This window comes from Anarhichas minor, unplaced genomic scaffold, assembly GCF_050575085.1.
Source record: "Anarhichas minor isolate MPS153535 unplaced genomic scaffold, ASM5057508v1 ptg000136l, whole genome shotgun sequence".
Classification (NCBI taxonomy): Eukaryota; Metazoa; Chordata; class Actinopteri; order Perciformes; family Anarhichadidae; genus Anarhichas; species Anarhichas minor.
In genome coordinates this window covers 11,591,285-11,879,642 of record NW_027466582.1, presented here as the reverse complement: position 1 = coordinate 11,879,642, position 288,358 = coordinate 11,591,285, and the positions used below count along the sequence as shown (strand labels likewise).

Below are 288,358 nucleotides of genomic sequence, written 5' to 3'. Positions count from 1 at the left end.
ATGAGGGGGGATTTCTGTTTGACAATTAATCACACTTCCTTTCTACTTGTGCTATCATCACAGAAGCTGGAGCTGGTCCCAAGCAGCAGGGGTTGAACATATACTGAATGCACATACGTATACACAGACGCGGAGAGATTGGTGGAGATTTACAGCATCTGAGTTGGATGGTACCTTCTCCTTTTTAATATCTATTTTTTTTTCAACCTCGGCCCCCAAATCCAATCAGAGCGTGTCCGTATCCTGGCCAACCATTGGCTTGCCTCCTCCCCCTCCTCATCATACGAAGTCTGAAATCAAAAACACAACTCCAATGTCTCCTAAGGACAACCAATGTTATTTATTGTGAGGAAATGTTCACCGTTTGTGTCCACGTGTGGCGGGGGCGGATGGTGCGATTGGGAGGCAGCAGAGGAGGAGTGTGTGTACATATATATATATATATATATATATATATATATATATATATAGGTGTGTGTGTACGTACCCTTATGTGCATGCTTGAACGGGGTCCAACTCCAGTGCACTTGTTCTTCTGCTGGGTGCTGTGACGTCATCCTCCCACCTCTCCGCTGTGTTTTCACACCAGCATGAGTCACACTGCTCCAGCGCTCTTCTTGGGGAGGTGTGTGTGTGTGTGCAGTGCTAAATGGGGGGGGGGGGGGGGGGGGTATTTTGAACATGAATTCTGTCTATGCCTCTGCCTTTTCAAACATATCTTAAAATAATTATCTGTAAGTTCCTGCACTCTACAAAGGGAGGCTGGGATCACGAGGATCATAGTGCAGCGCAGCTTTTGACAGGCAGCTTGGATGTTAGTCCTCTGAGAAACCACCTGCATCTTTGCCACATGCAAAGATGGAGATGGAGAACAATATATATATATATATATATATATATATATATATATATATATATATATATATATATATATATATATATATATTCATCTCTAGCAGTGCATTTTCTTTAATATATAAGTCTCCTAATAAGTAATACATATCTGGCAATGGAGTTTGCGTGGAGCATGCATATAACTCACATTCCCATGAGACAGACCTCTCTGTCGCTGCAGCCGACGAAAGACTGAAGATGTGAAGAGCTGGAGAAAGACTTCTACAAAGTTGCTTTAGCTGCATAGGAAAGAAACCAGCAACATTTCATGAACAAAAAAATGACAACAATAACAAAACTGGGGATAAAGGTACAAGTCTGCCTCTCTATTTTGCTACCTCCTATTCAACAGATTCAATATGCTTCTGGCATACAGTTGAAGCTGCACCCATAAAATATACACATAGTAAATAATTGATGAATCACAGTTCCTTGGTCTTGTCTTTGCTATGTTTGTTTTAGCAACTGGCATTCAACTTGGCTGACAAGACTTGAAGGCGTGTTCAAATAAAGCAGATTGCGTAGGGCTTGTGATGGAGTGGTTTATTTGTCTGGCTCTAACTGCTTCAAACCGAGTAACGTCTGACTCATCAGTTCCCCGGCTTCACACTCAATAATGTTCACGGGTAAGACGAAAAAACATCAATCATCCGTACATCGTATCATTCTGGAGCCATCATCAGGTCAAATCTATAGCTCGTCCGATACTTCGGATTATGACGAAATACCTGCAAAAATATTAACGTTTCCATCAGCCTCAGCTGTACTTTGTGTGTGGTGCTAATTAGCAATTGTTAGCATAAAAACACACAAAAAAATACAAGAGATGCTGCAGATTCTTGTTTTGCTGTTTTTTGTGTTTTTCAAGTTCAATCTTTGCATTTGATGATATCTTTTAGGCATGCGTGGCACATAAAGTATCTCCTTTGCTCAAAACGTCCCACAGTCTTTCACAGGATGCAAAAGTAGTCCATCTCCGACCATTTGCTTTCTCTTTAAGTGGCGATTGGACTGAACATCAGTTGCTGCTCTCCTCCTGTCCATCCGACACTGTCTGCCAATCCCTCAGCCTATAGCGAATAAAGCCTGACAGTTTACTCTCACTATAACAACGTAAAACAAAACACTAATTGCACACACACTCCAATCAAGGCACCGTGGTCTCCACTTACGAAAAACAAGCAAATCAAATTCTGTCTATTTCAAGAGCACACTGTCTGCATAATGGCCCCTTAGAAAAGGGGACAAAAGAGCCAGTGTACGTGAAAACAACTTGTCCCCTTTCTTCATGTCAATCTCTATTATTGTAGGAGCGCCGCTTGAGTGGAACTTCGTGAATGGGGCCCATTCTTTTCATTCCGCTGCTTCCAGGGGCAACAGAGCCAGGAATTCCACCACTCTCCCTCTCTGAGTTACCGCGGTCATGTATCCTATAGGTGGTCGCCCCACGTCTGCCTTCACTACTTGGCATCTTAATATATCTCAGGCGTAATGTAATAGTCGTCTGCTGCTGAGTCACCATCGGATGCGATGGCGTAATGTTCGATGCTGTGATGTAAAGGGCATGGCGTAAAAGTAGGGGTCAAGGACTGAGCTTCAATAACAGCCTCCCTCGTTATTAAGATTCCTTCTTTCTCCACGGATCAGTCATCATCATACCGCCAAGAGAGAGCATCAAAGATGAAGGTGGAGGTGCAGGCCAAGATGTAGTGCAAAGACAGGCCCTGTAACTCATGCAATTAAAGGCCTCCACAAGTGGGAACTGCAGCATTATCTTCTGTTTTTTTTAGCAATTACTACAGACATAGCAAGTTTTAAGTATGTAATATGTCCATGTTGTAAAAGCATATTCAAGTAACAATTAGTGGAAAAGACACTGACATATATGCTGTTGCCCCACAATGCAATGCACAAAGGAAATGGAGGGATAATTAAAAAATATTCAAAACATGTTAAACAGCTCCAGGAAGATTCTGAAAACCTAACAAAGGTTAGCAAAGACACATGCTGTATAATTTGCGGTACAATACAGAAAAGTACTGCTGTTTTTACTACCTGCAAAAACAGTATTTTGGGAAAAAGTCATAGCAACTCATATGTTATAATATGAAATTGAAAATTAATTGAAATACAATTTCTAGTACATACTGTGTATGGTATTAGTATGGAACTGGGACACAATGTTTGGCTTGATAAGACCTGTGTCCCAATTCCAAACTACATCGGTACATGTTGTACATATGGTATAATGCATACATGTGACATTTGTATTGGACACTACAATGGAAATGGAGGCTATTTCATGGTTACTTTTTCAGGGGTTAATTTCCAGATTTGTATCTTTTATCATTTCCTGATAGTCAAAAAGTACATTTATTTGTTGTGCACAAACTGCCAAAGAAAGGAAAAATATCCCATGAGGATGGGTAGGGAAGCACCAAATTGGTATCCTGAGCCGATATCAGCACTTATACTAACATTATAAGCTCATAGAGTATCGGCCATGACATTACCGATACAAATTCAACATGATTCTTTTTGGTTAATTTTATTATAAAATTCAGTGTTTCCATTATCAGTTTCGTATTAGATCGGTACTCCACATCAGAAAATACCTTAGATTAAGGTGTCAGAATCAACAATAAATTGTATTGGGGCATCTCTATAGTACATATAATACTGTATGTATTAATATATACATTAGTTGGTTGAATAAAACAAGTTCATAGCTAAGTTTAACACTCAGGGAAAATGAGTAAGTTTTGAGAGTAAGACATATCGGCAGCTATTTGTTGCATCATTGGCAAACACAAGGAAGGACACACACACACACACACACACACACACACACACACACACACACACACACACACACACACACACAGACACAGACATTCCTCTGCATCAGAAATCAGTATTTTGAGAGGCTGCATAGTCTGCCTCTGCTTTGCACAGGGGCTGGTCTTATGAATGGTGGATCAATGTGCCATTCATCTTTTAATCTAATAATGAAATAGTAGTGTGTTAAGAGAGATCCTGTTATATTGTTCTCATAAATAAAAACATGATTAAAGACACAGGACACTTCTCAGGCAGTATAAACCTCATAATTCCACCACTAGATGAATAAAGTGTTTTGAAGTTGACATTATTTTCTGCCGCCCAAGTAAGTGATGCCTCAATATTTTTATTGGCTTAACAAACAGTAAAGTTTCTCTGCCATTTATCGTTGGTGATGTGTCTTCTAGCTTTAAGTCCATACTGAATTTAAACCCAATTAAACTACTCGAGCTAATCCTGGGGGAGCAGTTTTTCAGCAGAGAACAATTCAAACTGCCCACACATATATCCGCCCCATGACAGAATGGGGTGGGTAGTGTTAGGACCCACAGAGGTTTTAATGACGGTAATCTCTTTTCCTTTGTCTTTATTAGATTGTTATGCAATCCTGGATGACATTTTAGAATAATGGATGCATAGACGGAAAGTAGAAATAAAAGGAAAGCAGAGGTGAATGTGGAGAGACTGTGTGAATGAAGAAGAGAATATGAACTACCGTCACTGGGACCAAAATGAATAATTATAGAGAAGAAAAGACGGACAGACTTTGCAGACAGAGAATGCAGATAACAAGGTTGCAACTATTCGCAGGTGATTATGTGGGAGAGAAAGATGAATTCCTTTGACTCTGATCCTATTCACCCACTCCTTATGTTGGTACCTACTGATCTGCTTTAATTAGGGCACTAATTAAATTTTTATCTAATTAAAAATTAATGCTGAAATAATGAATGTATGTGAGGAAAGCAAGCAGGTGGAATTTGCAAAGCCGGGCTTACAGCATTGAAGTTATTATCAGTCTTTTCACATACGTGCGTCATTGTTGCTGTCTATCTCTAACCGCCATTCATTTCATTAAGACTTTTAAAAATGAATTAGTTTGTGACATTTCCAGCCCCAATGAGTGCATTCTGAATCACCCACTGTGCGGTACATGTACAGCATCAAATCAAGTTAGCAAGTATAGCGGGTAAAGAATTCAAACATCTAGCAGCTAAAGTCACATACACTTTGTGGAGTGGGTGCAAACCAAAACAGGTGAGTAAATATTGAACTTGTTGGTCATAAACTACTGTTTCCAAGGTCAAGAACGAGCATTTAAGCTCAATATTGGACTGCTCTAAACTCTGCAGCTACATGGGGGTGCAAAGCAATACAACTGTGTCTTATTATGACGTCATGAAACAGGGTTATCTTGTCAATGGACACCTTGCAGCTGGTCGCTTCTGATGGCTGTCCACTATTTTTTGCAAGAGCCTATAAGGGGATGCAGACCGCAATAGGTGATGCAATAGCAGCTAAACCGGGGGTTTCATCACGTGCTGTGTTCATCAACCACACAAACACCAGTTGCTCGAGGAGAAAAGCCCGTGCGACTCTGTTTCCAGAGCAACGCTCTCCCTCTCTCTCGCCCCCATCCTCTTCACCAGCTACATGCTCGTCTGCTTGCTTTTTTTTTTTTCTTCTTTCACTCTCGCGAGACTGCGCGCATGCACTCCTCAGAACGCTCCGATTCGTATCGCGAGAGTACAACCCCATAGGAGTTTGTAGAGAGAGGCGGTGACCTCATCGTCGTCGCGAGGCGGAGCGAACCGCTGCAACTTTTGGATGAACTTCTGATTTGAAACAAACCGAGAGGCGGACCGGCGGCAGAGTGCACGGACAACAACAGTCACAGAGGTTTTCTGCTACGAAGTCTTTATGTCGGTTCGTTTTTATATTCACCGGCCGTGACGGTGTGTGTATGCCGGTGACCGACCAGCGAGAGCGTTATTTTTCCTCTCCAAAGAGCCGACAAGGTGGACATTAATAAAGGTGAGTGCGCTGTCTCTCCTCCGTCGGTCTCCCGACTGACACACAGGCGATATGAACACCGTTAGTTTGGGGTGAACAGCCGAGTTGTGCATGGTTCATTCGCTGTCTGTGCATTTCACTTCCAATACACGTCCGTGGGATCCACACGAGGAATGCAGGTAACACCTTCGGAGGGAAAACTACACCAAAAAAAGTTTACGCACCGCCTTATTTTCCAGCTAATATCAGTATTTTAAAACTCGCTCTTTCATCAACCACGTCGCTAGCTAACACATTGGGATTTCGACCAACCATCGATGCCTCTCTGCAAAGACAACGCACAGTTTGAATTGTTAGACACCGTGACTCTTAAAGAAACGGGAAACTCTGCAAAAAAAAAAAATGACCATCGGATAAAGGTAATTGTTGTTTGGTCAAGTCCCCGCGTGACTGCTGTATAATTGGGATGGCTAGCTGTTTCCTGTCCATCGCAACCTCGCTGTCCATCTTTTTTTTTTTTTTTTCACTTGTGAACGACGACACTTGTGGTGGAGCGGCTCTTCTCTGTTGAGCTCTTCGTGCAAAGCCACGACTGTTGCAGTGCAATGTGTTGCCATGCATCGCTGTCTTTTGCATGGGTGGTTTTTGGACATTTGGACTGTTTTACCATATGTATGTGAAGAGGTGCGACCGTGTGTTGTTGTTGTTGTTGTTTTTTTTGCAGGGAAAGTTTATAAATTGTTTCTCTGCAAACCAGACTTCTAGGTTATTAAAATGTTATTAATTGTGCATTAATCTGTTACAGAAGAAAAACAGCGCACTTGCATAAGGAACTTGCAGGAAATCAAATGTTAAGGTGTAATTTCTACCCAGTGCTCTGCCAAAACCAGCCTCATTAATCAAAATGGCCGTCTATGTAGACTACTCAGATTTGAATAGTGATGTAGCAGTGCCACACTTAAGTGATGAAAAGTGCCATGAAGCCTATGGCTTTGAGCTGAAACGCAGTAATCCTTCAGGTTAAAGCACTCACTATTAGTTAAGACTACATGCAAGTTGGTGAGGCCATGTGTCTGAGCTCTCCTCTTGCCTAATGACACCCTGAGAGGGATTGTTATTATAAGTACCCCTCTCCACCCCCTCCTGCAGCTACTTCTGCCATCTCAACCTGTGGAGTCCGTCCCCAGACTACCAGCTTCAGCCTCCCAGGGGGCTTACACACACACACACGCACACACACACAGGAACACATCGCTTCCTCCTTTGACGAGTCCTAAATGGACACGTCAAAGAGATCTCATCTCTATTCATTGGGGCGGCCCGGGGTGGGTCAGATTCTCAACCTGAAACACAACGGCATATTCTCTCCAGAGACCGCATTTCAACTGCTTTTGTCTCCTTGTGTCTGAAACCCCCCCCCCCCCCCCCAAAAAAAACTCTTGTGTGTTATCACTGCGATAGAACATCTGCAATCGGCCCTTCCATCGGTGGTGCTTGTGAATACCAAGGCCAAGCAGATCTGGAGTAGGCTGTTGAAATGGAGTGTGTAGGTGGAGGCGCACATGTTTTTGTAAGACGCGTATCTGCCGATTTTTAAAGGGGAGGTGGGAGAAAAGAAAGGAAAGGGAGAAATTGTCTTTGTTGCTGATGGGCCGCTAAAAGCTTATCAAAGGGCTTTTTCTTTTCTGGATGTGGAGCAGCTTTCCGTTTGGTTTTCCTGGAGTTAGCTGAAAACTTGTCTTGGGAAGAGGCTTCAACCCTCTCCAGCGTAAACACAGCAAGGGTCTCTTATTGGGGAGTGTCAAAGGGAGATTTTCCAAGGGCCTTAAAAAAAAAAAAAAAAACTTCAGCGATGAATTTGTATCAGATGCACTGTGATCGTGGATGTGGTCACTCTTTCAAAAGCCCTCTGATGTGTCGCCTGGGCCTATCTGGAAACAGGCAAGGCTATTGGCAGCGTGCACCGAGAGAAATCTGGCAAAGTGAGGACATTTCAATCTCAAAGCTGGACGGCTTGCACGCTCGCTGTCTACGTGCAATGCATTGCGGGAGCTGGAAATAGAGTCCTACCTGTTTACGATCTCCCACGCTAGCCTCACCATGCCCCCCCCCCCCCTGCCTTCCCCTGCTCGGTGGCTACTTTCTATCACCTCCGCCTCGTCCTCCCCCTCTGTCTCACTTCTGTCGCTACTTCTTTACTCTCCACCTCCCACGATTTCCTCCTCCCTTCTGCCAGCCGACAGAGTGCCTTCTCCTCTCGCCTTGCTTCCTTCCTGTTGTTGTGGAAAGCACGTCAAGACTCTGACATTCTCATCATTTTTGTCAAGATCCCGTTCCCCTTCCCTCTCCCTGGTTTTCAGTTCTCCTTTTCCCTTCTCTCTGTGCTTCTCGTCTCCCTCCCCTTCTTCCCGGTCTCCCTGCATGCTGGAGATTGGAATGTGAGTTCCCTCTGTTTGAGGTCTTAGGGTGGGCTGTCTCTTGAGAAATACCAGATCAAGAAAATACTTATTAACAGTGAATAGATCACACTGCGCGGCACAATGATTTAATAAACTACCATGTCCTGGTAATTCAGGGTTTTCCCTAAATAGAAAATTCAACGGTGGCCTTTTTGATTTTTTTGAACATAATGACACCTTATTGAAAAGTGTTATGTAGTGATGTAATGCATCACTGCCAACTGCAATTGCAAAAGCAGAATCACTCCAGGACGGCCCGTGGATGCTACGCCAGCTATATAGTACTGACCATTATAAGCACGAGTCCCATTACAAACAGGACGTAGTCTATTTGTCCGGTCTGACGGTGGGCAGAATACATTAAGAGAAGGGGCTGATGATGGAAGGGAGAGTCACAGTCTGCTGTTATGGATCAACAAGTTCCCCTCTCAAGTGGCGACTCTCCTGTGAACAAATTGGTGGTTGCTTGCAGTGAAGGCTGATGCTGAAAACAGGAGGATAGAAATGCAGCAACAAAGAAAAAAACAAAGCAAAGTTGTCTTATGAAAGTTATTAAACTACAATCATACAAACATAATTAAAAGTAGACCGATAGTGGATTCTTAAATGCAGGAAAAAGCTGATAGCTGTGTTTATGACCTGCTTTGCTTCCTGCTACTTTTGGATACGCCGTTTTTTAATAAACCAGTTTTTGTCCCTCAGAATTTAATCACTAGTAATCATGAAGTATGGTTTGATGGATTATATTGTTGGAATATGATCTTTTTAATTGCAATGGGCGACGTGCTGTTCTGTGGCTTTTGACCGGCCTGGATTGCTTCCGTTTTGTTTTTGTTTAGGCCACCGTCGGTGCAAAGTTCCACCGATAATGATTGTTTGTAAAAAGTTCCCGTCTGTGCCAGCCTCTAAATTATAGTCTGCTTCACCACGCTTTTGGCTGTGCATTTATATTTCATACAGCCACCTGATGACATCTGAATAGAATGTGGGCTATCAGCAACATGAAAATATGTAGAATCCTATCGGGCTGAATAGTGGTGCAAAGGATCATAAAACTCGCGGATCGGATCAGCGCAAAAGATAAAAAGGGGAGCAAATTAACTTTTAGAAATCCCTGATCACGTTTTTTTGCTGCCGGTACTAGTTGCCGATCATTGATGATCTATATTGCCAGATACAGATTTGTTGTCTGATTATGCAGCTGGTCTACAAGGCTGGATTTATTCAAGTTTCCCACCAACACTACATTTTACCAGATTACAGTTGAACACATTTCTTGATCGTTTATTTTGCTGAATGTTGGCAGTTAACGATCGTCTGTAAAACATTTATTTCACACTGTGAAGGTTAACGTTAAACTGTGTTATTGATCCGCGGTTCACATGCGTGCCTGAGCCGTGGGGGGGGGGCGGGGGGGATCCGTATGGCTCAACAGTGGTCCGTTACACCTCTACAGTCCATTGATTCAACAGATAGATGGGCATGTCTGGTTACTTTGATAAGATTGCAAATTATATTTTTATCCCGGAAGACCCCAGTGCGGCGTCGTTAGAAAACATAGGTCCGTGTGCTCTGACGCATGTGAAGTGCAAGCCGGCATATTGTTTTCACTTTCAACTAGCAGCAATTGTGGCGTTTTCTCTGATATGTGATATTGTGTATCTCGTTTGATCCATAGTCTTTTGCAGAGGATAAATGTGGAACCCTGTTGAGGCTTTCATCGGCTGCATCGGGGCCTTTCATAGCAGCCGGAGAAGGAACAAGAGGCCACAAGAAGCACCGGTTAATTTTAGCTGTTCCACCGGAGGTGAGGGGACTTAAAAGCTAAATCTCCCTTGTATTGGATCCCTTTCTCTTTTTCAAATTTCTCCTCTTTGTCTGATGAAGAAACTTCTTAATTAGGGCTGTAAAATTGGATTGTAGCATGTGACAGCAGAATGGATTATATAAAAAAACAAAGCCCAGATTTCAGTTGTGACAGATGAGCAACGAATCTATAAAAGCATCATGAAACAATGACTAGGCAGGCTAATCCATGCAGAAGTAAACAGAAGGAACGTACTGTACAGATGGAGAGAGAGAGAGAGAGAGAGAGAGAGAACAGCCTGGATGTTATGAGGGCCACGCTTAAATACACTCAGCATTAGCTAGCAGTCCTAATTATTACAATAGCACAAGGCAGGGTGGCCCCTTATCACCAGCTAAAACCTCAATCGTTACAACGGAAAGACTACCAACTATATTTGGCTATTTTGGATCAACAGCAGCACCGGTCCAACTTTTCCGATAGCGATTCCGACACCTCAACTCGATGTATCGAGCCAATAAGAGTCCTGAAGATACTGGTGATACAAGTAAACCTAGATGGCTCCAAATTTCAATCCAAAACACGTATAATACATATTGGAATACTTTGCTATTGAATAAATGTAGGATTGTTATTCTTCTCGGCCTTTAAGCCGTACATGCTGCTCTTGTCAATCTCTAAAATGCTCTGACACGCAAAGTGTACGTTGTTGTGTTAACTTTATATTTAAGAAAAACGACAACAAGTCTGCAACAAGTCTGCTTCGGTATTTTCATACAGTGAGTGTGATTTAGTTGTGATCTGTTGTGAATCGTTTGCAGAACGGTCACAAGGTGGAACATGTGTTTGTGTGTGTGAAGTGGGTGTTTGTGTCGGGATGTTCTCTTCCCTCACACGCCGCGATGGCACCGCAAGAACGCGACTGTGCACGACAACTGTAAATGTTATCCCCAAACATGTATGAGGACATTGCCGAAAATCCGCACCAACTGCCTTGCCATCTGTTTACAAGCAGACAGAGCTCTCGAATGTCGGTCTTGCTGGATGCGTAGAAGGATGTTGCTGCTGTTGGCTGTCTGGGTTGGTATTACTGACAGAAGGGCTTTTCTCATCCTGTTGGGTTTTTTAATTGTTGCCGTTTCTCCTGTGCCATTTTTGGGGGTGTGTGTGTGTGTGTGTGTGTGTGTGTGTGTGTGTGTGTGTGTGTGTGTGTGTGTGTGTGTGTGTGTGTGTGTGTGTGTGTGTGTGTGTGTGTGTGTGTGTGTGTGTGTGTGTGTGTGTGTGTGTGTGTGTGTGTGTGTGTGTGTGTGTGTGTGTGTGTGTGTGTGTGTGTGTGGAGCTGCAACCTGAGATGTATGTAAGCTGGGCTACTTGAAATCATAAAATTGCAAAGCTCAATGTGGTGACGATGTGATTCCATTGTTGTAAGTCTGGAACCAGGTTGAATTTCTCACACGATTTGGCCTTTTTGGCTCACGTAGAATTCATATTTGGTAACTTGAGCTTAGTCTCCACCCGAGAATGAATTGTAATTGATATCACAAGACATGCTTAGCTTGATATGTTTCTACATATTTTGATGCTGCCGATAGCCCGCATTCTATTCAGATGTTATCAGGTAAACATCAGTGCAATTTCTGTGACTTAAATTCCCCCAAAAACTAAGACCGTCCGTCTCGACGGTCAACACTCTGTTCAGTGTTTGATGGATATTTATTGTGCTTTTTGAACGTAACCGTTTCGGGTGTCCACGACAATGGCTGCTAACTCTCCCAGTTCGTGTCTAGAAGGTAACCCACGGATTGCGAACCTCTCGCGAGATGGTTAAGATTGGGCTTTGGCCTTGACGGTTAGGTTCAGGATGGGTCTTCGGGCAGCAAACCTCGAGAGTTTTTGCACCTTTTCACAACTCATGGGTTACCATCTAGACACGGCCACTCTCCTGGACGGGCGAGCCGGGGACTGAGTTGTTTTCTTTTTTTATGCATACATACAGCTGGTGATGAATGATGGATTCAACCTGTTTGTGCATTGGTTGTCTTTGTGGCTTGTTAAGCACTTCAACCACAGGACCCCTGCATGCAAAGCACCACTCTTGTTGGTTAGGGTTAATCGTCGGTTAAAAAGGGTCAGATATTGGTCAGAAAAGCATCCTCAGTGAGTATAAATTCAAACGTCTGAAAGCATCACATTGCACACTGAATCCAGGTCCACCTAAACTGGTTGGTAAATTGGCGCCAGGAGCAAAATCTGAACCCAAACCATCACACTAAGTTTAACAGCAATGCCCTTTAGTGTGCAAAGCTTCAGCCCTTCGGACGGGATTGTTTTTCTCTCAGAGAGGTAATGTGATTTTATTCCTGTCTCCCCCCCCCCCCCCCCCCATCTCTGTGTGAAGTGGAGCCCTATGTGGCCTCTGTGTTTTGGCATGCTTGTTTTTATGATTAGAGGACCTTTTAACTGAAATAGTTTAAGTCGAGGCCAACTAGACATCTTGTGATTGGAAAGATATTTGTGAGTTATCTCATCAGCTCTTAGTTCTGTGGAGTGCAATGAAAGATTTTAGTAAAGATTTTGTAAACAGGAACAGATCTCTTTCCATAAGAGATAGACACCCAATAGATTTGATTTAACATTATAGGCACTAAGCTGTGTTCGTTGTGTAGCTATGTGTTAAAAGGCTACTTGTTTTCAACAAGCCTGCTGCTGATGCATTTACACACACTATCCTGGGAAAGTGGGGATTATTACTAATCACGTTTTTATCATTTTTGCACCGACTAACATGCTGTCCAGAAGAATCCAGTTACCCAAAGGAGCATGGCTCATTTCTTTTCATCACTCATATGCCCCCCGGAACATTTGACCCATCCTCACGGGACTGTGTTGTCATCCAAGCATCCTGTTGGCACGAGACATCCACTCAATTTGTTGCCTGAAAAATAAGAGCATGGTTAATTGTATTACATAACGCATGCAGTTCAGTTTGGGGGGGAAAAGAGCTCTTCAGTCTTCTGCATGTACTGTACACTCTGACTATGTTAACGGTTGATGAATGCTACAGACTCTATATGATCCTTGTTATTGTTTTGCTGTTGTATCCTATGATAATCTCTCCTTTTGTGGGTCCAAGCTGGCCAGTGAGTCTGCACGACCAATGAAAAGTGTGCTCCAGAAATAGGACCATCCTCTTGAATTGTTGATGTATTTAAACAGGCTATATTCATGCAGCATTAGTATAATCATGTCTTTTACTCAGTCAATTAGTCGCTAGATTCTGATAAATGTTTAGCTATTTAACAGACTTTGTAAAATGTTTCGATTTCCTCAACAGAGCTTTTCTCATATGTGGCTGTAGGGAAAGCCTCTTCTGACAACAGTCACACAAGTAGGCGCAGGATGAAAGGAAAACACATCCGGGTCATTGTTCATCGCCGCTGGATGGAGTCGCCTCTCTGATCCAAAGGAAACCGTTACTACTTGAAGCTCGGGAAAGCTGTCATCTGTTGACGGTAAGTTTTGAAGCCGCTGCCTATTTATGTGACGAAGAAGAAGAAGAAGATGTGAGGAATGTTGTGTGTCGTACCACACTTTGCATGTCCGCCACAGCGTGAATAAGTGGCTCGGAGAGATAAATGTGGCGTTGGTTAGAGTGGTTTCCCATCATTGGAATTGATTCATTAAGTGTGCTGTAATTGACAGCCTCTGCGATTACACTGTCAGTTTGAGGTCTCGGCCTCGGCTATAAGGCCCCGCCGAGCCACAGCAAACCAAACGGATCATCTTGTGGCCATGTTTCTGGTAATGCGGCTGCCCGGCAGGGAGGGACTATGTTCAGACACTGGAACACACATTTTAGGCATAGACGTGGTGTTGTGCTCAAGACATCACGAAAAGGAAATCTGTTATAAGTTATAAGTGATGCTTTTCAAAGAAAGAGTTTTAAGGCGGTTTGTTGGTACTGCTTTCCCTGATAAGCAATGCTCCTCATTAACTCTACCAGAGTCATTATGTACCACCTGTGTATAGTACTAAAATACAGAAACAGATTGCTGACAACAGCTGTAATTACCATAGTTGATCAATGTGCTGTTACAGATGAGTGATCTGTTATTATTCATCAAGAGTTTAACTGATGAAGCCAAGCTGCCTCATCCACACTGTGTCAATGTGGTTTGATCACGTTTGTTTGACATCAGGTGTAATATCCCAGTATAAATTGTGCTTTTAAACTTACTACAGCATGCTCCGAATATTTGCTGAGAGCACAGTGAAGGCTTCACAACCTTGAAACGGAGGAAGCAGCGGATGGTTTTATGGCTGTTTCTTGTTGCTCGCTCGCTAACAGCGACTCTCGTGCCGACTGTCTTCCAGCCTCTGTCTCTGTTTGTGTTGAAAACTCCAGTTCAGTAAACAGTGCATCTACTATTTACAAGTATTATTGTACAAAATGGCACGAATCTGGATTAAAGACGGCTGTAACAAAAGTTGCATTTGGTAAACGGCTGAAGAAGAATGAGGCACATTGAGCGAATTTTCATAGAATGTCATTTCATTAAGAAAATAAAGCCCCAGCACTCGCTCAGCGTGCCAGAGAGAAAAAGAGCTCTGGTGTATCGTCGTAATGAAAGTCATCTTGCTTGGGTTCTGGGCTCCAAGGAGGTCTTGGATTTTGCCAAGAGAGGTAAACACATAAATCCATCTTGATGTACTGAGAGCAGCAGCTTTTGGCTGAACCGCTCAACAGTTTTCCTGCTTTTGCAGATCCACGTACTGACACAAAGCCAGAGAGAATGCTGACAGCAGGGCATTCCTCACTGACACTTGTTCGGCTATGTTTGGGACTGGACTTTGTTTTGTTGTTTGTTTTTCATTTGATTTACTTGTCTGACAATACTGAAAAATAGCCTTCACATTTTAGGCTCCATGTTGTGTGTTTGTCCGACCAATAGTTCAAAAACTCAAAGGCATTTCATTTACAAACGGGTCAAACAAAAAGCAGATTATATAATTATTCCGCTGATTCCAGTGTCTATTCTACAAACATAAACTACTGGAAGATAGGACTCAAGTGGACCTGCAGATGATTATATACATTTTTTTTAAACCAGAAAAAGAGGTCACCGTGCCCAGTCGTTCAACATCTGGCTTGCAGGTGGTGGAAGCAGAAAGCACAACAGGAAAGTGGCCTGTCATGGTCCTCTCTGCTCACTGTGCTCATCCAAGAAGGGGAGTGTTTTGAGAGGGGACGGCCTCGAGAACCCGAGTCGAGTTTCCATCGTTTTGGTTTAAAAGATTTCAGGTTGGTGGCTTTGTGAAGTGTTTGGCCTTCCTCTAGGTTCATCCCAGCAGGCTTTTAGCTGGGTGTTCAACGGCATGCTGCACAATGTGAGAGAGTGCTGCGTGTACACAACAGGGACGACCTCATTGTTCTCCGCTTCATCCAAGCTCAACATGATGAAGAACAATGAACTCTGCATGCCACAGTGCCCATACACACTGCGTATGTGTGTGTGTGTTTACGTCCCCACCTCTGAGGTGTGTATCTACCTTCTAGTTTACAGAGGTTCTTAAAATATTTACTCAGGGTTTAACTGGTTAATGATTATTTGGACAGGCAGGATTGTGTGTTGGCTTACACACACTGTGGTATGTTGTTGCAGAGAAGCCAGCTCCAATGGGCTGTGTTGCTGGTGTCAGTTAGTGAGTGCAAACCTAACTTCGCTCACCCTCAGACCGAGACCCAATGGGTGATCTGGAGAAAATCACACATCGCCATCAATTTCACCAAATACCTCCATGCGGATACTGCAGGTATGTTGTAGGGTTGACTATTGGTGTTGATGATGATGTGGATATAAAGGTAAATGCAAAAAAAATAGAACTCGATGGATAGCTCGAGCACTCTGGTAAAATGACATCACTGTCGAGAGATTTAGCTGCTTTTATCTCCATATAGCAATATGTCATTTTGGGCTCTGATGGGAAACTTTTCACTGTTGGCAGTTCATTAATTAATTAATTCGACTAATTAATGATGAAACTAATTGTTAGTTGCAGCCCTTAAAAGTGTCAAAGTGTATTTTGACACTGTAACCTTCTGTCAGCTGAAAAAACTACAACAACCCCAGCCTGGACTCATGGATCATGTGATCGCCACCTTGTCTGTCAGAAAAACCTCACACACCTGTTTCCTTTGCATCTGCTGCTGCCTCGTTACCCAGCCACTCAAATCGAGCGGCCTGCTCGATGGCGTCGGAGTGCTTTTTAAAGGGTCACCGGCGGCACAGAGCTTTGATCCATTCCGCTGGCGTTCTGACAACTTCTAGCTCATGCCTCCGCCCGGTCTCTCCAGCTGAGAGGAGGAAAGGCTCGATCGCTGGTTTATGGGCGCGAGTCGTGTGAGCTGAAGCGAGCGGGGGTTTTCCATCAGGAAGTAACTGGCGCACGGGCGGTTCATTCTAACGACAGCAGGCCAGTTTAGGAGTAAAGCATCTTCAATGTGGGCCCACGGGGTTGTTTTTAATGAAGAGACTGCCTGAAGCCCTTTAACACCTCATAAAGCACTCAGGGGGGGTTGAAAGGAAAAGGGACTCACTTCACCCTGCCTCTCTTGTTATCTGCATTATACGGTCTCATCACTGACATACCGGTTTGAAAGAAATGGCCTTTTTCTTGTACTTTGCAGTCAGTGAGCAAGAGAACAGTCGGGGGGGTTGTTGCTTCATGGATTCATACGTGTCGGGTTTGTGGCTGTGTGTTGGATTACATCAATGACTGTGAGAGGCCAGGTGTAGACACCTAATGGGATATCAGACGACTTGAATATATAGCCCGATTGTACTCGGACGTTACAATCTGTACCCGGGGATGAAAGGAGCATCCAGAGGGTTGTAGCTCAAAAGCACCGCTGGGTTCTCATCGCTTCCTGACACCAGATTCAATAAGCTAATGTTGCCAGGCAACGGGTGCAATTCCACTTTTAGCAAGTATTGCTTAGTAACAAAAATGTGTGTCCAAGAAGTAAAGGCAGAATCGCTGGACGGATCAATGATGGATACAACCCTGGAATCTAGTCATTCAGTTGGGGTTTCACACAGCAGCTGCTTTAGTATACGACTACCTTTGTGTTCTATTCAGTGGATGGGGAAAACATGAAGACAATAAGATGCTAGTCAATGCATCTATGCATGGGCTTCATATATATATATATATATTCTTTTTCCAAAGCTGAATCCTCCACAAATATCCCCACAGGTTGTGTCGGAGCCGGAGCACTCTTGTATCACAACGCACCTCAGCCTGCAAAAACGGCCAATGGTGCGCCAGTGGGAGGCGGAGTGGGTGGAGAGGGGGGTGGGGGGGGGGGGGGGTTAGTGTGAACGAGGCCTGCGGGGGTGGTGCTGCTGCGTTACATAACATCAGATGGACCCAGCTGTGTTGTGTTGTTCAGCCCATGGGTGAAGTGGTGCCAGCCCAGCCGACTGATGCGTCCACCTGCGCTCGTCCAGCGTGGGTCCAGGTCAACGAACAGGTTGACCCCCCCCCCCCCCCCCCCCCCCCGAAGAGACTGATCACATGCAGTCGGTATGGATCAAAGGCAAATTCAGAGGCACCGACATCCCCTCTGTTGTGTTGACAGAAACCTTGGAGCGTAACGATAATGCACGGCTCTAACGATGGTAATTAGAAGCCTTTTTAATTTATTTTTCCCTTTTTTTCTTTTTGACATCTAAAGCTATCTTATCCCTTTACAGCCACTCTTCAGTGGAGCAATGCACCCTTTCATCGTGTGTCGTAGACAACAGCAGCTTACACTAGTTAGTGCAATCTTCTCCCCTTTGTGTTGGGAATGTGTTACACGGTGATTGTGGACAGGAACCTCTTGTGAAGACTCCGTTGCCGTTCATTTCCCCAGGAGGCTGGTGCGTTTCATTCGGCAGACTCTGCCTGTATCATATAAACCTTGAAAAACAGAATAATACGCTGCAGGTGTCTCTTCCAGGAAGGGGCTCGTCACCCTACACGCTCTATTTAAAAAGCCGGTATCGGAGTCACTATCATTAAAAGCTCATCATGCTGCTCTCTCAGACCTCTGTAATTAAAGGAAGAGGCGTCCGCGCTTTAGCTTGGACTCTGTGTCTCTGATACGACATTAGAGCGAGACTCACAGACACGCTTGTATTTACCGTCTAATAAATACAAGTGTGTTTAGTTAGTTTTGAACAAACACTGAAACTCAAGCTCCCTGACACACATTAGTCATTAAGGCGCTATAACCACTGAAAGAAAAGCAGCACGGTCAGCTGTGATCTATTTGTGTTGTATAGCCAAAGGAAATGTCCAAATCAATAGGGTCAACTCTTGAGGTTTGGGCGTGTTCAGTGAAACGCTTTGAGTTTAATACATCTATTTCTGCTGTGCCTGTTGATGAAACTGTAATAGGGGAGAGGTGAAGATCTTCAAAGTTGCCAGTTGATTATCACATTTCTGTTATGCCGATGGCAACACAACTCACTGGAATTTAAAGAAAAGCACCATTTCTTTGAAGGTGAAATGGGACCACACACACAGTCAGGCCTCGAGTGATTGATGGATGGATGAAACTGTGTTAGCGCCGCCTGAAAACACCCGACGGGACCTTCTGCTGGTTTTCCCCCCGATCAGGCCTCTCTGCACCTCAACCATTTTTGGCCCCATTTGGCCGGATCTGATTGGAGCATGCTGGAGCGTTTTGCCTCTGTGTATATCTGCAGCCAAAGCAGTTCCTGCAGCTCTGTTTCAGCCCTCAAATGAGTGGGATAAATTGAGGAGGTGGGCCACAGAGGGGAGACCGGGCGAGAGAGTGAGATGGCCACACAAATTAGAGAGAGATGCATGGATAGCAACGGGACCGGGTAGAGACGAGCAGGGGAAGGAAGATAGAAGGAAGACAAAAAAGAGGGTAAATGCAGTAGAGGTTTCAGAGTGATGCATGCGAGGGAGAAGAAGATCCATTCCCCGCACTTAATTGTTTTGTTTTGCCAGGAAAAGCCCCAGATGCCTGTAGTCAAGCAACGGCTTGACCCTTCCTTTGGCTGTGAGCTGTGGGGCTGAGGGCACCGCACAGAAAGCTTAGCAGTAAGCCTTTTCTTCCAAGGCCTTTTCTCTGCTTTGCCCCTTTGGGAGGTGCAGAGCCTCACATCTGTCAAAGTGTCACAGGGCTTTGCTGTCCGCAGCCCCTGTCCTCCTTCCATCCCCTAAAACCAGCGATTACCCAGGAACCCCTGCACACTGTTTCTCACGGCCATTAAACATGCACTTGTCAATCGGGCCTCCCTCGTCTTTTGACCGATGGCCTCGCAGCCGGTTTAGACCTAATCAATACAAGTGCAGATTTTCTACCTCATTGCTCTCCAACCGTAGGCCTCTAAGAGACGCGTACGCATAGTTAAATCCGGCACAGATTCTTTTACCTTTTTTTTAATTAGCTGCCAACAGTTTTGTTGGAATAAAATCAAACCAAAAACAAGTACACGGGGGTCTCTTAAGCTGGTTTGGGATCACTGGTGTTTAGTCTCATGGTGCATGCATGGTCCAGCAAACAACACAGTATCTAAAAAAACATCTGAATATTTGCCAAAATTGATGTGAGACATGGTTATGAAGACTCACTAAAAGAACCACCTTTAAGTGCACAAGGAAAGATTTAGTCTGTCGGCACAATAAAGAGAAGAGCGGGAACAGAGCGCTCGGCTAACTGTTAAGTACCCGGCTTGTGTCTTCAGATGTCGGGATTAAAAGCCTTGGCGTATGCACACTTGCCTCTCGCCCTCTTATTTACCTCCATGTCAGAGCTGTCATTTTCCTACGTGTTGTTTAGGAGCGGCTCTTCCTCACTAAGCGTATATATGTGGTCGGGAAGTTGGCACACGTCTCTGACCATCATGGCCTCCTGACTTTATGTCCTGTGAAATAACACACTTGAAGTTAATAACACTGCATTTGATTGAGAATCGTACAGTATGAATCAGATCATATTGTTAAGAAGCACATAACTAGATACAAGGGCTGTCCACCAGTTTCATCTGTTATTATATAGACACAATTAAACAAAGCATGTGGTTCTTCTTGATGAAATACAGCAGACAGATTGTTATGAAATATATATCATGGATAAGTAAGCAACATTAATGTAGGCACACACACACGCATGCATAGCTGCAAACTTGTCACCTTTTTGGTAGATGGATCTTGAAGTCTTCGTCAAATTTGTCTGGACCACACTTTCAAATTCAAACAGACACATCTGACTCATTGGAAAAAACCACCTGTATTAATATCACACAACAACAATAATCTATATGGTGATTTGCACAGTGCATTAAAGACATTTTTAGGCGACCACAATGTTACAATTAACTTTAATGAACTGAAAACATTCCATTTCAGTTTTCTCTCCATAGTGCCCGTGTACTTGTACTCCTCTACACTTTTAACAATGGTGTCATTCATGATCACGGGGGACAGAGAGGAGTGTCTGCTAAAATCAATGATCGGTTATTTTGTCTTCTTTATGTTTAAAATCAATGAGTGATCTGAACACCGGCTGTACACGTGATTGATCTCAGCTCTGTAGCTGATCTCATCGCCACTTAAAAGGCCTATTAGAGCTCCGTCATCTGCAGATTTAATCGTTGTATAACGGTTAACAATATGAAAAGCAGAGGCGGGGGGCACACAACCCTGTCTGTGCTGATGGCTGTCCTCCATGGACGTGGACACACTGTTGCCTCTCAGTGATGGAGTTATACATCCATCCTATGCGGGTATGATTTACATCCATGCTACTCAGCTCCACTGGCGATAGATCTTTCCCGGACAGTATTAAAGGCAGATGAGAAATGTGGAAATGTGCAAACAGTATGTGCACATGAGATGATGGGGTCTCCAGGAGTCTGTGAACTTGATTCAGAACAGTCACTGTTGCATCCTGCACACTTCTCGTTGCTATATATGAAAATGATAAAGCATCCATCCGACTGTGGGTTTCAGATTTAACGCAAGATAAAAGAATTTGCTCAAAACATCTCAGTTCAAGTCTTTACGAGTCTTTACGGTGACTCGGCTTGGCCGTGGCAACCTTACCACTGCTGCTGTTTATTGTGTGAACGCTAGTAGAGAGAAGAACCTCAAGGGAACGGCGTGTTGTTGTTGTGGGCTGGTGTTTTATGAGCTTTGTGGCTGGGGGATACGGTAGCTGTGATTCATAGCTTTCATTACGGAGGTTCTACCCCACCGCTGGTTCCCAATAGACGCCACACAGACCTACACATCCACTCGAGGTAACTGCCGAGGCTTGTACTTTGCCAGATTGTGGCGAGACAGAGGTGCAGAGCGGTTTAAACTGTCCAAGGAGCCGCTTTGACCACAAGGATTAAATATTAACGCTGCTCCAGGTCTGTAGCACGGAGCAGCGTTAACACACACACACACACACACACACTTTCTCGGCTACCTGAATCTTTGATATGTGTGCTCACTGTGAAGTGTAGAAGAGGGTAAAGTGGAGAGAGTGGAAAGCTTTTTCCAGTTGAACTTGTGAACTCAAGTCGGGACTATCTTTTTATATTTCCCTCTAGCACTCTTCTTGGCCCTTAACCCCTCTTTTGTTTTCCTCAGATTTAGCTTGTTTTTCTGGATAACTTTCTATTCTTCTTCTCATTACCTCACCTTCTTCTCTCCCTCCCCCCCTCTCTATCTCTCCCTCCCCGTCCTTTGCTTGTGGACTTTCAGTTCTGCTGTGATTTACAGTCGTAGCAGAGGATCTGCTACTTTGGTCATGCTTTTTTTCCTTGCCACATTTTGTCAATTTCCCTCTGTGCACAGATGATTCCCAGGCTTCTTCAGACACACACAAACTTTCTCCTTTTTTCTTTTCTTTGCCTTCCTTTTCTTCTTTTTTCCTCTGTTCCTAATCCTAGTTCGTCTTTTTTTTGGCTGGATGGCAGTGATACTTGGCTTAGAAAGCACTTAAACTCCTCAATACTCTTGATTGACATTAGCTCTCTCAATAGGCTCTCGGTGTGTTGACTTGTGGAAAATTGCACATAATTACACGATGCATAGACACAAGTAAGCAGTCGTAACCACACTCTTCTAATCACTATCACCCCGCTGATAGTAGATCTGACGCTTCTGTGGTCGTCGGGTGAACTCCTGGCAAATTCAAGAGCTTCACGAATAGTTTGGCCCGTCAGAGCTCGCTGGCCCTCAGTGCGAGCGAATACTTACGCCAGGTTCCTCTGAATAGCAGCAGCGAGCCTAATCCAGGCTCCACTCTGAAGAAGGTTTAACTGACAAATAGATTTGATACAGCGGCTCCGCCAGCCCGGATCCCTGTTTTTCTGAAGGGCTGACGAGTGTGGGAGAGGAAAACTGAAGCTTACGTCCCCACGACTGAGGAATGTGAAACGCAGGGCAGCTGAGACTCGATGGAGAGCTGTGGCCAGAACAATAAAGACAGGTTTAGGACGGGCATGTCGTGAGGATAGGTGGCAAAGGAACAAAGCTGCTTAAGCTGGCTCGCGGTGGCTTCAAAATGGAATCCACGGAGAAATTTGAGTTCCTGCTAGTTCTAGTGCTCCCAAACACCTGCATGGGGCTTCATAGAGGATGCTTCCTCAGTCTGCATCAGACGCACATACTTTCATTAGTCGCCACGATTAGACCAAGTCAGGAAAAAGGTTGTCGCTGTGAGGAAGATTATTCCCAGTCTCTCGTGTCAGCCATCTTTTGTTCCTCAGAGCCCCTTCGGAGGATTCTTTTGAAGAGACTGGTGCGGTGAAATGATGGCACACCCAAGGCCAGCCTAACGAGCATATAGTAGGACCCTAAAGGGCAAAGTATCAGCCAAACAAGATTTGTGCTAAAATCTCTTGTTTTGTTATTGTTTTTAAAATGGTTAAAGTTGAAGTGGGATCAAATCCCTTCAGATTATTCGGTGTTTCCAGTGTGGTTCTCAATAAGGACCATCAGTAGCTGACTGAGAAGAGAACTCGCTCCTGAAATCATCTCCTGCGTTCTCGTGCGTCCTGCCAAACATCTGGACGTTGTCTCTTTTACGACCTGCAACTCGAGCCGATGCTCCGTCTGAACTCAGTGTACCACTGACAGCATGATTTGTATTGTCAAGCTGTCTCCTTAAAAAAATGTGTTGCCAAAGTACACGTTCTTCTTAATCACTGTGTTTTATTTGGTCATATTTGGTATTGTTTTATGGCTAATGGATGGAACATGCTTCAAATCAGTTGGTCTCGTAAACTTTACATTCATGGAATGTTTTGCAGATTGAACTTGACTCTACTTGGCCGGACATAGTCTCTAAATCCAAGGTAAGATGTAGCCGAGAGGCCTGCATATGTTCGATAATGTCTTATCACAACTTCTCGAGGAGGCCTCGCGATTCCAAAGACTTCCAGATCGATCTAACTTTTATGATATTTCCGAATTTCAAAGTTGCAGTAAGATGGCCTATGCCTCGCTCCATGTGCTGGTGTAAACGCATGCGGAGAAGCTCGTGGCTTTGGCCCGAAGACATGAACTCTCCTGCCAGCCCACACAATGGCTTCACCAGCTCTGCCCGTCTCTTTTTTTCTTCCTTTCTCCTCCGCTCTCTAAAACCTGCTTCTCCTCCTCATTTCTGAGCCTTCGTCTGGCCGTCCTTCCCGGAAACTATTTTGTTGTCTCCCAGCTAGCCGTCACAGTATCGGTCATAGATCTCTGCAGTCCTGTACTTCCCTGGACAAGCTTAAATGAATTATGGCTCTTAAGTCCATTGCATTTTTTTACAATAAATATCTGCGTACAATTAGTCATGTTTTAATGCATCATTTAGATTAAGTTGAATTTGCTTCACCATGTTTTCTAGCCTGCTCAGCAGCCATCTCTTATCAGAAGCTCACACACAGTATTTTGGATTTTCTCCTGATCTCTGAAACAAAGCCGTCCAAAACCGGTGTTTTTGGTTTCACATCGTGTGAACCAACAGACTGAGGCCTCGCTTTGTAAATGTGTTGTAACAGGACTCACAATCATTAACTAGCAACACCAACAGAGCGTGACTAATGGACAAGTTCCCGTGAGCGCGTGGCCTTGGGAAGCCAATGGAAGTTAGGACTTGCAGCAGTAGTCTCCACCGAGGATACAAAAGCTTTTCCACTTATTTACTGTAGTGTATGTCTCATTCCAGTCTGTATGCTCGTTACAAATTGCGTATTTTCTTCTTATTTCCCAAGACAGACTCCAGATTTCTAAGCCAGGAAACTTAAAACGTAGTTCTGTAACGGGGTTAAAGCCGGCTGCACCAGCCCAAGATAACATCCACAGATCTGTCGAGCAGGGGAAGATGAATAGAGAGAGTGTGTGATACAGCGTGATGGGATGCCAGACAGGTTTAGCATAAAGTTGACTCATGCTTGGGTTATGCGTGTCCTTTCATCAACTCAGCAACGGTGCATCGTGGTAGAAAGTGTATGTGTATGTGTGTGTGTGGGTGTGTACCGAGCGACTGTGTCCATGTGTTGCAGTTTGCATAGAGGAGAAGGTCTCTCCCACATGGACATGGGTGGACCATTAGCAAGCCTCATTAGGCTGAATGCCAGCATGCAGAAACAGACTACGGAGCGGTCCAAAGGTCCAGGTTAGCAGTCTGTGCTAATAGCTCGGCACATAAAGGGATGCTGATGAAGCTGACTATTTACTCAGAGGAGTACATTTGTTTAAGTTTGGAGGAAAGGATTGGAATATAATATGTTGTTTATTATTATGATAAGAAGTTAGGAAATAGATGACTTTTACTGAATGTGTACACGTCAGTGTTTTTACTATTTACTACCGAGGCTATGGCGGCCCACCAAAGCTAACAGATCTAGCCTCTTAATTTTGCTCTCAAAGTGCACCAGATTGATGCATTTAATTAAAAACATGTACAAGATTTTGTTCTTTTTCATGACCCTGGATCCCTGTAAAGGCCGTTTATCTAATGATGGAGAAAACTGCTATCCTCCAGCGAGCTGATCACGAGATGAGACGTGTCAGTGTTGGTCTTATTAAGCTTTCAGCTGATGACAGTAAGTGGTTTATCGCATGTTCACTTCACTTACCACCTCTGCTAAACACGCTCCCTAATCACTACCAGGTGTTAAATACATGTGGTAATGACACAGCAGACTAGCTGTTAAAACCCTGTTTTCTGTGGGAGGAAACTCAACTGTGATCTAATCTCAGTTATGAGACAATGAAGACAATACGCTGCACGTTATCTTGGATATCAGATCTTCTTTCAGGTTACAAGAGACGTCGGTGTTTACTTTGCAATTCCTTTAAACACAACACATTATTCCAGTTTATGTGACAACTTCTGAGCCAGGTAATGTTTCTATGAATTTGATATATCGGTGATATCTGGTGGGAAGCGGAACGTTTAAAGTTGGTTGTCATGAGTTCAAATCACGAAATCAAATGAATTCACGGGACCACACAGATGGAACTTATATTAAGTCTGCAGAGTCGGCGGCGGCGGCGGCGGCTGCTTCCTCCTCAGCTCTCCAGGAAGTCCAGCCAACCTCCACAGAGAGGAATTGAAATATGTGTGTGTTGGTGTGTGTGTGTGTAAACTGTCAGATTACTTGTCGAGCTGTGAATACACTGCACTCTTGTTAACCTTTTTCACCTATTATGCATGTTTACTGATTCTTCCTTTGCACTCAACACAAGCTGGCTATGAGCATCATAAATACAGACCACCTCTGTATCTACTCGTATGGACGACTTTTATCAGGCTGTGAGAATGAAGGCTTGTGACTCGTTATAGTCACGATGATTTTTATGGTCTTGTTAGTGTGATGGTGCTTAAACTTGGATCACCTCTACCATTGTGAGGTACTCCATTAAATGAATGTTTCCCCAGAGGCTTCTAAAGCTGATTTCAACTAGCTGAAAGCAGGAGAGCCCCTTCAGCCATTCCTACACTTTGTGATGGACTTATTTGCAGGCTATCGTTAACACATGCACACTTTTTTTCCCGGGTCACAGTATCAGAATTTGCATTCGAAAAGGAAAACTCTTGTTGTGTTCTCTGTCTCCTTTAAAAAAAAAAAAAAAAATCAGGACTCTGTTGTGAGCAGGTCTTTGTCCTCGGTGTGATTTGAGCTTTTTGTATAACGGTATCGGATAAAAACTAATCCCTCAAGAAGGAGATATCAGGTTTGCTCTTGATGAAAGTGAGAATATGTTTTGCTGTGCAGAAAGATGAAATTACAGTCGATTCCAAAATTACTTTTCAAATTCCGTTTAATCCAGAACATACTCATTAGTTGGCTTGCTAAGTTTGCCTCTCCTTATTTCTCACAGCCCCATTGACCCAGATGCTGAAGGTCCTGGTTCTAAACTGTTGAGTTTATAAGCTTAAGATGATGAGATGATATGAATGAAAGATTGACGAGGAGAGTGTGACTCCTGTTGTTCACCCGACACGACCAGCTTGAGAGAAGATGCGTCACTCAGTTGGGAGTTGTGGGAAACTACGAAAACATTCGGTCCACTGACATGAACTGCCGCAGGAGTCGTTTGTCATTTTAAAGCGGGAGAGAGACGGTCGGTGAGGGCTACAAATCAGAAGCTGCCACCTGAATGTTTTGTTCACTGAAAAGAATGGATATATATATATCCGTTAGCGTTGATGCCCCGATGCGTAGCGGGCATGCATGAGGCTGTTTTTAAAATATTCTTAATTTAAAAAAACAGATCTGTCTCTCTTTCAGGGTCACCCCGGCAGCCGTCAGACCGTCTCATCTGGAGTCCACTGGCCTGGACGAGATACTGGGATCCTCGGTGAGCATCCGCCTTTCTCAGTCGGGTTTGAGCGTCTGTGGTCCGTTAGCTGGTTCTGTTAAGTTTGAGTTTACTTCATCAGGTACCATTTGTTTTGTCAAGATAATTGTTCTTCTGTTTCGCTCATTCTTTCCAAAAAAAACCACCACTGAACTTCATAAAGTGAATTACCCTTTATTTCAGAGCTGTTACAGAAGACCAATATTAGCTTTTCATCGTTGCCGTTGACAGATATTTGGTACCATTAGGTTTTTAACGGCAGGCTTCCCTTTATACTCTCTGAACAATTGACTCGCCATTGTTCTCTATTCTCATGCAGTTTTATTCTCTAAACATTCATTTCTTGGCTATTATTTGTTGTTTTTTTTCAATCAAATTCGACTGCATTCCTCCACTTTATGAAGGTTATTCAATTGTCGCTGCGATTGTGTTATAAAGGTAAAGCCACTCATTTGATTGTAATGTTTTATTCCTAATGTCCACAGTCAAGTTAATAGTTCTTTCCCTGCATTCACAAGTTTAAACCTCCTCTGTCTTCACCGACACTCCACAGATGGTGCGTCTGGCGACTCGTAGTTCAGTTAGGCGACAAAAATGCCAAAAGGATAATGTTCTGCTTCTCCTAGGCTAGTAATAAGGTAAGCTAGACATGGGAATAATCATAATATATACGATCTAAAACTTAAGGAATAATATAGATTTTAAAAATGAGGAGTAGTCTGCTTTGAGATGAAACATGGTGAGTAGGCGGCCCTTATCCATGAGACAGAAACGGCATCTTTTGTTCCAGTAAATGCTTCATGTTTCTTTCCCTCTCTCGCTTCTTTTTCTCTCTCTCTCACCTCCTCCAGCCAGCAATGCTGCTCTCCTCCCCTCCCACACACACACACACACACACACACACACACACACACACACACACACACACACACACACACACACACACACACACACATTAGTGCCAGTACTCCCCTTATTCACATGTTGGCGTGTGTATCTGCAATCTCTTGCTACTAATTTTATTGATTATTTATTTAAGCATGTTACACTATGTCAGTCGTAATCCGTTGTGATTTTATAGTTATATTATTATACTTGTGTTATACATAGCCTATACTATCTATAATATATTTTGGGATGCCTATAGCCTGGAATCAACATCAGCCAGACAGTGTGTGAGATATTCATTCAGGATGCTTGAACACATTATGCAGCAGAATAAAGACACCATCTGAATTTCAACGGTGGATAAAATATACTAGAGATATTGGACTTGAGGGTCCCCCACTCCCAAGAAAATGGAAACCGTTATAAATCCTCCAGATCTGGTGATATGGAGAGGGAAGATTACTGGTTGCATTTCTCACAGGAGGGTTGAATTTTACTTTGATAATCAAGAAAGACCTTTTCACCCCGAGAAAAACATTTTCTTTGCATACAGCTGTATCCGTTTCATCGGTTGTGTATGTTGATGGAAAGGATGTCCAACCTCTGCATTCAGTGTGTTACAATGGACCGCTGCGTCCACACAAAGCCCATTAGATGTCGTCTGAATGCTAACGGACTCTCTCTGAGCAGAGCCTCCCCTTCCTGTCACATGTGTGCCCTGGTTTTCCAGGTTTCCTTCTGCTTCTATTAACTGCTGCATGGCCATGACAAAGTGTAATTGGTTGCATTAAAGGCTTAGATGTGTTTGCACCCAGCGAGACTGGACTTTTTGAGGACTTGCATCATTACGGCTGGTTCCCCCAGCGCTGCCTCTGTCAGCTGCGTTTTGATGGGAGGGATGGATGGATGGATGGATGGATGGAAAGAAAAGAGCGAGAATAATTGACTCGATGGACTGACTACACACTTACATTCTGTATCTATCTCTCTCTCTTTCCCACTTTCAGTCGCAGCATCTCATCTCCTCCCACATGCTCTCACACTGAGTGAGGAATCAATCCTTCTCACTTCCATTAACTCTCCCTATCTGTCTCTGTCGCTCTCTCTGCCTCTTCATTCCGGCCGTCCTCTACCAATCGAATGCGCTCGCCGTGGGCACAAATGAGCGCGTGTCTCTCCAGTCTCACGGCAATCATACCACGTCGTCATTAGGGCTATTCTAGTGGCCGGCCTTATCCTGCTTCATCCCTTTCCCCTTATAATTAAGCAAAAAAAAAATCTCTGCCGACCAGTCAGCAGGAGCCCAAAAGAACTGCAATTTAGTCCTTACTGCCACAGGGTCTATTAGCAGTGTGTAGGTTTGGACAATGGCCTCTGTCTGAGTAACCATGGGTCGACTTCAGTAAATGGGTTTGTCTTGTAGAGTGCTTAAAGATGCAAGACATAATTATTTCAGTAAGCAATGAGTGCTGAGCACAGAAGAAGAAGAAGAAGGCATAGAGGAGACGTTGAAGCAGAAAACCTTTTGGTGGTTTTGTTTTGTGCTGTTTGCAGAGCTTGTGTTATTACGATATAACTGGTTTGTGTGGCAGCAAAAACCTGCCGAGCATGTAAACCCAGTCTTAATGTTTTTCACCTCTACTATTCCACTGCTGTATGTTTATATAGTTGCCTAAGTGCTTCAAAATAAAAGGCAGGTTTGTGACGTCAGAGAATAATTTGAGTCTGGGTGATTTATTCATTTAATAAATCTTTTTAAAAATCTTAAATTGTTAAAGTGTAATAAATGCTGTGACTTTTTTTATTCATGCAATATGAGCAGGTAGCTGTCTACAGTAACCAAACCAAACTGTTGGTGTGGAAATACAGCAGTAAGAAGGGACATTCCAAAACCTTGAACAAGTAGTCCGTATGGAGGCTCCGTACCTCAACCTGTTGCTTTAGTATAATCTGTGAATAGCGGCAGCTGCAGGTTGTCTTAATGAAGCAGAGCATGTGTTGTAGAATCAGCAGAGTAGTGTCAACACACCCTATCACTCTTTTTATTTTTTATTCAGCTATTGTAGAACTAGTTTGTATTTGGTTTCCATTTCTTTCCTTGAATTTCACTCCAGACTTCAGTCTTGAGTGTGACTGGCTCACCCCATTTCCTGTTTGACCGGTCACTTCCTCACGGGAAGCAGGAAGTGGCTGAGATGTGTTTCCTGTTGGAATGTGAAGCCGCTTCCTTGGCTAGAGCGAAGGCTGTGTCGGACAGCAGCAGGGTTTCCTTACTATATATTCACTGCACATTATATAACTTGTTATATTATATAACACATTAATAAAACTTTTAATTTATTTTTTATACTTTATTGCAATGTATAAACAGCCACTTTAATACGAGTTTAACTTTAGCTTCTGATAAAAATGCATCCATTTGCTGTCATACCTTGTAGCTCAAGACGAGCAGGCTTGTAGTAGTAGTGTTGTTGTTTTAAGATTATTCACTTATAATATATATTTAGATTTTGTTTCATAACTATTCTCATTATTATGTATCCAAGATCTTCCTCATTGCCAGTGTTTGGTTCATTTTGCAAAAAGAAAGAAAATGAGTGAAATTAGTTTAGTGAAATTTTAAGTAAAGCCGTAAAAATGAAACGCCAAAGTACGGTTTATATCTTGTGCCGTAATCATTTCAAGTGTAAATTGGAAAAGGAAATGTTTTGAGAAGAAGATGAGATTGAATCTGTTTAATGTGCTTGTAATCTGAGAGCTCAGGTTGGGATCTGTGACTTCATATTTCCCTTTCTTACATGTCATGTCTCATGCATGTTATTTCTCCACTGCTGTCCATGTTTCTGTCTCTCCTCCTCTGTCTTCTTGCACATAGAAGCCACACATACGCAAGTACTGAAGAGTGAGCTGCTTTCAGTTCTCAGTCCCACTCACTCCTCTCCTTACTGCAGTGCTGTTCCAGCCCACGCAGAGCAGCGCCATTTTGGAAATCTGCAGCTCTTTTCTGATGGCTGTAATCTGTGGCTGAAGAAGTCACCTGTGCTATGAGGCAACGGATAACGAGACATCCTCATTCACTCCAGGGATTTCTTAAATGAAGATGTACCCTGTGTTACCAGTTAAAAGTGAGCTTTGCATTACAGGATTAAAACAAAGCTAGTGAGATGTACTTGCTGCTGTGAATATCAGATGCACTTTCAGATACTTCTGCCTGTCACCGGGTTTTTATTTACTCCAGGACTATAGTTTAGTTTGCTCTCTCACTTACTCTCCGTTGTGTTTGCTTCTCTGTTTTCTTTCTTCTCATAGTGTCCCTTTCTTAAAACTCCCCACTCGTTAATTCATTTAATTTCTCTCATATCTCTTCTCCATTCTCACTCCCAACGCGCCCCCCCCCCCCCCCCCCTTTTTTTCAAAAAATAAATAAAAAATCTCTCTACAGTACATCAGCCCCGAGCCACCACGTTAATTGCACCACAGTTATTTTTGTCTATTATTCACCACTCTGCTATTTCGGTCACCATCACTGCTGTGCCTGCATTTGCTACGTTGCCAGCATTTTGCTAGGGTCGGCAATGGGTGTTGGAATGAGGAGGGGTGGGGGGCGTGGTGTACTTGAGCCCAATTCAACAACAAATGGCTGTTTAGCGTCATCTGATTGGCACAGATTAGAGGGCTCTTGTTGCTGGTGCGGAGGTGGCTGTCGCAGAGGACCGAGCGGCTTCGTTGCTGCTGCCTGAGCACAGCTGACGGAGCCGTTCGCCTGCTGTGTGTCACCGTTGTAATGACATTTTACTCTATTCGATGTGATCGAATGGATGAAGACAGATTCAATTGTTAGAGGGTTCATATAAAGCTTATATATGAAGTTTCAAATAACCCTTTCTTAAATGTGAAACAGTTTAGCATTGATGCACAAAACTTCCTAATCGTAATTCAGAGAATCCCCCAAAGCTATTTGTATGCCAGCTCAGCTGCCATCTTAACAGCAGACCACTTGCCTCTGACTGGCTGGCTTCTTTTATGCACCTGGTGTAAGAACATGATGTTACAGTGATTCTGTTCCTCAGCTATTGCACTGTACATGCTGCCAAAACACACCTCTTTATTAAACTGTAACGTTGTCAATATAATACCAGTAGAGTATCATGTTATTGCAACACACACACACACACCATGCAGATAGTGTCTGAGGAGGCTGAACAGTATCCTTCCAACGTGATGCCTACAGCTTGGTCAGTTTTAGTTTCTTATTTTTAGGCACAGAAGAGCTAGGCTGAATGAATTGGAACCTCTGCGATAGGACCCTTGGTGTGTGTGTGTGTGTGTGTGTGTGTGTGTGTGTGTGTGTGTGTGTGTGTGTGTGTGTGTGTGTGTGTGTGTGTGTGTGTTCTCTGCTGTTTACTTATTTATTGTCTTATGGAGACACCCAAGAGTGAACAGTGTGACAACATGCGTTTTGCAGTAATTGTCAGCAAGTGCCGAGGTGTTTCAGGGAAGGAAAACCAGAGCACCACATACAGATACAAACGGCTGTTTGACAAGTAATTTGGGGAAGTGCAACGTATAAACAACAGCGCAACCTCTGTTTCGCGCCATATCATTTTTTGTATGAAAAGAAAATCAAGCATGTCCTTCAGAAAATCAGCAGGCACCAAGATTCATAAGAGAGAGTAATGACATGTGTCATACTTGCAGTTAATACCACCAGGACCTTGCATCATTCCTCCAGTTTGGGCTAAATCCGACCAATGGTGTAAACCTCCTATTGCAGTCGAGGCAAATGTTTCTGGCAATTTTTTTGAACTTTCGTTGTGCCTCATCGCTCCATTTAGTAGCCGCCTGTCTGTCTCATTGGCGGATGGTGAGCCTGAACTAATTGTGGTTTTTATTAAACGGGGTTTCCTCAGCAGAATGACAAGGAACAGAGAAATGTGTTCATGGCACAATACCCGACAACAAGACAAACTGAACCTGCACCTCGTGCGCAATCCACATTCTCTAAAATCAGGGCTTCAGAGGCCAAAACTACTTAATGTCATTGCGATCAAAGAGGACCTTACAGCCTCCAGTGGGACATGTTTTCTTTTCTACATCGGACCAGAAATACTTTATTCTCAGATCAACCACGGCAGCACAACTATGGAGCTGTCTGTGTTGGCAGTGTTATTGGTAAGATCAATGGAGGACATGCCCATGTCAATATGTTAAATTAAAAGCGACATCTCAAAGATCCACAACTCAAAGCTCTTTGAATGGTAGTGATAGTTTGCGCTGTGAGGTAACATAGTCACCATTATCATTTTATAAATAACAAAATGAATCACTCTACCTATCTACCAACCAACCAACCAGCCAGCCCCCCCACCCTCCCAAAAACCCTCTCCGCTTGCCATAAATAATAAATCAACCCGTCACGAGGACAATTGGCTGAATGGACCTGATTCCTCAGAGCTCACGCGACCCAGATTCCTCTCGTGTGAGCGCTTTAAAGCAAACGTGATGGTGAAGAGCACAGTAGCTGTGTAGCTCACATGGGTTGTGTTTGGGCAACGATCAGCAGCACTTTAAAAATGTCGTCCAATAGTGATCGAAGTGCCATTGGCAAAATAACAGGAGCACATGTCCGTGTGATACAAACAACCAAACTCTCAACAATGTTATTTCCCCCCCCCCCCCCCCCCCAAAAAAAAAGGTATCCCTGTTATTCAAACTGCTGTATATATTTCTTTCATTTAATTTCACACGTGCACATCATCTTCATATTTGTCTTAACTTGATAAAGGAATGCAGATGTATAATGACTGGAGAAAAAAAATAACCCATTGCATCATGGGAGGTACAGAGGAGAGGAAACTTGAGTGACACCCGGTAAGAGGAGTGTGAGGGTGAAACGCGTATCGTTGTCCTGCTGTGTAAATGGTTTGTGGCTTTGATTAAACGACATTCTTGAGCAGAATAAGCAGTCATACACGAGACGTGGTAAACTACTTCTGAGATATATATATATATATATATATTCTCTCAATGTACTGGTATGATAACAGCTGATTTTCAGCTGTTTTGCCGTGGCAACGGTACAAATATGGACACACTTGCACGTAGGGCGTGTAGGAAGGCCATAGCTATTTGTGTCATTGTTGCACACTGGACCTGAAACACAGAGTGGCACTTAGCCTTAGTCACTCTCTCCATGTGATGCCCCCCTCCCCCTCCATGTCCTATCGTCACTCCTACCTCCTCTTCTCCCCATAGAGAGGGGCATCAGCATCGCTGTCATCCAGAGGGACAGCGTGTTAGCAAGTTCACTGACATGTGACACCTAAAAGCAGGTGAAAGGGGGTGGTCAAAATACTAAGAACACGTCTTGGTATAAAGCAATGCAATTCAACAGCACCACAAGCTACAGCCTCCAAAACAACAACGCAGTTGAATAAAAGCAAATAGCATTATAAGAAGTTAGGATGCATTGCAGCGCTGTTGTATAAGTCTGCGTTGGTTCTAACTCGGTGAACCTAATAAACTGGTACGTGAGTGTTATGAGCGGCAAAGAGATTTACCCGGCAAGTAATATATTTAGTGTTTACGGACACAGCATAACAGACTTCAATGTGATTAAAAAAAGAATTCCAATAAGAAGGAAATATAAGAATCTGCCAGCTATGCTTCATGTTTCATCATTTGCAGTGACTTCCCTAGTTTATACTGTACGTAGCCAATCGAGTGCAAATCTGGTCCTCCTATAACCTGATTTAACTGTCATCAGTTGATGGATATTGCTGCCTCTTCGCATCGCTTATGATTCTATATAGAATATACTTCATTTAGCCGAGATTAAAGAGTTTGAGGCCGATCCTAGAAACATTCAACTTTCTTCTTCTTTTCATCTTTTTAGGGTCTTTGTGTTTACAAGAGATCCAGACATCCACAGGCAAAGAAGAGCAGCCTTTTCTTTGTTGTTGTTTTCAAGGCAAGGTAAGAATATTTCATATATTTCCTAAAGCATGTGCTAGCTTCAGCGAAATGCAAGAAAGAGGATCTCGATGAGTCACAATGAAACTAATATAGGAGTCAATGGAGTCATGGAGCAATGAGTTGCTGATATGGAAATGGGATGTTCCATGTTTGTGACTCAGTGCTTCAAAAACTGCTACTAAAAGAAAACGCCGTCCACTTGACTGCAGCTCTGTGCAGCTGTAGTTTGAGGTATTTCAAAAACAAATCTGATATTTTGCTCCGTATTAAGGGACATTGTTCACGTATTGTTAAAGCGACATTTAAATATTTTCATATTTTTATTTAAAACCTTTAAGGTACCTGGAACCATAGCACAATTCATATAGTCTACTATTAAGTAACAGCTTCATATTTTAACTATTGTTAACAGCACACAGACTCTCTCTCTCGCTCTCTCTCGTCACTCGTTCACATCTCCATGCTCATCTCCTCTGTGAGAGCCGGGGATCGGGGGGGAGTGTACGCCGTACAACGCCTTCGCAATTTCACACTCGAGAGAAAAAGACAACAATCGGCAGACTTCAGAGCTGCCGAAAGCCCCTTTTACATTTCACTGAACCAGAGAGGAGACCCCCACCGCCAAGCTCTGCAGAGGAAAAGGGGAAAAAAAAATAAGCAAAGCACATTTATCTTTCCACACAATTACAATTTCACTTTGAAATGCTCTGAGCTGAAACCCCAACACATTGGACTGCCTTGTCAACTTTCAAAGAGAATAATGTTTGATTTATTTTCCCTTCTTATCTTCGCTATGTGTCTCGGCCGGTCATTTCCTCGTCCACACTCAGACGAGCTGAGATGCAAAGCTCTCAGATGGCTGTGTAGCATTTATCAACACCAGGCCACTGCGAGGTTTGAAATACCTGCAGCTAGTGAGTACAATTCCCAGAGAACATGTTAAACTATCATTACTGCTTTCCGCAAATATAGCTAATACTCAATAACGTTTGAATATGACAAAAGAGTCGAAGTTTAAACCAATTGAAAACTGAGACACTGATCCTGGGAAAGATGACTTGGGTGAGAAAATAATAATTGTGGTGCAACATTCCTCATCACCCGTGTCCTTTGTTTGAGTGTATTTGTGTGTGAGACCGAGAAACAGACGCACTGAGTGCCTGAGTCATAACCTGGAACTTGTCCATGTGTTTTTTTTGTCCTGCGGTATCTACACCTGCTCGTGAACAAATGCATGTCTAACTGTATATTTTGCCCATATGCCCAGCGGCATCTTGGAAGCAGGTGTTTGAGAGGACTTGCTGTCAAAGTTTGAGTCGGTGTCTCACTCTTTCTGTTTATTTTGTAGTTGCCATTTTCCACACACACACGGCTCCTATCGCACCCTCAGCCATCTACGAAAGGGGATCTCTTTTTGAATTTACACTTGAGAGGTTCCTACCATTATTTTTTTGTCCAAAAGCTTTTGGTTCCTCCCGTCTCCTTAGAGAGCTTGGGCTCGGCCTCAATCTCTTTTTGTTTTGTTGTCTGGTTTTACAAAAAGACACGACATGACTGGACTTGACTTGACTCACCAGTCAGTTAGGTAAGGAGGTCTGCCTGGAAACAGGTGTATGATTGTCAGAGATGAGGTCATGTAAAAAAGAAACTAGAGCACGACTGACACTAGCGTACAGATTTTACTTTCTCGTTTTTCTTTTGTCTCCTGCCTCCATACTTCTGTCATTTAATAACCGCTCTGTGATTGCAAGGTGGTGATCTTCGCTAAACACAGGCCTGGACAAACTTTATTCTTCAACCACAATACCGGCTGATTAATGAACACCGAACATGAATTCACTCTGCAATTGTCTAAAGATATTAACCGGTTCCAAATTACAGCATTTCTGAGAATGGAGAGAAGAAATGGAGGATATAGGGTTTCAGTATTTGCACCTGAGCTATGCACACACACACACACACACACACACACCCCTACACACACACACCTACACGCACACACACAAACACTCTCACTCAGTATCTTCTGCTCAACTTTTTTGTACCGTCTCTTTAAGAGTCTTTCTGTGACTGTCTCTTTTTATTTGCCTCTTTCAGCCGTAATTTCCAGGTGTTTATGACTAACTGTGCAAAGGAGCAGATTCATAGTCACAGTGTCCATACTGGCACGCCATGTGCTGCTTGACAACAACAATCTTACACCGGAGGAGCCAAAGACACTGCAAATAAGTGCAATATGATTTACATATCTTTGATATCACCATAGTATCAAGAATGGCACCCTCATGGCATTGTACTCATCAGTGAATTAATTCATAAATGTTGTCGTTTATTGCTCATTGACACAGCAGGTCAGTTGATCAGGCAAACGTGTCTAAAAGCAAACAAAGCATTCAACATAAAAATAATAAATTGATAATGAATGATATGAACTTGGCTCTGTCTGGAGCAGTTCTTTCTAGGCAATTCCTCCTGAAATAAACAGCTGCTAAATTAATTCAACACAATCAACAACAACAAAATATACTGCTCTTTCAGTGCTTCACAGAAGTACCAGTGCTAACACAAAATTAAGTTAAAGTATTTAGATTTCTTTTAAAGGACAAGTGCAAATCTGCTCAAGTCTGTCTTGAAACAATGCAATATAAGAGTTATTGGCCACTGTAATAATTCCTCCTGTTCATACTGGCATTAAAGTGATCCCTTTATAGTGCAACTATATATATCTATAGTATATAATGTATGGAAGTGTATATCTCGAATATCAAATGCCTGGTAGGATATTAAAACAACGCTTCCATAACTTGCTAATGCTGTGTTTATGGTCCACCATTGTCTGTAAGATGCAAGTTAGTTCCTCTGTTAACAATATTCAGTTGGCTGGGCCAGAAGACAGCACTTTGGTAGCACTTTGCTCCATATTTACCTCAGGAATCGACCTCATTTCGACACCTCTAAAGGTTACTGAGTATCTGTCGGTGTAATTGGTCCTCTGTGACCGCAGAAAGGCGCTCTAAGCCACATTCATTGGTTTCAATTCCCAGTCTCCTTACCTAACGTACAGTATCTCCCCAGCTCTCATTAAGGAGTGCTACCCAGTCCTGAGAGAGAGAGAGAGAGAGACTCTGGGTAGATATTTGGGTTACACTTTTTGAGTGCGATTTCAAAGGCGTCATTGACTTAGTGGAGGGCAATGCAGTGTTGCTACTTTGTGACTGATACCTTTGTTGAGTACTTTTTGTGGCTCTTAATAGAATAATTTGAACTTTATTTCTTGCCTTAGCTGTATCGTTTTGGGTGAATAAAATGGAATTTTGCACAAGATGCCACCTGTAATCAGCTGCAAAGTCGTCTGTCTGTAATATTATGCGCATTGTACTTTGGTGAGGCGTCTGATTGAGCCACTTGTGCATAACAGAAACTGAGAAAAGAGACTCTGGCTCTCCACTTTTTAAGTGTTAATAGTTAAAGTAGTTTATTACTGCAGGTTTTTTGTTGCTGCCTTCATGTACACTAAATAGTCGTAACAGGAATAGTCAAATTCTGTAGTGACAGGGACCAAATTACGTGGATGTCAGAGAACAAATTCTCTTTCACAATATATGATGAAAAAAAACCTCCACAACACACGACTTTCTCCTCTGTGTTTATGTCACTTGTAACACACTATACCCGATTATCACTGCCTAATCCTATGTAGGAGTTTATGGGAGGAAACGTGGATAATTAGTGAACACTTTGCAATACTCTATTATGTGTCATTTGGTATCGAGGGGATTTGAATCCAATTGAATGAGCTTTGAAAAGAGTGGTGAACCACTGGTCCACCTTGGTTTCTACTGACGTAACGTTTGACGAGCTTAAATAATTTTGCCGGCATCGAGGAAATCCCCTCTGAGGAGGTTCATCTATATTCATGCCCTCTCAGTTGCTCATTTTCGCGATCTCTTTTGAGAGTAAATTGACAGAGTTTGATTTTGATCCACGCCAAGATGACTGTATGTCTGTCCTAGTACACCAGTTGAGACAACTCGCATGGCCGCTTGCTATCTTAAAGATGAACTTACAGTACTTATACAGTATTTCTTAGAATATAGTCTTCAATGGAAAACTTAAAAGCCTCTTTTAGCACATCAAAAGCTTTCCCAGTCACACACACAAATGCTCACCCAACACCTTTGAGTTTCTGCCTATTGGACTTCAAACACTTGCGTGTTTAAAGCCAATCCAAAGCCCAGACTAGGCTGTCATGCTGCTCCAACAGGCCCGTGTGAACAACTCACAAACGGTGTTAGTGGAGGACGCACTGTAGTGTCACGAGTACCGTCCACAAAGCTGCACAATGCCACGACAAAGCGCCTCCGATCTCTATTAAAGGGCCAGTTCACCCATTTCACAAAATACATTTTCACAGACAACTTGCGGCATTGATCCGTGCAGATAGTTTTATGAGATATCTGTGAGTATGGGAGTGATTTGTCTGTTAGTGCTGCTTAAGGCATTAATAATTACTCAACAGCGATGTGTTAAGTTTTGTGAAACAGCGAGGACTGTGGGAAGGAAAGGAATCAATCGTTCTGTCTTCATTTTTCTCTTTCTCACACACACACACACACACACACATGTACTGTAGGACTCCTTATCTCCATGGTGATACAAAGTGTGAAGGAGAGCGCTAATGCACCATAATGGACGAATCAGTAGACAAACACAAGCAGGCTGAAGTCTTTGCTCACCTCTCGCATTAATGGCTGTGGAGGGGGCGATAGCTGTCACGTCGTTTTTTTTGTTGAGATGTTGATTTTGTACATATGGTTGTAATTTGAATGAATCTACCAAGCCCTTCAGGGGAATCTCCAAATTGTCTGGGCTGTTCAAGGTCTTCAACGTCATGGATCCTTGATGTTATGAAGAGAGAAAAATTCAAGCAAGAAAGACACGACTCCCATGCAGAAGGCAACTCAAATTAACTCCTGAAGCGTCTGTAATTTACACAGTTTTCCAGTATATCGTACAAAAAGTTCCGATAGGAATAAATTCGGTGGCCTCTTTTAAAAGAGTGCTTCGACAACAGCATCGCACTTTTCTGAATTTGTGAGACATGTAATAGACGTGTTAAATAAATGTCTCAATCAATGTAGCAAAGGCCCGTGATACCTCAACATTTACTCTCTGACATGGGTCAAATGCCAAAAATGCTTCTACAATTCCTTGCTGCTGCTCGATCTTCGACCCTCGCTGCCTGGTGAATTATAAACACCAAATACTCCCGAATGAACAAGCAAGAGAAAAAAAGGTGAACAAAAAGGACTTTCCACCCCTAAAACTACCGACAGCTCTTTGGACTACATTTTACAGTTGGCAGTAAACCCGAGGATCAACAAATCACTCGACAGCACGGCACAAAACAGCACTGCCCTCAGACAGGGAGGGACTGTCTGAGTGTGTTGTGAGGGACAACACACTCATCATGACATGTGAAATGGACAGAAAGGAGAAGCAGCCCGGGCAAGAGTGACACAAACCCCTCTTCTTCATAACACGCAGCGCTTTCTACACTTACTGCGGGGTCTTACTGACTTCAGCAGCTTTTCCCTCTTCGACTTCTCACAGAGCTTCATCTGAATTTATTATCACTTTGTCTCTTGACGTCTCTCGTGCTGCAGTACCACTCTCTGCCTGACCTGTGACTGAAGTGCCGTCGGGGGCCCTGTTTTATAAAAAGAATACGAAATATGTGAAATTATATTTTGGTATCATGACAACACTAATTATGAGCATGCGGGCCTTATTGTTTTAAATTTCCCAGACATACAGTAGTTTCCCATTGCTTACTTTGTAATGGTGGCTCTTGGAGTATCTGAAATGAAGGTAAGATTTGATGCTGTAGAACATGTGATGTTCCCTAACTGGATTTCTCTCTCTCCTTTCTCTCTCTGTACTGTTTTTCTAAGTTGCTGAGTTGGTCCCATTCAGACTGAATCTAGTCCTCTTGCAGCGCGGTTGCGATGCAGACTGCTTTTTAGAGGCCAGCTGTAAAAGTTCACCGTCAACACATTTCTTTTGATCAAGCTCTGGAAAGGTATAGCGTCTCCACTGTTTGATTAAAAAGAATACACACTTAAGGTCTTAAACTTGAATGGTGGGGGCCAATGTTTAATGCTCTTTGTAAGATAAAATAAATCACTCAGTATTTGATTTGTAAAAGTTTTAAGCTAGCCAACATCTCATAAGACGTAGGGTGTTTGTGAAATTATACACACTTACTGTAAATGCTACCATTCCTTTTATTGGAGACAATTGATTTTAATCTTTTGTTGACCTATTCATGTTTTCTTTTTCTTTGCTCTTTCCGCAGCACCAAATGTATCCGTGAGACTCTCTCGTTACTTCACTCAGTGGGCATTATGTTGACCCTAATCTAAATCCATCAGCAACTCATCCCTACCTTTCCCTCCCATCTCCCCTCCCCACACCCTTTCCCATCTCCACCATGACCAGTCTGAAGCGTTCTCAGACAGAGCGCTCGGTCGGGGGCTCAGTGCCGGCTTCTGATGAGTTCTATACCCGCCGCCTGCGACTGCCCAATGGAGGGGCACCGCCGCCACGCAGCGAGAGCGCCCACATCTCCTCTTCAACCACCACCGGCACCAACCCTGGCGTCCCCAAGATGGGGGTTCGGGCTCGTGTGGCTGATTGGCCCCCGAGGAAGGATGGAGGAGGAGGAGGAGGAGGAGGAGGAGGAGGGGGAGGGGGAGGAGGGGGTGTTTGGCATATTACTGTGGAAACTGACTCGCCCAGCTCCACCAACACCACCAGCTCTTCAGGATCAGGAAGTGGTGATAGAGAAAGACTTGTTGGAGGGGGACCAGGTGGAGGAGGAGGAGGAGGAAGTGGCAGTAGTGGTAGTGGTGGCAGTGGCAGTGGAGGAGGATCGGTGTCAGCCGTCACAGCCCACAGCAATCTGTCAGCCAAGCTGGGCCACCTGATAAGCCCACAGGACTCATCCATGCTGCGCAACATCCACAACACACTAAAGAACAAGATGCACAGCAAGGGGAAGGACAACCGCTTTCTGTCACCAGATGGCTATCTGGGCTCACCTCGCAAAGGCATGAGGCGCATCCGCCAGCGCAGTAACAGTGATATAACAATCAGCGAGCTGGATGTGGACGGCAATGAGGGCTGGTCCTTCTCCGGGTGGACGCCCATGCACCGCGAGTATGGCAGCACTTCATCCATAGATAAACATGGCGTTTCAGGAGAGAGCTTCTTTGACATGCTAAAAGGATACCAGTCCTTCGAGGCCCCAGATCAGCGAAGCCCAGCTCCAGAGAAGCTAACAGAGCTACTTACCGTGGCCCCAACAAAACAGGCTGCACTGGACCTGCCAGACGGAGCTTTAGGTCCAGCCAGAGGAAGTCCTGCCAGTCGGCTGAAGGAACGAGAGAAGCACTTGAAGAGGAGGTCAAAGTCTGAGACGGGCGGAGAATCGATATTCCGTAAGCTGCGGAGCGTGAAGGTGGAGGGCGACACATCGAGAGCCGGCTCGGATGCTGAAGACGGGGGGAAAGGGGATGACAGTGGCCCACCTCCCAAACCCTGGGTGTGTCAAAAAGGCTTTGCCCATTTTGACATCCAGTCTCTGCTCTTTGACCTCAATGAGGTGATCCATAGTCGGCAATCTGGGTCTAAACGCAAGAACACCACTACCGGCGCCTCGGCTGCTGCTGCCGCCTCTGCTTCGGCCACGTCCTCCCTCGCCTCCAATCAGAGTGGAGTGTACGGGTCGCCCTGTGGCTCACAAGAGGAGCTGAGCAAGGAGGGGATGGGAGGAGGACACGGTACCAACCCTGCCCTGGACCCTGGTGATGACAAGAGCAACGACCTGGTGCTCAGCTGCCCTTGTTTCAGGAATGAGATTGGTGGAGAGGGTGAGAGGAACATCTCTTCTGCTAAACAGGTATGTTTAGTGCAAGAATAAAATGATTAGATAAAAAAATATATATGGTTATTTGTCTTTGTTTAAAAAAAATAAGATTTCCAGGCTCTTTAGTTTTGATCTTAAGACTGCAGTCTGTAATATTGATTCCTGAACGTTCTGGCCATTTCAACACCAAGATGGAAGAAAACTTAAAAGTTGATTACTGCATTTTGAAGATGCAGTGAAGATTAAATGAATAATATGGTCGTCAGCTTACTCAGTTTACTTTTCCTTGTCCTTCATCTCACAGCCAGGCAGCATAGGAAGTGGTGGGAGCTCGAGCATTTCTTCAGGCAGTACAGAGGAAGGACCTTTGGATGCCACCCTCACTACTCATTTTACCAACGCTGGTGTGGCAGTGCTGGAGGTCGCCAAGGACGGGCCGAGCCAACATGCTGACCGGTCCAAGCGTTACATTGTGGAACATGTTGACCTCGGCACCTATTACTACCGAAAGTACTTCTACCTCAGAGGTGAGCAAAATAGGGTAGTTTCAATTTGGGCTTTTCTAGACTCATAGTTCTTGATTGTTGATGACTGTTTCTGTTTTTGTCTAGTGTGGAGGTTGTCTTTCTTAAATGCTGTTGACTGTATGTTATGATCATTTAAAAGACTATATCGCTATTATTCTCTGCTAACAGCCAAGCTTTAAATGTTTTGTAGACAATTGGCAAAATAATTATTATTCATGCATGTGCTGCATCCTGTATTTGGCAAGCAGTGGAGGAGGCAGTCATTTTTGAGTCAGGCTTTACCTCCTTCCCGCATTAGACCAGTAGAGTGACAAAGCCGCCCTTTAATTTCCCAAGTTCTCTTCCCTTCTGTGATTTCTTCCTCTCGTTCCCATTATTCCTTATCTCTCCATCCCTGCCTCAAATCTCATTCCTCCTCACCCCTAGAACACTGGAACTATCTGGGGGTAGATGAGAACCTGGGCCCAGTAGCAGTGAGTCTCAGGCGGGAGAAATTGGATGAACACAAGGAGCACGGCCAGCAGTATAACTACAGGGTCATCTTCAGAACGAGTGAGGTACATTGAAATGGACACATGAACATGGAGTCACCTGTGATGCTGATGTTCTTCTTCTTTCCTTCAATAGTGACTATTTTAACAGAGTCAAAGAGAGTGTAATTCAAACATTAATGTATTTACATTTAAAATAGTTTTGGCCTCAAAAGAATGATGAAGAATTACATTATCAAAACTTGTGTTTAGTTGATGTTCCCACAATGTTACATGCTAGGGGAGAATTATGTTGTAACCAACCCCCCCCCCCAAAATGCCCTTTGGTTATTAATTTGATATCCGGTCCAGAAAAGTGCAAGGGACCCATTATTAAAAGACAACGATTCATTTGGGCTGTAATTATTTTGGGTATGTATTTTGTTGAGCAGAAGGGTCTTTGGCCCTTTCAGTCGTCAGTCTGGTTGAACCATCGAACAGCATTTTGTTCTCCACGTACAAAACATACAAAATAGCACGTATTTGTAAAGAGGATCTGAGGACTATCTACAACTGAGTAGTCCTTTCAGACATCTGACCGTAACGAATGAGGCAATACACACACACAGATATTGTTTCTCACTATCTTGATTTGTTGATTGTTGTGTAACGTGACGGTCCATTCACCAGCATATACTGTGTTTGTAGCTGTTCTCTCTGCAGCCGTGAATGTTCATGTTCACAAGTGTGTCAGTATGTAGTACACTCTGTACCGAGTGATGTTGCTGAGATGCTGTTATGAGTTCAAATTGTGTAGGAGTAATGGATCATAGCCTTGCTTATTGAAAAACACAGTTGGTGGGAGACGTTATAAAAGCTTCAGATATGGTTCAAGACCTTAGATGCCGCTGCCTCCATTCCTTAACACCACCTCAAGTTATTATATGCGTTTGATTACATTTTTGTTTGTTCACGATGCTCCATATACAGTTCGCAGCGATCGGAAGTCTTGTGTGAATCCCTCGAGGCGTTTGCTGCCATCCCCTCCTATAGACACTCGAGCCAGAGATGCATGTCCTCATTCTCTGAGCTGAACGCCCACCTACCATCTTTGTCAGCCTTCATCTGTGAAGGACTGAGCTGTGCCATTTCACAGCTAAATGAGACTAAAATAGCACCAACGGTATTCTAGTAGACACCCAAAGCATTGGTCTTTATATCGAGGAGCACCATGAGCAATAGGCCTTCCAATCACTCGGTCATGATGCACAACCTACTGTGCTGCGTTTTCCTCCATTTTTTTCAGAAATGCTATTTTCAGAAAACGGTGCTGGGCAGGTATAGCTATATACAGTATGTGTGCTTTTTGTAGGAGTGGGTGGGATGCGCTGATGTTAAAGAGATATGTCCAGTGTCCACTATAAGGGCAGCTATTGCCGTCTCTTAAGGGCGAGTACTTCTCTTCAGTTTGTTTAAACTTGAGGGTGTTGGCACCAACCCTGGGCCTACTGAACACCATAAGTGAATCTTAAGAGCCTTGGGACCACTACAGATATCCAGCTCTTTTCATTTGTTCTCGATGGCTATGTAGGTCCTGGTCCTTTTAACAGTCCTCTTGATTTATTCATGGCTTTCGTCCTCGAGTTTGCCTCAAGAGTCATTTTATTGAAAACTACTGCAGCAAAACCAACATGCATGCTTTATGTAGTCTGGCACAAACAATTTCTATCCTGGATTTTGTAGGAAAATATGTAGATTTTGAGCCCGTGATGCATTGATGGCCGTGATTATCTTTTGAAAAGAGCCTTCTTATGCTGTAAATTGAATATAATTATGCAGGCCTTCGGGCCTCATAACAGGCTTTCTTGCCGTTTCCAGACATAGACTTACTAGGTTTCTACTGATGGCTTTCTGAGCAGAAAGGGAGGGACCCCGCCAAAAATGTTCAGAACCAAAATAAAAATGATCCAAGCAGCAAATCTACTAAGCCAGACTAAATCTGGTTCAGTTATACTGCAGTGAGATAGACTCTTAAGATAAAATCACACTGGGGAGAGTTTCAAAATGTTTCATTTCGTCGATAAGAGAAGTAAAGTATTTTATACTGATCAATGGAGAAAATAATAGTTTGCATTGTTTTATTTTGGACTGCAACAGACAGCAAATTGCTGTTGCTAATTAGCAATAATTAAAATATACTCTAGTTTAACGTGTATTTGTAGCTCACACCAAGGTTAGAGTGCAACAACTTTAAAAGCACTTTCACCAAAAACGGTGTAGGTTAAAGGAATGACCAGAAGTTGTAGCTGCTGATAGTTTTAGGCGTCGGTAGAGAACATAGATAAGGAGGCAGTACGTGCAATATAGCCTTGTAAGAAAAATGTCTTTAACGATGGAGCCACACAACTGCTGTAGAGAACGCCGCAGACCAAGACAATGCAGGTCACCAAACATATGATTTACTCAAGTATAAGGAAAAGTAATTCGGCAACAGTAATGATTAAAGAGTGTACAACAGTGTGTAGTCTGAAACAACTCAAGAAATCAATTCTTGTCCTGATCCTTGTATTTCCCAATTCTCCTTCTCCTCTCCCTCTGGTTGTGCTGTCTCCAGCTGAATACCCTGAGGGGCTCCATCCTGGAAGATGCAGTACCTTCCACATCCAAGCACGGTCTAGCTCGAGGCCTGCCCCTCAAAGAGGTGCTGGAGCACCTGGTGCCTGAGCTCAACGTCCACTGCCTGCGCCTGGCACTCAACACACCAAAGGTCACCGAGCAGCTAATGAAGCTGGATGAGCAGGGGGTAAGTGGACGCAGTTAGGAAACGGATTTGCACTCGGTAACTTTGATTCATTTATTGGAAGAATTCTCTATTTTTTCTCTATTTTCTTCTTCAAATTGTCATCATCATTCTGAAAAAAAATACTATCCATTCAGCGTAACTGATCATTTTTTTAACTAAAGACGCACGTTTCCTTGACATTGTCCTGTACTATGTACAGAACATTCTCTGAATCATTTAATGTGTAGGTGTTATTTTTCCCACAGGGGGGTGTCTCATTGTGAAGCAGAATTATTTATTATTAATTTATATATATATTTATATATATTTTTTCTTATACTGAATTTATCCATTCACTCCCACAGACCATTATGTGGGATTTAAGTGGAGAAACCTCACAAATCGGCCCCCCACACACTCTATTTATGCCCCAAAAGGAAGGACAATCTCCACAATGTGACCACACACACACACACACACACACACACACACACAAACGCACCTCGACCTTAAAAAGGAGAATAATACAAAACAAGCTCTTTGATACTCATGCGCCCTGATGCAATCATCAAAAGCTGAACCTCTGAAAATGTCAACATAATTTCTCTGGAAAATGGCACCGCGACCACTGCAGAACAACGCAAGGTGCTTATTCTTAAAATGCCAACATGAGTCCCCCCCGAAATGTCAACGTGGTTACTCAGACATGATTTCTACACAGTAATACGCCCCCCCCCCTCTCCACACCTTTTCATTGCAACAATCTATGTTCTCTCAATAGTTGAGTTTCCAGAGGAAAGTGGGGGTGATGTACTGCATGGCAGGCCAGAGCAGCGAGGAGGAGATGTACAACAATGACTCAGCTGGTCCTGCACTGGAGGAGTTCCTCCATCTGCTGGGGGAGAGGGTTCGACTCAAAGGCTTCACCAAGTACCGGGCCCAGCTGGACGCCAAGAGTATGTACATGTACCGAAATCTCAAGTTGTCCTACAAATACAGCGGTGAAGCCTTCAGACGGTGTCACAGTGACACTGAAACGCTCGCCTAACCCACAGCAGCAGGGTGAACATTGATCGACACACACTACGTAGAAGCTCTCATTGATTTAAAGGATAATTCTCGGTGACTGATATCAGAAAGCAGCAAATGTTATCAGCTTAGCGGTCCAAACTGTCTCATCAATTAAGAAAAAGAAGTACATAAAGACGTGTGTACATAAGAAGTACATAAAGAACACTCTCTTCTTGGAGAGCACTTGGCCTCTGAAGACTCATAATCGGTGTTACAGACTCACATCTGACAGTAGTTGAAACCACTGTGGGTAAACCAATCTTGTGCGCACATCAAACATGCACGGACATTACGGACACGTGACAGATGGCCTCCGGTGTCAGATTATTAGAGAAGTTGAAAGCCTCCGTGTTCTCTTCCTCTCTCCTTTGACCGCCCACCTCTGCATTTGCCACAGACAAGATTGATGTCTCCATCATGTCTGCTTTGATATTTAACTCCATGCTATTCTTATGTCAATTAAGTCATCCCCCATAATGCTCTGTGAGAACCGGAAGTCCCAGTCCGTATTTGCGAGACATGCAATACAACCTTCAGTAGCCTCTCGTTGATTAAACACAGCCATGCAAAGCACTCCCTATAGAAGGAGTGTAATTAATTGAAGTAATGTAGCTAGTTTAAGTATGGCCTTTTAAACACCTTGTGGCGGTTTAGTTCCCTGAACAGAGCCCATCAATACACTGTGTAGGTGGTTATTTACATGCAGGGACTCTCTTTGGGGCGAGAGACTTATAAGAGCTCAGGGAACACATTGCCATCTGAACAGCAGCAGAGGAAGATGGGTAACACAAAGGTAATGTTTGGTCATACGTGTTCATAGTGTGGGAGTTGCGATAGTTGCGATAGTTGTTTATGGTTACAAAATATAATTTTCCACGTGTAATTCTACCTCCACAGCTGACTCGACGGGCACCCACTCCATGTACACCAACTACAAGGACTATGAGATCATGTTCCACGTGTCCACCATGCTGCCGTACACACCCAACAATAAGCAACAGGTAGGTGAATGACGGGGCTCACAGTTCCAACACACTGACGTCTTTATGTCCACGAGGATGTTGCAGCTATTTATGTATATGAACATGGTCATCTAGGTCAGAATGTCACAGATGAGCCTACGATCATTTCACTCATTTTGCACATGGCTTAAGTAGCAATTGTCTAGATAATGAAAGAGATAAAGCACTGCAGACTTTCTATGACATATTTTTAAGTAATTCTGGTTTAAAGTTTTTCTGCATTTTCTAGATATCTCATGTTATTATTTAATATTACTCCATATCTAACTCTAGTTTCTCCTGCTGTCTTTGTGCTTTTCCAGTTACTGCGGAAGCGTCATATCGGGAACGATATCGTCACGATCGTGTTCCAGGAACCCGGGGCCCTCCCCTTCACCCCCAAAAACATCCGCTCACACTTCCAGCACGTCTTTGTGGTTGTGCGTGCTCACAACCCGTGTTCAGAAAACGGCTCCTACAGGTGGGATGTACTCACCTCTGTGTATATTTGAGTATTTAGAGTGTTGTATCAACGCAACAATGTTTTCTATCGCACAAACATCGCAGCTGCATGTTATCTTGCCAATGGGTTATCTTCTGATAAAGCCCAAAGATTGCTGTTTCCGATGTGCTCTCTGACGGGCGGTGTCTGAGCGTGGCGAGCTTGCGTGTGCGTGACTGAAAAACACAATGAAGGAATGCCTATTACCAGACCAATTATTCAGCCGACGACTTTTGAAATCACTTAACAGCTGAATTTAGTGGTTCATGCTGATTTTCTTGAGGTGGTAAAATGGAATTAGTAAGACAATTGGGATGTAGATTGTCAGTTTCATGGCATTTTAACACCAGCTCAGTAAAAAAAAAGTTAACTTTTTATCCAAAAACCGGTGTTGCACTAGTGGTTGTTTTATAATGTGTCATCTCATATTGATGCCAGCGCAGTAGATGCATGTAGAGAAAAGGCTATTTAAGATAATTTGGACTTTGTTTTAACAAAAGTATGCACATGACCTTTTTCTTTTCATGAATCCCTTTCCATCACTGCTGAAATAACAATGCTCTTATCTGTCGCTTCAAATGGTTGCCTTTGCAGTTCCACCACTCTATTTTATAGGAGGCTGTGAGTGTGCAGAGCCCTCTGTACTACTCTACTGTGGAGTCACTTTTAAGAAATAATGAACTTTCTGCCCGTTCAGCTATGAAGGACATTTCATTCTCCGTTTATTCCTGCCTCTCTCTTTTTAATCTAGCTTTCTGTCATTCTCTCATATCTTGCTCTCTTTGACTCCTCCCTCTCCCACATATAGCTATTTTAATTGCAGTCTGAGCACATTGTGTGAGGTCTTAATTGTCCCCCATGGGGCTACTTCATTACTGAGCAGAAACGCACACGTGAACGAAGAGCTCAGGAATGAAGTGGAATATAGAGCAAATACTGCTTACACGTGCCTTCTGTAATTCACAAGTGTTAATTAGGTTTTCTGAAGTCAATACTAATTTCGCACACTCGCACACTACCGCCAGGTTTTCAGATGTAAATTTCCGATTCATAGTGACCACAGGGAATTGACTGAGTCACGATGTATCAAGTACGGTTGACCTAAATGCTTTGAAGCTTTTTTTTAGGGAACGTTTTTATACACACACGGCAGGAAAATACAGCACACATCATTGTCGTACTTAATATATCTGTGGCCTCTAAAGCTGTTGCTCCCAAACCTCAGCTCTTTTTCTCACAAAGATGCATCATCGCAGTTGTGAGACTATCACTGGACAAGACAAACAAGCGTCACATAGAATGAGGCAATGGTGACACTGAACGTGACTCCCAGTGAACACGTCTTCAGTGGTGTGAGGAATTACTCACTTCCTTCCACATCTTGATTTTAGTTATTTTTAATTTCATGAGAGGTTTTTTTTTTGGGGGGGGGGGGGGGTACACATTCAACTCTCTGCGCAGTCCACTGCACATTACAAGTGTGTCAATGACCCTGTCACATCCCATAGAAATCTATTTCAGAGTCTCTGATTCTGAAGAGCGAATCCAATCCGGAAGTGCCATAAACCTTCTAAAGGACAGCGGTGTGCGACTCTTCTGGTGGCAAAAAGAGGTCAGATTGTATAGAAGTCTGGCCCTTCTTCTCACTTGATTTATTACCTCATTAACATTATAAACACAAGTCTATGGTCTCAATCGCTAGTTTCAAGTCTTCTTCAATACAGCGTGATGTTAATTTAGTAAGTTATGGTTCCATTTAGCTTAAAATAGACGATAAAGCAGGGTATGCTTTAGGTGTGTCTACCTTGTGATTGACAGGTCACTACAAAGTTGTCTGGCTCGGTAGTTGTCCGTCTTTGACGGTGTGTTTTCATTGAAGTTAATAAGTAAAATCTATTTTGTCTTTGGCGTTCGGATGCACTTGGCTCCACCCTCTCTCGTGTCACTTCTGGCTGCGTAAAAAAAAATTTGCGACCCATTCCCTGCCGTGTTAGAGTATACACTATATAGTTCCCTAACTCTAGAACTAAACCTCGCCAAAACCGCCACTATGCAAACCTAAATTCTGTAAACAGTAAATACATAGTTTCTGCTTTGAGGACTAGTTTTCACTTGTAGACCAGAAACATGTTCTATGTACCCAGTCCCCACATCCACACACACATGCACACAGTACACCTCTTAGCCACCCACTCCAATAGGTATTGACATGTTCTTTCTCTTTCGCTGCCTCAGTGGGCAGCAGGTCGTAGATACTGGAAGAGCGGAGCTGCCCACGCACTGGATATTTATAAGACCACAAATCACTGAAACCACAGGAATGTGCTCTTTCATTTCTACAGCCAAACCTCCTGCCACAAGGATCACTCAGCCCAGCAGTCCTGTTCTCCTTTTCCTCTCATTCAATCTCTTCTTTTGTCATTCAGTTATTTTTGTTCTCTGGCTTTCACACCTCTACCTTCCCCTCTCTCTCTCTCTCTCTCTCTCTCTCTCTCTCTCTCTCTCTCTGTCTCTGTCTCTGTCTCTCTGTCTCTGTCTCTGTCTCTCTCTCTCTGTCTCTCTCTCTCTCCCCATCGCTTGTCTCTGTCCTGCATGAGTCACAGGTCTTTGGTTGACTGACGCACAGGTGTTTGAGATCAGTCCGAGTGCTTTTAGAGCTCCAGTGTAATGCATTGGGTGATGTTTGTAGTGATGGAGAACAATAGGAATAAAAGGTCACGTTTTATTTTAACCATTTGTTCAGCCTGCTTATAACCACTTCAGCTGGTCCTCTCTGAAATACCCGGCATGATTCATTTTTCATCTACAGAAAAGCAGGTGGATATTGCCTCGAGAGTATATTGCTCACTTTGTACTTCGTAAGGGCTGTCAGTTTAAATGTGACTTCATATGCTAGTATGCCGAGAGATGAAAACTAGCTCTTACACGTTCACCAATCCCTGAGAAGAAGACATCGTGCTCTTTAGCTGCTCAATGCTCCACGATGTTCACCAGAGGGGTCGCTGACCTTCTCTGTTTGTCTCGCGCTGGGCGGGTATCGCGCAGTGTGTTTTTGAGCTTTTTCAATAAATAGCTGCCTGCTTCAGCTGGAAACAGCGTTGATGAGTGCAGAGCGTGGCTTATTATCATAATGTGTACAGCTTAAGTGTGTTAAATTGAATAGAGTTGAGGAGGAACTGCAAAATCACTACGAGCTACTCCTTTTCACACAGGCATATAGGACACGTGATCCATTGTTAATATGAAATATTGATCACAGCCACTTAAACTAGAGCGTAGAACACTTACGCTATAAAGTAGAACAATCAAGTACTTTCATGCTCTTCGCACATTAACTGGGGAGTTGCCTTAAAAAGGACAGGGGAAGAGCGTTCAGTACAAATGTAGGCAATGCAGGCAACTTCTTGACATGGTAGCATGTACTGAGGGTATTCCCATCATTCATGTATCAACATTGCACTATTAAAAAGTCACTTTTCCATACAATCTCAGCCATAAAATTATGTTTCCTCTCTTTCGTCTGTCCGTCACAAACGAGGAAAGGTGGAAATTGAGGTGTCGACAATTTGACGGTTGGTATAATTGAACACCACACGTCTCCGGTGAGGACAGGGTGTCTCTGAGGTATGTTTAGAAATATGTGGGTGACATTTTGACTTTAGTTGCTTATTAGACAAAGCGATTAATCCCGGTGGCAACATGTCAGCAGGGAGGCGCGTGGGACGAGGGCTCCGACTTCCGGTGCCACTCTCGTCAGTAATTATCACCTGAGAGAGGATCTGTGATTGAGCTCATGCGGTCAGGAAGAGGGTTGAGAACAGGAAAGGTCGCCTGTGTACAGACAATGTGCCTTTTTTTTGTCATATAAAAGGCCATTTCATGGCACAGATATGGTTGTAAGTCTGTTTGTCTCACATAACAGAAAAAAATACTTTTCTTCCAGTAAACAATTCCTTCCCCATCCTTTCAGAGTTTCCTCACACGGTCCTCCTTTCACAGCCACGTTTTCCTTTTCCCTCACTCTGGGTTTTCTGGGGCTTCGGGCAGGAGATCTGGAATAGTTCTCTCCCCTCGGAAAACAGGGCGCTATAGGGCGTGGAAATGAAGTACATGCAGTAGAAGAATTACATAGCTTCCACACAATAGCTAATTAAAAAAAACTTATGTACAGCATTTAGGCAGATAAAGATGGTAGTAAACAACTAATTTAAATAAAAACAATACAGAAACCATAAAGCAAGAAGAACAGAGAGACTGGAACTAAGTCTGTTTCCTTTTCCACTTTTAAATTCAGCCTCAGTGTTTTTTTTTTGTCCTGACTAATGATACAGCAGTCAAGGATTGTGCCTTTTTATGTTCCCATACTTGAGTGAGCAAACAGCATGAGGCTTTGTACCAAAACAAACTCTGTTGCAGAATCGGGCAGCATTTTCTTTTTGCTTTTAAATCTTAATGACATAAATACTTGCTTGGATGTGATGTGGTATCCCGAGTAGATGAACTGTTATAAAACACTGCATCTAAAGCCGCGTGATTTATGATGCCGGATCAAAATACCCACTGCAACCGCAACTAATTTGTTGGTCAATACTGGAACAACTGATTTGTGAAACAACAACTCATCTGATCTCTCCTTCCATTTTTCCTTCTTTCTCCTCTCGCCTCCTTTTCCCTTCCTCATCTGCTCCTCTCCCTGCAGTGTGGCTGTCACTCGTTCCAAAGACGTGCCCTCTTTCGGCCCTCCTATCCCAGAAGGCGTGACTTTTCCCAATTCCTCTGTGTTCCGGGACTTCCTGCTGGCCAAGGTCATCAACGCAGAAAACGCCGCGCACAAGTCTCAAAAGTTCCGCGCCATGGCCACCCGCACGCGCCAGGAGTACCTGCGCGACCTGGCCGAGCGCCACACCACCAGCACACCCATCGACCCCTCCGGAAAGTTCCCGTTCATCTCACTGGCCCACAAGAAAAAGGAGAAGAGCCGGCCGTATGTGGGGGCGGAGGTGCGCAGCCTCGGGGCGGTGACGTGGATGGTCCACGTTGAGGATCACGGGACCGGAGTGGAGCTGGAGGCCCTACTGGCCGTCTCCAATGACTTCCTCATCCTGTTGGACCAGGAAGCCAAGGCCGTGGTGTTTAACTGTGCCAGTAAGGACGTGATTGGCTGGACGCTGAGCAGCCCCGCCTCTTTGCGGATCTTCTACGAGCGGGGAGAAAGTGCGTCCCTGAGGAGCATCGGTAATAACACGGAGGATTTCAAAGAGGTGGTCAAACGTCTAGAGGTTAGAAAACACGCACACCAATGCATACATACATACATACATATGTGATGACACTGATGGTTGTGTACTCTGTGATAATGACCTCTTCTTGCTTGTAATATAATTAATAAGTAGTTGCTCTATTTTCACAATTATATTAAACGTTGACATTTGTTGGACTTCCTGCCCTCTGCTGTCACAGCTGAAGGCAAGGCAACTACATATCCCAAATCAAATCGGGTCAGTTGATAATTAACATAATGTAGCTTGTGTCCATGTCAACACGGTGATTTCTCGGTACCTGTAACCAGATAGGGGGGGGGGGGGCACTGCTCACGCTGCAAAATTAAACCAGACCCCACGTGGTTGTTGGGAGACTCTGAGTAAGACAAGAGAATGGAAGAGGTGACACACGTTGATTCATGTCAGCGGACCATTACTGAGAAACAGTGGTGCAACGGATCATAAAACTCACGGATCGGATCAGCACAAAAGAAAAAAGGGAACAAATATAACTTTTAGAGATCTTATCATGTTTATTTTTGCTGCCGATGCTAATTGCAGATCGTTGATGATCCATTTTGGCGTTTGATTATAGCAGCTGGTCTACAAGGCTACCTTCCCAAACACCATTGTAACCGCTCTGAAGTCGGTGTAAAATTCTAAATTCTAAATGTTATCATTTTACTTTGTGAATGTAATTTATAGTGTTTCTTTTCCTAAAGGCACACAATTCAAATGAATAGGAAGTAAAATATTGTATTTTCATTGATTAAAACTAATCTTGTCATTATTTTGAATGACGTATGACAAGCTGCTTAGAGGTATTTTAAACAGCTCGTAGTTCATCTCTAATATCTATTTATGTTGTTGTGAAAACATCTCATCAACATTAGCCACTTAACCAGCTCTCCTCCGGTCAATTTCAACTCGGATTGGTTGTTTACAACGTAACATTATCAGAGATCGGCTTAATAAAAAGCATAAATGCCGATGTCCTGATCACAATAAAACTTTACTTCACACTGTGATGGTTAACGTTAAACTGTGTTATTTAGCCGCGGTTCACATGCGTGCCGTGAGGGGGATGCGTACGGATCGACAACGACCTGTAACACCACCACTGAGAAACCAAATCAATGGACTAAATTGCTGCTGGCTGCCATTGATCGTGTACCTGGCCCACTCAGTCTCTTCTACTATGTTTACTAGCTGTCAATCTGCCAGCGTGATAACATTTTCTTTGTCTACATGCCAAAGCTGCTGTCTCATTACTGGTCTCGGCTTATTGAGGGAGTTTCAGAAACACCTCTGGACAACATGCTCCTAATGGCTCATACACCTACACACACACGGTGAAGTGGAGCTAGCTCTTCCTTAGCTGTTTCCATGGAAACTGGATAGAAAAAAAGGTGTTTTCTTATGCAATCATCAGCGCTTCAGAATACATTCAGCCAACATTCAGCCTCTCCCGACACTGTGTGTGTGTGTGTGTGTGATGGTTTTTATCATGCATTTACGTAACCTGGATTGAGTCCTCCATGTTTGATTTGCACACAACACACATCGTTATCAGGACCCAATAATACATCACTTTCATGTTTGCATTTTATGCATCCGTTAATCTTCTATCGTTTGGACTACCTCAGTGCCAGAGGAAGGGAAGTGGCCTCGGGGCCACTCGCTTTTTGGAACTATCTCCCTTCCTCCGCTCTTTAACGTTCCCCCCCTTTTCTTGCACTCTCGTCCTCTCCCACGCCCACACTCAGAGGGCATCATAACAATTCATATCAGGTGCCAGTACATGCAGCATTATTTATTCACGCATGCTTCGACTACTATAGAGCTGCCCTGTTCCGACAAAGACACGCAAGGTGCCCTGAAGCTGCCAGGAGCGACACTAGAGGGAGGAAGAGATTGTTGTGACTGACCTCAATGAACAAGTAGCCAGGAAGGAGGATTGGCTTTTGGTGATCGTGGCTGTTGAGAAATGTAAATATTATCAACTTTTCCTCCCCACTCCCTGAGAAAAAGACGCGTGGCTGTGTCACAGCGTTCCCCGCCCTGCCTGAACAGACGCATCCTTTAATGAAAAAAAACGGTGTCTCTTCTAAGCGACGCGTCTCTGTGTGAACACAGCCCAAAGTGTCACATCAAGAGACACACCGGCTTTCATCTGTCTCGTGTGTGTGTGTGTGTGTGTGTGTGTGTGTGTGTGTGTGTGTGTGTGTGTGTGTGTGTGTGTGTGTGTGTGTGTGTGTGTGTGTGTGTGTGTGTGTGTGTGTGTGTGTGTGTGTGTGTGTGTGTGTGTGTGTGTGTGTGTGTGTGTGTGTGTGTGTGTGTGTGAGTGTGTGTGTGAGTGTGAGTGAATGCAGTGAGAGGTGTGCTGCTGTTTCTGGAGCACTGATCTTTATTTATGGCCATGAATCTCTTAGGGATTTTCATAAAAAGCCTCCTCTTCAGCGCTAAATAGAAAGCATGTGTACATATGCACTGAGCGTGTTTACACACATACTGAGCTACACATTTACAGACCATAATAATTTGCAGAAGATAATCCTATAAATCATCCCAGTATTCTGTTAAAAGTGTTTCCAAACTGATTCTACACATAAAAACATTGTTGTTTTGGAAGATGAGAAAAGTTCACGGTGCTTTTTCACTATGTCCCCTCTTCTGTTCTCAACTCTTTCTCATAGAGTCTCCTCTGATAATTTATGTCACTTAATGTTCAGGTCTTTGTGCCTCTCTCTGCCCTCCCTTTGTCCAGTTCCTGACGAAGGGCTGCGAGACATCAGAGATGACGCTTCGTCGAAATGGCCTGGGGCAGCTGGGCTTCCACGTGAACTACGAAGGCATCGTGGCCGAGGTATCCGTCTGTCCTTTACTCAAATGTGCTCTAAAACAATCTAGTTTATTGAGGTAGAACATGTTTACCTTGAAGATCTTAATATGCTTTATTAGCCTCACTCTACTTACTTACTCTGTTAACGCGATGATTATAATTGATGTATTTCTTTTTCCTCATTGAACATAACTAGGTGAAGACTCTCTGCCTTGGATGTTACTGAATTGGATTATTAATCATCTCACTGCTGCAGTAGTAATGTAATCACACTGTGTCCCTAACAGGTGGAGCCATACGGTTACGCCTGGCAGGCAGGACTGCGACAGGGAAGCCGATTGGTAGAAATCTGCAAAGTCGCTGTGGCAACGCTGACCCACGAGCAGATGATCGACCTCCTGCGGACCTCGGTGACGGTGCGCGTCGTTATCATTCCGCCACACGATGACGCCACTCCACGCAGGTAGGTGGGGATGGGGAGAGGTGCCATCAATTGTTTCATTTTCAAGTTCTTATGTGCACCACTTGTTCATTGATATAGTATTTCAGTTATCTGGAGAAACAGTGAACAGAATTGCTGTCCTTTCATATCTGAAGTTCAGTGGTGCGTCACTTTACTTTAAAGGAGCGGTGCATAGGATTTAGTGGCACCTAGTGGTGAGTTTGCAGATTGCAACCACCTGAATACTCCTACTCCTCCGGTTCCAAGCTAGTGGGAGAACTACGGTGGCCTTTTTAAGAGACCAAAAAGCCTACTTGAGCACCCAGCATTTAAAAAGTCACAAATCCCTGCCAAGATATATAAGCTATATACAATACTGACACACACAACACTTGCCTCTCAAACAAAATGTCCTCCCTCCTCTTGTACAGAGGCTGTTCAGAGCTCTATCGGATGCCTGTGTCAGAATACAAGGGCAGCAGCAGCAGCGATAGCGGCTCCTTCGAATTCAAGTTTCCCTTCCGCAGTAACAACAACAAGTGGCAGAGGACGTCCAGCAGCCCTCAGCAGTCACTCACTGCCTCGCCGCAGCCCCACCAGCCCAACCGGGCCATCAGCCTGGGGAGCTCAGTGGGGAAGACCCTGTCAGCTGAGAGGCTGGAGAGGGGAGCAGTCATCCCACGCAGCGTCAGCAGCGATGGCCGGCCCCTGGATACCAAGAGGTTAGAGCCCCTCGGCTTTTTAGATATGGAATATTAGAATATAATATTTATATTTTAGAAGGAGGGCCTGTTCAGTATTCAATAGTCATTTAATTTTACTCATCCAGCATGTATGGGAAGTAGCAATCAATGGAATTACCTCCTGAAGGCACAACTAAGAACATTTTGCTCCTAACTTTAGTTCCAACATTTCCACGTGGCCGTCAATTCTTACAGTTCCTGTGTGTGTGTGTGTGTGTGTGTGTGCGTGTGCGTGTGTTGGTAAACCAGGATGTCTCCGGGCAGTGAGAGCTACAGCCTGGCCTCCTCGCTGGCGTTGGGTCGCTCCCCTCACAATCGCAGCTCTCCCAGCAACCTCTCTTGCTCCAGTGACGCCTCCGGAAGCTCTGCTCACTGGAGACAGAAGTCCATGCCTGAGCAGTAAGGAAGAGGAGGGAGGGGAGGGGGGGGGGGGGGGGGGGGTTGTGTTTGTCTGTGGTTGAGTTTGTTTCAGAGGGATTCTTTATTCAAGTTTCAATATATCGGATCAGAAAAGCATATCAGGAGCATCAAATTCCTTCAGTACCACACACATCTTTTTGCTGCCTTTAGGTACTTTCTTTTGAAACTAATGAGAGAAAATTGTCATGATTGTAGTCATGAGTTGATGTATTATTGGGTTACAAAGCGCATTACTCAGTTTTTATTTTTAGAAAGCATAATGTATCTCCAGCTCTTATTGCTCCTGTTTTACACTTACGCAGCTGATTCTCTCATTCCCACAGTTGTAACAGTGTGTTACGTTGGTGTAGGACAGTGAGATGATGTGTGCCTTTGTACATTGTAATGCTCTTGACAGAGCGTTTTTTTTTTTTTTTATATTTCCACCCACTGCAGCCTGTACTCAAATGCATTGTTATTTCTTGCACTGCATTTTTAATCAGTGGAAACACATTTAGCTCATAAAAACAGCAGAATATAAAACAACTCGTCGTGATTTTGTTCCTGTTTGCTCATTCACCAGGTTTGTCGGCAGCCGCCACTCTCCGATGTCTGCAGAGAGACGGGAGGGGGCTGGAGAGGGCGGTTCCAGTGGGAAGTCCACTCCCAATTGGTCGAGAATGGAGGAAGGGGGCGGGGCCGAACGAGGGTCAACAGGTGAATATATGTTATGGAGAAATAGTGGAGAATATACAGTAAAACTAATGGGTAACTAGTATTTTTTTCAACCCTATTTTCCCATGTTTTTAATTAGCTGCAGATGCTTGCAAATTCTGCAACGTTAATGTACGTCCACTTAAATTGCTTTTTTTTCCCTCCATTGACGAGCTCAGATTGTTATTAGTGATTCACAACATTATGGAAAGAGAAATAACTCATTTTCTCACGATAGGTGACATGTCAGCCTAATATTTAGCCATATATCTTTAGTCTGTCCTCCAATTTAACAAACTCTAACAAAATGAGTCACTTAGACACACACACGTGGGGGAATATGGTCCAGGTTGAGAAACACTCAGGTTCCCTTTGGTGCCGTGGCTTAATATTGCAGTTAGATTCTAACGTTTTCAGTCATTTAAATGTGTTCTTACTCGAACCGGTTTTCTAAACATTCGTCTGCGGTTGTTGTGTATGTGATATGTTTTGATATGTGAAGGCACTTGACTCTTGAATAGCATGGGGGGGGGGCAACGCGGAAAATAAATCATTCATATTATTCATATTACTAAATCCGTTGGAATGACAGGTATATCCAGAAGAGTGTTTGTGTGTGCCTCCTCTTCTGCTAGTGACAGTTTTTTGGAGCTGAGATAGCAACTCTGACAGCATCCACAATCTTTCTCTTCTTCCTCCCCCTCATCCGCCGCCTCTTCTGCAAGCTGTGAATTATATTGCCTTCACAGAGCAGGTCTTGATGTCTCTGCAAACAGACAAAAAGGTGGGAAGATAATGAGACAAACAGAAAAGGGAAAGTGATAATTATTGAAGGGGGGTGGGGGGGGATGATATAAACGGTGATCTCAATTAAAGTATATGGCTTTTTCTCCCTCTATTCTATAAGGTTTAATACAGAAGAAAGGGAAAGGGGCGACATTCCTCTCTTTCCTGTCAGCGCAGTTGGCCAACCTTCTCTTTGTGTTTCCTTCCCTCACTTCCTCCAGACTGTTCCTCATTCTCCACGGCCGATTATGTTCTCCTCTCATTCATCCTTTTTATATTGGCTTTCATTTAATTACGAGTATCCTCCCATGCACTGTTCTTTGGGAGTTTTTTTTCTTGTTTTCCAGCACTAAAAGCCAAAAAAAGCTACATGCTCCTCTACCGATCCTCTGAATCCCAGCTTTGGTTGATTGTGGACCAGCCTACTTTCAACCGTGTCCTCAACCTGTTCCTGACCGCCACAATCACAGAGAAAGGCCCGAGTCTCTCATTTTGTGGTTGTTTTATAGCACTTATGTCGTTATTGGTCAGGGTGGAACAATGCAGGCTGAGCCAGCTTCGACTGCCTCAGCCAACTGTCCTGCCCTGCACAGTCTGCTCGGCTGCCTCTGTGGTTTGATGTTCTGTTCTGTCCTTTCCTCTTCCTTCCATTTTTAACCCCTTGACCCGTTAAGTCTTCAGCGATGATGATGTGGCCGTGCTCGGTCCAGAAATAACTAAGTCATGCAGAGGGCAGAATACTCACTTTTGCTTTCCTGTCACACAAACTGACATTACTTTTGCCATTCGTTTAGCCACTACTGGGTTTTGTATCTAACAACAAAGCAAGGAATCTCTGTCTCTCAGTCTTTGGGTGTGTCGTCGCATATCTCGAGAACCGTTCATCTGATCTACTTCACACTTGGTGGGTGTACAGCTGGGGACCCAAGGACTCCCATTGTTCAATATGGTGCAATTTGGACACACGGCACATGTTCAATATTGATAACCTTTGAATAAACAAGCGATAGCGTGCTGTACAGCGGCGGAGGCGGGGCTTCAGGTCCCTGCAGACTGAGTCCAGCATGTGGGCCACAGCGAGCCTTTACAGGCCCTGGCTCATTGACTGCGGGTCGCTTTTGCTGCTGGATGCTGGATATACTAACGTTACAACCAAACTCTCTTCACTTTTATTCCTGGAGTCAACTATCGATGATCGATTCTTGACAACGCTGCAAGCGGCAAAACCCGAAGCCAAGCAGTCAGCCCGCTACAAACGGCAACGCTCCAAATCGCCACGCTCTGAATGGCCACTGCACCAGTTAGAGTAGTTATTGCCTCAGGTTGTCCTGTTGCATCTATTTAACACAGCATTTGCTCAATTTTGTTTTGATATACTGTGGCAGGTTTATGACTAATTCATGCGTTGGGCGGTGAGATGCAGAAAATGTGTTTCCTTCCTTTGCACAGCAATTTTTAAATACCTACTAACAGTGTTTTTTTTCTTAGTTGAACAACGCTTACAGGAGTGTACACATTAACCAAAGATGCTGGGAAATTTGTGTCTGTGGTTTGTCGCAAAATATCGGGGGGGGGGGGGGGGGCACTACATTACTAGATTCATCCTAGCAGATGTTATGATACCTCCCTCAGCTCTGCCTCTCACGGTGCTTTGGTCATTAGCTGCCTACTCTTGTATGTCTTCTTGCATAACATGTAGACAATTTCACAACAGTCCCATTTATACCCCGAGTTTTGCTTCAGGACGCACACACACACACACACACACACGCATTGTGAACAGCTTGCCCAGAACAAACAAAGCCAGCAGTGGCTGTCTGGGGGACACATTTCTGTTTGATGCGTGTTACTTTTGAAGACAAGGGATCTGTTTTTTTTGTCCACGGGCAGAGTCGGAGTGAAACCAGTGTCATCGTTATGAACCTCCAGGAAACATGAGTGCTGTAGTAGCAAAATACACACGAGTGAGCAGAGAGCAGAACGACTTCTCTGTTTAGTCATCAACAAGTCATCTGTTTGTACCGCAGGCTGTGTGCATGAATTCGTCACCAACCCCAGCTGTGTATATTGTCCTATTTATTGCAGAGGCCCCAGCATCCAAGTCTGGTCCAGGCTACTCTGGAGGTCCCCGCATCCAAAGACAGGAGCAGGTCATCCACCTGTCCCCGAAGAAGAGCAGCCAGGTCAGGCTTTACACCCGTCTTACACTATTTACACCATCAGGGTTCTGAACCCTGATCTGTAACCCCTCTTTGATTTCTTCTTCTGCGGCTCAGATGCATCTATGTTAGCATACAGTGTAAATTTCATTATGTAATCATAGTAAATAATACTTTAGTCTGAAGTTATATTAATGATCGCTGACATAGAAATCTCCCTCACCTGTCATTTCCACTTTCTCCTTGTTCCAGCAGTCGGACGGCCCTTATTCTGGGCACTCCAGCAGTAACACTCTATCCAGCACAGCCTCCAGCGGGGGCCACAGCGACAGCGATAAATGGTACGAAATGGGAGCGGGCGGAGGCTCCAGCGGTGACCAGGGTGAGCCGGAGCCCAATGGCCTGGGCGGAGGAGGCTACCTCCAGGGGGCGTCTGCCGACAGCGGCATAGACACCAGCTCGTACGGAGCCTCTCACCACACACACCCCCACTCTCATCATGGCAGCACCACCTCCCTGCTGGCCCCGAGCGGAGGCAGAGAGAACAGAGAGAGCAGAGAGAGCAGGGAGAGCAGAGAGAGCAGGGAGAGCAGGGAGCGGTCAGCGTCTCCATGGCACAGCCCCACAGAGGGAGGCCGCCGGATGCTGGAGAGGTCGCCGGCTGCAGCCGAGTCCCCGGGCCCTCCGGTGGAAAGGAGTGTGGAGGGGACGGGCAGAAGCCCGCCTACTCATCTCCTTGTTAGAGACAGCAGCACCTTCAGTCTGAGTGATGCTGGCTCACACTCCAGGTATGTGTCTATGTGTGTTTGTGTATGTGTGAGGAGAAGCTTTTCTCAGTTCTCTCAATTTTCTCTCAATAAAAGTTTTATCTAATTTCAGTCTTAGTTTCAATTTTGATCTCTTCCACTTTGTCATGTGACATCGCAGCAGTTGCTTGACCTCTGCAGAATGTTTTCCAACTCTCATTACTCGAGCTAATATTTCTCCGCCCAAGAGGAACACACACTAGACCACCTCGCTCTCATTAAGTGTTTCCTGGAAACCAAGCACGGGAGCAGTCTTAACTCCCTCTTATCTTTCCACATTAGGCCTCAGGAAATGTGCAACACATGTCCACCTTTACATAGCTCAATCGGTGTCTGGAGCCGAGAGAACTCCAGTGATTTGTTCTTCCTGTTTGAGCGAGTCTTAATTCACCCGCTCGGGTCCAGTTACAGTTCATGACCTGAAAATCATCAGTCCAGCATTTTAGACACATTTGTATTCTGTCAAAGTGGTGAAGGGGGAATAAAGAAGGGCTCTGAAATGAGTTTGACCGCAGGTGGTACTTTATATAATCTTCCATCTATAACTCAACTATGTATTTCCTTCCTGGAAATTCCGAGAGTATTAAAATGTTAAACTATTGAGATTTTTATTAATGCTTCACTTAAGAAAAAATGTATATTGTATAAGGCAATTTTTTTCAGATTGTCATCTCTAAAGATTATAGAGATCCGGTGAATCCATAAAACAAACCTGCCACTGCCTAAAGATGCAGGATTATGATTAAACCTGTCAACCTCTTTCATCAGGGTCTAAGCTTCTTTTGTTTTTTTATTATTTGTGATGCATTTGATAATAACTCCTCTCATTCCCCCCCCCCCTCTGTTGCTCTCCTTTATCCATCAGTGCCAGGCATTCAGGCCACAGCTCCCCAAGAGAGGAGTCCTCCTCCTCCTCTTCAACCACGTCCCCTTCATCCCAGTCCTCATCATCCCCTGGGCCCAAGAGCTTCTACCCCCGCCAAGGAGCTCAGTCCAAGTACCTGATTGGCTGGAGGAAACCCGGTTCCACCATCAATTCCGTCGACTTCGGAGACGCACGCAAGTAAGGATGGAGCAGAAAACAAATTAAGAAACAATTAAGTGTGTCTGTCATTGTAGTTCCCCAGTCCAGCAGTGGATTTAAACTGTATACATGATTGTGTAACTTTAGAAGGGAATGCCTGGTCTTTTATCACTGCTGTAGTTTGAGACAGTTTGGAACAAGTGAACCAGACCTGGGTTGAGGTCTGGACAAATGAAGAAGAGGACTTGTACAATGTAATGCAACTCATTCACAATCCCAATACCACCCTTTTTAAAGCTTATAATGTTGCATTTATGACTGTGTCAGAGGTGATCCCTTCATCCCTTTGTGTATATTGGGGCGACAAAATTTTACATTAAGAGATTTTCAATGACAGTTTTTATTTTAGGAATGTTTCATAAATCTGCATTTAATCCCTTTGCTTTACTATTTTATGTCTTCCTGTAGTAATAATATGCATACTACTCGATTACCCCCTTGTGGTTGAAGAGCATATTGCACTCGAGGCTTAACTGAATGCAATTAAAGGCACTACTGTGGACACTGACGACCACATATTTCTTTTCATATGTCGATGCTATTACTATATAAGGACGATGCATTAACAGTGCGGCGTGGACCATTTTCCTCCTGAATATGTTTGCTGAATCGTCTGGCTTGCGTCTGTGTGTGTTTATTAGGAAGTCTCCGGGAGAGGGTGGAGTGGAGGTTGCTCCAACCCCAGCAGCCAGGCCCTCTCTTCGGGACATGCACTCGCCCCAGCCTCATGCCAAATCTACGATGGAGGAAGATGTGAAGAGACACTCTGCCCCAGACAGCCCTCCACCACCACGCAGACATAAGGAAAAGGTACGTCTGCAGGTTTGTTTGTCACCCTTGTTACAGGAACAACCTGTAAACAGACACCCAGGAACATGTCTTAACATTACTGAACTGCTGCTAGCCAGGTTTTTACACCTCTTGTATATCACTGAGTCTTTCTACTGTAGTGAGTACAGTTGATTACTGCTCTATAGACGAGGCTAAATCAAGTCATAATAATTCTGCTCCTGACACAGTACCCACTAAATGTGCATCTTTCAAAGATATCTTTGTGATGGGACGGGAACATTTGGAAACCTCAATAAGTTTGTACCCACAAGTTTACACATGCAGCAGTGTTGACGCCGTTGGTCTCTATACAGGTGTTCACCCCACAGAATGAATGGGTGCAGATCCTGTTTCTCAGTGATATAATACAATTAACACATCCTCATCGCTTCCTCCCGTCCTGTGAAGCACGGCCAGAAATCACCACCAAGCCAGCCTCTCGGCCGCCGTCGCTCGCTCCATCGTACCCTATCGGATGAGAGCATCTATCGTGGCCAACGCCTTCCTACCTTGTGCAGCTCCGTAACGGAACCGACACTCAGCGCAGATGTTCTCTTCAGCTGCTCCACCCTCCCACGCTCACCCACCACCCGCGGTGTTCCGCTCAGACGGCCTTCCTATAAGCTGGGAGTCAAACTCCACGGTAAGAAGGTGTAGGTGTCTTGCCCATAGAGGTATTTATAACAGCTGGAATCTATTCACACTGAAAAGGTGCTTCTATTGATTTGTAAAAGACTGTATTTTGTAATCGTAGCTCTTTATGTTATGTGGTCATTTTATACATGGAGTGAAAGCAGTGCAGGAAAAGGAGCTTTATACATCCCCACTAAGTCATGTGGTTTGTTTATATTTATGATTACAACAGAACATAACTAAGAAACTGAAGCAGTGTGTGATAGATCTGATTCAGCTCCACATGTGTATCTGCTGCCCTCTTTTGATTGAAATTATACAATGGCTAAAACAAAAAAAAAAAAGGGTAATTTTACATTCCGTTCTTTCCACAACTTGTTTTCCGTTGACAGGCGACCTTTCGGCATCTGACACATCATTGGTGGATTTGGTGGAGCGTCACCGCGGACCTCTCCCTAAGGAGCTGATGCCCCTCCCGTCTCAAGACAGAGACAGCCCCCTAGAGTGGACACACCTGGTGGATGTGGCCAATACCTTTGAGGGTGAAAGAAACACACACTACGGTATTACCAGCTGCTAATAAGCGCACACATGTCTTCTCTTTAATGTGATTTATCTCCTTGCACAGGCACAAGATGCACTAAGATAAGCACTTGACCTAAATAAATGACAAGAGAACATCAAATTGGTCTAAAGCTAGTATCAAGTAATTATGATACTCGCTGTCATCATGGCAGCGCTACACCACTCGTGTATGCATTTTACATTATGAATAATAATAATAAGGCATTTTAAAATTCATTCTGCATCTGTTGCTGATTGTGTGTATTTGTAACTTAACATGACTTGTGTTCATCCTTTGTCCGTTTCTCTCTGCTTCCAGTCCAGAGGAGTTACGTGTTCGGAGATTCAAACCACAGAAGCAGCGGTGCCTCCAGTCCCCAACAGCCACACATAGAGCTGCAGCCCGCTCCGCTGTCCCGGCCCTCGTCGAGGTAACACCATACTCGCACGCTCTTTACCAGTTTGATTGTAATCTTTATTTACTTCACTCGCACACTGTTTCCTTCTTATCTATCTCAATGTATCCGTCTGATGTATGTGAAAGTCCTGCTATGTGCTGCTTTCTTATCCACAGTGAGGGTCACATAGGGCTGGAGAGGAAGGTCACCAAGCTGGAGGCCATGGTGAAGATGCTGCAGGAGGACCTGAAGAAGGTGGGAGGGAAAACACAAACACGTGCGCATACATATGTATATTATATACACATGTACAGTTTTAGTTGATTGTTTTGGGCTGCATCGAGAACTTTTGTCTGCATGTTTACAACCTCCACTCTGTGTTGTGCTAAAAGGTAATTTCCTGGCTTTCCTCTCTATTCGAGTGCCGGAAGGAATGAAAAATGAAAGGCCTGGTTGATTTGCATACAACTGAACAGCTCCAGATGGTGTAAATGAACACTTTGTCTTAAATATAAAACGCACAGTCAGCTGTTGAGCACTGCTGCTGTTGATTTGGTTCCGCTTCATCGCTCATTGTTGTTAACTGCTGACTCAGATTTCCCTCGAAAGCACTCAGCAATTATTTTGACTTCAAATCACCTGGAAGGAGAGGACTGGAAAACAAACAACTTTCAGGATTGCTTGCTTTAGAGTGTGTGTGTGTGATGCATTTCACACAACTATCTTCATTCATGCTAACTCTCCAGTGAGACTCTCCCAAGAGAGTTTCAGATTTTTTACCACACATTTAAACTGCAAAAGACATGTACAGCTACTCCTAAAAGTCTCCTTTATAGTCAAATAAAGAAACCGTATTACAGTCTCTCATTTCAAGGAACCACAAAAGACTGCGGCTGTGAAGAAAGTCAGCAACAAGGTTTAGCTAGATGGATATATTCAGTTGGTACGACATCGCCCAATGCGTCTTCCTCACCATTATACCACAACCAATAGCCTCTAATAATGATACCAGACAGGTTTGATTATTTACACCAAATTCTGCTTATAAAAGCAGCATCATTTTTCATTCTGTCACCTCATTCTTAGCCAACAGGACTGGAAGCTTTTAAAGGTTTGAGCTGCTAGTTAACAATCCAGACCTGTTGGCAGCGAGGCCTTTTCCTCTTCTGTGGTCTGTGCGATTAGTTTCTTACGCAATTCTTCGTAAATTCTCTGCCATCTGTGAAATACCGGAGAGCGTTATGCCGCCTGCACTTATTTCTTTTTAAGTAGCAGTCGATGAGTTTGACAGCAGGGAAACTAATAAGCTTCTCTCTCACCTCCTTCAACCACCCTCAAGCCAGCAGCAATCAGCTTGCAGCTGACTGACGGCATGAAGCAAACCTCCCCACAGTTTGTTTTCTTTAACTGGCTCGATATTTATGTTCATGCACCCAACTAGGGATTCACTTTCGTTGTGCTGTTGGCGGATTCAAAGTGTCAACTGATAAAAAATCTGCCCACAAAGCCCTTAAAAGTTCTCTCGAGTGTGACTCACAGTCTGCAGAGCTGAGAGGTTTATGTAAACACCAGATATTGTTTATTATATTTACACAGACAGTAAGGGGTTTCCATTGAATCTTGAGTGCGAGTACATTTTTTCTTCAAAGTTAACTGCTTTAATTGATTGATTGATTTTCCCAACCTCTCCCCGTCTACCACAGGAGCGCGATGAGAAGGGGAGACTTCAGGGTCAGATCAAGAGGCTGTGGGACGACAACCAGAGACTGCAGGAGGAGTCGCAGACCTCTGCCGCCAAGCTCAAGAAGTTCACCGAGTGGGTCTTCAACACCATCGACATGAACTGACTCCGACCCGCACATTTCAACTCGCGCACGCACGCACACACATGCATACATCAGCACGAACAGTCTGGACGGGAGAGGCAGAGGGGGGGAAGAAACTGTGCACAAGAGAAGTGGAGACTTGTTGGTCCCAAATCAGCCTGATGCCGCTAAGCCCTCCGACCATCTTCCATTGGGTTCAACCATCAGCGGGTTTTAATATTATCGACCAGCCGCAGTCCCCACAGACCCCTCTGTTTGCCTTTCTCAGGATGAGACTCCAGAAAAATGGGTGTTGTTTCTCACATTATGAAAGACTCGCCACATTGCTGAATTGATCTTTCGCTCGTCTCGCTGTGCCAAAATCGTTTTTGCAAAATTGCCAAACAAAGAGGAAGCTCTTCCCCTCCGGTCTCTTTCTGAAGAAGTCGGCTTCGCAAAATGTCACCAGACCCCCCACCCCACCCCACCCGCCATGCCTTCTCAGTGGATGCGCTTCTCTAAAGTCCATATCTGGCCTTTCCCCTCTTTGTTCCTTTTTCCTAACTTTGCCCAGCTTCTCTGAAAGGTGACTTGAGTCTTTAGTGCCAAACCCAACCCGCCACAGCAGAGGGTAGCAGACAGCCACGTGACTTCAGAGAAGACGTCTCTGAAATGCCACGCAAAGTCTGACAGGAATGCGACAGATCTGCCAGCCCAGCCGCTTGGAGCTCGCCGTAACACGAACAAAAGGTACAATGAATCTAAAGCCTCAACACCACCGGACACCGGAGACGTTTTCATTTCCTTTCACATGTGAATGGAGTGTAAAGAGTTTTAGTGTTTCCTGTCCTCGAAGCTTCTGACCCCTGAAGGGTCATTGTGGCTGTTCACAGCCACCGACATGGAAGCAGGTTGACACGTGTCTGAACGGGAGGGAAACATGGATTTGTACAGTGTTTTCTTTTTTTCTTCCTCTCCTCTGTGTCACTCATATCTGGATTACAGCATCCTGTTTGTCTCTACAGCACAAACCAACACCTGGCAGAGGAGTATATTTATAAGCCATCGGCATGTGCTGCCATTAAACATGACTGATATCCAGAGTGCTTTGGTCCATCCCCAACTGTATGTGTCTTAAAAAAGCAATAGGAAGAAGTCAGGACTCCTGTCTCTCTCGAAACAAAAACAGGGAGATTTTGCTCTCGGGAAGATATTTGATGTGGGAAAAGCTGTTTTAAAGGTGACGCCTCAAAGACACCATGTCTCTATCTTCCATTAAAGCAGTGAACGTCGCGCTTTGAGGAAAAAAAGGAAAGAGAGGACTCCACTCACCATCCCACTGTCTGGAATACAGAGAGCCAGCTAAAAAGCAATGACAGAGACATTTTTGGGAGGGAAAAGTAAGAAGGAACTTTTCTTTTTTCTTTTTTTTTTCAGGTTAATTTATTTCCTTGTATTATAATTCCAATAAATAAGTTGTTCTATTCGTACAGTACAACTGACATCAGTGTTTAGTTCCTCAAGGAAATGGTCACTTGCGATATTATTTAAATGTCTTTCTTTCTTAATTCTGGCTAAAGCCGAAATATATGCTTTTACTTCTGTATTCTGTTGTATTTCGTAGTGCCCAAGCCTGCTTACAGTGCCCTCTAGTGATGACCAGTGGAAATGTCATGATTATTAAATGTGCTGCCAGTCACTCTGTAAATTCCCCACGCGCCTCTTCAACAATCAGACATCAACCAGGGGGGGGGGGGGGCACGCAACCTCAGAACAGGAAGAAAAACCAGAAGCCAGCTTTGAGAGACAATCAAAGGTGGATGTTTGATAATGGGAGCAGACCGTAGGTGTATGTGGGTGTGTTTTACATTTTTAACATGTCTAGTTTTCCTCAGGTTCAGTACGTGTTGGGGAAAGTGAGGATCTTTAGAGAAAGTAAAAATGACTTCTATGATTAGATTAAAAACGGCCCCGATAAGAAGGAGCGGCAGTACCTTCCTTTGGCAGTGTGTGTTGTCGTCGTGTGAATGTTCATCGGTCTATTCAGCCGTGCCTACAGTCACTTATTTTGGTCATTTACTCCCAGGCAGAGCAGGGACGTGCCTTTGAAACAGCACCTGGGGAACGGATGAAAGGGAAAGGCTCTTCTTCTTCTTCATCCTGAGAAATAGACACACATGGTAACACACACACACACATACACACGTACCTTGCACACACACACACATTAGTTTTAAATAGCCTCACACTCACAGCTGTAGACTTGATAAAAGTTTGTACGGGGAGGCGTCAGCCTTTCTCTTGTTCGTATGAATATTTTGACTGAACACAGCCAGGCCGGCCGGCCTCCAGACGCAGGGACGAGAGTGTGTGACGTGTGCCGAAATGCGTCGGTGTGTGTGCCTTTGCATTCAGTTGCATGCAGTATATCTTTCAGGGCCCCTGTAATAAGAGTGTATTGGAAAAAAATGTTCACCCCCCCCCCCCCCCCCCAAAATCCCAAAGCTACTTACAACCCAAGCAGGAGCCCACACAGCTATGTCCTCAGCCAGGTGTCTGTGTCGGGGTTATTTTCAGGTCGCTAACTTGAGCATGCACGTTGAAACTGTTGTTGACGTGCTGTACTGGTGTAAGCCTTAATTCCTTCCCCCTGCGATGAAAACACGCTCCCAGTTTTTGAATCTCCTGAAGTTAAATTTGCATCTTGAATCGATGCAATTACAACCCTGCAGCATAAAGCACAAAGCGGCACCCGGTCTGAATGTAAAGAGAATATATAAACGGGCTAACGGTATGATGTTTACTATAACTGACATTCAACTCTGCAGCTTTGCAGGGAGATGAGTGAACTCTTCACAAAGACGATGTGAACGGTTCTGTTTTAAGAATCTCTTGGATTATAACACCACCAGGTGGACAGTCAAGTGCTTAAATGTTTTGCGTGATGATATGATTTGGTTGTTTTAACACGTTGGCCAGTTGTGAAAAGCAGTCTAGTAGTCATCCAATAATGTGAAATCCTCAAAATATACAGAAAATAAGAATTGTGTCGGCAGAAATGTTCCCAAAATCCAGGTTTTGACTGTAAATTGTTTTGAGCACTGGTTTCCTTGCCAGAACTACAGTATGTCGATGCTTAAATAATTACTAATATGTAATGTTTCGTATTTTATTGTACATGGAAAGTGCTCTAGTTTTTTGTATTCCAAATATGAAGTATGGCCAAATGACAAACTGTGCAGTGCAGATGTTTTGCTCGCATCTTTAAAAGTGTGCATCAAGTTGGATGTTGGATACAGCTGTCCACCTTATTCAAAGACACACACACACACACCAGTTACTTCAGTGTGAATGTTGCGTTATTTTACAGTTAGTTTTGTTTCTTTCTTCAGTTCAGATGTTCAAATGTTCCATTTTGTAATATCTTTTATTTTTAAGAACCTTTGCACAATGTTTTATATAAAATGCTTGTGTCGACAGGTTTTGGATAAGACGGGTGAATTGATCCATTCCTGTGCTATCTTGTCTTGATGTCACTCTGTAGTTTTCCTGCCAATGCAGTTCCTGCCAAACAGAGGAAGGTGCTCGACTTTATTCACTCCCCCCCCCCCCCCCCAAGCATCACTGAACAGACAAGAGCAGGCTGCATGTTGTTTGTTCTGTACACAGGATGCTGGTTTTCAGTCAAGCGCAACTTGCGAGGTTAGTGGTTGCAGCCGGGGAGGACGGTTTCACGAAGCTCAGAGTCCCGGCTTACATCGGGATCAGCTCTGACCGGAGATGAAGCACAGCTATTTCAAGAGGACCATACGTTTTACAGAGTTGAAAATACTGTTTACATCCCGGATCCATTGTCTTTGTAAAATGTAAAGGTATGAAAAAGACATTTGCAGTGATCACAGTATTAAAGTTTCTGAAATAAATAAATGCCATATCTATTTGTGCTGCTGTTTACTTGTTTGCTTCTGCACTATGTTGCTTATTCTTTTTAATTGTAATTGTAAAGAATAAGAAAACCTGTATAATACATTGACAAAAGAAAGCTATATACAGTGAAATACGTATATAATAGTGAGTATGTGTTCATAAATGTGCATTGATATAATATTTGTCTAAAAAAAAACTGATTTAACCAATAGTTCAGTTATTCCCATGTTATTGAGTAAAGTGAGATAGTGATTTGGGCTGGTTAAAAAAAAAGAAAAAGAAACAGGCTATAGGGTTCCCTATAAGACTAGGCGATATAGAATATGCATAATATCAGCATTAGAATCTCTTTAATATCCAACCAAACCTGGTATTTAAACTGAAATATCCCTGATCGATATTGAATCAAATCGAATTGAATTGATTTAGAAGATCAGTGGCGATACTCAGCCCTAACAGTGATAGATTTCATGATATATAAATCAAATGTATAGTGATGTGCTGTAGTGAAATACTCTATAATAAAATAGCTAATGCGTAAGATAAAAATGTGTATTAGTGTGTATATATTTATAATATGAAAATATATAAATACAGTTTAAATATGTAAATACTCCATCTTTAAAATATAATTTTAAAATAGTAATAAATATATGCAATAAATAAATGTTTTTGCTTCTCAAAGTAAAACCCCAATTGAGATCAATAAATGGCAATAAAAGCCAAACATGATGCAAACAAAAAAAATCATTCATGCACATTTTATTTTTATTTGCATGATATATAATTTTTTTCAAATTTTGTCAAAAGCTTCAATACATACATCAATTTATAAAATATATGATTTCATGTGACAGGCTTCACAGAGCAACCAATGTAATGTGTCATGTTTTCCATCGAATGCACTAATAACAGCTGAGTTTCGCTCTGAGTGGACATGGGTTTCCTTTCTCCTGCAGAGCTTCTGTCTGCTCGCATCTAGCGGTGAGTGAGAGAGTGAGGAGAGAGCAGAGGTCTGGGATTTGGACCGAGTCTGCCTCGGGCTGCTATTGTTCCCGCGTCACACTGATTCATCTGATTGCACTTTAACTGCTCTCACAGCGAGAGCAGGTACTCACCTCGCCTGTGTTTTCTTCTTCTTACACTCATTACACAGTAGATGGCTGCCACTGCTGAAAGAGATAATCATAACAAACGTCAGCATTGTTGATTTTTTTTCATGGAGATGACAGAAGAGCTTTCTGCATCTGAACTTTATGGAAGGAACAGTGTTGTTACACTATACTGGAACTAAACGTCAGCCTGAATTACTTCCATGCAACGATGCATCACAGTCTTACCGAAGATCTCCAGCTTGTGAGATTGAGTGTGATTTCAGGAGCTATGATCATTCACAAATAAAGTTGTTTTAGACTTCTATATATGCGTTTGTTTGTGATGCCATAAATGGGTAACTTTTATTAAGATCAAGTCGTAGGAAAGAATGTGTTGTATGTATTACCTTCCTGCGACCAGGACGCCTGGTAGCTGCAGGCACTGCAAAGAAAATAATAATAAAGCAAAATATTGTGTAATCTAGAGAAATTTGCTTGTTTACAAATACGTTAAAAAGAAAAATACTGAATTCCTTGAAACAAGCATGGGCTGTGAAATACTGACTGACTATAAAAATAGAAGACTAGACATATACTGTAAGAGGAATTATAGATTAAGGTTCTTGATAGACTAGATCTATGCAGAGAACACTTTATTTTTTGCCTTCGGTGTCAAGGACCTTCATCGGAGCAGATGAAGGTCCTTGAAACTGTCCAAGCTCAATGTCCATTTACTTTCTTTTTCCAGAACTTGTATTCTCATGACAGAACAGAGTCAGAGTCAATGTTGCCTCTATTCAAAGTCGCCATGGTTATTATCATCACATTGATAATCTAGTCTCGTCCAAAGATTGCCAGCAGGGCTTTAAAGCCTTGATAAAGAAAAGCTGCTTCACCTCTGTGAAGTGTCTGTAAATCCCTGCACATGTATCACAGGACTAAATTATTTCCCCAACAAAATGAAATGATGCTTTTCCGGAATTCAAGTCTTTTAGCGAATGTATCTGACTGTGAAAAAAAATAAATAACCGTCTGACTAATTTGTGCGCCAAACAATTGGTGCAGCTGAGAGAACTGTGATCAGACTTGTTGGTTTGTCACCTGTGCTGCTGTGGACTGACCCGGGCTGCAGCGGTGGCTCAGGGCCGTTTGAGGCCAGCGCAGCAGTGACTGCGGTCTCGGTGCAGACGAGGGCAGGTTCAATGCGGAGGAGGCTACAGATTAGTCATCTTTGCTACAGGTGGAAAATGTGTGGGCTGATTCACCGGGGGGTTCCTTTCAAGGATTTGCTCCAGAGAGAAATGCGCCATGCCATGAATTGACGTCTGATCAGCCATAATTAAGTATCTCCAGGATTCAGGCGTATACAGGTTGCAGAAGCAAATGTGATGTTTAAATTGCCTATGTGTTTACATGCTTTAACTGCTAAATGCTCCACTATGTTCACCAGCTAGTTGCTATCTGTGTCTGTCTGCTGTTTGGTGCTGGGCAGGTAGTGTACAAAAGTTTAGTGACTTTTGACCTGTAGTGATAAGAAAACACCCAAATAGACACAAATCAAAGCTGTTAATCCAAAATACAAAAGAATGAAGCATCTCTGTTTACCGGCAGCATGTGGTCATCTCTTTTTCTTCCTCTTGTGCCGTGTGTGGACCCTTGATGCTTTTATCCCACACTCTCCAGCAGCCCACACAACGCCTTCATGTCTCTGAGCGGCTCTCGGCTCTTATCAGACACTCAAGAAGAGAGTCAGAGAAAGTAAAAAAGGTGTTTTGTTCTTCAAAAGGCAGAGCTTTGTTGTCTGCTGTCATTCCAGATGCCAACAGTCCCTTCGCGCAGGTGATCCGTCGATTCACACAATATACCTGTCAGTCTGTGATGGCTGTGAGTGTAGCACACCGTCCCAGTGGCACAGATGCATCTTTGACATCTCAGCTATTTCTATAAAGCCTACTTCAAGAATATTTCTATTGATTTCAGCTGTTTATAAGATGTGAAGCATCGTGAGAAGCTCTAATTAACTCATTAACAAAGACCGCCTCATGTAGAAGTGATTCACAAATACAGAAATCATTCAAAATGTTTTCTGTAGGTGTGCAGTTGCATCGCACGGAGCCAGATAGGATGGTTTGTGTGTCTGATTGAGATGCCTCAATGCCTGTGAAAGCACATCCAACTGGAAGGATTTCCTAAAGCCAGACCCAGAGCACACTGAGGGATTAAATAGCCCATCTGGCCTCGGGGTCCCCCAGCAGGAGCTGGAGGAAGAAGCCGTGGAATAGCCAGAGCATCTGGGCTACTTTTCATGCCCTGTTACGGTACTACCACCACGACCCAGATATAAATATAAACTAGCAGCAGAAAATGGGTGGATTCATTCAAAATATTTCTTTTTTATGTAAATGTTCTCGGGCTCACCCGGTTAATTTTTTATTGATGTTACGGTTAGTACTTTCTTATACAGTTGAACTTTATACAGCTCTTGCCCTTTTACAGCCCTTGCTCTGAAACGGTGCTAACCATGGGCGGATTATGAGACGCCCTGGGCACAGACCACGCCCCTTTTGTATCTCTTCATGGTCTTTTTGTGTCTCTTTTTGGTTCTGTTTTGTCTCTTTGTGCAGTATTACGTCTCAGTTATTGCATGCAGTTTTCCATCTCTTTGGTAATCTGTTTCTTTTTGCTCGGTTTTAGTGTCTTTGAGGTCTTTTAGTGTCTCTTTTTGGTTTTATTCTAAATATATATATATATATATAATATAACCCAAGACAGAATAATCCATCCATGGTGCTAACGGACGTATCCACACAGGCAAACATGGGTAAATGTGTGTGTTATTGCATGTCATGAGACATGTAGCTATAAAGGAGCACCGAATGTGGGGCAACTCCCACCCAACCACTCATCCACACACACACACACACACACACACACACACACACACACACACACTTCCCAGTGGGATCTCCTCTTCCTGTTTACTGTCGCTCAATAATTCAGTCAGTCCAGAGTGGAGGCTAGTAGTAGACATGGTGTGTGTGTGTGTGTGTGTGTGTGTGTGTGTGTGTGTGTGTGTGTGTGTGTGAATGACAATCTGTCAGGCCAGAGTGGTCCATTAGTATCAACGTTTTTTTTTGACGACAGTTAGTTGGTAAGTGCATGTATTGATTTGTGAGCATGTTGTCGTCCATTCTTTTCTCATTTGCACACTAAACGTCAGATTAAAGTGAGAAAGCAAAGAAAGAAAGAAAGAACTGTCTTTTGAAGAATGCTGCCACTCTTCTCTCTCTCTGTCCCAGTAACGCTCTGTTGAATTAGGGCACCAAATATTTTTAGTCTCCAGCACCAGCAGTGAGAACATGCTGGGCGAATCACTGTAAACTAGTTGTGTGTTGACATGCTTTCATGTGAGATGTGGTTGCATCCACACACACACACACACACACACACACACACACACACACACACACACACACACACACACACGTAGTCAGAGTGTAACCCCTCCTGACTACAGCAAGCTGCCAGTTTCCTCCCACAGTCCACCATTGCATCAGATGCTTTGATGTGTCTCCGTGCTCGACCAAAAGTCCCCATCAGCTCAGAGTTTATCTGGCGGGCTCCCTGGTGTAGAGCTGTTAGACCTGCTTCTGTTCAAGATGAGAAATTACAAGATTACACTGAGTGAAAAAATAAAGATGGGGAGAGGTGAACATGGGAAAGGGTTTAAGAGGAAGAAACAATAGTTGAGTTTATTGGCTTTGTTGCATGAGCAGAAGAGTCCAGAGCATTTGCCCTTCATATAATAAAAGCTTGTGAGTGCCTTTGTCTCAACTATTTTAAGTTGCAGATATGGGAATTATAATATCTGCAACCAACAGGAAATACATTCAGTGACACCTACAGTGTTTGCCTCAGGGCTGCTAAACAAGTCAGGCATTGGGATTTTAAAAATATGTCATTATCCTCACCTGTGGTAGGAAGCACCGCTATACATATCCAAAGGCAAGGATCCATCGTGATGTGGTACAATAAGCCACCTGAGCAGAGAATGAAGTCATTCTCCCTCTGTGTGTAATTTGGTCAGCACCATGGACAGCAGCAGAAGCACTAAATCCCCCCCCCCCCCCTCCCCCCACCCCCTGTGTAGCTAAGCTGGTTGCCCCGCTGATATTTACGCCATTGCCTAGCACCCACCCTTTAGTTCCCCCTCAGGTTAACACTTTAGGGCCTGTCAGCACTGTTGCCATTGGTTGGAGGACATAGAAATGCTCAGAATTTCATGTTGAGCAGGGTCATTCCATGAGAACTTTAAAGTCACTAACTCATGGTTGCATGCCAGTTAGTTTAGGCAATTTGATGACATTTGTTTGGGAATTTGTACCACTAAAGTACACTGAAAAAAAAAATAAGTGACATTTACTTGAAAAAAGCTAGGTAACAATTTGCACTCAGAAATTCCAAGTAATTTTCACTCAGGAATTCTCAAGTTAAGTTTACTTACTAGTAAGAATTGTTTTTTATCCAGAATTTGCAAGTAACTTTTACTTGCAAATGTCTCCCTTAGACATAAAATGTACTTAGCCTTTTATAGTAATCTTTACTCAGGCTACCTTTGCATCTAATTACAAAACCCCAGTAAAACTCAATTAGGTGTTTCATGTATATTTAACTAGCTTTTCTTTACTTTTTTAATTGAGAAATATTAAGTAATATTTACACAATATATCTTTTATCTACTACTACTCTACACAACTATTCAAATATGAATGTTGCATTTTTTAAACTGGGCTAGTTATTTAATAAAATTGTCTTAACATAAGGCTTCTACAAAACATGAAACATCTTCTTTTAAACTACAGCAGCTTTACTTGTTAACTGGTGAAAGAGGTCACTGCTGACAGACACACAAATACCAACATATATAATCTGGTTGGCATTGCCAGACAAAACATTTCTAAATCAGTGCTGCCAATAAGAAATTTAAGAACACAAACGTTTAGTCATTTAACAAACTTTTAATTTGAAACGATGGGTATTGCTGGACAACACTTGGATACACATAGATATAGCCCATGAGCAGAAGGCAAGCCTTTGCCACACTTTGACAGTCATCAAGAACCTCTTTTCCCTCGATGACGACGAACACGATTGTCAGGAGTGAAGCCTTTCTGTGTTGCATTTCCATGGATGACAAGGATCTTCATGACATGTTGAGCATAGTCCTCTTCAATGACATCTTTGAAATTCAAATTTACTAATGTTAATTTTTACGTCTTCGAGTCTGATGTGTTCTCAAAAAAGGACAATAGTGGGGGAAACTAACAAAAATATTTAAAGTGTTCAAATGCGTCATTCTCAGTGTATATGAGCCCAACACAATTTTATATAATATCAATATATGATATCCAAACTTTACCAGGCTGGGTGATTCCAGCATGGGTCTTGGTTCCTGCAACTCTGCCCTTTGTCCCAAGTATCTCCAGAAAGTTGGTAGTGCAATTCTCCAATTTCGACAAAAAGGTTCGCTCCAGATGAACTGTGGTTATTCTTCTGAACTCCTCATTGATCTGAAACAAAAGACAATAAAAAACAACGATCAAGATGAGGTACCTAAAACAATTAATGCAGTAGTCCTCCCAGTATAATGTACTATTGAGCAGCAACAAACTACGACTTCAAATGTATATGTCAAGCTAATTAAACTATAACAGTACTAAGTTGATTTTACCTTGTGTCAACTGTTGATGTCAACTTGCTGAGAGTGAACGTCCTTTAATATTCTGTGAAATATATAAAGAAATTATGTTAAAACATGAACACACAACATTAAATCTGAATTTGGCTTAAATCTTCATATTGATAGCATGTTTTATCCCCACACAAAAAAACAGCACATAAACAAGCCACCATAACGTTAATACTGAGATACACAGCAGGTCTGGTCATGTTGATATGCGACACTAACTCAACACAGTACTGGCACCTTGTTTCATGCCCAAAGCCTTAATCATCAAGGACACCACATTGGATAGAGACAAGTTTAAAACTGATGACAGAAATATAAGTTACTGTAAAAATATGTCAGAATATGATAGTGACAAAATAATGTTAAGTGTATTAGACTCGCTCTAAAGTCACTAATTCCACCACATATGGGATATTTTTTAGCACATTTCCCTCATTCGACCTCGGCTGCACTTGAGGATGTCCGAGAGAAAGCGCGCTGTGTGCGTGACTCAGCACAGCAAAGCACCTGTGTGGCAGAAGTGGGCTTCACTTAACCGAAGTAATTCAGCCCCCCTCCCCCCCACGTCGACGGAGCGCAGCCGGTCGAGCACCGTGTCCCCAGGCCAACAACTTTTCAAGGGAGAACCCTGTAAAGTCGCGACCAAAACCACCAAAAACAGCCACAAAATGTAGCGCCGTGAGTCATGTCTGTAATGCTGCCCCAAGTTAGCTAGCATGATAGCCTAACTAGCTAGCACGCTAAACTGACCAGTTCACTACTCTTCAGTGTTCACAACTCAAACACAGACTTGACCGAAGGCTCAACAGCAACGTAGAGCATTAATTAAACATATAACCTACCCCAATGGCTCCCGTCCATGAAGTTCCTCTCCTCAGGTGAAACGCTGCCGTCCTTGTTCAGGTTCTGCTGTTCCGTCGTCTCGTTGACGAAAGGAGCGCGAAATCTCCTCTGACGTCACCCCCTGAGTACGCGCTATAGGTTGCCAGGTTTTACTCATATTACCCAAGTACATTTTACTTTGTTGTGTCAGGTAGTGCATTCAATACAGTAGTTTAGTAGATATTACTTGGTGTGAATGATTACAATTTACTTATAAAAATGAGGATACATAATTACAAACAAATACCAAGTAACACATTAAGTAAAAGGTGATATTTTAAAGTAAAAGCACTGAAATGATAATTTCTTGTAAAATTTACAAAAATAATCGAGGTAATAATTACAAGGCCAAAAACTCATTTTTTTCAGTGTACATCATCAACCAAAGTCTAAATCAAGTTATCTTACATGTTGAGAAAGTGCATCTATTTTACTAACTGTATTGTTTATATTGTGCTGACTTACTCTTGAAAAGGCTGGCTACGTTGACAGACTATTGGGGTAAGTACTTGCCTGGAGGCCCCTAATAACCTAATCTGGCCATAGAAAGACCCCATAATGTGACTTTGTGAACTTTGAATTTTGTTTTGTCCTCACAATGTTAGTAATGCAAGCACACACACACACACACACACACACACACACACACCCACACACACACGAAACAGGAACGTCTGCATATTAGTGGTAGAGACAAGCAGCTGCTTCTGATCCCACAGCTTTTTCTCTCCCCCCACCTCCCTCTCTCTCCCGGTCTCTCTCTCTCTCCTCTCTCTCTCTGTCTCCCCCCCCCCCCCCCCCTCTCTCTCCTCTCTTCAGTGTGCAGCGCTCTGGTGGGTCGGTGAAGCCGCTTTTTGGCTTCGGAGCTCCAAGCGAGAGAGAAGCGCTGAGGTAAGTAAGCAAGGATGGAAGGTGTGAAGATGAGAGAGGGAGGGAGGGGATGAAGAAATGAAGATAGAGAGAGTAGCCTTAAGAATAAAATAATAAAGAATAAAAGAAGACTGTTGCGCTCGGCGCTTTAGCACGCTCCTTGACGTTGCTGTACTGCTGTCAGTGCTGCAATGTTAATCTCAGAGTGAGCAGCTGCTTGGATGTTGTAACAGTACTGTACATGTCGGAGATGTGCACCAGAGAGATGATGCTAATTCCACCTGTGATTGCAATGCGCGTGCACTTGGCTGGTTAGTTAAGTAACACTCGAAGAGCACCGCATGCGTTTGAAATCAATTAGGTCGATATGCATTTGGGTGTTTGGTGAAAACGTGCATTCTACTGTCTGCAATCGGACCCATGGAAAGCGACGGCAGAGAAGAGAGAGAGAGAGAGAGAGAGAGAGAGAGAGAGAGAGAGAGAGGTTATGCAGCAGCGCTGCTGACGCTGTTTGGGGAGCGGATCGGTCCTGTGAGGATGGAGAGACCACAGACAGAGAGATCGATGTCGATGTTCTTACACCATCCATCAAACTCTCCAAACTTATATCATGTTAGAGATTTGAGCTTCATATCATATGATCATATCGGATAGTAACATGTGGCCTGGTTGTGTTTAATTGGGGGGGGGGGGGACTTAGACTTCATGGTCACCAGTATGGGGACACCCCTGCCTGCTTGGCTGATTTTTTTGGCTGAGTTTACTGTGAAAGACCTTCATCCTTTCCATGGGACTGGAATTCAGAATGTGATCACCCAACATCAATGATGGACCTCACTAATGCTCTTTGGCTCAAAGGGGACCAAATCCCTGCAGACAGCCTCCAAACTCTGCTGGAGGGAGTGGAACCAGGAGAGCGGAGGCTGATATAGCAACAAACCAATGCTCATGGCTTTGGAATGAGATGTTCAACAATCACAGTACATTACAACACCAAAACAGCACTTTGTTAGTACTGTACACACTTTTGGTGTTGTAGTGTGATAACTCCAGGAATGATTTATCAATCACACTTTGGATGTGGCCTTTTATTACTGTCACTTGTACCTCTTTGCAGTGTGCAGGGAGTCTGGTTTGTCCAGTGTATAGCGCAGCAGAGTGAATGGATCTGTGAGAAGCCTTGATTTCATTTTGTGAACATTAGAATAACAAAATGTCAATCAATGGAGCGCTCTTTGGTGTCACACATCACTGTTTTGGATTGTTTTTTGCTTGTTCCTTTTTTTTTTTTGCACCAGAACGTTGCCTCCTTGTGCATAAAAGATGGCTGCCTGCTGGATTGATGGTGTCATTTATTTTACTACCACCCCTCAGCGTAAAACATCCAGACATCCTCATCCAGTCTCCCCTGGAGCGTAGAGGATGGGTGGTTAGAAAAAAACTCCGGGTGTGTGGTGCGTTGTGGAGGGTCCACAGGGAAACAGCGAGAAGTCTCAATCTGCTTCTACTTCCTGTCATCACAGCATGTGGTGAGGAGAAAGAAGCTCGAAGAGTAATCAGGTTCGTTTAGAATAATAATCTGAGAGATTCATAAGAATAAACGCTTGTCTCTGTTTCAGTCGTCACTTGATTGCCTAAAATTGTGCGTAAAATTGGATTATTTCTGGTAAAATCAGTGCAGTATAGTGAAGGATCGCTGTGTTCTCTCTCGTTTACCTGCTGTGTCCATACCAACAGACTGGCTGGCTCTCAGAGGACAAATACCACACTTAAGGTTCCCTCTAGCTGCATGTGTCTTTGTTCTTAAAGGCAGAAGAGTAAAACAGTGAGTTGCACAATGATGAAGGCTTCAGCCAAATACGTTTGTGCTAGTTACTCATGCATTTCAAAAGAATAAAATGACACAGCAAATGTGAAAAAGACATTTTTTACTCTTACCAACCAGTCAACCAGTCGTTGATCGGGTGTGTTTGCAACAAGTGTTTAACGATAATTACAGACACTCAAGAAGAATACTCGACACGCTGATTGAAAGTGCAGAAACAGCACATAGTTTCAAGTCAAGAATCTTTTGATTTTTCCCTAAAGTCAATACTCAGTTGGCGTGAAGAGAGTCATAGAAAAATGTTGATCGTTTTTACACACCACAGACTGTTAAAACCTGTTTCCTTGTGTGTCCTATTCACCTTCCCAAGTCAGTAAACATCTGGGATCTTTATGTATCCTCACGTTCATCTATTTTTAGAAAGACGGATCAGATGTGTTTGTGTGTTTCTCTCAAGGGGACCACACCTTTCTTTAAAGCAGTTAGGGCGACTACAGCGTCTCAAACAGATTGAAGAGGCCCCTCTGAGTCGCTAAGTCACTGAGTGATTTAGGCTGATCAGACGGTCCTATTCAACCGGAACATTTCATTTATATGCAAAATCAAGAGTCGCCAGCGTGTGGTCTACATGTGGAGCAGGCTGGAGCAATGGGCCAGTGAACTTGAGCATTACTGGGAAACAAATCTGGCATTTCTTTTCATTCTGAGTTGGAATACCCGTTAAGCAAATGGTGCACCAATAACGAAGAAGCATGTTGAAAGCTATTGATTCAGAATCGCATTAAACACATGCTGCATGTTGTTGTGCTCACAGGTATACGGCCCTCTGAGGCTCAAACAAGCACTCTCTGTTTGTATGTTCTCTAACAGCTGGCTGATGAGAGTATTGATCTAAAGAGCCAGTTTACATGGAGCTAAATGCCTGTGCCAATAGCAAAGACTCTCTCTCTCTCTGTCTGTCTATCACGGACACACACACACACACACACACACACACACACACAATCTGCATTCACACGGAAACGACCAATGCTCTACTTAGAGTTCACAGCCAGCCAGCATTAAAAGTCCGTTTTGAAAACTGGAGCACATTATTTTTGCAGCCTTCAAAAAGGTCAATACTGATTATGTCATGTGCAACTGCTGTAAACTCTAATAGTAACAGTGTCATGTAGAATCATTTTAAAACAGTGTACGTTTTTGGAAATATGAGTGTTCACTTTGTCTCCTAGAATTAGCTGGCAAACTTGTAACTTCCTCTAAAGTCATACGTGCATTGTTGTCATTTCATTACTGTTTGTTTTCAGATTAAATGAACAACGTGTTCATTTGTGAGCTTCAGGCAGTCTGATGATCTTTGCACTGAGCCAGGCTAGCTGTTTGCTTTCTTTCCAAGAGTTACATGAGAGGATTATTACCACGCTCATGTCTGTAAAGTAGGTGTAGCATAAAGACGGGAAACAAGGACAAACAGCTAGCTTAGCTCTGTCCAAATGTAATTTGCCGCCAGCACCTCTAATGCTCACTAATTAACAGCAAAAAAAGAAAAACAAGTTCTGCTTTTACCGGACTAATTCTAGGCCAGGTGCTGCTGTACTGTTCCCCCCTGTCGCTAGTCTTTGTGCTAAGCTAACTGACTGCTGCCGGTGGCTTTATATTTTTTTCTACTGCGGTTCCCCACCGGGTTAATTGCCGAAAAAATACTTTGTCAAAGATTTTGTAAGGAATACAGTATACACAGAATTGACTGTTGTATTTGAGGGATATACTTCACTTCATGGTGACTTTCCAGATTGTTTGTGCTGTATTTTATCTCTTTATTATTAGGTGTCCTTCTTAGTTTTTGTGATATGTTATATTTCTGGAATTTCCTGCGTATTTGGACTTGAGAACTACAACCGTGAACTGCATTTCCCATGAGCACCTGCACGGCAATGCGCAGGTGCGGTCTAGTTGCTGTCATTAAATGCTCTGGGATTCCTTTTGTCAAACTTTTGCAGATGAAGGTCCAGAGAAGCCTGCAGAGCTTTGTCTCCTCTACATTTGACTGTTTTGACCTTCCTGCACTGCTGCTGTTCAGTGGGAGTGTGTTGATCTTTTTAAAAGTGTTTTACTTCAACCTGCCTGGAAACAAGAGAGCAGGCTGTGTACCACCCAGAGGGTAGGGAGGAAGGTTTTACAACTAATTTAATCATAAACGTCTGATTATAAATGTATCCAACTTCTTCAAATACTGTTTCCTGAGATACAGCAGATTGCCAGAAAATCTGAATCCTTGTTTCGTTACTCATTTGTTTGCACAAAGGAAGTTTCCGGCATTAAACTAAGACTTGTTTTTTCTTGTGTGGTTTGCAGTCAACCAAACGGTTTGGATTGGCATATTTTCAGTGCCAAACCTGATATATTTCTCTCACCAACTCCTGTGTTCTCTATTCTACTCTCCTCTCTTCTTCCTGCACACGGCTCCACATGTTTCCTGTCCTGAATTTCGTCTCCTCTCTGTGCTGCTGTTTTTCTTTTTCTCACATCGTCTCAGCTCATCGGTCCTCAGGTGTCAATATTTTGACAGCTTTCAGTCCGTCAGAAAAGAGCCAATAGGCCTGAGTTATTGGATGCCAGTTGTGTGTGTGTGTGTGTGTGTGTGTGTGTGTGTGTGTGTGTGTGTGTGTGTGCCCGCAGGATGGGGGTCATATGTTGTTGTACTGGTGTTTCTGTTAATGGTTATTCTGTAATGTTATAATGAAGTGATATAGACATTTTTGTGCTTCCTTAATCAGAAATGTAGAGCCACAGTTTTGTTTCTGGACTTTGTGAGCACCTCAACAAGCTATGATCCATGTATCTGAGATTTCCTTTTTTTCAACTCTATCATGTATTGAATTATATATCATTTAAGTATAAGTTTAGAAAACTTGCAAAAGTTGAGTTGAAATGCACAGTTATTCATGAGTCACTATCTATAATGGCAAATAAGCTTGAAATGTTCCTCTTACGTCTCATAGATTGTTAGGATGAAGAAAGAAGCCGCAGGGACAAAACGGTGCAAAAGTTCAACATGTCTTCTATTCTCCTGTAACTTCAATCTCATGTGACAGCGAAGCGGGAGGAGTATCAGGGTACAGATAACACAGAAAACTAGGACAATATATGATGCCCTCATATTATCCGTCCTGTGAGAGGGATGGCAGACCAGCGTTGAGTTGTAATTCATCTCTCTCTCTCTCTCTCTCTCTCTCTCTCTGTCACCATACAGCAGCTTCGAGACACTGAGAGAGCATCAAAGACATAAAGGAGGAAGAGAAAGACTGACGCTGATAAAGAAGAGAGGATAACTCGACGCAGAAGACTGAAAGGGAGACTTTAGTGATGGCTGAGGCACAGCAGCAGCAGCAGCCGGAGGAGGAGGAGGAGGAGGAGGAGGAGGAGGAGCAACAACAGAGCCCTGTGGAGGCGACCGAGACTGATGAAGGGTCTGAGGAACCGCAGAAGAGTGTCCACAAGAACCCGACCCGACCTCTACTGTCCATGAGGTCCATGAGCATTGTGGACCCGGACGACAACTCCCCCAACATGATCGTCTACAGAAAGGTAAGAGCAAAATACAAACGCGGTTTTTGTTTTAAAGTATTTTTTGTTCTTATTGATGAATCGGTATAGTTTGGGATTCCGTGGTGCTGCTGAGAGTTTGAGTCTGGAATATCTTTGGCCTCACCGACCTGTTCACAGTCACTCTCGCTTTATGTTTGAACCAAATGCTGTGAATAAAACTTTGGTAGCTATAATGATACATTTGAGTCCAAGGTTTTTCCTTTTTGACGAGGTCAACTTCTTATTGTTGGTGTTACAGGCTCAAGGGAGAGACTTTGAATCCCCACGAGCTCACTCCAGTTGCAAACAGCTGTTCTGTAGAATAGTTTGTTTTCCAACATTGTTTGAACCATGGCACCCTTGCATCGGGTTGTTCTGAAATTTCATAGTGGATTTCCATAAGAATGTGTATTTAACTAAATTAAAAAACAGGAAAAACTAACACGACAGAATATATGAACTAATATCAATATTAAATGGGATAATACAAATCTATTCTCACTCTGAGTTAAGTCAGTTGTTTCATGGTGCTGCAGATAAACATACAACTTAAACTAGAACAATGAATACAAACTGAGATTGATGATGTTTTTAAGTTCTTCAGATCAAACGTGAAATTAACTCGGAGTACATTTCACTGCCAGGTTCCTTCACAATGGCGACACTGCATTTTCCATTTGGAGCTGTCGGGTCAGATCTGCTGGATTGCCTTTAGAGCACAAAACAAGAAGCACGTCACACTGTTGCTCCTTTTCTCTTGTTGTTGTTCTGGAGCAAACTGAGTTGAAACTTTTAAAGGGTTTCTCGAAATAGTATGGAGTGGAAAAACAGATTTCAAAACAAAGCGAACATGTTCTCTTGGTCAGTAAAGGGCAACTTATTACATTTTTGGGAAAGCAGGGTTTATCCAGAGATAATGAACAATAGCAGCAGTGAAGAAAGATGAAAGTCTGAATCGGTAATCTACTAGTCTGACTAGTAGATTACATTTTTACCACATTACACAGGCAGAGATCTCAGTGTATCTGCAAACACATGGCTACTACATGCAGTGAAAGGCTACTTCAGAAGAATAACCGCAGCTGAGATGTGATGTAATATCACTCGCATGTTTTCCAGTACAGTCACCTCAGGAGACAGAGGTTCTGGGGTCACGATTTACGATGTTGAAAGCATCGTATCCGTTTCGCTTCATGTCTGGTTTCAGCGTCAATAAATCGCCGTTGTTAGACTCACTGTGAAAGAGACAAAACCATCCCCCAAAAAAATAAAAAGCTGTCGGCCATGTGGGGTTGTGGCTTTTTAATGTATGTGCATTACATTCACACAACTGAACAAAAGTCTGTTTTTGAAATTCAGAAAGAAAAAAGAGAGATGTTCAGAAAATAAACACGTGGAACATTTTACAAGTGTCAGATGGGTTTTTACTGTCGGCAGGTTTTAAAATGTCACAGCAAAAAGTTTCATGTGACTCATCTTTGACTGGAAAAGTTAAAAAATGTTGAGCACCGTTCACATTACAATCATTTAGCAGACGCTTTTATCTTAAGTGACTTACAATTCAGATTCTATCACATTCATACACAGTAGGCGCAGCCACGGGAACAATTTTTGGGGTTAAGTGTCTTGCTCAAGGACACATGTCTAGTGGAGCCGGAGCCGGGGATCGAACCGATTTGAAGAACGGCCCTGCTCTCCACTTAGCCACAGTCGCCCCACTTATACTTATAATAAAGCCTTTAAACACAGACCATTGTGATTCCATATTAACATTTAGTGTTACTTATTCCACGAATGCATTTCCCATGAAATAATTAAACATTCAGCCTCTCCACATAATGTAATACTCTTGGTCGTAAACCGACCTACTGATTCACAACATTTGTTATTACACGAAAGGTTGCTTTCTTATGAAATATGTATGTGCTGGACTGCATTTCCATTAGTCTTTCTGGACGAGTCATCAATGAGCCACAAGCACGAGGGGGTGGAGGAAAAATGCAAGTCGTGCCCCCGTTTACGAACCTTTGGGACGCAAAGTATCAAGCTCAACTTTAAGCTGATGCAGGATCAGTTTTAGTGGTTGGAGGGATACATTAAGGCGGAACATGTGAGCTTATAGTCGGTGCTTGAAGAGTAATTAGGATGAGAAGTGATGCCTCTGGCGATCAGACGGCCAATCATCTGCCAGAAAGATGATGTACAACATTACCCTTTCTTCTTCCTTCCATTTATTATTTTTAATGAATATGTCTGTTTTATCTCAGAATAACACAAAATATAATGGACTTAAGACTGTTTCCATTCCTCTCTGTATCATTCTATTTTTGTCTTATTCTATTATATAGTACTCTATTCTGTTTTACTATTTTTTTCATCTTATTCTGTTTCTATTCCTCAGTCTTATTCAGTTGTTTTTAATTTTTTTAAATTCTATTCTTTGTCTTATTCTATTCTGTCTAGTTCTATTCTATCTTGTTTATCTGAGATAAGGGAGAACTCAGAGTGAGTCATACATCTACACAGCCGAGATACATACAGTACAGGTTTGTGTTTATCACACTCTCACCACCAGTTTATATTTTTAATTGTCAGCATCCAACGCGCACACACACACACACACACACACACACACACACACACACACACACACACACACACGGACACACGGAAGGTGAGGAGACTTGATGCTGTTGACAATATTGGAGGTTGTTGACTCACCTTTTCACCAGCATGTGTTCAAACCTGTCAGCCAGCATCTGCTCAGAAATTGTGTGTGTGTGTATGTGTGTGTGTGTGTGTGTGTGTGTGTACAGTATGTGTGTGTGCTGCTGCTGTTAGTGTGTTTGTACAGCCCTATTGCATCTTTTTTTTCGTTATCATCTGGTCTCGCCAGTATGACAATAGTAGCTGTTGAACTGCAGGCCTGTTTACTTAGCAAGCTGTTTATTCAGATACCTGTTCCCATATTCCTCTGAGCTGCTGGAACGTGACCGCAAAGAGAGCTCAGAGGTTGGGAAACCACGGCGAGACTGTTGTTGCATGCTGCCCTAGCAGCAGGGGTTCAATGCTGCACAAACCTGAGTGCCTTAAAGAACATTCTCAGCAGAGTATTTAGCATTTTGCTAAGGAATTGGCATCAGGCTGAAGTGGCCACCAATACTTAAAACCTTCTCAAGCACATTATACCTAATGTACTCTTAAGAGGTTAACCTTTCGTTTCAATGACCCGATGGCCTTTGCTTTAGTACCGCTCACATTTATGACCCCGTAATCAGTAAAACTTGAAGAGTAGCCAAATCAATGATCTATTGTTTGTCCATCCCAGACTTTTATTTAGTAGGTGCATTGAACATCCTCAAAGGCTTCAGGAGAGCGTCGTTTTTCTGAACAATTTGCAGGTTGATTAGAATAATTGCACTCAGTTTGATACATAATACTGTAGAAAATATAGGGATTTATATGTATCTGTCAATACAATTAAATAAATTGTAATTGTAAGTGGTCACCTTCAATATAAGACAAATGTGATTATTAAGTAACTTATTATTTCAGTCTCAAACCTGATGCTGCGAACCCTCATGAATGAGTTAATGTCGTGCTTTCGCTCCACATTGTAGGACGCATCACATCTCTAAATGGAGAAAACATTGATCACAATCATTTATCCATTATGTCCACAACTAATGGCTTACATTTACTCTGTTTACAACGAGTATCCATGAAAAAATCCACCAAGTTCTCCATTTTATTCTTAAAACATTATTTTCTCTTGCAGCAGGGACAAATCTTTCAAAATGTAATCTAAACAAACCAGAGACTTTAGGACTAAAAAGAAAGATTTATTTTCAGACTATCAAAGGCAGACGAGATTTCTTGTCTTCTGCAGAGTTTGAGTTGTGAGTTTCTGTCTATAAACCAACTTCAATGCTTCAACAGGCCTAAAGCTTTTAGCAAACTCTAACGTCTGTGAAAAATACTCTTTTCTCACCGATCTTTGAAGAGAAACGGAGCACAAGTACTATTTTTCTTGTTGTTGGATACTCAATTCCCACCGGCTGTGCAGTGTGTGTGCGCTCATTTGTTTTTGTCGTTTTCATGTTGCAAAATGCCCCGACAAATGTCAAGAAACCTTCAAAGTAGTCCTACGGAACAAAATGGAAGCTCTATGTATTAATGCACATTTTCAGGTACATATTGTTTTTCATGTCCGCTGCCCGTCCTTTGAAGTCTACAGAGTGACTTTGAAGGGATCCCTTTCAGAGCAAAAGTAACTTCTGATGTGTTTTTAAAAAAAAAAACATACCTGCAAATAAGAATCCCAATTTAAAGGACTAACTACATGAGAAAACATAAATTGTACAAAGGATATTTCTTAAGTGCTCTGTGCAGCATTAGAAACAATTCAGTGTGATTTAATTTTACAATTTAGACTTTATTTAATACTTGCATTGTTTAGTGTTAACATGAAACGCAGGCTGCACAAGGTGATGACTTATTTTATGCCTTTGAGCTTCTCATCCCCTTTACGAACCATAAAATTCCAGTAATGTGTAGTCACTGCGATCCGGCGCATATTTATTAGGCAATTTCACGTGGCAAAGATATTCATTGGCAAGCAAGAACATGAATCATAGCTCGCTGAACTCCCTACACAGCTTTCTGCTGAACTCTGATGGCATCAGTATCCAAGCAGATACTGCGGTTGAAGATTGGTAATTTGATCACGTAGGAATATCTTTATTTTTAGTAGGAAATGGATGAATAGATTTTCATTCTTGTAGCTTGCTGGAGATTTTTCTTTCTAAAAAAAAATGTCTGGTGTACAGTTGATTTTTAGTAAAAATGATGTGGAGCTGCATTAAAAAAAAAATACATGAATGAATTTGCAAGAGAACATTCAATGACACTTGGAAGTTAAATCTGCTAAACTCTTATAATGTTGCAACTATAAAGCACAGTGTGTGCGCATTACCTTAAGAAAAGGTGGAAATGTTTTATTATTGGTCATACAGTTGACTCCTTGTATGACTCATCTGTTGCCTGGACCCGTGTGGTGTACTTATATCTACGCTGTGATAAGAGTGTGTGGATGAAGCAGTGAGTTGTCGTTTAGTGGCTGGCTGGTCAGCTACCCAGTTTGCCAATTTCACAATGCTTTCATGCTTCAGAAAATGAGTCGCACAGCGGGCTGGGTCTAAATGGTCCATCACTCCCTGCCAGTAGGAGACTACTGAGCTGCCGATCGCTCTCCTAACTGGTCTCACAGCGGCAGTGAGTGAGGCGGAGGTACCACGAGGTGCGCTAGCTAATTGTCTCATTTGTGTTCTGATAAAAAAGTGAATTCATCAAATTCAGCGGTAGCAAACGGGCCACAAGTTCACAAGTCACTAAAACAAAAAGCGCCCGAGGAGTAACTTGGGGTTCACTGTCTTGCTCGAGGGCACTTCGGCATGAGGACAGTAGAACGCGTGGACCAACAGTTCCCTGTTTACACGTTCACATTAATTTTGGAGCATGAGCATCAAGATTCATTTGGAGGTTTGTTTCTAGTGACCCGTCAAACATTCACTTTCTTTTTAGCCGTTTTATTTTGTCTCCACTAACTCCTGTCTGTCTCTTTAACTAATAAATGCTCCACTATGTTCACCAGATAGTCTCTGTAGTCTTTGTATGTCTTAAAAAGAGATTGCTGCTCCCTGCTACCAAAACAGACACAAAACCCAAATATACTTCCTCCTAAAATTCAACTTGAGAAAGATTGAGGTACTGTAGTTGAAACATAAAGTATTCTATATGAATTATTCAATAAATCAAAGCTTCTTCAATAATGCTGTTTACATTCATTTCTGCTTGTCCTCTGGTGTATTCATATGCTGAGACTTCAACGTCTGTTATGTTGACTGTTATAAACTCAAACCTGGCAGCAGTGTGCAAGCAACATTGTGAAAACTTGGACTTAAGCAAGGTTGTTCTTGAGCTCATAAAAACCTTAACATTTTGTTTACAGAGAGTTTGAATCCCTCTTAACAGAGACAATTAGAATCCACCACATTTTTGTATAATTAATCCCCAGAGATTGAATTCTTGGTAGTTCATTAAAAGTAATGCATGAGTCAAGGACAGAGGGTCTGGTCAGTGTTTACTGCAGAATTTGTTGATGGCAGTGAAAAAGTCTCAGCAGTCCTTCTTTGGAGGGAGTATTCCCCGGGCCTGCAGAAATAATGACATCCTGAGTCCCCACTGAGTTCCTGTATCACTCGGTTCTAATCCAAACTAATCCTCCGCAGTGTACCCTTACAGCTGCGCTCATTCAATGTGGTAATTCTGATTCTGAATGAGTAACTGGCACAATGGAAGAATCTTTGATGTTTTAACAAATCCAAGACACAGAATGTTGTTTAATCCTCGGTAAAGTCAGACCTAAACCGATGGGACTTGGTCCTTCGTTGCTTGCCAGTGATTAAAGAAATGGATTAGAGAATAAGACAGAGGCTAAGCATTAGAATACCAGTGGTTTTAGTGATAAATGCAAGCTGCTGAGCGCTGCTGTGTGTCAGTTTATGTCCAAATATCAAAGCACCAGAGCCCAAAAGGGAACATGAGCAACTTTACAACCAGATGCACTTGAATGAGTCTGATCTGAAGCGGTTTCAGAGTTCCTTGTAAGCTCTTTCACTTGTTTACCCCTATCTGACAGCAAAGAGCCACTTGGTCTCTTGAGGTCTATTGAGGCATCAATGTATGTGTCATGCTCTGGTTGTGTCAGACAGCAGGTGTCAGAGGAACCCACCTGGCCATGCTTCTCTGTCAACACTTCAGATTTTCACCTGTTCATATGAATCTAAAGTGACTGCAACCAATCTGTGTTTGGGAATTTGCAAGCGTGTAACACACACACACACACACACACACACACACACACACACACACACTGTAGCGTGTGTGTAGTGTGTTTGGCAGCAGACTGGTAAATTCTCTTGGCTGTTTGTAGATTGACACTGATAACATACACTACAAGTTGATAAATATTTCTGGGATGGATGAAGGTGGACAGTACCCGAGTACATTAACTTAAAGGGCCAGTGTGTAGGATTTAGGGGGATCTATGAGCAGAAATGGAGGATATTATTTTCATTAATCCTTAAACTAAGAATCATGTTTCTGTGAGCTCAGAATGAGCTCTTGGTCCTCTTAACGGAATCCGCCATGTTGCATCGGCAGTTTTCTACAGTAGCCCTGAACGGACAAACCAAACACTGGCTCTAGAGGTTTTTTTATGTTAAGGTCAACTAGTTTCAAGTCTTCCTCAACACAGCATGATGTTAATTTAAGTAAATTATGGTCCTATTTAGAGTGATATAACCGATAAAGCAGGGGTGTGCTTTAGGACCTGGTTACATTTTGATTGACAGGTCGATACCACAGCGCTGTCCGTTCAAGGAGTTGTCCGTGTTTTCGTCTGACAACTTTTTAACCCTTTCACAGTGTGTTTTCTGTTAGTTAGTTGTAACCCTTTTGCTCGCCTAAAAATGTCTTGTCCAGAGCCAAGATGGATTGGAACGACCTTAATGCTGAGCTAATCAAATTACTGAGTATCATCTAATATTGAATATTTCATCAGAAAAACTAGTATTGGAGAAATGTCCAAAATACCTTTTTTTTTTAAGTTCATCAAACTACATCAATAAGCAACTAAACATTGTTGCATTAGTATAAGCAATCTGCATAGGGAGTACTTTTGATTACAATACATTACATATATTTTGCTAATAATACTTCTACAATTTAGCTTGAACAGGATGTTGAATGCAGGACTTTTAATGGAGTATTTCTTTCACCAGTGGGTACTGCGTAGGAAAGATCTCGGTACTTCTTCAACTGCTCCCGAAAATACTACTATGTCATACACCTTTGGCCCAATGTTTTCACTATGTGACAGTAGCATTTTGCATAATATGATATGACAGATATTTTAACTCTAACCCTTTTTACTATTTCACAGAAAAATGTCATGTTAAGTTTTATATTGGTGCTATATTTACAGTTTGCAGTAATTAAGAGGGGGAGTGCATTTCTTTGTGTGTGATTGTGTTTTCTTGTATGTGAGATATATTCATGATGCAGATGGTGACTCTCAGCAAATAATGAGCATGTGCAAAAAAACTGAATAAGCGAGCAGTGTCGTTGTTTATCTGGGTTTTGTAGCACCATGTTTTTTTTTTTTGCTTTTTACACAGTGGTCTTGTCCCGAGAGCAAATTGTTTATCCCTAATTAATCTCACAGATATTCATGGTGTAATAGGGATTAACATTTGTTTTGTTAGGGAAACAATCACGCTGGCGTTTCCTGGGTTGTAATCAGACGTAGTGCAACCTCCTCCTGCTTGTCAAATTGTGGCAGAAATTACAAAAGGACTGCACATCAAAGGACTACAACTACACAAAGAGCATTTCAGCTTGAACACACACTCGCACACAACGCACACATCCTCCCCACATTCAGACACAATTACGAAACGGGGAGCGTGAGAAAGAGAAGCAGCAGAATTCTACAAAGTGGAGGTGAATATATTCAGAGAGGTGTTAATATTTTGATGGTAGTTCGAGCTCAGCAGTAAATAAATACACCTGCAGCCATTATTGTGCTAATGCACTGTAGAGCTGCTTCAGCCCAATGCGGTGACACCTGCTCTGTTCATTCGAAGCAGCCCACCAAGCAGACGGCGCCAAAATAATGAGGCAGCACAAAGCTATTCTCTCTTATCGTCCTCCAGCTGGGACGGGATGGTCCTGACTACAGAGGCGCCGAAATATTAAATATGTTTCAAATAAATTATGAAGGCTTTACATGCAGTCGCTGAACATCAATTGATCATCCCCACATTCATTTTGAGGCATTGATAGAAATATTCTAAACAAATAGTGATAAAAACCTGTTCCTGCCTATTTTTCAGCTTCTACTTTTTATTTAGAGGGAAATCTGCTGGATTTCTCTGCAACATAAAGTTTGTGTTGAGTAGTGTATAGTGCCCGTTGGGCCAGTTGTGTCGGCAGATTGCTTGGCCTCCAGTATTTCTACTGTATGCAAAACCCCCAGAACAGAGTCATAGAATCTTAAATATGCCCCCTGTTTTTTTTTACAAACAAGTTAACTTAATGCTAATGCAGAATACTCGCAAGTCAGTGGCCCACAGTTAGTAGGCTACATTGGCAGCCGCACAAGTTACCAGAATGCTACTTGCAGCACGAGGCTGTGTGCTGCTGCAGACGGACCCAACGTGAAGCTAACGCTGTATGGATCCAGGCCAGTGTTTTGTGTTGGGTGAAGTGGGTGAGATATATTGGGCCTTCACTCAAGTGTCTGAGGGAGCTCGGGGAACAGCAGGAGCTGAGGTATAGCAGAGGTTGCGGCGCCAAGAAGCAGGTTATGACTAATGAATGTGAACTTTTGTTAGGCACGCTCCCCACGTAGCCCAGGTCCATTAGAGACCTTGGAGGGACGCACAGAAAAGAAACACACACTTAACTGATGGATGATACGGAATATGTTGACATTGAGCATTTCTACAGATGCGTTATATATATTTTCCGATGGCAGTGAACAGTTTGTGGAGGAAACATAATATCGTCCTGCTTCGAAGTATTATTTGTGTAATCTCTACTGCATTCGTCTCTTATTGTACAATTGTGTCTCGGTGTTGGCAGAGAATAATACCTCAGTAAAGTGAGAAGTAGGCCAGACTTTGCCTCAGCTCCACTGGGAACAGAGCCAAGAGAATCTCAGCAGCTCGGTGCATGTGGAGTTATTGGGGTTAAAACGGCTCTCTAGCCTCATCTCAAATGTGACCGAGCTAGATAAAGACATCTGATACATGGGTGCAAGGACAATCTGTGAATTGGCTCTTGCCTGATTAGATTGGTACTAGTGAATGAAGGGGTTAAAGGGGATATACTGTATGTGTGAATGAACTTGTCACATCAAATGGTAATGGCATTATTCTGTTCTTACTGGTGCTCCCTGCTGAGGAAAAACAGAATATCCACTTAAATAGCAACGAGCATGGCAAATAATCCCTCCAATGGGAATCGGTTTAGAAATACAGAAACCCACCCCAGGGTGCATAAAAAGAGAGCAGAATCAAAGCAGCTGGAGGCTAAAGCTGAGGAGGCTTTAGCAGCAGTAGCAGCAAAATACTTGTTTGTATGCATGTGAGTGGGAAGGCCTACAAAGTGGCCAAAACACTGCAAAGTGGTGTGATTTGTGACTGGAGGTGCAGCCCATAGATGGTACATAAGAAATGTACATAGTCAATGTGACTGCTCCTATTGATTTGTGGGCTACAGTTTTGAAACCTCGAGTTCGGCTCTTTGGCCGTCGCCATCTTGTTTTTGGAACCAAAAGTGACACGAGTGGGTGGAGCTAAATAAAACTGAACGTGGGATAAAACTTTTTTTTTACCAAATGCGACCAAAACGTTTCAATTAACTTTTCAGATCAGGAGGTTGCCGCCTGCTGCAGTCACATTACAATGTAATATTCCTTTGGTGGCAGTTCAAGTGCATGTAGAGGAGGTGGCATCGGGTTGTGAAGTTTGACTGGCCTAACCTGACCTGACACAATCAAGCAGCCGAGGTCCCTGTGACCTCTCGGATGAAAATGAATTATGAAGGCGGTTTATAAGAGAAGCTGCATGGTTTGTGGTGAACCAGTCATAAAGTATTTAGAGTGTCTTGAGCCCTCACTTCCGTAGCAGAGCATCAAAGCCTAATACTCCAGTGTCGTTGTATGCAACAAAGTATGTTTGTACAAGCAAGTACTGCAACTTGTGAGTGACATCGCCTCTTTACTTCTTTTCTGATCACCTTTGTCCATCACACAAGTTGCGATTCTGCTTTGCAAAACGTCCACCATCTTTGAAAAGAGTTTTCTGTTGGCCTGTATGAGATATTTAAATAAATGATATGTATGATTAAACATGGAAGAGAAGAATGTGAATGATGCCTAAATTGGAAAACCAGAACTGGCTGTCAATAAAGTTGAAAATGAAGGCCAACATTAGCCTGAAGAGGCATGTTAGTTATTCTCTCTAAGCTCCTGTGTATTTGAGTTCATGTGAAACAGTGCAGATTAAGTTTTTATACATGCTGTGCTATTTGTTTTACTTCCTAACACACACACACACACACACACACACACAAGCTGCCACAATCCTCTCTCCACAAGCTCTGTTGGTTGATAAACACATTGGCAGAGACTGACGCCAACCCTCTCTCACTCAGCGACGGAAGGTTATAGTATGTTTGATGGCTTTCATTTGACTTTGTTCCCCTCGGTTGAATTGTGACGCTGACCTTCTAGCAGGAGCTCAAGTTGTGGTGAGATTGCTTGCGTTACCTGAGGTTTTATGAGTGACACAGAGGGAACAGCAGCTTTTATGCGTGCATATAAAAGAGAAGGAGATACAAAGGAAGATGTGGGGTGGGGGGGGGGGCATCACTCTCTGTATGGCAGGCTTAATTTTAAAACTATTTTTTTCAATCCTTGTCCTCCAGTCTACATTAAATTTTCCTGGATTCACACCTGACAATGTTCACATAAAAAAAAAACGCATTAAAATCAAATTCATTTTCTCGTTATTTATTTTCTCGACACTTTATTAGATAATCACACACGATAACAGTGTGTTATCTTAACGGTCCATTTGTGATAACAGTGTTCCAATCTGAGCTGTCGCATGCCTGCTTCCGTGGTTAAGAGTAATTCTATTATCCTCTCTGTTCAGTGATGCAACAGTGCGGAAAATTGATTCTTCATACATTATTTAGAAAAATCCATTATACAAGTAAAGCAACAACTTCCTAGAATTGAATGCAACAATTTATGTACATAAAAAATATTATTCACACTTCACACTATATTATGCAGATTATCTCACACAAGTAATATATTTACTCATGCGCCTTCAAACTAGTTGAATGCAGGTTCTTTGATGTCTAATATGCAAAGACATCAAACTTATTGGGAACAAAAACCTACACAACCTACACCTAAACTAACTTGTGAAAGAAATGGGGATTTATGCTAAACTCAAATGAGCAATGAAATGAAAACATTTGTTTGTGGTGCAAAATCATATTTTGAGGCTTGTCAAAGGTTACTTCGGAGCAGCTCACAGCAAAGTTTGTAGTGATTAATGCCATTCATTTATCCAAACTGGCCCAACTCCTTTCTAACAAAACTGAATTTCAATGTAGCCTCAAACGGAACTGGCTCTGCAGAAAAACACAGAAAAAAGATTGGTCCTTTGACAGTTTTCCAAATTTACTCAAGCGAATAAAAAAAGAAGAAGTCTAGGCTCATAAAGAGTGAGAGTAAGAACCTCCAAAATCCTCATGTACACACTATAAACTGTCTGAATAAGAACTCCGTGCAGAGAAAGCTTTACACAGTTGATTATCTTTGTCATAAAACTGTCAGTCAACATTTTAATGTACTTATTTGGAAGTGAGATTATTTTAACGGTCATGCAAACAGAGCTCTCCTCCTCTCCTCGTCTTTATCTCCTCCTGTCGTTGCGCCAGTATCTCTTCAAGCCTCCACACATCAGCTTAGTGCTTCTGGCTGCGTCGTGCCTGCCACAGTGAGTCAGCAGAGCAGGGACACAGTGGGGTTATACAGCAAGGGTGGATCTAATTTATTCATCTTATTTCGGAGGATGTCCTCACAATGACTTTGCAGCTTTTTAGCCCCATTTCAGTAAGAGATGAAACCGGTCGATGATTTTAGACGAAATATTTGGCTTCGGGGATATTGTTCAATAAATGTGAAAAAAAACAGACATAGTTCTGCAATGGCTTGCACTGGGTCTTAAATTGATAAATCGAATTGCAGTGTGTTTGGTGATGGGAGTCAGATGATGTAATCAGCTGTTTGGGCTGTAAGGTGGGTTCAATACAGCATCCCCACAAGCCACGTTTTTAATCTTCTCCATCTTGTTTTTTTTTTTTTCATTTTAATAAGTTGGTCACCCCAGTTTCCTCCCCCCCAATAGTCTGGAATCAAATTATTAAACAGCATGCTTTATTTGTTTTCAAATGCGTATGATGCTACGAGGATGTACCCCGCTGAATCTTGGAACTGCTGCAATGGGACAAAACTTGTTTGTCAGTGAGCTCATTTCCATTCACTTTGATTTGCATTTTTAATTTGCAAATGAAAAGAAATACAAACAAAAAACAAACAAGGGATGTATTGGCTGAGATGGAAAAGTTGGAGTATAAATAAAATAAAATGCAACAGACTTAATCACACAGACTGATCATAATCATAGATCTGTTTCCCAAAGCCAGAGGAAACTTCTTCGACGGGCCTCTCATTTTCCAGGGCTGTCCCCTTTTTTTAAGCATTCATTGATCTTTAAAAACGGGAAATAATGTATATATTGTCGATTTACATTTAATTTCATATCTTTTTTTTATTCTATTTGTAATTTAGCTAATAATTATGAGTATTACAGCTTAAATATAGGCTACTTTGGTGCAAAATATGTTTTGATTATGCCTTTATAACATTGTAAATCACATCTTGACAGCAGCACAATGTCACATCTTGTCAGCGAAATAATGAGTATAAAGGCAGCATTGTTAAGTAATGTGCACTGCTTTAGTCATAGGTGTAACACTGACGACACAACCAACTGTTTGAAGTGCTGCTGTTGGTTGAAAGCTGCATTTGAACTGTACTTTGTTCAGGCTGTCTGAATCCAGTCCAAACCTTCGTGCCATAACAGATCAATAGGTTTAAAGAGAAGACGAGACACTCTACAAAATATGGTTGGAAACCATCTGGATAGCTCTCCGTGCTTGCATTAATTAAATAGAAGATATCACGGATGACAGAGACCGAGAGAGGCGAGGTGCAACTTGACAGAAAAACAATAAGATCAATACACATAATATAGCTCACCCACCTGCGGATGGGGAGGTTGCTGCAGCAACCTCAGCACCCCTCCTTCCTGTGACATTTCTCATATAGAATCTCCTCAGGACCAGCTGTGCCTTTATATCCACGACGCATCAATCAACTGTGGTCAGTGAAAACTTTCCTCAATTACTTTTCACTCATTGCATAGGATGCAGCAACTGTTATCAGCGTAATTGTTATCTCTCTATTGTACTTGATTAGATATTTTGGGGAGTTGAAGGGTGCGTGATGGGGGGCCGGTGTGGAGCGATGAGGAGAGTGTCATGTTCCTCAAATCAATACATGAAATATTTATATAATACATTGTTTTCCACTGTTTGAGGTTTGACTGGAGCTCTTTTGTCATTTTGTTGTGCTGTCTTTTTCTGCTATGGTTTCATTAATTAGCATTTTCTTTTTTCCAATTGTCTGGAAATTCAGTCAAAATGCGTGCTGCAGTTGTTTGGGAACATAATGCAATGATTAGAATGGAGGACAAGAGAAAGAGAAGGGTGGGACAAAAGAAATTGATGGAAATGAATGAAATGAGAAGAGGAAAGTGTGAACCTATTTGTCACAGTCGGCTGAATGGCAATCACAAAGAAGCTGTGGTATCAGCAACGTCATGGTGCCAGAATAACAGAAGTGACGAGGGAGCGTTTGGAGAATAGCTCAGCGGCAACTGAGTCGGATGATGAATCGAAAGACCGGGATCCAGATAAATCTGTCAGGATAAGTAGACAACAGCTATTTTCCCCACATGGCATTCCCGTTAATGCCAAAAAAGAGAAGATGAAGGAGGTGTTTACACAATCCAGATGAGTATAGATTTTATAGATCCCTGCTTCTTTGCCTCCTCTATCAATAGAGCCCATTAAGACGAAGACATCAAGCCATCCATCAAAGAGGCTTCCTGCTCTATCAGACCATCGGGCTGATCTATTATGACGTGACGCTTGTTCAGTTATATGAACCCAGTCTCTCTTTATGTATCTCTCTCTCTCTCGCTCTCTCTCTCCATTTTAATTATTTTTCTCTTTACAGATCCATCCCTCTCTCTTTTTCCCTTACAAATCATATACACACACACACAGATGACGGAACAATTTCCTTAATTCACCTATTGTGTAATCTTTTGTTCTTTATCTTCTTCAGGCAAACCGCTGTTGCTTTGTAGTGAATCTGCAAAGTTGCTGCTTCAGTCCAAAAACATCCTCCTAATCTTTGCATTGTTACCATCGCTGGAGACATATTGCTGTATTCATCCTTTGAGGAAGTTCCTGCTTAAAGGCAAATTTTTGTAAAACAATCACAAGAAGCCTTTGTGAATGAGAGTACCTGCTCTTTCTCCCGAAACCGAAACATTTCAGTGTTGTTTTTTCCACATGCTGAGCCTTTCTTCCTCCTGCCCTTCAGTGGCTTGGTTGATTAAACATTTCACTTTTTATTATTCTCCTTGAAAACCCACAATCATGCACATGAAGGGATAATTCTCGCTGCAGCTGGGTAGAAATGACTGAATGAGGATTTATTTGCAAAGAAATAACACAGAGGCTTACTTGGATTTGAAGGATGCCAAAAATCCAGATCTTCTCTCTCCAAAGTTTTGAGCACCTCACTGTCTGAGATGCATTGATCCGGGAGATTGGCCTGTGCCAGTAGGTGTTAATATTTCATAAGGTTGAGGTGGTGCAGGGCTTTAGATGGTTAGACTGACAGACAGAGTGATCAATATCCATCAGGGATGAGCTGTAATCAAGAGTGTTTGGTGGAGAGAGCTGATAGATGCAATCAGTGGGACGTGATTAGTGGAGACACTTCAATATCTTTGGCTCTCTCGAGGCTGGGAGCAGAGAACAGTGCAGAATAAATGTGCTATGTGGCATATAGGTATACATCACCAAAGCATTCCAGGTATAGCAGGAAAGCACAAGGACACTTTTTTGTTCCCTCTTTATTTATAAACCTGGAAGCTTTATCTCTCTGCAGATATTCCACCCTGCAATTGACCAACACTAAGTCCCGCCCACGCGGAAACGTCCGGTTCTGAAAAGTGAAGCCAATGCGGAAGTGTCTTAAACTTGCATTCTTTCAAATGGCCAGCAGGAGGCAGCGACTTCGGTAGCAAAAAGAAGTCTGATTGTATGGAGGTCTATGAGAAAAGTATGCTTTAGGTTTGCTAGCGCTACCAGAGTCGTATACGACTTCTCTACGTCACTTGCCACTTGGTCCCAATATGGTAACTTCCGTTCACTGGTAGCAAAAAGCCAACATGGCGACGCCCCTAATTCAAGATGGCGACGGTGAAAATGCAGAATTGGAGGCTTCAAAGTGGCAGTCCACAAACCAATGACGAATACTACGTCCACTTCTTACATAGGGTCAGGGTCTTTACATTTTTACAAAACTTTAAGTTTCAGGTTTGCTATTAGAGGCGTTTGAGACACCTCCGTGGACCCTAGGTGGCAAATTGACTCATTCAGCTGAGAGAAGTTTGTGGATATTATTTCAGTTGCTCATTATTAGTCTGCCCTCTCAGGAAAGGTGTGTGTGTGTGTGTGTGTGTGTGTGTGTGTGTGTGTGTGTGTGTGTGTGTGTGTGTGTGTGTGTGTGTGTGTGTGTGTGTGTGTGTGTGTGTGTGTGTGTGTGTGTGTGTGTGTGTGTGTGTGTGTGTGTGTGTGTGTGAGGCTGACTAAGCCAAACACTTTAAGCCTCTGGGTTCATTGGGAGTATTAAAGTGTTCACTCAGCTAAAGTTTCACTTGTTAGTGTTCAGGATTGCACCACTAGTTGCCACTGTGCTGGCACCAGGGCACAAAAATAACAAGTCTTAATGTTAAATAATGAATAATTTATGGGTATATGAGATCCTTGGAGCTGGGCTTCTTCCATGAAACGTATAGTTGATAAACTGGAGAGGAGGGTCAGCAGGTTAGTAAAAGCTGCTGCTTGGAGCTATGGGACTCAACTTTTCTTGTTGCAGAAATAGATGTTTTTTTGGGAAGCTTTAACTTGCATTTCAGTACTCTAACTTTCTAGTTGTTTTTAGGATGGGCAGTTGCTGTAGGTTGGGGGTAATAAGCTGGCTACAGTTCATCTTTGAATTATATCATTTGCCTCGACCTGAAATTTTCAATTTAATTCGATGGACGTGTTCTCTTCAAAATTGGTCAAACCGCTTAGCTGAGCAGTGAGTTTTTCTTATTATACTGTACATTACAGTCATTTAGCAGATGCTTTTATCCAAAGCGACTTACAATTCAGATTCTATCACATTTCTACACCGTAGGCACAGCTACGGGAGCAATATTTGGGATTAAGTGTCTTGCTCAAGGACACATCGACAAGCAACTAGCGGAGCCAGAGCCGAGGATCGAACCACCGATCCTCTGATTGAAGGCCAGTGCTCTCCACTTAGCCACAGTCGCTCCCTCACTATATCTAGTCTTCGAGCACATGGTTGCATGCTGTTTTTTTGCAATATACTCAATTACATTTTTCGGAAAAAATAGTAGTCCCATGTGTCCAAAGACTAAATATACTGTGATAAGTAAATGGCCGTATTCAGAAACTACAAGGAGCACGATGAAGTATTTGGTATCTATGAACTCATAACTTGAAAATCAAAGATATGCACATGAATGCAATGTAAAAATAAATCCTATGGAAAACATTTGATAAACACAATGGTAGCATTTTTATTCATTTGTAAAAGTTCCTTTCTTTTACTACTGATAAAAGTGTGCTTTTTAAAACAAATCTAAACAAAGTTAGATTCTTGTATGTTCGTACCAGATTTTAAGACTTTTGACCAATCAAAACAAATGTTGTGGCATATCTCCCTAACATACTAAATATAGTCTTTAAGCACAAATGGGTTAATCAACACCAACACGGCAAGACGTTAAAACACCCAGCTTTTTCCCTCTCGGGGTTCACGATTCTCATTGCTTATTGTTGCACATGCTCTGTTACTGTAACACTCAAAACTCTCCCCCGTAAAACAACAGCAGATTGGATCAAAAATGACTGAAGCAAGGGGATTTGAATAAGCTACTTAAACTATTATCATTATTATTATATGTGTAACATTTAAGTCATTAAAGCATAATGAATTGTCATGTATTTTTTTTATTTTTGGCTTATTCTGAAAAAGCTCTGTAGTACGCTTTGCTCTTAATTAACATTTCACATCATCCAGCTCACTGTAAACAACAAACAAAACCTAGTTTATTCTTCGCTCCCACCACCTTATTGTCCATAGGAAGAGTTGCCCTCATTACATTCAATCTCATCATCTCTCCTCCCGTGATGAATTTATCATGCGTCTATTCCTTGAGCCATTAACTAAAGAGAAAACATTGCAGACATGGCTTTGTGCTGCTCTTCAAAACCCTGCAAGGCACGGCAGGGTTCGTGGTAAGCAGACTGCCGCAGCGATTCATCTGGGGAATTAGCGCGGAGAGAATCAATGGTGAATAAAGGGTGAATCCGTTCAGCTTTTCACCGCAATTGACACATGTTCTTGACAAATGAATTAATCGTATTAGATTGTTACACCTTCCAACATCCCTTGCGTGTGGGGAAAAGGTTGCATGCTTGTGAAGATGGCATGCATATATAGGTGTTTGGATGGGAGTGTAACTGTGTGCATGCTTTAAAATGCCTTTTCTTGTGGCAATGATATACTCGTTGATATATTTTCTTTTAAGCACGGCCTGAATGTCTTGCTATAGTGAGACTGTCATTTCCCTGTTGCCCACCAGAATTGCGCCCTCCCATCCTGCTCCGAGCCTCACGGGTCACCGCTAGAGAAAGGCGCATTAACATCCTAATAAGAAGGTCTGTTTCATTGTAACTGATACCATTTGAGAACCACAAGCTCATGTCCACCCACCTGCCTCATTTTTAAAACCACCTCCCTTGTCACAGTCATTCCTCTCCCTCGGAGAGAGAATTTTTTCAAGTCCAGAAGAAATGCTGGTTGTCGGAGAGGCGAGGAGACACGCCAGAGGGAGTCGAATACAAAGCGCAGGGCAGGTGAATAGATTGGAAGCAGGAGATGAGACATTTTACTCTGCAGAAGATGGAGTTGATTCAATAAATGTTGCCATTTAGGCTAGGTGATGGCAACCACCTTAAAGAGCAGAGAGGGAGCTGTTGTAAATCACTTGCAGTAAGTTGCCCTGGTGTTTTAGAGGGAATTTACCCTTTTTTATTGAACGGATTTGACATTAAGATAATTATGTACCTCTAACTTCAAACCCAGCCTGAAAACACCAAAAAAATATAGAAAATATTGCAGTTCTTTTTTGAAGAACTGCAAAAAAGAAATGTGGCTGATACAGTAGGTGTAAGTGACTCAGACTGTACTGTATGCAAATCAATTGTCCTTAGATATTCTCCCCAAACTAATAACTTAAAGATGCCACAAAATTAATGTTTTAATGATACACAAAATCAAAATCTGTCCTGCGTTATCTGGATCCAGGCATGGTCAGACCAAATCTGGTGAAAAATGGCAGAAATAGATATTCATAATCTTTGACAACATCCGATAATTAGCTTTAATTGCCTCAGGTGGAGATGCACTTATGTCACATCTCGTGGCTTGGAAAGAGCTCCAGAGAGCTGTTTAAATAATCGGAGCTCTTACTCCTACATACGTACATCATTATTATTATTTTTATACACAAATGACTCTGAGTCACGTAAACTCGCAGGCACAGTATGAAAAAAAAAAATGAAAGGAGGAAGGAGCGAGAATGCATGGGGCTCTTGAACTCTAATGAAGAGGATATTTGCAGCTTTTTTGGTATCAATTTGTTCAAAACTAATTTGGGTCTGAAATAACTTGTGAATTTCCCTTGAGACTTCAATGTTAATTTTTTTGGATGGAAAGCTCTTTGGAAGTTAGAAAAAAATGCAACCAACTGGTTGATGTTCACTGCAAGACCATGATGATGATGATGATGATGTTTAGCTGCTGGTTGCTTTGCTGGAGGGTGTTACACCTTCACTGCCACCTAACCTTGCTTAAGTGCCATTGACCTCAAGCAATTATCCTCAATCTGCTCCAGGGGCGATGCATCGTCGGCAGCCCTGAGCTCTGGCCTTTCTGAGGAAATTGCAGTTGTGTAGGAGACGGTACATGTTTCTGCCTTGGAGAGATATTTGAGAGAATGACCTCCATTACTTTACCTGGATTGCTTGGTCAAGCAATTTTGGTATATTTGTACATTTATTGGATTTGGTGAAAATCATTGCTAATTTAATATATTTGTAGGATTCAGTGGGGGTGAACAATACCACACATTTTTATTTTGGTACAGCATGAAGTAATAGAGAGGCTAATCTCATATTTTGATACATATACTTCTCTTAGCACATGCTGCTGCAGCGAGAGGCTACGTGTTTGTAAAGGTTTTTGTTCAAAGCAAATATACGAAGTCATTGAGTCTGATGGTTATTGGCACAGCAGGTTGGGTTTGTGAGAAACGATATATTCAGTTTATACATTCCGAGGTTTTGTCATTTATTTTATAGAGGCTTCACAGATGGCTTTCACGGCCCTCAGTCCTTTCAAAGCAAAGCAATTATGTCAGATTGTGGATGTGCTGGAAACGATGAGAAAAGTGTCCTGTGTGTCACTGGGCCATTAAGGGCAATCAATCAAGACCGAAGACCTCTGGCTGCGGTTGGCCCAGTGAGAAGCAGCAGAGATCAGTCAATGATGAAACAGGTGGCAGTTCAATGGGAGGCCTAATTAAAGCACAAATAGATAAGGTTTTCATTGCCCCATAATGACCATAATTCTTTTCTGGCAGGGTGTTGATGGGGTGAAGAAAATTCCCCACAGCAAGTCACCTACAGTGCTAGAGATCATATTTCATCTCTGGAAGCTGAAAAGCCTTGTCGGTCGGCCAAAGGAGCAACTGACTGGGCACAATTTAAATTGCAGTATTACTCATGGTGACATACTTTGCTTTCTTTAAAACACATAATTCTGATTGATTGTGTAAATATAGTTATAATTAACGATAAATCTTTCAGATCACTCGGAGGACAAAAAAGATCATCAGTGCCTGAATGTCTTTTTAACCATATACATGGTGTCTGTCCGTCGGTGTCTGTACAGACATAAACCCACTGTGCCTTTCAAATTATAATCAATCATACACATGGTAATGTGTGATCAGAGTGCACACTGTTTTTGTATTTTAATAGGGTCACTGCGTCAGATTAGGTACTTGCCAAGAGTCATGGCAGACTATGTGTTGGACCCCAACCAATGGTGGTTTGCAGTTTATCACAGCTTGAATGTGCGGGTGTGCAGAATACATAGTGTGCAGAGAGTGATGTTGCACCTACAGGTGTGATTCATTTTGCATAATGCTCCTGGCCCCATGATAGTCAAATTGTTACAGTTTCACTTGAATGTCCAGTGTGGAGGATTTTGGGGACTCTAGTAGCATAAATAGAATAATATATTCAGAACTATGTTTTCATTAGTGTATAATCAGCTGAAGCTAAGCATAGCGGTGTTTTTCATTAGCTCAGAATAAGCCCTTCATATCTACATAGATAGCAGGTCCTCTTCACGGACTCCGCTGTGTTGAACCGCCAGGTTTTTTAATTAGCCCAGACCTGACAGACCTCAGACTGGCTCCAGAGAAAGCCTTTGGCATTTATACGCTATTTCCTGTTATTTCTTTTTTACCTGAAAGCCAATGTAGTTCTCTCATTGTGATAACGCCAGTCGCCATCTGAATTTTGGGGCTCTTAAAGAAGAAGGTCCCAATAGGTACCAGGGTCCCGCATGGTTACGGTTTTGCACTCAGCGGCTCACATTACCACAGTCCTTGAAAGGGGGGAATGAGCAAGAGGGGTTTTCAGTTGGTTGCAATCGGCAACCACACAGCCAAATGCCACTAGATCTACTGGTCACACTGGTCCTTGTTGAAGAAACACAAAAACAATTTACAATTAACTGACCACTGTCATAAAAAAACATACAGTACCCCCAAATCAGTGAAAAGCTGAAACAGGCTTGGGAGGAAATGTATGCATGAACACACAGGTACACAGATTGATATTGAGAAACCCATTCTATACATCTTGCTTCTCACGTCCTCAATGTTTTTTCAATCACTTTTCAGGTGAAGAAAACTATATCTCCTATGTTGATAGCAAGTTTCAGCAACAAGGCAATTCAAAGTGCTTCACATAAAACATTAAAAGCACCAAGATAATGTGCAAAAGACACACTTTATGAACGATAAGACGCAAATTTAAATATGATAAAAATGAATGAAATAGAATATATAAGATGCATATCATAACTGAATAATAATAATATTAAAATCTGTCTACTCTGTTCTTTTGAACATCAGTGAGAGTATTTTCGATGATTGAGCAGCAAGTTTCACTGAGTCGAGATGCACAATTATTTTACAACGATAGAGCACCTTTTTAAAATATATCATTCATCTCCTCTGCGTAGTCATTATTGTTTAGCACCCAGACAATGAAGCCTTTGACAGGCCATTTCAGCACATCTGCAATCAGAGTCTGGAAAAAAATTGACTGCTGTAATTGTGCAAACACTTCCCTTTCAGTGTGTTTTATCTCAGTCTAGCTGCTGACTGCTGTGATGGAGATGGAGTGGCTCCAGCTTTCTTTTATTTTTCTTCACCGACAAACCATCAGTAATTGGCAGGTTGAGATTTTGACAAGGAAACAAAAAGGCAAAAATTCACCGACTACTATCACACATAGCCGGCCGCGAAGCTGCCAGGGTTTGAAAGTGGTTCTGATTAAACTCAATTTTACTTCAATCTGCATACACACAAATGCTGTGAATTTCTCAAAGCATAAATGAAAGACGGAGAAGATGCGAGAAGAGAAAAGGGAGGTCACTCTCATGTGAACCCTGTTCAAAGCAAAGTTTTAGATGCTTGAAATGTTGGCAAGTAATTGGTTTATATATTTGGAGATGGTTACATTGATGTACAGTCATCATAATAGTGTGTTCAAATTAGTCTGATACATTGGACTAAAATTATGTTGTCAAGAAGACCAAATGAAGTCTGTATCTGCACATGCTAATTGGCACACAATGAGTCAAATGAGTTGAATCAATAAATCAAAGTTCACATGTATAAAACTTATATTAATGCACTTTATAAAGGGCTCGACAGGGGCATAGAAATATGGAAATATCAATAATATAAATCTATCAAACACAAGACATTTAAAAAACATTCAAATTGCATTTATAGTACAATGAAAACAAAAACACAAAATTAGAGCCAGCAAATAATAAGTCAAAAATGAGAAAGTGCATTTTTTTTAAAAGTTACAGAATAAAAAGATATGTTGTATCTAATTTATAGGAATGCCACAGTAAACGGTAATGTTTTAAGTCCCAACTCAATGAGCTGACAGTTTCAGCAGACCTTTAGCTATTCAGGAAGCTTGTTCCACAGGTGGGGAGCATGGCAACTAAAAACACTGAATACTGAGTAAACCTGTCTCACATGACCTGAGGGGTCTGGATGCTTCGTAACGTACAAGCAAATACCAGATTTACAAAAGAGCTGATAGACATTTATACGGCTTTTGAAACCTTACAAAAAATGGCATGAATTTGAAAATGTTCCACACTGAACTTGACCTCTTCCCTCACTTCCCCAATCGATCAAATGCTTCCTGGCATGTTTAGGATCAAATTACAGAGCAAACCAGCATCCTGGCTGAGCGTGTGTAGAGGGTTGTAATGTGCAAACATAATTATATTTCTGCCATCGGGTTATCGTGGTATGTTATCTAGAACTCCGCTTTCCTTTGGATCTATTGATGCATCAGTCCTCTAATGGCCACCGTCATCCTAGTTTAATTGCTTCTTGTGTGCGTGTGTGTGCATGCTGCTGTAATGCTTACTGTATGAATACCAACCCCCACAAATACACACAGAATGTGTGTGTGTGTGTGTGTATGTGACTACTAATCCATAGAGACAGGGCCATTTTTCAAAGAGGCTACTTCATCTGAGGTTGACAGCGGTCTAATTAACCCAGATGGCCAAACAACATCTTCAGACTTAACGGCCTTGTGATCTATCGTGCTTCACACCACACTGGCTGTAACATTTGCTTACTAATCAGTGGTCTGGTAAAATCGTTTTGAGTACGCCACTCATTTTTATTACTAGAAAGGTATCTGCCGAACTGGCATGACACTTGGATGCACATGGCCTTCAGAGGATTTGTAAATTGTCTCAGATGGACCCACGGGATGAAGGTGGAGATAGCTGTCAGCATTGGTAGACGGCTTCGACGGCTTTAGGCGCCAAATTATCTTTTTCCTGGTGATTGCCTGAAACATGAGTCTTTATTTAAATATTATATTCATATAATATACAAAGACGGTCACATCACCATACAATATCAAGTCAGATTATCGTAAAAAAAAACAACCTCATCACAATGTAAATGCACAGCCAAACTGCCAGCAAGTACATCACACGCCCACCATCGACAAAAGGTCAAATCGCTACATTACAGGCTATTTAAACAAGTAGAAAAGTAATACTCCCACAATATTCCTGCTGGCAACTACCCATTGGCAGCAGGGATACATTTTGGGCTCTGTCCTGTCCAGCATGAATAATCTTGTCTTCTCTATGCATAATTGATAAATACACCTTTTGAAAGGCCTTGTATGCTCAGCCAATCTACCCCGTAGAAAACTGTGACGGGACAAACATAGCAGGGGTCACAGATCAGTTTCTTTGGCTGGATTCTCCGTCTTCTATCTAATATGACATGCTGGAAAGTAACAGGGGGCAAAGGATTGAGCTTGTTTTTGTGAGCCTAATTCAAGAAAACACAAAGCTCCCACTAAGGGGTATTAAATAGGCTTGAACACACCGCAAAAATCGACTCCTCACAATTCAGTACAGCAACAACCATGGCAGCAAATCTATGGGTTCTGTAACTCAAGTCAGTTTTTCAGCCTAACAGGCTGGGTCACATCCACTGATCTCTAGTCATTGTGTAAAATCGGCTGGGGGAATGAACCATTGAAAAGTTTTATCTAGAAAAAGATTTTCCCAAGCTCGTCATGTGAGACCTCTTAAAATGTTTACCCTCATCAATCATGATGAAATGCTCTTTTGTACTCCTGGGTGGTTGGCAGCAGACATGAACGTCTCTGACTCTTACATTTCATCCATAGAAGCTCTGCCTCAACACGTTACTTTCCATGCGAGGCATTTCAGTGGCTTCAAACGAGCTGTACCAGCAGTGCTCTCAACAGAGTGCGATTTCATGTTGATGTCACTGCCCTGTATGTGGTTTATCACCTCGTTAACAGGGCCAACGGTTCAGTTTTCTGACATTAGCTGAATCATGATGGCCTTTAACAGTTCTAAGAAGTGACTAGAGGTCTCCCACGGCTCTACTTTATCACTTGACACCTTTAAATATCATCACAGACTAATGGGCCCCCTGCTCAGTGGCGAAACGATGGCTGTGAGTATGTGTTGTGTGCATGCATGTATCTTATGAAAGGTTAAAGGACTTACCGGAGCTTAAAAAGTCGGATTTGTTTAATAATATCATGTTTTTTGGAATTACGATTGGTCATATTGTCAGGACACGCGTTGAAACAGAATTGAGATGACTGCAGCTGTATGAGAAACTGTATGCATGTGTGCGCTTATGCAGTATGGATGCTTTCTCCCCCGTGCACGCAAGTCTTTGCACCCAAGAGTAAATTATTGATAGTTTGGCAAGTGAGTGAAATTACTCTCATCCATCTGCTGAGATGAGTTCAATATTGCGTTCAATTCCGGATCCTTGGAACTGAGATGAAGAGGGGTTTTGCTGCTTGCTGCTGGTTGGCAACATTGCCAAGTCTCTCTTTTTGTCATTCTTCCTTTCTCCACACTTCACTTCCCAGTCCTTCTGTACATTTTCATTCATGCCTTTATTTTGACACTGTCATGCTGTCAGAAAATGCTTTACACAGCAACAAATGGACGATGTGTGTGTACGTTCGCGTCAGAGAGATTGAAAGTGTGTGTGTGTGTGTGTGTGTGTGTGCGTGTTATCTCTCTCCTGGCTGCCCTGAGGAATAACTGTCCTGAGTTCCTAGTGCTTGGTAATGGCATGCTGCTATCTCCCTCCACGCTGCGCTGAAAAGAAATTACTTTCCAACATTATGGCTTTCCTTGACTGCTCAAGCCGGATTCAGGAGAAATAAATGGAGCCTCATCTACGACACTTGACATTCCAGCCAATTTCTATTTTCATTAAGTGACTTTTTTTTATGGCATTTTGGCTTCTTTTGGGAGAGCAACAAAAAATGTAAACGGTAGTATACATGCTGATTTCACTAGACAACCCTCACTCTGTAAATATGTAAATCACAGACTTTAATTTTTCAGCCCTTCTGCCATATCCTCACTAAACTTCCCAGCTCTTTTTCGTAATGACTTTTCAAATTTGATGAGTGGAGTATAGCCGGTTTTCTAGTTCAGTTTGAGTATGGCATAATGACTACATTATCGCTTAACCACAGTTAATTTCAGCATAGCTTGCTTATGAGTGGCCAGGGGCTTGACTGGCCCTTAGGGAAGCTCAGCTAAAGTGATACTGCAGTCTGAACTGCTGCTTCATTGGACCATGAGAGGTTTCAAAAATTGCAGTGTTCTCTGGTGCTTTCAAGTCAAAATGAACCATCACGATGACCTCTTTCTCTCCCTGTTATACACTTCGTGTCTGGCTGTGTTGCGCATCCCCGAGCCCCACTCACTTGTTCATTTGCAGAGGGTTTTCTCCATCATCATTTGTCAAAGCATGCACTCGTATGCTCCCCTGCCTAAGGGCTCTCAAGAATGGCATAAAAGCAGTGGCAGCCCGGGACCCGACAATCTTCACAATGGCAAAACACAATGGAAACATTAATTTCTGAGGTATGACAGCAAAAAAGGATCTGGCTCTGAGATGGGGCCAGGATGAATAGGCCTGTCCTGGGCCCTGGGAGGATACAGAAGGCTGAAAGAGCGATATATGGCTCCCCCACTATCTTCCTGGCCAGCAGCTCCCGGGGGGGCCATCACAGCAAACGATGACACTCCTCGATACAAGGCTGAAATATCTCTCCACAGAGCTGGGGGAAACATGTGCTGTGGTTGTTGCACCTTGAATACTAACAAATTAATTGTCTTTTGGTAATTCGTTCCATGTTTTCTGTCATCCCTGGCAGATAAAGCTGTCTGCTCTCCGTTTTGGTTAAAAGGCTATATGGATCCTTTTTTGTCACGTTGCAAAAAATCATAGTGGCATTTAGTATTTCATGCCAGGTGAGTGTTTTATGTTGGAGGTAAGGGCCCTCTGGTCCTAGATAAAGGCAGTGTCGGACCATATTGGTTCAAATGAATGGAGCCAGTAGATCCTGAGCAGACGACAACGTTGATAAATGGCTCCCCCTACTCAGATCTATGTCCCTGAGAAATCCAAGTCCTTGCTCTGGAGTGTGTGAAACCTCAAGAGACACGAGTCCTGCGGGTTAAGATGCATAACTGCCATGTTTAGGTAGTGTAGATGGAAGATATTGATGGAACTGCCCCATCAGGCGACATTTATACCGATGGTTCTTAAAGGCAAAGGTTAAATAATTATTGATTTATAATTTGGACATTTTCTCTACATTGCTTTCAATGAGTTGGTAATTTGTCTTTTTAGCCATGCTAGCAGTGTCACTTCTGGGATTGCTCTATCGATCTGCCCACTACTTTGGTCCAGACTAAAATACCTCCACGTTGCCATAGAGTTTTGTAGAGATATCCATGCACCCCAGATGATGAACCCCACTGACTCTGATGATCTCTAAACTTTTCATTAAGCACTATCAGGAGCTCATTTCAACATTTTTGACCGACAAAAGCAGTCTCTGTGATATCCGATATACATATTTACATCCTCATTAACTAGAGTTAAGCCTGTATGAGTCAAAGTGAAGAAAATTTAACTTTTTTCTGATATAAATCTTGAAATTGTTTCTATTTTCTTAACTTGACTTCTACAGCCTTGTTTCGAGTCACTGACTCCTGCTTTGAGGAAAATTCCCGAAAGAGGTGAAACTGTATCTTGAAGAGAAACTATGCAACACAACTATTGTTAGAATTTGTAATCAAGACAAACAAAGTTGTACAACTGACTTGAGACTAAATGACCCTTTAGTATCACCACCCTATGCTAGTAGCTTAATATATGTGAAGAATTTAAGAATACACATGATAATGAATAACTTTTTGGGAAGGACATTTTTCACTGTGGGGTTTTAATTCAAAGCACTTGGGATTTAAGAAAAATAAATCCTTTGCGGACGTTATGGCTCTATTTCAGTTGGAGTATGAAAGAGAGCTCACTCTCCACTTTAATTGGACCTCTGAGGATGTTTAGTCGACGGCATGCTTTGTTGTTGAATCTGTTGGGGGAGCCACACTATCACTAACTCAGACCTGCAGTCTCTCTCGAATGATCACAGGCTTCATTGTCATTTTATCTCCCTTGACACTGTTGTGGAATATTTCTTATGACTAGTCGGGAGAAGAAAGTTGAGGTTTTCTATCAATATAAAGTAAAACAGAGTTTTGATGAACGATCAAGGTTTATAAAGTCAATTTATTTGCTTGCAAGCAAAGAGAACAGTCTCACAGACACATCGCCGTCATCTGGGAGAGTGCTCTACTTAACAGTCAGAATGCATGGACTTTTATGCTCAGACAGCTTCCTGTTATCTGCTTAGCTAACAAGAATACACAAAGAACACAACAAAAGGCAGGTCATCCTTCGAGCCTTAGTATATCATTTAAGACAGGCAGGAAGATGCTTTTATCTCCTGTTTACAAATCCCTTTTGTTCACAGTTTGCCTTACAATAATCAGTTTAAACTCACAACAGATGCTTCCTTTGAAGTCACTGTGACAACATAAAAATGACCATTTGCAGAGACAGAACAGACATTCTTTACCCTCACCCATCCCATCTGCATGCAAAGGTCTACGCCTTTACAACTTCAGATAACACGTCATCAAAGGAAGTCAAAAGTATTTCAAACAGAGGATCTCTGTTAATCAAGGCCTCTCTGTGTCTCTGTCTTACGAAGAGTAAACAAAAACAGTGCACAATGATAACAGATAACAAGACACCTGGATACTAAACTAATTAAAGTCATCTGCTGAAACTACAGTTTGGTGTCTGCTCTTTTAGGACTTACATTCCTTAAACCTTCACATGACACTATGACATATTTTCCCATTACAACACAAATCCACACACACACACACGCTCTTTTAACATTACTCTGATAGTCCATTATTAGCAGGTAGTGCATGTCACACAACAACTGCATTGCCATTGGTTATGAACAGCAAAAATCCATACAATTTCTTAATTCAACTTTTGACTTTCACTGATAAAAGACTAGTGTGAGTTGTTATATTTTTGTGGATATTTAAAACTGTGATTCATGGAGAAGACTGATTTAGACTGATTCAGCGACGAGATTAAATTAGAAACATAAATCAATTACAGACGCGTCCCTAAAGGCATTCAGGCTTTGTGAAATCACAGCTTTTAGCCTGAATTTCTTCTCTGGTCCCTAATCGCCTCACAGCACCGGTTCATTTGAACAACGCAGAGCTGAAAATTGACACTGAGAAGATTATAGCCTGTACACAGAAGACCACAGGTATGCAGAATATTTTTGAATACCCTCAGCTTTTTCTCAAGATCCATAGCAGGGATGTGATGTAAAAGATCAGCTCCTGCGATCACTGAGAATAGTGTCTAACAGATGGTGTAAAGACTTCAAATTCACACCAGCTGTTTTGCCCCAGCGTCTTCCGCCGCCTTGTGAGAGGTGGCCAAGGAGCCATGAAAATGTTCACTGTTTCTTCTACATATTCTTCAGTGCTTGGACAGGTGACTGAACAAGAAATACTGCAGGGATAATGCATGAGAGCGAAGAAGAGAAATAAAAGTAAAAGAGAGTACTTCTCCTTCAGAGCTATTAGAGTCTCAGCCGTTTATCAAAGACGAGGCCGGGCCTTTGGTCTGTTTCTCAGATCCCCGTCTCCCTTGTTGTGGTCAGAAACAGCCTATGAACTGCTCTCCAGGGTGGGAGGGTGAGGTGCCATGGCCATCGACACCCCACACATCCTCCTCTTTTATCCTGCAAATGAGCTCTGATCAGGTCCAATCTGAATGACATCCGAGAGAACAGAGCCCCACCACATGTCCCTGACTGCTCTGTCACCCACTGATTAATGGGAATAGGAAATGATCGGTGCATCGGATTGGTGCACTTGCAGCCAGGGTTTTAGTTGTGTGTGATTTAATTGAGTTTTTTAAAAACAAAAATCAAGGTTATAGGTGTGAGTGTGTTTTTTATAGAAAAAAAACCTGTCTGATTCTCTGTAATTGCACGCATAAGGTATTTACGACAGTCTAAGACTTATTGTAATCATATTGATCAATTCTGATTCTTTTGTCATGTTATATGACAGGAACGTCTCATATCACTTTATGTAGCAACAGCTGTTATGTGTTTAACAAGTCTACACACGAGGAGCTCTGAGGCTGTGGGCTTCTTATAAGCACAACCATGAGCTAAACGATGACAATGTTAACTTGTTAATCTTAAGCAGGTAATGTTAACCAGGTTCAACCTCATAGTTTAGCGTGTTTGCAGACGAACGTTTGCTAATTGGCGCTAAACGTAAAGTACAGCTGAGGCTGATGGGAATGTCATTACTTTTGCAGGTATTTGGTCATAAACCAAAGTACTGGACAAATTTAAATTCTGAACCTATGATGGAAAAATGAAAGGATCACCATCCATACAGCTTTCATTAAATGTCATAACAATCCATCTAATCGTAACATCGTCAACCAATGATAAATGATAAATAAAAAGTCAGGTGACCACCAAAGTCTTTGGATTCATCTTCTGGGACCATGGATACCTGAACCAAATTTCATGGCAATCCATCTAATAGTTGTTGACGACTGACTTTGCCATCCCTAGAGCCATGTGTTTAGTTATAAGGATTTTACAGAAGCTGAGAGCCATATACACCTTATATTTAGAGCTATTAAGAAGATTTTTACCTGCGTACAACTACAAGTGGAAAAACTGAAACACTACACATTTTACAACATTGCATCTTGAGGGAGACATTGAATGACAGACTTTGACAGACTTTGAAGCTCTAATGAGATCCTCAAAAGTCCTGACATCCTTCGATAAGTGCCATTTCATGTCGAATCCTTGAAGTGTTGGGTAAGATAAACATATTTTAATGAGTACCATTCCAGAGACGTCCACGTTACCCGTCCATGTACAGTGCAGCAGGAGAGCAGTAAATTGCAGGCTAATGGATTTCTCTGACAAATTAAGAATGAACTTGAAATGGGCACAGTCTCATGTATGAAAGGAAAGGCCAAGTGCTTTTCCCCCTTGCAGCCTTTATTTGAATTAAATATACATTTTAAAGACACTTTCGCTATTTCTTACACAGCACAAACTCCTTAAAGAAAATTTTTAAATGGCAATTGTCAATATTATTTACTGTATCCATAGTTTAGGAAACATTGGGTATGTCACACTGGCAGTGTTGCTTTGCCTGTTCTTGTTTTGCAATAATCAAAAACAAATTTTATTCCAAGAACGAGGTCAACTGATTAGGCACAAACTGAGCTCAGAGCTATTCTACCAAAACACAAAAATATGAATTTTCTCTGTGGTCTGGATAATTTTACTGTGCATCTGTGGGAGCAAAAATTATATGATGATAATAAAATGGTCATTTTTATCTTTTGTATATGAGGGCAACATAGGATATCAAAGTAATCACAATCGCTGCAGGCAAGCTGGACTCCTATGGGTGATCAGAAAGAATAGAAAAGAACCAGCCTCCTGTGATGATTGCTCACTCTCTGCCAGGTATGGATGTGTCTGGCTTTGAGACGCGAGGTCAGCTCTGTTGGTGTCCCTCGCTGGGAGCAATGAAAACGGATTGATTATTTCCCTGGAAATGTTTGGCGTCAGTTCACATTCTGCTGTCTGTGGCCGCTCGCTTCTCTGCCAGACGGAAAAACTCAAAATCTTCAAGTTGTTTTTTTTTGGAGAACTTTGACATCTCAACATTTTCTGCCCCAGGAATTCATCATTTCCTCTTTGTCTTAACAGCTAAAGTAACCAATGATTTTCTCTGCAGTCCCAACTGACCATTACAGCCTGTTCCTGTCCTGTTCGGTGGCTGATCCAAAGCACACAGTGATAGATGTGAAGAGAACAGACTGGATTATTACAGAGTAGAATTGGATCAGCAGCTATTGAGGTCCTTTATTAATTCCTGAGCTGGTGCAGGAAATGCATAATCAGCTGGGTGTTTTCTCCTGATGGTGTCTATGTTGGTCCACTTGAGGTCCCGGGAGATGGTGGATCCCTGAACCTTCTAGAATGGTGATGGGTGGCGTGGTAGGGGGGCTCCTCCTGAAGTCCACTGTCATCTCCCCAGTTTTATGGGCATTCAGCTCCATGTTCTTCTGACCACATCAGAGGGCCAGCTGAGGCGAGAGCACACATCCCTGCAGGGGCACCAGTACTGATGGTCTGGGTGCTGGATGTGATTCCCGAGCCTCACGTGCTGCCCCCAGTGTGTCAGGAACTGTGTGATCCACTGACTGGTGGAGATTGGTACAGTGAGTCGGGTGAGTTAGGAGCTGAGGAAGTCTTGGGAGTTTTTCTTCCACCACTGACCTACAACGCAGCATATCTTGTTTTTCTTATATTTACTCAGTGGAAGTTTAAAGTAAAACAGTAGCTTTCATCAGTCCTATCAGATCGCAACGTCCATCTTTACCTTTTAAGATGGAGCTTTTAATGAATAGTGACAGTTAATATTTAATGTGGCATGGAGCCGTTTCATCAAGAACAAATGTCTTTGCTTGAATGACAATCGATCTGTCAACAGCTGACACTTGATATGACAGAAATAATAGAGGCTTGTAGGAGAACCCACAGATGTAATACATTAAAACAGACAGAAGTGAGAGATTATGTGAAGCTGTTGAACTACACAGATTATAATTACATTGCATTTAATCCAATATGAAATTAATATTAACAGTGCGTTAGGGGGAATTCTTATGCAAGAGGAACAAATTGGGGGAAATGGGGTCGAACAACATAACCACAGCACATCAGTTGATTTGTTTATAGCTGTGTTGATTGGCGAATGGCGATGTCCTTCAAGAGACGAGGGAAATGAACAAAACATTAGCCAAAGCTTCTGTCTTGAAGCGGCCCTCCATGCACGCGCCGCCCTCCCAACAACAAGATGAGAATTATTTTCAGCATACAAGGAACCACCCAGAAAGGAGTTTTAAAGCTCTCCTGAGGAGTCACTAAATTCCCCTCTGCACTTGAAAGCAGCTGTTTGTCCTTCTGGCACTCCAGCAGGGGCACATTTCCCGTGGCGATGAGTGTCCTTTCCCTGCACTTATCAATATAATTTCATAACTGATATTTCCTGTTTCCAAGACATCAGATACCACTTCCATGTATGCGTATACAATTTGAAAAATATTACTTTACTATTACAAAATATGAAGTCTAAGTAACATACTGATGCCCTGCACACTCACCCAAGAGTTTTCAGTTATGCTGACTTGTGCAAGGTTGAATTTGGATACCACCCCTTTCAATAGAAAAGGTAAAGAGTAAAGAACTTTGTCACACTACATGCCTGTCCTCTTTGCTCTTTTCCAGCCTTCAGTACTCATTTTGTATTCTTTGATGAGGCAGAACAGATTGTAGCGGGCCTTTAAAAACAATGACCTTTAGTGCTTCAAATCCAGGTAATCTTTTGGGTCCGTCTCAAGTCGGGTAGATGGCCTGTCGCCCAGGGCACCTTGTCCTCATTGCAGTTGGTGTCACGTGGCGTCCCAAAGGTGTTAACCATACCATGGGAGGCGAAGGCTTTAATCCCCTGCTCCTCCTGCTACCAAAGTAATAGCAATCTCCCTAACACCCTGATTTGTTCTATTTTCTTTTATAGGCTTTGCTGAATGTTATTGTTGGACATAAAGATAAAACAAAACTGTACAGAATTGACGAACACAAATGTCAGCACTATAGTAAACTGCTTACCTATTTCTATGTATGCAGCCTTCACACTATGAAGATGTTGAGGTTACATGTTATGTTTATGTTTTGAAATCGGGGAGCAAACTTGGAAATACATATTATTATAATTGGCGGTGGGTCTTGGGTCTTCTTCACCACCTAACCACTTGGATGAACCCTCCACTACTTCCCAAATAATGAAATCAACAGCGTTAATGCAAGATATTAATAGCCATGTTAAACTTAAATGAGCTGACACTTTTGATGCTTTCGAATGATACTACCGTACTATTTAGTATGCAAGAGAAATATTTAGTATGTGCCAATACATAGTAAATACATGCAGCGTGCCAAAAATACCAGGAAGTCTTACTGCATCTGACCCAAATCCTCCGTTTAGTGACAGAAGTCATTACATTGTTATGACTAAAAACTACGGTTTTGAGTTTGGCATTTTGGCTGTTGCCATCTAGTTTATTTTGCAACCGAAAATACCCTGCTTCATCCTCTATTTTACTCTAAATAGGACTAAGATGAACTAAATGAACATCATGGTGTATTGTAGAAGACTTGAAACTAGTGATTGAGACGGTAAACTCAATCTCTGTGAGCATATTGGCATACTGTCATTAGTATTTAGCTCAAAGGACCGCCTCACAGAGCAGCTAGCTGATAAACAATGTTTGGAAACATATCTGACAACTTCTAAACAATAATAAACTTATTTTTCTACAAAACATATTCATATAGAGGTCATGATTCATTTTTCAGCAATACTATTTCATCCAGACGCTTGTGTTGAATATTAACAGTAGTTAAGTGTTTTTAAAATAGACTCGGCCACTGTGGTGTGATTTTAGATTATGTTGTCATTTGTTTCATGTTGTTGGAGAAACAATATGATTTGTTTCAGATGAACAAACCAGACTTTTTTTTTATTTTGTCCTCCAGAATCCTGAGCGGCCTTATAGATTGCTCGGGGATGGCATCGGCTGTCAGGCAGAGATGTACTGGCAGTCAACTGTGCCAGAGTCATCCTGTTGTCATTACACTTCCATTAACAGTCACATCAGCCTGCTGCCAGGTGCACTGGGCTGAAACCAGTAAAGACTCATCATCACTGTCACACAGCCATCCTGTCTGACCTTCAGACATAAACCCGTATAATGCAGGCAGGCGGCCGCACCATCTCCAGTCATTACGCCCACTCTGGGTGAATGGCAATTCATTTGGTGTGTGTGAGAGAGACACTGTGTGTTAATGTGTGACTGATGCCCACTAACATACATTTTGGCACGACATTTAATAAGTTCCATGAAACTAATTTGACTTTTGCCAGGTTGACATGCTAATCCTCTTCATGAATATCAAAAAATGCTAATATCCTGCATGATGTATTGGATCTAATACAGGATTACCCGAGTCCTCTTATTGCAGTAGTCGTATGGAAGTGCATGTTCATGAACTGTAAGTGCCCGGACCTTATGAAACAATTTCCATCATCAGGAAGATTCATTATCACATCCTTATTATGGCACACTTTGACAAAAGGTCGAGATATTATAACTTTAGCCTCTTTGTGTTACTGAGAACATGTGCAAAGGATATATTTATTTTTTTATAGCATAAAGCTCCCGAGGATATGTTAATTAGGGAACTATAATACAGTGTGAAAAAAGGGAGTCATACACGGCAACACCACCGGCAAAAAAAACATACCTGATGGAATCATAATATTTACACTCGGGACTATACGTTGCACCTTAGAGTATTATTATTATTGTGAGGACACAACACTTCTCACATGACTGTAATCTTTCTCCTCTATGGCTGTAAAGAGTCAGTCTGACCTTTAGCCAAATCAAGCCGCATATTAGTTTCAGCTGAACTTGTAATGTAATGAATTTGTGCATTAATTAAACAAGGACTGTGGATTTTGTCTCCCATCTACGTTGGAATCGCTTTAGGAAGAGATTTCTATACTGTATGGACAAACCAATAGCTTTGTCAGCGGGAACAGTTATTGATTCAACTTAATATTTAAAATATTGAACATAGTCTGTCAAGTTCAGTGAACTTAGGGTGTTGAACATTTTTAAAACTTATAATACAACTTTCAACTAACCAACTTATGTTCAGTTATAGGTGCTACATTGAAATTCAGAACATTAATATAGCAGGAAAAAACCTTTTTCTGAGGTAATCTGTAGATATTTAATAGTTTTTATGTAAACAGCTCATCCTGGATACTGAGTTTACTGAGACAGGAAGATGTAATAGTGGTGTTTTGTATTTACATGTGGGACAAATGATGGCACGACACAGAAATAAAACAAATGAAATTAATGAAATATTATATTTGTGAAAGCTTGGGGTCGATAACCGACTGCTTTGAGTCCATGCAAATCTCATCAATTAATTTTGAGCAGGACTGTTTGTTTTTGTCACCACTTCGTCTAGTTTTCATTATAACGCTGCACATCATCATTTGTATCTCTTTGCCTGCTTTATAATTGCACATGTTGTTGCCCCACAGCAAGTTGAGTAATATAAAGTCTTTCACAAAGATAATTTCTTAATAAATATTTATGCTCATTATTCTCTCAGAATTTAGTCCAGAGCTTCAGGGTTTAAAATGTTTCACCACCAAGATGACCCTAGTTCACTGATTTACAATTGAGACAGTGATCTTATGTAACACTAACAGGGGGAATCTGGACTTTTCTTATCTAAGATCCTGTCTCAAAGTTTATTGGAGGGTATTAGAACTATGTATTGCAATTTTTGACAAGAAAATCATACCCAAAGATTCCCTGTTTCAATTAGTCTAGTATAAACTATATACAACACATTCATTAGCTGGATTATTACTATAAGGGTCTCAAATTATAATACAGCAGTATATTACATGATCTTATATTACACTGGGACTATAATGGAAATAATAATAATAGCAGGGTCATAATGTTTCAATATACATTTGTGATTCCTTAAAATACCTAGTGAAAACATAGTGTTATGTTGTTCTGGGAGAAACCCAGACTTTTATTCTTAGACCATTGCAAATAAGCTTCCAATGCTATAATGCTTCATATCAATATGGGATACCAGAATACAGGATAGATGGATATAATTAAAATGCAAAAAAAGGAGAGTTATCCCCCAGAATGAGCCCCTGGCAGTCTAATCTTAGCCTGATTGTGATCTGCTCTTCAAAGATCCATGTGATATCTGTAGCGGTGCAGCAGCTGTGGGATTCAGGCACTGTAGGGGAGGAAAGTTGCCCTACTGACAGAAGAGCCTGGTCTCAGAAGAAACGGTTACCCAAGATGACACATACAGCATTCATACACCTACACACACACACACATTCCAGCACACACCAAAGCGTCTATACATACCTCATTCCACACACTACTCACTCCACTGTTGTCTCTAAACATACAGAGCCTGGGGTACAACTACAGAGACATATTGCTTCAGCTCGATCACCATCTGATACTGCAGCATTGTGCTATTGAACCAGGACCAAACAAGGGCTATAGTATAAAACCACGACTGGAACATGCACCACCGATTCTTAGATTAAACTATGGCTGAAACACTCTATTTAACTAGAGCTAAAATACCAGTGAATAGTCAACCAATTTAGAGGTAACACACTTGTGATTTCGACAACAGTGAATTTCAAACATCATAGTGTTTCAGGGTGGATCCGACAGCGACCACCACTGCTGTTGTGACAAGCTTGAACATCATTGTGGCCACCCACAAAATGAGCTGGGATTTCAGGATTCATTTATCTGGTTGATAACAAACATATTAAATCGGTTGTGTATTGGCACTTTTATTGCCACCTTCCCAAACATCTTTATGTTTGGGAACACCATATTATAAGAGCTTCTACTGAAATGAGCTGCTTTCCATTTCAAGGGATCATAATGAAGTTATTTTTAGTGACAAATTAAATGTTGGGAAAGTTTGTTGAGTTTGTGGTGATACAAAATTACAGCATGCTGGCCGACTGGGACGTGTAGATAATGAGCCTCCGCAGACTCATTGTGTCAGATTATATATGAGGAATATGTGCATGATATTGACCTAAAATGCAGATTGAGTTTCTTTGAATCTATTTTACACCCACAAGTTGAGCCAAAATCTGGCTTCCTGTCACTGGATCTGTAATTTAATTGTATGGCTACTTTTAACCATTTACAGTATTTAGATGAAATCTGATAAGCTTCATTCATGGACATAACACACATTTGTTATTGGAGATATTCATGGTATAGTGTTGCTAATGACACATCCTTGATTGTCATAGGTCAACTTTCATCATGCTCCAGGTTATTTTAGAGCAAAACGCCCATGGAGCTGGCAGGGAGACGTGCATATTGCCACCATCAATAGATCTAAGGTCAGTCATTTGCACTAGTCAGTTGTTTACCTGCAGCATTCTTGGCAGGGTGAAAGTGCAACCTTGCATGTTGCTTTATGTTCAATACATTTCATTACAACCCTGAAGCCCACTCACAACATATACTTACGTCAGAGGACTCTGTATGTATTTGAAGCGTATTATTATTTCATTGGATTTGGGATTATTGCAGAAAATAAACTCTGTGGCAAAACAAACTTGTAATAGTTTTGTTTCACAAATGAACACCACTTTTATGATACATATTTTTTTTTAAAGAATGATAGCAATCGTCAGAAGTTAAAAAAAACAAAAAACACTTACTTTGAATGAGGGAATGGCAAGTGCAGAAATATGCATTTTCAGGTTATCTGACTCATTCCTGCAACTCTCTGCTGCACTCAGCAGAGAGTTCCTCTTCCTGGGTGTGGGTTAACCCCGCCCCCTACAATTAAGCCACACCCACCCCCAATCGTTCATGAACATGCATGCACGGGAGGATATCTGCAAGTACAGTACGTGGTTGCAGCTAATATAACATTATTAATATGTGCATGACATTTTCAAGAAACTATCTGTTTGGGTGGCTATCAGCTAATTATTTCACCCTTCTTCTCACATCTCCTTTTTGCTTTTGTTGTCACTTGACTTTCTGTCTGAGCGTTCCTTATCAGTATGCAAGTGCCACTTAAAGCACAGATGACCATGTTGCAATCAGTGTGTTGTTTCAGCACTTGATTGTGAGGGATCTTGTGAAGGTCATATATAGATGTGCTATATCATTTCTGGAAGGAGTTAAATCAGCGAATGGTCTCGTATGACTCGTCTGATCACATACCTTGCCTCCCCAGGAATCTAAATGAATCAGTTCATGGAGTGCAATGCTGCTCTCCAAGGTATATATTAAATATGACCATCAGTCATCAATTTGAAACCTTACAGCCGATAAAAAAGAAAAGAAAAAAAGACTGACACTGTTACCATGCATGGTTGAGACTTATGATACATCATTTGAAGAGTGATTTAATGCATCAAAAGTAAATGTTCTACACCTTAAAAAATGATCTGAAGCATCAATGCATCGTAAGGACGTTAGGCCTGTCACAGTGTGGAAGGCTTGGAGCTGCATGGTTCCAACGAGGTAATTTTCTTTCTTTTCTCTCAAAGTACGTTACCCAGGTATCCCTGCGCAGACATCCTCTGGGCCATAGCTGGCATTTTCTCTCTCAGCAGGATGTATGTCTGCTTCAGTATATACACTGTGATGGCCTTTTCTGTCTCCTCTCCAAAGATCCAGAGATTTCTCTTTGTGTAAAGAAAAGCTAATTGCAGCTGTTTCATGGTCAGGAATTCACAAGGTGGGGGGGTATTATTTTAGAGTAAGTGTACTTTATTGGCCTCATCTGTATGCATTTGGGATGTGCATGCCAGGTTGTGGGTCCAGCTGAGAGTTATTGTGGCCTTTTCCCATGAGTCCACGTGGCTACTGAGAATGTATTAGCCCACTTTCATTCTGAAAAGGGTTTTGGATTTTGAATTTATTTAATTTACAACACGGTGGTATTTTAATCCAAGTAAAGCATTTGAATACTTCCTTCACCTTCAATGGCTTCAATGTTTTCTAAAGACGAAGCTTACCCTTGCCATAATATCAGTTTGAAAGAATATTGTGCTTATTTGTGCCTCCCTACACTTCAGTATGCATCAGATGCTTCTTTCTGTCTTGCATAAGGCTCTAGTAGGAATGATGCCCACTCAAACAATAAACAGATTACTGAGACAATGGCATCAGCATCACTGGTGAGGCCATCTTGCTGCCCAAGGGCATCGTTAAACCACAATCAACAGCATAGCCTGTGTCACTCTTAATAAGCCCACCTGTCTGCCAAACTGCTTGCCAGCCCACTAGCTGGTCCATGCTAAGCTCATGACGCTAATGCTGTAATCAGGCAGCTCACTGCCCCACGGGGAGTTGAATCGAGTGGCTCACAATAAGTCTGATGAAGTATGTTCCCACTGGATTGCACAAAAAGACAAGACAGAAACACAAACACACAGGCACACTCGCACATCCCATTAACAGGGGAATACAGATGCGTTCAGGTACCTTGTGTAACTTTAAAGTGATTCTTCAGATATTTTTGATTGTTTCTCAGTTTCTGCTCAGCGATTGTTGCTGTGGCGATTTTTTTTTTTTTACCCTGCTGTTGTAGTCTGTAATAATCCTGTAGTGATTACCCGTTTTGATTGGTTGGGCAGGAGTGAATTGTTCGTGACAGCGGAAGCCATTAAAGTCATTCTAGCAGCTGTCCCCACACATCATCAAGGTCTAGTTAGAATTGTATTATTATATTGATTCTGATGTGTAGAACCGAAGCTGCCCGCCGTGCCCTAGCTTATGGCAGACAGCCGGCAGCAGTTTCTTTCAACAAAAGAGAGGAACAGGGTGACAAAAGACTGATGGACAGAGATGTGAAAACAGAAGGCTTGTCAGTTTGAATGCTGGCTATGAACGTCTAGTTTTTGAGGTGAATGAGATGTGCCTTTCCTGTATTTGTGTCCCTGAGCATTGCTTAAACTCTTAGCTGAGGATACAGACTGGAAGCTGAGGGAAACAAACAGTCTATTAATAGTTTGTTTTTAAGAAGCATCTTAATTTCTCTTCTGTTCTCTCGCCCTCATCCTGCATTTCCTCATTGAGGTTCCTCTGCTGTACATATTCACACGTTCTTAGTGAAATGATCAAGCTTCTAAATATGAAGCAGTTAGAACAAGATACTTTTTTGTATTCTAGGACATATGATGCAATTATATTGCAGGGCACTCATAAGATCAAAAATCAGCAAAGCATAATATAAGCAATGTTTGATCATTTAAAGTCTGTCTAAGAGATCTCAAAATAGTTTTACAGTATAGGATGTGTAGTATGTTGTGTCTATCTGAAGCACTGTACATTAAGTAGAGTGTACTTTGACACAGTGTGGGTGTCTGCGAGAATTGTACTCCACCGACAGCTAGATGATGAATATACTCACGAAGCTAAAAGAGTCAAGAAAATGCACACAGCATGAGGACCCTGTCACCTGCAAAATCACGTTTGGGGGAAAAGTAATTTCTACTGAATTAGGGTCGCAGTTTTAAACAGTTTAAAACATGTGGTTAACGCTGTAAATTGAAATAAATCCAAACATTGATCACTACAAAACTGCTTCATTATTTTTCGTACAAAACATCGTGGTTTGGCTTAAGATGAGTTCTGAATTGAAACAAAACAAAAACACAACAAAGTGTTTATGTTAAGGCAACATGTGGGTGTGCTGTATGTGCAGTACAATACACTGTATGCTCTAGAAGTATAGGAAGTCAAGTGTTTTTTCTTTTCTCTACATCCATGACTGTGAATCATGTGCATCTTTAAAAACCCTCTCGTTCTTTTTATAGAAGTGCTGAATGCTGTGGTAGTTTTGAGTAAGCTGTCTCTAAAGCGACCAACTTATCACATCCCACTCACTGACACAAACAAGAAAGCATCTGTGCAGAGAGGGGGTGTCAACAGTGCAATCAAAACGACAGATCTGACTACTACAGTGCAAAGTGGGCGTTGTTTTGTTTAATATCTCTACAGTTGTGATAAAGGGCCAATGGCACGTGCTGATCTAGCAGAACGTCCATCTTCTGCTTATATCAAATGATTTCCTGTGACTCAGTTTTGAGATTCCCTCCCACTTCATGCTGTTGTAGCAATTATGACCATGTACAGTAACCTGATTACAGCCTTTTTTTACTTTGCATGTTTAAAGGCCCCATGAAATGGGATTGTTACTTCCTTTAATATGATTTATTTACTTATAAAACAAGATTATGGGGCGGGATATTAGAGTGACTGATCGATCAATGAGAAATGAGTGATGTAGATAAGGAGAACACACTAGTGCAGCATGAGCTCACCACTCCAAATTAATTGTTTTCCGGCAGCAATTTTCCAGGAGGTTCAAGTGCTTATTTCATAGCATGTAAAAACATTAGCATGGTTAAATTAATCAAAGGCCTTGGTACATCAGAAACTCTGAAAGCTTTGTTTCTGTTTGTGCTTAAATGAAGCACCCAGATTTTGTGCTGTGTCTAATTTCACAGGCAGCTCCTTTTTAACAGGTCAGCTTATAAATGTGTTTTTCACTCTTAATTAACTTGTTTTTTTAACTGTATCTGCTTTTCGCTTTTTGTCTTTGTCCCCCTTTTTGTCCTCTTTGCCGGCCATCCCCTGCAGATTGAAGACATTGTCACTCTCATCCAGGATGAAACGGAGGGCGTGCCCATCAGAACCGTGAAAAGTTTCATGACCAAAATCCCCAGCGTTGTTACAGGTAAGAAGAGAGAGTAAGAGATGTCACTGTGCAAACACTGTTCCAAGTGAGAAAGTCAAAAGGGGGGCCCTGAGGAGACCATCCACCCAATCCTCTTTGTGGATCCTGGTTTTAGGGTTAGGTTGTTAAGTGAATTACATCTTGAAATAAGGTGGATACATTATTCTAAAACAAGTCCTAAACCCTAACCTACAAACTGTTTGTTTGTTATTGCCGTCAAAAATATTTATTAGTTTTTGATCAAACAAGCGATGCTGCTGTTTTTCTGGTTAGGATAGTCTCCCAAAAGTTCTATTTGCTATTGGATTATGTATATTTACTTTTGTCAGGGAACCACTTCCTGTTAACTTGCAATATCTCTCCATCTCTCTTCTAACATGGATGGATCGATATACATACATGTGTGTGTTGTGGCTGCATTTCATTCTGGTTCTGTTTCGGCTGCTGCTCCGTTTCTTCAGCAGTGGCTCACTGGAGAATAGCTGAAGGGAAAGTAGGAGGACATTATATGATTAAATGTTTGAAAGTGCGAGTGTGGAAGCGTAGAGAGTAATGCTGTTGTCCTACTGTCAATGTGCCCTTAAGCAAGGCAATCAGCATCCAACTGCTTCAGTAGAGCTGGGACTCTAGGTGTCAATGTCTTGAACTGCATTATTAGGAAACATGCGCATGACATTTCAAATAGAAAAATAACAACATTATGAGCCACTTGTACCTGTCAGGTGGGGATTGAAGTCGGCCACCTTGCCTGCTGGCTGTTGTTGCTTCGATTGATAATCTAAATCACTTTAAAGTCTGGAGCGACAGTGGGAGGCTTTGACTCACCCCTAACAAATGATGGAAACAAAGAAAGGCCATTAACATTCTTCTTCTTCACTGTCTCAGTCCTTGCACTTATGGAAAATGCATTACCCCAGTTTGCCATAAGCAGAGCATATCAATAAACACAATTACTACAGCAGCGGATGGATGTGCAGAACAGCAGCTCAAATGTTTGTAGATGAGTGCCGAGGGCAAGGAAACTAATGAATGGTGAAGAATTAAACGCCGCCTTCCTCGGGACTCAGAGAAAGCAGAGGGGGAAAAGCACAGATGAGATGAAAGTCTATCTCCTCCGACAAAAAAAACTTTTTAGTATCTTAACCCAGTGTCAGTGGGGAGAGATCATTTTAAATTTGAGCAGTGTGAGACTTGTCTTGGTTGATGTATCTGTTTCAAGACCAACTGCTTGAGATGAAGCGGTCAGAATATTTATTTCCTCTTCATCGGGTTCTCTTATTTTGAAACTGTTTCTTTAATTTAGCTTGCAGTTATATTTATCAAATTTTAAATATTTATTATCCTCTATTACACATCATTTCAAATGCAGTTTTTGAGTTTATCATGGCCTTTCTTGCTTTTAATTTAATTTAATTTAATTAATCTTGTCTTATTCCATTAATTTTTTGGTTTTTGAAGGGGATAAGTAATGGAAAAGACTATTTATACATTTACATTTAGTCCCAAATGTGGTTCAAATGAGTCGGGATGAAAAAAATCCCTTTTCTTTTCTCATCCTTTTCTCACTCTACCCCATTTCCTTCTATTTCTTAAATCACGCCCCATCTCTACCAGATGTGTGTCCATACACTGTACAACCATCATTTGTCTTTCTCTGTCTGACCTGATTCAGGTACAGATATTGTACAGTGGCTGATGAAGAACCTGTCCATTGAGGATCCAGGTAAGTGTTGACAAATGATACAAGACTGCAGTGCTAGTGTCAGCACTACAGGCCTTTATTCACTAAAAGGCACTTCAATATTGTAAGAAGTATACATAGAAACCTACTGGGTGCAGCGCTTCCCAATTTTTAATGACAATTAATATGAAAGCATGAGTTCTATGTATATATGATGTATATTTATTGTAATGTTGAGCTCTTTCTTGAAATGGCTAGATAACAGGAGGCTGGAGTTTAGGCAGGAGTTTGTCACAGCGGTCCAGTTTATGGAAGGTCAGACACAGTGTGTGGGTAGGCACTGCAGGTCTTACAGGAACAATCCGTTAAATGTTATCTTTTCAGAAACATAAATACGGGTATGTTAGAAATGAATAGAATATCTTTGCAGTTTGCCTTCCAGTTTATCTTAAGAAACTCAAACATTATCAACAGATTACGTTATCCACAAGGTAAAACAGGCAAAAACAACAGAATGAGCAAGGAAATAGGGAAACGCAGGATTTAACAAAAAAATGGCTCGATGTTGTTATGAATTTGTTGTTTCGTTGAGCTGACCTGAGGCATGGTGGTGGGAGAGCAGTGTTTATTGTTGGTGCAATAGCCCACAGCCTGGACTGAGTCAATCACTGAGTCATCCTCAGTCAAACCACCTCAGTGCTGCATCCTATAGCTGAAATGCAATTTAAATTCAAAAGAATACAACAGGCTGTGGAAGATGGCAAACTGTTATCAAAAACTTTGAATGCAGACACTGTGTGACATTTAATGCCATAACACTTTAGAAAATGCTATTCTGAAGATTGTTGTATTTGGCAACTGCTTCACTTTCCCCCCTAAAACATCACTTTCACGAGTGTCTACTTTGATTGCATTGTCTTAATATTGCTACCACTGAGTTCATTCCATCCGAGTAGATAGATATATATATATATATATATATATATATATATATATTCCCTTACGAGTGACTTTCTGAGACTAGTACTGAGGAACCCACAGTGATCAGCACTCGTTCTCTTCCTGTCACAGCTGAGGCCATGCACGTCGGGAGTCTCATTGCAGCTCAGGGGTACTTCTTCCCTATCTCAGACCACGTCCTCTCCCTCAAAGACGACGGCGCTTTCTACCGCTTTCAGGTGAGCAGGAGAATCACGAGACGATGAAGACACGGAGGAAGGCTGCGGCAGGCAGATGTGGCTACTTCTACATGTTCTCTATATTTAAACACCGTGCAGTAAAGAGAGTTCTGTGAACATTTGCTTCTTGGTGTGTCTTGGGTTAAGAGGGTTACATCGTCTGTTGAGACTCCTGGAATTGGTAATGGACTCTGTTGAACTTCTCCTTTGTCCCCTGATACTGAGTGGAATATCAAATGTTGCCAACAAGGCTGACGTATTGATTTTGAAACATTGTTAAAATTACAATTACATGTATGAGGTCATTGCTGAGAGAACTGAGAAAGTATCTGATTCTGCATTTTGTGACCTCAGATTGAATTTTGAGAGACATCTGCTGGATTAGTTTACAGCTCAAACGGGTAAAGGATTTACTTTACAGTAAATGCACAATATTACGTAGCAGCATTCTAGATTCTCAATGTATAGATTCAACACTCAAAAGTAAGAAAGATGGGACAAGGTCCTCGTAGCGACAGGAAGAACTATCAACTAACTTTAATTCATGACCAAATACCTGAAGAATCAATGACATCCCCATCAGCCCTATATTTTGTGTCTCATGCTAAATGGCAAACGCTAGCATGCTCATGGACATTTCAGCCGGTGAAAAAGAGCTGATAAATGGTTCAAATACACAAAGCCAGGGCCTTCACTAGAATGACATTCTTGGAATTGTGCATTTCCTTCACGTATCGTGAGTAAAAAGCTCGATTTTCTAATAGTGGCTCTTTATTTTAATGGATTACTATTGTTTTCTTCAATAAATGCAAATTGCCTGTGCCTTTCGTAACGGACCTAAGCTCAAACTAATCCTGGATTAGTGTGAGAGATATTGAAAAGTCCAGCGAGGCTAATCTCATTGTGAGGGCGCATACGTTTCATAAAGACCTTAATCAACTGTTGAAGATGACTTGTTCAGCAATGAAATTACAACGCGCAGATCTTGATCTTGATGACAAAAGGCCCCGTCCGTTGTCCACAGCTTCTTCAGTACTATGCTGTGACCCGATTAAAAATGAATGGTGATCTGTTCAAATATTCATCAAGCGGGCGAGGGAAGCAGGTCTGTACTCGGGCTGACTGGGCGGCTACCAAAAGACATGGTGTAGTTGAGTACTGCACTAGAATTAGAGTCTCATTATGGGACAATAAGGAAAGAAAGACATTTTACTGCTCCTTGACTGTTCACAGATAAAACGGTGCCATTAAAGTCACTGATTAACTATATCAGACAGTTTTATCCAGAATTTCCTAATTAAAAACGGGAAACAATGTTTCTACCTTCCTCAGTGGGGAAACAGCAAGGCGGCACACGGTGAGATACGAATGATCTGTGTGTCTTCCTGCTTCCATATTCACTGAGTCTTGTTGGAGGGCTGAGTCTCCACCGGAGCTAGAGGAGCAGTTTAATTAAACGAGACGGCAGTGCACATTACCGTGCTTTGACCTTGGATCTCCTCCTTCAAAGGGAAGTGGAAGAGAAGAAGAGGAGGAGGAAGGCCGTTCCCCATAGTAGAAAAGCTACATAAAGATAATCACCATTCATTAGCATTTCATTTTCCAGGCAAATTAATTGCAAGGCGAAGAGAAACACAGAGGAGGAAAATCAAAAGAATTAACACCCATTAAAAAATCTCTTTTCATTTGAAACAACTAAAGATGGTTTTGAAATTGCGATTCAAAACCCTGCAAGCGATGTCAAATACCAATCCTATCGGCGCCTGCTCCATTGCCTGCTGGCTTCATTATTCAGCTTTCCAATTGTTTATTTTGCAGCTTTCATCGCTACTCACTTTATTGTGTTGCTGCAGTACTCCCACGCCTCTGCTGTACCCCAGGATGCCTCTTACCAAGAGAAACGTTTTAGGAGTCAGCTGTTCTGAATCTGTTCAATACTGATAATGAAAACATTTGTATTGCGATCATGTGCTCTGCTGTGTGTCAGAGACGTAACAACGGTATCATAACTAACCATTGGCTGATCCTCATCTTTTCACTCTCACTTTTTCACTTTGTTTTCCCATCAGGCGCCGTATTTTTGGCCGTCCAACTGTTGGGAGCCTGAGAACACAGACTATGGTAAGAGGGACACATTAACATTTCTTGGGATAAATCGTCCTTATGTATGTATTCCTCTATGTTTTGAAGGATTAATGCTTTTTTTTTTTTAAATCAAATTGATTATCCAAGAATGGTGTTGTAATATAAATACGTAGTACCACTGAATGGCACAAAAGACAACAATACGATATCTGAAGGAGTGTTGATCAGTATCAATGTCTCAACTGTAATATTTCACCGGTACTCTGTCTGTAAATTGAATTCACAGCGCTTTCAAGTGCTTGTGAGGCTAAAGTTGAGTGCATTATCCACACAACACTGTGACATTTACTCCTCTATATTCAGAACTAATAAAGGGATCAATTGGATCCCAAACAGCACTTTTGAAAGTGTTTCCTACAAATCTATCTTCACCAAGCAACATCTTATTAAATAAAGACTGAAAACTAATTATTGTGTAGCTGTAAGTGATTATTTATAGCTCGGCTCCCTCAATGTTAATCTTATCTGCAGAAACAACTATACTGTATAAATAATTCTCAGTTTCTACTTTACATGCACAGTTTTGATAGTGACTACAGCTATGATACGTGGAAAACTAATTATTAATTTACAGTGGGGCTGGACCAGTATGTTGGTTTGCATGACCTATACTGACTCTTTAAAGATGTATAACTATATAAACTATCTGCCAAACTTGCAATTCAATTTCATGTTTTCATTTAACTGCACAACTATATTTTTGTTACTTTTCATTCAAGGCTGAATACATAGTAAAGTCTCTTTTCAGTACGGTCTAGTGGTTCATCTGGCTCAATGGCTGCTAACAATACAATGATTTAATCACCAATGTAAAATAACTTCAAGAGAGGTAATTACAGAATGTAAATACATTAAATGGGTATTGTATCAAATATAGTGTCAACAATGGGATTTGACATAATTAAATTGTTAATTATTATACCTTTTGTATATATATATATAACATAAATACAAAGGACCTCCCACTGAGCTATGAACTGGAGCACAACGTGTACCCTTCGCTGTAGAGGGAACAAGTCAAGAGGATTAGTCAATCACCACTCCACTTCTTGCCCTTCATCCTGTCACAGAGGCCGCCGTGGTTGGAGTTTAGGGCTCAGCGCCTCTTCACACTCCACCTTATTTTCCTAAAGCAACAGATAAGTGGACAGGCGGCCTCTGAAACCAATTATACTCTCGAGGCGGGGACATAGGGGATGAGAGATGCATGGATGAAGGGGAATGTGTATAGCGGCCATACTGATAAATCCCAGTCTTCGATTGCATCTGTTCCTCTTGCAGCCATTTACCTGTGCAAGCGGACCATGCAGAACAAGACCAGGCTGGAGCTGGCAGATTATGAGGCGGTGAGTGCTGGATTTTCCCTCTATAGACGGATCAATACTTCTTAGGATTGATCTGTGTGTCAAGCTCGAGGCAGAAAATCACAATCCCCTAAAGGTCAGATTTATGCGTCTGTGATGATATCCGATCTATATTGTATCTCAGAAACTTCAAAACTATGGTTTTTCATTTTTACAAGTTTTTAATGTATTTTTTCCTGAGAGATTTGTGATCATAACATGTCTCTCTTCTCTCCAACAGGAGAACCTAGCCAGGCTGCAGAGAGCCTTTGCCAGGAAGTGGGAGTTTATCTACATGCAGGCTGAGGCCCAGGTCAAGTAAGTGCGCTCTGTTACCACAGCAACTCATGAAACTACCATGCATGCAGTGATGTCACTCACACCTAAGGTAAAAGACAAACACTACAGTATAAAACCTCAATGTGTGACATCCCACATCATGACCAGTGAGTGTTTCTGACAGACAGTAACTCTGCTGTAGTGTTTCTTATACATTAACTGTCCAGTGTTAGTGGGGCTCCGTAGGTCTACTGCTTTATGCTTCTGAACATGATAAATCCTTTTCATAATTTAGCAATGATGGACCGTAAGCTTTGGGAACATATAGGAATTGGGAAATGGAGACAGAAGAGGGTAAAAAAGAAAAAAAACAAAGATGGATACCCGACTGAACCAGAGAGGTGTAGAGAACAGTATGTTCAACATAGTCCCAAGATCTTTAGATAAAAAACAACAAGCATTATGGACCCTGCATGGATTTTTACATGTGTGTGTGCACCTGCAACCCATAATTTAGTACAGAGTGATTGTGCCAGTTGCTTGCAGCTTCTTTTTAAGAATTGCTTTCCGGTCGGTGTGACCAAACATTTTTGAAAAAGCCAGTGGTCACACAGAACTATGTTCCTTTACCAGCTTGGTTAAGGTAGAACATGTGACAAGTAACCAGCTGTGTATGTACAAACATATAGCTATGTAAAGAGTAAAGCACATGTAGAAAAGCAAAAATATAAAGTGTGAAATTAGAATACTCAATACAATTTTGAGGTACTTTTACTTCACAAAAGTACAGTACTTGAGTACACTTACTTAGTTATTTTCCACTACTAACTAAATTGTGGTAGAACATTAAATTGTTCATTCTCTGGGAAGGCCATTCATTTCCAAGTAAAGACACAGTAGGTCACTTGTTTATTTGTCCACAGTGTGTACTGTCAGTGCTGTAGTATGTACACATCAGTGGACACACACAAGAGATGGTGCACAGACAGGTGCAGGACCACGGCAAACCTTTTGAGCACATGAGCTTCAATATTGTTCAAAACCGATGGGCGTACAGACTCTATAATCTCCAGGCTTTCTCTCTCCCCTTCTTTTCCTTCCATCCTGATTCAACTGCCGCATGCTGTATTTCTCACACCGACTCATCTCATCTGCAGGATCGACAGGAAAAAGGATAAAACCGAGAGGAAGATCCTTGACAGTCAGGAGAGAGCCTTCTGGGACGTCCATAGACCTGTGGTAAGCCTCTGTATGTGCATGTGAGATTGTAGCCGTCTACTCCATCTTCCACCCACGTACTGTCTATTGTTTTCATCATCCACAGCTCTCTTTGGGCTAATTTAAAATCACCAGTACTGACTGTAATACAGATTTATTTAAATTTTTCTGCTTGTGTTTTCTCCAGCCCGGGTGTGTGAACACAACAGAGATGGACATCAGGAAATGTAGACGCATGAAGAACCCCCACAGAGTTAAGAAGGTATAAGCTCCAATGACAGGGTGGGAAGCTTTTGAAGGTGAAGGTCTTCCAAGGTTTAGACAAAGAAAGAAAAGCTCCTCTTTTAAAAAATGTTATTTTAAAACCTTACAATAAATGTACATAATGAAAAATACTGCAAATTCATAAAAATGCAGATTACTTTAATTACAGTGGACATAAATTGACAAATAACGTAATTATAGCGACACTGTTTCTTAATGAAATGTACATTCATGCAAGCAATTCTTTTTGAATTACGAATTTGTATCCTATTTAATTATACAAGTGCATTGTGGCTTTCTTAGCAGCTGTTTTCATACCTTATCTGCGCTGCGAGAAAACAATAAGTACACATTGAATCTCTCTAATATCTCTCTCCCGCTTCAAACCGCCCAGTCAGTGTACGGTTTGGCGGAGGAGGGAACACCGTCCCAGAGTCCCATACACACTCCTTTGCATCACTGCAGGAAAGGCACCAAGGAGGATGTAGAGAAAGAGGTAAAATTCTGCCAAAATCATTACCTCATTTAAAAATAAAATGTATATATACATTTGTACTGTGCTCCCAATGAAGTGTTGCCGACAACAATGACAGCCTCTATACTGCATATTACACTTTATGCTACATGGTCAAATATTGCAGGAAATGTAATGTTTTCTAGCACAACGGGAGATTGTTTTTCACCACAAAACAACTTATTTTGTATTACATAAATCAAGACTGACTCCTGTCATCTCCTCTTTCAGATCGTATTCCTCAACACCCAGCTAGACCGCCACCGTATGAAGATGTCGAAAGTTGCTGAAAGGTACAGTAAAGGGAAATCTATGCACATCATGAAGAGCATGTCTGATCTTTATCTTTTCAATCTACACTGAGAAGGAGACACCAGCGTTTCTCATAAAGATCTCGCCTGCCTGCTTTCACATCTGCTGTGCCGTCTCTGGCCATCTATAATCAGACGAACCCGTGCTCTCTTGAATTCCCTTCTATTATATCTGTACAAGAGCAGCGGCAGATGGAGGGTGATTTGTTCTGAACCTGTAGTGGTGTCTGTTTGGTATTGGAGTGTAAGCATGATAAGAGCTTGAATTCCACAGCGTTAGTGATGTTGTCCTTTCTGTTTGGGGCTGATAAGTTTAGGTTTACAGGTTTAGTAGGTTGTGGTTTCTCCCTGGATTTCCCTGCTTCCCCTCATTGGTTTGGCAATGGGGAATAGGGGTCCAAGTGCAAGGCACAGGTCAACCTGCATGTTAATCCCACTCCCATTTATGTGACAGCCCATTGAAAAGAGAAAAATGGGAGCTGCCCTACCTAACCTTACACTGTCCAGCAACCTTATTAGATCATTAAAGAGATGTTAGAAGACCCAGAGATGCTCTATGGGCGCTGCAAAAATATCGATTTTTAAACTAACTTCTGCCTGCTGTCCTAAAAACTTACTTTGTTTTAAAAAGTAAAAACAAAAAGCTGTCATTGTCGTAATAATATTGCAACCTGTTGCCATAAGAAATCCACTTGTTTAAGGTGTTTGTATCTGTAAACAACAAAGAATTCAGGACGTCGCTGCACCAGAACTGAAAAAAAATTGCAGGTGGAATTTTTTTTAATTACTTGAATCAAACAGATTTGCTTTAAAAACATCTTACCGTGCTGCCAGATTTCCATGTCAAAGTAAAGAAAATAACAGATTGATTGCACTGGGTAGGGTGGTTTGGTCAGAGCAAACTGGATAATATGGAAAAGATGCTGCTGGGTGTGAACAGGGTAGCACACATTGTAAGCTTTACAAATGTTAGAGCTATTATCTTATTATTATGATATTGTGTTGAATTGCGTTAAGTTGTACAGGCATTCTTGGTATTTTGTCCACCTTCCTTATAGATAAAACATACATGTATACATGTGTCTCTATTCTCTATCCTCCCTGTGTGGCATATCTACTCCTGTGTTTGCTTGCCTCACAGTCCCATCCTCTGCAGGTCAGTCAGTCGGGGCAGCCATTACTTTCCAGCAGAGCAGAAAACTGTGATTACTGCTGGCTGCTGCGCTGCTCTGCCTCCCTGACCCTTTAACCTCTTGACTCCTTGTACAGAGCTAAGAATAATTTGTCAGATGGGATTACTCTTTGGGTCAGTAAGCATATGGTACTACTGTAGGTTGGAGTGTTTTTCTGTCAGAGATCCAGCTGTAACAGTGAGATTGAACTGCTGTTGAAACAAAATAATATATGCCATTGTGTTGACTGAACCATTGCAGCGTTGTGCTTATGGATGTATGTAAAGACAAACGTGCATGAATCCTATTTTAATGTGATACCCTGCAGCTATTTTAGCACGTCTTTCAGAAAATAAAGAAGCTGATAGATGCTCACTGTGCAGTCAAAGGCTGGCTCTCACAGGATGATGTTTCACTTCCTGTTAAATAGATTTTATTGTTCTTTTGGAGCTTTCCTGTTCGGGATGCAAACTAAGTGCAGAGCTTTGAAGGTAGTGAGCAAAGATAGTCTTACGTGTTGTCTCTCAAAGCACTGCTCATGAACTCCCAAACAAAGTAAGAGCGCAGGTTTTGATGGAATGTGTTCGCTGTCCGTGGTCCTGAGTCTCCTCTTGCCTTGTGTTGTTGCTTACTGCACTCACACTGCATACATCTGAGATGCCTTTGTCTCTTCTTGAAAACTTGACCATGACCTGGCATAATCATTTTTTTTCCAAAGCTTGTAAGTACTCAAATGCGTTACAGATACTGCATTATGTCATGGAGGGATGCAACAGTGGCTTAAATGATGTCGTAAAGAAACCACATTTGTGATAAGATTCTTGAGTTGCGGTTTAAACTGTGAGCAGAGAAACATTTTCCGAGTCCTGTTCTTGTTGTTGCACTTTTTTCTCCTCTTTGTCTCTCGGTTCTTGTTTCTCGCAGACTATGATCAGAACAGATGTTCCTGCTTAACGATTTATTTTTTCATAATTTACTAAATTAACTTCAGATAGTATTCAAGTCACAATTAAATCAGGTTAACAGGGGAAATATTGATTGAATATTGAAACATTCAAAATGGGTGCAGTGTTAAACTTTGTCTCTTAACTTTTGACCAGCTATGCCCTCAACCTCTCGTGTGTGTGTGTGTGTGTGTGTGTGTGTGTGTGTGTGTGTGTGTGTGTGTGTGTGTGTGTGTGTGTGTGTGTGTGTGTGTGTGTGTGTGTGTGTGTGTGTGTGTGTGTGTGTGTGTGTGTGTGTGTGTGTGTGTGTGTGTGTGTGTGTGTGTGTGTGTGTGTGTGTGTGTGTGTGTGTGTCAGTCTGATAAGCTACACCGAGCAGTACATGGACTATGACCAGTTTGTGACGGTACAGGAGCCGTCCAACCCCTGGACCAGCGATGACCCCTCCCTCTGGGATCTGGAGGCCAGGTATAAGAACAGAAACCAAAGATGTTCCACTTTCACAGCCAAGTGCATATGTCGTCCTTCTTTGATAGAGTTTAACTTGTCAGTCACAAGAGCTAATCCGTGTTTGGAATGTACAGAGATGTATATTTTCTAGGTTAGGTGTCAGGTTTTGATGTGAGAAAATAAGACGATATCTCTCCCTCCGCTCCATTAATTTGACTGATTTGTGGAGCATGGAGATATGTCTGATGAAATTTGTTAGACTGTTTATGCTATTAAAAAAAAGTCCACGTTGAATATATTTTTGGATATGGACGTTTATTGAATTCTAAAAAACATTGTCAAAAATCATGTCAGTTTTTCTTTTAAGATTATTTCAGCCCTTTTTTAGAAATTGTATCTTGAACCACGGCACAATAAAACAGATCAATACAGTAGAATCAAGAGTGGTTTAACAGCAGCAGTGAGGACTGGAAGTGATTGGCTTTTTTCTGAATTAGTGAACGAAAGTCAGAGGTCGCTCAGTTTACTCGATCAATCCTAATCAAATATTCCACCTCAGTCTGTGTTTCAAACGCGTATTGGACAAAGTCAAATAATTGATCATCTTTTGAAATGTTATCTTGACAAAAGAAGGTGATGAACTGAAGAATTACAGAGGGCAGTCGCGGCTCTCAACGAGTTGCACTGTGCTCTGGCCTGCTCCGAATTATGCAGGAATTGATTAGAGCAGACGTATGATCATTGTGCCTAATGTAGTTTAATAATTCAGCTGAATTCATTAATTGTAGGATAGGAGAAAATATATTCCCTTAGAGATTAAAATAGATTTTCCGATGAATAATAGCATAATGCGCAGCTTTCCTGACACCAATCTCACATCAACATCAGCCCTCCCTACACTGAGCATTTCTCCACCATTTCCCTTTAATTAAATATCTTTTTTTCAACTTGACATCCCTGCAACAACGTAAGGTTGACGTTTACACTGCCTCTTACTCCCCATCCTCTCCCATCCCTCCCAGTAAGGAGCCCAGTCAACAGAGGGTGAAGAAGTGGGGCTTCTCTCTGGAGGAGGCCCTGAAGGACCCGGCAGGACAGGAGCTCTTCCTAAAGTTCCTGGAGTCAGAGTTCAGCTCAGAAAACCTGCGGTGAGCACACACGAATCTTCAATACTCATTTCTATAACAGTTGTAGTGATTTTTGACAATTCATGACAACTTTTACATCTGCTGCTCTAAAAATAGGTAGTGAAAAAAATCATATGGTACACGGTGGTGGTCCATTTTACATTTCGGGTTTGTTGTAAAGAAAGTGGAGGAAAGGGGTATATTTAAGGGGAAATGTATTCAGCATTAGAAAAATTGAATTTCCTGACATACAGTATGGTTCTATGCAAATGTAAGGCTGTACAAATGCACTTTTTGTGCATTTTTACTTGTGACATTGTGAAGAGAGTATAACAGTTATACAAAAGCTTTCACTGCTCTGAAAATAGCCAGAAAAGACAGATTTCTCTTTGGCATCCCTATTGTTCCAACCTACCATTTCAACCCACTTGTGCGCTGTCAACACAGGAAGAAACAAATAACAAGTGAACTATTGTCCTGTTCCCAGTACAGGAGATCTGTACCTTGAACACACAAAGAAAAAAAGGTGCCACTCACAGAAATCAAAATGTCATAAACACAACATTTCAGGAATGAGAAGGATAGGAATAAAACATCCTGTTGAGCTGCAGACACATAGACTTGAAAGTCAATTACTTTCTGAGTTTTGCTCAGCAAGATACATCAGTAACTGGTTTCTTTGAAATGATTTCTCAGCAGCAGCGGTGAACAGATCAGATGAAATGATCCTGAACTGATGCCTGTTGAGAAACTTAGTAAGAGCAATAACGAGCTATGAGAGCATCTAGAATAGAATTAAACATCAGTTGTATTTTGTTTGTTTTCACCACCTTCGTAGCTCTTTCAAGTATTATTGTGACATTTTGGAAATACACGCATTGAAAATACCACTCATGTCTGTGTGTTATGGAACTGGAGCCAATCAGCTACTAGCCTAGCTTAGCATAAAGACTGCGAACAAATAATAGTGTGTGCTTGTACAGTATGTACACTAATGTGTGTGTGTGTATTCTTGTAATTTAATGAAGTTGTTGATTTCACAGCGTTGTGGCTTATTGATTTACAGTGATATTAACTTCATCCCTTATTTCGACATAGATTCATGGCCTTACATCGTGTTTAGGCCTTTATGCAACAGAGCAGCATTAAGCCCGAGTCTTTGTGATGCGTATGTGAGGGAGAGTGATCATTTCAAACGGCAAGAGAGAGAAGGAGACGAGAGATTTGTTAGGAATCACAGTTTGGTAATGAACTCTGAGAGAGAACATGGAGGCCATTGATACCTCTGAGCTACATGGGGAGAAAACGCACACATGACAGAGAGAGCATACACCCTCATCACTACTTACCTCTTGGCTATCCTACTAGTCTCCTCTCGTCTCTCTCTCCCTCTCTCTTGTTCCTTTTTTCGGACCTTTAATTACTTTTGCTTTTATGAGGGAGCTTTTGGAAAAGCACTACCGAGGAAGCGAGTGAGAAACAGAGAAGCAGACCCCAGAGTGTGTCTCTCTCTATATTAGTGTCTCTGAACCAGTCCACAGATCAATATAGATACAAAACTAATATAGGAGGCATGCAGCCTGTGGCTCTCTGCTGCCTCTGATGTTTAACATAGTTCATTGCCTGCTTCCCTTTATAACAACTGTCTTATACTGGATATTTACAAGTCTGAACATCCAAAAACACCTAAATCAATCATATAAAAGAATGCCGTTAAATGTGGCCACTGAAGGCTTTTTATTTACAGGTTCCACAATTGCACATGCTTGCAACAGTGAAAATTACAAATCTGTGTGTTACACTCCCTTTCATTTAATTTTTACATTCACTTTGTGTAGTTCACAAGACCGTTACGTGTATGTTTGAATCCCATTTTGTTCTAAAAGTGTCCTTCTAAACAACCCTATTGTTCTTTTATTCAATTGTTGCAATACGGGCGCAATAAGAAGCCACTGATGGCAAGATATTTCCACTTCTTATTTGGGTTTCAATTGTTTTAGAAGATGATAAAAGATTGTTAAATACTATTGCGTGAAAGTGCATAATCTCTTGCAGATAAATTCCCACAGAAAAACAAATTCTGTGCATTGTTTGACATGATCGGGTTGTTTAGACGCTCTTTAAGTCCAGTAACTATCTGAGGGGAGTTTGATCTGTATTGCAGGTTCTGGTTGGCTGTGCAGGCCCTGAAGAGGATGCCCCAGCAGGAAGTTGCCCAGAGGGCGCAGGAAATTTGGGCCGAGTTTCTGGCAGAGGGAGCACCCAGTTCCATCAACCTGGACTCTCACAGCTACGAACGCACGAGCCAAAACCTGAAAGACCCCGGACGATACAGCTATGAGGACGCACAGGTGAGAAAACACGAGATACAGGAAGAAACGGAGAAGGAATAGTAGTTTGGAGTGTAGTATAACGGAGTGTCATTATACATCTATGGTAGTGCAGGAACGGTAATAGTGTCACAATTCTAGATGTAGCCTTTCCTCACCCCACGGATGCTCCAGTTTTAACATTCCCAGTTTGAATGAAACACTTCACAGAACCTCATTAATTCCTCACCCACACACAGAACAAACAATCTATACAACTGCTATTTGCAAATTAGATTTAAAAGAGAGAGCAAGAAAATAATCCATGTACTTAAAATACCATGCAGAGTTTCTTTTGGTGATGCAAGAGCCAGATATGTTTATTCACACCTGTTAGCTGAAAGGTGACCCTGTCTGAGACTCAATAATATACTCAATGGGGTCGTATCCTGGACTATTTCTGAGCCAAGTTGTATACTAACCTAATCAGCTGCGGACTGTAGCTACATATTTAGCAAACAGGCATGACAATGGTATCTATGTAATCAAATAAACGCATTACCCGAAAAGGTGGAACTATACCTTTTAAATCTATATACCTTTCATTTTCTGTGGAACAGGATTTCTTAGCCACATGCTGTAGCTGCCATAGGGATACGTTCTAACGGAGGCCAATGTATAAGAGGAGCAGGTGTATACTAACGCAGCTCAGTTCAACGTCTCTCGCACTACAGGGAAGTAGTCTAAGCACCATTCAGAAAGGCTCTATCACCCTTTTAATTTATATCTCTTTAGGTGATCAGTGTCAGCGCTGCCTCTTCAGAAACGCTATCCCACAATGTTGTCCGCCCCATTTGTCTTTCTTACACGCTTCACCAATACCAACTAATGGCTTTATATTGAGGAGTGATTTCTAGAGAATACTCCTCGCTGGGAGGTAGATAAGGTTAGTGTCGGGGGTTGCGTGGTGTCTGTCAACTGTATTTTCCTCTTACAGGCTCTAAAAGGGAAAAGTTAGTAAGTTGGAAATGTGATGCAACCATGTTTCTCCCTCTGTGACTCTTGATTAGTTCACTCTCACAATGATTTTTATGTATTTTTTTTGACAGGACAACAGAAGAAAACAGTTCAACATAACATTCAAAAGACGTGCTCACTGTTCCCTCTTTTTTTTTTTTTTTACTGAAAACACAGATGACATCCTATCAAACAAAGCAAAGGGGAGAATAACAGACCTAAGTCCACAATTTCTCCACATAAATAAACCCGGGGTGGACGCTGCCCTCCATACAGTTTCCTATGAGACACAACCGTGGACAACACAAAAAATAAAATAAATAAAGGGTGCATCGAGTGTACCACTTACATCTAAATCTACCAATCTATTATACCAAGTGCTAAATTTAGTCAGACATTCACTCTGTTAGGACTAGAAAGGAGCCCAAGGTTTGTTCTAAAACATCCTCTCCCCATTACTCTGTATGTAACTCGTGAAAAATGTATCGGCTGAATCCATTACTTAAAACCACGCGGGCTAGACGATTTCCATTGTCTCAATATTATTCTACGTCCTGTTGTTATAGCCAGATGGACCCATGACCTTTTTTGTTACTTCACAATGATACTGTCTGCTAACAGACCCAGAATAACACACAGCTGGAGATTAAATCAACTGTCCTTGAAACGGTTTATTCAGGAGGGTATCATCCTCCCACACGAGCTTGTTTCTTCTCACAAATACAGCATATGAGCAAGAGCACCAACTTCTTTCCCCATCTCTTGTTTTTTTTTCCTGGGAGAGATGATCTCCTTAAGCAAATTATTAAATACCTAATAAATATAAAAGCGTTTTAGTCCAATTGTGTTCAGCAGATTGAGTAGCTTTAAAAACTGGAGAAATATTAGTTTGCATTATTTTTTCAAATTGAATCCCCAAATATGTCAAACTTGATGGCATCGACTTGAATTGCGTGTGCCAACTGCTGATGTAACCTCTCCTCTTTTTTCTACTTTGGCAAGTTTTGTACATCATTAGTAGCAACTATTTATTCTCTCTCTCTCTCTCTCTCTCTCTCTCTCTCTCTCTCTCTCTCTCTCTCTCTCTGTCTCTGTCTCTGTCTCTCTGTCTCTGTCTCTCTGTCTCTGTCTGCGCCTCTTACTGTCTCCATTCAGGACCACATCTACAAGCTGATGAAAAGTGACAGCTATACACGCTTCTTGCGCTCCAGCGTGTACCAGGACCTGCTGAGGAAGAAAGTATGCGTATGTCTCTTTTTGTCAATATTTCACAAATCCATATCTTGTATAAACTCTAGCAAAGTAAGAGCACTCATTCTGCAGACAATTGGTCCCCATCAGTGTTTTACTATAATATCACATTTAATATGACTGCTGCATTGATGTGTATATTTCGCTGATGTAGATGTTGTTGATCTTTTATACTGTTGGGTCGTTAAATCTACAACATAGTTTCTAAAAGTGTAGCCCGCAGGCCCTCATTTTGCGCTGCCCCTGAACATGACATGAACCGCATGCCTCATAAAAATGTTATAGTAATAGTATGTCATTAAAAAACAATCTCAGTGTAAACCACGTCATTAAAAAGTCACCCACAACCCTTTGCTGCATGGAGTAATCTTCAGCTATACTAATACAGGATAGAAAAGGCCAACAAATAATTTCATAGTATGTCATAAAAAGTCATTGTAACGTATTATTGGAGTGATCTCTCACAGAGGTCGCTTTGTAAATGGGCATCAATGATACGTCTTATAGGGCGGATTCACCGGAATTATTGAAACTCACTTATTATACCTCCAGAGGTAGTGTATATAATAACACCATATTAAATTCATGTTTTTTTTGGGGGGGGTTTGAACACTGAAATGTTGAACTTCGTTTTTCTTTGTCACTACAGCCTGAAACCGAGCAGGGGCGACGCACCTCCCTGGAGAAGTTCACTCGTAGTGTGGTGAGTGTCCCGCTGCTTCTGCATTCTAACTCCACAACTGAATTCTTTAAAGTACATAGTTTTGGATTTGGTACCATATCCCACCAAAAAGAAAGATTACAGTCACTCAGTTTCTTGGGACCAAAACTCGAGAATAATTAGTTATTAGAACTCGCGAATGATATATTAGACTGATTCTTTTTTTTGTGCATTAGTCATTTTTCAGGCTTATTTTTGGTCACTGTTATAATCACAAAAGCTACAAGATCAAAAGTTGTAATGTTCCTATTGCCTGAGCTCAGTGATCAAACATGTTCACTAATACTGACTTAAAACTTTTATTTGGCTCATTCCCTGAGGAGACATGTTCATTTTCTTAAAATCCGTCTTAAGGAATGGTCGGGGATCTCATTTATAAAACAGTGCGTCGACTGCCAGTGCGTAATTTCCTTTTAATAAATCCTAAATCAACCTGTAAATGTGCGCAGCTGGTTTAGCCTCCCGCCCCCCACACGCATCCATAAATGGTCAATGTCGATGCATAGACATGAGCCTGCTGATCAGTGATTCCTTACGGTAAATCACGGCAACTATACCGAGAGGAAGACCAGGAAAAGAAGCAGAAATCGAGGATGCTTGTGGATGAAGTGATCCCTGAGCACTTTATGAAAAGGATCGTAGTTACTTGGTGATATTTGCACATTGTTGGAAGATTATTGATTGATGAAATATGATGCGAAATTTGAATTGAGGTTTGAGTTGGTTTATATATCTTATAATTGAAATGTGCTTCTAGTTATGGCTCACCACACGCACAGATAACACTGCTGATTAGACCTCGATCTCTCTGCTTCCTACCAGGGCAAGTCACTGACGGGCAAACGACTGACGGGCCTCATGCAGTCGTCCTGACCAGGCCTGGATGAAGAGTAGGTGGAACCATACCCAGAAGAGCTGCTTACCCCTGGGGAGCAGGTGGGAAAAGGACCCTGGGGTGTTTGGGTGTGGCTGTGGGAGGCGGATGACGGCTCCCAACATGCCTAGACAGCCGGACTGGACCGCCATCCACATTTGAAACTCACCTTGGATCAGTTCAAGAAGACTGACGGCATGCAATAAGTCACCAGACCTGACATCAGGACAGTGCTGTCACATTGCAGAGGATAAACAATGCTGCTCTCCTTAGGAGGTTTCTACTCTTAAGCCGGCACCACGCAGGTTTTGTTGTTTCTCCCTAGTTGTTTTTGTCTACTATCTACACCCATGTTAATATGGTAGCTTAAGGGGCTATCGCTTTACTTTCACTTGTTGTTAATCTTGTGTCATCCCACTGATGTGTTTGGTGGTGGTGGTGGTGGGGAGGAATGTCAGTGCTGGCAAAAAGAATCTGAACAAAAACGTGCTTTAAATGAGCGATCTGGTATAATGTTAGGCTTTATTCTATCTTCAGAACATTCCACTTCAGGCGGTCGCAACACGGTGTCAGTGGGCTGACCTCGAACCATTCTTCACCTTCTACTGTAAAGAGGACCATGATAATAAAAGAGGAATGCACAACAAAGAGATGGATTTGGCCTGTTATTTCCATGTGTGTCCGTTTGATTCCTCCAGGAGCTGCAAATAAATTCACCTTTACACCCCGGGAAATGTGACGTTTCCAGAAACATGTGGTAATAGAGCCAAAGAGCAGCCTTTTCAACTTTGAATGCAGTTCCATGTAAAAGGGACATATTTGCTCTTTGTAGTCACATACCGCCCTCTAGTGCATCTGGAATATCAGTGCCGGGAAATTTGGCTCTAAAATCTTGTTTGTGCAAGAACACTGAAGTTAAATTTAATACCGTTTAAGATTTCTTTTATCAATAATAAAATTATTGGTATAGTATGTCAAAGTCTTAAAACCAATAATTTGGTGTTGCGCACATTGAAAACTCCTGAAAAGCATTTAACAACTAATAGTATAAATTAGTTTGTAATTACTTCAATATATATATTAAAAACTTTAAGAGCCTAAATTGTTGCAAATTGGATTTATCAACTTCTAATACTTTGTAAGACCCTGCAGACGCCCTGTCTAATTGTTTTTCCTCTCGGTAACTATGACACAGAATAAACACTAAATAAAATCAGGATGGCAAGCATATATCTTTTTTTTTAAACAATTTTTCTGCAACTTGAAACGCATATGGTAGCAATCCAGAAAGACTGTATCCACCTTACCCTGTGAAAAAGCTCTGTCATACTAACTCTAGTGCAGCAGTACCACCTAGTGGAGTATCAGTGCAAATGGATTATCAGTCTTATTACTTCTTATAAATGTATCCAACAAATATTTAGTTTTAAAAGATTTCCTTCAACAGTGTCGAGGAACGATTCCATATGGTGTCCTGACGCATCCCTCTGGGTCACAGGAGATTTCTCTTTTTTCCCCATAATTAAGTCTAATAATCTTATTCAGTTTGAAAGAAGGACAGGACAATTTGTTTGCTGCGATTAAGAATATATTTCAGAAATAGCCGCTGAAGTATTTTATAGCCACACCATGCAGAACATGCACCACCATCAGTGTCCTAAAGAAACCTTGCACCTTAATATTACTGAAAAGCAATAGTTGTCACACAAGCGCCAGCTCAATTGATTTGAATTAGCATTCAAATCAATTGAGAGAAGTGTGGAATGTTAAAGGAATATTGCACCACAAAAAAAGGTAAAAGTTGCTTTCATCATTGACTCAGCATTTTGTTTATTGAAGCAAGTGTGTCAATACGCTTAATTGGCATAGTTGTTATTGTATTTCGTTTCCCCCCCAAACTACCAACATATTATTTTGCTACGCATATTCATGTCATTGGGTTTATCATGTAACTTGTAAAAGGTTATGAAATGGGTAGAGGACATTTGGGCTGCAGCTCTTGTGTAGATGTAGAACCATTGGATGTCTTTTTGTGAATGTGTGATTTTTAGATTTCCAGCTGAATTGAGGCCGAAAACAAGTTCAACTTCATCTATGGTTCTGACATTGATTTAGATTTTCTCAACAAAATCTCAGGGAACAAGGTTTATGAAGGACAAATGTAGAAAACACACAAAATCTATAAAATGTTTCATTTTCTTCCAAAGAAGTTTATGTAACGGGGGTAAACTTATATAACTGAAAGATTCAAGATACCCTCTTCAAGAGGAACTCTACTGAAAAACAAATCTGATTTAATGCTCTCATGCTCACACACATCACAACATGTCATTAGCTTGAACACTGTTAGCACCTGTAACAACAGCACAGGTCTTAAAACTAATATCTTCCTTTGCATAGTGGACAAAAACACATTTTAAAACAGTTTGAGTTCTCAATTTGTAACCAGGATATATGTATTGACCAGAGTCTTACACTGTGCATGAAGTCAGGGTCTCATACTGCCAATGCGAGGGTGAACTTTTGAGAAAATGTTTTGTCGAGTGTTTTCTTCTCGTCTTTGAAAACTGCACTCGGGTAACTTTGCATGTTGTGTGTTATTAGTTTGGCTACAGCCTCGATCAGATAGTCCGGCACTAATTCTGTGGTACAAGCCACACTTACAGGAGAGGTTTATTCAAAGACACACACCTCTGTACTTAATAAAGAGCCAATCTGGCCTCGAAACTCTCGCTTAATTAATTGAAGAAAACAGATTTTGAAAGGAAGCATTAAGACGTTTCGAGTCCCTGTGATGCAGCTGTTACCTACTTTTGGGACCTCACACCTGCACAAAATAAGGTGTGTGTGTGTGTGTTTTACTCATTGATACAAACATTGTGCCCAGTGCAGGTTCAGGCAGCTACTGCAGGACAGGAGAGAGGCTGGACTCCTTTAATCTCTAGAGCCTTGTTGAACTGCACTTCCATGGTCTTAGAAGCTTTGGTGATCTTCAGGTTCCTCAAACAACCTTTGAAGGAAGTCCTGGTGGAGAGAGCTGCCTGGCGTACTTCATCTGAGAGAAAAACATAAAACCATGACATTTCACCGCATAATGTGTGCTGATATACAACATGTGTATTTAAAGTTGCTCTTTTATTCTAGAGGCTACTTTCCTGCATAGAAATAGATCTTATTTGATGATGTGTTAACAAGTGTAAATTCATTATTTTAAGGATGTATCGTACCCGGATATCCTCCAACGTAGATGGGGTCGTTTGTGTCACATGTGTTGGAGCGTGCGTTCGGACTCTCTGCTTGGCTCCGATTCTCGTCGACCACCAGCTCCACCCTGTGGCGAAGCTTCTTGGCAGTGACAGAATGCCACTGGCCGTCGCAGAAGCCCTCCCCCGTAGGCGCGTGCTCCGCTGTAAACCGTCCAGCTCCGTTGTCAACGTGGAAGAGCAGCTAGAGGAACAGGAAGCAAAAGAAAGAAACGTATATTCACTTTTTTTTCTATAGCTATTTGTATGTATATGTTTCTAAGTACTTGTATTGTGCTGTGATGTTTCTTAAGCACACATATTCAACCTACATACTGTGATATTTCTCAAAATATTGAACTAGTCCTATTATCATACCTTGCCATCGACGATCTCTAGTCCCAGTCCATCGTTTGCTTGGTTACTGATGCCTAGGAGCACTCCGCTGGTTCTGCTGGTCCTGAACTCTAATGCTATCGACACATCCAGACCTACTCTGTAAGAAGAGACTGGAGAGATGGAGAGAGAGATTACTAATCACCTTTATAACAAGAAGAGGAAAATGCAACAGTGCTTCCGTCCTGAGTAAGACTGGACTGGATTTTGACTGGGGTTAAGTTTTTTATAGGTGTTTGTAACATAGCTGCTGGGGTGCTACAGTACAGTAGCTAACCCCATGGTGTCTCATCTCACCTGCTTTCAGGTAGCCAGTCCCTTCAAAATAGGTGCCAGTCTCAGTGGCAACAAAGCATCTTCCTATCATGTGACTGGAGGTGGGCGCGGCCATGTTCAATTTAAAGTCCTCAACAACCGCCTCAGAGCGGCCTAGGATACGAGAGAGGGGAAGCATTGATCAATTAGAGGCAAAACAGCTTTGAAACAAATATTTAAGATAAACAACAAACAGATGTGTAACACGCAGTGGTGGAAGAAGTACTCAGATCTTCTACTTAAGTCAAAGTAGCAATACAACAGTGTAAAAGCCCTGCATGCCTAATGTCACTTAAATTAAAGTACAAATGTGTCAGCATCACATTAAAGTACAAAGTACTCATCATGCAGAATGGCCATTTTCAGGATAATAAATAGTAGTAGATTATAATTATTGATGCATTCATGTGTTTATCGCTTCACTGTTGAAGCTGGTAAAGGTAGAGCTCATTTTAATTACTGTAGAAGTTTATGAAGCTCCTCCCAGGATCAATAAACTCTTATTTCATCCAATAATAAGACATAACTCATTTGTTACATATTATATTCATTATTAATATGCAAAGTAACTACGAACTAAAATAAACAAATGAATGTAGTGGAGTGTAAGTAGAAGTACTTCAACATAGTACTTAAGTACAATACTTAGTATTGTAAATGCACTCAATTACGCTCAATTACGTTCCACCACCAGTAACATATTACACGCTGTAATGTATGTGCAATCGTAAATACAAATGCCTTACCTGTAGCTGCAGGCTTGGTGCTTACCGCACCTCCAACCATCTTAAAGTGACGGATACATCCATTGATACTGTAGAGAATCTAGGGACAGAGAAAGAGAGAATCTTTGGTTCATGCTTACAAATGATTCAAAGATGCCCATCAATCAACAATCCTCTGCTGGCAGTATTCAGGTGCGACTGCAAGTCATGATATCCACTTTTAGAGGAATGGGCCACAATTATAATCTGTTCTTATATGATTGTTACATTTGAACCAAGTGAAGACAGTGAATTTAGTCAAAACTAGTTGAAATAATAAATATAAACTAAACAGAAATATGGAGTCCTGGGCTTACGAGCAAACTTAAAACAAGTGTGTGTGTGTGTGTGTGTGTCTTTTACCGGTCCTATTCTCTTGCTGGTGTAGGTTTGTGGTAATCCACCAACATACAGTATTCCAACCACGTCTAACAGGTCAGCCTGGTAACAGAAGATAAGTTATTAATGCAATAATAAACAATCCTTTAACAAACTTGATCAACAAATGCATGGCTGTAATATCTGTGCTTTATTACGTGGTCATTTTTCTTTATATTTTCTTAAAGTATTTTCTTTTGACTAGACTGCCATGAACCTACTTGTAGGCGCAGTTATGTAAAGTATTTCACATGTGAGAAAAGGTGAAAATCTTTAGAATTAAAATATATATTGTACCTTCTTTGGACTGATCATCTGTTTACTGTATCGCCCATCAACCATAAGTAGACCTCTCTGCTTGTTCCGACTCACACGGATCTGAGAGGGAAAACATATTAAAAGGAGGGTTAGAAAGACAATTAGATGGACAAACATTAAACAGGAAATATTTAAACCAATAGATAAGTGCAGTCCTTTCACAGTACCAACAGAGACTATATGTTGCCTTGGATGTAAAGAATTTCACCAACATGTGCCATCGCAGGAAATTGAGATTTAGAGTTCATTAATGACTAACTTAGCTGTTAATTGTCCTAGAAAGTTGAGGCTTTCTTTGATAAATGAGGACCTACTTGTCAAAGCAAAGAAGCTTTGACAAAAACAAATGGTGAAAATCTATATGCAACAGTCTCTTTAAATCTAAAATATATTCTCCCATCTGACACAGAAACATGAAAGGGACAAAATATGGTGGGTCAGTAGAGTACTATTGACCTGGAACTCTTTTTCAAAACCCAGTATATAACCAGGATAGTATCTAAATTACTTATTATTCTATAGCAAGTCTATATTTAGCAAGCATGAATGAAAGACCGCCCTACCTTGTGCCAGTTGCCATCATTAATGGAGAAGGGGACGCAGCCAGATATGTTTCCGTGACCAAGATCGTAACCCAGACAAACTTGTCCGTCCTTGATCTACAGGAGGAGAGAGACAGAGGGTCATGATGGAGGGATGACAAGCTGACATGGTTAATGTGACCCTCTATGGCCTTTGTTCCTGAATACGGGGGACCTTGGTGAAACAGACGAACACATTTAGCCTCTGTACAGTCTCACAGTGCGCAGACAGAACGATGTGGGGAATAAAGAAGTGGGCTGAAGCTTATGCCAAAGACTGCTTTTTAAGACAAAGAAGCAACTTTCTGCAGTCTTAAACCAACTTGAACTCAATTTGTGCAGAAGAGTAAACTTGTAGAATGACGGTTGAAGCAGTGGATGGATACCTGTATGGTAACAAAGTCTGCATGGTTGATTCTTGCCATGTAGAGAACGAGCCCAGACTCCTCCTTCGTCCTCAGCTCAAACTCCAATATTAGCCTGAGACACACAAACATTCATGAATCTTTGATTATACATATAATATGTATATATAATAAAACATTTAAATAAATATAAATAAGCACAGTAAATCATCTAAAAACAGGTACATTGTGTCTTTGTGATGCTCTGCATTTTTATCAGAATACTGAAAAGGGACAGAATACTGGATTCTCACAGCACCTCAAAGCAATTTCCTGCAAAGGCTGTTTTCCTACAATGGATGCGTTTCATTTTTAAATATTTTGGCTGTTGGTTTAAATGCCCCAAAAAGTATTCTCACTTAAAAAAAATAACAACTCAACGTATTCATTTCTAAACCAAATGTAAAATATTGAAATCAAATGATTATGAGAAGTCAAATGGCGGTTAAGTCTGATCCCCAAAACAGCCAAAGTCCTTTAACAAGATACTATTCATTATTCCGCTCATCCATTAACAAAACTATTAGATTAATATAGTACCTAAAATGTACACAAAACATTGCCTTGTCTAAAGAACTGATGGGTGTGTATATCTGTATGGCATTTATTTCCTCGTCCTTCCATCATGTTGTTGTTTTTGTTGTTTGTGACACAGAAAGGTTGATTTAAGGGTCGGTCGAGTCAAGAACATGTTAAGTAATTCAACACACTGTTGTTTATAGAGGATGTTTCCCTGGGTTTTGACCTGCTGTACACCTGTGTTGGTATCTTATCCCGTCCAAACTATCACTCACTCACTTCTGTTTTCCTTCATTTATTTACTCCATAGTGTGGGATCTAAGCATAAACCTGACAAAGTACATTTATTGTACAAAATACTTTTAATGTAAGTATTTACATTGCAGGCTACTTTATAATTTAACTCCAACAAATTAATTTCACGACTACTTACTTTGTGGTTTAAGATTTTACATACAGAACTAGCATTGGCTTAATAAAATACAAAGCATTGTTACAATAAAATATAAAGTAGTTAACATGAGCTACACCTCGTAATAGTAATGTTATAATATATAATAGTAAACAATCTAGCAATTTTTCAGAGCATTTTTAATTTTAATACTTTCAAGTACATTTTGCTTATAATACTTGCATGCTTCTACTTAAAGGTGTGTGTGTGTGTATATATATATATATATATATATATATATATATATAGCCTCCACACAGCTCTTATCATGGTGGCTGAGCCGGCGTCTCGCAGCTGACAGCGCTAGCTGAAGATGTACGATCATTTTGCCCTCTTTACTATCAATAATGCCAAAAGTGTCACAATGATGGATTATTGGACCGTTTTGTGATGCTTACAATTAGTAGTTTGGTTTCAGTCTGTGCAGTGTCATCATATCTGTTTGCATCTCTTCTCACATGTGACCTCTTTCTAGCCAATCATGCTTTTAATGCACCGGTAAGCCTGGTTCTTTAGTTGATTAGCTTTGCTTAACTGTTTTCATGCAGGCATGAACAGGCTTCCACATAATCAAATACTAAAATGATTATTCACTGTGAATACATACCTCTCTCTGACTTTTGTGTCATCAAAAGCAAATCCCATGTGACTGTTCCTGGTCAGACCAAATTGATAGGCCTTCTCCAGCGCTGTCGGGGCCACAGCTGATGCACATGAATCCTGGAGATTGGACATAACATGTCAGTTACACTGACAGGGTTACACCACGCTGCTCCCATGTTGCCTCTTGTCAATAGGAACCTTAACACCTGAGCACGTGTAAGTCAATCACACTAATAGGGTTTCTACGTCTGATCTGCAGGGACCTGAAGGGCTGATTGGTCACAATGGAGCATCAAAAACAGTTCTTTATACATAACAAGAAATAAAAAAAAATAAAAAAGTTAGGCCTTGAATGTGCAATAAAAATATCGTATATCTTTTTTATTGTGCAAATACGATACGGAATATTTAAGATGGTCTCAGCAAGTTGCAGCATACGACCTATTCAAATCGGTTTGATTGCAATAATCTCTCATTACTGTTTCTTTTTATCTTCATCGCTTCAAACCAGTTGCTGCCAAGGTGGATTTGGCTGATTCCGTCTTTAAATCAATGGACCCTCCCACAGCTTGATTATCATACATCCTGCACATATTTCATTATCATCTGAACCAGACATCATACACACTATAGTCTGATTTCCATTTGATTTGTGCTTCACGTTGGCAGCGGGGTAAACAAAGTATTAGATGAGTGTTACTGCTCCCCTTGTCATTTTACAGGACGCACGCAGTTCAGTCAGTGACCAGAAGATGTCAGTGTAATAGTACAAGTGAAGGCTTTGTCATTTCTTACTACTCTACTACTCTCCTTGTCGGAGGAGACTCCCTTTCCTTCCATCTGCGACTAGTTTCTTTTCTTCTACACACTTTTACTTCTCCAATCCCCTTTCATGTCACTTTATCACATTTCTCTCTTCTAGTCTTTGCTTCCCTGTCCACCTCACCCCTCCATTATGAACTACTATCTGCTTTATCCTCCCAACAAGTCCTCTTCCTCTAGCTACCTTTATCTCCTCTATAGTGTTCTCACTCCTTCCACCTCCCATCTTTCCCACCTTCCCATTCTTCACTCTCCTCCTGCTGCCTCCCTCTACTTTTATATCCTCCTACTTCCCGTTTCTTTTACCTTTCCTGTTTTTTTTCTCCTGCTGTATCCTCCTCCTCCTCTCCTGATCTTGTAGACACCTTGTGTCCTCTTCACCCTCTTCTCACCTCTTTACAACGTGTACTTAATTATCTTCCTACCTTCCTCTTCTGACTTTTTTCACCTTGCCAAATCTCATCTCCTCCCATCTCATCAGCCCCTTCACCCTTTTTTTTTTAATCATCTTTCCTCTTCATTTCCTGCCCTACCACCTCCTCTTATCTGTTTTGCTCTCTCTTTTCAAATCTTACTGTACTAACTCCTACCTTTGCATCTTTCTTCACCTTTCTATTTCTTCCTCTATCACCCACTCCTGCCTCCAATGGAAGGCATTCCCAGACCTTCACCTTTTTATGTCCACCTATCCTCCATTTTCTCAACTTTCCTCACTTGCTCTTTCCTCCCCTCCTTTCCTCCAATTCTTCCTAGCTCTTTTCTGAGCTTTCTCCTTTCGTCTCTTGGATACATCTCCTATTAATTAACAAAGAGGCTTTGCCATACCTCCAGTGTCAGTGTTAGACAAAGTTAGAGAGAGGGAGAGCATCCCAGACATACACAAGTGTCTCTCTGTGTGTATGTGTGTCTTAATCTCCTCTCCACTCTTGTTCTCTTTCAAGTGAAGACATTCCCCACACGGTGACCTTGCTTTGTTACAGCTGACACTCACCTCTTATCACGCTCTGTCCTCATATCCGCCCCACCTCCTCAACCTCCCTCTTTTTTTCCCCCTCTTTCACTTTTCTCCCTATCTAACAAAAGGGAGATGTCACTTGCTCAGAAGCTCGTTTCTTGCCTCTCCTTTCATTCTTCTCTGGCTTCCTCTCTTCCGTCTTTCCATTAAGCCAACAAAAGGCGGCGGCCGCTCTGTTCAGAAAGTCTCTCTCTCTCTCTCTCTCTCCATTTCCTCTACTTCCTCCATGGCCGCACCTTTTCTCTCCTCTCCGTCTTCTATCCTCCTCTTCCTCCCTCCCTCATCCCCTCTGCATCGTTCCATTAAGCTAACAATAGGGAGACTGTCTTCCATTCAGAGAGGCTAGTCTTTGGTTGGAGGTCACACCAATAGAAGTCATTAGTCTGGATTTTGTATAAGTGTGTGTGTGTCGTTGCCCTCACTCTTGAGAGATCAAAAGTCCTTGCTCTGCTTATTGTAGTTTTTAGAGAAGCTACTCGTTAGGATTCTGGTAGTAATTATCTTTAGCTACACATTTTTCACTGCTTAACTCACGACCAATTTCAAGACGGTACAGTGTTAAACACACGTCACTAGTCACTATATTGCTAGTGTTTCAAACATAGGTCTTACATTGAAACTAGAAAAGCTTGGGGCTATTAATGCTGCAGATGTAACAGCTTTACAATTGCACCGAGATCCTAAAGAGGCACACGTTTACCCAAACTCAGATAAAGGACACAGTATATCACTATGTAAACAAATCCCCTGAAAAGAAATGCAATTGCTGAAATGAGAGAAAGCAACTGGGTGGCCTGTTACAACACCTATCCTTTGATAAGTGTATCAAACCAGGAAGGCTCTCTCTTCTGTCAATAATTAATGTCAAGGGCTCTTGGGCAAAGCACTTAACCCCCCAGCTGCTCAAGCCAAGCAGGTCAGGGGCCATCAGAAGAAGACTGCGGTCAACAAAGCAGCTCCATACAAAGGTGGAGGTAGATAAAATCTTTCGGGGGAAAATAGGTTGAAATGGAAAATAACTAGGTGAGAAATACACTTAAAATGGATGAAAGGAATAACGTATCTCCCATAACTGGGATATCTAATTTAAAATGATACAAATGAAAAGTTGCTGTAATCCGGTTTGCCACCATCAGACTTGAATGTCCTTAGATTTTTATATTCTAGATTGATAATGAAAAGACATGAAGCTAAATAGGAGAGCAGTCAGAAAGCCCTGAGGTTACAGTGATGGACGGTTCATACTCAAGTGTGTGTGTGTTAAAGGATAAGTCTTATGATATTCTATATTTTTCTTGCAAGAAGACCAAAAACTGTCAGGTGTGTGCAAGTGAGTGTATGTATACCAAGTCGGCGCTGGGCTCCTGTTTAGCAGTGGGCGGGGCTGCAGCAGCAGTGGGTGTGGCAGCAGGTGCGGCAGGGGGCGTGGCCTCCTGCAGGGTCAGCAGTGAGGGAGTGGAAAGGAAGGGGGATTAGTTGCAGCCACAGAGCCAGAATGGCGATGTTTATGACGAGCACACAGTCCGCTAATCAGGCAACAGGCAAGCAATGACGTCATAAACATTAAAGGTCAAAGGAGTTAATGAAGCAATGGAGAAACCTTTTGACTCCAACACCTTTTTTTTTTTTTACCTTGAATTGAAGCATAATTACCATCTGACCATCTTAGATTTTGATGACTAAGCAAAGGACATTTAAGAGCTGTGATTCTGAAGGCTAATCAGAGGCAGTTAGAGCAGAACAGCAAGTTTAAAAAGAAAAAGACAAAATGTAATCTTATTGTTCGGAGGTTCACTGAAGTGTGTAAGGTGCCTGTTCTAGAGCCTCTTCATCCTCTAAATGTGTGCTCACCAATATCTCAAGAATCACAAATACAGAAAATGTTGTGACAGAAAAGTGGATGATAGAGAAGCCTCTTTATTCAAGCACATGCTGAGACTGTTTACTGTCAGCTGTGATTACTGCTTCAGACAGACAATACCCTTTTGCTGTTGATGAAAAATGCATGTAGCAACTTGTGAGCAGAGCGCTGTGCTTGTACATGGTGCTGCAGCACAACCATTTCAAAATATAAATACAAATGTACTAATTGTGTAAGATTGTGCCCAACACTTAAAAAACTCTAAATCACAAGAGATGTTGGTTCTCTACACTATACAGTGATGTTGTTGAAGTAAATGTCACGTCCTCTTAAGACGTCCTCTGAAGTCTGGTGAGACATTTATATATTGTAATTTGTTGTGGTTGTAATGAAAAGATGTTCCAAGAGTCAACAACATCAACAAAACACCCAACAAACAAAACATGAACCACAACGATAATTGCTCACTGAAATTTGGTGAACCACCTCTGTTAAAATGTAGAGCGATGGCTTTTTCACAGGCTTTAGTCTACTGTATATCATAAAGCAGATGATCTTACAGCCCATAAAGCAACAAACCTTAGAGTTATAGCAAAGCTGGCAGAGCTCTTTGGCTCTGTGCTTCAGGATCAATGCCCTTTTAGTGGTGTAGTTTAGCAGGTAACTGGGTAACTGATAAACTATCACCCCTGTAAGGCTTATAATATATTACATATATGAATTACTCTGTCCCAACGCTAAGGTTATGATGTACATGACTGCCTACCAGCCTCTTAGCATAGTAGCTAAATGTTAGCTGAGTGTTTTGGCTCCTGTGGGCTCATAAAGCATAAATGGCATGCACAGTTAGCGTAGCGTAGCGCCATGGCTCCGACAGGCTATGACAGGCTGCCAGAGGTGGAGTTTGTGGCTCAAGGCTAAAGGGACCATAAAGAAGAGTTAATGGGCTGTACAACTGCAATGTGATGAAGCGCTAAGCTAACAGGGCGAGGCCATGGCTGCATTTCATCAGAGAGAAATCGCTGTGTGTTTGTGTGTGTGAGTAAGTCAGAAAAAATATATATAGCGGAGTAGGACATGTGTGCTCTTCTGTAAATGTGTGTGCATATTGGTGTATGTGCTACTTTTTACTAAACCGTATCTCTATATATGTGTCGTATGTGCATGTCTGTGTACATGTGTATGTACACCTGCCAACAGCTTAAAATAGGCTGGCTAAACGAAAGTATTCACTATTATAGTAATGTAGATTAAAAAAACCCTGTGGTGTAATGTGAATATATCTTACTTTCTAACATTTGTTTTATAGATTTTTAATACCATAACACCTTCTGGTAAGTTAAGTTAAGTAGTGAAAGTGCGTGTGTGTTCCCATTTTATTTTGACCCACTTACAGCAGGAGGACCTGGAGCAACTGTGGTTGCGATCAGTGGAGGACTGAATGGCTTCGACGCTTCCTTTTCCTTCTCTGGCTCCTCCTCTTCTGGCAGGAGTGGTGGCGGAGGGGCGAGGTTGGGGCACTGGCCGATTTCGGCATTCTCAAAAGACACAGGCAGGGAGAAATCTGAGAGACTGAGAGATGGACGAGCGATTAGATTTCAACTTACACAATGTTTAGCCGACACCAACAGAAACATCACAGTGAGTTAACAGTGCAGGGACCTGTTGAAGTGTGTTCAGACTGAATGCTACAGTAAGTACATCTTCGCCTTCCTTGATGAGGATGAATTTGACTGGTGTGTGTGTGCAGTCTGTTTGAATTTGCATACAGCACAGGTGTTCAATACACGTCAGTGTTTCCGCTATAATTGTAGGGGAACCCCTACCAGGCCTTTTTTGAATGCCAAAAATAATGCCAAAATTTCCTCTGTATTCATTCTGCAGCGGCACACTTGCCTTGAACTGCCGCGGGGTATCGCTGTGAGTCCATTAACGATGCAAGTGTCTGTGGTTAGTACACATCTCTGTAATAACAGCAGGACAGTCAAGTGTCTGTTATCTAAACTGCTAAAGACAGTGGAACAAGTTTGTTTTTAGTTGAGCTAGACCAGAGAATATTTGCCTCAAAGAGATCGCTGATGTCGTTTTGCCCCCATTGTTCTCCGTGAAGTGATGTAATGTAGCCCCGGTGCTTTTCAAGTAGAGTGAGCACTGCCCCCGGACTCCATTTGAAAATTAGCCTTTTGAATGCTACATTGCTTATCAGAAACTGGTCATATGGTAACTTAATTAAGAGGCAATTTGGCCTTGAGTGCTCTGATTAATTTGGCATGCTGTTTACAACCCACCAGCCATAAATTTGTTCTAAAGAAAACAAAGGTTCATGTGGATTTCGAAAAGTGACTGATAAATATTTAAAGAACCTTTAAAGTGATACATTTTAGAACCCGGCCGACCCGCTGGGCCAAAGCAGTTACGCTAAGGGAAATACTACATGTACAAATGAATCTGTAACATTGAACCTTCAATGCAGACTTACTATCACAATGGCCACTAACAGAGTTGTCAGAATTTGACGGTGAAAGTTTATGCAATCTAGAGCAAGTGTTGCATCCGTTTCCATAAACTTTGTACTTAAACACAGTGCATCCAAAATTGTTTTTTTGTGTGTAGTCTGAACAAGATCAAGGGTCAGGAGCACAGCACACTCACTGACAAGGTTCCTGTTACCACTCTATGATCATGTACAGGCGCCAGAAAAAGGAAGTATAGTAAGAGTTATTCAAGATAAATGAACTAAACAGTATTATATATTCAATACAAATTACTGTAGGTTCCAAGAAAATGTACAAAAGAATGATGAAGACTCACTGACAGAGAGTCAGATGTATATTAGGTAGAAGTTACAGCGTCAGGGTGAAATGGGGTGAGCGATAGACAAACAGACAAAATCATGAACACACAAAGATGAGAGAGGGGTGTAATTTGATTTATGAGTATTTTTATGATGTTGGACAGCTCTATTACTGCTGTTCAGGCAGAAAGAGACGCTGACTTCATCATCATAATCCTCAACAGCATCATCATGACCCGCTGAAATCATATTAACAACACTTTAACCCAGCAGTGTATGAGGTCAAAATTAGGTCTGTCTTCCACTGCCAGGAAACATTATTGGGGAAACATTTGGGCAATGAGGAACGCTGCACTGTTTGAAGCACAAGTATCAATGCAGTGCATTGGATAAATAAAGAACTTGAACTTCTCTACTCGGTTCCAGTACTTCAAAAAAGAAAAAGACGAAAGCACGCCCCCAGAACACACTGAGCATTTTAATTTAATGAGAAGAACAGCATTTTATGTTACTGTATATTATGTATGTATTCTAGGTTGAAGAAAAGGCCTGTTTCAATAAATCTGGGTGCATATATAGATGAGATGTTACATACACAGCGTTGACCATGAGGTTCCATATACATCCCTGGAATGGGACGTTGACTCTGTTGGAGGTCTGCTCTACTTCTGCAGGAATACCACCGAGGAAGATGCGCTGCAAGCTCACTGGCTGGTCGTTGGGAAGCGCCGCCTCCCTCTTGGCCTCCTCGTCCACCTGAACTACAAAAGATCTGGAGGAAAACACCCACAGACAAACACACAACAAGTATCAAATTGATTATGCAGAGTAAAAGTCAGCCTTCAAGAGCGACATAAAATGATGTTGCACAGGTAGGACCATCAACACAGCCTGAACAGACACACAAACACCAACCTGCCAGCTAGCCTCTCTATGCGCAGCGAGTGCTCTCTCCCATCATTCAGTATGCCTTGCTCAGGTCGTCTGATGACACGACGCGGACTGTTGCTGCCGGTAAACAACAAGACCTCGAGAGAGCCTTTGTTCAGCAGGACTGAGAGGTAGGGCTGCAGGAGATGGAGAAACACTTCATTATCTGTGGAAATCTGTAAATCCATACTACTCTCAAGACCCAGAGCCGGAGATGAGATGTAGAAGGTAAATTTAAGGTTGATGTATGAGAAAAGGGCTTTGAATTTGACTATATACCAACCACTTTAGATTCACAGTACATACCACCTAAAAAGCCAATTAATCCAACATTACTCCTTGAAAAGGCTAGAGTAGAGGAGATATGAGACTCCACACATTATGAACTCAACATGGGCAACTGGAAATAGGAAAGTGAGGGGATGAATGAATGAAGGGAAACCAGCAAACATTTTGATGTTGAGCCTAAATCTAATATTACCATGAGCATTTTTTAAACTATATTCTTTATTCAACTAAGACCAAACCTTGAGATAAGAAAGCTCTTTTCAAGACTCTCCTGGCTGAGGTAAGCAGTGATACAATGACTGCGTTACTTAATAAAAACATCAAACTGATAATAAAAAAGTCTCACAAGGTCAGAAGTAAACAAAAATGCAATTACAAAATCATGAATAAAATTGGCAACAAGAATCTGATTAAAGATCGCTTCCTAGAAATAAGCTGAATAAGCTGAGCGTGAATGATGATTTCTGACTGTAGTAGTTTTACCAAACTAAAGAAATGCATCAAATATTATTAAAATATATACTGTAAATATATTTTTTGAAGCGCTTTCAGCTGTCTTTAAAGTGGAATGAATGTCTGAAAAAAGCTTGTAAGAATTAAATAAATAAATTAGACCTGTTTAATACTACCAAACAAACACAATATGTCTGGAACACAGTTCTCAGCAGTAGTTGTTACCTCATGAAATAAGGATCTAAATAATAAAAGTTCATCTGTTCGAAACGGTTCCATTAAGAATCTTTCCTATATGACCTCACAATGAATATTACGTCGCCAACTTGCATTACATTTGACCACCTCATGCATGTTGTAATTCTTTAAATGCTTGTCGAGAAGAGAAGAGGAGAGGAGGAGAAAGGAAGGACAAGGCAGAAAAAAAAACAGATTGAAGGGAGGAGAAATGACAAACAGGAGGGAGGAGAGACTGGGGATTAAAGAGAAGTCAAAAGGCGAAAGAGGAGATGAGTAGGGAGAGGTGAGAGGGTTTATAGAGAGAAATTGGGGGGAAATAAGAGAGGTAGGACAGGAGTGGAGAGGAAAGGATAACAAGAGATGAGAGGAACAGAAAGGAGAGGATAATAGGGGGAAGAGATGAGAGGGCAGAGAGCAAAACAGCGAGCGAGATAGAGATGGGTAGAGAGAGAAAGAGAGAGACAGACAGAGAGGTGCTAGAGAGCAGTGGTGCAGGGTCAGGCTAATTTGAATTTTAATTCACTGTGTGCCAGAGGGCGAAGTGGGAGACAATTTACCACCTGAAAATGGAATTTCAATTTGAGGTCGGGTACAAATTGAACTGAGATGTAGCTACAACATGCCTCTCGCCGCGCTGCCTCGCAGAGACACGCTTGCACAGATACAAAGGCATGCGCGCACACGCACGCAGGTGCACAGACGCAGACACATGTCACACGTACAGACAAAGGCAGACTATCACAGATGAACTCACACAGAGGACAGAGACACACACACACACACACACACACACACACGTAGACATACAACCATGAAATAATACGCAAAATACTGTGTAGCTAACGTGCATGGAAAGACGCTCATAAGAAAATCATATGTAAAACATTCACACATAAAACATACACAGACACACACATCTCTTCCACTTTCAGTATTTTCAATCTCTCAGCTTTTGAAGTTCATACATGTATGATCATATTTGGAGTTTCATGTGTGAGCCAATTCTGGTGCAAGGTTGTATAAGTAAAGCGGACCGAGACTGTGCACAGAATACAGACAGGGCGATGCAGGGTGTTTCGTGTTTGTTTAGTATGTATGAGCCAATCTAATGTCTTTATTGTAAGCATAACTTGTATATTTAATCAAAAATGCCCCAGATATATTGTGACAGGTCAAGCTGGATATGTTTTTTTTTTTTTTTGTTGTTTTTTTATCATCTGTCCTCTTTCCTTTTGGCTTCATCTTTCTCACTCCCTCTGTCTTATTACACTCTCTTTATCTCCCCTTATTCTGCTCCAAGCTTCTTCCTCCTTTTCTTCTTCATCTCTGTGACCATTCTCTCTGTCTACATTCAACTCTCCCCATCATTTCTGCTCTCCTCCGCTTTCCTCCCCCTTCGTATTATTTCTCTTCTTTCCGGTTCTGCTCTTTCCCCTCTCTCCTTCCGTTCACCTCTAAATCTCCCTCCGCTATCCCTCCATCCTTTGTCTCCTGTCCCCTTCTCTCTCCGCTGTTTCTCTGTCCCTCTCTAAAACATCCATTAGTCAGGGCCAAGTTGAGTTGATGGTGTTTTTAACCTCGCTTAACCTTTCTCCACACACACACACACACACACACACACCTACACACACACACGCGCCCTGCCTGCCAGCATAGTTAGTAAAAATAGATTTATGCGCCCAACAACCAGTGATGATGGATAAGCTAGAGGTAACCCTCTGTCCTCTCTCTCTCTCGCTCTCACACACACACACACACACATAAACCTACATACACTTTCAATTTTGCATTCATGTGAGCAACATCATACCAATGCGATATACACACACACACACACACACACACACACACACACACAAATTGTGCTTAAACATGCATGCACGCACGCACACAAACATGGAAACAGGCAACCACACAGACATGAACACAGACATATACACACATTCGTATGCCTGCAAACAGGAAAGCGCGTGCAAACACAATACTTAAACACCAAATATGTGCCGTTTCCAGCAGAGATAAAGGACTGGATTTGTTTATTTATCAGTGATTAGGATGAAAGAGGGCTGTATCAGCACAGGGACTTGAAGCGTGCGTGTGAGTCAGCATGTGTGTGTGTGTGTGCGTGTGTGTGTATATATATATATATGCGTGAGAATGTTTTTAGCCGTAAGACAATCTAATCAGCAAAGCTGCCAACGAACTCAAAATCTCATTAATATGCACTCATGGAAACTTCATTCACTTAAAGAAAGAATGCTTGTGTGCACGTATGAGTATGAGTGTGTGTGTGTGTGCTTGCATGGTCAGCTAAAAGCTAGGACAGCTACTATCAGTATCTGTCAATGGACATGTGTGTGTATTTTGATAAAAGAGAATCCAATTAGCCCAGTTGCCAAAAAATGCAAATCTCATTAATATGCACTTATGAAAACATCATTAGGTAAAGGGGTACAGCATTTGGGTGAGTATGAGTGTGGCCATGTGTTGAACCCACCTCTCCCGACTGTCTGCGTCTCCTCTTGGAGTTAAGGAGGTTATTTTTTCGGGCCTGTGGTAGAAAGATTTTCAAAAAATGGGAGAATAGATGGATTAATGCTTTGTGGTTTTACAGGTCCCTAAGTTTTCTTATATTTTACAATAAAGGGATTCATATCTAACCGTTATTAATAATTGATATATATAATATTATTATACAATACATGGAAAATAGAGAAAGTGTTAACTTCCAAATAATCCGTTTCAATAATCTACTGTACCCAGAGACAAAAATAATGTCTTTACATCCAACCATACAACATAAAGATATGATAGATTATTCAGTAATACATTAATAACAAATGTATTCATTTGGTTTTGTATCTGGTTTGGTTTATTATTTTGGTTTTAAATTGATCATTCAAGCAATTTCCTATTCCTCTTTAATTTGCATCAAATCACAATTGTTTTTTCATGATTCTTCCTAAAATGATGTAGAAATTACGAAGCTGTAAAATACATCACAAAGTTAAGAAAGTGAGTCACAATTTCAATGAAGAAACTATATGAAACCGAACCTGCTGGCTGATTGGTGAAGCTCCGCCTACTGCCAGCATTATGGTCCCGGTGTCTGCCAGAGTGCTGAATGACAGGCTGATCTCTGTGCCAACCGCTAGCGACAGACCAGCCAGCTCCATGTATCCCGGCTTAGAGAAACTGACTGTATACAGGTTCTGTGAGAAGTATTTAAGCATACATCAGTGAATAGACATATTGTTTAGTCCTAAATTATTCAAATAACAGTCGGATGGAAAAGTAAAACAAGGATTTGAAAAGCAAAAGTAGTGGAAAAAAAAAGTCAAAGCTTAACTCTAAGAGTTCAAGAGACAACTTTTAGATTCATGTCGTTTCACAGATGCACCATCAGTCACTTCTCATTATTTTGAGTGTGGTTTCAAAGTGAAAACATACACACACAAACACGCACACACACACCTTTGGAGCATAGCAGAGTGGTGAAGGAAGACAAAAGACGGATAAGGTACAGAAAGACCTTCACGATACATATACTCAACCCTGGGCCTTTATAATCCTCCATACAATCTTTATACACTCTGCGAACATGGCGGCACATTTTCACGAATGAATGGCACCAGTGTGTAGAAATCATGGTGAATGCCTTGTATGTCATTGAAATCTCCAATGCAGATTCAATGCACATGTTAAAAAGGGAAATTGAAGAACTGTGTGTATGTTTGGAATGTTATGTACATGAAAAATAAACTGCTTATTACAGTTTGCTTTCTCTCCTGATATGTCTTACAGAAACACACTTTTACTTCCTGGATAAAGTTACGTACAAAAGAAACAGAGTGAACTGTGTGTGATGATGATGAATCACTTACATAGCAGTGCATAATAATATAAGTGGACAATCTTAACACGATTATACAGAGAGGTTTTAGCAGATTCTGCAAATACTATACTGCAGATGTATATTTCTACATATGTGACATGCAAGTAGACAGTCCTCTATTACCTCTGTAATAGAATCTAAGTGTTGTAAGAGTTTAAATATACCGCATAGCTGTAGACACTCTTACCTCTACATTACATCCTTTAGTGACCCCAGTGTAATCTGAACTGCTGAGGAGACTATAGGGAGTCCTCGAGACTTCAATCTCCCGAAGACAGCCAGCATACCGCTTCAAAGTGACCTCCGACCTATAAAAATATCATAATAGTTTTAGTAAAAGTACATACAGCTAAAGAAATGTCAAACTCCATGGCATTTCCTGTCTCTCAGTAGTGTAATAATGAAAAAGCTCAATTACTGCAGCAGGGAAGCTATTGCATCATGTATCCAGAAGCAGAGCGATGCTTGGATGTCAAGTTTAAATATGCCGTGTGTCCATATTCACAATGCAGATTGCATGATATTAATCAGTTTTCAGCATAATTCAAGTGTATGTAATATCAGGTACTGTCCAGGTTGCAGTATTATGCAAGAGGAAAGGGAAAATAAATTGTCAAATCAGTGAATTCAGTTGCTTGCAGTCCCACAAAAAATGTGTAGAGACACTTTGATTATAAAATACTATTTGAATATATTTATGGTAATGACTCAAGTAAGGCAGAGTCATAAATGTGAGAAATTCCGCGTAAATGTTTCTGAACTGACAAACATCAAATTCAGATTAATAAAGGATAGAGAAAGTGATTTCCAGCTGCCGCGTGGAGGAGCAGGAGCCCTCAGATGCCAGCCAAGACACAAACAAACACACGTCATCAGCATGGCTAGCCTCATGCAGAGGGCAATATGAATCAAAATATACTGATTATAAGATGTCTTTATTTACCTGGCTGTCATGCTGTTAAGACAAAACATAATATCAAAGCATTAACAGACTTCACAAACACGGTTGTAACTAATGACTCATGTAATCCTGTCAAGTCTTTTCAACGTTCTGCCCCATGGATTGTTTAATGACAGACTAAAAGATGTGAAAAGAGTTATAATTGGTTATGAAACAGATGAGTGGACTTGGCTTATTCATTCATCTGAAAAAAACTATACCAAAAACAGTCAAGTAGCTTAATTTAACAGCAATGAAGTGTCATAGACATTTTACGTTGAGAAAATTTGGTAAAAAATATTACATATAAATTACAAAAAATTCCTTCATCTGCATTATCTTCAAAAAGTGAACAATCCTGCCTTCACTTTGAATGAAATATATCAAATATACATAACATATTACGGCCGGCTTTATAATAAATACATGTACAGTATATGCAACTGTCAAAATATTCACATGAATGTGTTAAATCAGTGTGTGTGTGTGTGTGTGTTTACCTGTAGTTTCCAATGGTAGGCAGCCCTCCAAAATAGATCTTCTGGTGTTCCCTGAGGTTCAGACCAGTAGCTGAGCCCTGAGACGAGGATACTATCTTCTCCTCAGCACCACTGTCGATGTCCACTACGGTCACCGTGGCTTTGTAAACAGTTAAAGAGACGTAAATAACAACAGAACAGGCTGACAGAGATGATATACTTTGACACATTAATCTTAAAAAACACATTATACGCATTCATATTTTGAATGCCGCTTGTAATCGTTTTCTTTTCATGTGGAACCAATGTCTTACTTATTGTTTTACGTAATCTAGACTAATATAATTTAAACTAGTTTAGTCTAATTTGGTTTGCTTCAGATTATCAAATCTCATTCATGATGTTGTCTTGTCCAGTCTTGTCAACCGTAGCGTGGCCTAGTGTGGATTGTTGCTGTTGTGTGTACCTTGTTTCTTGTTTCTTGACATGGTGAGGGACTTCCAGCGCCCGTCATTGTGGCGGCTAGCTGATATGGCACTGCCAACTCCTGACCCTAGGTCAAAGTTCACCTTCACCTTGCCCTCTGACAGCTCCAGGGACATAAAGTCCTTCTACAGAGACAGCAGCGGGAAAGAATCCAATAATTCATTTAAATCAACAGGACGGTCATGGAGTAAAGATGGTACCTTTAAAATATAAAAGTTAGTCCTGGCTATCAGTTCTGATGGTTATAATCATGTGGGTTTCATCCCATTTCACTATGTTGCATACATACCATATCTTCAGTAGCCAAATACATGAGCAGAGATTCAGAGGAAAATGTGCGGAACTTAAAGGTCACGGAGGAAACATTGGGGTTCCACCTGGTGGGTCGTCCCACTGCGGCGTAACCCTCTCCATCCAGCTGAACTGTCCCCTCAACATCTGAAGGCTGCGGGCTAAAAAAACAGACAAGAAATAATCCATTTTTGCCATCGCTTCGTTTCACATTCAACTGTCAAAGGAGTTGGAAATGTCAAAAATAAATTGCAAAGTAACAAAGATAATGAAGTGGCCTGTTGTTATTCTATCCTCTCTCTCTCTCTCTCTCTCTCTGGGGGGGGGGGGGGGGGGGGGGGGGGCATCCCTAGCAGAGAGCCTACACGGGAACAGCGCAACTTTGCCATTGTAACTGTAACTGTGTGCGTTTTTGCCACACTAATTTATAACACTAACAACGTCACTGCCGGCAAAATAACTCCCCTGGCCGGGCCGGGCCGGATGTAACTGCGAGTCCCTCGGCTGTGTTTGATATTGCATACCCAGGTAGGCCTACTGCATACTACATGCTCAATCAGTATGTACTGCATGCTGCCTATTAAATGAACGATTAGGCATCATTTACCACGATTGCAGTTCTCACAATTGGTTCAGTGAAGTGACGGCTGAAGTTTCAAGGCACCCTGTAGCTTCTCTCACGGCTGTTCTGAACAGGCATGTTTTGAACGGCCACTGCACTAGCATTTATAAAATATGAAAACTTTATGAATACGTGTTTGTATACCTGACAACACATCCTTTGCAGTCTCCCTGTCTCTCTCTGTAGTTCCACAGTCCAATAGGTTTACCATCCAAGAAGGTCTCGCCCATGCAGCCGGTGAACGTTGTTGATCGCACTGCATCGGCTTTCTAAAAGACAGAAGGAGGAGAATTTAGAGATCGACCGACAGGTTTCTTGATGACACAGACGAAGAGACAGACATACCTTGACAGTGCCGAGTATTCCTCCTACAAACAGGTAGGCATTCTGGTCAACGTCCAAGATGGTGAAGGCCGTGGGCGAGTTGGCACTGGCCGGGGTCGGCATCATCCCAACCATAGAGCCTTCCAGAGGATATACGGATATGGTCCCATTCAACCCATTACTGGAGACAGAGAGAAGGAGGAAGACAGAGCGGGTTGAGATGTTACTTTGTTTGCCATTCTATATTTCCTGGAAGACATTTACAATGACTGAAGATGTTGAAGCCACTTGGAATCAGTTTTTATGAACTCTTGGTGCTTAAGATGAATGATAGAAATGCGTAGTGGAACAAGTTTGTAGCAGAGGAACCCCAGAGCTGTAAAGTGAAATCTCCCACCTTGGAGTTTGTTTTTAAAGCAGGAACAGCATTTCTCTGTCGAGGAGGGGGACATTTTTAAGACTTATTGTCTGTGTGATCCCATTGGAAAACACATTTGGGAAATCTCGCGCATTGGTAATATATGATGCAGGTGGGACGTCTGCTTGGTGTGAGTGGCTCTGGTGTCGGATGGCCTGTATACAGCACCAATTAAGCTTTCACAGAGAAAAACTAGATCTAGATTACACTGTATCTATGTAATGATGTGCCACACTGTCAAGGCTGCATTTCCCAAGTGAAACTACATGTTTCCCACCGCAGCATGAATGAAATGATGTGCTGTGGTTGTTGGGTTATGTTTGCTGACGCTATCGGTTGTTGTTGTTTGGATTAAGTTGTAGTGAAGGTTAGGTATATATATATATTAGTCCTTTTCTTAAATATTTGATATCGAACATCAGTGCCACACCACAAAATAATAATAAAAAAGTAATAATATTAAAAAAACATTTAAACCCGGAGAGTTTGCAAGGAAAAGGGCTTTGAATGAAAAACACTGTATATGTGTCAGAGACACAAAGCATGTGTATGTATGTGTGTGTGTGTGCTAACTTCTTACCGAGACGCTTCTATTCTGTGCCAGTTCCCATCATGGATGGTGTGATGAGGATATTCCACCCTCCCCACACCTGAACCCACGTCCCAGAGGAAATTCACCTTCCCCTTACGCATCTCTAAGGCAAGGAAATCAACCTGAGACACACAGAAGACATATGCTCAATGCACTGTATATTATCTGTTTTTGAAATATGGCATTGTGCAGTATATTGCTTGTAATAAGTCATCATGTCAACAAGGAATTGAAGTGAGAAAGGAAGGAGAGAGGAGGAGGAGAGATAAATGAAGACGATCTCTTTGTTATGTAGGTTTGTTGTATTGTATCCTCTCATTTTAAACCAGATTACTTCAGTTAAACATGTAATTGGCCACCACAAGGCCATCGTATATATACAGATGTATATACATGTATAGCGTGGGTTTTCAAATGCATTTAATGGGTACTCCATGAATTTTGTGCTGCACTGCTATTAAGTTGGGGGTCCTGAAAGAGACGGATTAAATGTCCTGACTTTAAGTCCCTAGTTTACGTAGGTTCAAAATCACTGTCTTACATGTGTAAAATCAGGGAAGTTACCCTTTAAATGCTATCGGGAAAATAACATGGAGGACATTTCTGAAGCAATCCAACACTTTGTGATGGTGGTCATTGCACAAACGAGAAATTGAATTGGAGTTGGGCTGAAAAGCTGGTCAAAGTAGTTTTGTCAGCAGTAAATTTGCCCACTACCCACAATCAAAGTTTCATTTAGTTGCCGCCGGGGGGCTTAAAGTGGGCCTGAGCGATCAAGAGCGGCGTTCTGGCACCTTCTATTAATAAGTAAATATATCTGATGGCAGTTTCATACATTAGGATGTCAAGTGAGTTCATTTTTTGTGTGCTGCAGTGTGGTTGTTCCTTCCAGGCTTATGGCATCGAGATGCTCACTCAACAAATCAGAAAGTAATGTCACCCCACAGTAATTTGGCCCCGCTGCACCAATACACCCGCGGATCATACAGGAATAAGCACTGGAAGCGAAACGTAAGCGAGACGTGAGGAAGACTCGGTCTTCTGTAAACCCAGAAATCAACAAATCTACAGTATTGACTTATTGATTATATTTCCTCGCCCACCGTAGGGAGTGAGGGGAACCTGCCTGTGGAGAAACACAAAACACATATACAACAGGATATTTGCAGTTTTAAAGGGGGCCAGCGCACCTTAATATAAATCCTGCCCCCCCAACTGTGGTGATACATTTTATTAAAGGAAGTCCATTTGTTCCACGAGACATGCGAGTGACAGAAGTTAAATGGCGCTTCTGAAAACACTTTCTATGTATGTGGATTGGCTGTTAGGGTTCCCCCACATGCCAAATCCCATTTTAACCCCCGGTTGTCTCCTAGCTTTTCAGTCCGACAACAATGAGCATTATAAATGACTGCTCTGTAATCAGATAGCGGATTAAACATGACAAGTTTAAGTTTGTATTCAGGCAAGTTATGTATACTGATCATCCTCACAAATCTCAAACAGAGGTCATCAGATACACCTCTGGCCATCAGGTGTGATTACAGTCTGTGTCCAGATAAGCAAAGAATGGATTGCGCAACATTTACTTTAAATAATGCAATAAATAAAACACACAATCATTTCTTGTTTTCTCTTCATGCAACTCTTGCATTTGCTCCTGAGATGAGAGAACACGAGTTACGCAACACTGTCGGCAGTGATGCGAAACGATGATGATTAATAGGTACCCAAAAATTTCAATTGAGATTACTTACAACAGAGAATCCTATAGAGTATTTATCATTGAGGGAACAGTGAATGAGTGAATGGTGGAGCGACTTCACACCTCGCTCTGGTCTATTCTGAGGGTACAAAGACTGACGTTTCCTCCATCTGTCTCTACGAGTGAATTTTCGCAGGATCTTGCTGTATTTTGATTAACGGTCGTATTACTTATGTATGAGCCCCAAAAAAAGTAATAAGAGAATTTTTAGCATATGCTCTCATCTGGATATTGTCTTTGAAGTACACATTCACACACAGACATTATTATTCATATAGTATTATGCACAATTAGAGATTATTAGGGAGTCACATTTGAAGACACAAATGACACATATACGCACACATAACTACACACACTTATCCTTCTTGTCTCTCCAGGGTAATGACGATTATTCATTAGCACAGATCACAGGGCAGCGTCGTCGTTATTCAACTGGCACAACACACTATTAGTGAAATGGTGGAGGTGCACGCGCAAACACACACACAAACAGAGCATTACTATTCATACTGAATTCTTCCCTATTAGAGAATATTAGTGAGAGACACACACACACGCACACACACACACACACACAAACACACGCTTGCATGCGCCTTCAAGACTTCCCAGTCAGATGAAGCAAAGCAGTGATTTCTCAGGGGAAATCAGGCTAAAGCAGATAGCAACATCAACTTGTTGTTAATTGCTGCTGCTCCCTAGGACACACACACACATATATGCATAAAATACATAACCACACACACGCACACTTAGGGATTATCAGTGGTACCTTAAAACAGCAGTGTGCTATGTTTATAAGGGTGTTAGTGAGTGATGTGTCAAGAAGAATTAATTATTCTCATATTAGACAAATCACTTTGGGAGTGTGTGTAGGCCGAGTGTGTGTGTGTGTGTGTGTGTGTGTGGCTTAGAAAGGGGAATGCAATTGTGTGCTTCTCTCTGTGCATCTATACTTCTGAGTGCGTTTGTGTGTGTGTGTGTGCACACTTTTGGAACATTTTGAAGTATGATAAATACTCCACAACATTGTATTAAACATGATTAATGCTTTAATATGAAACATTTAAACAATTTGAAAGTGTCAACTGGATTTTCTCTTTTGTGAGCAATGATACCGAGTCATATATAGACAAAGGTTGATCAAACAGACAGATTAGTTAACCAAACAGACTTAATGAGTGTTATTATCATGCAAATATAACTCTGATTGATAGCTTTATGTCTCTACTGTACATAGATGATAGATCACAGTTAAAGTAAAGTTTTGGTAATGGTGTTGTCTATATTTGTGAGGACCAACTCCTGACAGCCCTCTGGTTCGGTTAACCTCCAGTCATATTACTGCTCTGGTTATAGTTGAGGTTCACATAAGCCTCCAGAAAATATCTACAAATGAATGAGACTGAGCATACAATTGAAAGCATTTTGACAATGACATATTTCCTGACAGACAATTTGGGTTTTCTTGTGCTAATTTGTGCTATATATTCAGTAAATCGCATACTTACATATTTGGCTGATCCCAGGTAGAAGAGCAGGTTATCAGGTGTGGTGGTTTTAACATTAAGGATGATGGTGTTGTACCTCCCTTTCCTGATATCAGGGCGATAACTACGGAGACAGTCACCACCTGATGACACGGACACTTTAATCTGCAAAGAGGAAGAAAAAGAAGAGAAATTAAAATAATATCCACATCTTTGAAATTGTTGTCGTAAACCTTTTTGTAATTTTCAAACATTGGCATTGTGATGCAAACTGGCTTTTTCTAACGTGAAGACAACAGACATTAAAATCAAGTATTTGGTACAAAATGTACCTCAGGTCGTAAAAAGAAGCCTTAAATTACTTTAATGGACATGGTTTGGAGGGAAAAGAAGAATGGATGGTCACTTTTAACGTTTATCGTTTAACTGCACTTGCATAAATAATACACAAAAAATAATTGCATACATTTATTAACTTTATTATACAACACAATGTAATACAATGTGAGTTTACAGATATTTATGACCATGAAATCTGAATAAATGATTGTAAAACTGTTGTTGAGGACATGATTGTGTCATCATACACTTAAACTCTCTTGAAGTATTTAAGGCTGACAGCTGGACAGTGTGTTGACAACTTACTGAGTTTGCTTGTTTCCTAGCTTGGTTGATCAGTTCCTTGATTTGCGAGATGTTTCGCCTTAAATTGTCCTGCAGCTTTTTGATTGGCTGCAGCTTCTCCAAGAGCCTGTCAGCTTCATCCTCTAAATCCTTCACTTTAGCACCTGCAGCGTGTACTGAGGGGTGAGAGATGAAAAGTAGAGTAGTGATACCGAGCAGTACAGTAGTTGTTATCATAAATACTATACCAGTGTATTAGAGCTGAGACAGCATGAAATTATGGCAGCTGTGAAAATCACCAATATTACTCAAAGAAGGAGGAGTAATATGGTGGACAAGCGAGAAAGATGGAGAAGGCAGTGAGAGTCGAACCATTAGTGTAGCTCAGCATTCAAAGAGAAGCTTTCTTTTATACCATTTCAAATAAAATTTAGGCTGGAAACTGAAAAACACAGAAATTAAGAAAGAGAGAGTTCCATGCTTTGCAGTGTGCAGAGCTGTCATGCTCGAGCAGAGCCGGGTAGAGCGGAACGGAGGCATTATTAGAAGCAACTACTGTTTACTGTACAGCTATTAAAGATGATCATAAAACTAATGGGTGGTGCACCGATACTGTTGTTGAAATCAGATCATTTTGTCATTGATCTGGCAACACCCCATTAAACAATGCTGTTGATGAGAAAGTGTTTTAGTGGTGATTGAAAATGTCCTGACAAATTATTTCACAAGGAAAAGCCAACAAATGCCTAGAAATATGTGCTGGCAGGTAGTTAACATTACTCTCGTCATTATTTGGTAATGACAGCATAGTATTGGTGCACCACTTATAACAATAAGTGCTTATACTAAGGTAATTTAAATATACATACTGATGGCTGTGGGGATTGAAAAAAAGAGAGAGAGACAAAAAGACCAAATGTCAGTTTTTGGTTGATTTCACCAATGTATGACAAATACATATACCGCCCGAAAAGTAAAAAATGTAAAAGCCGCATTTTAAAAATCTTTCACTAGGTACTGAGTTTCAGGTTTTAGTTATTACTTTGTTTGTGAAACTACAATGTTTAGGAGGTAAAACATCGAATGAAGTGAGTAATGGATAAACAGGAAAGAAACACATTTTTTTCATACAAAATAAGTTCAATAGCAAATCATTTTTCAGAGAGCGGTTATAGTTCTTAGTGACTTCCAAATGGTTAATATCTAATTAACCAATCAAAAATAAAGTCTTTATCAATGCTGAACTAGCCCCCAAAATGTTAACTGGAATATTCAAAAAAATTATATTTTCTGATTATAATGTTATTATGTAGATAGCCAATAGTGAAGAACTTTACTGTTTTTTTCTGGGTCCTGGATCATCTGATTGGCTGCATTGACAGTGTCCTCCAGCTCGGTGTAGTTCCTCTGTAGGCCGTGGAGTTGCAGGTTCAAATCCCCAAGACGCTCCAGGACGTCTATGGCCGTGGCGTTAGCATCCGCTGCTACAGCCTTCGTGGCTGCTAGCTTAGCTGCTGTGTCTGTCATAAGAATGTAACGAACAGAAACACACAAGCTTTACAAATGACATTCATCAGTGGATGGGTTTTTGTGATATGTTGTGCTGCTAATGATATATAATGTCCAGTCAAAATGTGAATATGATGGAACCAATTTTTGTTATTATACTTTTTTCAGAGTGACCTTAAACCTGAGCTGATTATATTGTTTGATTTTATATTGGGACAAGAACTCATGGATGCATTTTGGTTGTTTTTGCTTTGTTTGGTTTACAAACAACATTCAGAAGACAGATCCTGGGTCACATTTGGAGGCAGGAAGTGGCTCAAACGCAGTAGTATAATCCGACTGTAATTCTAAACCATTTTGAACTGGAATTGCACACATTCACACACACAGATCTAAGTTTTGTCACAGGTCCATACTACATGGCTGGTCTAATTCAACATTTCTCGAAACTCTTATTATCGCCCTAACGTACAACAGAAATAGCAAAGCTACTCACAATTGGAAATATTTAAAACATGTTGTTGTTGGCAGAGAGAATCACGCAGTTTGATTGCCATTAGTTGACACAGAACTAAAATAATTTCTACATTTCCACAATTGTCCATTATTTTTCTGTATATTAACTGTCAAAATAGTATACTATTCAGATCAGTACAGTTTATGCTTTATTATATTGGTAAGTAGTGTGGGATATACTGTATCTTCAGTTTTCGTTTGTTATATATTTAATCTACGCAGACTAGACAATTTCGCAATGTTGTTTTTATCATTTGTTTAACACCATAGCTAAGACTATCATGCTGAATCCTGAAACACAGCTGACATTGGGAACTTGTAGTACAGAGAGTGTATAAAGGTCACTTAATCTCAGTAAAATGTCGTCTTTATTGGATAGTGAACCCTGCCTCTAGAACGACTCTTTGCCGCCTTCATATCACGGTTTTTCTTCAGAGTCCTGTAGATTTACAGCCATGAATACCAACCTTATTTTGTGTGCTAGAGGATCAAGGTGTTTATGATTGAAACTCTAACCCCATCACGTCAGCAGATAATCCTTGCTGACATTTGTTACCAGGTCTGGTAGATCCTGTGAAAATCAGACTGATAACCATTTAGTTTCTAGCCATCTGACCGTGACATGGAATGGTATTGCGTTCACTCGATCACATGGATTTGAATTAGAATTAAATAAGCTGCGTTAACCCCTGGGTCATCCCATTTTACACTTGGTAGTAGCTGCATTTAGAGGTTTTCTGCATGTTGATCCAAAAGCAACCATGTGCATCGCTGTGGCTCAACAACCTCACTATCACTGCAGTGTATTTCTGTGTGTCTGTGAGTACTGACATGTGTCAAGTTTACCAGAGCAACTGACCTCTATCGGCACAGCGATATTGATCCACTCTCTCTTTATCTCACTCCTACGCACACACACACACTGTGTATTTGTGCAGTCATACCATTGGGGATCGCGTTGAGCGTTGCCATGGTTCCGTTGACAGCTTTCAGCAGGTCTTTGGTTTTGTCTCTCGCTGCTTTAACTCTGCCCTTCAGCCCCGCCACATCGTCTGCATTCTCTACACACACACACACACACACACACACACACAGTTTGATTTGAAGCCATGGCTGCTTACTAATAAAACCACATCCCTCAGCTCCCTAATGGGAAGAGTGACTGACAGGAAATCATAGAGGCACACGAAGAGTGACATTGATAGCAGTTAAACTGTTTAAGACTTGTGTACACTATGAATATGATAGAACTGTAATCCATTTAAAGACTACGCAAGGGAGGATGCCCGACGAAGTGTCTATTATCAGGAACTAATGTTGGACGGGGAGTCTGCTGCTCGTCGGACGGTTGCCTCCGTGAAGTCCATTCATTCCTGATTATTGACACCTCGAGAGGCAATACCCTGCTTATACTAGAGTCACTTGCCAAAGAAGTAAAATTAGGACCATTTAGCATTTTCCAACCAAAAAAAGATTTTTACACGCCATCACTCAGTTTCCCTGATAACTCCCAAGGGTTTGCTGAGAGCTGGAACAATCACTACCATCCCATAAAGTTCCTATGTAATGGAAACGTTGTTCACTGCTCCAGTACATAGAAGGAACCTTAGATAGGACTTAACAAGAGATCGTACATTAAGCTAATAGAACCCGTTGGCTCAGCAATAAGCAGGAAAGCTAATGTTATGCTAGCAAGATGACATTGCGTACGGAAGACAAACAGTAAATACAATTTAACAGTATGTTTTACAAAATGTCTAGCTATCTATGCAATAAGGCTGTGAAAAAATATCGATAGAGCTTACTATCGCGATATGTTTTTAAACGATAGTGTATCGATATGTCCGGGATTACTATTAATACTCTTTTTTTTTTTTATTACGTGCAATGTTAAATATACATATATATATGTATATATGTATATAGTATGTTCTGTATGCAACATATTGTACACACACACCTTTGACATCATTTTGAAGTTGTTTAGCTTGGTTTAGCAGTCTGTGGCTCTTCTGAAGGGCAGCTTGAGCTGCTTCCTTCACTGGGACCTCTGGATCTGAAGCCTACACACACACACACACACACACACACACACACACACACACACACACACACACACACACACACACACACACACACACACACACACACACACACACACACACACACACACACACACACACACAGAGAGGGAAAGAGAGTACAAAATCTGTGACTTAACATGCCTTCACTAAAATGCTTCCAGAATAATTTAGATCCCACACATGATTTAAAACACATGTTTTTGCACACAAAGTGGTACGTAATCTGTATACTACCTTTCTGTAGGATCAAAGCAGTACTACTTTGCATTGCTAAATGATATTCTAACAAACACATTCAGCAGACTTAAATTCATTCTCCAACTTCAACCCCTTCTTTCTTTGTATTTCTGCCTCCTGTTTTAGCCCTTTCTCTTTCGGCCATTTACAGAGGGGCATAAAGAATGCAAACATGGGAAGAAAAGAAAAGGGTAAATTGTTGGCACACAGAACAAAGGAAAATAATAAAAAAAGGAAAATAAACTATGATCGAATAAAGGGGGAAAAGAAAATCAAAGACGAGGAATGTAACCAACAAAAAAAGTATTTGAAACAAGAACAGGGAAAAAGAAAATGAATAAATTAGGAAATAAAAGAAGGCAAAAGGAAGGACAGGAGAGATTTTAGGTGTGTGTGGTCATGATAATGAATGAGGGAGAGGGGAAGAAAAAAGAAGGAAGAAGAGAGACAGAGAAGTGCTTTGATCTCTCAGCCATGACTAATGGAGAGCCCAAGCTTACATTACTGTTACTGCATGCAAGACACACACACACACACACACACACACACACACACACACACACACACACACACACACACACACACACACACACACACACACACACACACACACACACACACACACGCACACACACACACACACACACACACACACACACACACACACCTTGTGCTGAGAGTACACTTTCATAGGCTGGATACGTAGAATGCATGCATTGATATTGACAGTACGTATGAAGTACCTGAATGTGAGGTATATTACATATAGTTTAAATATACATATACAGTTCAGCTTTTGATGGTGAAAGTATTGGAAAACATGGAGAGGGAATTGATGACATAATGAAAACAATGTGAGTATCATTAAACCCTGAAGAAATGAGCTTTCTGAATGGAAGTAAGAAATTGTGTGAAGAAAGTGTGTGCAGGTGTTTCTCTGTGTGTTGGCGTACGCGTCCGCTTACCAGTGCAAGTGCCTCACTTGCCCTCTGTTTGGCTGCCTTCGCCTCCTTCTCCGCTGCATCGACGTTTGCTTTAATGTTGCTATAGGCCTTGAAGGCAGCTGTTGCGTTGAAGGAGAGATTTTTAGCTTCAGCCAAAATACTGTGAAGAGAGAGAGGACAAAAAGAGAGAATCAGCTGTGAATTTGTTATTCACATTTTAAGTAATGAAAACCTAAATGCAGGTAACTCCTGAGTATGTATGTTATTGAAATCAGAGATTGTCAAGTTGATTTGCACTTCTAAAAATAGTTCAGCATTGACACCTTTGCTTCTTGGGAGGCAATAATAATAATAATTGTAATCATTTAATTATTGTCTTTAAAATGGTATTTTTATCTCAATCAATCAATCGTCCTTTGCCCATTGCACGTTACAGAAGCCCAAAGTGATTCTTTTTTTTGGGGGATCAATGGTCCAAAGCACCAAAGCTAATTAATTAAGTACATGGACATGAAAGAGGGAAAAACAAATCTTCGTTGAGAAACTGTAACCTATGACGGCGTATAAGGGCGGAGGAGGGTAACATTCGAAAAAATGTAGAGATACTTAAATTTAGGAGGAATATCTACGGTTAACACCGTTGCCTCACAGTAAGAGGGGCCGGGGTTCAATCCCAGGCTGGCCTGCCCTCCTGTGTGGAGTTTGCATGTTCTCTTTGTGTCAGCGTGAGCTTTCTCCAGGTTCTCCGTCTTCCTCTCACAGCACTAAAATACACAGTTTAGGTTAATTCATGACTCTAAATTGCCCGTAGGTGTGAATGTCGCCCAATGTCAGCCGGGGTCGGCTCGAGCACCCTGAGTGGGATAAGCGGCTACAGATAATAGATGATTATCTATGATTATCATAATGATCATAAGAGTATTTGTCTGTAAATCCATAATCTACCAGATTATTAATCTAATAGTTTCAGCCCTGTCTAGGCCCCATTATGCTTTACACCGATGTGAACATTAGTGTGGTAACGTGTTTATATTTACCCATCCAAAACAGCAGCAGATTCGTTCAGCTGCTTGGCGTGCTCCTCTGCGTCGTGGACGTGATTAGCCAGGCTGCCATCACTTAAACCACTGGTGAGGTGACTGACTTTATCATCCAGCTGGTCATGAAGAGGACCCAGCTCTCTACCCATCTCCTCCAAGTCCTACAGACAGAAAACAGAGGCTCTGCTCACTTTGCCTGTTGACGGACACATTCAAATCACTTTCTGTGCATTTATTGCTGCCAAATTGCCATGTCCATGGTAATATCCTTGCTAATTAGTTTAGGTAGTAATAATGTATTTAATGCCATTACAATTATTGAATAGAAGGAAGTCAAAACTGAGAGAGATATTCTCCTACTCCTACGAACTGATGCCAGAAGACACAAAGTTGGTCTCCGGCAGATTATTCAACAGCAGACTAATGAGGCGACTGACTTACAGAGTTACAAGGGTTCTACAGGTTTCCACTCGGTGGACATTAGTACCTCTATCTCCTTGTTGATGTTGTCAGAAAGCTGGTTTGCTTCATCCAGAAGACGTTCTCCTTCTCCAAGGACCTCCTGTGCTTCCTGTTTCACCCCGCTCACCGCAGAGCGCTTTCTCTGCAAAAAACAAACCAGGATCAATAGCTGCACAAGACAATAATGTGCCAACATATGAACATTAGGGCATTATTACCAATTAATCTGCCCATTATATGAATTCTTCATTTCATCAATTGATTGTTTGGTCTATAATATGTCAAGTAATTGTGAAAAATTCCCATTACAATGTCCTAAAGCTTCAGGTGATGCCACCAAATAGTTTGTTTGTCTGACCAACGATCCAAAAACCGTGAGATCTTCAATTTATTATGACATGAGACAAAGAAAGGCAGAGAATCAAAACACTTGAGAAACTGGAAAATGACTGAAACACATCTCAAAATAGCCGATGATTATTTTTAATTATTATTTGTCTACGTGGTCCAGTCTGCTTATTTGCACAACATCATTTAATTGAGTTTTGAACACGTAATAAATAGATGCTTGGATGCAAACCAGAAGTACAGAAGAGTCTGTCTCAGAGTCTGTGTGGGTGTTAAAGTTTTTCTGGTCAGTTTGATGAAGTCTAGTCTGAACAATTCTAAAATGTAATTTCCCATAATAATGAATAAGGAAATTATTATTTCTTCTACAGACTAAAAAAAAAACCCTTTACATGGTAAAAAATGATTTACAGTTATTTACTTTAATAACAGCAGTTAGAGGACACGAGGGACACACAATTGATGATTTGATTAAATAAAAGTATGAACCCCGGTGTTTAGAGTGCATATATACCACTTTCTTCAGTGAATACAGCTTTTCTTAATAGAGAAAAACACTCCAGGGTCAGGGAGACACAAAGACAAGATATAAAGAACGAGAAAGATAGAGAGTGTACTGCAGAACGCTTCCTCTTGGACATGTACAATAATCATCCCAATAAAGGCTTGATGTTTTGCTCTGTTAGGAATCTGTGCCTGTGAGCTTTACTTGATGATGAATCACCATCAAAAGGCTTAAAAGGAAAATAAGAATAAGTAGTGAGTTGAATAGATGGTTAGATGGTCCGCTTTTTATGATTCTTTATGATTATTTTTTTTTTAAACCATTGGTACTCATTTCAAAAGCTAATGTGACATAAATCAGTCAACTCCCATGGATTATATTGACATAAGAATGAGTATAGACAAAGTCATTCATCTTTTAGCTTCACCTCAGAAACTGGTGACAATTGTTGTTTCTCGCTTTAAAAAAAATCAGTTGAAGATCACTCTGTAGATCAGAGTAATCCAACAGTTAACGTCTCTGTCACTCTTTAGCACAAAAAGCTTTTATCTGTTTATCCTTCGCTTGCCACAGTAACAATCTAACATGACAGAATTGAATCAGTGAATCATTTGAATAGTAGTTAATTAGACTACACATGATTGACAAAAGAGTGGTCAGGAGTATGGAAATGATAAAGCATTCAAGCACACCGTTGTCTGACTGTGTTTGTATATTTAAAAACTTGTATGTTGACGTGTGTCTGGCCGACCGTGTAGGAGTTTGTGTGTAACTGCACCTCCAGGGCCGTGAGGTTAGCTTGGTTTTGTTCAGCCAGTGCGCCAGCCTGTCTCGTCTTTCCCTGGGCTGAGTGGAGTAGGTCCTGGGCATCCTGCAGCTTCCCCCCGTGGTCTGAGAGCTTCTCTTTTATCTGGCGAAGCATTAAGTTAATGTCATTAATTTAGAGAAATCGAAGACAAAAGAGTAAAGATTAGAAGCTATAATTACCTCTGCTTTTAGGTCTTCTGTGGCCTGATGGGGGTCGCCAAATAATCTCTTCACTTTCTGATACAACTCCTCTGCTAGGCTGGAAGAAGAAAAAAAGGGAGCGATTAGAATATTTACATTTATATTTTGGTCATTTAACAATTCAGAGAGGAGAGGAAAGAAGAGGAGAGTTATTGTGATGTGTGGCAGAGCCTCTGCTAGTGTGAAGACAATAATCACTCCATATGACCGAATGTTGAAATGCTGGAATGAAATTACTAATTTTCTTCTATTGATCCCTCGGGCTAAATTGGATTAAATCGTGGCAGTGTAAAACATTGTCACACTAATGTGTTTGTGGACGGTTGAAGCAACACGTGCTAATGTTCACCACAGCATGGCATGCCATATCAAGGAAAGCAAAGTGATACAACTAGCAGAGAACGACACTATAGCAGAACTAAAACGTAAACACTGCAAACCTTTTCAGTGTGTGTGTGTTTGTGTGTATGTGTGTGTGTGTGTGTCTGATGAAGACGTCTTAAGACATAACTTTGCATTATATCCACTCAGTTTAAAGCAACAGATAACCAGTGCTGACAATTCAACTATTAAGAGAGTACAGACACAACAAAAAGGAACTTCAAACAGTCTTCAAGCTTTGTTAAAGGGGCATTTCATCAATTATTCACAGCTTTGCTATGCTGTGTTCACCTGAAATATAGTAAACAACTATTTCCTATGTAAAGACATAGTGGAGTAATGTTTTCCTGGGCAACAAATTAAGTCTACCTCGGTGTGAATCCGAGCTTCTCTGTGCTTTGTTTACGCGGTCGGTCTGCCCTCGCACACATGCGAGTCCCAGTGTGTGTGCCCGACTGGCTAGCGTACTGCGGTTACAGCTGATTCACCTAGCAATATGTAGGCCTTTCACACCTTCAGACGTGGTCGGATGACGTGTCGTATCTGTGCTAGCATGAGCCAGCCCTTAAGTACACTGCTGTTATGAAAATGCTGCAGTGAAAAAAAATGTATTTTGACTGTTGGGGTTGTCTGAACTTTCTCGCAGGCTTCACTTCAATTGACCTGCCCATCAAGATTTCTAATGCAGCTTTTAGTTCATTCCAGTTTTTCTCATTATACTTTGTTTTGACAAGAATTTCTAGAACGCCTTCTCACTTTGGAAGCATTTAAAACAATTAATAAGCGTACGTTTTGCCAGCGTCCCTTAATGAGCCTTATTTTTCACCTTCAGCATTAATTAACACAACAAGGAGCTAGTGTCCTCCAGTTGACACCACTCGGAGGACAATTTCACACAGTTTAGGAGATACATGCAAGGTAATGACTGGAGTTGATGAAACTTTAAATGAACCCTGTGGGGACGAAGCGCAAGGAAAACAGAATATATTTATATAAGTAAAAACAAATGGGAGGAGTGTTTAACTATGATCCAACTGACTATTACAACATTTAAATATTTAACTATACAGTATATGAATGAAAAGTTAGCGTTTGCAGCATGTACAAAGTTTTCAGACTAGTTCAGTCAAATAATCAACCGCAGATAAGTCCTTCAGTGGCAGAGCCAATTACACTTTGTCTCTCTTCTTCTCACATTCTCTCCCACTACAACTTTCCGTCTATCTGTCAGTTGTTCTCCTCTCCCTCTGTGACTTTCCTTCTCACTACACATTCTTTGTATTCCTCTCTCTGCCTCTACCCCTACGGCGATACAGTACTTTTAATTAACTCATCGACCTCATCAACATTGACTGCTGAAAGAGACGGACAGAAAGAGGGGGAGAGAAAGGAGTGATGAAGAGAGTAGACTAACAATTCCATCAAGTACCTTGAGAGAGAGAGAGAGAGAAGGAGTGAAAACAGTGAGAAACACTTTGCTAAAACATCAGCAGAAAGTCGTGGCTTCGGGACATGCAGCAATCAAATAACTGCTCAATGGAAGATGTGTACTCCTGATGTCTCCTGTGTCAACAAATATAAGGGAATAAAGAAATCAAAGAATGAAAAGAATTGAAAGGCCCTTCACAGCTAACCATGTTGCAAACAATGTTGTGTGTTACTGCATTTTCACTAATTTCACCTCATCACTTGAGGCATCCAGGTTTGTTGCCTAATTCTCATAATGTAAATCAATTAACAGAAGCCATTGGGTTCATGGAACACTAGAAACATACATCCAGATATCTAAAAATAAGAAGCGGATTTAGAAAAATGTCACATTACAACTGGAGAGACTGAAATATAGTGACAGGACGAGTGTGTTTTGTCCAATATAGAGCACATTGCTGAATATATTCCTTTTTTGAACATTTCAAAACTGCTTTGTATTTAATGACTGTGGCCGTTGTTATTACCTGGTATGTGCTGTGTCCGTTTGTGTTTTTTTTTTCTTGTTCGTTTGTATTCCTGGTATGCTCTCAAAATAATAAAAACATATTTGTTGCTGCAAGCTAAAAATACAATTTGAATTTCTACATGCAGGGGGAATTGTTTCCATATTGACAAATTTATGCATATTCCACTTCTGTCTTCTCCTCTTTCTCTATGTCTCCGATTGTGCAAGTTCAGTGAAAGAAAAATTCAGCGGGGAAACACCCTGCAGAGCGAGTAAAAAGTTGGAAAAGTGGGATTGAATCCCAGCAGGGACGAATGCAATCCAAGACACACAAGGTGAATGATTAGCATACAGGTATGAGTGAAAACAAAATAATAAAATAGAAAAAAACTAAACAGCTGAAAAAAAATTGACAGCAAAGAAAGTGCTCAATAGTAAAGATGCTCAGTAATTTCCTGTCACCAGACACTAGTATTCTCGGCATATTTTCACTCTCTTCGTCAAGAAATTTACACCTATCTGCCTGCTATCATGCATGTGTGCATGCTCAGAAATGTGTGTGCGCAAAGTCTGTCTGTTTTTGCAGTTTTTCAAAATCTTTCTTTTTCTTGTGTGTGGGAGAAAGATACATGATCTCTGTGTGTGTGTGTGTGTGTGTGTGTGTGTGTGTGTGTGTGTGTGTGTGAGAGAGAGTGAGAGAGTGTGTCCATACTCCATCTCTTCCTCGGCGATGCTCTTCTTCCCTCCCAGCTGTCGTTTTCTCATCTCGGCGAGCATGGCCTGGATCTCCTCCTTCATCTCCTTCAGGCTTTTTTCTGGAGTTCCATCTCTCCTCGAGAGAGTCTGGTTCAAGGTGGCAGCCTTCGACTGGAGGTCTGGACACGTAGACACACATGAAGACTGCTGTGAGCAAGGACGTTATAGTATTGAACATTTGACCATTTAATATATAGTTTTGAGGAGCACGTTGACCATTTGAATTCACATTTAAAGGAATAGTCTGTGATTTCTCTTAGATGGTGTCTGTCCCTCCACTTTAATTTGTTGTGGTCAGTTGCTGTTTACGGACTTTAAAGACACCTACCAATTAGTATTATGCCTTTTCCATTGTAGCATTACTTTACCAGAAGAACCATGAACGACCTTGATGATTTAATATTCTGCTTGTATAACTACTTTTATCTGCTATATAGTTATCCTGCTGTATACCGTATTAGCTAAGTGTAAAAAGAACAATGTCCAATGTAGGCCCGACAGAAGATCACTTACCTAACAGCCCAAATTTGGCGGCCTCTAGCTAATTCTAATGCCACTATTACATCATATATACTAATCTTAATTAGTGCATGTTTTAATGAGTTTGCCTACCCTTCTTGTGCATTTTAGCCCACAGTCTGTAAATAAGTTAATATTTAAAAGTAAAAATAATTACTTATTTATTGTTTTTGTTTTTTTATTTATTGACACCTTCATTGGTTAATCCATGAATGAATTATTATACTTTATTATTATATACTTTTTACAGCGCTTATACATTGTTTTAGTGTGTGTTTGCAATGGGTCTTAGAGATGTGTACCATACAATAAACTTCTAGGAGAAGAACAAGAACTACAATGATGTGCTAAAGAGCCTGAAAAGCTGTGTAGAGCTGCAGAGTTGGGCGATCATTTTCTGTGGGTTTATCACAAAAAAGGTGATTTCATTAATTGATAATATAACAAAACCTAAGAGTCTACAGCCATGCTAGTTTCTCAAAGAAGCTGTACTGTATGCATTTATCTACAGGTACAAGCTTGTCTTGTAAAACGAACATTACTGTTGACTGAAAGAAATCATCTGTACACATAGAAATATGCAGTATGTAGAGAGACATTAATATTGTACAAAGATATATAGACAGTGCACAGACATGCAGCTCTGATGGAATCTCTGCTGTCATGTTGGAGATTTATGGCTCAAACTGAGAAAGAAAAAAAATCACACCATTTGATCTTCACTCATTTAAACACAGACACACGCCGAGAGTCAGACACACACACAATCACGCACGCGCACAAAGTGTTTTAACACCATTTAAAGCCAGAAATTTTGGCAAGACTTCATGTTTGCCCTGCTTTTATCAAATTAAAGGCAGTGAAATCTCAAACCAATCAATGATGAAACTGCACTAAAACACTCCAAGGCTCATTTGAATAAAACTGCAGGAACTTAATGAGGAGTGTGTGTGTGTGTGTGTGTGTGTGTGTGTGGTTGAACAGAGGAGAGTAAAGAGGTGTGTTGTGCATAACTGTGTGTATGCAGCAAGATGTTTGCGTGTTTGTGTCTGCAGTGATGGTGTGTTACTCTCTCATTTGAAATGTAAACGTGATATGATTAAAGCAAGTCGAAACTGTGAAGTGTGTGGGCGCTTGTGTGTGTGTGTGTGTGTGTGTGTCTGTGTGTGGGCCGTTGTGTGTACATCTGTGGTTGTGGCAATGCAGAAATTCCTATCATTTGAAATGTAAACATGATGTGATTAGAGCCAAGACCGAACTAAAGCCATCATGCTAATGATACAGCTGGACTGCATGTGTGCGCACGCTGCATTTGTATGTGTACGTGTGTGTATGGGCGTCTGGGAGTCTGAGTGTGTGTGTTTCTGTCATAGCTATATAATTACATAGTAGGATTTAAAAGCCAATTAAACACTTAAAACGTGGATGGAATCATATTATGGCATCTAGTAAACATGGGCACACACACAGAGAGGAAAGTACAGTATTTTCTTGCCTCGTGTGTCTGTCTGTGTGTGTGCACAGTTGCATGAATGTGTGCACAGCTTCATTGGTGTTTGTATATGTAGTGAGTTTGTGTGTGTGTTTGTGATAGCCAATAATTGAGTCTCTAATTGCTACTCTCAATCATCCAGTCAGCAACAACACACTCTCTTTTCCTCTCTCTCCTTCTCTCAGACGCACAGACACGCACACACACACACACACACACACAGAAGGAAACACATACACAACTTTAATCACACTGTGATTAGGCAGAAGGCCAGAGAGCTCGGAGCAACAACAAGGAGAGGACAGTTTCATCACAGTCAGTCAGAATGCGTTGGTTTGGTAACTTTCTTTTCATCCCAAGCCATAAAAAATTCATAAAGGCTATGAAAATAACTAATTATTTGAACTACAGAGTTTTACATAGAGCACTTTTTCTTTAGTAGGGAGAGCTACTTAAAAGTAAATTCATACCTGCAAAAATTCAAGCAGGACTCGACTAGAGAGGTCCAGGGTTAACTGATTTTAAATTGGAAAAAGACCTTGAGATTATTGCAATTTACAAAGATTCCTCATTCATAGCAACTATTTCCACCAACATACAAAGATTCTTTTAGTCCTGACAGTCTGAAAGGAGCACATATTGAAAGGCTGAGGACACACTGCATGACAGGTACTCTTGCAACGGATCATACAAAGGGAGCAAATGAACTTTTAGAGATGAGAGCAACTGGATCTTAAGTCGAGATTGTTTTGTCAACTGCAACTACAAACTCAATCAGGCTCAACTGGATGAACTGGTTTATTAAAACATTGTCGTTCACGACACACCACTATTTTAACTTCTTTTTTAACATTTGATTGAAAAATGTTATCTTAAGACTGATGTGGAACACAGAGATGAGGGTAGAAGGACGAGCTGGGGCTGTGCAAAAGAAAGACCTGTTTTCTTTCATGTGTCAAGCCTTGGCAGCAACTAAAGAAGAGCTCGACCAACCCCAACACAAACGGTCAGAGTGCCCTACAAGGTGGCACTCCTGGCCGAAGATGGTGAAAAGACGGCATGAACAGAAGGTTTGCACAACTCTTGTCCACTGACAGGATATTAGTTCCCACATGGAAAGACACTGATGGCCTGGAATGGCTGCAGAAAGCACTGAGACCCCCTTTAGACTTCAGAGACACATATCCAGTGGAGCGCATGTTAAAGGGCTGTGACTTTAATGTCGCAGGAGAAAAACACATCAACGAGCTGGTCACACAGCCATTGATGCAGGGGCTGAGCGCGGAGATGCTCCAGCTGCACTGACAAAAACATACCGAGGCTGAAGTGAACAACTAACTGCTAGTCACACATGCAGAGAGAGAGAGCAAGACAAGACGTCAGTATTAAGCCACCTCTGCCAAAGTGAACCATCTATACCACAAAGTGCTGCCGGGCAGATAACGTTTTACACCAGTGGGAACATACTGCAGCATCTGGCTGTAGGGCAGCATTACAACCTGAAGCTGTGGATGGACATCTAATGTTTGTGGTATGTGTTTGTGGTATGTGGCAAAAAAACAAAAAAGCATAATGAACTTTATGTGTAAATAGCGACAAATGTGCAAACACCATTTTGATGTGGAACCTCTCCTTCAAAGTGTGGGAATTAATAAAATAAAGGTCTTTGCTTTTGTTGATTTTAAATGATGCACTTCATGAGCTTATTTTGTTCATCTTTACATATTCTTATCTATGTCCCATTCCCTTCTAATATAATAACCTAGATGTCCCACATGGATCCCTTGCATTTCATACAATGTAATATAATGAAATGTACAGATACATCCAGAAATCCCAGTTGGCAGCATATGGAGTCAGTTAGTGGAGGAGAGTGTTCGTTTCTGCTACCTTGAGCTCCCAGCAGTGTGTCCCTGATGAACTGCTCCAGGTCCTCAGCTCGTTTATGAATCCTGTCAGCATCATCCTCAACCTGCTCTCCGTCAGCAGATACCTTAGTGGACTATACACACACACACACACACACACACACACACACACAATATTAAATAGTAATAAACAAGTGTTGAATAAGTGAACATATTGACTTCTGTTGAACGAAATGAGGGAAAAGACAGAGGAAGATGTAAAAGAATGACGAAGGATGATGGCAAGACATACACACAATACACACGCACAATCAATAGTATTCAGTTTGTGTGTGTTTGCGTGTGAGAGAGAGCAGTTCAGTCTGTTTACCCTCTATTTTTCTTGTCTAAATGTACACTCCCCCCACTCACACAACAGGAGAATGTGAGACAGACATGAAAACACATCCTAAGATACTCACACACACACGTACAGAAAGAAAGAGCAGGTAATTATTGTTGTTATTTGACAAGGCTTTGCTATATCATTTTCGTTGGTGTGTGTGTGTGTGTGTGTGTGTGTGTGTGTGTGTGTGTGTGTGTGAGCGAGAATGTGTGTGATGGGGTGTGGATGATAGCATCGCTGTCAACAAATGCCAAGGCCCCAGTCCCTAAAAGGGTGTAGCTTGACAGCCTGAATGAGAGTGTTCTTTTTCTCCGCTTGGCACTTGTAGACCCCTTCAGCTCAAGATGTTTTTTCTATTCGGTTTAACTCCTCTTAGAGACATAACTGTGACTCTAAAGATTGTAAAGTAAAAAACAAAAAGTTTGTTTAGATTGTTGTATTCTGTACGGGGGCGAAGAGGAAAAACTCAGAATGCTTTTGAGTGAATATGTTTGATGCAAAAACATTAAAGTTCCTGAAATACTTTTAAGCATGCACGGATTTCCGAATTGGACTACCAGGCACAGGATCCTTGGCCGAAGGGACCCCTAAGAGCCTCTGACTCATTAACATTTGGAAATTCATGAGCCTCAGTCATTACTAGGGATGACCTTATCACGATTTATGATCCCAATCCTGATCCAGATCCAAATCCTTTCATATTCTGTTGCTATTCATATCTACCCAGGGAACCTGAAAGGTTCAACTTTATTTTGTTTGTGCTCATTTAATTGAAAACTCGCTTTGTAATATACACTGCTGAAGTATGATATACATTGTCACAATAAGGGCCCTTGCAAGTGGGTTCCTGTTTTGTATTGCAGGAGTTAATGGGGACCCACGCTCTTATTTCTACTCCGGGGCCCGTGGCTGGTTAATCCAGGTATAGTGCCCAGGGTTCCATTGTGTCATTATTTCTCCATTGCCCAGGTGGTTAACTAAGGTTTCTGTATTCAAGTGTGTCACAGATCCCTCCAACAGTCCTACTGGCACTTCATCAACATGGTAGAAAAGTGGTTGCATTTGTTTCTGTACTGCTTTTATGTCGATGCAGCCGGCTACTGGTTAGTCTGTTTTTTGTGTCATCTCTCTTCCAATGCCCAGCTTGTTGTAGAAGTGACAAGACGCGTGTCTTTGCTGTTCTTTGTACATTATTGCTGCTCTTAACTATGATCTGACTCCCCGCCAGTCTTCATTTGCTGCATCTCGTTATTTTAGAGAGAGACAGAGAAAAAGGGGCGCAAGACAGACAAAGAGAGAAAGGAAGACAGCCAATGACAGCGACTTAAGTCGAGCCAAAAGAAAAACACTAAAGTGTCCGTACCCTGCTGTGTAGTTGGTCCATCTCAACAACCAGTGATCCAAGGTTGGAGTCGGCCAGTTGCAGTAATCTCTCCGGAGCTTTCTGAGGTGACAGCATGTGCTGCAGGAGAGAAACAGAGGGATGAAGGAATTATAGAGAATGTCTGACACATTTTGGCCCACGGCTAGGCTTTTGAACTGCCTGGCTCTGTGCTGTAGAGCCGAAAAGAAGAGGATGAGCAAGGGAGGGCAGGAGGCAAAATGTAATAGAGAACATATCTAACATATCTCAATGCATTTGAATTATGTCACAGTAAACATGATAGTAACATAGTTCTAGGGATCTAGTTATAGTGATAGTGAGAACAAAGATATGCACTGGTAATGCAACCACAGCTCAAAAGTTATTTTCACAATTCGTTGGAAACATGGTGAAAGGCATCATCACGCTCGAGGCTTCAAACCCGTAATGCACAAACCAAGTCATTTCATTTCATGGAGTCAAAGTGACTTTCACTTCTTATTTACAGTTTGGTTGAAACAAGTCAGCTGGGAACAATAAAAAGTCAGCCAGTGACAGTGTTTCCAACCAACAGATGAAACTACGGTTCGCTTAATTAGGAAGCTAGCTAACTACAGTTAATATAACGTTAATCTGCCAGCTACTTGTCAATTTAGCCGGCAAAAATCGCCGGTCGCAGGTTATGAATAAGAAGCCTCATTGTGTCTTCTACTCTCGCACATGGAGGAATCAGTTCCAAAAACAACTGTCAGAATTTGGATTGGTGAACCTGGCACTGTTAACATTGTAAACTGTAAACTGTCAGCTGACCAACAAATTAAAACTTGACGGCCGTATCATCAGCAACTGATATGAGTGGGGTTAAGCCAAAGATTAAAGTCATGAGTTCATCATTGGACATAATGATGGAAAATTTCGTTTGCAGCCAGGTAGAGACATATTTTACCTTGAGTTCCTCGGTCATGTTCTCGAAGCGGTACAACATTTTATACGGTGGTGGGAGGGGCGTGGTCAGGGTGACATCAGTGATGATGCGATACAGGCGGTCCATATCACTGATCAACAGACCCGAGCACTCGTCATCACAGGCTAGAGAAACAAATATAAAACACACAGTTAGACACATTTAGGTGCAATGAGGCCAACTAAATCTATTAGAGAGGTTTACAGACGCTGTGATTGGTTTTGGAGTGCACATGTTGATACTTCTGCAGTTTGAAAAGGAAAGAAAACGAGAGGGGAAAAAAGAAAAAATGTGTGTTTTTGCGACCGAGTGTGTTTCGCTGCCTGTAAATACATGATCGTAGTGACTGCTTGTGTTTTTGCGTTTAAGCGACTCTGGCATCAGAAAGACAGGGCTGCCAGTGCATGAAATTCAGCACAGAGAGGAAAAAGCACCTATTATGAGCACACACTGCAGGCTAAAAACACAGAAACTGCACAGCACAAACACACCAGGGGATTCGCTCGAATGGGAGCGTACACATTTCTCTTTATAATGCGTGTGAATTTCTCTTCTCCTCTGTAGCCCGAGGCTGATTTATTGCAGAAATTAAAATTTCTGACAAGGGAAATCAAAGATGAATTAAATAAAATAAAAACAGTTTTTACTCAATCAATCTCTGACAAAACAAACACACAACTACACCAATGCATTCATGCAGTCACATGCATACACACGCACACACAGGTACAGTAAATGTACAATACATTGTGTGTGGGAGTAAATAGCTGTTTGTCGAATCCAAGCCATTCAAGAATTTCTGTGTGGCGCTGGTTGGTTGCCTCTCTGCAATGTCTCTACCAGATTAGCTTCTTTCTTACTCCTCTTCTGAGGAGTTCACAAAATATGGTGTGCGTTTGGCTACCTTAAAGTTTGCTTGGAGAATTACTTAGTCTTTGTTGAGATAATTCAACCGCGTTGTCGTCTTACGCTCAACAAGTTTACTTTACTTTGTTGAAGTCATCCTAACGTCACCAAAAGCCCTTTAATGGCACAAATACATTATACTAGAAAACATATCCTTAAAGTTGGGGTTAGCTTTAGGCAACATAATGTAGGATGATTGACCAACTAAATGGCGTTACTGTCAAGGCAAACTATGGCTAAACAATCGACTTAGTCAAAATGAAAGTGAATATCTGGAGGATCTTTGTTTCATTCTTTTTTGCAGAACCTATGGCGTGAAGCCGTAATTGCTGGTGTGTTTTTGGATCTCACTTCTTAGAGAGACCTGTTTATGACTTATGAATGTCGGCACATACACCCAGTTTGTAATACTGCAAATAGAAGGGCTTTCATCAGTGGGTCATAGGCTCAATCACCGCTATGATTGCTCATTCGGCAATAGATGGTGATTTAACAGAAATATATTTAAATGAAAATCCTTCAGATTTAAATTTCTTCAAAACGGATAGCTGAGTAAGACCTCTGTAAGAAGTTGAGAGGAAAACACAAAAATGGTCGACTTACTGTGAGACTTAATTTTTTTCACCTCAAGGATGTGAGTTTTGAACTGGGAGCCACAGAACTCTCACACAAGACAAAGTCACTCGACTCGTGGGCTGAGAGCTGTAAAGGATTAAGCTGAAGAGCTGTTCATGCCACCGTAATGTACATTTTTCTGTCCAATGATGCACCTCACCACATTTTTACTTCACAGTATATAAAATGTACAGAATAGAATGATTTATTATCACAACCATAGAAGCTAGAAGCCCCACAAAGGGCTAAAGTAAACCCTATGTAAAGGATTATTTTACGCTTAGAGTATTCCACCCTCCATCAAATTATTAAATCGGAACAAGTAGTATTATATATGATTTTATTGGGGACTAATGTTGATCACAGCTGGTTTTATTATTCTTAACTATTGTCGACATGTGTATTTAAGTTTATGCATGAGTGCATGTATGATCTATGTTCTATGCGTGCATGTGGATTGTGATGCTGGCAAGTGTGTTGTGTGATGCAGCGGCTCGGAGCCCAAGACAAATTTCCCTGGGGGACAATAAAGTACATCTTATCTTAGTTTATTATACTCATGCTTCACACTGGAAATACAAACATGCACAACATACGAGTGCACAAATACCCAGCTGTGCCTGTGTTCCTTAGACAGTAACTTACAGCTCTTGAGCCTTTGGTTTAATCTTTGTATCTAGAAAATAGTTTGCTTCAGGTATAGGGCATCTCTCGTACTTTGTTTTCTGCAGTTTGCTTTTGGTATCATGATTGTTATTGTGCACCAACTTACCTTGCATCATGGCTAGTGTGAGTTTCTCCAGGTCGTGTTTTCGACACTATGTTTCTGTATACTCATTTTGACAGCGGGAAGATACATCTTTAAGTTGGAAATGTAAACAATGTAGTTTAGTTAAATCATATTTAGACACGGTGTAGATATCAAATACAGCACATGTCAAGATCAGATGGCAACACATCTTGGTTGAATTTAAATTTAGGTTTTACATCTTAGTGTGCTCAAGAAATGGGTGGATGCATCATGTACAAACGGCGTATGGTTGTTTTCTTTTCTTTTCATTAGAAAATGTATTTGACTAGTAGCTTAGGTCACAATACTTAGTGAATGTTTCACCCTGAAATAACTAATTGAAGATACCTGCATGTCCCTCATTCAAGACTGCCGACTCCCAAAGCGCTTGGTTGCGGATGGGAGAAAGGGCAAAGCGGAGGCAAAACGTAGAGTGCAATCACTCTTCAACAAGTGAACAGCAGTCTGATCGCTCCACTTAGCATAAACCATCAGGACGTGTGATTCTATTCTGGATGTGGAGGCGACTGGTTCGGTATCAGGGTGCACTGCAGCTCTTGCACTGCCAATTTATGAGCACACGCTTTGTGTCTGTACACATAAAGACCTGAGCGAGCAATTTCCCTTTCTGTCCAGACAGCAGCAATGTCACAGTGGGCTCTGTCTTACAACCTTTTATTCTATATTCTCCGAGCTCAAGGCATGCTAATGGCACCGAATTGGCCCTGCCATTATGGTCATATTAAGTTTAAATTAGCTCCAAATGACATTGAAATTATTTTCTAAATGACTTGAATCTGACTTCTGCCACGAACCCATCTAACCATGGCAACCGGAGAAAAGGGCTTTGACTGCTCATTTGCACTTCATCGCCGAAATAGAGCAAAAATCACAACAATGCAGGGTGGTGGGCCACTAGAGAGAATATAATTGAAGGAAATAGAAAGTTAATGTCTGTAGTTTCAGTAATCTAAAGACACTTTCAAACTTCCCTAATGTGCTCTTTTTGTGACGATCTGCTAAAGGTAAGTTCTGGGCTGCTTTTGTTGTCGCTTCTATTGTTGAAGACTTGTCAAAGAGGCCTTTACGATTTCAGTTTCTACTAATTTTCGATTTGTATTATTGGTATTATTCATGTTTCATAATTCAGACCACGTGACCAGTAAAACCGGCACCAGTTGTTTCATGAGTGTCTGGGAATTCAGTTTTTTTGCAATCTGCAACTTCGCCGCTAGATGCCACTAAATCCTGCACACTGGTCCTTTAATATACACCGAATACTTCAACCTGCAGATATGAAGATAAGGCCAACAAACAAGAAGGAACACCAACAATGGATTAAATAAGAAGCTGTGTGTTAGTCTTACAGATGATCCCTGCTGGTCCACACACATGCCTGTCCATGCACTGGTCACACGACTTCCCCGATGCCCCGACCCGGCAACGGCATTGGCCTGTGACAGGGTCACATGGTCCAGGCAGCGCCCCCCATAAGGAACACTTACACTCCTCGCAGCGGCCGCCTGGCATCTGCGGGTTACCATGGTAACCAGTAGCACACCTGGACAGGTGCATCATGGGAAGAAGGACAGAGTTAACTACAATCGGTTTAAATCTAAAGGTTCACATTTGTGTCTGAACATATAAAGACAGGACGTGTGTTTTTGTTTTTTTACCAGCACCTCACACTTGTACAATGTACACACACAGACACACACACACACACACACACACACACCCCAGACCCCATCAAATGTTTAGCACACTACCTACATCACCTTGCATTACACAATTCCAAAAGCACCTCAGTATTGTCATTGTCAATATATTTGTCCCAATGTCTTGTGCAAGTGATTCATTGCCATGTCCCGTATAAAAGATGTATGATTTCTCAGCTTATCTAGTTTGAAATGATTAGAGGAGGATTATGGTCGTCTGTGTGCGGCTCACCTCTCACAGTGTTTGCCCTCGTATCCCTCAGGACAGGCTGTACATCGGTAGTCATCATATCCCTCCGTTACACAGGCTGCAATGACACTAGACACGGGCAGATAGAGTTTCCACAGAAAACACATGAAAATACTTCCACTGAACATATAATAAATGTCTTCATGCTTTTACAGTCTACATGTCAAAAATGCTGAGAAATACATTTTCGAGAATGACATGGAGATATGACAACATGACACATGATTGATACATGATCATTTCAATTTCGGGAGTCCCTCTGCCAAAAAAAACGAGATCAATAAACACAAAAGTTTACTTGTTCTCTGGGTTGGTGAGGGGACAGGCGCACGGTTTACAGTCATCGTGGAAACCTCGGACCACACCGTAGAATCCCGGAGCGCAGCGTTCACACCGATCGCCCTCTGTGTTGTCTTGACATTTCTACACGTACACACAAATGAAATGAATGTTATCTTTATGAAGACATTCATCCATCCCCCCTTGTGGTTGGTTTTAAAAGCAGAATTTGATTGTGTGAACTTTATATAGGCAGCTGTAACACAATTACAGGAAACTCTTTCATCTTTAAAAAAGCGAACTCATTTCCAGATCAAATGAGCAGCAGTTAAGCTACACTGTTATCTGCATGTCGTATTTGAATATTGCCGCTGGCACAATAAAAACAAGACAGCAGATTTGTTTGAGCAAGAAAAGAAAAAAATGATCGGAGGAAATTTCTGTAACTCTTAAGCTGTGCACAATCCCTTGTATGCGTCTACTTATCTGAAGTCGACAATGCGCAACTGAAAAGACGACAGAAGGGGTCACCCATCATCCCCTCCTTGATCACTGACAAAGTGGTGTTGAGGAGGCTTTTCTTTTTAGCGAGTGAGATAATTATCCCGGCACCACGGGTAGATTTACACAAAGACGAGATGATGAGCATAAAAGCAGTGGCACACTGATATCATTACTCGCTGTCAGTTCTCTTCACAATTCTGGATATTAGCACTTTTAACGAATGGTGTACTTCGCTGTAAGAGGATTAGTAAAATGTTTGACAACATGACGACAGGTCATTTCTTCGAAGTCAGGAGCTGCCTATCCTCTCAGATTACTTTTTTTCCTACCGAGACAAAACAACCATCAGGTGATTTTTTTCCCCAGGACAAACGTTGATTGAGATTCAGACATCCGGACAGTCAGTGGGAAGTCCCCGGTGTGATCGCAGCTGCTTTTGCAGAGCATCTCTACCGGAGCAGCGGGGAAGTCATTACTCTTTTCTTTTCTGAGCCATTGTAGGACCTTCTCACACACACACACACACACACACACACACATATCTAGCCTGGACTATTTCTGATAGGAAGCGTAGCCGGCCACACACAGTAATAAACGGTTTTGAGGCCCAGTCCACTCCTGCATGATGAGGCGCTGTGAGAGCGTGTACAGCAGCGGCCAGCTAGCTGTTAGCTGACAGGTGCGATCTCGCACATCAAGAGAGTTCATTAAGCTTCGTTCCATAAGAGCAGGCCATCTGAAATACTCATTTACTTTGCAGGATTTCACTCACCTGTTGTTATGAGGATGGCCACAAGGGTGCAATGACACACACAACCATAAATATATCCAAAATGTTTCATATCCAGAGATCTTTGTGTTTATTTTCAGCTTATTTGTGGCTATGCTCATTTCACAATATTTGAGCTTTGACGGATACTATGCCAAAATACAGTATTTATATAAATATACAGAACATTTCCATAATATGTACAACCTGCATACACAAAGACACACACACACAAATGCCACAACCAACTAACACACATCCACACACTCGACTGTGCATTCAATCATACAAACACACGCACGCACACACGATGTAAACTCACACAAATACATTGCACAGCTCACGCAGCTCTCCCTTCGTATCCCCAGGGTTCAGTCTTATGCGTTCGCCTTGTTTGTTGAAATGGGAACTTCAATCAGTGCAACAGGAAGTTGCCTTCTAACGAGGCAAGTCGTTTCCATTAACTTCCTGTGTTCCTCGTTACCACTAATTACCACAGAAACAAACTCGTTTAGCATTTTCAATTTAGCCCGCTCGGTTAGAAAATGCTAATGACGCCTGTTATGTGGAGCGAGATGGAAATGGGCGAGGAAAAAATGGCTGGGAGGCAGAGAGAAGCAGGAATCAAACACAAGGGAAGAGCGAGGGGAGAAGTAGAGCGAGGGGAGAAGTAAAACGGGGGAGAAACAAATTGGCAAAACTAGAAACATTACGGAGAGAAAGAAAGAGAAGGGGGGGGGGGTGCAAGGAAGACTGGGGAAAGGAAAAATAAGAGAGGTTGAAAGACAGAGTGGCGGGGTGATGAAAGGAGACAAAGGATGAGTAAATACATAATTGAGAATGAAAGGGAAGAGAATTTAGGGGATGAGAATGGGGAAGATAAAAGAAACAAGGAAATTAGAAGGAGGAGTAGTAGACGAAGGGAGAAACAATAAAAAGAAGTAGGAGGGAGGAGAGCGGATCAAAGACGAGAGGAGGTAGCAGAAAAGTAGAAAAGACAAACAATGAAAATAATTAGAAAGGAGAGAACAGCGGCGGGGAAACAAGAACATGTTGGCATCCATATTGGAGCACGACTGTTCTCTGGTGTGTTGAGAAACAGCCGGCATTTGTCTTTCGTGACTGCGTTGAGTCTATCATACAGATGATCTTAGGGAACTTGTTTTTAATCCATACCTTTAAACGCAATGACATTCAAGCTGTTTACGTCAGTCATGTTTTTTTTTAATGACTGAACTATTTTTTTAATACTATTAGTTGAATAAAATGTTCCATTAGGCTGGTGACAGAGTGAAGACTCCGCAAAAACACTTCACATAATTGCTGATCCTTTTAGTTGTCCTGTTTATATGCTCAGTAATCAGAGAGTCACACTTTGTCATGACCAAACACCAAATCCAGCACTCCCAACCTTTTGACAAATAATTGAGCTGAATTTCATGCAGGGCAGTGTATACAACTCTGCTTTCCAAAAATGAAAAATTGTAAAAGTACTGCAATTGTTAAATGATAGAAGGTGAGCCACTTGAACTACATGGCATATTTCAAGTCTTCCAGAAAAATACTAAACTCTATGTGCAAAGAAGGCTCCATGAAACCGCAGCTGCCAGCATCGTTCTGCGTTTGTTGACAAGTGCTTCTACCTATTTATCTGACTGGTTATTCAAGCCACATTATCAAATGGCTTCTCATAAACTGTCCAAAATGAATCTCAATTAATGGATTTTGAACAGTTTTCTCTATGGATGTAGAATCATAGCAAAACAGCGACAGTCTCTAAGTCTGCCAGGGTTTCTACAGATCAAATCTGAGCGACGACCTGTGGGCAGCATGTGACCAACTGCTCCCCCGAGGTCAAAGTCTTCAGATGGCGACTCGGTACAAAACTGACCAGATTGTGAAAAGGCTGAAAGTGGCTAACAGCTAACAACTGACATGTGCAGATTTGGCTCACAAGCCACCAGTTTGATTTACAAAATACATGCAGGCAGAATATCAATTAAAACAAACACGAAGGTGGTTCTCTTTTACAAGACTGGCATTTTATTTCCTGGCACTAAATAAATGAATAACGATTTAAAGGTGCTAAATTCCAAATTCAGAGCATTACTTTGATTGAGGGATTGCCTCCACACGGTTCTCATACTATATATACACTCGCGCTTTGCACCTCGGCGCGAGGCTCCGCAGATGGCGCGCAAGCTCCGAGCATGCACAAAGGCATTTATATCGATGTGCTTTTGTTGCATTGTTCTTCAAAGTGCCAGAGGGCGTGCACAATGTACTGTGAAGAAGCAAGAAGACGAGTGGAACCGGCAGAACAGACTTAAACCAACCTCGACAATGCCAAGGAGGAATTGTGGTTAACTGTAAACTCATATATCATATTCATGGACTACTTCCGTAAGGAAAGAAGTTAAGTATTAAATGCATTAGAAAGAAACAAAGTTCAATATCATGTAAACAATTTGATTTGGCTACAAACCAAAAACTACGCTTAAAGGTGCGAACAATGGCATTAGTGATGACAGCTAACAGTGTTTACCTGAGGAGGAACAGAAGGAGGGTGGGCACTATGTTACTCCACTATATCTTTACACAGCAAATACTTGTTTGATGCTATATTAATGCTCTCAATTTATAATGTAGCACCTGGGATGTGATCTGATCTAACTAAACAGCTAGAAAAATCAACATGGAACACAATTATGGGAATTATTGTCACAGATGGAATGTGCTGGTCATTGACGGCGTCAAACTAACGGTTGAATACATCTTGTGTTCAACTTTCAGGGTCAGATTTCTTTGCCTCAATGTGTTTTAGGTGTAGATGTTTTAATAAGATCATGTTCTCCCCTCTTTCTAAAAGTAAGCTGTAGGTGTAGCTGTGGGTCAGATCCAGAGGAGAGGAAATTACACAAAATGTCAATGAGCAGGGGGTCGTTAATTAATGCCAGGCTAATTACAGCACCTGACATTCCTCCCAACACACACATACACACACTTTATTCTCTCTCTCTCACATCAGTCTCTTCTCCAGAAGCTACCTGGCATATGGCTTTATGAGGGTCTCCAGTGGCAGAACGAACACACACACACACACACACACACACACACACACACACACACACACACACACACACACACACACACACACACACACACACACACACACACACACACACACACACACACACACACACACACACACACCTGGCATATGGATGTCTCAGGGTCACAGGTGGAAGAGTGCCCACTGCACTGGCACTGAACACAGCTGCCCATGCCGGCAGCGGTTGGCAGTCTGGACGCTGAAGCAGATGTCAGGGAACCGGCGCGAAGACGGTAGAAACCTGCAGCACACTCCTGCACACAGAGAGACAGACAGACCACACAGACAGAGAGAATGAAAGGGATAATGAGGGAATCTATGTATGTTTTAAAGACTCTTTTAAAGCTGAAGATACAGTTTTGACAGCACGTGTTCCCACAGTAGTCCCACACTATACACATGGACCCACATAATTATCCCTAATTGTAATTTCTCAAGGCAACTGTTGACCACTCTCTCTTGCATTCACATACACACAATTAGGAGATATTCCCTTCAGTAACTTTTGATCACACACATGCCCACACCCTCACATACCCGCTCAGCGCACACACACACATGCATATAAACACACACACACACACACACACACACAGACATACAAGGTAACTCTTTCTCCCTCTCTCTCCTGTTCAGTAATAATTAATGGAGTCCATTTAAAGAGCCATCTGTTCCCTCTGCTAGCGCTAAACGCCCGTTTAAATATACTTTATTAACAACGACGGCAGCTACAAATAGAATGGCCATCTGTCAGCAAAGACCTCTACGACCTGAACATTTCAAGTTTAGCTACCGCTTGCTATTTGGCAGTTTTTCAACAGTATCTGTAGCTTCTAAATGATGTATATGGCTATTTTTTTTTTTCCTCCTCCGCACTCCCAAGTAGAAAATGCCAAAATGAAACAGAGGTTGAAAAATATAGTTAAAAGTTTGCTGGCAACTCATGTGTTCCTTTGAGATTAACACAATAATACCGAAATGACTCTCAGGCGCCGCCATCCAGCGGAATTGCCCAAAACTGTTGCCTCTGTGTATCATAAGCTGCCTCTACAAAATCCTCATTAAACTGAAGATTGAGTCACCGCTATATGCTTTCTGTGGCTTAAGAGAAGGAGCTGGACGTAGTTGAAAGTCAATTGCTTTGACAAAATCACAACTGAGTGGAAGAGACGCTCAGTGAGGCTTAATCCTAGCTAGGAAAAATAAAAAACAGAGCCTGAAAGGCGTCGGAGATGCTTAAAACTCTAAACTACATGTAAATTGGAAACTTGTGAGATACTATAGAAAGCCCAGTCTGTGACCTCCATGTTTACAAACTGAAGGCAGCAGACAGAAAGCATTTATTCCTTTGAGCGCTAAGAGAGGAGGACACAAAGCTCACTCAATGTCGTTGACATTTTATTTTTTATGAAGAGGGCTTTTTGCCGCTGCATGGAAGTCATTTCGTCACATAAATTATTACAAATACCGGAAGTGAATTCACAAAACTTGACATTGATATATTCAGTAAATTCCTTGTATGTCTCCTAGTTTCTATCACCATATTAAGAGACCATTTTTGAATAAATTATAACTATATTGTAGCTCATCAAAGACTTTGGTTTTGGTGTAAATGTCCACTGGTGCAAATAAGAAATTGCAGTACAGACATGTTTGTTTTTTTAGAAACAGTGTTGTCATTACATTGTTTGTTCACTAGAGAGCACTTACTTTCTCAAATGTAAAATATGCTGCTCAGTACGTATCTTGGTTACAATTCCTTTTTAAGGTAACATCTCTGTCAAAAGCAGTAGTCTCAGATATTCACATCTGCACTTGTACAGTATTAATTCTACAAAATTAAATTATTAAGAGAAATTACAGAAAGTACAGTCACTTATAAATGCTATGAAACTACACGCCTGCTGACTACTACATCAACCGACTACCTGCAGAACACCTTTTGGAAAAGTTAACATTTTGCAGGTATGAAGTCTTAACACGTGTGCATATACGTGTGTTTAGTTGTGCGCTCACCTCACAAGAAAGTCCGGAGTATCCGATTGGACATTCGCACTTCTCTATCTGATGTGCTGTCTCGCTCTCTTTGGTTGGTCTGCCTTCTTCGGCCACTGTTAGACTGATCTCTGAAATACTGGAAAAGAGAGAAGTATTGTCAAATCCATTAATACAACAATGTAATATAATCACGTTTTTAATTTCTTTGGACTTTCTAATAGCACTGGTTAGTCCGGACGTTTGCAAATTCTGAAATGATTCATGTCAAGGAGTGTTCAGACACAACAATAGGGATGATTTGCAGAAGGTTATAATGTTTCTGCTGTGCAAATGGCCAATAGTAGAGGCAAATTCACCCTTGAGATACAAATGAAAACAGAGGTTTTCTCACAGGTTATATTTTATATTCAGCCATCAAATTTCATATTTAATAGTGGAGCACACTATATGGGGGTGCATGCCACAGCGTGTGCGTTGCATGCGTGTGTGTTTTACCGGCTGTGTCTCATCAAGTTGCCGTGTGATGCCTTAATTAGGATGTAGTCCACATAGAACAAAATATCCATGAAGTCCTCTCGAGTCATGGACCTGCCATCTGCATACTTCCACTCATGCTGCACACACAAACACACACACACACAAACACATTAAACACACCGACAAATCTATTTTATCACTGCAGTCTATTACCAGTGTAATAGACCCTGTTTGTATTGACCGACAAGAGCTCGCCAAAAATGAGCGCAATCAATATTCAGTTTAGCTCTATTAATGTTGTAGTTGGTATTTAATAGAAGAAGTTATTCCTAAAACCGATAGCTCAAATATTTCTTCCATTACTTTTCAATATCCCACTTCCACGCGCAGCCTTACTCTACCTCTGTCATGTCGATCTCGTGGCGAGTGAGCTGACCAATCTGGAGTCCCGGTACGTTGCGTGTCATCAGTATGTTGCGGTTGGGACCGCCGTTAATGATGACCTGAGGCTCATAGGAGGAAGGCCCGGTTTCCTCTCTGGCCTCGTAGTACACTGCATATTTCAGCTGCCCACCGTATGCTGTGATCTGAAGAAAGATGTAGAGAATCGATTCAAGGTGACTATTGAATTTTCACCTAACTGAAAAACTACACTTCATTTGAGCAAAAAACTTGATAGAGAATTATGGATTGCTGTAGAAAACAATTAAAAACGGTGTCGCTTTCCAACCATAGAGCCTCTGAACTGCTCTGGCAGTTTCCAGTAGTAGGGTTCAGAGAGTGTTGAGGTGACCAGCTCTGTGTGAGCGAGGATCTCAGGATGCTGGAAGCTCACTCCTCTCCTCGTCTCCACAGTGTTGGATTTATCCACCAGGGGCAGCACCGTCTGCTCAGGCTTCAGCGCCAGCTAGGACACACAACAGTGATGACAATATGAATGGGATGCATGTTGACGCTGGAAGATTTACCCTAAGGAACCATTCCACGGAAGCTGTTCGTACTGTATACCATGCTGCCTTTCCATTTGAACGGAGTGTACATACTACATGCACTGAGCATATGGGTGGATACCCAAGACTTGGATTCTGCTAGTATAATTAGTTTAAATTGTCTCAAATGGCTAATAATCATGGATGTTGCATACCATAACACAGACCTTTCAGTGAGGTGTGCATGAGTCCATGAGTCACATGTGCACCGACGCATCAGTGTCTTTTTCTCTTTCAGTCACACACTATCCTCTTTGGATGGGAATTTTGGTCGGGTCTGAGGTGCTATCTGTTATTTAAACGACAAGGATCTTTACTCTTCAGTTGAATCTGATGGCATTTGGTAGCAATCCTGCTACCGGCTTCACAGTCTTACATAAGCATTCTTCACTCCCTCAGCTTTAAACCTGAACAGTTAAATGTATGATTTTGCATTATATGTACAACCCACACATGTGACATTTTAGATATTGAAGTCATTAAAAAAATGTTTTTTCACAAAAAAAATTTCACATTCCTGCCATGAATTTTGGTTTCTTTCAAAAATAAGGCCACAGCCAATTTATAATAGTGGTATTGTCAATAACACAGTCAGTCTTGTTGATTGTGTAAAAATGTTTCCTAATAATGGGTCAAGCCAACTTTTTGCTGTGAAGGATAGTTCTTGATTTTTATATTCCAATATAAATGTCTTTCCATTCTTAATATAACTGAAGTTGTCACTCCGTCAGTAATAACTCAAATATGATTCACGTACCAGAGAGCAAGAGACAGCTTGGAGGAAAGCTTTCTTTCTTTCTCATTCTCTTTCTGTCTCCCACTTTATGTGTTGATATTTCGATATTACTTGAATAATATGAGGGTTTATTATTGACTGTGGGATGTGGTTGAATGGACCGATTTAAAAATAGATTCATCTGCTGGAGCCTGGATGTCTCCCTCTCTCTGTAGCTGCAGTCCAGCAGCGCCAATATGTTGATAGTGTGCGAATAATACATGTGGCATTATGGAAAAGCTCTCTTTGTTTGAGTGATATCTCTGAAGTTACTTTAGCTTGGACACACTAGCAATACCGGCTGCGTAATAGAGAGGCAGTCACACAGGGAAGGGGAAATTACTCATTTCAAAATGAATTGAATTCCAAACATGTACATATACAATGTAGCTGGTGTCTGATATCCACATGCTCTCATACTGTACGTGCACATTCAGTAGATCCTTATAACTCTCATGTACTGTTTTTTATTCAACAGTACTTAATACATCAGAGTTTGTATAGATTTACTTTAAGTATTTAGTGCATGCTATCAGTAATAACATTGGATTCCTGATCCATTGACATAGAGCATGAACACTGCGTCATCTATAAGTTAAAAATAATGGGTAGCCCCCATATGTGTGGACTAATGTGTTTCAGAAAGGTACATGGAGATTGAATACTTTGTCATATATTTTATATGTGTTGAATACTTAACATTTACTTCTTCGTGTGGACCTCCAGCTAACAGTTGTTGATTTATAGATATCAGCCATTTAACACGTGCAAGCCTTTGTTTTTATTGTTTCCTTTATTTCTCAACTCAGCACTAATAATAATAAGTTAGAAAATGCTGCCACTTGTCGGGGTCAAAGCCTCTCTCTTCTTTAAGAGGAGAGTCCTCTTGATTTTTCTCAGATCAGTGCTTTCATCTTATCTCAGTTCCTTGAAAATTTGTACTTTATCATATTGGTGCAGATCTTTACAGCAGTATTTAACAACCACTGAATAGTTGTCTAATCACACACAAAGTTCTCCCATCAGAGATAAATGTCACAAAAAAGGCTGTGTGTGTATGGCAGAATGTGTGTGTGTGTGTGTGTGTGTCTCTCTCCCCTTACCTCCATGTAATCCCCTGTAGTGTGAGTTTTGTGTGCGTTTGTGTATGTGAAGGCATGTGTACTGTGTTTGTATAGTGTATGTGTGTCTAGCTATGGTGAGAGTGTGAGTGCAAGTGTGTGCAAGTGTGTGTATGTGTGTGTGTGTGTCCCACTCCACTCAGTGTAATCTCACGATTCAGTGGTTCAGAGAAAATCTCCCTCTTTCCAATAAACTTTCCATTTTTTCCTCTTTCTCTCTCTGTCCAGCTCCCCCTCCCCTTCTCTCTCCCTCTCTCTGTCAACAATGAATGAAGTGAATGTTTGTCGTTCAAATGAAGCCTCTCGCCACACTCCATCAGAAAACTCTACGGTTACCACGGAAACGACAGCTTATCGCCGATGGCAACAGTTTCTGAGATGAGGGGCCTTTATTAAAAACAGGCTGCCACTCAACAACTGATTGCTAACTTGCTGGCTGGAGTCTGGTGGTGTCTGCTGCCCTTACAGCTCGTATCCATATGCTCAACATATAGCATGTACAGCAGCATAGGCACATGTATAAATCAGTCTCGGGTGGAGCAGGATGAAGCCCACTGAATTTGGTGGTGACCGGACGTTTCCTCAAGCACCCACAGCAGGTTTTCAGTTGTCCAGTGAAATATCTCAGTATTGACGGATTGGCTCAGGCCTTTGGGAACCATGACAGTCTGTACAAAGTGTTTGATTTGTTGAGACTGTTCCTCTCAATAACTATCGGATGGATTGCTGCAATCCAGACATTCATGTCCACCTAAGGATGAATTCAATAACTCGTTTTTGATGTCCTGAATATAATTGCAGTTCCTAATTGTAATGTACCCACGGATGTACCGACAACTATAATGTAACGTAGTCTGTGAGTCTAATGAGTCTTTTTTCTGACTTCCAAGAACATTTGTGGATGTATATTTTGCAATGGACATCTGAGACATAATGATATCTTGTAAGACACTATGAAATGATATCAATATGCTTTTCGTGTCTTATTTGTGCATTATTTGACTGAGTTATGACTCTGAGAATGACAAGATTCTTGACTCAAATACTCACGTCTCTCCCTCCTTCTAGAGGTTTTTGAGGATGCTAAGAATAGCCAACACACTTTCCTGATTGAATGACTAAATAATGTTTAGTACCAGCACTTAACTGTGACTGTGCTATAGACATTCCAATACTCCCAAATACAGCACAGCTGTCTTATCTCTGTAAACATCATCCCACCTTCGTTATATCTGTAACATGGCACCTATTGACAGCCACCAGGAAGGCTACAAAAAACCCGACTAACACCTTCTACTGGGCAGAATTCAAGTGAAATGAGATCTATAAACTTTAAGTATTGGAACAAGCCTCTAATTATCCATACATAATGATTAATGAGGAACATGAAGCGCACAGCTTTGGCATAGTGCAGAGTCAGTTGTAGGCAGCCAGCTGTCATATGTGTCGTCTCAGCAAGGAAGCTGGCACAGACAGTGCGTGTAGATTCACAAATAACACATTAGAGACAAGCGAGATCCAGACCAGAAACTACCCTTTAAACGTATTGTTCTATATATTATCAAAAGGGTTTGGACAAGTTGGATTTAACAAATCATTTAATTTGCCATTTGAAGTCAGTGAGGCTATTTTTTGTCGATTTCTGAAACATTTAATAAAGACAGTAAAGTCTTGCTTTGAGTCACTGAATCCCTTTCTTCTATTACTCCATTTCTGTTAAACAATAACAGTGACAGAAAAGAAGTACAAACATTAAAATATGTCTACTCACCCACATCCTGATGAGTCCTTGCGCCTCTGTGCAGGAGCGTGTCAGTCCATAACAGTAACAGTTGCTGCAGCCGTGCGGGTTTCGTACAGACAACCCAAATGTATCTGGCTTACAGCGGTCACAGTTGTCTCCTTCAACGTTTGCCTAAAATAACACAAATAGGCAAACACACATAGCTGAGGAACATTTTAACATTGTTTCAGTAAAACCTGGTTAAGGGAGAAAGGAAGTCACATGATGATGAGGACTAAAATCAGTCTGAAAATAATACAATACAGTGACATGGGCCAGTTATGGGAAACAAATGTAACTTTGGAAAGCATCTAATACTTTACTTCACTGCTTGAGGTCAGAAAGCAGATTAAGCTTCAGGTAAGCACACCTGCAGCAGAGCTTTTGGGATGAAATACACTGCACCAGGACACTTAGGCAGGACATAGTACGAGTAAGGTCTGAGCCACAGACTGTAATATATAAACTATGGACGTCACTGTAACAGGAAGGTACGGAGGGCAGAAACTAGTGGCAGCGCAGCAATCACAGGCAGAGTCAGTGCTGCAGGTTTTTAAAGGGTTTTTAATGAAACAAACCTCAACCAACACAAAACAACAGAAAACGTAGCTCCTTCCAGAGCTCGATGAGTTAACTTTATTACCGGTACATAAACTTAAACATCCGGGCCGCTAGCCGACTTACCGGCCTTAATCATCTTCTCCTCTCGTCGTCTCCTCCTTGCTCTGTTGCTCTCCTGGCCTTTTGTTCCCCTCCCTGATGAGGAGATCCGGATCAGGTGTGTCTCCTCTCACACCTGATCTCAATGCTCTCATCAAGGACAGGGTGGAGCCTTCTGGCAGGAATGTAGCTGCCAGCCACTACCCTGCCCCTCAGGCCCTTACAGTCACCTATAGGTTTCCATTGTAAAGCCCAAAGTAGATGGCTCCGGCTGTCGCCATCTTGGCAGTGACGACACAACCTAACTCTAAAAATGGTCAAAAAGGTGGATAGTTGGTGGAGCTTTTGGCACTTCCGTGTTGGCCTCTAGCTGAAAAAGTGACTCTCTGACCTCAAGTCCACTCCACCCGTTTATTGCCACATTGACATTGTTGTGGTATTGTCAATATTATAACAACTGGCTACTACTTAATTTTGGACTGCGTCACATATTTTAGATATTAAAATACACCCATCCTATGCAACGCAGAAAAAAACATTTTCCATTGGTTGCATTATTATCTCACTGCACCGAATTGTTTACATTTTGAGTAAATAAGCTGAGGGCTGACTGGTCTGAAATTGGGGCTTGTGGACAGGTCTGTATATTAAGGATTCTCTCTCTGCTATGAAAAGTCTCACAGTGCTGTCAACAAAACATCATCCAATTAATGTTGAGTTCTGTCAAATCATCCTGCAGGTTAGTGAGTAAGGACCAAGAACAACCTAAAAAACAACAACATTAGTACTCTTATTTATGTCAAAAGGAGGTCATTATATTATTACTAGCGACTAATGATCATCAATTTATAAAGTCTCTCGACATTAGTCCAAAACCTAAGTCATTAAATAGAGAAAACCTTCACATTTAAGAGGCTAGAATTAGTGTGTGTTAAGATAAGACACGATTCTGTCTATCAACGTTTCAACACAAGTTATGACATTATATAAGACCCTTGCATGTTAAGGAGACCTACAACAATGGGGCCACATCTTGGTGTTTGGCATGTAATTTGAGGGATATGTGATGCTACTCAAGCCATAAGGAAATGCAGGTACGTCACAGACTTCCATAAATAAATACAGACAGACAAGGAAATCAGCATGACAGCCAACATACAGCTGAAATACCTGATGAACTGAGAGGCAGGTGAAGATCGCGTGACTGTTTGAGAACTGTTCAGAGTGAAGATGACACCCAGTGATCTGAAGCCTCATTACAGGCCATGAATCAGGAGTGTGCACGCGCGTGTGTATTTGCACATACAAATTTGTTTTAGTATTTGTCGCTGTCTATGTGGGATAATGTGATATGCAAGTGACAGCAGAGATGAAAGGTGTCTCCAGTCTAGGCGTGCCCATTTATTGAATATGTGCATGTATTTGTGTGTGTGTGTGTGTGTTTGAAAGCTGTGACAGCAAGCTATTGATGAGAGGCGTGCATTTGGGATATACGACCAACCTGTCACAGTGAGGATGACGTGTGAAATATATGCCTTATACAGTACGTGTGTACGTAGGGGTGTGTGTGTGTCAATATATGATATTTACACCTATAAAAATCCAGTAATTATGTTTTTTTGTCATTTTCTATTTTGTTCAGTTGACTAGTGTCTTACTCTGTGTGCTGGCATCATGACTGTCAAGAACAAGGTAGAAGCGAGGAGATGACATCCACACACACACTTTATTTCTAGCCAACATAGGAGAAAAATGTATGCATCGATCGATCTATTTTCTGTGTGCCAGCAAATGGAGGACGCCACGCAGAGATGCCCGTCTTACTCAGCTCTGAGACATTTACTGAAATAATTACACGCTGACAAACATGTCACGCATAAAACACAAACGCATGCACAAACTCTCAATATACACAGATAAAGAAAAACACGTCCAGTAGGTTTTAAATCTGCATTGGTGTATACAATCTCAACTCTAAAATCTAAATCATATCCTAGTAGGATTCAAAACCATAAATAGCAGTTGTTTTCATAGCTTCTCACTAATTAATTCACTCAGACTTTAAGTTGGCTTTCTGAAAAGTAAAAGTTGTTTGGCAGAATATCAGTAGTCATTGGATGGGTAAACTGACAGCCTTACAGACTACATCTCACAAGCTCAGCTTTCATCACATGAAATGAACGAGTTCATTCAATCACGTGTAAGAGTGGTTCACTGGCTTTAAGAAAATTCCCACATAGGTCCACACAGATATTTATATATATTTTACATGATTTAATTAATTGTGTGTTGTAGGATGTGCATGTTTTTCATCAGTTTGACGATCAAACATTTTTCCGTGTTAAATTTTTTTCTTTGTAAATTAAACTAAAATGGGACATGTTCTTATTTTCAGGTTCATACGTATTCTGGGTTTCTACTAGATGATCTACATGTTTACAGGCTTTAATGTTCAAAAAAACACACTATTTTTCTCACACTGTCTGTCTGGATATACCTGTGTTCACTCTCTGTCTAAAACGCTCCGTTTTAGCGCCTGTCTCTTTAAGAAAAGAGCCCAGTCTGCTCTGCTCTTGGCCTGAGAGAAAGAAATTGTGCACCCTTGCAATGGGTAGCTCTCAAGCCGTCGGTGGACACAGGATTGTTGTATTCTAATGTGCCTCCATGCGACATAAGAAGGGGAGCCAAATCTGAATGGTTTGTTGAATCACACATTTTCTGATCTAGGCAGCCCACAAACAACTGCCTCACAGTTTGTAAGAACTCATCATACCCAAATGTATGTAAACAAGCACAGACAAAGTGAGTTTTTCATTATATGTCCCATTTAAACTACTACTGGAAGTGCATTCACAGAAAAGTGAAAAAATAAAGTCTCTTTGACATCATGTGGGAAGACCAGGTAAAAGCGTGTATTTATACTGTACCTTGCAGTTACACTTTCCAGTTCGATCGGCGCAGGCACACACTTGTCTCTCCAGGTCGCAGGTCTGGCTGTCCGATCCTGAGACGTTACACTCGCACTGGGTGCACTGTGGGAAGCGTGAATGCAGACAAGGCCAAGCTTCTGTTATCAACAATATAACAGGCGGAGAGAGGAGCTACCAGAGTGTGTCTCAGCTTTATGCTTCACCAAAACCATTAAACTTCACTCCAAAATGAAAATGTTGGCATCATCTTCTCACTCCAAGTTCAGACAAACACAGACTTGTCCAGTTATTTTCCCCATGTGACTGAAGCTACTGAGTTCCACTAAAGTGTAAAAACTATTGACAAGTCTTTAACCTTGAACACAGCTGCACAATGAAGCAAATACCAAATATAAAATGCCATTGTGATTGTATGAATGAACCTATTTTGTGTTTTTCCATTCTAATTGGATGTTGACTTACACATGAAGCCAATATCTGGCAATATATGATTTGTATAGCACGCCAGTCATCAATTCAAGTTGTGGAGGACTTATAAGCTGCAGCTCTGCAGAAAAGTTTGGCTCTGTAGTAAAGATGACTTCACTGCTAAATAAAACCAGTGGTGTGATGACACCATTAGGCTTCATCAATCAGGCATGAAACACATCCGTTTATTGGGGCTTTTTATGCTCATAAAATCCATAATAACAGCACTGTCATGTCTAATTTCTCTCCCTTGTCCTAGTCGAGTCCCACAGACTATCAACCCCCAATGATCGAATCCCATCAGAGATTCCCTCCAGCGATAGTAGTAATACTAGCAGTGTTAATGTCATTCAGATCATTCACCTGAGGAAAGTCTCTGTATCCAATTCGACATTCGTTGCATTTCTCTCCTCTGAAGGAGTCGCGACACATGCAGCAGCCTGTGTTGACGTTACACTGCTGGGTCACTGAGCCGATCACACTGCAGCCACACGCCTACATACACAAACACAAAGACAAAGACAGAGATGATTTCTGGTGCTCTCATTAGTCTTAATGATTCAAACTGAGCTTTGTTCAGACATCAACAGAAACCTTTGTACAATGTACAATGCAAACATTCGTCTTGGTTCCTTAGTGCAGACAACAGTTAACCTAAAGAGTTTCAAAGATGTACAACAGAATATCCTTCTGTCGTCTTTGGCACCGTTTTACGTTTGTTTGGAAGCGAGATCAGCTGTATCCCTCTTTGTTGTTCTGATGAACGCTTCTGGATCCGTCTGCTGTTACACCGGGACTAACTGTGTGTTCGTGTTCAAGCCTCTTATTGCCAATAGTCTATTGCTACTTCTTATAGTTTACTGTTGTTACTGCCTGGCGGCCCTTTGCAGAGATGGTTTTAGATCGGAACAACTACTTCTCAAACACTTTGAGCAAAGTTCTGTTACAAAACAGAGAGGCATGGGAATGATAGAGCAGGAAATACAGATAGAGAGCTGTGTAAACAAGCACTATGATAAGAGTAGGATGTAGAGTATACACATCCTTCCAGTGGGGTTGCTACTGTAAGCCACTCTATGTGTTAACACATGGACTGTAGGTTACACAAATGTTACCAACTAACAGTTCTTTGTAAATCCAGTTTTCAGCCTACCTTGCATCCAGTAATGATATCGTGGCCCCAGTGCTTGGGAGCACAGTAGTCGCACCTCTCACCAATAGTGTTTGGAGGACAGATACACTGTCCTGTGTTAGAATCGCAGTTATTCCCCACATGACTGCACTGACAGGCTGTAAAACAGGAGAGAAAGTATGCTTTAAATGCGGCAGACAAATCAATGGTTTACAAGCTATTGTTTTCAGTGACTTTTTTCTTTTAGTCACAACAACACCACCGTTTTCTTTTCTTTCTGACATGCTGGCTAACGGACTCAGTGCTTCAGTTCATTTTTGTTTCAACTTCAACAAAAACTAAAAGTGAAAAGGGAAGAAGTGAAGAATTCTTTCGATTGATACGGAGGTGAATGCTAATTTCAATGTATAAAGCCACCAAATAACTTACTCATTCACCCCCACTACCCAGAAAACACAATTGCCAATGCCAGAGGACTCTCTTTCTAGGTCAGTACAATTGTCGAATAGAAATGTTAACGCCCGTGAAATGTGAAGTCATCTTCACAGGAAAGTTGCATTATTTTGATAATATTTCAATCAACTTAATGATGTGAGCTTTCCTGAAATCTAATGGAATTGCACCAAATTAATTCATGTAAATTGTTCATGAAAGTAAGGTGTCATCAGCTAGTCATTTTCTGTCATTTCATTTGTGAAAACCACATGGACATTGTGGACATTTGCATTCCGACTCGCCTGCAGTAAACTGCCTGGAACATTAAACACAAGCCAACATATTATTACTGTAACCGAACCGCTGCACTGTGGTAGTGATTTGAAGATGAATCAAAGCAAATCATTTCCAGTCCTATCTTGTCTTCCTGATGCATGGCCTATTATTGTTATTCTTGGCTGTCAATAGTGGTTGGCATTAATAAATTGCATCAGGTGATATGTGGAAAAAGCTATTCATAGTCCTACTTTGGGTGCATGGATGCTTAATAATTTAGGCAGCACAAGTTTGCTGCACCTGCTGCCTGCGGTGTCAAGTTTGTAGGGCGTTGGATTTTAAAATGTGAACATATTCCCTTACAATAATAGACATTTAAAAATAACTTAAGTATTTTCAGATGATGTAACACCCTCAGGCAACGATAAAGAAAATCCTTAGCTCTGGCAACGAACTAGTTACTTGCTTTCAGATGTACACTTTTTGTATCAGTTCATTTTGTATCTGTTTTAAATCAGCCCAAATTTTGCAAGAACAATTCTGAGAAAGAGTTTGGAACTAATCTACGATATGAAAAAAATCATTTTAACGCTCTCTAAACTCTCTAAACTGACCCCCTCCTCTCCTCTCCCCCACCGCTTTTACTTTTTCCGTGGCCACTGTGCAGCATTCCAATCACAGCACAACAAAGGCCTGTTTTCTCCTTCTTTCTGTGCACTGGAAATTAAGCTGTCAGAACATTACAACATTTGTATCTGGATACAGCAATGCACTTTCCTATGCTGTGACAAGAGCGTGTAGATGAAGCATTGAGTAGTTTAGTTTTCTTATTTAGTGGCTGGCTAGCTAGCTAGCTAACGTTAGCTTGCTAATTCCACCATGATTTCATGGCTCATTTTTACAGAAGATTAGGGGGCTGGTGGCCTGCCGCTGGGTCCTGCTCACCGCCGCTAGGAGACTACTGCCGGGAGGAGAGCCAACGGCTGCTTGACTTGCTACAGCTGTGGCGGTCTCTCTCCGAAGCTGGCGCCCACTCTTTTCCCAGCAAAAAGTTAGTCACGCAGCAGTTGGGAGTGAGGCAGAGGGACCCTGGAGCGTAATTCTTGTCTCATTTATGGTCTGATAAACAGTAATTCCATCAAATTCAGTGCCCCATGCCATGTCGCTACTGTAGCCATCATTTCTGTTGATGCTGTTTCAAGGCCTTCGTTAAATGGAAGTGGGCGTGGTTTCATATCCCAGCCCACTTTTCCTTTTTGCATTTTTCAAAATGATGCAGTGGGTGTTTTTAAGGTCAGACCCGGAGGTGAAGTTACACTTTAAAGTTATCTTATGTAACTTTTGCACAACAGCTGCCACTGTCATCTTAGAGTACAGCCTCTTACTTCTTTCACACATTTGCAAGAAAAATTTCATCTCCACTTCCAACACATCCAATACCAGCATGCTGTAAGTTTGAATCAGAGACATGCTGTACAATTTGGGCAAACCTTGACCTTTAATTTGAGGTGTGAGTATGGTCATGTGTTTTGGTGTTAAATCCATGCTGATTTAACTTTGAATAACCGCTACTGAAAGAGGGGTTTTTACAGTAAAACTGTGGAAATTGAATTAGCTGGAACCTCTGCAGTTTTACGTCAAGCACTGATCATGACATGATGGAAATTATACAAAGAAAGTGTTAACACAATTTCAATACATGTAAATCTATTTCCAAAATGCCTTGTTGCAGTAAACTAAAGATTACTAAAGGTTATTAAATCTAATTTGCATGAATGAAAGAGGCAGTTCTTGTCCTTGATTCTCTAATTTGTCCGTTCTTTATTGCTTCCCAATTTCCTTCAGCCTTTCATTTATTCCTTCCATCATCTAAATATATAAATCCGTGTATGGATGGGTGCTTTGTTTATGTAGGTATAGCCTTTGCCAAGACGCATGTTTCATATCCCTGGGGAAAACTGCAGAACAATTTATAAAACATTGTGTGATGGTCAAAAATACATGATAATCAATAGCAATGAAATCATGAGGTCTTCATAATTTCTGCAAGTCTGACTTTCATAAGACAGAAAGTTTGTGGTTTATGCAGGAAACTGATGACATTTCAAACTAGAAATGATTTGCTGGACAGCATAGATACCAACTTTATTATGTCCATGTGAACCTGGAAGAGGAAAAAAAAAGAGCCTGCACTGACAAAGTATTGTATTTATGAATACAAAGCAGCACTCATTTCTCTAAAGCCAACGGCTCACATTCATAACATTTTTGTCATAATTTTCTCTGATGTTTTGTGTGAACGATTTTTAGCTTTGGTCTGCTTGTGGGCATACAAATCACTATGGTGTGAAGGACTGCACATGCATTTTTGAAATTACATAATACACCTATTTTTAATGGGATTGCACTGCACACAATTTGTGTAAACTTTATATTAAAAAGAAAGAAGAGCAGAACAGCAGTTTAATTAGGCCAGCATTTTGTGTTTGCTGATAATACTTTCATTATAAATTACAGGATAAACACAGGACAAATGTAAATGCTTTGTCAGGGTTTCTAGTGGATTGAGTTGTACATGTACTTTTGCCCTGTGGGCTGATGTCGGGTTTTGTCAACTTTTTAAAGAAACATTCCCCTGTCTACATCATCGTCTATGCTTACGTGTGCAGCCGCCCTCCTGGAAGTTGAAGAATCCTCGTGAGCACCGGTCACATTTGGGTCCGCCGACGCCCGGCTGACACCGACACTGACCGGTTTCATCACAGTCAAATGACTTGGAACCAAATGAGTTACAGTGACACGGGACACACACTCCACCTGTGCTAATGCCGTGGGTCCGGGCCTGGAGGAATACAGAAAAAGACAAAGGGGTCGTAAATGGAGTTGAGGATAGGTAGTGGATTTAAGGTAAGACAAGTTGCACACTCAAGCAATTTAGAAACAAGGGGGTTACAATGGCATGAGATGTAATACTTGTTCCTGAGGATTAAATGAAAAACAGGAGAGGAAAAAATGAGGGAATAAAGATGAAATATTTTGGGTTTTCAATCTTCTCAAGGTTACTATTCTGGGATAAGGAGACAACATGAAAGATGACTGGACTGAATTATTAGAAGACAACTTAAATATGCATCTGGGCTTTGAAAGATGTTTGGTAGTCTAAAAATGCATCCTTGTTGCTGCTAAGGAAAAGAAAACACAACGTCATGCGTGTTGGTTCATCACTGTCCATTAAGCTACAATATGCCAGCCAAGACAGGCGCTTCAACGCTTTTAAATGCAGAATGTGGATAAAAATCATAAACATCATGATTTACAACACCAATTTAGCAACAACAAACATCTTGAGTTACTTTAAGAGGTGACATTTTTCATAATGATGTCTCACCGGCACAATTATATCAAAATATGTCGATAATTGCTGATTACGTGTACGTTTGCAGATGCCTACACTCAGCAAAGTCTTCAAAGGGAAATATCTTTCACAGAAAAAAACAGTGAAACTGCTGTGTAGAACACACGTGATACACACCTCCCTTTTCATGCAATATTTTAAAAAATGTGGGCCTCAAACCATCACATCCAAAAACACACAAGTTTAATCCTTGACACACATGTTCTTCAGCAACACAAATATCTGGCATTTTTGCATACCAAGTGAACACACCCATGCTACTTTAAACACACCATGCAGTGTGCGTTACCCCTGTCTTAGGCCTGTATGCACCCCTGGGACAACCCCCCGTGCGGGAGGACCCCCCCCATCTCTGCTGCACGACTTCTATGGGAACCCGCTCCACCGGCCTCCGGGTCTCCCGCCTCTCGTAACTTTGGCGACGCAGGTCGCAGCGTTGGCCCACAAAGCCGGGGCGACAGATGCAGCGGCCCTCGATGTCACAGCGCTGAGACATAGAGCCGTGAGGGCTGCAGCGACAGGGAATACAATCCTGACGCTCAGCATCCCACCAGCAGTTAGGCTGGACCAATCACAACGCAGAGGAGTGGGGGGGGGGGGGGGGACCAATGAGAATGAGTGAGCAGGACAAATAAAAACAACAAACTTAAAGTACAACAAGTGGAAAAAAGAAAAACAAAAAGAAAACAAAAACATGTCACTTTTGTGGAGAGAAAAATGCTTATTTACATCATCATTCATTGTATTATTATTACAAATATAGTTATGTTGATAACAAAGGAACCCAAACGTTACACCAGAAAAGAGCACTTGACTATAGATGAGCTTTAACTACCAAAAACATTTACATTTTAAACAATAACCCTTTTGTGTGAAATGATTAGTAATAATAAGAATGCTGCATCTTCTTTGTCCTAAAGAAACTATACATGTGTGGCTTTGCCTATCACAACCTGATAGCTGACACAGCAAAAACTGAAGCAATATAAACAAATATATACATTACAAATTGATTTCTGGAGGATACTGATGAGTAACAAGGACTCAAAAGGTGTCATTATTCCTTTAATTACTTACACCACCTCATTAATAGTACAACAGTAATTACTAGGAGTGAATTACAAATAGAAGGAACATAAATCCGCCTGACCTACCTGGTAACACATTTCTGGTTCACTAAAAAACACATCTGATGTAAAATAATGAAAAGAATTGTGTAAATGTAAAATGTGTAGTACCAATAAAAGCATTGTCACAATAAATGTAATTGGAGACCACAGGACGTTCATCACGTACAGATTGCTATTGCACGATCACAACAAGAGAAAAGGGTAGACGTAGTGCCACCAGGGAAAAATGAATGGAATGGCGCCAGCACACATTTGCAATATCTGTAAAGATTATTGGCACCTGTCAAAATACTTACTATGCACTCGTCACACTGTCGTCCAACCACATTTTTTCTGCACTGGCACCGTCCAGTCTCCTTGTTGCAGAGCTCAGATACAGACCCATTAGTATGGCACTGACAGGCTGCAGGAGAGGAGAGGAAACGAGACAGCATATTTGATCAATTATCATTTCTTAATGGCATTTTCTACACGAGTACATATAATACAACACATTGGGTTAACAATAACACAAGTCGGGGAGTGAATTTACGTCACACTACTCGACCGGATAAGCTCCGATCCTGCTTAAGGTCTTCTTCAGGATTAGCTGTCGATATGCATTTTAATATCCTTCTGAACGCACTTTAGAGAAAATCATCTCTTCCCTAAATAGATCAGTCTGGTAGCTGATTTTGTTTGGCCAGAAGTTTGAGCCTTCATGAAAAAGCAAAGCTGCAAAAGAGGACAATAACACATTTTCATTTATTTGAGAATGTAGATTTGCCCTTTTTGCTGTGAAGAGAAGCCGGTGTCCAGTATGCACAGGTGTAAACAGGAAGAGCAAAAAGCAGAGCAAGCAAGCCCTCCCTCCAGACAAAGCCACAATTACCCTAAATAACCCTAACCCTGACCTTCAATTTAACCAAAAACTGACAACAATAGAGAACATAAAAGATGACTTGACTGAATTTTTTAGTTTAATTTGTCTTCAATTTAGAAGCCACTTAAATACTGCTTCGGGCTTTGAAATTTGAATTCTGAAAAGGCCTCTTGACTGCCACACTGCCCCTTCAGCCACAATATGCCAGACAAATCTTCTAAAATGTTGTCGGATTTATAAAAAAAAAAGAGTTCAGCAGTTCAGCTGAAAATGAAGTGAAATAAATCTTCCTGAATGCAGAATGTGGTTATTACCCCATGAACGTCATGATCTACAACACCAATTCAGCAACAACAATCAGCTAGATATCATCCAGATACTAAGGTATTAAATGTTAACCGATGTGTGGATCCACGCTTTGGTTAATAACTTTCAACATTTCAAAACAGTTTAGGGCCCCAGAGTGCAAAGATGAAGATCCAATACAACACAATGGAGAACACTACTAATGGAATCTGAGTGTAATTAAAAATATAACAGGCACTCCTGATGCATGGTGTCAACCATAAAGGGAAGAGTTTCAACTGTGAACTGTGTTGAGTAGCTCGAGCTCATTTCCTGCCATCTCAACGGTCAATAATAAAGGCTAAAAAACAGCCGCATAATAGCCTGTGATGCGTCAGAAAGGGCATCCGGCATAAAACTAATGCCAAATCAAATATGCGAATCATAAAATAAATAAATAAAAAGTAAAAAGAGGGTATACAAGACTAACACTAACCTTAAACCTCAAATCAAAGCAGTTTTGGGGGAATTTTTTGGAGGATTTCATTCCATTTTGTAATAACAGTACATTCACAGTAACTTCATAAATCACATCAAGATTCTCATCTCTGCCTCGTGTCGTCTTTCTCTGGCATTGAATTCATGGCCTTTGTCATGTGTGTGCAGTTTTTATGCTTCCTGGAATGGGTTATTTACAGAAATATCAATACTTATTCCCACATATGACCTTTCAAATCTCTCTCTCTCTCTCTCTCTCTCTCTCTCTCTTTCTGAGATACTGCAACTTTATTAAAGTTGTTTAAATCCTACGGGAAGGGGTGGAAAAAAAGACACTCCCACACACGCCAATCAGACCCTTAGATATCCAATTAGAAGCTGGAACATCACAGCTCCCATCTGGTGGATGGGCTGTCAGAAGCACACATACTGTATATGCAAAAGAAAAAAGGAAAAACACATACACCTTTCTCAAGAAATTAGTAGCACACATCACATCGCATAGACACGTGCGTACCAGTCGCCTGCTTTCACCTCCTGCCTCTACTGTTAGATGTAAAAGAGACAGAAGGACAGACCTGAGTGTGGGATGGGAAAGTGAGAGAGAGAGAGAGAGAGAGAGAGGGGTACAACAGATGTCCACACACACGATCACACACAAATATGCAGAAACACACATACCGTAACACATACATGGATTTCTGCTTCACACGCGAATGCGGAGAGGCATGCATGCCCCGCCCCCCGCACCTACTCAACCACACACATGCAGACGTACAAACACACACACACGCCTGATTAAACATACAAGAAAACGTGCAAATTTACGTCCGTCTCTGTTTCTCACACAGACACACACACACACACACATTCACACACAGTCTCTCAGCCCCCTAGCTTCACCCTTCGGGGACCATCTGGACTCCGTTCTGTCAGTCGTTACAATGCAAGCCTTGTTGTGGGATAAAATGTTGCTTTTTGTTATGTGTTTTTTTTTGTGTATATTTTCAGTGCTGGCCTTGGTGGCGAAGGTAATAATTTGTGGCAACTTGAAATACATTACGTTCTGTTACCAAACAATCCACAATTTGTGTCTATACTTCAATTTTACCCTTGTATAAAACGTCCACGCACATGTGAGCTGAATATGAAGTCACAGAAAAAATGATACCATGCATAAAAAAATAAACGCTTGTGCAGGCGCATGCGCTTCTGTGCGCATCCGTACTTGTCCAAAGTGTTTTAAATAGTAAGGTTTTAGCAAAGATGCATGTGTTGAGATGTAGTGAGCATACGGAGACTTGGATTATACTGCACGAGTTGTGTGAGAGATTGAAAACGAATGCTTTTATTTGATTTTAACGGGGTGACACAGATAACTTGGCCCCCCATTTACTTCAATTCATCAAGACTTTTCTCAGTTTTTGATTCTTCATTCACCGTGGAGACATGCGGGAAAACAAAGCCAAGTATTCAAGGTAATACAGGGTGAGCAATTAATATAGAAATGGCCATTTTGTGGGTAAAGTATTCCTTTAACAAACAGTCAATTCCTTCAGGTTGGGTTTTCTTGTTTTTTGTCATTATGTTAAAAAATTCCATCTGCCCCGATGTAGGACATGTAGAAGGTGTTCAGCTCTCTCTGCATGCATTAGAATATCAAGGAATTTACATTTCATGAAATTTGTGTTTCCTCGCACTGAACTTTCTGTTAAATGTCAGCAATTACCTAATCTAATCTAAGATCATAAAGTATGAATGTAAAGTATAAAGTGCGTTCATAAAAAGATGAATATGTACCGTAAATGACACTCACACAGTGATAAAAAAAAAAGAGGCTGTAATTGTTTCGGACTCATTAAAAGCTGCCTTGCTTTGTGATTTCTCGTGAATTTTGTTGGTTCAGACTCGTCTCTTTTGCCCAGGCTTTTAATTCTGGCACACATTTTTGGGGCCTACTGTATCAGTCCAATAAAAGGTGAGAGCCTCAGCACAGAAGACTGCACAGTCCATTAAAAGAGGTAAAGTTAGAGTTGTGAGGTTTCTCAAAGTTCCCCTTAGAGTTTATTGATCTACTGCACGAAGTATCTATGAAACATTCATTTAAGGGTCAGACACGCAGAAAGCATCATTACATTATTGAATTACAACAGATCTACTTTGCACCAGGGATTAAACAAATGTGTGAGAGTGAAATTCACACATCTTTAAAGCAACTTGAAAGCGACTTTCCCCCACGTGAGAAATGGTCAGAGGAGATCATCTTCTCAAACAAACTGCTTTGTGGTCAAGTGTCCCTGTAAAATCAAACCATTTTCAAACCCCCGACTGAATTAAACTGAACCACTATTAGACAGCAACACAAAAATGGCTGCAGCAGAAATGCCCGCAGATGGGAACTCTGACATCAAAAGAAAAAGTAAAGGATTTGTACAGTCTAATAATGCACAAATGGACTCGGCATGAACTCTCCTGCTCCACTCAATAAAATTCATTAAGACTGGGAGAGATGGGGAGAGCGAGGCACACGGAAGGAGAGACAGAGCGAGAGAGTTGTGTTTTAATAATTCCTGGTGGTCATTCGTACGCGATCAATAACAACCCCTCCAACTCCAAGACACGAGCAGCCGATCGGCACTGTAGGAGAGCAATAGATCAGGCTGATTAATCAATAACCATTTAGCTGGCTGGAGGGGGGAAACAACTCCAGAACAATGAACTATCAAATACACATTAATACCCCCCGTCAGGCTGTCTGCCTGCTTCTGTGCATGTCGGAGGGTTTTATCCGTCTATTTATCGGCCTTGCCTGTCTGTCTCTTAGTGAGGCGTCTCTCTGTTAATCTATGTCTTCCTGCCTGTCTCGCTGCCTGTGCCACTGTTTTTCGTCAACAGCGCAGGTTTAAATGAAGATCTTCAATAAACAAGAGCCATCTGTACGTCTGTATTCGCTGCCATCTCTCTCTCCTCCTCTCTTGTTCAGTCTTTCTTTTATTTTACAGGTATAGTTTTTTTTATTCTCACTCTTAAACACAGCTGGCAGTCAGTGGGCCGCTCCGACATCACACCTCCTACTGGCACAGCTGCTTGCCGATGCAGTCTCACACACACACACACACCTACACACACACAGACACACACACTCCAGATGGTGTATCTACTCAGTGTTTTAGTAAAAGGATTAAAAGGTATCATTTAGCTAAAATTGAGTTTCATAGAGGAAATACAACTGTTCAGTTTAACGCCCCTGCTGAGACTGCATATTGGCTTTTCCCTCCTAAAGTTCCTACGATTAGGATTGTTTTTTTATCCGATTATAGCATCACTTGTTCATTAAATATCTCAAGACAAATCAATCAATATGTTAGTTTTACCCAAGTCATTCTCAGTGTGCCAGGGTTGGCCTGTGGGGATGGAAGGTAGTGGCGTGCAGTGTCTTTAGGAGTTGCCAAAGTTATTCAATACATATACCATCTTACAAATATGGGCTTTACGGCTAGGATGTTGATACTGTACAATGTCTGATGTGTCCTATAATCACCTTAAATAACATCATGACAGTGATACCAAAACCTAATATAGTGAAAACTACGTATATTTTTGTTTATATTGAATTGAGCGTGAGCGTGCTCTATTGCTTATGAGGCCCACTTTGAATTTGTAAAATAATGAATGTGCTGTTTCTTTCACCAGGCGCTACATAGTGGCACTTTAACAATACATCTTAAATGTACTATACTAATATCAACACCAACTCAAGTATTTTATTACTCACGTTTACATTTTACCTTTCGGGACTAACTAACTGTCCACAGTGACTCAAACTCTACAGCAAACATATCAAAGCTACTGACAGATGTGCGACATGATGCTCGTCGCCGGTCACTTTACTCACGCTGGCAGTTCTTTGCGATGACGGCATCTCCGTAGTAACCGTCAGCGCAACTGTCGCAAGACGCGCTGCCGTAGCCTTGACGACAGCGCAGACACTGGCCCGTGATTGGATCACAGCTGCGCGGCGTGGAGAGGTCCAGGTTGCCATTGCAATCACAGGGCTGGCAGGATCCCCCTGGCACGGCGGGCTGGCCGGAGTACCCGTTGGAGCATCTAGGGGGCAGCGGAGAGACACAGACACAGAGTGACGATGCTGTTGCACATTTGGATGTACTGTAAACGTGAGCTGCTGCCTGGAACGTGTTCAACTGTGAATAAAAAGAGGACATTTGGAATATTTTGATGGTTCTTGTTTTTTTTATTTGGCATCACAAATTGCAGAAGCATATCGACACAGACAGCTGCATGCTGTATAAAGGTCTATGCAGGGTTTTCTGATTTCTGACTTTGTTGAAGTAGTAGCATCATACGTTCACACTCCAGGCAAGTGGCCCAAATAAGATTTTTTTTGTGCATATGTGACTCAGATCAGGGTTTTTTCCCCCCATGACAGTGAGAACAGCACAAATCACATGGAATCTGATCTTTTCAATGGAGGTAGTCAGTTGAGGGACAGTGAGGTGTTAGTATTTGGGGCTACAGGACCGTGACCAGTTCACACTAGAATCTGATATTGGCCAAATTAAAAAAAGAATAATGTGAACAGCCAAACAAAAAAAATCCACTAAGGCTTGCAGTCTGAACGTAGACAAAAAGACACAAATCTGCCACATTGAGAATGACTGGGCTTAGACTGTTACTGCACAAAACTTCCTCCAAGTTTCTCCTTTTTCTACAAACAAAAACTTGTGCTATCAGTATAATCTGAAAGACGCTAAAATCACATAGTGCCTTTAAAGCCCGTCAACATTTGATCACCATCCCATCTGGTGTGCTTTCAAGTCGTAGCAAGAAGATGCTTTTATTCCCGTCCTCAGAATACATTTTTTGGGTTGCGATAATACTGCATCAGGTTTTCTTGAAAGAGTGGGTAGTTCCGTAATATCTACTGAAAATACAGTTTTGCTCTGCTTTCATGTAGCAAATAATACTTGAAAATACTTTTCAGCTTTTAGGTCTGCAAGAAAATTCGCAGCGGCTGACTTCTTTCTTCTGTGTCTAACAACTCTCAGATTCCAGCAGGTAAATATTATCACAATATTGTTTACCTCTGTGTGCAGCTTGTATGACAAGAACACACTGATCCCCAAATACCAGATCACTAATTACAGCCGGCCTCATGCCACAAGAGCTCGCAACCAATATCCAATCACAAAATAAACAAGCAATAAAGCTCATCTAGCGGAGTCCACGGGAATCATCAGCAGTGTCACGGGTGTGTCTTTGACCAGTGAGACTGCTCCGCTCAAGGCTGTTGTATAATTCATATTAAACACGCACTCGCATCACATACACACGCACAAACAGACAGACATTAACTCAAAGATATACACACAGAGAGCCGCAGGGCAACAGAGCCAAACCAAACATCAACAAATATGAAATTAAAGTTTAGAAAAATAAGCTTTTAAAAGAGATAGATATTTAACGTCTTCAGGCAGTTAGTTCCAAAGCGGTTTATTTGAGCATGTCCAGGTTTTTCCCAGAAAAAATATTTCCTGAACTTAACTACAATTTTAATGCAAGACACTGAAATACTACTCGTGCTAATATGATGCAATGTCTTATTCTTATTTGTTCATACACTACTTTTTACCTCGAGAAATGTAGATTATTTGTGTTGTCAGGGAAAGGCAAACATGATGTGGATTTTTTTTTATATACTTTAATTATGTAATGTTGTTGAATTCTTTAAATGTAGTGAAAAAGCAAGGACGGGGACTCATACATGTGTGAACTGTTACGCCATTCCAAGAGTGTCATTTCTGCTTTTCAGCCTCTTTTGTTTGATTAATAATAAGAGGAAGTCTGGATGCTGCGAATTACATTAACCTGAAAGTGCTGCGCCGTGTCAAGAGCCACTGAAACCAAATAAAACAGGACTAAGCTGAAATAAAGCTCTACAGGCTAAAAAGGGAATTGAGATGAAAGAGGCGAGAGAGAGCGAATAGAGGAGAGGAGGGAGAGGGGGAAAGGTCTTCACATTGAAAAGAGAATTGAATTTAGAGTGGAGGGAAAGAAAGGAGAGAGAGAGAGAGAGAAGGAGTCAAGAGCAGCCAGCCATTATTACCACTGACCCTCACTGGTACTCAATAGAACTGGTTTATTAGCTTCTGTGTGTGTGTGCATGGTGCTGAAGTGTGAGTGTGTGTATCTACAATAGTGTGTGTGTGGCACTACAAGTACATTCTTCTAGACAAGTGGAGAATCATACTGGCAGCAATCTCACTTCATGATAGGAGTGAGAAGTGTGTGTTTGTATTTAGTTATATTTGCAAGATTCTTTCACTATTTCATGTTTCTATTCTATTCTATACTCTGTGTGTGTGTGTGTGTGTGTGTGTGTGTGTGTGTGTGTGTGTGTGTGTGTGTGTGTGTGTCGTCACTTAGGCTTGAAGAGGAAGTGAAGGTATTTTTAGTTGAGAGTCTCGAATGTTTGAAGGAGATATATTGGGGGGGTCAGACACCTGGTCAAAGCCTTCAGAGGGTACAGGAAACGGACGGTGAGCACAACTGGTAGAGGTACAGGGGGAGGAGAGGGGCTGGGATCCTAAAAGATATCTTCTGTTATTTTTAGGGTTATTAATGGGGAGTTGGTGCCAGGGGAAGACAGGCTCTGCTCCTCCCTCGTACATTGTTTTTTTTCACAACTTTCAAAGCATTTTAAGATCGACTTGCTCTCTCTGAGTGCTACTGTATATTTCCTGTTGAAAGCAGAAATTGGGGCAAGTCATTTTTAGAATGTAAAATGGGACTTTCGTATAAATAAACATCTCGGTGTTATTTTGCAATTTACTTTTAAATGTATGTGCATTACAGCAGGGAAATGAGATCAAATAATGTCTTGTTTTTGTTTCAGTATGAATAACTTTTACTATTTCCAATAGTCAACACTGCTGCCACTTGAGGCTGCCAAAGCACTTCCCTCATGCAGGTTTGAATCTCAATACATTCAAAGTACAACCGTGACTTGCTGCATTCAGTCAGTTAGTGGAGCTATGGAAGTATCAGCACTTTACTCATAAAATAGCCATTTCTAATTGCTGTCTTTCCCTTTCTCTCTATATTGAAGTCCTTAAAGTAATAAACTCAAAGAGTTTCATTTAAATAATGTCTGTTAAGTCACTATCTAACGCCGAACGAGGTGACACAATGCTGATTAAGCTTATGACCCATTGATGAAAGCCCTGTCGTTTGCAGTATTACGAACAGAGTGTCTGTGGTGACATTAGCTGAAATTCCCGACACTGTTTAGATCTCTGGCATGTGAGATCAAAAACACACCTGCAATTACCGCTTATCGCCATGTGATCACCTAAGACCTAAGATCTTCCAGATATTAACTGTAACCTTCTTTAACAGAACTAGAAAGGTGCACTCAGTAGAGTACCGATCTCGGCCAGCTGTGTCTGCAATGACACTAATGTGTTTAATGTGTGGGTGAATTGAATAAATACAACCTACAATTGGCTAAACCCCCCTCCCACCCGCCATGTCATTTTAAAGGTTGGTGACGTTAATATGACCACACATAATAACATAAAAAAATAATCACAACCATCTCCAATGCTTACTAGTCTCTTCTAGATGAAAGATTGATTAATGGAGTGCCTCATGTGAGTCACGAAACACAAATGTGTAAAATCTGAAATGCCTTTAAAGGCCATTTACATCTGGATATACTGGCAAACCCTTGATATCACAAAAAAACTGCTCACAACTCTAAATGTTTTAGCGGACTTACTTTTAAAGGGCTGTTTATGGATAGGAAATTGAAAAGCAGAATTGCTTTGCAGTGAGTAGTCTATTAGCATCGAGGGAAGGGAGCATCTTATTTTCTTTAAGCCCATAATACAGACAAATTGGCACATTACAATTAATTACCATTAACAGCAACAAAAGCACTGTAGATAATGAAGTGTGATGGCAGTTAGTGCATAGCAGGTATCAATTAGACTAATAGAACAAGAAACAACCAACTGCTGATTACCTCTTTAATACTGTTTTTGTAAGAAGATATTATTTTACATTATGTCGGCTCCTATATGCTCTGAGTCAATGCAAGCCTCTCTTTTTTTCTCTCCTTGTTGTTTACCAGCTGTCCTCTCTCACTGACTGGAGGCACCATACGGCATCTGAGCAGCACACACGCACCACCACAAGAACGTACATACACAGATGCATTCTGTATATTCAAAGACGCAGACATATTTACCTGCACACACACACACAAACAAACACACACAAACACATGCATACATACACATTTTGAACACAATCTCCCCAAAACAAACACTACCATTAATTAAGAAAAAGTGTCTCTGATGATGCCGTCGGATCATTATCGGGGCTTCATCCCATCCGGTTCCATTAGAACACACATTCTCACTCAAGGATGGACACGGGAGGACTTCAGGAAGAAAGTCAGAGCAGTGCAATTGTACTGGTTGGGTGAGAGACAAGGTAAATAGACTCATAATGAGTCAGTTTGTTTTCCACTGGCAAATGATGTTTATAAAAAGACTAAAAGGCAGACAGAGAGATTGTGCTGTGGACAGCATGGCGAGGCATGTAGACTATGCATGGCAGCGAGCTGAGGTCCCTGCGAGCCCCGTGTCCACCAGCAGCTCTCTTTTTAACTGCCAACACACAACAGAGGCCTGGGTAATGGGCAACTGAACACCTGCTTGAAGCACAATGATTAATCCTTGAGAATAACATGCCGATAATAATTGTCAATTTAGATACCATAAAATAGAAATTGAACTTGTAAGCAGTTCAGGAAAGCATTTCCATTTGCTACGCTCAGCGAGGAAAAACGGACACCTTGCACAGGAGGCGATGCACAATTCTACAGAAATTCTAACTTCAGTCAGAGAAAATTCAAGGATGAACACATCATAGTAGAAGGAATATCATCCAGTGCTTGGCACGCTATTTATGCTGCCTTCAATGCCAACCATAGGAAAATCAAGACAACCCTTTGAAGAGAGAAATATGTGTCTCTCACGAATGCAAAAGAAGCATAAAGAGTTGATTCTATGGAGTCACCACCAGATGTTATTGTTTTCATGAATAGCTTATGACTTAGCGATAGTGCAAGTGGAACATATACTGTACTTGGTACCTTTCTGACAAACACAGAAGACCTTCATACAGTATAAGACTGCAGAAGCAGAAAAAACATTCCTCTTTCGCCCGGAAAAAATTTGAGCTGTACGAGGTCACTTACTCATTTATGCAGTAAAGCACAAAGAAAACATTACTAAAGCGTATCAAGCCGTTTGACCTCACACATGCACACCTCAGCTCACACATGCACATTTCAATAATACACTACAGAGCTACAAGGTTTAACTTGACTGCAACATTTTTGCACAGTAATTACAACAACAACTACTTTTTTTCAAAATGGACTATATAATATAACATATAATAAATATACTGAATACTAACTTATAATTCAGCTGTGGGCAGTTTTGGTTCAAATGTGTTTCAGTGACGCCTGCATGGTGAAAATACTATATTTACTCAGTCCGCGTCACCACATGGCAGCACAGCCTCGAGTTTTAACAAGACTGGCATCCAGAGAGACTTCTCATTAGTCCTGGGTTGGTGAAGAAGCTCACAGCCAATGGAACAAGAATGTCACTTAGCTAATAAATGTGCTGTGGACAGAAAGCTGGATGGACAACGAGACATAGAGCACTCAAACATGGTCAATAAGCAGCACTTTCTGTTGGCATTTGGGGAATTTTCCAAGTAGTTATTTTTAGGAATGATTCAAAATGATTGCTTACTGTCCACATTTTAAATTGTAAAAAGGTAAAAAAGATAGTTCTGTTCTGATGCTGCATGAAACATAAGTTCTTTAAATACTGGTAGACTGATAAAACAGATCTGGACTCACAAGACGTAAGGACGTGCAGTTCCAGGTTTTGATAAACATTGAAGTATTTGGTGAATAATTAACTTTTAGACACTTTTAAATTAAGCTTGTAGCCAGTAAATTCAACATAACTGCATGAAGTTTAAGCATAATTGTGTTTTAATCAGTGTGTAACTTTTGATGTTCAGTGTGTGTGTGTGTGTTTTTCGTGTGTGTGTGTGTTACCTGTCACATCGTGGTCCTGTGTATCCAGGCTGGCACTGGTCGCACAGCAACTCCCCTTCTTCACCTAGGTGGCAGGTGGGGCTGAAACTGTCGTAGTTGCCAGGATGATGTTGTTGTTTTTGTTGAAGTTGTTGATGTAATCGGTAGCGTTGTCCCAGTGTGCAGAGAGGGAGGAGGAAGAGGAAGAGGAGAGAATAGAGGCGAGTTAAGGCCATTGTTGTGTCCTCATACACACCCGTGTCCCTACTTTCACTTTACAATCTTCACATTCACACTTTGTGACACACACACGCACTTAATTTTCTCTCTCGCACACCCACGCCTCTGTACTTCCACACACTCCTGAAAATGAAAACACTCTTTCTCTCTACGAACTGTAACTTCAATGAACTGAGAGAGAGAGCAGGAAAGAGTAAAACGATAGTCTCTTACCCTCGTTTTGTCACCCTCCCACTTCCATAAACTATAGATAGTTCTGCTGGCTCGGGTTCCAGGTCCCAGACTGACTCACTGGCTGACTGACTGGCTGGCTCGCTAACTGCAAGCTGGCTCACTGTGTTACAAATAAACTTATTTGGCCAGTGCATGTGAACATCAAAAGTCTTAGGTTATAATTATACCTAGGAGGTCTTATGAAACCAGCTGTAGTCAAGGTGCTGTAGTACTGCCCTTTCTAGATGTTGTTTTGGAGGAAATGATGTGACTGAAGAACATGTGTAGAGTACATCACATCATTGCTGCTGCTGCAAAGAAACTACTTCTTAACTGCACTATACATGTCTTTCATACATATACAGTCCTTACAGAACATTGTTAACTTGTATTCCAAATGATATGATGCTACTTTAGGAGAGGGTCAAATGGATATAATCTACTATCATGGTACATGCAATTTTGAATCACACTGTTCCAACCATCCAAATATCACCGTAAAGCACATTTAAACATTGCCTAAAACAGCCTATTATAACCAGGGATATAAACAGTATTGCAAAGGTTGTTAGATAAGTTTAATGACCAACCTACAAAATATCAAATGAGCATAAAAGGCTTGATTCAACACTGAGACACAACCGGAAATCACTTGGAAAGAGCCTCTGCCAAGGCGGCACAATCATCCAAATGAGTTACTCTAATAATAGAACTCGTTTGAATCTTTTAATCTACATGTGCTCCAGATCTACATCAAAAGACAAATAATAATAGACAATCATCCGAATTTTTGGAGAATATCGAAATCCTGGGAGAATTGAGGCTTTTTACAAGGATTCATTCGGCAAATGTCAAGTGACAAAGACTAAAACCACAGAATGACTGCTTGTTATGTTGCTGCAGCGTCATCTATACTTAAAACAAGATACAGTTTGTGTGGGTTTGCCCATACTTGACATGGTTTAAAAGGATCTTTAAGAAGTAATCAAGTGTAACCAATGGACTGCTGTGCTTACACCTGGAGAAGATGTCAGCCGTTTGTGTTTTCATTTTATTTTGAATGTGTATATAGGTGTATTTCTGACAGGTTTGCTAAGAATCCAAGCGATTGAGATCAAGTTCATGTGTAAAATGTGACGGTATTTTCCATCCTCTAGAAATTATTCATTAGCTTTTTTTAATTGAATTTTTAGGAGAAACTTGATGCAACTTGAACACCCGTGATTTGTGACTATAAAGCCGCCACAGCATGATAAAAGGCTTTAAATACCTTAAATTACTTGTGGGAGGCCTGAGTTTCTACTGTGTTAATTTCTAACCACAGTTGTGTTGATTCTGCCAACGGTGATGACATTTCCACCCACAGGGATGATGTTTCTCCACTTATACTGATGCCTCTACCTGTGGTGATGATATTTCTATTCATGTCGTTACGATTATATTCGTTTCCAAAGTGATGAAGCCTCGATTTGTGGTGATATTCTTAAAAAGACGAGAAAATGTAGTCCGAGTGTCAGGAGAGGAGAGGGGAACAAGAGAGAGAATAGGGGCCACAGAGTGAAAGACGACTGTGGGGTCACCAGTGGTACATTGAAGTGTTTGGTTTAAAATAGATCACGACTACAAGAATTCGGCTACCTGTTGGAAATATTGAAAACAAAAATAATGAAAGAAAGAGAGACTGGGTGGTTTTGTAAGAACTGTGGTGAACATAGTTATTAAAAATCTAAATCAAAGAGTAGATCTGTGAGGACATAACTGATTAAGGCTTTTATGGATCTTTAAATACATTTCTCTAAAATCTGTTCTGTAGATTTAGATCTAATGGACAGACAAATAGACCGATTTAAAAAAACATTGCTGTAAATAAAGAGGAACGGCACTCCACGACTAAACTGATTTCTAACGATTCGCTGTAAATCGCCACCGTCCTTCCCATTCTCAAATACGGACACCACTTTAAACATTACGGCTAACTGGAGCAGTCTGACTGGCTGGCTGGCTATTTGAGCGATTGGCTACAGTGAACATAAGGGACTCGATGGCTATTTGAGGGGCTGGAAGGCACGGCACACCTTCAAGCTATTATTACTGCAGGGGGTTTAGGGGGAGGTAGGGAAGGGGGGAGGTGAGAGACAGAGAGAGTTGCATCTTTCTTTAGCTCTGAGAATTTTGGACATGACGTGTCATGTCTGCCTGAAGATTCCCAGCTGCTGCTGCCTGTGTGTATGTGTGTGTATAAGTGTATGTGTGTGTGTGTGTGTGATGCTGGTGACATATCTGTGCACCAAACACACAGCATCCCTCTCTGGTCATTTGGAGATAATGCAGATCTATGATAGCAGAAATAGAGATAAATATCTAATTTAACCAGTATGTATATGTTGTTTGTACTTATGACAACATCAAATTAACTTTCTGTTTGAAAAACCTCCAACAAGCTATTCTGACATCCACCATTTAGTCAAATCTGTGACCAAACAAATAATAATAACATTGTTGGAGCATTATCTGTAGGTGTGTTAGTCCAGTTTTTCTGCGGTCAGTTTACTGCCAACTAAGCAGCATCTCAAGTACCAGTTGAATTACTGTTGGGCTAACTGGTGTGCACTACTCTTTGTACTTTGGATTTCTTGTGTACGTCGACTAGATTCATTGCTGTACTATACTTCCTAGATTTAAAGGGTAACTTTGGTATTTTACAAACTGGATCCTATTTTCCTGTGTTTGTGTCTATAATGGGTTCAACAACTTTTGAAATTGGCCCAGTCTTTAGCCGGAGCACTACAGTCTTTAGGCCTCATCCACATTTTAATAACAGTAACAGACAGACTGGATCAAGCGAAAGGTAAAGACAAATATTGTATTCCTCTGTAGGGTCCTTATCCTTAATATTGTCAGACACTTATTAAAACAATCTGAGCCTGTCAGTGGGAAAGAAACAAGCACTTTAGGTGGAAATAGCATTGATGCTACGGATTGCACCAAAGCATTACATTGCAGCCCATTATGCAGCTGCAGCGCTCTCACTCTGGACCAATTTAAAAAATAGTTTTCTCCATCCGTCACTTAGTCCAGGTTAAAAACTACAAAAGTTTCCCTTTAATGTTGCTCTTTGGCTTTGTTTCTCCCTGGCATGACATTCATTTGATGATTTGTAACTCTATGTGTTGTGCAATACTGTTTTCAAAGTGTTTACAAGTGCTTTCATTAAAGACTTGAAGGGTTTATTTATTTAACCCATTATATTTTTAGTAGGGTGTTAAGCTTGTATAATAACTTTGAGCTTACACACATAGTGAGGGTAGAAGAATCGAGATTACAACAGCTACTAATTGGACCTTGCTGTGAGACTGTCTTGTCACTGTTTCCAAGTTTAAAGTTGATCAGGGTCAACAATAACCTTCCCCTGGGCCAGCATGGGGCAGACACCAAACATAACAGCAACAAGGGCAGCAATAAGATGACTTCTGCTTGGCACAGGTGGACCACGATGCAATGAAGTAGAAAAGCTCTTTCTTCTGGGTCTACGTGCTTCCTGCATGAACCATCAGGTCCCGAACACATGCCTCTCAAGTGGGCCGATAGCATTTTTATTATATTTTCAGCAGATGCCTGCTGGTACTTGAACAACCGTGATTTGAGACTGTGAAGCAAGCACAGCTCGGGTGTTTTTTTTTTTAATACCTTAATTACTTGCATGAGACTTGAGTTTCTACTGTGTTAAGTTTTCTAGCTGCAGTTGTGTTGATTCTGCCAACAATGACGACATTTCTACCCACAGGGATGATGTTTCTCTGTTTAAATTGATGCTTCTACTGGACCTGTGGAGATGATATTTCCATTCATGTCATTACAATTATATCCGTGCCCAGAGTGATGAAGCCTCGATTTCTGGCGATATCCTTTAGGGACAAAAACGTGTAGCCCGAGTATCAAGAGAGGAGACGAGGACATGATGAAGAGGCGGGTCAAAAAGAGAGAATAGGGGCCACAGTGCTGAGGGGTCAGCAGTGATAGATTGAAGTGTTTGATTAAACCGTGCCCCCCATGGCACCATTAACCCCAGTGTCTTCATAACCTACTTGTTACTTGGAAGATTGAGTGGGCAGGCGCAGGGCTGACAGTCCGCAGGTGACCCTCGGGTGGCGTTGCCATAATAACCACGTAGGCAGGAGTCACAGTGTGGGCCTGTGGTGTGGTGGGAGCAGTCCTGGAAGAGATACACAGGTTAAAGTAATCTATATCAGGAAAATAAATAAAGTGATTGTAAAAAAAAGAAACGGCACTTTTAGAGTTAACCGTCGTGTCATTTTGCCGCATTGATGGAAATCTCAACACGCCATTGTGCATTGAATCAAACTTTAAGCAGGAAGATAAGAAACCATTAAATGTGTAGGTCTTCTTTTCAAATGTTCTTCAGGTTAGTCGGTCAAGTGGTCTTTTCTTCTTCTTTATATTGCAACGTCTTTTGAAAAACCTCTCAAAAATGATAACTTTACATCATCTTTAGTGTAATATGCTAAACATATATATAACTGAATAATGAGCCACAAATTGAGTAAAGTTTTAGTTAATCCCGTGAAAAAACAACAACCAAACAGCTAACAACAGACCTGAGAGTAATTCATGTTACATTTTGCTGGAGGTTGGTGAAACTAAGGGTTACGGCTCTGCAATAAGAAGAGCAGACACTCGGTGACACAACAAAACTGTTGTTATTAAATAAAGCTGTCACATCAAATCATCGTCAAGCAGCAGGAGAAACAATCCCAACGAGGTCAAGGTTAATGATATGGTTCAGGATTAGCATCACATTTTGTTCCCATAGTAACCAAGCACATATGTCCTGTTAACACATGTGAGTATTGGTATCGATTACTCGTGCTGGTACATTCACAAACGTGAACGTTTTCCGACAAAGCTGTTCAAAATGATCCATTTTTTATTTATTTTTTGTATTATTTGTTGAATATTATTTTATATTATTACTCTTTCTTCTGTGACTGGTGCATTATTGGTCTTTTCTCTTTGTGAACAAATGTAATTCAATATGAAAATAAAACAAAAAACACTACGAGTCCAGTTTTCTGTATTTAAATATTTCGGTTTAAGATCATTTTACTACTTACTGTAAAATGAAATTGTGTTACTCCCACTGGGGAAATCAGGTTGTCTTTTCTTTTCATTTCTGGGCCAACAAATCCCTGTTTTGATAAGTTCAGCTCCAACAAGAGTTGATATCATGTAGCTGCTGTGTGTGAATCTACATGTTTGTTTTTTCCTTTACAGATCAAATGTCTCTTCATGGCCACGGCAGCATCAGTCAGTCGTTCAACTACAGCCAGATAACACAGTCCTAGGGGAAGGAGTGTGTGTCCATCTGTCTGTCTGCCTGTCACTGTGTATGGACATGTCAGTGTTTGTGCGTGTGCGTGTGTGTGTGTTTGTGCGTGCGTGCGTGTGTGAGGGAGTAAGAGACATCCTGCTCGTCGTCTGTCTGTCTTTGTCTGGAGTGTGTGTTCTCTCTCCGACATATCCCAGCATCCTCCTCATCTATAATAAAACATAAGATGATAATACAAAACCCACAGCTCTATGTGTGTGTGTGTGTGTGTGTGTGTGTGTGTGTGTGTGCGTGTGTATATTTAGTTTGATGCTAACTGACAGCTTAAGCCTGAGGCAATGTGTAGACTGGGGAATGACAATGTGTGTGTGCAGAATGATGCACATGAGCAGGTGGGCATGTATATGTGTGTGTGTGTGTGTGTGTGTGTGTGTGTGTGCGTGTGTGTCTCTATAGTATACTTAAATGTGTATGTAAATTGTTTGGGTGTTTGGGTGAAGCCAGGGTGCAAGTCTTTTCACCTGCAGTTCCTCTGATGGCCACTAGATGGTGGTTCCAATAGGAAATAGTATTGGTGAAGTGATTTCTAACTTCACTATTAAAAACAGGGTCAATGTGTATTATTTTACATGAGACATCGTGGGATTGTTTTGCTGCCCTTGCTATTAGTGATCTAAAGACATCACTACATTTTCCAGTAAATGTAATGATGATGAATTGGGTTGACGGCTTTATGAGTTAAAGGGAAATTACAGTGAATAATATGTAGAGTACAATCACAATACAGGCAATACTGCTGTAACTTCATACATTCTGCACATTTTGGTATTATCTTTTGACATTCTGTAAACATCAAAAGTGATAAAGCTTTTTCGTGAAAGTTTTTAAATTTGCTGCCCTCAAAACTTGATGTCTGGTACTTCCCTGGAAAAAGAGACGTTTTTGTCATTTTTTCCATCAGAGTACATCAGTTCTGTGTGATTTTGAGCACTGATTGAAACCAAATGATCACCAGACGAACAAGTGTCCTAATCAACTCATTGATCATCTTACCAGGCAGCGTGCGGTGAGCTCGTGGCATTCAGACGTGTGTCCATGGCAATGACAAGCTTCACACACACCATTGTACAGATTCCCGTTAACCCTCCGAAACCCGGGAATACACGTCTGTAACACACACACACACACACACACACACACACACACACACACACACACACACACACACACACACACCCACACACACACACACACACACACACACACACACACGCACACAGAGACAGTTAGAAACAGAGGAAGACAGACAGAGTCTTTAAGCTACTGTGGAACGTTTACCCTGTGATCCTCTGATTAGCACCTTGTATGTGTATGTGTGTGTGTGTGGGGGGGTTGTGTGTGCATTATTTGTGTTACACTGTGAATGCTTCTGTGTGTGGTTATGTCTGTTCGTATGCTTGAGTTTAAAAACCCAATGTGTGTATGAGTGTTTGTGCGTCAGTCAAGATTAGAACAACAGTAAGTCGGCTGCATTCTGAAACCAAACACTGGTTTGACGTTCAGCTTTGCTTAAGAGCCTTTCAAAGAGAACTGTGGATGATCCTCTAATCCATCATGTAATACTTAATGTAACACATTTAGGAATCAGGTATACTGAAGTCAAAATATAATAAATCATACTGATGTTGCTCATTTGCTTAAAATCTCATGTATTTCTCACAGGTTTTTATTCCTAAAAACAAATTTCCCTATTGGATTGAAAATGAACTTGCAAAGACTTAAGATGTGCTTGAGATATACAGTATTTAGCTTATGTTATACCTCATACCATTGCATTATTGTTATACTATTAATACTGTCTTGCAAACATGAAAACAGTACTTTTTCATCACTTGCAAACACTGTGATTGTTGAGTTTAATTTGAAAAGTATAAATAAGTATAAAGAAACTATAAATAAATCCATTTGATCTAATCTGTAAAAGAAAGTGGCTCATTTTCTATTGATTATTGTAGAGTACGGTTTGAAGTCGCAGATGGTGTGTGTCTGTGTTTACCTCACAGGAAGTTCCAGCATATCCAGGAGGACAAGAGCAGCTCTCTACAGCTGATGCTTTGCTCTCTGCTCTGGCAGAGGGATTAGCTACCTGCATTGAGAATGAGTGGAGTCTACACACACACACACACACACACACACACACAAGTAGTTATATAGTTGTATAGTTAAACATGTGCCTTCACTTACCACTAAAGGCTATTTGGCTGATTCGGCTTTTAGAACTTTTATGAGCAGAGTTCATTCTCTCACGCAGAATTTCCTCCAAGACAACAGTTAGATTCACCAATTAAACTGCCACCTTTATGTTTAGGTTACAGAAGGTTAAAGTAGGGTTATTCACAGGCTAAAAGAAAGAGCTGCCTGAGAGACTCAACTCTGGGCAAGTTGTTTTGTTTCATGAAGCGAAAAACAATATTTCATTTCTAAAGCTGGTGAGAGTTTATATTTCTTGCTACGTATCAATACTTAACATGTTAAGTTTTGGAGCATTGTGTAATGGCTGTGTAAAGTGTAAAGCGTGTGAGTGTAAGTGTGTGTTTCTACCTGTACACAGCGCTGGGTTCTGTGCTATAAGAGGCCCGCACCATCACTCTGGCCACGTTGGTCAACACAGACAGAAAATCCCTCCGGCTAATCGGCTGTGCGCTCTCTGAAACCAGGAAATTCTCTGGAAGGAGAGCGATGCGATTGGTGCTTGGCGAGGACGGGTACACTGGCTGGCCAAACCGTCTGTCAATAATCTTGATCCCGCCTCCCTGGAAGAGAAAGAAGAAAACATTTTGTATTAACTTTTTTTGTTGAAGTTCACTTTTAATTCCATAAATCTAGACAGTGGCTACCCTCCACAACATGAATACAGTATGAGAAAAAGAGCAGCAGTTTCTATTGACATTTAGAATGGACTGAATTCAAAAGTGAATTGAGAGGCCTGGTATCTGACTATCTCTTGTTGAGAACAGATCAATGGTATATAGCGGCTAACGCAGAGTGACAACTACTGATGGAGAGAGAGAGAGAGAGAGAACTTACCATACCAATAAACCATTAAATAAAAACTAGCTGAAAGAGAGGAGATGGAAGAAGATATATAGAGAGACAGGGAGCAGCAGGGCCGAGATGCAGAGATAGGTACGGAAAGAAAGAAAGAAAGAAAGAAAGAAAGAAAGAAAGGGACAAAGAAAAGATGCAGATTGACAACAAAAGAAAGACAAAGTCACCTCAGATGAAATAGTTTCTTGTGCATCTTGTGCTACTGGCATAAGAACATACGTGGGCATTAAAATAGAATTTGGACATAAAATAAAGTTTTCATCTGTTTTTTTAAAGCAAAATGAGAAACTTCAGATGCAGTACATTTGTTGTTGTTATTGCTGTCATGAAAGGCTTGGTATTTACATCTTTATTTTTTTTTTTAACTCTGCAGATGGAGGGCTGATAGAGTAGGCTGTATTGAGACAAAGACATTGCAATCAACAAAGCCGTACGGACAAACAAAGACAGAGAGATTATTGTCTATTCAGATCCCACATACTTGCAACAAAGGCTTCACAAAACCACGCACACAAAGCAATATCACAACTTGTTGCAGATATGCAGAGAATAAACAGTGGTGGGGGGAAGAAACAAAAAAGGCTGAAGAGAGACAGCGAAGTGAGAGAAAGCGGGTTGACAATGTGTAGGTGGTTGATTATCATCATCATTTGGCTTTTTGTTGACAGGGACGACACTTGTCCTCCTCTCCTTCCAGTCTGCCGATCTGACTGACACTTCTCTAAATAACACAAGTTCATTGGTCTGTGACTATCCATCTCACAGTTTTCTTTCTTTCCTTTTTCCCTTCTGTTCATCTACTTCCCTTCCTTCTACACTTCTTTCCACTCTGTTGATTTCATTGTTTTTTTTCTTCCTCTGCTTCTTTCCTTCTTCCCTCTTCTCTCTTCATTCTTTCTTCCTTGACATCTATCTTTCTTCCTCCTTACTTTAGTCTTTCCTTTCTCTTTCTCTTTCCCTTTGCTCCTTCTGTCTTTCCTTGTTCCATGCTGTCTTCCTCATGTCTCTCTGTTTCATCTTGTCCTTTCTCCTTTCCTTCCTTCTTCCTTTCTCCTTCCTTACACATTTGTTTCCATCTTACCTTTCCTTCTTCCCATTATATCTTCCTTTGTTTCTGCATATACAGCATGTGTGCATTGCTGTGGCACGTGCACACATGAAAGTCGTAATATATGTTTTGCATTTGTGTCCATATTTAACCTAAAATCACATCTCTACAGAATACTTATTTATCTTTTAATTATTTTGCAGTCGGTGCATTAGAAGTGGATTCCCACATGTTATTGCAGCTCATTACAGATTTTTTTCAAACTATTCTAATTAAAACTTCCTCTTCTTTAACATGCCATTGGTAGAAAGACACACACACACACACACACACACACACACACACACACACACACACACAATGTTGTTTAGTGATGTAGGAGATATAAACAGTTAACTAATAGTGTTGCTGCTTTGCTTATTGCTGCCATACATCATATTGCAACCTGCTCATTATAAAGAGAGGGGAAGAGAGACTCTATCTGCATCTTTTATTGCCATGTTCAGCATTTATCTGCTAGCTGCACTGTAGCTGCCTGTGTGTGTGTGTGTGTGTCTGCTTTTAACAGCTTGTATTTGCTGCTTCATTTAGTGGTCTTCACTGGTGCAAAAGTCAATGGCTTAGGGAAAAGATAAATAATGCTGCTGACACAAATACATAAACACAGAGATTCACACTTGTGTTCATGTGGGTTTCCTCTGGTTGACCGAGGTGCTGCCCAGAGAACTGAAACGTATCCCAGGTCTCTACACTGCCCACTGTTCCTCAGGAACCTCTGACATTTACAGACTGGACTTAGCAAAGCACAACTTTACAAATCAGAACCTATTTCACACACATACTGTATAAAATAGTACATACGGGTAGATGTATTGTTAGAAAGTTCTTCATTTGTGTTTAATATATAAGCATGCCAATGCTCTATGATGTCTTGGTCTTGGTGCATCTTTGAAAACTTACCTCAATGACTAGGTCAGGTTGTGAGGTCACTCTTATGGCCATTTGTTCTTGTTGGTCAGTCGTATAAGACACAGTGTAGACCAAACTCCCTCCATAGGCTGAAAGCTGAAGACAGACAGAAACAGAGGTTAGATTAGTAAATTCATGTTATTTGCAGAATCAAAAACCATAACCTAAACATACATAATAGGAGAATTACGGCAAATTATTGACGTGTCGAAAGATGCCACAAGGGACAATTTGAGGATGGTAAACGGTACAATATCGTTTAACAGTAGCACACATAGAGAATAGTCAAACATGTCAGTAATGTTAGTTACACAGCAACATCTCCTTCACTAGTCACCAGAAGCTACTGGTCAAGGACGCAGCACTGCTGTACCAAATACTATAACAGAAACACAAAACCACAACAACAACTGCTTTTACAAAAAATAAAAGTATATTTGTATAGAAATAAAAGTATATTTGAAAATGTTTCAAAAGTAGGGAGAACAAGAATGTGCTACAATCGTTGTTGTCTCGTGTGTTTCGGTGCAGTGTTTCTGTCGAGTCTACAGAATGAGCTTTCGCCGGAGAAGTGCTGCCTCGGCATGATCCTGAAATTTATTATTCCGCTCCAACCTGAACAGTAATGGGTGGGAGAGCGAGATAATAATACCACCATAAAAACACAGAGAGGGGGACATTGAGGAAGAGGGGGAGAGAGAGAGATGAAGAGATAGAGCCTGAGACAGACAGAGAGAGAGAGAGAGAGAGAGAGAGAGAGAGAGGGAGTAAGAGGTGAGCTTAATGCCTCTATAAACCTCTTCCATTCTACATCATTACTCTCGGTCCTTAAACCGGGAGGAGGAATCACCCATTTCACAGCTGACTGAAAATACACACACACACACACACACACGCACACCATAGCAGGCGTGGAGGTGTACTTGGTTGGACGTTTTATTGACTAACACTTATTTTTCATCTAACCCCATTTGCTGATTTGGTCTCCAGAAGACAGTAAAATCGTGGTTTAAACCAACACTACGCAGCCTGCACATATCTGACACTTGTGCTGCTCGACCTCCTTCACCATTAGCTCCTCTGCACTCACACACACTGAACTCTGCATCCACACGAAGAGTGAGCCTCCTATACTGAACATAACTGTGTTGTATAGATCGGTTCCACTGCAACACAATAGCAGCGTGATGAAAGCAAGAGTCACCAAAGAAGACGATGTATTACAGATATATATTACAAGACATCATTTTGAAGAAGAAATAGGGTTTTGTTCTTCTTTATACATCTCATGACCACTAAGATGTGTCCGGTGAGGCTGAGAAGTGGTGGTTTAGGGCTGTGAGTGCTTAAGAGAGCTGATTTGCATGTTTTGTTCTTGTTTGTATTTTTTTACTGTTGTTCTGTTCAGTAACCAACCAGCGGCAAAAGAATTATGAAGTAGAAGAAAAGGCTTCTCTCTGGTGTGATCTCAAGAACACTTTTAACTGATGGAACGTGTGCTACGTTTGTGGAAGAGTCTCTTCGAATTTAGCAATTGACTTTCTTTGAAATCTTTCGACATTTCTCAGAAAACTCATTTCAGTGACGCCATCCACTCAACCTGGACAATAATCAAAGCTTTAGTCGTGGCAACCTAACGACCCATCTCTACCTTGGGGGATAGGAAATAAAAGAAATACAACACAAGAACGAGAAAAGACCAACAGAATAGCACAGCAGGAGAGGGGAATTATGGGAGAAGAGAGGGGAATTATGGGGAGTAGAAACGAAGGAACAATAAACACTCAGCCACAAAGCTACAATAGATTTGTCAGATCCCCCTGATAGCTCCATAAGCGTGTTATTAACTCTATCAGTGGGCAGAATGAGGCAATCAGGGCATAGTCCTCTGTTAAAACCCTAATCAAGAACCTGACACAATCTTCATTTAAGAACATCTTTGTCGTGGCCATGGGTATATCAGTTCATACAAGTCATTCAGATGAATATGTGGGGGCAAGAAAAGCAAAATAATCCCATATCACAACAGTAATATATAGTGAAAACAATATATATGAAAAAAAATCAACTAAATAGATTGATTGAATGGGAAACATGTGCTTTAGTGGTCCTGCTGCAGTGTTGTTTTTTTGTATGCTGCAATGCAAATTTTCAGTTTCCTGCACCGTTTGTTAGTACGAGTGGATAGAAAGTGGACACACACAGAGGAGGCGAGATGGAGAGACTGGAAATAAGAGAATTGAAAAGAAGGGAAGGAGGCAGACAGAAAAGAGGAGATAAAAGTAAAGAAAGATAGAAGCAGGACAGGAGACTATAGGTTCAAATAAAAGGGGAGGAAAGGATAGGGGGGTGGAATCGAGCGGAGTTAAAGTTATGAGATTTAATTTGCTGCCTATGCTAAGGAGTGGGTTTGCCATGGAGCGAGAAGAGGTGTAAAAATGAGTCACTATCGACCTCTGTCCTCCTCCAGGGTTCCCACCAGAGTCCTGATGTAATATGACTTTTCCAAAACTGTAAATAACCAAGTCAGAGCATCTGAATCAACTACAAGTGTTAGTCAGTCCTGATTTTAATACTATTGTTATTCCAAAACTGTAACATTTCTGCTACAGTTTGACTTTCTGCAGATAACATCATTTTCTCTTCCTGTGAACCATAGTGTATCTCACCAGAGTCTCTTTCCATGAGTAGCAGCGACTGATTTTTTGGGGGGTAAATACACTTTTACAACACGCCACACACAATCACGGTTAGGTAGCTGACATTACTGACCGGCTTCACGGGGTCTAAGCTGACAACACCGTGGAAATCTTAACACAGTGACACAACAGTAACTCTAATCAGTAATGTTACCACTGTCACAATAGAACAAATTAACAAAGTAGACAAAAGTAGCTGCTCTGGAGCCTCCAATCATCCAGCCTGGTCATCATGGAATTCTACATGTTGAAATTTCCATTTTTTATTCCTTGGAATTTTCAAGGACTTCTCATCAACGGTTGCTTAAGTTGAGTCTCACGATTGGGAATTCCTTAAATTGCTCAGAAAAAGAAGAAAAAAAACTTTGGAGATGAACAAGAAAAGGTTCAGTACTAAAATTGAACAAAACAGTCATCGTCGGAAGTTATGGCAACACTTAAAAGTAAAAGCTATTAGTGTGCGACTTTCTTTTGTGCCTGCCACCTGCTAGTTTCTGCAGAGAAATGTGTTTGCCCATCTGCATTTGTACGCCTGCTTGCTGTCAGTTTTTGGAGTACAAAAGCAACCGACGCTCTCTTCAGGAGATTGGGCAGAGAGAGAGAGAGTCAGAGAGAGAGAGAGAGAGGGACAAAGGAAATCATCCTTCAGGAAATGAAAACCAGATTGTCACAAAGGCTTCAGAAAACAAACTGCCCTCAAAATGACACACACAAACACACGCGTGCAGGCGTGCAGACAAACACAGGAACACACACACAAAAAAAAGCGAAACAAAGAATTACACATAGAGAAACTTAGAGATATAAACACACACACACACATCTAGGTGGCCGTTATGATGCCTGTGGTTGTGTGCAATTGGTATCGGGAGTTTTCACTCTATTTATTTACCGGTTACACACACACACACACACACACACACACACGTGCACACAGACTGTTGTTGTTCCTAGCAGTAGGTCAGATTGGCTCCAGATGGACCAATAGAAAGTGGAATGCTCAACAACATACGACCCAACTGACCTTCTGTGTGTGTGCGGGATATATGTTGGCAAAAAGAAAAGAAAGTCCTTGTCGGAAAAAGTAAGAAGATCCAGTCTAGAGCGTGTCTTGTTTGGTTCTATATCTTCGAGCAGAGCCTCTGTGAAGAATGGCTTTGGTGTGAGTGCGCTGCTTCACGCCTTTTGGTGGGAGATAGGCGCGGTATAACCTTGAGGCAAATTGTGCTTTCAGATTTTCTCCTGGTGTAAAGAGACACTGTGTCCATGAGGTTGTTCGCTATCCATGGCATCCATTGTAATGCCTGAATGGCTTGTTAAATCACACAGAGATTCCACAATGCTGCCGTAGAGAAGAACCGCCAGCTTTTGTTTTCCACATTGAACCAAACAAGAGCAGTGACATTTAACACAACATTCCACCTCTGGACCTTTCATACTGAACAGCAAGGTGGAATAACAATAGCAACAGCCTTGAATAGGCTATGCGATTTCTGATTTCTTTGTTTGTTTTTTTACATACGTTGACTTGGTATTGCTCTGCAGTTTCCCCAGGCTGGGAGAATGTTTTGGCAGCTGCGGTATGGTCCTGCTTGCACACGGCAGAGGTTGAAGTACTTGCTTTGGACCCTAGAACAACCCAGAGCCAGGGGGTCCTCTTTAGTTATTTGCAGTGTGTTTGGTTGGGGGTCAGTCAGGAGGTATGAACCCTGAGTGGGTGCCGGCAGATAGGAATGAGGCTGATCATTTGTCGGCGGGACGCTCTGCATGGGGGTTTGCCCTCGGATGAAGGTTTGGGGTGACAGGCGGTCACTTGATGAGGTCTTTTCAGTTTAGTGCCTTAAGAGGATCAGAGGGGCAAGAAGTGGAGGGCTGATGGGGTTTTTGATTAGGCCCAGAGACACATGGGCACATACATACAGTTGTGCACATGCATCCATTTCCCCCTCATGTACTTATTGGTGAGGTTTGACGATGATTTGATGAGGATTTAGTAAAGCCACTTTGGTTCAGGTTACCGTCTGCATTTTTACGTACGTATGGTTCAAAAGAAGAAGGAAGCATAGTTGAATTTTGAGGCAGTTATGTGCATCACTATGAAATGATAATCATGCCTGCTGGTGGCAGAGGGAAGGTTAGCTGGAATGAAACTCTGGACGCACGTCACATCCAGGAAGATGACTAAGAGCAGCTCCCTCATTTGCTTCCAGTCTCCAAGAGCCGATCAATTATTGTTCTGCACTCCCACGGCTCGCTGGCTCTTGAAAGTCAACTCCAGCAGCTTGCTGTGCATCAGACTTTAAGTGAAAAACAATGGCAAAATGACACCCTGTATTCAATACAGTCGGTGCAGATCCACCTCTGAGGCTAAGATTAGACATCGTGCTAATCGTGTGACGGTAAACACAAAACCACAAGTCTCTATCAGCCTCCACACACTGCCAGGTTGGACTTTTTGGAAATGAAACGAATTGCTTTACAGCACAATGTAAGCTTTATGGCACGAACCCATCTACTCCACACACTTTGACAGTTATTAAGAGCTGTTAACAACGGTCATATTCCCGAGAAAAAACAGAAAAATGCAACAATTTTTACAAAACAAATGACATTAATTCTGTTTTTGTGATGAAAGCGTCAGTGGATCACAATTGCAATGATCATTTATGTTGTATTACTGGAAGTGAAAACCAGGTGTAATTATTTCTTTTCTTTTTTCTAAGCCCCAGGATTGCTGTGTGGAGCTGTGCGACACACTTTCCAGGAACTGAAATGTGTGACACCAAATTATTTGGTTGATGAAACCTGGAACAAATCCACGGTGATTGATGTAAAAGGCACTTTTTCAGCCATGTAAGTGAAGAAAAAAAAAAAGAAGACGGAGGGAGGGAGAGAAGAAAGTGAGGAAACGGGAGGGGAAATCCATCTCATGCAATCAAGACCAGATTAGGAGTGGCACTATACACAAACTCCTCTACACACATGTTCTCTCTCATAAGTCACAGCTCAGCTGCTTGGTGAAAGCTGATGTTCCTCTCGTGTATTTGGCAAAAAAATTCTTCCACTGAAGTATTTTACAGAAACACTTTCAAGACTTCCGATTTAATCAATCACAACTTTGAGGTGTCAACCTCCATAACCAAGGTGAAACCAGGACATTTTTCGAAAACACTATTCGGCCTCAAGTTTACACCTGTAGCAGCTTCTCCTTGTAGAGGACAAAATAGAAGACAAGACCAGAAAAGTGAAAAATGGTGAGAGAAAGTGGGGGGACGGCGGAGGCAGAGTTAGAGAAGGAGTGAGGATTAAATGTAACACAAGCTGAGCTGTGTGTGTTTGTGTGCGTCTGTCAAGCCTCAACATATTTTGAGACTTCTTTCATCAGCTGTCGGCAGAGGATGTGTCTCCTCTTTCGATGTTCATCCATCATCCCCTTTATCTCCCTGCTTCAACCTCCCCGTCCGCTCGCTTTCACTCCCTCCTTGTCACTCTTTCTCCAAATGATGAGCATTTCTTGTTTTTGAGCATTTTATCTGACTCTGAATCTGTTGGTGAATCTGGGTACAAGATGTATACAAGGAGGTTAGGACTTGACTGTGTTTGAAAGCTGACAAAGTTGCTGATAGGCAAGTTTATTTGGATATTTAACATTGGAAAAAAAAGTTTAAATACACAGCATTTTTTCTCAGAAATATCTTGTCAGAGTGGTTTCTACACAACAACATTTGGACCATCAATGTTTCACGATTTGTGCTGCAACAGTTTCATAATGAACTGAAAATACTTTTACACATCTCAACGGGTGAGGTCAGCACAGTCTGGCCGGGGGTTTCGCTCGGCTGGTCAAGGACGGCAGCTTTGTGTGGGAGGATCCCCCTCGTGGGACCATCTACCCGGCGTTGGTCCTCGCCAGGCGCATTTCCGCCGGGACCAGCTCTAGTTCGGCTTGGAAAAGCCCGGGCTGAAGGTGGCTTGAGGCTCCGGCACCCCTCTCTCAGGCTGCTTCTAGGGGGTCGTGGACTTGGACTTAAGAGTTCACTGTGCATTCTCTCCCAACGCATTCTCACTCAACCCAACTCGTCAAATACCGTCTCTTCCTGCGGGGAGAGTCTTGTTTACCATACTTTGTGGTTGTGACTATTTTTTGTCATCACCATTCATATCTATACAACCAATGTGATGATGATTTAATTGTTTACTCGACCACAATATTGTTTACAAAAGCACAACTTTCTTAATAGATCTATAAGATAAGAGCTGATTTAAATGTGACTGTTTGAGTTTGGAGCCAGTTAAAAGTGTGTTCCCAAAAGCTAACAGTCTTAAAGTAAAAGAGTCACCAAAATAGTTTGAAAACAAGTTTTAAACACGCAGCGCATTTCATAAAAATAACACTACACGCTCATAGTTGCTACATCATGAGTTTATATTTGGCTCTTCACGCTGATCCCTACTTATCTGCACTCCGCTGCCAAGTAAACCAGAAAATATTCTTCTAGCAGAGCACGCTTTAAAAATAGTAATGGCAATCCTTGGGAATGAGCAGTCCCTTATTACCTACACAGGCAATAAAAGACCCAATGAGCATCAGTGGAACATGCTTCTGGACCAATGAGCATCCACAGAGCGCACTAATGGGCCAATGAGCATCTTTGGCATTAATCGTACAGGAGGTCATGCGCGAGAATCAAGAACGTTATCGCACACATTCATATTCTTATATATCTACTGCTAGCTTGTCATTACACACACAGCCTGTCACTTCCAATGATACACACTAACACGACAGACCACACTGTGTGTGTGTGTGTGTGTGTGTGAACGAGTCGCATAGTCAAATCACATGGAGCATCTATCTCTGTAACACGATCAGAGATTGAAGCAAAGAATCGCTTTTTCATACAGTACTCGCACACTGCTCCTAGCAATCTCACACACAAACATGCATGCGCACATACACAAACGCACACACACACAAACACAGAGTGGTAATTTGTTTGTTTCCCATGTTTGGAGGCATTCGGTTCTGCTCCGCTGTCCCTAATGCCTCCAAAACACATCATTATCTGACTTATATAGGCCTGGGAGTGTGTGTGGCGGTTTGTGTGTGTATGTGTTTGACTGAGAATTTGTGTTTCTGTTTGTGTGTGTGTGTGTGCGTGTGTGTGTGTGTGTGTGTGTGTGCGCCAAGAGAAAAACAGTTGATTATCGAGTTCAACAGGCGAAACACTGTTTACCCTGAGAGACACAAAGCAAGCGAGGGAGATACGGAAAAGAAGAGAGAAGAAAGCTTGGGGGAAGTAGAGGGAGATGATTTAGGAACAGGGAGGTGAAAAATGGGAGTCCTGGAGAGACGGAGTGAGAGTTAGAGAAGCAGACCAATGAAAAGAAGCAGGGATGGAGGGATGGTTAGAGGGAGTTGGGGGGGGGGGGGGGAGGGAGGGATCAGACAAAGAAGTGAGATGACAAGCTAGGCCTGCAGGGTGCAAAGTAATGAAATTCTGTGGTATATTCCTCTAAGCCATGACACCCAGACAAACATCACAGTCAGTCTGTTGTTGTAGTGGGGCAACAACTCGACTTCAGAAACATGGACTGCAGCTATTTGCCAGCTGGGTGATAAAGTCTAATCATGGCCACGGAAAACCGCAGAGCAAATTCAAACGGTCGACATTAGCAGGAGCAGATACGGAGAAGCAGGGCTGGGAGGGAGGGAGGGGAACATATCAGCAGGATACTTTCTCACCAGTATCACAACCAGAGCGGTTTACTTTCAGATCTTAATATGGATCTGTATATATATATATAAGCCTGTCGTAATGGTGCAGCGTTTTCATATTTGTGTCAACGCGGTCGTAAGAATTAAATGGTAGGAAGTGCCAATGTCGCGATGTGAGCCGGTAAGCAGAAAAATACTCGGACGGTCAGATAACACATTATTAATGTAATCAGATCGTAATAACGCAGAACATAACTGCTCAACTGATTTACTATTGTGACCTTGTGCAGTCTGACTGTTGGTGCAACACCTTTGGAATAATAATGAAAACTGCAAAAAATGTTTCATTCTCATCATATAAGGTCCAAAGCAATTAAAATTGATCTGTACAGTAACATATTGAGTAATTAGGATTTCTTTTAGTATGGCACCTTATTGTACACTAGACACAATATATTCAAATCATACTTTCTATAGGATGACAGTGATGTCATCTACATGGAATGGAAGCAACAAAAGGAACATCTGACGAATTTTTTTATACAATCCCGTACAACGTGTCTGAAAACACATTATGTTTGAAAAGAGCATTGTTGTTGAGGCTGTGTTAGTGAGGTGTTACACAACTGTGTAGTTATCTTTCAAACGTCGCTATGTGTAGGGGTGAAGAATACATTTAAATTTGATCGCGATATGGCTAATACGTTGCAATATTTGACTGACTTCTATGCATGTATTTGTTTTTAATAGTAGTAATACTGTTAAATACCCTGGTAGTGGTAGAAGTTGTTGTAACCTCACCAAGTACAGTAATAATCACAGGAGTAATTAACTGAGTTAATTCGCTTTGTCTCATCATATTCCCGAGTTCCCGAGGAAAATGTACACATGAAAAACTGTGAGAATAAAATTAAGGCAATCAAAATAAAAGTCCATCCTTGATTACGGTGCCTTGAACTCATACAATTACAAACTGTCGAGTAAAGTACAACTGCTAAATATCCACTGAATGTGAGGTGAAGTGAAGAAGGATAGACGCCTTGCTCAATGGGAAACGTTTTTGTAAACGTGAAAGCATTATTGTCTCAAAGCAAATATTTAAGCCATTTCCATTTTCCATTTTGGAGAGAATCTTGGTATGATTTAATTTGAGAGTATATGAACAGTATGTGTACTGTACATGCGTGCGTATCTGCATCTAACCTTGTTTCCCAGGTATAGACCAGGCGCGTTCCAGTAGTAGGCGGAGCCAAGATCATTCACAACGTCCGAGTGTCGGACGCTGAGATACGGAGGTGTCTGTCTGTGAACGGACCACACTCTTCCTCCTCTTTCTCCCAGCAGGTGCCAGCCGGTCAGAGTGGTCTCCTACGAGACAAGATTCAGAAAGAAGTAGTTAAAGATTTACCTTCAGCTCCGTCTACTGAGAAAACAACCGCTTTCATTCATTCCCTTTTGCAGAAAAGTGTCAGCTTCAACGAAGGAGTTAGCTTTCAACTTGTTATGGTAGGTTTTCAGCAACACCGCTGTCCCTCACTTACACTGAAAGTGAGTCAGGTAGAGATGTAAAATATAGTTATCAAGGATACAATTTATTTGAATGTTGGAAACAATTTCAGTGAGATTTTTGTAAAGTATTTTCAGAGAGTTTCAAACAGAAACGTCATGCTTAAATTTAGATTAATGCTTGTTGAGCACAGAAGCTGTGTTCACTGTCGGCAGATTTTAACAGTGAACACATTGACGCGAGTTAGTCAAGTTCAATGTGGATAGAATTTAAAACCTGACAAGCTTTACTCATAATGCTCAACTGGTGTTCATGCTTTGCTGCTGCCTATGACAAAGTACTGGCTGTTCAAATAGATGTGTCGCTCTTCCATCTGCAGTTCTCCAGTTCCAGTGTTTCCAGAATCATCCAGAATCACCATCTATATATATATATATAAACAGTATATAAACCTAAACTTTCACCTTATTTGTTAAGCTCCACAAATCTAAACTGATTGTATCAAATATGAGTAATACTCACATCTGTAACAGTGTTTTGTTAAGATTGTGCCAGAATAGCTTTTTCATTCTTAAAATACTTCATTTTGGGAGAGTTTAAGGTCCCAATCGATCGAAATGAAAGGTTATGTTAAGAAAAAGGTCATAATTTGTTCAGAGGTTTTGTACAAAAGTCACATTTCAGCCAGGAAGTCGTGCAACTGACACCTAGAAAAAGAGTTTTCTTTCTCAAATCATGAAGGAGTGTGTGCGTGTGAGTGTGTGTGAGTGTGTGTGTGAACGAGAGACAGCCAGACACACATCTGTCGTTGCAATTAACCTGACCTTGGCTTCCCCTTTTGAACGAACACACACACGCACACACACACACACACACACTATCGGTGTCTAAATCAGAGCTGTCATCCTGTCAACGTCTCCTCTCCCCTCCTCTCCCACCCCGCCTGTCAGTCAAAAACTGTTTTCCTCTTTTCACCTCTCTCCTCCTCCTTGCCTCTTGTCTTGTCTCCACCCTTCGTCTTACCAGTCTTGTCCTCCCTCCTTCTCTTTTTTCTTCTCTCACCCCTTTCCAACCCATTTTCACCCTTTTCTCTCACTTCCACCGTATTCAATCCACAACCATTGTTTATTTGGTAAAGATGTGTCTTAGCTTTTAAACCTAATACCCTATCGCTACTCACTACTGCCTTTAAAGTTTGCTATTCAAAAAACTCTGTGACAGATTTCTTTATTTTTTTTTAATTTTGTGTCTTGTGTCAGATGTTTTCTGCACCTGGAGGATATTTATCAAACTGGTGCACCAGTGTGGAAGAGCAGTTTTCCTGTCAACTGAGAAACTTCTTTTTGGTAATCAGTGAAGTGATTCTCTTCCCTTTATGCATATGTATGTACACAAGCATATACAATAATTGCAATTAAATCTGCATTATGCTGGGTTAAGTTTCCTGCAATTTCTTGAAATCTCAACAGTGGACGCTAACTAAACAAAAAGTTGACACAGTGTATTCAAGAAACATACTAGTATCGTCAACTAAAAGCCATGCCGCTTTTGTGGAGGAGTTTATTTTCCAGTACAGGATGGTTATGTTTGGTAGTACGGTGCAGCACAGCGACAGTAAAAAGTTGTCCAGCTCTCGATGGGTTGACAAGGTCAACACTGCGAGGACCATTGCATATTGGTTAAAGAAGCTATTCACATCCAGTGGGCCTCAGAGCGCCACCTAATGTGCCGAGGAGATACTGCCAAAGAGTAAGATGAAATTAAAAACAGAAATAAAAATGTAATTTATTTCTCTATATAAATGTGCACAAGAATTCACGTGAATAAAACACTTCATATTAAAATTAATAATCTCAAGGACCAGTTTGAATATCACCGCGCCGATCACATCACATCATCAGGGACAAACTGTTAGCCAGCTTAAAAGGCATGCGCCAACACTGTGCCAGTAAACGTTTTGTTTAACAATCAGAAGTGGGTCATAAAATGTAGAGAGCCCATTGGTTAAAGGCAAAAATGAATTGTAAAATTCGTTCATGACCGTAAGGGTAATAAGCACATCACAACAAGTGTGCATTATAATGTGCGTCATGTAGATATTATTCACTGGTAACTCTTTCAGGATAACAACTCTGTGGTGGATAGGAAGTGATGCAATTAAAATTTCTAGCATCAAATGTGGTTTGTTTGGATAAAAAGGGGAATAACTAGGTTGTTAGCTGAAAGCAAAAAATAGACGATGTGATGTTTACATCATCTTCATGGATTGAAATATACTTTGATTCACAATAAAAACTTTTGTGGCAATGTTTATATGTAAAGCCCAGATAAAGAGACATCCTGATTGACTGACAGAAAATAAGTGGTGTGTGTGTGTGTGTGTGTAACATAGCCTACATTGTGATATGTCCACGTGGAGGCAGAGCACTGACTGGAAACGCCCATACAGGAGCACTTTTCGCAGCCACGTCGATTGTCACCTTGGAGGTTATAGAATCCCAGTTTACAGCGGTCACAGTTTTCTCCTTCCACGTTTTCCTGCAGGAGAAAAAGACAGGAAGAGACACCGAGAGGACAAAGAGGCAGCGGTTTATGAGCTGCCCTCAAACTGGGGTTATGAGCACAAAGCATGTTATTGCAGTGTTAATGTGGTGAAAATAATGATGACAGGGCTAGAAAGGTTAGCACATTAAAGTGTGTGAGTGCGTGTACCTTGCACACGCAGGGTGTTATGCATGGGTCATCGTTGGTGCTTCCTTCCACACTGCAGTTACAGCGCTGGCAGGACGGGAAGCCCATATAACCAACTGCACACCTGGAGACAAATGAGTTTAATAACAATATTAAAGATGAAGGCGATGAGTATTACAGAGGCCTTCCTGTCACCAGAAGGTCACAGGTCGATGCTCCTAACAACCCCTGTGTGCATCCCGGGTCAGACCCTGAATCATTCGTTTGAAGCAAACAGATGACCTCGCACCACGGGTGACATGCATGTACGTACAATCTCAGAGGAAATATGTTGAATTAAAGAAACAACTCTCTAATTAGGAGAGAAAGTGAGCTGAAGCAAAGTCTATTAAAGGGCATTTTAAGAAGTGATTTTCAAGAAGACGCTCGTGCAGCTGGTCTGATCTGAGTGCAGGTCATTAAAAAGTATGGGGGGAAAGTTGTATAATTAGATTAGATTAAACCTGAATGAGACCCACAGGGAAGTTGAGTCGTTGCAGTGGGGGGAAAAAGATACTACAAACAAGCAATTATAGCAATAAGAGATAATGATAATACAATGAGTAATTTAAGATGAAGCACCTTGTTGACAGATTTACAGGTCGGACAAAAAAGCTCTTCCTATTGTTGTTTGTGTTCTTTTTGATTCACAGGTTAGGATTTTAACCTCAAGTTTGGAAAAACAAGACTTCTCTTGATGACATCAGGCTTTGTTCAGGCCCATTAGAAATAAAAGTATGTAAAATATCAAAGAAATAATATCCAAGTTGCAAATCAACAAAGCAAAAGAAACGGTTTGGCATTCATACCGAGTCCATTTATTCAGCGACATCTTTACATCGCGTAAGGTACAAAACCAAGTGTGTGTGTGTGAGATAGATAACAAATATCATCAAAGATCTTAATGGAAACTTTCTGGCAATTTCCAAACACTGATTGGAACAGACATCTGTTCACCTGTCACAATATATCTGTTTCTTTTCTATACGTGTGTATGTGTGTGTTTCTCTCACCTGTCACATCGCAGACCCCCAAAACCCTCCTTGCACCGGCATGACCCCGCTGGCAGAACTGTCGATCAAACACACACAAAACACACACACACACACACACACACACACACACACACACACACACACACACACACACACACACACATATTTTTTAAAACAACAGAATGGGTATCTCTTTGAAGTGGCTGCACCTAAAATAGCTCCTCATTCTAGACATAAAAACATTAAAAACACAAAGAGGAGTAAAATTATCTCTAATATAAATAGTTGTTCTGTTCTGCCAAAGGCAGTTTTCAATAACAGAAGCTTCTGTGCACACAGCTGAACTTGACAAACCCCAACCCCATAGGAAATCAGGCAGGACTGAATCGATGAAACGTTGGAGTTACTGAAGTTGAGGTTATTTTTAAAATGAATTAAAACATGTAACATGTGCTTGCATTCACTGAAAGCCTCTGTACGTGTCTGCTATTCCAAAATGAACGAGACTGATGCACATCAGGACAGACAGAAAGATTAAAAAGGTGTATTTGCATACTGGGCGTAGCCGTGCTTGAATCTGCGACACACGATTGGCTGATGGAACCGTGTGAGTCACATGTGCAGGGGATGCAGGGGTTCTCCTCCTCAGCGCTCACCTGGCCGGGGGAAGAAAACAATCATTCTTGCACGCACTCACTTAATCATAACGAATCACAGGTGCGTGCAGATGTGACGTACCCCAGCGGGTCTGTAGAACCCATCGACGCATGTCTGACAGTTGATTCCAGCTGTGTTGTCGCCGCAGCCAATACAGACTCCGCCGCCACTGTTTCGACCTTGGCTGTTCAGGCTGAGTGACAGATCTGCTACTGTCTGATTAAAGTAGCACTCCTCTGCCTTACCGTGGCAGTTACACTCTGGAAACACACACACACACAAAGAGTTGACACTGTAATTGATAGGATTGTTGAGTCCTGCAACCTCCCTCTCTATCAAAATACTTAAAAGAGGACAACTGGCGGGTTTGAAAGGCATGTTTTGGTTTTTTTGCCAAAATTACACCACTTATCATAACATGTGGAGACCCTATTTGTTCCAATATTGGTAACACTTAATTAAGGGCACTTGGGGAAATATATAGATTCCATTTTTTTCTGTTTTTGTAAATAAATGATAAAATAAATTCAACTAGCATTTTCTTCCTTCATTTTTTATGATTTATGGTATTATTGTATAACTAAGTTATACTGAACAAAGGACATTTTTGAGTTCTCTCTACTTCTCACTATAACTGTGCTGTTTCCATAGAGGTGCAGGACTTCTATATTGACGCCACAGCAAGTAAAATGTGACAGGAGCAAAGAAAATAAATGGACACTGCTTGGGTTTCCGAGGTTTAATCGATTTACTTCTTCAAAACAGGAGTTTAGAAAACATCAAAGCCGGTTACACTAAGGTTCAAACACTGACCATGAGCAGCATATTATCTCAACAGTCCAGAGAGAAAAATGAGGGTCTTTGCTTGTCCTCAGCATTTCCCACAGCATGGTTGTGAGTTGGGAGCCTAGCATTAGCCCTGTCTCCTACTCACTGAGCATACCGTCTACATTTCCCATATAAAAGCAAGGTGTTGTTCTACAAAGTCATTGTGGAAACAATTTTAAAAAGTGTTACAAAACAAGGACCACAGGGTGGCCAGTTTGAGTAGCAGATCCATCAATAGGAAGGGTCATCGGATCCAAGGGTTGTGACACTATGAGGAGGGATTTTGCCTCTCTGGAAAGTTACAGCATGATGTCAGTTCTGTTTGGTGCAATAACAAGTGGTGGAAATAATATGTTCAAATGCCTCTTTTTATCTCCAGAACATTTCAGGGCCCTTCTCCAGGTCTGATCTCAGACTTGGCACTGCTGACTTGTAAAGCTGTGCGCTGCTGCTGCTGGGCTTCCCCCTATGCCTGACTTCAGTTCGGGGTTGTCCATTTCCCGCATTAGATCACTTTTTACAATGATTGTCAAGCAGACTACATGATGCTGCTGCATTTGCAACTTCCCCCTCGGCAAGCGTGGACTGTTCAGTGCTGAGACAGTCTGGTCCTGAATGGGCTGAATCTGCCACCTTTGGTTCCTTTACTACTGTAGTCTTGTTGTGTCAGGGTCAAGGCAGAAGCAATTGTTATCAGGCCATGACGACGACAGAGCCTGTTATTTCCAACAGACCTGTGTAAAATAAAATGAAGATTACATGTTGTAAGCCTAGTTTTATGATGACAGGTGGAAGCCTCTAACCTCGACGCTCTGCTGCTACATAGTTGATGAAGGTTAATGGATGCAAAGGTGACTTTTGATGGCTCTGTACAGTCTTATGGCTCCTTCACAGTTCAATACTGTAAGGCCAGAGCTCGTATTCACTGTAGGAGGGTTGTGGTAATACATTATCACAATCGCGGTGTGTGGGTACATGTGCTACATTACAATGAAGGTACAGTGGGCGCTTACAGTACCAACAGAACTCTGGAGGAACATTTCCAAGTCAGAACGATGGTTTCCGGCTAAGTAGGAATTATGGGTAGTGGTGTGTAAGTTGAGTGTGTAGTCGGTCGTTGTGTGTTTCTCTTACTCTCGCAGACATGTCTGGTGAGGAAGGTTCCTGCCATCCAGGACTGCTGGTGGTAACCAGGGCAACAACGATCACAGCTCTCCCCGCATGTGTTGTGTTCACATTCACAGCTAAACTTCTACACACACACACAGACACACACACACAGACACACACACACACATAAATGCATGAAAAAAAGTTTCACAGATTTGTCAATTAAACAGACATGAGCAACTGTGGTTAAATAAACGGGTCGTCTGCTAGCTGGAACGTGCTAACAAACTGAGTCATCGTCAAATTGGAATTCCAGTGTAGCCACAATCTGTCAGATGTCTGGAGAAGGAAACATATCTACGTCTCAAAATGTTGGACCTTATTCGCTTGATTTTAATTGAGATCAATCCATACAAGGGACGAAGGCATTCATACAGGCACGGATGTAGCAGACAGAGATTTCCTCGTGTGCTTTGTCGATTTCCGTTGTGCACAATGTGAAAATCAACTGAAAATAATAATACAATTAGATACTTTAACTAATAACATTTCTGTATTTAACATACATCCCATATTAGATTTGGAAAATATACATATTTAACATCCGAGGACTACGGAACCCAGTCGGCACTCATTGTATGATAAATATGTAGGTAACATGTAGGTTACCAACCAGGTCTCTTTAAATCTTGTGTAGGTGACAGCAAGTAAGATAGAGTTTTCAAACTTATCCAACCAAAAAACTCTTATCCAAGGAAAGTACAGCTATCAGTTTGACTGCTTAATGCTAGTGTTTTTTTTTTTTTATTTAGCAATGAAAACAACTCCTTCAAAGACTATTTATTCAAGTTTCTCGCCCAAACATTTTTTTTACAAGATAACATTTGAACACATGATATATGTTACAATTTACCTTTCACCCAATACTTTACCAAGTAGAGCTTGAGTGCATCACCATGCAAGTCAATGCAACCTCTCTTAACGTTAGTTGTGAAAATGGAGGGCTGCAAAGCGGTAATTATCAATATGCATGACCTATTGAAAGCCTATCAAACAACAACGGATTCACAGGAGAGCCAACGTCAATGAAAGAACTCGGTTCACTTTCCAGATTGTCAAGTCGGTAGCAAATGGGTTCACTATAACTCTCCCGGGAGAGAAATGAATTCAAAACTAAACATGTTTCAGGAAATTTGCCAACTTCAAGGTTCAGTAATTCAATTTAGGACTTTCTGTAAATTGGTTGATGTGAACAGGGTGCCAGATTTAACTGAGAGGAGAGCAGTCGTACAATACCACAGCGAGAGCCAAGTTTGGATTTGTTGGCACAATGGAATTTGCCCCTTTTATCTGAGACACAACGCTACAGCTCTGGCTTCGGGCTGTCTTTGTACTGAGCATGCATCTGAACAAATGTTCTGTAGACGATCATCAACAAATCATCTCACAGGTCTCCACCTTTTCTGCTTCCTGAACGTCTGCCCGGGTCTTTGCTGCATAGATGGACATGAACTTGTATCAAAGTAAAGGAGCTAAATGTCTTTTGGGAACAGAGCGGTCGAGGAAATCTCTACAAAATTGTAGCTCTGATACAATTGTAGCTCTGATATATAACAGACTAATTACGTGTAGAAAAGCATTTAAAAGTAAGTGATCTAAAGTTAAAACTACATTATTCTGCTTACATTTGAACCCTAAAACCAAACATATGTTCTCAAGCAGTGTTTTAAAGATTTTGTCCTTTTAATCACTTTTTAAGGAAGCTACCAATTTTAGTACATGTCTTTACAGCAAGAATACAAAGTTAAAGAGAATTGAAACTTGCTTAACCCAGAAATTCGAGTGACCTAATCCTGGATGTTTAAGCATGAAAACACTGTTAAATCAATACGATTCAACATTTGGTCGTTGGTATTTTTTACCAGCAAGTTGGAAATCTCATTTCTTGCAACGTTTTTTGCAAAAAAATCTTCATAATTGGTTTGTCTTTTAGTTCATTTCAAATACACCTTCAATATGGCCTGTAGATATGTAAAGGAATATAAAAGAAAAAGAAACTGGAGCTCTTTACACATCAGTGACATAACTTATTGTCAATGACATCATCACCAAAGGACCAGACACCAGTGTCACATCTGAGTAAGTATTCGTGGTTCAGCCTCAGGACATGTAAAGGACACAACACCCTGTGTGTGTGTGTGTGTGTGTGTGTGGGTGTGTGTGTGTGTGTGTGTGTGTGTGTGTGTGGTGAGCGAGACGGAGAAAGATCAGGTGTCTGGTATCAAACACTCCACTGTTTGAAGTGACACGTGAGACAACGGTTCACTGTGTCACCTGTGTCCCCTGCAGACAGTCAGCCAGACACTCACACACACACACACACACACACACACACACAGAAAGTTTGATACAGGGCGGTAGATAAAAAGCTGGTGCCCAAGGGCAGTCTTTGCCCCTGTTCAACAGTATGGAGGAGCTCCATTACCTTGGCAGTATTGTTAAGTGGACTCTGTATTTCTCAGTCCACTACTGAGAGGTACAGAGAGTTAAGTATTTTACCTTTGTATGAGTGTTGAGTGGACAAGCTTTGGCGTGGCCGTAACAGATACACATCCCTCCAATTGAGATGTCCTTAATGGAGTAGTAGTACTGAAAAGAGAGGGAGGATGAGAACACATTATAATGAGTAAGACAGCGTTAAATAGCATATTAGCGGTTCGAGCGTCAGAATTACAAGACAGTGCTCTCACATATCAGTGGTGATTACACTTGAAAAAGGATATCCTGGGAGGAGCTGGGAATTGACCCGCTCAACCTCCAGAACTACAGATCATCGTCACAGGAGTTATACGCCTAAATAAACAATAGATGATGACAAATTAAGAACGATAGTAATACATTTTATTTCAATTTGTATCTAAATAGTTTTAGTAAGTCACTGCTTAGTATCTTGTAACATTGAGTCAAATGTATGATTAAGTATCTGATGAATTATGACTTAGTTAATCAAATGTATGCGATGGCATAGACCTATTCATTATTAGGCTTGGTAATACATGCAAATATTAGACTTGGTTTATTGTTGTTATGACTTAAGTCATTCATTAAAACATTACTTTGACATAAAGTTACAGAAACGTTTAAGACTGAGGTCTTTAAATTGTGACACGCCTCATTTTGTCCTGGACCTATTTGTCATTTTACCTGGCAAATATTTATAATTTCCAAAATAACAACAAAAAAAATGGAGCCTCACCCGTCTCGTCACGATGAGATCGATATCTTTCGGACCGTGGAGTGCCAGAGTCATGAGGTCGGCGTTCAGTGTTCTGATTCGCTGAAACACCAGCCTGATGTAGCGGGCGGAGGTGAAGTTCAGCAGGGTCGGGGATGGGTCGGCTGCACTGGGCCGGCCATTGATCAAAGACGTGTGGATCTGCAGACAGACAGACAGACAGACAGACAGATGGGTAAGTACTGACAAGTAAAAGCAGAGATAAACTGAGACAAACATTAAAAGGTGCTTTTAGTTTTTCAGTGGCAGATGGTGGAGGAGGAGTGAGAAACTTCCTCAGTGAAGCCAGAGAAGCAACATATAAAATGCAGATTGGATGGAGGAGAAGGATGAGTAGCAACAACCTCTTTGTAACAGGAAGCGTTGTCTATGACACATTTGTTCTGAAATTCAAAAAAGACTTATAAATAGCCTTCACCCATGATCTTATTTGTTGGAATGCACATTTAATTATCTAGTTATATAACTGAAGTTCATAAACATGCTTAAAGAAACACCTTTGATGAAAGATTTTCAACGTGGCTGAGGTGATAGAGAAGAATATGTGTGTTTCTGTGGTGCCAAAAAGATAACAGTTTATAGCTGGACCAAAAGAATCAACAGATAAAGCCTGCAGCCTCACGACAAGCTGCTTCCTGACACTCCAGACCAGCCATAGGCTAATCTCTTTAAACAGATCCTGCATTCATGCGCAACGGGACAAGATGTTGGTATCGGTTGTGGTTTCTGTTTGTAGTCCGAATGGTATTAACCAATCACATTTGAGCAGGCTTTGGTTGAATGCAGGTAAACGGTCCATGTGGAGAGCAAAGTAGGCGGAACAGATTGGCCGAAATGCAATCTCAGAACCAATCGCCTATCGTCTAACGAGCCTTTTCTTTTGGTTAACAATGAGCTTGTACAATCTGATCGAACACGTCATCTCTCAACTCCAGCCTTGCATCGTAAGCTACTATTCAGATTGTAAGCAATGAGCAGCGCGCGGAACCGAAAGTCTTGGCCTGGATATCTGCTGGCTACACCCGAACCCCAAAAATATAGTCCATTGCCCTCACAGACGTCAGTCCTCAGACTTATCGCTGATGGGTTCTGAGATTGGTGATTGGCTACCTGGAACCAACCTTCTGCTCAGGTAAACATAGAGTGAACAAGACTGATAAAGCATTTAAAATAATACACAACAACAAAGAATACATTTCAGATTCCTCTTTTACTGCAGGCACACACAGTGTATCTATGGCCACACATGCAAACCCTCATTAGTGGACTAACTGTAACAAAGTGGCATTTACTGCAGAGCAGTTTTACCCTTTCTTCCACAATGTGACAGCCCTCACTCAATCACTGTTTAGAGGAGCTGATCGTGCACACCTGGGCACTCTCTCCTTTCCTTTTGTAAAGGATGGCCCAGTGTACCCTTTGCTAAAGAAGTTAAGAAAGGAATAGAAGGATTTGACCAGTTATATCATGGCTGCCACTTAGATACTTCTGGGTCATTTCACTCAGTTAGGAACCTTCCTTAAGAAAAAAACGATTTAACTCTGATTTCACTTATTGAGCAGGTGATCTGCACAAACATCCGAAACAGAGGAAAACAAAGGTCTGACCCCTCCACAGATCCTAATGTTACAATACAACGTAAACAATCGTGCTAATGGCCATCAAGGTGTCCCGATATCAAAAAATAACCAATAAGGCAGTTAAAGATTACCATTATGCAAAACTAGGCTTCTGCTTTTCTGCATCAGGGCGCCTCAAACAGTAACATGGACACTGGTAGACATTTTAATTTGGTCAAACAAAGAAACTGACATTTTGGATTTGAATTGCCTTGCTCTGCCTTTAAATTATGTAGAAGAATACGCACAAATTCATATTCGGCATCACCAATAATCAACGGGCAGCCAGTGTGAGGTCCTGTCTGCCTGCCTGTCTGTCCATCTGTCTGTCTCACTAATGTGGCCAAAAGCAACATTTGTGATCTGCAAAAAAGTCTTACAGAGTGGGCTGACCGTGTGTGAGAGTGTGTGTGTGTGTGTGTGTGTGTGTGTGTGTAAAGGGGGAACACTTGATGGGTGCAAGCAGCACACTTGGAAGCAACGAAGGAGATGGTTGTGTATGTGTGCGTGTGTGATGAGTGGTGGGGTGACATTGTGAATGTGTGTGCGATGCTGTGACACATCGCCTACGACTCATTATGGTTTCACTGTGATCAGACGGGATAGGGAGCTGTCAACCACACACACACACACACACACACACATTCAGACACCTCCGTCGCTGCTTGCAGCTCTTGACATCTCCCAGCTCGCACCCCCTCTAGCGCTCCCCCGTAGGACACAGACACACAAGACGAACCACTGAACACATGCATACAGGCAACACACACACACACACACACAACAGCACCCATGTAAATGCGTATACATATTCAGACAGGCATCTACAATTAGTGGCTTGTGTGGGAGATGTAGATGCGTGATTAGTTTGTTTTCACTGCATGTGTGTGTGTGTGTGTGTGTTCCACAGTCCTCTTCCTCTTCATTAATGTCAGTAATAGCAGGCTTGCCCCTCTGTTCTTACTGGATGCAATCACAAACATAGCTGATCAAAGCAACATAGCAGTAAACAGTGGTGTGAACATGTGCGTGTCAGTGTGCGTGTCTTCCAACGGTGATTTAAACTATATTAATAGTATAATAAAGAAGCTTTGATCTACTTATTAACTTGAAAACTGACATGTAGCATTTCTATATTTTTGATATTATGAGAGCTAATATAAACATTCTACTTTCTTTTTCATTATATATGATATTTGTGTTGATTGTATACAGTTTGATGTAGTGTAATGGGTTGCGCTTCTTCTTAGTTCATATTCTGCTTATTATTCATGTCCGTCTACTAAGACCGCAGCAACATCTCCTCTCGTTCACAACTCTGTTTCTCCCTTCCAGAGCCGCTGCCCTCAGCCCTTTACGACATTCCCTGCGACCTCACCGTCCCCGGCCTGCACACCCACTGTAGCCCTCATTCCTTCTAATCAGTCACTTAGTATGTACACCGATCCACAACATCACTCTCTTTCTCACATCATCTTATTCACCTCCTGGCCATAACGTTCCAGCCTTTGCCCTGCCTTCCTGCCTTGGATTTTTTTTTCTGCACTCCTACCTGCTCCCTTTTTGGATTTGTTTGCCTTTTCTTACTGCTTACCTGTTTTGTGTACTTGCCTGTTACAAAATGCTGTAAAAAAGGAAAAAATACAGGCAATATTGCATTTGCAGGCATGTTGTTTTAGCAAGCCAACCCAGCAATTAACCCAACGCCGTCACCTAAACTCTGTTCCTGTGCTGGAATGTAATTAAGTACATATGTTCAAGTACTGCCCTTAAGTACAATTTTGTCATACTTGTACTTTATTTGAGTATTTCCAATTTATGCTACTTTAATCGTCTACTGAAATACATTTCAGAGGTAAATATTGTACTTTTTATTCCACTACATGTATTTGTTACTTATAACTACTAATTACTTTGTACATTAAAAAACACATGACTTGCTTATATGATATGATGCAGTACTATAGGCTGTTAATAATCTACCCAGTAGTATACAAAGAAATGTTAAATTGACTCCACTGTAATCAATGGCAACATTTAAATGCTAATAAAAGCATTCATTAGTGATAAAAACAGAATAGCATAATATTCTATGACGCTTTGAAAGGAGCCATTCTGCTTGATGAGCACTTTTACTTTTGATACTTTAAGTCTATTTTGCTGGACTTTTACTGAAGAAACATTTTGAATGCAGGACTGCTGCTAGATTCAACCTGACCCAGTTTAACCCAACTCATCCTGGATCAACCCAGCTCAACCCAAAACTCTACATACCCCAAACCTCTATGTAGTCTAACACAAGGACATGTATGTAGACCTAGCATAATGCAAATCATTGTACTCTACACACCCAATCAGAATCTTCCAACCTAACCAAACCCACTCCATCCTAACCTGAGATAGCCCTAACCCACTGGCACCATCCAAATCAATCCAAAACCAAACCCAACTCCACCAACGATCACAGTGGCAGTGCAACAACGTCTACAGCTACACGTGTTACCTCTCCATTCTCCAGAGGGTGAACCTTTGAATAAAAAGATGTGCAGATAACTTCGTCATCTCTGGTGTAGGATGGAGGTCCGGTCCGTGGATTAATGTCGAACCTTGTCAGGCACTCTGTGTCTGTGATTGCGTAGTACTGCCAGGGATCAAAGGTCACACCATCTATCGAACGCTCCAAGACCCAATTACCTGCGGACAAAAATATTAGTGAGGAATATAATGATGAAAAGCTTAAAACGTGTGATGTGGAGAAAAGATCAATAAGAAATGATGATGGGCATCCAAGATTCTGCCTGGGTCACCCTACTTAAAATACATAGAAAATTGACAGAACATTCAATTCCATTGAATTTCTCAAAAGCTTAAACTAAAACTGTGATATTACACCTAGATTGATTAAATGTGAAGTGAGGACAGTCCAGTTGATGGAAAAACCAAATAGGAAAATTACACAGCACTAAACAGAATACAAACTATATGCAACTATCAGGGTTTGCCAGTTGTCTTTTTTTGTATTTAAAAATGAACATTAGCTGACTGATAAAATCTGACCATCTTTATGCATTTTAATTTAAAAGTTAAGATTTTATTCTTAAATCTTTTATATGTTTTTGACATTAAAAAACATCTTGTTTTACGTTGTCTTTGTAACACGATAACACGTTTTAAATGAAGTGAATGAAGAAGAGCAAAGCACAGTAACATTTACAGACACTAAGTTCTCAGGATCTTGATGTATTGGATGCTGGGGTTTAAAAGTTAAAGAAAAATCGGCACATAATGACCATTCAAGATTTTAAAGTAAAAATGCAATTTATTGGATATAATCTAAAGCTGTCAAATTACTATTTGTGGGAGGATCATGTAATCAAAAGGCTTTAATATCTGTATTGAACTATTCATAAGACAGATACTGAAAATAAGTCTCTAGCTGGCATTTTAATCACATAGTTGTTGTTATGTTAACACCTGAAGCAGTGTGCGCTGCTTAAATACAGACTATGAAGCAGAATGCTGACCTGGGCGAGGTGAGTTGGCTGCCTTCAGGATCATATAGGCGATCTGGAAAACCTGGAAAACACAGAGAGGATAGAATGAATCAAAAGCACTTCTACATGTAGTACACAGTTACCAGCGGGAAAAAACTTTCAATGATCACACTTTGTTTTTTTCATTTCAATGCTCAATTTATCCCCATCATCATGGCAGACCTAACAATTGTTCGAGCTGTCACCTAAGTTTTATTGGACTGCTGAAACAAAATCGAGTTCACATCAGTACGTTTCCTTTTTGACAACTTTCAGCAAAACAAATAAATGGACCGTTTAAAGGAATTAGCATGGTTTGAACTCCCTTTACAAACACAGATATTCACACAGATATTATAGCTGTTGTCTGAAATCACTCTCTTGTTTTCTCACTCTCTACTGTATATACAAAGGACGCTGACCAACCAATCATTTTGGGTCATCGCTGACAGATGGAATGCCGCACAACTGCAGCACATTGCATTGTGGGATTGTATCAGAAAGCCTTTTGTTATGTTACATTATGGGATTTTCTGATGGCAGTGTACATAGGCTGTACATACAGTAGAGGGCATTGAGGTTTTTTAATGTGCAGCTTATTAATATTCAAAATGAAAACTGATTGACAATTAAAATCCAAATATCTGTGTTTAGACCGACTTTCCCTTCAGTTTGATCACCACCTAGACAGACAGACACAAACATTGGATGTGGGTCAAATGCTGACTCCCTGTCTCTCTCCGCCACCCTGTCTTTCACCCCATCCTTTCTCTCGGAGCATATCCCTTTTTCTTCTCGTGATGTGGGAAGCAAGTGTCACATTGCAGCAATTAGAATAGGGAGAAAGCTACTGTGTGTGTGTGTGTGTGTGTGTGTGTGTGTGTGTGTGTGTGTGTGTGTGTGTGTGTGTGTGTGTGTGTGTGTGTGTGTGAGTGAGAGAGAGAAAGTGTATTTCAGGGTAACCTTATAGCAGTCATTCAAACCCCCTACAAAGAGCCAATGTTACTTGTATTCCCACCGAGGTCGGATGGTGTGTCTTTATATGCGTGTGTGTGTGTGTGTGTTTGTGTGTGTGTGTGTAAAAGAGCTCTCAGCAGTATCTTGTAATATGGTGACAGCTTTGAGACAGCTAGGCAGCTCCAGCAGCTAAACATAGATGAACACAGCTAACTAATGCAATGTACCTGTGTGTGTGTGTGTGTGTGTGTGTGTGTGTGTGTGTGTGTTTGTGTGTGTGTGTGTGTGTTTGTGTGTAGGTCTGCAGTGTCACATTCTATGTTTCGATCAGATTTGGGATCAGACGAGAGATATCTTTTGCCTCTAAAGCGTGACACAGCGTCACCAAATGAACACACCGATAACTGTCCTGCAAGAACTCACAGGGCTCGTTAATGAATGTTTATGTTGCATCTGTGACATTTAATGTCTGGTAAGTTTATGATGAGTCCACATCCTGACATGTTATCAGCCTTTGGTATATCATTTAATTGGCAAGATTCACTTTTCAAATGAGTTTTTTTTACTCATCTTAAATTTCTTTCTGCTTAAATTTGAGCTTAAACTATAAACTCAAACTCGCAAGGTGTCTGCAAGTTTCATCAGGTTACATTTGAGACCTTGCTAATGCAGGTTAGAATGAAGCACATGAGATGTTATCTCACTGGTGAAAGAAGGCATACCTCACTAAATAAATGTCAAAAATGATGCCAATGTGATTTCGTATTAAATATTCATATTTTTTATTTCATAATCAATTTACAATTTTTGGTGATAGCCTGTATCAGAATTTCTCCTTTAGCCTTCAAGCCTCAAAGTGGCTGAGTCACACATGTCCTTTATTGACAGTTGAGCTCGCAGGACCACGAAGACACAATCTCAATAAACTTATCTTACGAACTATAGCTTACAAATCACAGACAGCTTGTTGTTAGAAATGGTATTGTAGAATAAGGAATATTATTAGCCTGTGACACAACGCTGACATAACTACTTTATGCCAATAGAGAGTAAAATTAAAAAATGTCTTTGGCTATAAACATAAACATAGATGAAAACATTCTCTCTTTTGAGTGGTTTAGTCTAAAAGGAGAGCACAAAGCTGATCTGCTTAAACCCTGTGAAGTCCAAATGAAGTCTTTTAAAGAGTAAAACTGTTGCACTGATAAATAATTACATGATTCCAAAATATATCACTGACTAATTTGATAAGTTCTATTTTGCACATTATAGACGTGTTGTTATTGCAGAGGAGTTGCGCAAATTATTCACAAGTCTATAAAGGCTACAAAACTGTGTTTATCTCCAGATATGTCAAGCGTCCTCGATTTTTACATCTCACCAGTGAATTGAATACTCCAAACCAAACAAATGAATATTAATTTCCAAAGAGTTCTCAAGCATTTTATGTGAGTAATCTTACACATTTAACAGGAAATAGTCTATGATATGCCAGGGAATGACTTTATGCACATATTGGAGTGTAGCAGCCAAATGTGCACTTAAAATGTTTATTTTAATGCTCAATCAGTCCATTTAAGCCCCGTGTCCAGTATGGCTGGGTTGCCCACAATCAAATGGACTGTGAAGAATCCCATTTTGTCTGAGCGTGATTTGGAAACACAGTGACAGTGGTTTTACTGAACAGCTGGTGTTTACAGGCCATTCACATGGCAACGTGTTCAAATTTATCTGGCCAGATAAACTGGCATCAAACCCCAATTCCAGTTAGTACTGCAGCTAATTAGAGCAGAGTTTGCACACAAAAAACACAAAAGACAGATCAGAAACAAAGTGGAAAAAGATCAGAATGAGATGGGGAGATGGGATTTAGACCTAAAGAAACATACTGACACACAGGTGGATATGGCGTCAGAGCAAACAGACCTGCTATGCATTCTCGTTAAAATTGACTGTCACTTCAAGAGAAAATGTGTTAACATCTCACTGGACTAATAAAGTTGCCTGTGGCCCAGTTTTAAATAGTGTGAATCATCCAGCCTCCCCGACTGCCACGCTCAGCGCAGGCAAACAAGCAGGAGATATTCACTGGAGCCACACAGTCATCTCGTCGAAAGATCGCTCTGCTGAGCTGCCACTAAAAACAACTTAAGGAGATGCTGCAGTATTTTTGAATGACAGTCTCTTGACAGATCTGCAGGAAACACATTAGAATAAAGTTAAATTTTTAACCAAATTGCAGTAAAAAAAAAAAAGAAATATAAAAAACAGACAAATGATTGTGTTTTTCACATTGTCTAAAAGAGACAGTGGAGTGCAGCATATCTAGACAACAGCCTCTGGATAAATCTGAGAAATGTCCTGGTCTGAAACAGCCAATCGAGACCTATTCTCTTTAAGTCCGCCTCTCTGTCTGAACTGCCAAAAAACACACACAAGTAGAACAAATGCACACACAAACACGCTCGCTCACAGACTTGGTCGTAATTTAGCCTTAAGCTTTTTAAATAGGCTTTAGTCCGCACAAAACACCAGATGCTGCAATCTCTCCCACATTCTTGCTTTGGCCCGAGCTACTGTCAAACACAGACCAACAAAGTTTCATTGGGTACAGCAGATGTCTCATTCACCTTCTCTCTGTTATGAATAAAGATGTTTTCTGCCGCTAAAAGCTCTGTCCATATATGTCTCATGTTCCTAATTATTATTTTAAAGTACAAAGTAAAGCAAGACTTTATCCAAGTTTAAGATGTGTTTCCTATGGTTTACAATGGGAAATGTTTAGCACACAAAATGTCTCATGTAAGATGTATACGCCATTTTCATCCAAGCATAAAAATATGCTATAAAGCTATAACTATGATTGGTAAAGGTTCACTGAGTCCTCATAACGACTGATTTTGAGAACCGGGGGACTCCAGGCTCAAGCGTCTGCCTTATTAAGGTGTCCTTGAGCAGGACAATGACTCTAGACTGCGGTGAATTGGAATGTGATGAGAGTGGAGGTTTAAAGCTGCAATATTCAGTGATCTGGATATTCTAATAAATGTAAATTAATAGTATAGTACTGTCATAGGCCGGTTTATCGGTCTGTTTGTTCATGTCCAACCGTGTGCCTGAAAATGGGATTTTTAATGATGTTTGCGTCATTTTGAGGCGCGTAAAACTGACTGTAATGTAGTTAATGTTGAAATGGGTGAGGCTAATTGTGACAAAGCAGTTACAGGAAGTCAGTCAAACGAACAAAAACAATGGAGGAAACTATCGAGAAGCTGTGAACTCCAATTACTTTTCCCTATATGGTTTTTCTTGTGGTCTCGTTAAAGAGCTGCTAATTATAAGGTCAGTATCGTCATTTTCTCAATGCCCCGTGTTGTCATGTGTTTAGAAAGTGTCCCAGTTCCATCTGGAAGGAATGGTGCAATATACCACATTATGAGCATTAATATAGCAGCAAACATGTATTTTGTGTATAAAATAGTGTAGTGTGTAGTGTTATGGCTTCATATAATATATAAATATGTAATCTATACATTTGTTATATATTTTTTTCTCCTGAATGTGCAAAACAAACCGAACCGTGACCCCAAAAACTGAAATGCGTGTGCTTGAGGAAGCGTTGCACCACTCGCATGTTGCGGTATTTAAGAGCGGTTGATAATGACAGCACTTTGACTGACAGCCTCTTTCAGGTCCCCAATCACTCTGCCAGGTTCTCCTCCCGCCCCCAGAGAGCAGAGCCGGCGCATGATTTGACCACGACGGACAAACTGTCCATCAATACAACTGGCTGCTGCATTTCCATTATAACTGCAATTTAACCTCTGAAGCTGACAACAGATTGTCGCCACGACGAGGCAAGTTTAACCCCTCATGGTGAAGTAGTGTTAATAGATTAACGAGTAATTTACTAATTTACATGCAAACATACATTACAAGGCAACTCAATGCTTCACACGTTGGTAACGCACAGCTGGGAAACTTTTGTTTGATATGGAATAACTGAAAGTATAACAACACAATAATTAGAAAAAAAAATGTACACCTGTTTAAACCTGTAAATGAAACCTTAAAAATGACCTGCAGAACGTCTCTGCAGAACACTTTTAATTGTCAAGGCAGATGCAAAATTACAATTGAAGAATTAATCTAAAAATAATAAAGAACATAGACAGACTTCAATTGTCTGTCTCTCTCTCGCTCTCTCTAACACACACGCACACACACACACACACACACACACACTCAGCTCCCACTCTTTCTCATTATTTAGTCTTTCCATCCAGAGAGGCTCAACAATAACAACAGCGGAAATGAGGGTGGTGATGTCACAGGCGATAACACACACACACACACACACACACACACACAAACACACACAAAAACAAACAAGCAAGCCCACCGTTATTTTCTGAGTGAGATGACTGAGGTCGCAGGGGAAATTCAGCGCACTAGAGGGTAAAAAGCTTTCCGTTGGACTGATCGAGACTCACACGTGTGTGTGTGTGTGTGTACACACACACACAAAACACCCACTGAAGAATGCACATGTTCACACAAACACACACAGACATTAATGGCTACGGTCGATCACTGCAATTCAGGCGTGAGGTCGATCTACTGTTACTTTGATCAATACAAAATTGATTGAAGTAATATACAGAGAGTTACTTGATGAAAGGAAACAGACATTTGAGAATATATCTAGAATTTGTCGGAACAATTTTTTCATTATGTGTGTTTACGTTGTGCTACGGTGCAACATCCAGATAAACCTCCATCACTTAATATATCTGGTATACTGAATGAGTTGTAACAGTAAAACATCTATTTTTCATGGGGGGAAACAGCAAATATGACAATTGGGGATGCCAAAGTCGATTTGTACGCCAGGATGACGGCCACGCCGGGTGCAGAGGAACCTTCCCTCCACGCAGACAGAGGACGCAGGGAGCATGAAGTCCACGGGCCCCTGGAAACATCGACCCCAGGGCCTTTCCAAGCCGGCCAAGAGCCGGTCGCAGCGTACCGCCGCAGAGAGACAAAAAGGAACTAGTAGTCCAATCTTCGTATTGAACAGCCAAATCGATACAAAGAAAACAATTCCGATTGGGTACGGCCCAAATGATAATAAATAAGGAGCGCTCAGCCAAATGAAAATTTTATCCATTTCTACCGTATCGTAAGATGGACAGCCTTTTCACTTTTCACACATTGCTGAGAGCACGTCAAACATGGCCATCATACAAGAGGACTGTTAGAGCTGAGATGGCTCAGTAGGTGCTCATTGAGGAAAAAGCACGCTGGTATTAAAAAGCTTTTAAAGAGCCTGCTCATGACAAATGGAACAAGAGCAGGATTTCTTTTTTCAGACTCCGTATCCAGCTGTGAGCTTTCTAATAATTTTTTCCATTCCTTTTTCTGCACATATGCAAATTTGACCGTGGATAAGTGCAAGAATAGTGTGTGTGTGGAGGTGTGCGTACATGTCAGCCTCCTGCTCCACACACTAATATGAAGGTCAGAAGCGAGTCAGTGAGAGAGTGTGTGTGCGTAACCAGGCAGATGCATTCATCGGCCATTTCCCTCTGGTGACAGGTGTGAAACGTGTGTGTGTGTGTGTGTGTGTGTGTGCGTGTTTGTGAGTCCATTTAGGAGTGTACCGTATATATATTCTGCAGCCACACCACAGTGGTGAAAGGTGTGATTGATGGGCCTGAAGCCATTAACATGTCAAGATGGCGCTGCTCTACTTCCTGTCCAGAGATATAATTATATTCTACGTATGTGATGGTTGGCAAAAAAATAAATAAAGCTCACCTCAGTTTTGCTTCTTCTCTCTCTCTCTCTCTCTCTCTCTCTCTCTCTCTCTCTCTCTCTCTCTCTCTGCCTCTGAATTAAATTCAACGCAATATGAATAATAGGAGCTTTGTTTAAACTTACACTGACAATGAGCTGTCTGTTTTCACTGTGTTTAAGTTCTTAATATAGTACCAAGGTTACAATTTTAAAGAAACAGATTCAAGAAAGAGATGTTGATAGTCTCACAGTTGTTTCATTATGAGGCATACTTCAATTTTTCAAATGTTATGCCATTTGAATTCTTTTAGGATGTGAGAGTTTGAAGATGATGCTATTTTGTAGTCGGTTGAGAAAAAAACTGATTTATTCTCATAATGTTCAAACAGAAGTGTGAGCTTGAGATCACAAAATTGTACTTTTATTGACAAAATTGTGAATGGCACATTCTGCTTGAGCGATATTCATTTACATGAGGTGTCAAAGTAGTTATTGAGTTCCTGCTAATGTGTGTTACCTCAGGCTTTTGTTTTAATTATGGCATTTTTGATTGGAATATTGGACTTTTTATTCCAAAATTAATCTGTTTTAACTGTAAAAGCAATTTTTCAAAGGCTTCTCTTAATGAACCGAGGGCTTCTCGTGAACTAAAGTCTCTCACCCTCATTAGTTTTATTCTCAAGACATCCATATAATTATTCTCTGGCGCTGTAATCTGTTTAATCGCACTTCTAAACTAAACTAGATATCCTAAATCATCCCATGCCAGTACACAGCCCCTCAATCACCGATATTCCTGCCAAGCCTTCCAAATCAAAAATGAAAACCAATTATTTAAAGAGTGACACGCATGCTTATAAAATGATTGATAGCCAGGTTAGTTCAACCAATTTCAGCACTGCTGAAATAATAGTCGGTTCTTTGGATGACAGAACAATGAAACATTGTTTAAATGATTAACTAATTGCTCTAATTACAATTGGATTGACAACATGCAGGCTGGTGTGTTTATGTAATCTAAGAGGACTGTGGTTATGGGAGCAACATCTTGACAGAGAAGCAACATGGTGGCAGGAAGTGTTAGGATTAACATATAGAAGCAAATGGGAGGATTGTGGAATAAAATAAACACTTAATACGGTAAGAATTTACAGATTATTGTTATGAAGAGACAAGAAAAATCTACTTGGACAGCAGATCTAAAGGGTCAAACTGCTTTGATGCTGCAAGCATTTGACGCCCCTGAAACAAGAATGAAGCTTGTTTCAAGTTTTTAGCGTCAAATGAGGACTCGGCGACCAAAGCTGTTGTTTTATGCGCCCGCTGTGCCTGTTTGGAGAGAGCTAAAAGGAATAAAAGCTATGGATTGTTACGAAATAATCAAATTATTAATAGTAATTATAATAACAATATTGCTGTTGCATTCATTGGTTAAAACGACTAGCTGTTACAACTTTTGACTGTTTCTGTACTCAGCCAAAGATTGTTCATGACGTAAGGCAAGCTTTGCTCAGTAACACCACTGTACCAGTGTGAGTGGACTGAGTGTTTTTGTTGTCCCAACAACTCCAACAGAGCGATTCTATCTATCTTTCGTATCATGTCAATGATTTGAAAGACAAGGGGTATCTAAAATACGAAAATATTGCCTTTTCCTCAAATATAGTGCGCCATAGGAGCATCGATTGATGCATGTCAAATGAGGTGTTTTTGATGTGTTTGGGTATTTAAAAAGAAAGGCAGTATTGGGACCAATGTTATGTGCATTTGATGACCCAAACATATTTTGTCAACACTTAGTTCAATTGTTTGTAACTCAAAAAGGAATTACATTTATAATTTTAAGAAAAAAGAGACATCACCTCTTATTATATCTCAGAAGCTATAATAAGGCTGTTATTTATACCTGTTAACCTTAAAACGTTTAAAAGCTTTTGAAAGAATTTTGGTTTTACTGTTTTGAGTCTTTTGTTTTGTCACGTGTGTCTCTGTTACCTGTTTTAAGTCCAGAGTGATAGTCACATAGTGGTACTCCATTCCATTCTTGATAGAGGGACTTTGCCACCAACGGTTCGTCCCATCTGTGGCATATTCTATGGGGTGTTGTTCTGTACACACACACACACACACACACACACAGAAATAGAGAAAGATAGAAACAGGAAGAAAAATCATTTTAGTCTTGAATCCAGCATTAAGGGGAAAATGTTCCTCTCCACTGTTTTTTATATAAAATTCTAGCATTTTAACCATTCAAGGCCAGATATCAAAAGGACATTCTTCTACCTTGTCAAAGAAGAAAGAATAATAGATTTCCTTTCCATTTCAGATGATTATATTTCTCTTCTGAATAAAAAACAAAACAAATCTACTCCTGGCCCCCGTTACTATTCCACACAATAGCTTTAATGGAACAAGAAGAGAAGATATCATCACTTAGCAAAGGCCACTGTGCAGAACGTTTGTGGACGCAGCGTGTACGGGATTGTGTTAGGTGTTTACATGTGTGTGAGAGCGTATTTTTAAGTGAAGATGTGGTGTTTCAGGTTGACTTGCAGCTGCCAATCACCGGGATACTTATGTGTGACATTTCTGTTAAAAAACCATGGCAACTATTGATAGCAAAATGAGAGCGCTACATAGCCTTTGATAAAAGACATTCCTCTGCTTTTTAAACAGCATTCTTCCTCTACCCTTATTCTTTAGTCCTACTTCTCTTTGCTTTGGCGGTCCTGAAGGGCAGAATGTTTTACACTCGGACAGAACCAAGCTAGCCAATTCACCTTGCGTCCATTATGCTAAGCTAGGCTAACTGTCTCTTGTGTCCAGAGCTTCGTCAGTCAGTCATTCAGCTGATCATTCAAAATAAATAAGTCTTGGGTTTTAGTATTATTGGAGACGGCAGTGTTTTAAAATCACCAGTTTTGTCTCAGTTCATCTCTTCATTTTTCATCTCAACCTTTCCAAGCTTTTCCTTCCCTCCTTCCTCATCCCCTTTTTGCAGCATTACATCCCGTCCTTCTTTTATTCCTCTCATCCTGGTTGACTAAAGCTAACTGGACTCATTAGCTGACTCATTGGCTGGTTAATGATGGACTGCTTCACTGAAAAACTGATTGGTTGGTTGTACGAGGTTAACTGAATCATAGATTGACTAAATAACCGACTGTCTAGCTGGCTGTTTGAATTATGATCGCAGGCTCATTTTGTATTGTCGTCTTGTCATGTTGCGATGAGTTCATTCGTCAATTATCTTTTTAGACAAAATGATTAGTTAACACCTGGCCATTCTGGCACTCATTAACTAATCTTGCATGATTCATTATTGTAATCAGCCTGCCCATAAAGCTTGTGTGTGTCCTTACCAAGTGGTTGTGTACTCTTTTGGTTGCAGATTCGACACTGAGGGTTTCTAATAGGCCGGCCTGGTACATGTTCCACCAGCTTACAGAACATCTCTGGACCCAGTGAACCACAGGTTGCATTAGCGGAGATGTCTGCCATGGACGCCAGGTTCAACACCGCCGGGAACAGTCCTGGAGAGAAAACACAGGCGATTACATACAGAAACAGATGCTGAAACAAAAAACAGCTGCCTGTATTCGTACTGACGTCTGGCAGACATATAGATTGAGCGGAATATTAAAAGTCAGATATTTTAGGAAATGGCTGTGAGATTGAACGCAAACAACCATAATGTACAATCCCATTAAACCCATCGCACATCACAAAGATGTACGTATACAGTATATAAGCTTGACATGTGAATACACAAAGATATTGCAGCAAAGTTCTGCTTATTTGTGTAGTCAGATCATCCCTAATCACAGGTCCAAGTCCATTAAGAGTAGTTCAAAACAGGTCAGACTTTCTTCAAAGCAAAAAATGTGTTAAATTGCTAAAAAGCAGTATTAGGAACACCCAGCACACCGTGCTTTGCAGACAGGTTTTTGTATTTAAAATCATTAAAATGATGTCTGTGTCTCTGTGTCGTCTTGTTCCGAGTGAGCCAGTGAGCGCTTGTCGCTGTTCTGAGGTTCTGAGTAATTAGTGTGGAACATGAGGGGGAGGGCAGGTGTTTTATACCATCCACGTGTGTTCATTTTGGGTACAATCTACTGCAGTTGACATCATTTGCCCCTCATAGACAGCGAGAACCGTATTCACTTTATCTTTGGATAAAAGAAGCACACAACGGTTTTTGGCCAGCTTTCAACTGTGCAGACTTTGGGCAGTGTGTTGCTACTACATCAGAGGACTATTCATTTGCATTATGTTGCTCAAGCAATTTTTTTTTTCATTTCCTGTCCACGGATATTTTTCACTGCTGGAGCAGAATATAAACTTGGAGAGAACATACATTATGGAAAACACTGCAAAGTACACAGATTTTTTTTATTTTTTCCCAAGATATTGTTGGAAGCCATCAATAATATTTGCAAAGATTACTTTGTTTTCCTCCCCAGTGCCCTTACGGGTGGTCCATGAAAATGATATTCAACTCTTGGAGCCATACGATTACAACTGAGGGGAGTGTGCTGCAGTCACCTCTTCTCCTACCACCCTAAGAAAAATAACATGTGTACTGTAATCCCGGCAACATTTGCCGCAGTGCCAGAAATTGCTATTGCTGCTAACAATTATCTTGTTATTCGCTACTTATTTTCCCAATTAACTTATCATTGGTACAATGAAATGTCAGAAAACAGTGAACAATCACAATTTCTCAAAGCCCAAGTTGATATAAAAAAAAGCTTGTTTTGTCCAAGCAACAGTCCAAAACCCAAAGATGTTCAGTTTACTATCATAGAAGACAAGTATCTATCTATATTACAATTAAATAATATAACATGCACATGTATAGTAATACACAATACTAATAATACATGAAGGCAAGAAAATAATTTAGAAAAAGATCATTTTGTCATGTATCATGTATCATATGCACGGATACCGATATTGGATATCAGGCCGATACTGACTCAAATAGCTGGAGCCAATCTATTGAGTTCAGCTCTGTGTTTATATACTATACACATTGTACAGTATACTGGAAAGGCCAAATGTTGCCTTGCTCATAAAGAATGATCCCAGTCACTTCCACACAAAGAGACATAGAGCGTATTAATCAAACACTGGTATCGGGAGAGGGCTTGGATATCAGCCGATACCCAAAGCTGCAGGTATCGGAACTGTGGCTGAAAAAGTCGGATCGGTGCATCCCTACACATGCTATAAAATGTGTGACTCAAGTAGCTCCTGCACCATGAGACTGCACACAAGTGGGGGTATTTTTTTCCAGCAGACTCTTTTTTTGTTCCCATAACAAAAGCACATTAGTCTCAGTGAATGACAAACTTGTTGGACTTAAAGTACTGGAATGCTCAACATACTGTGCACATGGTTCACATTTCCTGTCTGGCAAACACACACAGAGACAAATACATGCACGTCCTGTATAATGACACGTCACACATCCCAGTCCTGCTTTAAGGTCAGAAGCTTTTACAGTTAAACAATAGTATACACTGATACACAAACATAAACACAGAGACGCAGAAATGTACAGCAACTGTACACAAAGCAGACAGACAGGAAGGGAAGATTCAAAATACAGAGAAGCACTTGTGAAAGTGTGGACGGTGTGTGTGTCCAGATGAGTCCAGCTGTTGGGCCAGATGTCAACACTGATGAACCGTGAAGAACATCTGAGACACCCAAAGTCTCTCTCACACATGTGTACACATTCTCACAGGAGGACTCACAACATACAAGCTCAGTCAAAGTGATGCCTTCCAAACCTCTCAGAAATAATATCTGAGAATCTAAAACCTCTGCAGGAGTCCAGATTTCCATAACAGTGTTTTCAGAACAGAAAAGTTCTCACTGTAAGAACAAAAATATTCAATATCCAGGTTGTGTTTGTCAAAAAATCTGCTTCGAGCATATTAAATAGCAGTAGACAAAAGTAAGTTATGGATCTGATCTCAAAAAGTAAATGTTAATAATACACGTGTCAACTTAAGATATTAAGAGGAGTGTTGCAGTTTATGTTGTTGTATGCAAGTTGCACCCATCAATTCATCCATCATGTCAATTATATGTTACCCACCATAAAGTATGGGGGCACACATAAATCACAATAATCTCAATGCATCTGTCTTAAAAAGAAGAACTCTGGGTAAAACTGTTCTGTTCATGTTGTATCAACAGCTTTTCAGTTATTAAGGCTCACTTTTTGGATAAGTCCTAATTTTAAGTCTGATAGTGGGCAAAAGGAAAAGCTCTAAAAGACAGTATCAGCATTCAAAGGCCCCATATCTACACTAGTGCTTACTGGATCTATCCTCCGATGCAAATGTTTCCAACTACATGTTGCCATGTCATCAGGCCAAGACAGGAAATCCTGTAGCCAGACTTCAGTATAAAAATATGTATATATTATATTATATATTTATTTAAGGCATTAATACAAGATCAAACACGTTGCTTTGATGAACATATTTTTCATGGTCCTTCTCCACACCGTTTTAAACTACTGCCGGATGCCAGAAAATCAAGCCAACATCCTGTGTATTCCTGGGTTTTGATCCACAACCTGGAAGAGTCTCCAACCAGATACAAATACGTGTGGGAGACTGTGCAATCTTTAATACTGTCATTTTACCTTAAGCTTCCCATCAGCTCTGTGTGTCTGATTCACAGGATCACGAGGGGGTTCAAAAGGGAACTTCATTCCAAGAGTCACCACATGTTTTGGTATGTGCCAGTTCCACCTCTTTCCATCTTGCTAAGAACTTGTTGGTGAAGCAGAAAAGTTGTCTTGTAAAGATATAGTGAAGAAATGTCTACCTGAGCAGAGAATGAAGTCACTTTCCCTCTGTGTGTGTTGTTATTCGAGCTTCTCCTTGCTTTGTTTACATAGCCTGGCCGGTGGCGTGTGCGCATGTTAGTGCATGTGAGGGTGCCCCACTCGCAGCTCACAGCCGCTGCTCCACACTGCGCTCATACGGCGGTTACAGCTGATAACGCCGTCCTGTCAGGGAAGCGTAGCACCCGCCCTCCAGGTTCAGCCCTCAGGTAAACACTGTTGCCGTTGTTAGCGTTGTTGGCACTGTTAGCGTTGTTGGCACTGTTAGCACTGTTGGCACTGTTAGCGTTGTTGGCACTGTTAGCGCTGTTGGCACTGTTAGCGTTGTTGGCACTGTTAGCGCTGTTGGCACTGTTAGCGTTGTTGGCACTGTTAGCGCTGTTGGCACTGTTAGCTGCGAGCCACTGTCTCAGCCATCGCCATGTTGAGAGCCGTTTGGATGAATGTCCTCAATTTTGTATTGCGCACCTTTAAACTAAATTTAACAAGATTCCTAAACACATTTTGATACATTATTATATACATTCTGCATATTATAGAAAACATCTTTTGAAAGCGTTTAAGCCCTGCTTTCACTAAATAATGCAGGAAGCAGCAACAAAGAACGACACGAGCATTTCTTTTTAGATTTGTATGGGTCCTCACCGTCTGTGTTGGCTGTCAGAGCAACTTTTACTAAAGATCTAAATAATTTCTTGGGAGAATCTGATCATGTGTACGACTGAGACTTTGGCTACCGATAACACTTTTTTCTCTCTTGCCTTTTATGTTGAACAATGAGGAGAGATACCAACAAAGAAATGGAGAGGGCTGGCTTAAGACGGGGTTCAGTTTTCAGATTCACTGAATGACAAGGACACAGTGACTGTCTGCCTTCGGCTCTACGGCTGCAACACACACACACACACACACACACACACACACACACACACACACACACACACACACACACACACACACACACACACACACACACTCACATCTACTCAGGTTCATCACCTTCCATTCTTTCCTCTCTGCTCTGATAACCATGGTAACCTGTCTGTCTGTGTGTCTGTCTGTCGGCCTCTCTGTCCCCCGTCTACGCTCTGTTAACCAGAGGTCTCAGGGGATTTACTGCCATACAGACTTTAAATTATAATACTGTCAAAATGTATAAGTACACCAGGTGAAAGCCGGGCAATGTCATTGCCAAAGAAGTTCCAGCGCTCCAACGCTGATTACAAGGCAACATCCCCGGTGAAGGCGGGCTGTACATTTAATTACAATGCATAACACTAAATATCTTCTGAAAACAGTCGCACCCGATATATATCGACAAGCTGAATTAAAACTGTATAATTAACACATGTCAATACAAAGATTTGTGAGGGGAAGAAAATGCAAAATCAGATTTTTGTCAACATCAGCCAAACCTAGCTTGGATTTTCGCGTGTTCAAGTGAGCAGACATTTGTTAAAAAACAAACAAACGTGGTTATGTATCCAAAAAGTGAACGTCGCACACTCTGCACTTCTTACATCGCAGGTTACACATCTATTCGAGGATGCTACTTATCTATGTGGTAAGAAGGACACTGAGATATCAATATGGGAGTTAAATCCAGACTTAAGGAGAAAATGTCCAGACATGACTGGATTTTCACAAGATTGTGGAAGACAGCAAATTCCTTTTATTGTATAAAGGCTTCTTATTACATTAGAATAAAACTTTATTTGCTTTTTCTGTCATGCTACACGATGACTCTGCACTGCTCGTCCGGCTGTGCGTGCATGTGTGTGTGTGATGGATGTGTTATTGTTGAGTTTTGAGGCTAGATGTATGCTTGATGGAATAAGAAGAAGGTTGAAAAAGACAGGATCATCTCTCTCCCTCCCTCCATCCCGAGTAGTTGGGGGACTGAGAGAGATATGGATGCAGAAAAAAAGATAGAAAGATTGATGGAGATGGATGGAGGGATTCCCAGAGAAAGATAGAGTGTTGTTTAAAAGGGTCAGGGCCAGCAGGGGAATGAGGGATGAGACTGCGATAATCCTGTATACTCACACACACGCGCATTTAAACAAAAACACACGCGCACGGAGCCTTTACCGGCCGATATCTACATACAGAAAGAAGTGTGTGTGCGCATAAAAAATGAAAATGCCAAATAGTGAGACACACATGTCAAAAACATGCAAAAATATACATTCACAAATGTGTTGGATGATTAATCTACCATGCAGATACATCAATGAATAAGTACAATACACATGCACACCCCACACTCAAATTCTCACACTCATGTATTCCCGGACCAATAAATCACATTTGATAGAGCCTGATTCAGACCAAGAAACAATACAAACACTAATCAGTCCTGGACTCGTCCTCAGCTTTGTGACGATCTCTCCAAGAAAACTAATCTGCTTTGTTAGCTCAGATGTGCTCTAAACACCTGAAATATGATTTATCTTCTACCTTTGAGTTTTTAAAACAAGACAATCCAGGTAATGGGATCCAAACGCTTTAACAAGGACAGAAGAATTAATTATGTTATGTTGGTATCCTGAAATATCCAATTTCTAATGATAATGAAAGAACAACATTATTTTCTTCAGACCGCAGAGCTTGCTAACGGATTCTCCTTCAGGCGTCAGATCATTGTTGTCCACATACACATATATTATCTTGTTATCTTCCTATATCTTTGTTATCTTGTTACAATTTTTTTTTTTTAATAATGTTTTTCTAAAGACAAAAACTTAATTTGGTAACTCATGGAAGCCTGAGTCACAACTCAACCTCAGTAAAAATACATTTCTGGCTGAGGATAATAATTACCTTGAGATATAGCGATAACAAAGGGATAACACTGCACAAAGAGCTAATGAGTAGAAATACACTTCTATTATCGGCACCTCATCTGGAACTTTGTGTCAAATCTTTCTCTAAATAATGATGTTTTTTTTTAAAATAAATTGACAAATAGAAAAGGTGTAGTTTTAATCACTAAAATAGAGTGTGAATAAAGCCAAAGCCAGATTTCTTTAGAGATACACGGCTGAAATGACAGAAATGATTTCTGGGCTTGATTAAGAGTCAACAGCCATGCAAGCAGCTCTGTAAGGCTGTAGCTAAAACAGTGGCGCTTTGAGCTAAATGCTAGCATCAGCATGCTAACATGTTCACGATGTTAGTTAGCATGCTAATTAGCACTAAACACAACGTACAGCTGATTTTGGTGGAATTTGTATGTTATGATGGCGGTGGGAAATGAAGGGATTCATTATTAAGGGTAGTTCTTACAATTTATCTCGAAGGAAAACATGAATGTATGCACACATTTTCATGTTATTCAATTCAATAGTTGTTGCAATGTTTCCCTCAAAACCACAAATGTTAAACTCAGGGTGGTACTACTAAAAGTTAGGGAATCACCAGAGCCAGTAGGGTACATCCTCTGGGAACAATGAATGTCTGTACTTAAGTTTGTGGCAATTCATCCAATAGTTATATAACTATGTACACATATATATATATTGGCTGCTCTTCTGTCAACCTCCAGGGGTTTTCAGGGAAAGCTGAAATAAAAAACTAAGTCAACATCCTGCTCTCACAAGGACTTCCTACCCCGGGAGTGTGTGTGTGTGTGTGTGTGTGTGTGTGTGTTATCCTATCAGCAATGAAGCTCCAAAGGAAAAGGCAAGCAGACCCTGCCTTTCAAGACAGCAATGGATGGCTTATTAAACAAAGAAAATAAAGGCAGGAAGTGCTTGTAAAAGAGAAGGAAAGAGAGTGTGGGCTGATCAGAAGAGTCAGGACACCAACCCATCTCACTTTCCTCGTCTCTCTCTTTCAATTCAATTTCAATTCATGGATTTACACCCACACGACAAGATCTCCCTTCTCTCCCAATACAGCCCCACAAAGAAGACAACCCCAACCATACTGAGGACAGCAAAGTCGTTTGTTATCATATCAGAATGTACATTACATTAAAGTCATGAACACAACTGTAATTGGTACTTTCAATGTAAGAACTCCCATTCTACCAATTACATTTTTCATATGACTGTGATGTTTATTGTACTTCATCATGCCCATGTGCATTTGCGCATCAAGCTTCTGCTCATAATTACAATTTCAGGAAAATAGAGACCCAAATATTTTCCTTTTCCAGATGGCCACACACTCATCAAAGAAAAGAAGAGGGAGAGACATGTTGGGCTTACTGTGTGTGTGTGTGTGTGTGTGTGTGTGTGTGTGTGTGTGTGTGTGTGTGTGTGTGTGTGTGTGCAGAGTTGATCTTTGCAAATACTGTCCTCTTCCAGACGGTCATAAACTCAGACTAAACAGGAAAACCACAAAGTTAAAGACAGTTAATCTCCTACTTAAACGCACTCATACACACATACACACACCGGCAATGACCTGACCACGTCTGCTGGAGGCTACGGTGATCACTGGGCTCCAGAACGGGGAGTGTCTAAGTCTAAACTGTCTCCCAAGAGGCCCGCTGGCTCTCTCCGCACTCAAATTCAATTTTCAGACTATAATGTAGGCTAAAAAACAACATATATTCTTCTACAGTGGAGAAACTTGGGAGTGCGTTGGCAATATAATATTGCCTTTATATTCTCCAGTAAATAGTATTTAACAATCAAACCCTTCATTTGACAACTGTGTGTTTGTAAAGTCCCTCTCCCCTACTGTCAAGCTTTGCATTCTAGCTAGTTAACCAATATAACAGTGGCAGAACTGCCATTAAAACTTCAAAGTCATTCTGAAACAATGGGATACATGAGCAGGCTTCTCATTTTCGGCAAAGCAATGTCAATTTTCAGCTCAACAACTGTTGCTGGCGTATCTTATAGATGTAGCTACAGCTTGCCGATTAACTCTAATTCTGTGTGTTGGTTAGAAACTTGGCTGAAATAATGACATTTCCAACTGGTTATTTTGAAAATGAGAACCCTGGAACAATTGTGAAACTGCAAAATCTGTATTAGATAAATCAAAACAAAATGAAGGACAGCGATTACAAATATAGAAAGATGAGATACCATAAACCAGAAGTTCAAGCTAATACGACTTCATTCTCCAAATTCGTATGGAGTATTGCTCTTGTATAGGTCCCCATGCACACATATCTGGCACAGCCTGCCATGCCTAGTTCCTGCTGCTACGCTATGACTGGACCATCACTGTTCGAGGGAGGGGTTTAGCGAAGGGTCAGTTTAAAATCCAAACAGTTTTATTTCAGTTACCTATTTGTGAAAAAATAAGCATTGAAATGGAATTTTAACCTCTAACATTCACGATAGTGTTTAACGTCCCAGCCGACACACACACACACACACACACACACACACACACACACAGACACACACACACACCATGAGCTGTGGGGGAACAACCAACATTTGGAACAATCAACTTCATCAGACACTATATTGTAATTTATTTGAGTATTCGCAGTGACCGGCCCGTCTGCACACAGCACGGGGTCTCTGCCTACTAGCATAATCCTGCTTATAACAGAGCTAACAGCTAGTGTATGGAGGTTTGAACGGGCTTGATTATGATGCGTTCAAGCTCTACGCAGTAAAAATGAGTATTGAGCAAAGGTAGATTACAACACTATGATGATGTGTTGTAAAATGTACATTTAGTGTTTGGCGAGAAACTTGAGTAAATACAGCTGTTCCAAGATGTTTTCACAGCAGTATAAAGTATTTAAATAAGCATTTCAATGTGCGTTTTTATGAAAATAACCCCATAAATGACAATAACAAAGGGAAAAGATAACATGTAGAATTTCTGACGGTTTACATGGACTTTGGAAAGGTCGGAAACATATTCTCGTGACAGTGGGGAAAAGTCGGTCTGGAATCTTGCTGTCTATAGTTCTTAGAAAGAAAATCGGAATGAGTCTCTAAAATAATTTTATATACATATACACACACACACACACATAGAGTACAGAGGGTAACTGTTTGTGCGCA

General features: G+C 41.3%; 3 protein-coding genes and 1 long non-coding RNA gene across 5 annotated transcripts; 2 read left to right on the top strand and 2 right to left on the bottom strand.

Moving 5' to 3' along the window:
* The first annotated feature begins 41,242 nt into the window (after positions 1-41,242).
* On the top strand, positions 41,243-68,541 carry sipa1l1 (signal-induced proliferation-associated 1 like 1). Its single transcript, XM_076084057.1, has 24 exons — positions 41,243-41,588; positions 41,703-42,712; positions 42,984-43,206; positions 43,633-43,763; positions 46,291-46,479; positions 47,240-47,414; positions 48,427-48,530; positions 48,854-49,011; positions 53,732-54,311; positions 57,061-57,159; positions 57,423-57,598; positions 58,009-58,299; positions 58,570-58,719; positions 59,303-59,436; positions 62,305-62,402; positions 62,634-62,907; positions 62,956-63,166; positions 64,050-64,247; positions 64,910-65,078; positions 65,517-65,742; positions 66,125-66,295; positions 66,616-66,727; positions 66,871-66,949; positions 68,398-68,541. The coding sequence occupies exons 1-24, from the start codon at positions 41,243-41,245 to the stop codon at positions 68,539-68,541; spliced, it is 5,448 nt and encodes a 1,815-aa protein (XP_075940172.1).
* Positions 68,542-78,961: 10,420 nt separating this feature from the next.
* On the bottom strand, positions 78,962-80,237 carry LOC142942380 (uncharacterized). Its single transcript, XR_012951595.1, has 3 exons — positions 80,112-80,237; positions 79,252-79,303; positions 78,962-79,090 (listed from the first exon to the last, which is right to left on the bottom strand). It is a non-coding gene; the product is annotated as an uncharacterized LOC142942380 (long non-coding RNA).
* A 5,975-nt stretch (positions 80,238-86,212) lies between these two features.
* LOC142941981 (regulator of G-protein signaling 6-like) lies at positions 86,213-148,182 on the top strand. Of its 2 annotated transcripts, none has more exons than XM_076084113.1 (17): positions 86,213-86,434; positions 129,289-129,385; positions 131,058-131,108; positions 132,138-132,244; positions 134,314-134,365; positions 135,671-135,735; positions 135,974-136,050; positions 137,169-137,250; positions 137,417-137,491; positions 137,888-137,989; positions 138,239-138,300; positions 140,792-140,902; positions 141,907-142,032; positions 144,176-144,362; positions 146,493-146,576; positions 147,238-147,291; positions 148,132-148,182. In XM_076084113.1, exons 1-17 carry the CDS (start codon positions 86,213-86,215, stop codon positions 148,180-148,182), a joined length of 1,605 nt encoding a protein of 534 aa, XP_075940228.1. The 2 variants fall into 2 exon arrangements, with proteins under 2 accessions (XP_075940228.1, XP_075940227.1); XM_076084112.1 differs by having other exon boundaries at positions 146,493-146,582.
* A 2,206-nt stretch (positions 148,183-150,388) lies between these two features.
* On the bottom strand, positions 150,389-279,125 carry lama2 (laminin, alpha 2). The gene is made up of 75 exons (XM_076084056.1): positions 279,113-279,125; positions 278,866-279,036; positions 277,496-277,608; positions 268,736-268,787; positions 267,715-267,905; positions 263,554-263,733; positions 262,857-262,946; positions 260,322-260,439; positions 258,441-258,619; positions 258,259-258,358; positions 257,721-257,778; positions 256,690-256,792; positions 256,375-256,515; positions 253,674-253,838; positions 244,044-244,148; positions 241,529-241,740; positions 240,984-241,095; positions 239,981-240,094; positions 237,666-237,793; positions 233,149-233,235; positions 226,876-227,087; positions 221,632-221,738; positions 220,495-220,767; positions 219,452-219,632; positions 216,101-216,237; positions 215,311-215,442; positions 214,477-214,581; positions 210,878-211,021; positions 206,952-207,128; positions 206,623-206,808; positions 206,240-206,358; positions 205,763-205,880; positions 203,848-204,000; positions 199,381-199,505; positions 199,065-199,151; positions 198,482-198,675; positions 194,786-194,928; positions 193,840-193,938; positions 192,114-192,225; positions 188,169-188,331; positions 185,119-185,197; positions 184,910-185,041; positions 183,304-183,420; positions 182,814-182,977; positions 181,798-181,936; positions 180,472-180,574; positions 179,456-179,572; positions 177,824-178,006; positions 177,356-177,361; positions 176,508-176,662; positions 175,884-176,027; positions 172,593-172,726; positions 171,616-171,775; positions 171,415-171,539; positions 170,647-170,809; positions 170,338-170,482; positions 169,893-170,031; positions 169,396-169,407; positions 168,640-168,760; positions 167,614-167,769; positions 167,055-167,108; positions 163,562-163,713; positions 163,242-163,418; positions 161,247-161,424; positions 159,338-159,424; positions 156,159-156,271; positions 154,564-154,657; positions 154,160-154,255; positions 153,576-153,656; positions 153,264-153,341; positions 152,883-152,961; positions 152,119-152,250; positions 151,804-151,934; positions 151,411-151,630; positions 150,389-151,238 (listed from the first exon to the last, which is right to left on the bottom strand). The coding sequence occupies exons 1-75, from the start codon at positions 279,123-279,125 to the stop codon at positions 151,078-151,080; spliced, it is 9,726 nt and encodes a 3,241-aa protein (XP_075940171.1). The 3' UTR covers positions 150,389-151,077.
* Positions 279,126-288,358: the final 9,233 nt, after the last annotated feature.

Excerpts from the sequence above, each read along its gene's own strand:
- sipa1l1 (XM_076084057.1), top strand. The coding sequence starts at position 41,243 with ATGACCAGTCTGAAGCGTTCTCAGACAGAGCGCTCGGTCGGGGGCTCA. Across the intron at positions 48,531-48,853 it reads CACCCAACAATAAGCAACAG|TTACTGCGGAAGCGTCATAT; the intron begins GTAGGTGAATGA and ends GTGCTTTTCCAG. Across the intron at positions 65,743-66,124 it reads GCTGGGAGTCAAACTCCACG|GCGACCTTTCGGCATCTGAC; the intron begins GTAAGAAGGTGT and ends TTCCGTTGACAG.
- LOC142941981 (XM_076084112.1), top strand. The coding sequence starts at position 86,213 with ATGGCTGAGGCACAGCAGCAGCAGCAGCCGGAGGAGGAGGAGGAGGAG. Across the intron at positions 137,990-138,238 it reads AGGAGGATGTAGAGAAAGAG|ATCGTATTCCTCAACACCCA; the intron begins GTAAAATTCTGC and ends CTCCTCTTTCAG. Across the intron at positions 144,363-146,492 it reads ACAGCTATGAGGACGCACAG|GACCACATCTACAAGCTGAT; the intron begins GTGAGAAAACAC and ends GTCTCCATTCAG.
- lama2 (XM_076084056.1), bottom strand. Across the intron at positions 227,088-233,148 it reads ACAGGACCACGATGTGACAG|ATGCTCCAACGGGTACTCCG; the intron begins GTAACACACACA and ends GCTGCCCCCTAG. Across the intron at positions 172,727-175,883 it reads ACCTGGGATCAGCCAAATAT|GTTGATTTCCTTGCCTTAGA; the intron begins GTAAGTATGCGA and ends TGTGTGTCTCAG.